The sequence below is a fragment of the Hyla sarda genome, chromosome 2 (genome assembly GCF_029499605.1).
Source record: "Hyla sarda isolate aHylSar1 chromosome 2, aHylSar1.hap1, whole genome shotgun sequence".
In the NCBI taxonomy this organism is placed as follows: Eukaryota; Metazoa; Chordata; class Amphibia; order Anura; family Hylidae; genus Hyla; species Hyla sarda.
In genome coordinates, this window is record NC_079190.1 from 253,634,353 (window position 1) to 253,922,710 (window position 288,358).

The following is a 288,358-nucleotide window of genomic DNA, read 5'->3' on the forward strand; positions in this document are numbered from 1 at the left end:
GGTTTCATAACCTTAAAAGAGCTGAAACAAGCCCTGGTCAACTCCAACTGGTCAACATTTAATGATGAAACCTGCATCATGATGTTCAGTAAGTAAAAAAAAAAAATACTTTATAACACCTTATACACTGTATAAATGTCTTCTGACTATACTCTTCATTAGAGAAGGGTGAATCTCCCAAAATTTGTTTCAAAAGGGTTCACACTGTCAGATTAATTTCCGATTCGATGGCCAATTGAGATTCATATAAGAGCTGGAACTTCTAAAGACTGGATTCCCTGCTCTTGTACAGCATAGAGCATACATACAGTGTATGTTTATGTAACATTCACTAGGCTGGACAGCTCGATACATGCCTAGTAATTGTTAAGTGATCATACTGTGTATTTCTGTGTTTATGTCTTGCCCTGCTTTTCCGTGGTGTCTTATGCTATCGGTGGAGTCCCTGCTCATGAACAGAGAGACATACACTGTATTGCTATAGTGCCATCTATGCTGACCTGAGTGATTATGAAGTTAATGGTGAGGTATACATACAGTGTATGCTTCCTCTTCTCAGTGTACAGGAAAAGGAACTGCACCTGTATGCAGTTCACTTGGAATGAATCTCATAGAATTCAGATCAGAATTTTTGGGGAAATTCAGAGTGAAATTGCTTTGTTTATTTACTCTTGTCTACTGTTTCTGGGTAACAGCTCTGAAAATAAGTTTGGGCTAGTGAAGGCCCTGAGTGCACCAAAGACCCTCAATTCAGTATAAGGATTTTAGGGATATATCAGGAATTGCAGCACTTAGGAAAATAAGTAAACACCATTTTGATCAGCATCATCCGCACTAAGTGCAAATACCAGCATGTTAGTGCAGGAGACACTGCTGTCAGATTCCCTTTAAGGATAAAATGATTTTATGCAAATAAAACATAAGCTTTATATGATAAAAAGTTAAACAACATTATGGTTCTTTGTTTTGTGTCGTAGGTGGATTCACTTGTATACAGAGCTGGTAATGCTTTAGACTAAACAGAAAGTTTACAAGGGTTAGGGTGCATGCACACCACGTTTTTGCTATCCAGTTCCCATATCAGGTATTTTGTAAAAAACGGATAGGTAAAAACCGGACTCAACCGTATTAAACATAGATCAACCTGTATGCGGTTTGAAACCGTATACAGTTTGAATCGGGATGTACGGTTTAATCCGGTTGTATCCGTTTTCACCATAAAAAAAACGTATACGTATGTCATTGTTCGCCTTGTTTTTAAATAAAGTTTTTCCAGAAAGAACATTGTAGAAGGTGGGTGGTGTTTTCGGCTTGCATTGCGCATGTGCAATAATAAAAATGGAGGGATTAAAACGGATGCAACCGTACACTCATACGGTTTAGTCCGTTTCTCATTGACTTCCATGTTAATAAAAACGTATCCGGTTAGGATACCGTTGGTCAACCGGACCTAAAAACGCTGTATACTCCGGTTGCGAACACAGCTGAAAAACGGGCCCAACCGGACATAACCGTATGATGCATTTGCAATACGGTTTGCAATGTTAAGTCAAATCCGGTTTTCAATACGTTTTAGTACGGAAAACCGTATACGGGAACTGGATGTCAAAAAATGTGGTGTGCATGCACCCTTAGCTAGACTACATTCATATATAGCAATTCCATCATAAAAATTATGAGGAATTTACTCAGGATACAATGGTCCCTCAAGTTACAATATTAATTAGTTCCAGGACGACCCTTGTATGTTGAGACCAGAACTCTATGGAAACCTGGTAATTGATTCTGAAGCCAAAATGTCAGGAGTGAGGATTAAAGAAAAATAAGTAAATAACTAATACAGATAAAGCAAGTCCTTACATATAAAAGTAAGAAATATCTGCTGGGAGCTGTAATCACTGTCTATGTAGAGGACAGCAGCTTCTTCAGGGTCCTGTACAGCAGTGGTTCTTAACCTTTTTCGTGACTGTACCCCAAAGGGTAAAAGTATGTCCGCGGGTACCCCTCACGTGTAACTTACGCGCGAGGGGTACCCGCGGACAAAATAAGTTATAAAAGTACTTAATTTCATAATAGCGTGTGCTTGCCTCTCTAATACGATACTAATGTAATACTTAATCCCCTTGTGCCATTATTCCCCCTCCCTCTTAATCCCATTGTGCCATCCCCCTCCCCTTCATCTCAATCCCCTTGAGCATTTATTCCTCACCCCCCTCCATCTTAATCCCCTTGTGCCATTATCCCCCCCCCCCCTCCATATCAATCTCCTTGTGCCATTATCCTCCCCCCCCCCCCCCCTTCCGATCCCCCTGGGCCAATATATGAGATACATACAATAACACCCTCCCTCCAATACTGCAGTGTTACAATTACTTTAACTTGCTTACCAGGCATGTGTCTATCCCGTTCGTCAGGAGTCAGAGGGCTGCACTGACGGGTGACTTCCTTCTGCGCTGTGCCAGCACCTCCGCGCAACGTCAGGGACGTCACACGTCAGGCCTGGCAGCCACTGCAATCCAGTCCCCGATCTGCACTGACAAATATTGGCCAATGCATGGCCGGTATTTGTCAGCGAATTGCCGTTCCCCCGCACAACCTCTGTCGTTCCCCTAGGGGTACGCGTACCCCTGGTTGAGAACCCCTTGCTGTACAGTACACGTAATATCCTGAAAAAAGTAACAGCTAGGGCTGGGCAGAATACCGGTTCATACCAAATACCAAAATGTTTGTGCTGCGCGATATGAACTTTAACCCATACCGCAATACCGGTTTGGCCCCTCCCCTTCGGGAATGAATGAATTTTCAGCCCAGCGCTGCACTGTCCCCACATCGGGGAACTAATCACATGTGACCCATGAGCGCTGTTCTGCCCCCCCACAATTATCAGCCCAGCGCTTTCCCCATCGGGGAACTACTCACATATGTCACCCACAAGCGCTGCCGTCCTTGTCCTCCTGTTTGTTGCGACCGCCAGCTCTAAAACTCTATACTGTGCGGTATCCCTGTGCCCGGGCTGCAAAAAATAAACTTTAACTCACCTCCCGTTGGTCCAGTACCAGCCTCATCTGCTTCCTGGGGACGGGAACGTCAGACAGCCATCAGCCTATCACCAGCCGCAGCGATGTTCCGCCTCGGCCGGTGATAGGCTGAGACCACTGTCATGTAAGAAGCCTATCACCGGCCGAGGAGGAACATCGCTGCGGCCGGTGATAGGCTGACGGCTGTCCGACGTTCCCGTCCCCAGTGTAAGGCCAACGTCTGAACGTGCATTAGTTTACGTTTTGCAGCCCGGGCATAGGGATACCGCACAGTATAGAGTGTCAGCGCCGGCAGCCCGCAACACACTGGAGGACAAGGAGGGCAGCGCTTGCGGGTGACAGCTCAGCGCTGGGCTGAAAATTATTATTTATTTATTTTTTTGGAGGGGGGGGGGGGGGGGGGAGGAGGAGGAAATACCATTATATACAGTGGAACCGCCAAAGGTTACAAAAATACCGTGATACACACATTTGGTCATACTGCCCAGCCCTACATGGAGCCACCCTTACTTGGTGTCCAAAGGAGCAGCTAACCCACCCTGGGACAGATAAAACATGTAGTACCACCCTGTACTGTAAGGAGGAGCTACCAGACAGTCAGTCAGTGCATTCACTTCAGTAATACAGGGGTTTTACCAGTGAAATGTTCATTCTGATTGGTCAGCATTGGATGTTAAGTATGGTTTCAAGATATAATGGTCCATAAAAGACCATTGTCATGTACTGTAAGATTTCCCCTCAATCTTTGTATAAAGCTCCATACTAACTGGAATGTACATCCAATGATTATGAAATATAAAATATATATATTATAATATTAAATATAAAGTACTAGCTTTACAACCTGACATTGACCTAACATTTTCTTTTAAAACGTTTCATCCTGTAACATAGACTGTGTTTGCTATTTTGCTTCCAGTTGCTTGTATACACTAAAACATCCTTTTTGTTTGCAGACATGTTTGATAAGAGTCAGTCAGGCCGAATTGATCTGTTTGGGTTTTCGGCTTTGTGGACCTACCTTCAGCAGTGGAAAAACATGTTCCAGCAATTTGATCGGGACAGATCTGGCTGCATCAGCCAAGGAGAACTGCATCAAGGTAAAGGGTGCATGGTACTAGTAATTCGCTATATATTGAATTAGCAGGACTTTTGTAATAAAGACATTCACAAGCAGATACTGCAAAAGAGGAGACTTTAAAAGCGTACAAAGGAAGAGAGTTAGCAAGATTTATGGAGTTCAGAAGAGAGCCAATTGTATTATTTACTTTCTGATTCTGTCTGTTTGATATCTGTGCCCATCCCCATTATTAAAATTCCCTCCATGTTTGACAATGCTGTCCAGTGTACATCTTGCGCTTTGTATGCAGTCATTCGAGGGTGCCTATTGCTGTGCAAGTTGGAAATTCAGATCCTGGATCTTGAGGATCAGCTGGCAACACTGAGACACATTGACAACATGGAGGGGAGTCTGGGGGTCTCTGAGCTAGCACTCTCTGGGCCTGGGTGAGGGGGATAGTGGTATGGAGGTTCAGAACACTGAGGCAGCTAACTGGGATAAGGTTAGAAAACGAGGTAGGGGGGAAAGTGCCAGGGAGGCTAGTCCTTGCACACCCCAAAAAGTTTCCCAGTTGGCAGAAAAGGGGTGGTTAGTTTAGAGTTGGCTCTGCTGCAGCAAGACACTGTCTCTGACAGCCAGGGGGGTGTCTGCTCCATTAAGGAGGGAAGTAGAAATGCAGAGCAGGCCAGACAGGTGCTGGTAGTGGCAAAGTCCATTATAAGAGGGGCAGACTGAGCAATCTGTCACAAAGACCAAAGAATGTACAAGAGATAGGCTTAATAGAAAAAAAACTTATACAATCTAAATTGCATGCTGACTAATACTAGAAGTCTGACCAATAAAACTGATTTACTAGAGTTGGTAATGACTGAGGTAACTTATGATATTGTGGAAATACCGGAAACTTGGTTGGACAAAAGCTTTGATTAGTTATAGTCTATACAGGGTTATAGTCTATCCAGGAAGGATCGGAAAAGGGGGAGGAGTTTGACTTTATGTAAAGTCCAGTCTAAATGCAACTTACAGGCCCATAGGGGTTTATCTATAGCAATCACTAAATTGCTATTAGAAGGAGTATAGAAAACAGCTTGCCGGAGCTGTCAGGCAGGTGAGGGGACCCATGGCGGCTATCTTAACTCCTCTGACCCTTGCGATTACACTTACTGGTTACTGGTACAAGGGCAGCTTTGACACCTATTACCACTGATGCAGATCAGCCACAATGTTACATAAGGGGACTCACAGGTGCAAAATACTGATGAACAACCACTCACGCCTACTATTCATGAGAGGGTAGCTACTTAGGCATATACAGGGTACCAGTTAGTGTAGTGCTGATAGCAGCCGGGACCTGCTGTGCATTATGCGAGCGTCCATTGTCCTTAAGGGGTTAATATTAACCTGACAGAGTAACAGGTATGTGCAGGTAGGAGGACACCTAGGAAATAGTGATTTGAAGAGCCACATGACCCTTCTGAAGGCAAGGTTTGATCAGCTCAGAGAAGCAACATAACATAGATTTGAATAACATTAAATGTATGATTTTTTAACCACTTAAGGACACCCTGGTACTTAAGGACCAAGGGCGTACCTGTACGCCTGTGGGAATTTGGGTCCCCGCCGCGCGCCAGGTGGGGACCGGACCGGGATGACTGCTGATATCTATCAGCAGGCATCCCATGACAATGCCCAGGGGGGTCCTGATTTGCGGTGATTCCGGGTCATACGGGTCTCCGGTGACCCGTAAAATAAGGGGGATAGGGGTGCCACCTCTCCTATCCCTGCTATTGGTTGGTCAATGGGGAGGGGGGGGGGGGTAAAGATTGTTTCCCCTGTTCTGCCCACCCACAGTAGTCCGGGCAGAACGGGGGAACCAATGGTGACCGGCGCCGGAGGTCCACTTACCAGCGGCGATCGGTGGCAGAGGATGGCGATGCGGCTCCCTGGTGCTGCGATGACGTGCAACGATCCTACGGTAGCCGGTGGTCTCTAAACTGTAGCCCTCCAGATGTTGCAAAACTACAACTCCCAGCATGCCCAGACAGCTGTTTGCTGTTTGGGCATGCTGGGATTTGCAGTTTTGCAACAGTTGGAGGGCTACAGTTAGGAGATCACTTTGCAGTGGTCTCTAAACTGTGGCCCTTCAGATCTTGCAAAACTATAACTCCCAGCATGCCCAAACAGCTGTCCCGGCATGTTGGGAGTTATAGTTTTGTACCTCCAGCTGTTGCATAACTACACCTCCCAGCATGCCCTTTGGCGATCAGTACATGCTGGGAGTTGTAGTTTTGCATCGGCTGGTTGGAAAATACGGAGTTGGATAACAGAACTTAACTGAAGGTTTTCTAACCAGTGTGCCTCCAGCTGTTGCAAAAGTCCTACTCCCAGCATGCACGGTCTGTCAGGGAGTTGTAGTTTTCCAACAGCTGGAGGTTTTCCCCCATGTGAATGTACAGGGTACATTCACACGGGCGGGTTTACAGTGAGTTTCCTGCTTCAAGTTTGAGCTGCGGCAAATTTTCCGCCGCAACGCAAACTCCTAGTGGGAAACAGACCATAAACCCTCGCCTGTGTCAATGTACCCTAAAAACACTACACTACACTTACACAAAATAAAAGGTAAAACACTACATATACACCCCCTTACACTGTCCCCCCCCGCCAATAAAAATGAAAACGTATCGTACGGCAGTGTTTCCAAAACGGAGCCTCCAGCTGTTGCAAAACAACAATTCCCAGCAATTCTGGACAGCCACGAACTGTCCAGGCATGCGAGGAGTTTAGCACCAGCTGGAGGCACCCTGTTTGGGAATCACTAGCATAGGATATCCCTATGTCCTCCCCTATGCCATCCCTAATTTAGTACTCAAATGCGCATGGAGCTCTCTGATTTCGGAGCCCTGTCGTATTTCAAGGAAACAGTTTAGGGCCACAAATGGGGTATTTCCGTACCCGGGAGCAATTGCACTACACATTTTGGGGGACTTTTTCTCCTTTTACCCCTTATGAAAAGGAAATGTTGGGGTCTACACCAACCTGTTAGTGTTAAAAAAAAATAAAAACATTTACACGAACATGCTGGTGTTGCCCCATACTTTTTATTTTCCCAAAAGGTAAAAGGAAAAAAAGACCCCAAAAATTTGTAACGCAATTTCTCCTGGAAATACCCCATATGTGGGCATAAAATGCTCTGCGGACGCACAACAAGTCTCAGGAGTGAGAGCGCACCATGTACATTTGAGGCCTAAATTGGTGATTTGCACAGGGGTGGCTCATTTTACAGCGGTTCTGACATAAACGCAAAAAAATAAATACCCACATGTGACCCCATTTTGGAAACTAAACCCCTCATGTAATGTAATAAGGGGTACAGTGAGCATTTACGCCCCACAGGGGTCTGACAGATTTTTGGAACAGTGGTCCGTGAAAATGAAAATTTAAATTTTTCATTTGCACAGCCCACTGTTCCAAAGATCTGTCAAACGCCAGTGGGGTGTAAATGCTCACTGCACCCCTTATTATATTCTGTGGGGGGTGTAGTTTCCAAAATGAGGTCACATGTGGGTATTTATTTTTTACACTAAAATGCTGGTGTTGCCCCATACTTTTTATTTTCACAAGAGGTAAAAGGAAAAAAAGACCCCCAAAATTTGTAACGCAATTTCTCATGAGTACGAAAATACCCCATATGTGGGCGTAAAATGCTCTGCGGGCACACAACAAGGCTCAGGAGGGAGAGCGCACCATGTACATTTGAGGCCTAAATTAGTGATTTGCATAGGGGTGGCTAATTTTACAGCGGTTCTGACATAAACGCAAAAAAATAAATACCGACATGTGACCCCATTTTGGAAACTACACCCCTCACGGAATGTAACAAGGGGTATAGTGCGCCTTAACACCCCACAAGTGTTTGAAGAATTTTCATTAAAGTTGGATGGGAAAATGAAAAAAATTATTTTTTTTTCACTAAAATGCTGGTGTTACCCAAAATTTTTCATTTTCACAAGGGAACATAGGAAAAAAGCCCTCCAAAATTTGTAACCCTATTTCTTCAGAGTAAGTACATACCCCATATGTGGATGTAAAGTGCTCTGCTGGCAAACTACAATGCTCAGAAGAGAAGGAGTGCTACTTGGCACTTTGGAGAGAAAATTTGTCCAGAATTGAAGGCCACGTGTGTTTACAAAGCTCCCATGGTGCCAAAACAGTGTCCCCCCCCCACATGTAAACCCATTTTGGAAACTACACCCCTCACGTAATGCAATAAGGGGTACAGTGAGCATTTATGCCCCACAGGTGTCTGACAGATTTTTGGAACAGTGGTCCGTGAAAATGAAAAATTTAATTTTTCATTTGCACAGCCCACTTTTGCAAAGATCTGTCAAACGCCAGTGGGGTGAAAATGCTCACTGCACCCCTTATTAAATTCTGTGAGGGGTGTAGTTTCCAAAATGGGGTCACATGTGGGGCGGTCCACTGTTCTGGCACCATGGGGGGCTTTGTAAACGCACATGGCTCCCGACTTCCGTTCGAAACAAATAATTTTTCATTTACACGTCCAACTTTAACAAAAAGTCGCCAAACACCTGTGGGGTGTTAAGGCTCATTGTACCCTTGTTACGTTCCTTGAGGGGTGTAGTTTTCAAAATAGTATGCCATGTGTTTTTATTTTTTGCTGCTCTGGAACCATAGGGGCTTCCTAAAGGTGACATTCCCCCCAAAAAACATTTCAGCAAAATTTGCTTTCCAAAAGCCAAATATGACTTCTCTTTTGAGCATTGTAGTTCGCCCGCAGAGCATTTTATGTCCTAACATGGGGTATGTCCATGGGGTTACAAATTTTGGGGGGGGGGGCATTTTCTCCCATTACCCTTTGTAAAAATGGTAAATTTTGGGGGGGAAAACTGCACATTAGTGAAATTTTTTTTTTTTTTCATTTACATATTCGACTCGAACGAAAAGTCATCAAACACCTGTGGGGTGTTAAGGCTCACTGGACTCTTGTCACATGCCTTGAGGGGTGTGGCTTCCAAAATAGTATGCCTTGTTGGGGGGGGGGTTGCTGTTCTGGCACAATAGGGGCTTCCTAAATGCGACTTGCACCCCAAAAACCATTTCAGCAAAATTCACTCTCCAAAATCCCACTGTCGCTCCTTCCCTTCTGAGCCCTCTACTGCGCTCGCCAAACACTTCACATACACATATGAGGAATTTCATTACTTGAGAGAAATTGGGTTACACATTTTGGGGGCTTTTTCTCCTATTACCCCCCCCCCCCCCCCCCCCCCCCTGTAAAAATTCAAAAACTGGGTCTACAAGAGCATGCGAGTGTTAAAAATGAAGATTTAGAATTTTCTCCTTCACTTTGCTCCTATTCCTGTGAAACACCTAAAGGGTTAACAATCTTTCTGAATGTCATTTTGAATACTTTGAGGGGTGCAGTTTTTATAATGGGTTAATTTATGGGGTATTTCTAATATGAAGACCCCTCAAATCCACTTCAAAACTGAACTGGCCCTGTAGAATTCCGATCTTGAAAATTTCGTGAAAAATTTGAAAATCGCTGCTGAACTTTGAAGACCTCTGAGGTCTTCCAAAAGTAAAAACAGGTCAACTTTATGATGAAAACATAAAGTAGACATATTGTATATGTGAATCAATATATAATTTATTTGGAATGCCTATTTTCCTTACAAGCAGAGAGCTTCAAAGTTAGAAAAATGCAAAAGTTTAAATTTTTCATCAAATTTGGGAATTTTTCACCAAGAAATGATGCAAGTATCGAAATTCACCTCTAACATAAAGTAGAATATGTCACGAAAAAATATTCTCGGAATCAGAATGAAAAGTAAAAGCATTCCAGAGTTATTAATGCTTAAAGTGACAGTGGTCAGATGTGCAAAAAACGCTCTGACAACTGTAGTGGAACACTTTTATATATGCCCGTTCCCGGGCCTCAAAAATAAACAAAATAAACTCGCACATACCTCCCTACGAGCACCCGTTGGTCTGGCACAGGCCTCACGGTCTGGCAGTGCTGACGTCACTCCACTTCCTGGGGACGGGGATGCCGCAGAGCCGTCGGCGTATCACCGGCCATAGCGATGTCCCGGCCGGTGATAGGCTGAGCCCACTGTCATGTAAGAAGCTGGCCAGAGCTCCTTACATGACAGTTGGCTCAGCCTATCACCGACTTGGGCGGGACATCGCTACGGCCGGTGATACGCCGACGGCTCTGCGGCGTCCCCGTCCCCAGGAAGTGGAGTGACGTCAGCACTGCCAGACCGTGAGGCCTGTGCCAGACCAACGGGTGCTCGTAGGAAGGTATGTATGAGTTTATTTTGTTTATTTTTGAGGCCCGGGCACGGGCATATATAAAAGTATTCCACTACAGTTGTCCTTTAAGGTGAAATGTTTTTTTTAATTCTCACTGTCAGAGGTACATACTTTATTGGAATAAAAGGGTTCGGAATAGGAGACAACCAATTTGTATGACTAAAAAATTCTAAGGGGCAATAGATGACAAAAAAACATTTAAGTTACTAAAATAGAAAGGAAGTAAAGCTATAGGGAAAAATAAAATATGTAAACACATACAGAAGCAAACGTGGAGCTAGACAGTCTCTTTGACAAAGAGAGTAAAATTAACTATGTAAACTATTTAAGTAACAAAAGGATAAAAATGAAAGTGTAGGCCCTTTAAAAAGTAATAAGCGAGTAATTATTGATTGTGATGAGGAGAAAGCAAATATTTTAAACAAATTCTTCTTCACTGTATTCACTGAGGAAAACAAATTGGCATGTGAAATACAGCGAGATAAGGTAAACTCCCTAGTACAGGTCACCTGTCTAACCCAGGAAGAAGTACAGTGCCGCTTAAAAAAAAATCTAAATAGACAAATTGCCAGGTCCAGATGGCATTCACCTCCGTGTTATAAAGGAATTAAGTAATGTAATAGACAGACCCCTATTTTTAATATTCAGGGACTATAGTAACAGGGACTGTTCCCCAGGACTGGCACATAGCAAATGTGGTGCCAATATTTAAAAAGGGGTCAAAAGGTGTCCCCAGGAATTATAGGCCTGTTAGTGAGCATTTTCTAAATATATATCTGGGGGGCAGTACAAAAATCTCTTTCAGGACATATTGATACCCAGGATTGTATATATAACAAGGACAGATGGGGGTTCTTTACGGTAAGAACAGTGAAACTTTGGAATTCTCTGCCTCAATAAAATAATTCAAAAGGGTCCTGGGCACGTTTCTGGACAGTAATATTATTATCATGAGTTTTTTATACTAGATTTATAAGGACAGAAAGGTGATCCAGGGATTTATTCTGATTGCTGTATTTGGCATCGGGAAGGAATTTTTCTTGTGGTATAGCGGAATTGGCATTAGCCTTATAAGGGTTTTTTGCTTTCCTTTGGATCAACACAATAGGGATATATGATGGACTCTTTTTTTTTTTTTTTCAACCTTATGAACTATGTAACTTGTAAATGGATGCGGTGATACACTTCAGAAAAGATTAAATTTTCACATTGACGTTAGAACTTGCTGAGCAAGCACATGTCTGCATAATAGAGTAGAGGATGCAGCTCATTGTCTGTGCCCTAACCTTCATTGGGCATCACTATGGTTACCCTGGGCTGGGAACGGGAAGCGTGAGCTGCATTCTCTGGTTCATTATACATGGGTAAACTACTGGAAACTAGTAAATGCATTGTACATCTCTTCTTGCTCTCTTTACAAAATATTATGTTTGCTATTTACTAGACATCGTGGTCGTGTCTCAGCTTATCTGTATGTCTTCCATTTGCATTCACGGATTCATGCCTTGTCAGTAAGAATGTTACTCTATGTAAGAGCTCTTTTTCATGTAGTTGTAGCAGTGTTAATTTGCCATATGCACTGGGAAAGTTCACAGCATATACAGTATATGTATACATGGACCTCCATTATACGTATTACATATAGCTCGGACCGACACGGGAGACGCAAGGTGAAAAGAGTCTTAGAAAACAAATTGCTTTGTAAGAACCCATGCACACTTACGAAGAACTGTTAGTTTAAACTGGGCACTCTCATTAAAACGAATTTTTGCTATTGTACTACATTAGAAATAAAAAATCTTTCTAATGCACTTTGTTAAAAAAAATTAAATAAAATTCTGTTTTATTTCTCTTAAAAAAAGCTGCCACTAGGTGTCTCCCTACTTGTACGGAGCACATTTTCCCCCATCTTTTTTACAGACTTTGGACTCCTGCTGGCCTGGCAGAAGTCCAAACTCAGGAAATGCTGAGGGGGGTGTGCACAGCCTTATCCAATCACAGCTCATCTCACACACTGAACTGCTCTGTGCTGTGTGTAGCAATGTGAGAGGGGAAGTTCTTCCCTGTATGGCTTCAGATGATGTCACGCTTGCTGGGGAACGCCCCTTCCCAGTCTGTGAATCTGACTGAGCAGAAAATACAGAGCAATATCAAGGTAGAAAACTAAAAAAAATGATAAAAATAAAGGGGGATGGATTATCATGATGGGGGCAGTGAACTGGGAGGATTCTAAAATTTAACAAGATCATGAGAGGTACACTTTAAGCTGCTGTGGATTTTTTAGTGATGGGAAATTCACTGTGGAAAACCTGCTGCAACTTAACCCCTTAAGGACACAGCCCTTTTGGCCTTAAAGGAGAACTGTAGTGAAAATGTTTTCATTACCTCTGTGCCTTGGCTTAAAAAATAAAAAAATTGCACCATTGACATTGCACCGTTGCGCCGATATCGGTGTCCCGGTCCTCCAGTGCTGGTCTTCTTCCTGCTTATTGTGCTCAGCGTATCCCCAGTTGCAGTGATGTTTCGCCTCGGCCAGTGATAGGCTGAACACACTGTCATGTAAGGAGCCCGGGCAGCAGAGAGAAGGCAGGGCCCAGGCTCTTACATGACAGTGCGCTCAACCTATCACCAGCCGGCGATGCACTGAGCGTAGTATGAGTCGCCATCCCCAGGAAGCAGGAAGAAGACCAGCACTGGAGGACTGGGACACCACAGGGGAATGTAGGAAGGTGAGTTAAAGTGTTTTTTTCCCCTCAGGTTGGTTGGATGGGAAGGGAAGAAGGGATTAAATTTTAAATGAAAAACAATTTTGTATTATGTATATTGATATTCTGTAAATTGAAGGATATAAATAAAAAGTAAAAAAAATAAAATAGTTTTTTTTGTTTTTGCAGCCCGGGCACAGAAGTAATTAAAAAAAAATTCACTATAGTTCTCCTTTAAGGACACAGCTAATTTTATTTTTGCATTTTTGCATTTTTCCACCTCTCCTTTTAGAAATTCTTTTTTTTATATTTCCATCCACAGACCCATATGAGGGTTTTTACCCTTAAAATGTATGGCAAAACCAAAAATATATTATTTGTGTGGTGAAATTGAAAAGAAAACCCACAATTTTGCTAATTTTGGAAGCTTTCAGTTTTAGTCTGTACACTTAACAGTAAAAATGTTATATTTTTATTATGTGGGTCATATACCCATGTTTAGATACTTTTTTTATTATTGTTCTGCTTTTAACCCCGTAAGGACCAAGCCCAAGGACCAGGCCAGAACATTTTTGCATTTTTATTTTTTTCTCCTCGCCTTCTAAAAATCATAACTCTTTTATTTTCCATCCACAGACCCAAATGAGACTTGTTTATTGCGCGACCAATTGTCGTTTGTAATGATATCACTCATTTTACCATAAAATGTATGAAAATTTTGGAAGTTTTCCATTTCACGCTGTACATTTTACATTAAAAATGACATGTTTTCTTTATTCTGTGGGTCAATACGACTAAAATGATACCCATGATTTCGTGATTTTCTATTATTGAACGGCTTTGAAAAATCTCAAACTTTTTTAACAAGATTAGTGGCCGGCATTTATCATTGTAGGTGTAAGTGAAGCATTTTTTTACACCTTATTTTGTGTGTGCTGGTAATGTGTAGGAGCACCAAATTTATTAAATAGTCACAGAGCATTGGATACATTTTGTGCAGGTCACATTTTCTGAAATTTCTCTCTTCACTAACACCAAAAAGCTAAGTCTGGGCTGGTGTAGTTTTAGAGACTTTTCAGTGGCTTTGCGCCTTTTTTGTGCCTTTTCACAAAAAGGCGCAGTTCATAAAACCCTTCCATATCATGTGTATTGCCAAAATCAGTGGATTGCAACTCAAAATCAGCAGAAATGTGTTAACCAAAAGGCGCCAAAAAAAAGCTTGCGCCTCTTCTAGACACACAAAACAGTCTAAAGACAATGATAAATGTCGGCCAATATGTTTAAAATCCCTCTATTTTGATGACCTATAACTTTTTCATTTTTATGTATACACTGCTTTATCAGGGCTAATTTATTTTATTGCACCGTGATCTGTAGATTTTATTGGTACCCCTTTTGCTTATATGTAAATATTAAATTACTTTTTATTAAAAAAAAATTTAGATTGTGATGTGACAAAAAAGCAGCAATTTTGGACTTTTTTTTAAAAATTAATTTATTTTTATTTTTGCGTTTACGCTGTTCACTGTACGGGATAATTAACTTTATATTTTAATAGTTCGGACATTTATGCACATGGCAATACCAAATATGTTTATTAATTTTTTTTTTTACGCTTTTTGGGGTAAAATGGGGAAAAAAGGGGTGATTTACATTATTATTGGGGAGGGGCTTTTTCAAATTTTTTAAACTTTTTTTTTTTACAATTTGTTTACACTTTTATAGTCACCATAGGGGACTATTTTTTTCGCTAATTTGCAAATACTGTTTAGTGCTATGCATAGGCAAACCACTGATCAGTATTATCGGTGATCTTCTTCTTCTCTGGTCTGCTCGATGTCAGACCAGAGGAGAAGATCCCGGGATGATGGCCGGAGCAGATAAGGGGACATCCGGCCGCCATTCTAGATGATCGGATCCCTGCAGTCCCACCGCGGGTGATCCGTTCTGATTATCCATTCAAACACACGCAGTGCCGCAGATGCCGTGATCTGTATTGATCACTGCATCTGAGAGGTTAATGGCGGACATCAGCACAATTGCTGATGTCCGCCATTACTTACGGGTCCCTGGCTGCTGATAGCCGCTGGGACCTGCCATGCATGATGTATGCACCGGTCTGGTGCTCGCGTCATGTAGAGGGTGTAAATGTATGTCCTGGTGCGTTAAGTACTAGCGTATCAGTAAGTACATTTATGTCCATTGTACTTCAGGGGTTAACGGTATGTTCACATGGGTGGATGTGTAGCGAGTTTCCCAAGGCGGAATATATGCGGCAGATTACATTGACTTAAATAGGGAATACTTGCAGAGGCCACAAACATGTGAATGTACAGTACCTTGAGGGTCCGTTCACACACATAAATAATCTTCTGATAAGTCAATAGTAAAATAAGCAACAGAAGATATGCACATGTAAAAAAAACAATAGGATACATTTACATTTACAGGATCTGCTGCAGATATAGTTTACAATGAAATCTGCAGTAGACCCTGTACGTGTGAATGTTCTCTAAAGCACAATAATTGTGTATTCTTTATTATTGGCATTACCACCTCTCACGCTTCTTCTTTTTGTCTTCACAGCTCTCTCTCAGATGGGATATAATCTCAGTCCACAATTCATCCAAGTAATCATGTCCCGACATACCGTGAGATCTGCAAACCCAGGCTTACAGCTTGACCGCTTCATTCAGATTTGTACCCAGCTGCAGAGCATGACGGAAGCATTTCGTGATAAGGATACGCAGAGAGCAGGCAGTGTCAGGCTCAGCTATGATGATTTCCTCACCATTGCTGTAGGACGCCTACTATAAATCATTGTCCATTAAACACCTCTTGTTCCTGTACACTAAACCTTGTGAAGAACGCTGTGCAATACTTATATGCAGCTCTTAGTACGTTTTGGGGGTAAATCCAGTAATGCCAGAATTTTTGTACAATGTATCTTTGCCTGTATTAATGCACCCTTTCATGTATATAGAACAGTATACCTATGAAATGGAAAACTGTAATGCCTGTTTATTTACCACCCTGCTCTTTTGAAGTTGTTGCAAATTTTACCCACAAGGGGGAGATAGAGTTCAATAATTCAGTTATGAAAACAGTGCTCCGCTACGTTGTTGCCTTCTTTCCGTTCTATGTTTTCATTGACATCGGCATCCATTTTTTACATGAATGCATTCATCTAATTCTTGCATTATTGTTTGGACCCTGTATTTAAGATATATAGTTGTAGTTAGCTGGGTGATTCTGTTAATGGACATGCTGTATACCTAAAGTATGTCATGTGACACAGCCAATAGAAAATGGACATCCAAATCGTTGGACTGAAGATGGCAGAAGAGCTTGTTTTCCCTGTACGTAAGTTCTTCTCCTTACACTTAGCACTGCAAGAAAGCAAACATACAATGAAAGCAAGAGCTGCAGCTTTTAATATGTTTACATTCCAAGCATCTCAGTAATGTTACACGGTGGGAATCTTACTTGCCCCCTGTACATTTTATAAGTTGTAGGAGACTACCAGGTCAATACACTTTCTAAGCTGCTCAGGGCATTTGAGGGAGTCTTTGCAATCTGTAGAGATAATATTGTAAAATAAAGAATGGCAATTTAGAAAATGCAATTGTTACAACATTTTAGATCTCATATTACTCTTATCAACTGTTTGTTTGACGTTATTCCTGCACTGTCTTCATATAGATACATTTGCTTAGCACAAAGCTGAAAGTTGAGTTTTTATGCAATAAAACTTTGATTTTTTTTTTTTTTTTTTTTTTTTTTATAAAAACCTTTCAAATGTTTGCCATTTTTGGTATCTGCCAAAGCTTTGTAAAATCCCTGAAGTTATCAGGCAAATAATAAAGTGCGAAAATAAACATATATGTATATATTGATTGAAATAAATGTTTTTTGTTTTTTTGTGTGTGTGTTTTTCAGCGGAAGTAGCGGGAAAAAAAAGAGGTTTTTTTTCTCCTGCTATTCTCCCCGGTGGTCCGGACAGCCGTCGCACTACCGTGAAAGGAGCCTTATACTGTTCCAGTCCCTGGTGCGATCCTCGTGCTGGGGGTTGAAGTGTCATAGTGCAGCTCAGCAAATCGGTGTTGAGCCTCGGGCCTGGTATTTTACCTTGTGCTGGGGCTCAATATGCCACATTGCACTTAGCCAGTCACCGGCTGAGGCATCCAAATGTAAAAGTCAGTCGGCACTGCAGGTTAGTCCGGTACATGTGGATAGGTAGATATAAAGGTAAGTAAGAAAATCCCGGCACTCGTGAATTTTTTTTCAATGAGCTTTTACTGATCAATGTAGTATTAACAGCAGATATTGGACGCAGAGATATTCCGTCTCTGTAGCCTTTCTCAACTGCAACTGCTGGTTTAAAGGGGTACTTCAGCGCTAAGACATCTTATCCTCTATCCAAAGGATAGGGGATAAGATGTCAGATCGCTGGGGACCCCCGGGATCTTCCATGCAGCACCTACCTTTTACGGCTTCCGGAACCACTGGAGGTCCTCAGGCTGAGTCCATCTCGACCATGAGGACGGAGCATAGTGACATCACGGCTCCGCCCCGTGTGACGTCACGCTCCACCCCCTCAATGCAAGTCTATTGGAGGGGTGTGACAGCTGTCACGCCCCTCCCATAGGCTTGCATTGAGGGGGTGGATCGTGATGTCACACGGGGGCGGAGCCGTGACGTCACTATGCTCCGTCCCCGTGATCGCCAGTAATCAGACCCAGAGCGAACACGTTCCGGGGACTGATTCTAACGGGGTGCGGCGTGGAAGATCACGGGGATCCCCAGCGGCGGGACCCCCGCGATCAGGCATCTTATCCACTATCCTTTGGATAGGGGATAAGATGTCTTAGCGCCGGGGTACCCCTTTAATCAATGATACAATTTATAGGCATCAGAGGCTCACAATTATGTCATTGTTGCCCTGGTAACAAACAAAATCACAAAAATACATACAAAAATGCATGTTACTTGAATCACTTGTTACTTAAATCATTGTTCGCGGTTCACATCACTTCAAGTATGTCTCTGTGGATGAGAATAATGAGTTTAAAAATCAAATATAATCTCATATTAAATAGGCTAAATCATATTCTCGATTCATTCCCCATGGTTCTAATGTACCCAATCTGTGGATCCAATATGCTTCTTTTTTAAAGAGCAGTCTCTTAATGTCTCTTCCTCACCTAGGTGGTAATGCTTCGTCAATAACTTGATACCTAAGTTGGGCTATATTATGCCCTTTTTCCTTTAAGTGATGAGGTATGGGGAACATCAAATTTTTGCATCTAATGCTTGACTTATGTCTATTAATGCGGTCCCCTACACGCTGGGTAGTCTCACCAACGTATAGGAGACCGCACGGACATTTTATTAGATAAATCATATTTTTAGATCGACATGTGTAATAACCTTTTATAGGAATTTTTTTTTTCCAGAATGGGGGTGTTCAACTGTATCTCCTCTGATTATATTGCAATTCAGGCACGGAAATGTGTGAAGTATGACAGTGGTTTTGCTCATAACAACCAATCACAGTTAGAGGGGTTCTCCACCATAAGGTGATTTTAGTGCGTACCTGGCAGACAGTAATGGACATGCTTAGGAAGGATCTGTGCTGGTTTTGGGTATTATGGCTATGTTGTGAGATTACCATAATAATGTGGCTAGTTTTTTGTGAACTGTTTTTTCCTGTTTGAGTTTTTCTTATTTGCCTACAAATCCCATAATTCCATTTTCCTCCCTCCCACACATCAGCCACCCCACCCATTGAAACATAAATGAGCTGCGTCCATTCAAAAGACCTGTGGTTTTCAATCAGGGTGCCTACAGCTGTTGCATTAGTTGCAGATTGATCTCTCTCCCACCAAGCGATTGCTCCACCCATTGAAGGAGACAGGCTGCCTGTCATCAGCTGACTAGTGAATCAGGTCTCGGCAGCATTTCAACCTGGGAAAAATGTGAGACAACAGTAATTTTGTATGCTGTTAAAAATAAATATTGGGGTGAAAATCACAGAAGAATTGTGGGAAAACCGTCACACGCAGGTACAGACACTATATTATGAACTACACTAACTTTACAGCTCATGTAGCATAGTCAAATAAAAAAATTCCTGGAATACCCCTTTAAGCTTTTACTTTACCAGATCTTTTCAAAATATCAAAGCAGAGCTGTGATCGGTTATTATGGGAAAAACCAGACCGCTTGATAAATCTTTATAATAACACATTAATAGCGACCTATTTTACTTAAACTCCATAGATGTAAATGGGTGTTTTCCACCTTCAAAATAGGTTAAAGTTGTGCATGCTGTATTTTAAAGGAAACACGTCACTACTTATGCACTGCATTGTTTTACTACGAAAAAGGGGTGTGGTTGGGGGGGGGCGAATGAAGTGAAGGTAGATCCACTGTATTAATCTATAAAATGGTAAATATAAAGAAGGAAAATTGTGACTCCTACAGCTTGTCACATGTACTATTTCCAGTTAATTTATTATAATGCTTTCTGAATTCTGACACCTTCTGATACTACTTTGATATAGGTTGTAACCATTTTTAAGTTATTCAGTGACTAAACAATTGGCGTCATGACTAACTGTGCTGATAAGGGAAGTACACCCTGTAAATATACACTTCACATGACGCAGCATGAATTGATTTCTAAGCTGCTTCTGAACACTATATGGACGTGGCATAGAGCTGCACCATTTCTGCATGTTCAGATCTGTGATTTTAGGCTGTGTTCACACATTCAGGTTTTTAATTGGAATTATTGAATACAAAGTCAGGAACAAAGCAAAACAGAGGTCAGCTATAGAGAAAAGTACCGTATATACTCGAGTATAAGCCGAGTTTTTCAGCACGATCTTTCGTGGTGAAAACGCCCCCCTCGGCTTATACTCGAGTGAACTGTGAGGGGATGGTCTGGGCCGTCCATCTTCGGCCATCTATGCTGCAGGGACCGTCCGGTGGGGAGGGTTAGTCATTCCGGGCTGTCCACCTTCACCGGGAAGCCCTCTTCTCCGGGCCGGCCCCGAACTAGTGACGCTGCATTGACGCCACCGTGCAGGGACGTTCATGTGCAGGGACGACACTGCGTGTTGTCGTCAAGGCAACGTCACTAGTCCGTGGCCGGCCCGGAGCGGAGAAGAGGGCTTCCCGGTGAAGATGGACAGCCCGGAACGACTAACCCTCCCCACCGGACGGTCCCTGCAGCATAGATGGCCAAAGATGGACGGCCCGGACCAGCTCACCCTTCCTTCCCACCGAGAAACTGGGGAGGTGAGTAGAAAACAAAAGCAGGGTCTGGAGGATTACGAAGGCCCGACAGTGTTCTTCAACCTGCGGACCTCCAGATGTTTCAAAACTACAACTCCCAGCATGCCTGGACAGCCGATGGCTGTCCGGGCATGCTGGGAGTTGTAGTTTTGCAACATCTGGAGGTCCGCAGGTTGAAGACCACTGAAAGGGATTGACAGGCGGTGATGATGAAGGAGGGGATGATGACGAGGGGGATGATGACGGGGGTGTTAATGACGGGGGTCTGGATGATGACATGGGGGGATGATGTATTTCCCACCCTAGGCTTATAGTCGAGTCAATAACCTTTCCTAGGTTTTTGGGGTGAAATTAGGGGGGTCGGCTTATATTCGGGTCGGCTTATACTTGAGTATATACGGTACTAAGCTTTCTCCTATTTTGAAATCCATTTCTGGCTTTGTATTCAGTAATTGCAGTTGAATGTTTGAACGCAGTCATAGTTTTAATGCAGTTCAGTATTATATCCATTTAAATACAGTTGAGAGTATGGCAGGGGTCAGTCAGCTGTCAAACTATACACCCCCCTCCGTTCTATAACACTGCTTTTAAGCCTTTTTATTTATCAATTACCACACTTCTAATGCCATGGCAATATGCATCTGTCTCTATGGAGGTTTTCATGATTTTCCAGCAAATGCGTTTTTTGATTTTGGATTGAATCGGTTTGTATTCAAAACCACAGCTGCAACTACGAAAAAAATGATGAGTACAGCCGCAAATATAATTCTTCATATTCTGGATTAATAGACAATTTTAAGTGTATTTTCACAAGTGGTCAATTTGTTGTAGAAATTTCCATGCATCTGAATGTAGTTTGCTACAGAAACCAGCGACCCAAGTTGTATGAAACAGATTTTCAGTAGGAGATATTTGTGCAACATAAAAACAAACCCCTTAGGCTACGTTTCCACTTGGGTTTTTTTCTGGCATTTTTTGGAAAACTGCCACTGCAGTTTTTAAGCCAAAGGCAGAAGTGGATCCAAAAGAAATGGGAAATATAAAGAAAGGATTTATACTTCTCCTTCCTACAGGATCCGCTTTTGACTTTGGCTCAAAAACTGTGTGGAAACCTAGCCTTATAGATGCTTTCACACTGAAAGGGTCTTCCGCAGATTTTCTGTTGAAAATGTCAATAGCAAAGAATCCACACCAAATTGTGCAGACTTGCTGTTTCAGATATGTAGATATAAAAAGAGAGAACAAAATCAGTGTATGTAGTAATGGCAAATGTACATATGAGTATGCTGCAGATTTTCTGCAGAAAATCCATAGCAGACCCATTCCTGTGTCTAAGGACCCTAAAAAGGTAGAGAATAGAGATGAGCGAACTTACAGTAAATTCGATTCGTCACGAACTTCTCGGCTCGGCAGTTGATGACTTTTCCTGCATAAATTAGTTCAGCTTTCAGGTGCTCCGGTGGGCTGGAAAAGGTGGATACAGTCCTAGGAGACTCTTTCCTAGGACTGTATCCACCTTTTCCAGCCCACCAGAGCACCTGAAAGCTTAACTCATTTATGCAGGATAAGTCATCAACTGCCGAGCCGAGAAGTTCGTGACGAATCGAATTTACTGTAAGTTCGCTCATCTCTAGTAGAGAGCTTAAGAATGCAACCTAAATTAAAATGGTAACACACATTACTATAGCAGTGGTCTCCAACCTGCGGACCTCCAGATGTTGCAAAACTACAACTCCAAGCATGCCCGGACAGCCGTTGGCTGTCCGGGTATGCTGGGAGTTGTAGTTTTGCAACACCTGGAGGTCCGCAGGTTGGAGACCACTGTACTAGAGTATGTGTATGCCCCCATATCAATATATCTGGAGGTAGGAATGACAGTAGAGGATCTTTGGGAGTGAAAAGAAAATGTTTATTGTGTAAAATGTTTGGTCTTAGCACACTGTAAAGTCGATTTATTGCTGTGAAATGTCATTATAAGGGTGCACTCACACCATGACTGTGAGATCTGCCTGCTAGATTCGAATTTAATTCATTTAAATGAGCCGAATGGAGTCAGATAGTGACTTCTGTCGGCTCATTTTTGTCCCATATGTGTTTTGTGGCCAGACTGAAAACCGTAACATACCACAGTTTTTAGTCCAACCACAAAACCAGGTACGGAGCTAAAATTTGCCGACTGGAGTCACTATCTGACTCCGTTCAGCTCATTTAAATTAATGAGATTCTGCGTCAGTCCAGCTGGGATACGGGAGCGCCCGGTGTAGAAATTTCCCAGCTGGATCCGGCAGCCAGATATTACAAACATGGTGTGAATGTATCCTAAGGGTGCATGCACACCACAATTTTGCAATACAGTTCCTGTATCAGGTTTTTGATTAAAAACAGATTCCTCAAAACCTGACTAAACTGTATCAAAAAGTGTGTACAAATATTAACCCATATACGGTTGAAAACCTCATACGGTTTGAAAAATGATGTCCGGTTGGATCAGTTTTTTAAGAAAAAACGTATACGTTTTTAACTTTCCACTCCATTTTTAATAAAGTTTCACTTGTTTGATTAAAATTCCAAGAAAAAAAACCTGTGCAAAGTCAAAAACCGGATGGTGCAAACCGGATGGAACCGCACGCACATACGGTTCTGTATGGTTCCCATTGACTCCCATGTTAAAAAAAAAAAAAAACGTATACGGCTTAATCCCTTCAGAACCCATGACGTATGCATACATCTCCGCACCCTGGGCTTTAAGGACCCATGACGTATGCATACATCTCCGCACCCTGGGCTTTAAGGACCCATGACGTATGCATACATCTCCGCACCCTGGGCTTTAAGGACCCATGACGTATGAGTACGTCATGGCGTTTTCCGGTCTCTGCCGCTCACCGGGCAGAAATCGGAACGGCATGCCTGCTGAAATCCTTCAGCAGGCATGCCGTGCAAATGCCGAGGGGGGTTCCGGGGGTCACTTGTGACCCGATGACCCACAAATACAAGGTGATCAGCGATGTACAATACACCGCTAATCACCTGCCGTTGCTGGGGAGCGGTGACAATACCAGCAACGTCCAGCCGATAGCAGAGCGGCAGAGGAGGGGTTAACGGTCCTTCCCGCCGCTGTACCCGCTCTCTGTGTTCAGTCAGCGGGTGCAGCAGCAGGAAGAGGACCGTTGATCCCCCCCTCGGAGCTCTAGAGCCCCCTCAGTAGCCCCCTCAGTAGCCGTTAGAATAGGGACAGAGGCTTGCAGGGACAGGTAGGTGTAATAAAGTATAATAAAGTTAAAAAAAGTAACCCCCCCTCCCCTTCTGACCCCCTAATAGGTCCCCAAGGGTCCTATTAGGGCTTGATCCCTGACCCCGAGCCCTATTAGGGGTTCAGGGAGCTGCGTGCGCCATCCCTTTTTTTTTTTGGCCAAAGCTTTTTTTTTTTTTTTTTTCCTGATAAAAAGGGTTAAAAAAAATCCCCCCCCCTGACCCCCTAATAGGTCCCCCAGGGTCCTATTAAGGTCTGATCCCTTACCCTGGGTCCTATTAGGGGTTCAGGGAGCTGCGTTTGCCACCCCTTTTCTTTTTGGCTGCAGCTTTTTTTTTTTTATAACAATGTTGTGTGGTTGATAATCACACACCGTTATATACTGTGATACACCAAGCACCACATGCACACTTCCCCGCCCCCCCCCCCCCGCACACACACCCTCCCCCCCGCCACTGCCCCTCCCCCCACCACCGTAGAAAAAAGGCGATGGCTCGCCGGGCATTTTCGGCAGCGGAGGCTTACGCTTTTTTAGCCTCCGACTCCGAATCTGCCAGTGAGGACGAGGAAGATCCTACATTTTTGTGTTCTTCCTCGCCCTCCTCATCATCTAGCAGTGATGATGAGCTCCCTGCATGGCGGCGGAGACGCCGTCAGGCGAGGCCACGCACCCCCCATGAGAGTGACCCAGTGGCCGACACTAGTACGAGTGGTAATGCCGCTCGTAATAGGAGTCCGGCCCCCCAGACAAGTGCACCGGAGCCCCCTTCCGGTGACCCTGTCTGGAGCCCCCCAGAGGGTTATCAGCCACGAATTCCTGAGTTTGTTGGCGACTCAGGAATCCGGATTGACACGGCTGGCTTCACTGATCTGGACTTTTTAAAGTTTTTTTTTTCAGTGACCGCCTGGTCAATCTAATGGTGGAGCAAACGAACTTGTATGCCCAGCAGTTCATTGCCCACCACCCCAATTTGTTTTTGGCCAGGTCCAATGAATGGCGCGCCATTGATGCAGCCGAAATGAGGACATTTTAGGGCCTCACGCTGCATATGGGCCTGGACAAAAAACCAAGTGCTCGTCATTACTGGAGCGGGGATGTCCTCTACTAGACCCCGCTTTACAGTATGGCGATGACACGGAAGCGGTACGAGGTGATTCGGAAATGCCTGCATTATGCAGATAATGCGGCATGTCCGCCCCGAGGTGATCCCGCCCATGACCGGCTTTACAAAGTGAGGCCGGTCATCGATCACTTTAGGGCCAAATTTTTGGAGGCCTACGTACCGCTCAGGGATGAATCTCTCATCAGTTTTAAGGGGAGACTCATCTTCCGCCAGTATATTCCCTCGAAGCGGGCGCGGTATGGCGTGAAGCTCTATAAACTCTGTGAGAGTACCTCCGGGTACACTTACAAGTTTAGAGTATTTAAGGGACGAGATTCCCGTAAGAACCCCCAGAATGTCCCCCCACTCTGGGTGTTAGTGGGAAACTCGTTTGGGACCTTGTGCACCCATTGCTGGATAAGGAAGGAATCAAAACGACAGCTCACCTCCTCCTCCCTGCACCTGTGCACGGGCCTGATCAGCAGCGTCCCTGACTGTATGTATACACAAATAAAGAAAACGGTCCAGCACTGGTTTGCAGGTAAAAACAGCTTCTTCTTTTATTGGGTCAGTTCCGACAAGACAAATAAGCCGATGCGTTTCGGACCTACACTCGGTCCTTAGTCATGGCATACACACTCAGTAAAAAGGAGATACATATATATAAAACGTTATGGTCACATGACCATTCATCAATTAGATGTAGGAAAACCTGGAAAACATGGCATGGATCCCAGAAAGCATCTGTATAATGCAAAATCATAATTTCAAAAGATAAATAAAGTAATACTGAATACCTATAATGGAGACCAGAAGTAATAATAATAATCACTAATAGAATTCATACCCTCCTCTTACACCCACTAGCATGGTCTGCACGAGCTTTATGGCTCATCTATAGAAAAAAGTATAGAACATTATTCTGTTTTCCAAAACAAATGTTCCAGCCCGTGCAGAGACATGCAAATGCTACACTTATTTAGGGCAGGTTGAAAGGGGGGGATTTTTTTTTAATAATAAAAAGCCAACAAAGGAAAAACCCTATCTGCAAGAGAGCGATATGTGGTATCATTTGCCACCTATTATACACCTCAGCATTGTCTTGTCGGAACTGACCCAATAAAAGAAGAAGCTGTTTTTACCTGCAAACCAGTGCTGGACCGTTTTCTTTATTTGTGCATTGCTGGATAAGGGTTACCACGTGTACGTGGACAACTTTTATACCAGCATCCCTCTCTTTACATCCCTTGCCGCCAGATCCACGTCCGCTTGAGGGACCGTGCGGAGGAAACAGAGAGGCCTCCCTCTAAATTTGGTCCAGATGCCTATCCCCAAGGGTGAGTCCCGTGCCCTCACCCATGATAACCTGTTGTTGGTGAAGTATAAGGATAAGAGGGATGTCCTTATGCTCACCACTATTAATGGGAACGGCAGCACCCCTGTCCCTGTGCGAGGTACCGTGGGACCGGTCCTCAAGCCCAATTGTATTCTGGACTGCAATCGGTATATGGGGGGAGTTGATCTCTCAGATCAAGTCCTCCAGCCATATAACGCCATGCGGAAAACCCGGGCATGGTACAAAAAAGTTGCGGTCTACTTGGTACAGGTTGCCATGTACAACGCTTTTGTACTATCCCAGTACGCTGGCAACACATGGACATTCCTCCAGTACCAAGAAGAAGTCCTAAGGTTCCTGATCTTTGCTGACCGGGAAAGATCAGGCCGGACTTCCCAAGGGTCTGGAGTTATAGGCGCCAGAAAAGATGCAGAGTGTGTTTCAGGAAGGGGATTCGGAAGGACACCAGATATCAATGTGACACTTGCCCAGATAATCCGGGCCTCTGCATGGGCTGCTTCAGAGACTATCACACTTCCATGGAGCCCTAAATTTTCCCTTTTCAGTTTAATTTTCCATAATTTGACCAATGTACCAAGTCCAGAGTACATTCGAAAATTTAACCCCCATAAATCACTAAATTGCCCCAAAAAAACTGAAAAAAAAAAAAACCTGATAAGACCTCTCGGGGTGTTTTTTCAAAAATGGGTCATAGGTCACTGAGTCACTATCATCGGGGACTTTTTTATGTTGCCTCAAATGCGCAGTGCTCTCTCTCAGAATGATGATTCAGAGCATAGGGTTTGGGGTGGGCATATTTTTTTTTAGTTTTGGCTATGCTCTGGGTCATCATTCTGGGAACATATCCTATTTTATTATGTTTTATAATTTTCTGGCCCACTGTACCCCATATTACGGGCCTCTGTACCCCACCTGTCTACCCCAGTTACGGCCCATTGCCCCCCATAGTGTTCCCCTATTTTAGGGCACAGTGCTCGCCCCATTAACGCTCCTTGAGGGGGGGGGGTCCCACATCCTGGCTCCATATCAAGCTCAAGGTCCCTGACTGCACTCCCACTCAAGCAAGACCTGCTGCGCACCCGCCAAGCCAAAATCATCAAAAAATAAGGTATGCTCTTTTCTGCTATTAACCCTTGTAAAAATGTAAAATTTGGGGGGAAATACACATTTTAGTGAAAAATATATATATTGTTTTACATATGCAAAAGTCGTGAGACCCCTGTGGGTATTAAGGCTTACTTTACCCCTTGTTACGTTCCTCAAGGGGTCTAGTTTCCAAAATGGTATGCATGTGTTTTTTTTGCTGTCCTGGCACCATAGGGGCTTCCTAAATACGACATGTCCCACCCCATTTCAGCAAAGTTTGCAAATGTGACTCCTCTTCTGAGCATTGTGGCACCCCTGCAGTGCTTTGACATCCACTTATGGGGTACCTCCATACTCAGAAGAGATGGGGTTACAAATTTTAGGGGTCTTTTCTGCTATTAACCCTTGCAAAAATGTGAAATTTGGGGGAAAACACATTTTAGTGAAAAACATTTTTTTTTTTACATATGCGAAAGTCGTGTAACCCCTGTGGGGTATTAAGGCTCATTTTATTCCTTGTTACGTTCCTCAAGGGGTCTAGTTTCCAAAATGGTATGCCATGTGTTTTTTTTTTTTTGCTGTCCTGGCACCATAGGGGCTTCCTAAATGCGACATGCCCCCCGAGCAAAATTTGCTCTCAAAAAGCCAAATATGACTCCTCTTCTGAGCATTGTAGTTCGCCCACAGTGCGCTTCAGGTCAACTTATGGGGTACCTCCATACTCAGAAGAGATGGGGTTACAAATTTTGGGGGGTCTTTTCTGCTATTAACCCTTGCAAAAATGTGAAATTTGGGGGGAAACACACATTTTTGAGAAAAAATACCCTGTGGGGTATTAAGGCTCACTTAGTTCCTTGTTACGTTCCTCAAGGGGTCTAGTTTCCAAAATGGTATGGCATGTGGGTTTTCTTTGCTGTTCTGGCACCATAGGGGTTTCCTAAATGCAACATGCCCCCCAAAAAACCATTTCAGAAAAACATACTCTCCAAAAATCCCCTTGTCGCTCCTTCGCTTCTGAGCCCTCTACTGCACCCGCCGAACACTTTACATAGACATATGAGGTATGTGCTTACTCGAGAGAAATTGGGCTACAAATACAAGTATACATTTTCTCCTTTTACCCCTTGTAAAAATTCAAAAATTTGGTCAACAAGAACATGCGAGTGTAAAAAATGAAGATTGTGAATTTTCTCCTTCACTTTGCTGCTATTCCTGTGAAACACCTAGAGGGTTAAAATGCTGACTGAATGTCATTTTGAATACTTTGGGGGGTGCAGTTTTTATAATGGGGTAATTTGTGGGGTATTTCTAATATGAAGACCCTTCAAATCCACTTCAAACCTGAACTGGCCCCTGAAAAATAGTGAGTTTGAAAATTTTGTGAAAAATTGGAAAATTGCTGCTGAACTTTGAAGCCTTCCAAAAGTAAAAACAAGTCAATTTTATGATGCAAACATAAAGTAGACCTATTGGAAATGTGAATTAAAAAAAATTATTGGAAATATCCATTTTCCTTACAAGCAGAGAGCTTCAAAGTTAGAAAAATGCAAAATTTTCACATTTTTCATCAAATTTTGGGATTTTTCACCAAGAAAGGATGTAAGTTACCACAACATTTTACCACTATGTTAAAGTAGAATATGTCACGAAAAAACAATCTCGGAATCAGAATGATAACTAAAAGCATTCCAGAGTTATTAATGTTTAAAGTGACAGTGGTCAGATGTTCAAAAAATGGCCGGGTCCTAAGGTGTAACATGGCCTGGTCCTTAAGGGGTAAATACAGTTTTTCACCCGGACCAAAAAGCGTGGTAGACTACGGTTTTGGGGATGGGGAAAAAACTGGACAAAACCGTATGGGATGCAAAACAGACTAAACCGGATGATGCATTTGACATACAGTTTACAATGTTAAAGGGGTTATCCAGGAAAAAACTTTTTTTTATAAATCAACTGGCTCCAGAAAGTTAAACAGATTTGTAAATTACTTCTATTAAAAAATCTTAATCCTTTCAGTACTTATAAGCTTCTGAAGTTAAGGTTGTTCTTTTCTGTCTAAGTGCTCTCTGATGACACATGTCTCGGGAACCGCCCAGTTTAGAAGCAAATCCCCATAGCAAACCTCTTCTAAACTGGGCGGTTCCCGAGACACGTGTCATCAGAGAACACTCAGACAGAAAAGAACAACCTTAACTTCAGAAGCTCATAAGTACTGAAAGGATTAAGATTTTTTAATAGAAGTAATTTACAAATCTGTTTAACTTTCTGGAGCCAGTTGATATATATATATATAAAAAAAGTTTTTTCCTGGATAACCCCTTTAAGTCAATGCATACGGTTTTCTATACAGTTCCATACGGTTTTTAACTTGAAAGCGTATATGGGAACTGTATAGCAAAAACATGGTGTGCATGCACCCTAACACTGTACCTCTTGAAAGTCTTGAGTATTATCTTATTGCTTTGTGCCTATTACTCTACTGTATGCAACAAATACCAGGGAGCCCATAAAAGAAAGTCTGTGCATGCCTTTATCATAGATGTGTCAGGCACTATTCTCCCAGATAATAAGCTGTCAGTGCATCAATACGGTGATTCCTGGTTTCCAGCTGGTTAATGCGCGTGTAGCAGAACAGTGTGAATAGTAATGCACAAAAAAACAAGGATGGGGCTGTGGGGTTGGCACAAAGGTGGCATGTGACCTTTATGCTTTCTAACGCCAAACACAGAGGTTACTCATCAAAGTGACCAATTGTTTATGAAGCAAAGTCGATATTTCACAGACCAGTGCCCTGGACATGAACACAGGAACACTTGTCTGTGCTCTGCCACTGAACAGCAGATCCAGGCTTTCCCCACGAATCGCACACTACCAGTTTAGTAAAAAAATTTTCGTTAGGTAACTAGAAAATATTCATGCACTTTGTTAGTTTGGGTTCATGTAAACATTTTTCCACCTTTTTTTGCATTTGCATTGCTGGTAAAAACACTTCTTAAGGTGCTTTCACATCAGGTTTTTTTTATATACGGTTGTCATATACAGTTTTCAATGTGAAAACCGTATGCATCCGTATGATAAAACATATTCATTGACATCTCATTCAATACCGTACACAACTAGATGTATCTGGTTGTGTACAGTTTTTGTTGTTGTACGTTTTTTTTCCCTTGCCCAAAAATGTGGTCTACGGTTTTAGGCATGGGACTGTCCAGTTTTGGGTTCTTTCATGATTAAAAAAAAAAAAGTATACGTTTTTTTAAGATTGCACTCAATGCAAAATGCATTGAACATTAAAATACATATGGTAAAATACATTAAAAAAACTGATCCGGCAACCATATATAAGAAAGAAAAGAAAAGGTTAGTGATGTTTAAAAACAAGGATTTATACAAAAATACAAAACATAAATGCAAGAAAGCTTATATGTGCACTACAAGAAGGCATATTTATAGAAAGACACTCAGATCCAACTTGTAATTCATGCCAAGGTTACCCTGGGCATTTGTGTGCAGGATCCACTCTGCTTCAGTGGGTAACAGGATCATTTTCCTATCTACTCCGACATGATTCTTTCGATCCTGAAAAACTGCAAGGCTGTGGGATCGCTATTATGGACCATACGTAGATGGTCTATGACCCGGGAGCACACTCTACCCTTTTCTTGCATTAATGTTTTGTATTTTTGTATAAATCCTTGTTTTTCAACATCACTAACCTTTTCTTTGTTTTCTTTGTTACACGCCCTCTTTCATGACGTCATTTTAGGTGAGCATTTAACCGGTACTGATGTTACCGAGAGGTGGGCTGAAGTGGGCTTGTCCTGCGAAACAGCTGTCACACCTGTGAGTGCCTCCGGCATCTCAGCCGCCTGCTCAGTATGGCCGTGTTCACCTACCCTCTCTTTTATATGGAACTAGCTGAGTACCCGGCGTTGCCCGGTTTTTCCTTCCTAACCCTTGTTGGGGAGGAAAATCAACAAAGGAGGAAGCTTTTGACTTCATATCCCATCCTCATATATTGTTATCATATCTCAACCCCATATCTCGACCTCCTATTCCGACCTCCTATCTCGTCCTCCTTTCCCGTTCTCCTATTTCGACCTCCTATCCCGTCCTCCTATTTCGACCTCCTATCGCGACCTCCTATCCCGTCCTCCTATTTCGACCTCCTATCCCGTCCTCCTATTTCGACCTCCTATCGCGGCCGACCTATCCCGTCCTGATATCCCATCCACCTATCTTGACCTCCTATCCCGACCTATCTCAACCTCCTATCTTGTCCTCCTATCCCGTTCTCCTATCCCTACCTCATATCCCGACCCGTAATATGTGTACCAGGTATTGAAATATCTCCAGCCGTACAGAAGTTCTGTGGGAGCATACATTTCCCATTGATTTGTATGGGACTTTAAACAAAAACCACAACCCTGGCAAATGGGGGTGAGTAAGGATTAAATCACCTATCCTATGTTTGTTGTTGACATATAAGTAACATGTGTGCCAAGTTTCATGTTAATATCTTTAGCCGTTTGGACGTGATGCTGGAACATACACACATACAGCTTGTAGCTTCAAAAATGACAGACTTCCATACAAACTTTCAACCCCTTTTTCACCCCCTTAAGGGTTGAATTTCGAAAAACCCTTTCTTATTCCTCGTCTATGTCAGCAACACCTGTGAAAAAATTCAGCTTTCTAGGTCCAAGGGTTTAGGTTGGGCGTTGATGAGTCAGTGAGTCAGGCCTTCTCTTTTTATATATGTTATATATAAAGTAAATCTGCATGGATTTCCCAGTGAGTGCGGTGCTTTCTTTGTATGGACTTATGCTAAGCGTTTTGTGCCCTTCCACCGGACAGCAGTATGTGTTGTCTCAGCTATATTTGGTGCAACATGCTATATTTGTGACTAGTGAGTTACACCCTTGCAGTGCTGGATAGTACTAATCTGTACCTTTCCTACATTTACTTTTGGTTGACGTATCCAGAGCACGCAGAAAATGAGTGACACCTTTAGGCTAAGTTTCCACTTGTTTTTTTTCTCTGGCAGTTTTTGGATATCTGCCACAGCAGTTTTTGAGCCAAAGTCAGAAGTGGATCCACAAGGGAGGAAACATGTAAGTCCTTCCTTTATATGTCCTATTCCTTTTGAATACACTTCTGGCTTTAGCTCAAAAACTGCAGTGGCAGTTTTCCAAAACCATGGAGATGGAAACAGCATCAGAGAACGCTGAGACAAGTGTGAATACGGAACTTGCTATTAAAGCAGGATGGCAAGATGCCGGGCATTTTTTTCATTATGCAATGAAACTGATTCACTACAATTGATGAGCACCAAGAGCCTAGAACAAAAAATCAATCAGTTGGCAGAAAAAGAAATGAGGCTCTTTTGGATGATAAATTCACTCAGATCTTACAAGGACTGTAGTGAGTCCCGAGAGGACTTAGAAACTACAAGGAGCCTTCTCAGTACCTTAATGATCCTGCTTTCATCCACACCTGGGAGCAGCCTCACTTGGGGGTACTCCCTTAATATGCTCACAGCCATTCTTGAAAGGAATGAGAAAGAGTATGCTACTGTTTCTGAAACCTTGGTAAAAGCCAAAGTTGTACTACGTACATGCCTGTCAGGAGTCCAAAGACAGACATTTTTAAAGAAGCTGGATAATTAGCTATTAAATCTACAGAGCATTATTAAAGATGAAAAACTAGACAAGTTCTTGAGGGAAAAACTCAATTTTGATAGTGGGAAAATCTTCGCTAAACGGAATGGTAACACTAATCAATATAAAAATATTCTAAGCTAAAAAGTACTATGAAAACCAGGGGAAAAAAACAGAACGAGCTGCAACAGATTTTTGGACTAGGGAATCTGAGTCAAGCGGGTCTGAGGATGCTGGTCAATGAAACCCTGTGCCTACCCCTTCATCATCACAGCATATCCACCCTTTAGAAGAAGGGTCAGGACGGGTGGCAAGAAGAGGACAAGATCAGGAAAGAGGAGGAACGAAAGAAAGTATCCTGGAGATCGCAGAGAATATTAAGTCATCTAGAGACTGCCCCCCTACCTTATTTCCTCCTTTCTTCCACTCCCTCCCTCCCCCCGTTCCCACGCATTCCTTTCAACAACCCCCCTCCCTACCCACCTCCCTGCCATCTGATACTTCACCCCCTACTATTATCAATCTCACGGATCTCACTCTGAATGACGATGTCATCTCTTTATTAAAGGGGTTATCCACCATAAGGTGATTTTAGTACATACCTGGCAGGCAGTAATGGACATGCTTAGGAAGGATCTGCACTTGTCTTGGGGCTAAATGGCTATGTTGTGAGATTACTATAACACTGTGGCTAGCTTTTTGTGAACTTGTATTTTCAGTTTGACTTTTCTTTTTTTGACTACAAATCCCACAATTCTATTTTCCTCCTTCCCACACATCAGCCACCCCTCCCATTGAAACATAAATGAGCTGCAGACCTGTGGTTTTCAATCAGGGTGCCTCCAGCTGTTGCATTAGTTGCAGATTGATCCCTCCACCCATTGAAGCAGACAGGCTCCCTGTCATCAGCTGACTAGTGAGTCAGGTCTCTGCCGCATTGCAAGCTGGGAAAAATCTGAGACAACAGTCATTTTGTATGCTGTTAAAAATAAATAGTGAGGTGAAAATCACAGAAGATTTGTGAGAAAACCGTCACACACAGGTACAGACACTATATTATGAACTACACTAACTTTACAGCCCCTGTAGTATGGTCAAATAAAAAAAAAATCCCGGAATATCCCTTTAATGAAAGAATTAAACTTTTGTCCCACTGAGGAGTTTAATATTGTGGACTTTGAGGTGGACCTATTCAAGTCCATTCACAAACTTAACCTAAAAATAATTTTTGCTGATAAAGAATCTCAGGGGAGTGGTAAAAAAGAGGTAGAGTGTCCTATAAGGATAGGCCCCTTGGGTTTCAGTCCTCTGTTGAACCCAAGTGAAGAAGAGGTTGACTGTGTGTTAGCCCTTGCCAAGTTGCTAGGGGAAAATACTCCAAACACAGAAATGGTTGATGATGAGCGATTTTTTGCTGGTGGTGTCAGGGCCGGATTAATGTAGGGGCGGATGGAGCTGCCGCTCCAGGCCCTCACATTAAAATAGGCCCAGTGGCCTGCACAGGCGGCCCGCATAGGCCGCCCGGACCGGTGACCCGCCTCCCATTCTGCCGCCAACACCTAACGCTAACGCCGACCCCCCGCTCCCCACTATCTTACAAAACACCTAACGCCGACACCCCCCGCTATCTTACAACACCCGGGCCGTCGTCACCTCCGCCGGTCACACGCGCTGCGGCAGCTGTCAGTGAGAGCTGCGGTGACGTCATCCACTTCACGGCGGCTCCCACTGACACAAGGACTGAGCAGCAGCCGCCGCAGCGTGTCAGTCTGAGTCACCGGGTCCCGGAGAGAAAGGTCACAGCCCTTGGGGCCATGCATAATGTAAGGCACTGTGAGGGGCACAATTTAACATGTCAGGAGGGCAGCAACCGCATTATAGGTTGCAAGACATGGTTTATTATATATTAGGGGGACATTATATGTGGGGGCACATGACAGAACCCCCCTGTCATGTGCCCAAATAATGCCCCCGTCATGTTCCCCTCATATATAATACCCCATGTCCTGTGCCCCTCACATATAATGCCCCCCTGACATGTGCCCCTCACATATAATGCCCCCCTGACATGTGCCCCTCACATATAATGCCCCTGGCTGTCCTGCCCCCTCAGGGACATTATATGTGAGGGGCACATGTCAGGGGGGCATTATATGTGGGGGGCACATGTCAAAGGGGCATTATATGTGAGGGGGGCATTATATATGAGGGGCACAGGACATGGGGTATTATATATGAGGGGCACATGACAGGGGGACATTATATGTGAGTGGCACAAGATATGGGGTATTATATATGAGGGGCACATGACAGGGGGACATTGTATGTGGGGGCACATGACAGGACCCCCCCCTGTCATGTGTCCATATAATGCCCCCCTGTCATTTGCTCCCCACATATAATGCCCCCTGACATGTGTCCCTCATATATAATGCCCCATGTCCTGTGCCCCTCATATATAATGCCCCTAATATATAATACCCCATGTCCAAGGGGCATTATATATGAGGGGCACATGTCAGGGGGCATTATATGTGGGGGGCAAATGACAGGGGGGCATTATATGTGGGGGCACATGACAGGGGCCCCCCTGTCATGTGCCAATATAATGCACATATAATGCCCCCCTGACATTTGCCGCTTACTTATAATACCCCTTGTCCTGTGCCCCTCATATATAATGCCCCATGTCCTGTGCCCCTCACATATAATGCCCCCTGAAATGTGCCCCTCATATATAATACCCCATGTCCTGTGCCCCTCACATATAATGCCCCCTGACATGTGCCACTTATACATAATGCCCCATGTCCTGTGCCCCTCACATACAATGCCCCCTGTCCTGCCCCCTCAGGGGGCATTATATTTGAGGGGCACAGGACAGGGGGCATTATAAGTCAGGGACATATGTCAGGGGGCATTATATGGGCACATGACGGGGGGGTGGGGGGCTGTCCTGTGCCCCCCACATATAATGCCCTATGTCCTGTGCCCCTTACATATAATGCCCCCTGAGGAGGCAGGACAGGGGGCATTATATGTGAGGGGAACATGACAGGTTGCATCATATGCGAGGGGCACAGGACAGATGGCATTATTATTATGTGGGGGGAACAGGACGGTTTATCATTAATATATGTGGGGGCACAGGATGGGGCATTATTACCATATATGAGGGGCACAGAGTGTTTTGCATTTCAGAGGTATGGGCCGGCATTTATCATTGTAGGTGTATGTGAAGCATTTTTACACCTTTTTTGTGTGCTGTAATGTGTAGGAGCATCAAATGTATTAAACGGTAGACCATTTGATACATTTTGTGCATTCACATTTTTTAAAATTTCCCTCTTCACATACACCCAAAAGCTAAGTCTGGGCTGGTGTAATTTTAGAGACTTTTCAGTGGTTTTGCACATTTTTTGCACCTTTTCAGAAAAAGTTGCAGTTCATAAAACCCTTCCATATTATGTGTATTGCCAAAATCAGTGGATTACAACTCAAGCGCAAAAAAGGAACAAATAAACCCTGCTTGCGCCTTTTTTTGCACAATTTTTAGACACAAAAAAACAGTCTAAAGACAATTATACATGTCGGCCATAGTGTATATTATAAGGAATTTTGGGGTAGTATGGTTTTTATGGGCCACATAATTACGGTATTGTATTCAGAGGGTGCATGGCAAGGTTATATTCAGAGAGCACCGTATGTGGTAGTATTATAATCAGAGGGTACAGTGTGTTGTAGTAATATATTCAGAGGTTACGGTGTGTGGCGGTCTTATATTCAGAGGATAGAGTGTGTAGTAGTATCATATTCAGAGGGTACAATGTGTGCCAGTATTATATTCAAAGGATATAGTGTTTGGCAGTATTATAATAATTATTGTTTTCATATAGAGGATCAGCATGCGCTGACATAGTGAGGAGCCGTCTGGGTATCAAGTTCTGCTGAGTGAACATTTAGCTGAAACAAGTCCTGGCGGTATGTACCATCTGAATTAGATAAGAAAAGACTATAGAGAAGACGTCACCTGTAGTAACAGATTTTATTGTGTATTCTCTTCACTATAGAGAAGACGTCACCTGTAGTCACTTATTTCATTGTGTATTCTCCTCACTATAGAGAAGACGTCACCTGTAGTCACTGATATCATTGTGTATTCTCCTCACTATAGAGAAGACGTCACCTGTAGTCACTGATATCATTGTGTATTCTCCTCACTATAGAGAAGATGTCACCTGTAATCACTGATATCATTGTGTATTCTCCTCACTATAGAGATGTCACCTGTAATCACTGATATCATTGTGCATTCTCCTCACTACATAGAAGACGTCACCTGTAGTCACTGATATCATTGTACATTCTCTTCACTATAGAGAAGACGTCACCTGTAGTCACTGATATCATTGTGTATTCTCCTCACTATAGAGAAGACGTCACCTGTAGTCACTGATATCATTGTGTATTCTCCTCACTATGTCCTATAAGAGCTGGAGTCACTTGTAAGTTCTGCAGTAATGATGGGTGAAAGAACAACTCCTAGCATAGCCTTACCCCATACTTAAGGTCATACTGGGAGCTGTAGTTTTAAATGGTAAAAACTTTTTTAACACTTTCCCATTCTGTGGCAATTGGTATATTTGATTATTATACTGGAAATAATTTTCTGCAACATGCTACAGCGCGGGCATCACAACATGCTACAGCGCGGGCATCACAACATGCTGAAAAAAATCAAGGCCTATATCCCTTAATGTTATGCTTTTGCAAATATTCATCCAGTTGCTTTTTAAACGATTTTACAGACTCTAATAAGATCATATCTGCAGGCAGAGGATTCCACATCCTTATTGTTCTTAGTGTAAAAAACCCTTTCCTTTGCCTTAGACAAAATCTCCTTTCTTCCAGTATAAAAGTTGCTGAGTTGCCCATAGCAACCAATCAGATCACTTCTTTCATTTTTGAAAAGGCCTCTGGAAATGAAAGAAGCGATCTGATTGGTTGCTATGGTTAACTCAGCATTTTTTCCTCTGGACACTAACATTTATTCAGCTATCCTGGTAATTTAATGTGCATAAAACATGTGACAGATGCGCTTTATTTGTGTTAAGAAAAATTACTTTGTGTTGCATTTTCATTTTATATATTCCGATAAAAAGGCCCATCAAAATCTTCAGCACCAGGCCCATGATGCTCTTAATCCGGCCCTGGGTGGTGTTAAATCAGTGTTCAACCCTCCAATTACTCCAGGAAGTAGCCTTGACATCCTCCAGCATTAAGTGTTGGAGGACGTCAGGACATTCATTAGTTTATCCTCATGATAGTTGTAACCTTACATATAAGGAGAAAGAAGCACTTAAATGGTTGAGGGCCCAAAAAGGAGTGATCATAAAAAAGTTGGACATGGGGGGAATGTTATTATGATAAAGGAGTCCTATAAAAATAAAGCCAATAGACAGTTATCTAATAGGGAACATTACGAAGTATTATCCAGTCAGTAACCCTATTCCTGAACTATCTTCTCGTTTACAAACCTTCTAGAGGGGAGCAGTAGAAAGAGGAGTGATCTCCAATGCAATGACAACTAAGCTGTTCCCTGCGACACCTAAGTAAGTAAGTAACTTTTTACCAAAGGTTCACAAAATATTGGAGGCCCCACCCAGACGACCTATTGTCTCCGGTGTGGGGTCTCTAATGGAACCATTATCCAGATACATCGACTGGCTGCTTCATCCTGTGTTGAGGGAAATCCCACATATGGTAAAGGACACAAATGAATTCCTTGCCACGTTGGACAATACTACCTGGCATCCCAATTTTTTTATTAAGTGCCATAGACATTGAAAGTCTTTTTACTAAAATTAATCAAAATGTAGCAATCCAATGTGTCAGGGAATTACTTCCAACATCTGACAGAAGTGAAGAGTGTATGAAATTGATTTGTGAAGCATTATTTCTAATCTTAACAAATAATGTGTTTCAGTGTGACAGCTTTTGGTACACCCAAAGAATTGGCATCGCCATGGGCACGCCAGTGGCATGTACCCTGATGAATATTTATGTCACCTTTTTGGAGAAAAGATTAGTTTTCTCCATCACCAATCCGTACAGAAAATTGATTGCTAACTATATGAGGTTCATAGACAATGCTCTGATTACTTGGTTGGGCACGGAGAGTGAGTTCACCGATTTTGTACAGTGGCTCAATCAAAACAACGATATGAACCTGCAGGTTACTTGTAAGACCAGCCAAAAAGAAATCAAGTTCCTTGATGGTATGGAGAAGGTGAATGAGGGTGAGCTGCGGACGGTGGGTTACAGAGAGCCTACTGCCGGCAACTCCGTCCTCCACTATAATGCCTACAACCCACGTCATGTAAAATCGTCCATACCCTATGGACAGTTCCTTCGTTTGCGCAGGATTAATGATACCCAAGAGAGCTTTGAAAATCAAGCTGGGGAGCTATTCTTGCACTTAAAAAATAGGGGGTGCCCTACCCCAGTACTACAAACAGCCTATGATAGAGCAAACAGACAGTATAGAAAGTCCCTTTTACAGAATAGCTCTAATAAGTAAAAAAAAACAAAAACAGTGGAGATGGCCACTTTTGCTTTGGGTTAAAATTTGGCCCCATGTCAGAAGTTATAAAAGAGAGTGTACATAAAAACCGGTATCTCAACCAAAAAGATCCGATTTTGTCTAAGTATTACGACAAGAAACATTGGTTACCTTTAAACATACAGCCAATTTAGGAAATCTTCTTACCTGCAGTAAATATTCATCAAACAGAAATACTGATTGGTTGAGAAGTGCCGCACCATACGGGAATTATCGCTGTGGTAATTGTAAGTGGTGCCCCCAGCTAAAACAAGGAAAGAGCATAGTGGTAGTGGGTATAAGGATCAATGTGAAGGAGTTCATCTGTTGTAAATGTTGTAGTATACGGCATTATATGTGAGTGTGGACGCTTCTACATAGGGAGTGCTACCCGCCCACTATAGATTAGATTCCGTAAACACCTATATTCGGTCTGCTCGGGGAAAAAGGTGCCCCCCAGGTAATAAACCATCTATGTACGGTCCATAATAGTGATCCCACAGCCTTGCAGGAAGGAGTAGATAGTAAAAGGATCCTCTTACGCACTGAAGCAGAGTGGATCCTGCACACAAATGCCCAGGGTTTGTATCTGAGTATCTTTCTATAAATATGCCTTCTTGTAGTGTATATATAAGCTTTCTTGCATTAATGTTTTGTATTTTTGTATAAATCCTTGTTTTTAAACATCACTAACCTTTTCTTTGTTACACACCCTCTTTGATGACATCGGTCCAGGTGAACATTTAACGGGTACTGACTTTACCGAGAGGCGTGGTCTGACGAAGCGGTCTTGTCCTGCGAAACAGCTGTCACACCTGTGAGTGCTTCCGGCATCTCAGCCGCCTGCTGAGTATGGCTGTGTTCACCCACCCTCTCTTTTACATGGAATAAAGAAAATCTGCATGGATTTCCCGGTAAGTGCGGTGCTTTCTTTGTATGGACTAATTAGGCCACTGTGACGGTTTTATTTTTTGATTTATTTTTATAATAAAAACACATATTTTGCATGCTTGGTGGAAAAAAATATTTTATTCAAACTGGAATGTTGAAAATGTCATCATTTAATGTATCCTTGCCTGATACATCACAGGGAATCCAATTGTATGGGGAGTAATGGAATGATAGAAACAATCTTTATATATAAATTTAATAAATAGCTAAATATATTTCACATTTCATGTTTTATACATCACAATTTAGGCTTTAATAAAAGTAAGCTTTTCATTACAAAAATAATATTTGGGGTTATTGCTGGAAAAGCTAGTGAGGCTGGTATGATAATGGTAATGTGGCATAGGTGATCTTTTACTCTAACCAAGCATTAGAAAGCAGCTGATACATTACAGATGTATGCACAGAGCAGATCATTGGGCTTTATGGTATTCAACTTCATCCTATAAAATGTACTGTTCACTCCTAGGTGGAACTTGCTTCTACATGGAAGTCTCAATCCTCCCCCAGTTTTTGGCCCCTGCGGGGAATGTCTGTCTATGACAGGTTCACAAGCCTGCGTGCCCCTGGTATATAGCCCCAAACAATACGCCTTTGATCCCTGTAGAGATTATAGGATTATGTGCACTGTTATCCCCTCTAAAGCCACAGGCTGTGAATCTCCTGTGTCAGCACCACAGGGTCTGTTTAGTTACACTAAAGGCCTCTCCATTTCCTGCCCTCATCCTGAGTTGTGGTAATGCTTTAATTTATCGATAGAAAACTGATAAAATATGGTGAATTCAAGTGGGACAGTGGAAATGATATGAATAGGGAAGGTGCGTCTCAAGTGACATACTTTGGATGAGTTGGTGAGAATATATGAAGGGAGGTGTTCAACATGAGCTACTAGTATATCTACCGTATCTAAGTGAAATGGTCACATATATACGGTTATGGCCTCATGTTTTTAATGCCTATATGCAGGGATTACTTATGGATTCTTTAGCAGACACTATTGTAACGTGCCCTAAAATGTAAATCCCTCACATCAAGCTATAATACATTCCCCTTTCTTTGTTGAATACACACCCAACCACCTAGGACATCCACCCAGTGGCTGTGGAAATATCTGGAGGAAGAAAGTTAGATCCACCCCACTGTTTGCTGGTTATAACTTTGCAAAGTCCTGCAATATTGGCAGTTCCCTTATTTCTTGTGAGAAACATCTTCCATACTGACTCTTCCCCAGACTCCAACTACAAAACTTTCAATTTCACACTCATTTTCACCACGAGCGATACGGAAATATCCATTCTCTCCCCAGTCCTTGCCCCAGGAGTTAGCCGCCAACTAAAAAAGGAAAAAGAGGACAAAAGTTAGAAACATACACTACACAAGATAATCCTAACGGTGCGCTATGATTGAAAATTATACTTTATTTTTATATAATTTAGGTTCTTATCAAGTCAATGTATGCAAAGTAGCTCAATTTTAGAAGGAAAATAACTTGTTCTAAGTGACACTTATTCTTAGCTGCTGAAGTAAGGACTGAGACAGTCCTGAAACGCGTCCAGCGTCCCCTCAATACCTATTGAGACCACCAGTGTACTTGCCCTGCTTAGTCAATAGCAGTCCGATACCAGATAATAAACTGTCAATCACCCGACACCCGGTGAAGGAGACATCCGCGCCTCGCTGCCACGAGGACGCCACCGGCACATGTACGTGCGTATCCGCAGAACCGCTGCGACAACACCACCCGCAACCCACCATCCACCAACATCACCACTGTGGGAGACGGCCGAGTCTTCGGTGATGCTGTCGCATGCCAAAACAGCTACTCAGTGCTAACACACTGTTGGATTACACAGCGCAACAGGAGGAGATCGCAGCATCCCCGTGAAGTTCAGCGCATCAGTGTCCGGGAGCGGTGAGATACAAAGTATCATACAAATATGCATGCATATTAACAGTGACTGCACACTAGCTGTTTATGTTGAATATTGTCTACAAATAGCAAATATATCTTCTACTTAAACGTTGAAGTGCTAACTACCACAATAGCCGGACTCATCTGAACGGTTGCTACGGGTTACTAACCTTATGGTTGCCATTGGTTACTATAATACCGGAATCTGTCTATATTAGCAGGACTTTTATAAGAGAGGAGATTATTGACCATTGTGGATGGACTAAGACTTTCCCACCCAGATCCCTCTCTCTATATATGTTTATGGTGGTCTCTGTATTTTATATTTTTTACAATTTTTTACAAGTATATTTTTATATTTTATATACTGTACTATACATATGTTATAGTTCTTAATAGTTGGTGCTGCGCCTACACAAGGGCCCTGTGAGACGCAGTTGCTGCTATTTACATTTTATCTTATATCCTATTGTCACACTATATATAATCAATAAATTGAAATATTACTTGAAACACAACCTGTCCAGTTGTCTCAAACCCTGAGCCCTAATATATATATTTCTACAGACAAACTACAATCTGACACCTTGGATATAGGTGTCTAATTAGGTAGCCCGAGTTTATTTGGTGGGTAGTCAGACAAGAGCCTCTCCAACTCTTCTATATAATTTACAAATCTGTTTAACTTTCTGGCACCAGTTGATTTAAATAAATAAATAAATAAATAAAAGGTTTTCCACTGGAGTAGACCTTTAAGGGAAAAATTTATAGTTCTCCTATATGCCGGGCTGCCAGACTAAAAATAATAAACTTTGACTTACCGTCTGCCGCTACTTCAGTGCCACTGGAATCAGTCTCCTGTCCTCTGGCCCCAGTCTTCTTCCAGCTTTTGGTGCCTGACATGTCACAGTGGCAGTGTGATGTATTGGACCCAGGCCCAGCATTTCTCCTGCCGTTCAGCCTATAATGGGATGAGGCAAGACATCACTGCGGTCGGCGATTTGCTGAGCACAGTGTGACATGTCAGACACAAAAAGACAGAAGGAGATCGTAGATGGAGGACAAGAGACCAAATACGGTGGCATAGGGGAGTGTCAGAAGGTATGTTTATTATTTTTATTCCAGCAGCCCGGGTATGTAGGAGAAAAACAATTTGGTGGAGGTCTCCATTAAAGGGATGTTCACATCTGCCTAATTTAGTGCAGAGCAGAGCCTCTTCTCTCCTTATGCTTTCAACAGGGAGGACTCTTGTTCAGTGATTGAAATTGCAGACTTCAGTTTCAGAGGATTTGCTGGTTGTGCAAGCCACTAGAACGTTGCATGACTCACTGACACAGTAAGCTTGCACACGAGCAGAAGAGCCTGTGCCAATGATTAGGTTTACATAAAGATAACATAAAGGCTCTGAGGAGAGCATGTGGTCTGTAGCATAGGCAATGAGTAGTATACAATAGGGAGGGAAAGGCAGCTGTAACATAAAATATGTACAAAAGCGTACCCTTTAAAATATGATTGAGAATTATATGCCAAGCCAGAATCTCCACCAGAAGGGGCAGGTACCTAATTGGCATCATAATAGTGGGTTAAACATTGATTTGTTTGGAAGCTACCTCCACTAGGTGGCAATGAAGAGCAATTCTTTATCCTTCTGGAAGTTAGCAACTTTGCATACTTTTTTTTTCTTATAGAGCATTGCACTGCTTGTAAAACATCATATGCCAAGTTTGGCAGTCACCCTAAAGAGACACTCTACTTCCATAATCCCATTATTTAGTGTACAATATTGAATACACATCCAGCTGCACTAAAATATCACATTAATACAGCGAAATCACTTTAACTTTAGATATATAAATGCTATATATCTGCAGTACAGCTACCTATTTTCAATTATTTTTTTACTTAAACATTGATATATTGTTGCAATGCATTTTGAGCAAGATTTTGATAATATCTATGACAATGCAAAATGTAAAACTTAAATGTGTCCTTCCTGTTTTATACAAAGTGTACAGTTCACATAGAAAGAGCTAACAAAAGAAATGTGTTGCATATTTTAGCCTTCAATCGTGGTCCATTGGTACATGCTGGGTAAACTTTCTTAAAGTTCTTGCTTGCTTTCTTATGCATTACAGAGAAACATGCAACATACTGTTAGTATATATTAGGTGCTATAAATCCAGGATTCCCAGTACTAAACGGAAACCAAGGAGAGAAGACTGGTTCTTTCCTGGATTTATATAAAGTGCAGGAAACTACACAATGGGACACAGAACATTACTAATGGCTATGGCAGAAATATTGCTCTATGTAAAGATAAATTTACAATTGTCAGGATCCCAAGGACTGTTTGTAGATGCCCCCGTGAATGGAAATGAGTGCGTGGGTGGATGATGTGGGACTATAGATGTCAGTCAGTGATATGTGTCAGATGGATATGTAATGGTGTAAAAAAAAAAAAAAATGAGTGAAGTGAGATAGAGAAAAATGCTAGATATCCAAGGTACAAATGTAGTTTATTCTAAATGGTCAAATACAATTATAACATAAAAAGCAGAGAGAATACAGGATCCTTGCACGCCTCCCTGATTAATGAATTAAAAAATATATATATAAAATCAAAAGAGTAGTAGTAAAATTATAACAGTTGCTGCACCACTAAGTAACCTCTGTCTATTGACAAGAACCGGCTGTCCGTTCTCAAGTGCCGCAGTCCCCCAATTTTCGTCCCACTGTGCCGGTACAATGTTTAGGCTGGGTGGCTGTGAAAGCAGCACAGTCTGGGACCACACCTTGGGCTTGGGAGTATCAAGTTAGTAATTCGCTGAAATATTAACGGCTCGGCAGCCGCAACAGGATGAATGAATGAATGACAGACAGGTCGCCCTCGGTGAAGATGCCAGTTTTCAGAGTGGTGTCCACAGGTATCTCGTAGGAGCGCGCGCTCAAGTGATGGAAGCAGCTTCTTTTGATGACAGCGTAACTTGCCGGTATTAGGGTAATTTATCCAGTGGTTGTGTAGTGGTCTTTGGGTATAAATGAAGCAGATCAGACACGTTTCGGACCCTCTAGGTCCTTCCTCAGTCTGAGGAAGGACCTAGAGGTTCTGAAACACATCTGATCTGCGCTCACTATCAGACACTTTGAGCCACAAACCATTGTACCAGCACAGTGGGACGAAAATTGGGGGACTGCAGCACTTGAGAACGGACAGCTGGTTCATATCAATAGACAGTGGTTACTTAGTGGTGCAGCAACTGTTATAATTTCACTACTACTCTTTTGATTTTATATATATTTTTTTATTCATTAATCAGGGAGGCGTGCAAGGATCCTGCATCCTCTCTGTTTTTGTATGTTATAATTGTATTTGACCATTTAGAATAAACTACATTTGTACCTTGGACATCTAGCATTTTACTCTATCTCACTTCACTCATTTTTTTTTTTTTTTTTTTTTTACACCATTACATATCCATCTGACACATATCACTGACTGACATCTATAGTCCCACATCATCCATCCATGCACTCATTTCCATTCAAGGAGGCATCTACAAACAGTGCTTGAAAACCTGCCAATTGTTAATTTTTCTTTAGATTTTAGTATTGGGTGGTAGGAGGATACCACCAGAGCAGAGTTCTCAGACAATATATAAATATAGATTGAGTACCTCCAACTATCTGCTTTTCTCTATATATTGCTGTATGTATATAGCTCTTTGCATTAACAGTATTTAGTAAAAAGGCAACATAATATCAACTCATCTGAAATAGCAATTTATTTAGCTAGAAATACAATAGATGCCTTATATTACCCAATATTTCTGTACATGTCCATTGGGAGTCATCTCTTCTCCCCACCTAGAGAAGACAGAAGTGAATAAAGAGTCAAATATGTTTTCCTTTTACTCCAAGGGTGGAGGGAGTAGTTATGTGCAGTATGCAGTGGTGGGGGGCTGAAGTTATTTTTGCATGGGAGTACATTTGGCACAGGTGTGGCAAATTAATCCAACTGTCTCACTTGGAGTGATACATTTGGTGCAATCCAATAACAGCCCCTACTACCCATGGAAAAACATCTAAAAGGCCAACATGCTGTAAACCAACACATTGTTGAATACCTCCCCCTCCAACCCCATGCTGATCCCCTGTTCAGCCCCGGGTTGGCACTCTGATGTTACTGGCTCCCATCAATGAGCGGTGATGCCAGGAGTATGGAGCATGACAGCCAAGGTCGCTGATTGGATGCAGCAGTTACATGCTCTTCACTTGAAAAGAATCACTGGAGTGCTGACCAGAGGATCAGTCTGGGATCAGAGGGGGAGGTAAGTCACACATTGTTGGTTTACTGCATGTGGTTTACCTAGTTAACCCTTTATTTAAAGGGGAACTCCAGAACATACGTTCTTATACCCTATCTACAGGATAGGGGATGTGTCTGTTCGCAGCGGATTCGATCACTGGGACCTCCTGCGATCTGCTGCACGGAACTTGGTTCTCTTCATGCACAGAGCGAGCTGTTCCGCGTGCACGGATTACTGTTGACCACCACACGAAGCAGTGGTCAACATGCCCCCACCATGTATCTCTAGGAAAGCAGAAGATACACGAGCACTGTAATTCTGGCTTTCCTATATAGATATATGGAGGGGGTGTGTTGGCCACGGCTCTGTGCATGAGGAGAGCTGGGATGTGGGGCAGGAGAATGTGGAGAGTCCCAGTCTTGTGGGTTCTATTAGAAAAAATCATAATACAAACCCTTCAAAGCTGCCTAGATATTCTGATTGTGACCGATACATTTTATACACACAGTCCAGAGTAATATTACACAGATGGTGATTATGTAGGACATGCAGATCACTCTCCACCTGACATTTATTCTAGCTTTATTTATAACAATTCTTTTACCCTCCACCTATATATAGAAATGAACTTGTTGTACGAGAGGGTGGCACCTGGCAGGACGGGGCACCATGCTTCCATGGTAACATGCACAGCTTGACATATGATCAAGATCTGGGCCAGAGGTGAGATTGTAAACCACCATAGCTGCAGCATTCCGGAGCAATCTGAGTGTGTGGAATGTAGTAAGTGTATTGAGCAAATTAGCAAGTTCACTCCAGACTGAGTATAAAGTGCCATCTGCAGATGATCTTGTATAAAGATAGCTCGATCTCCACTCAGACACACATACATTGTTTACTACAAGTCTCATCCTGTGCACCGTATTAGACAGACATCTTTCCATATTAATTGTGCTGCTTACCCTACCTGCCCTATAGTGTCACTACTATTTTTGGCCAGACATCACAAACTTGGCACCGGCCTAGTCCAGCACAGAAACGGGAGTACAGGATGTGTTGGAGTCTCCTTTGGGTGGAGATAAGAGTTCAAGGCAAGGCACTACATGTCCCCTTGTCCCCTACGGAGATAGCTTTAATTTTTCCTGCCTCTCCCTTCCTTTAAATTCAGGGACACCAGGATTACAAGAATATGTATCTTTCCATAATATTTTCAGCCCTTATGTCATTTTAACAAATCGTTTAAATTGTTTGTAAAAATTACTGAATATTTACTGTGCATGGACCAAATTCATTTAATTGTTTGTTGTTTTTGGAACATGCTCAAAGAAGTCTAAAATGTTGCAAAATAGTAATGTCACATCCACAAATGTTACTTGTGTATGCCTCAACCTGGCATTTTATTAGTTTGTATGGTGCTGAAACAGGTTTATATTTGCCACGGGTAGTAGTCGCTTCATATGGCAAGTTGTAGTGACCACCAGGGATGTCGGCATTTAAGGGGGTTATCCAGGATTAGCAGATAAATAGCTACATTTTCCAGAAACAGTAGAATAGAGCAAAGGAATTATCAGGAAAATGTATGCGCCAAGATTATCCAAATAACTCCTCTGCCGAATGTGCAGATTTCTTTTGTATTTGAATTGCCTGCATTTGGTAAGCACAGAAAGAGCCGCAGCCACATGGGACTACAACCACTACCGTGACTGGATGTGGATTTTTATCTGATGCGTATATTAAGTGTTGTGCCTCTGGATTGCACAAAATTCTCTGGTGAGTTTCACCCTACACCCTGGGGCTTTTTTGTAACTACGATCCTTCACATTGGAGAGCTTGAAGTTAATGGAGCCTAATACCACACACAGCCTTAAAGGGGTACTCCGTTGCTCAGTGTTTGGAACAGTTTGTTCCAAACGCTGAGCAGCGGAGTACCCCTTTAAGACAAGGGTGGCATTGCTTTTGTATGAAAATAAGATATGGTATCCTGGATTACCCCTATAACAGAATTCCCATGTTATGGTGCTATACTATTTCTACAACCCCCATTTACTTATGGGAGGTGTAAAAATAGCATAGAACAGAACTGTTTCATAATCCCAACCAGCTATTTAACCCCGTTCTGGAAATAGCTGCCTGTCCCAGAGGTGGAACCTGCATCCAATAGGCATTTCTTGCATATCCTATGAATAAGAATACCCCTTAAAGGGCTATCTAGCATGGGGCTTTGTTTTGCCTTCTGTAGGATCAAACAGCTAGATCTGAAGAAAAGTGAATGTGTACGGATAGTATAAAAGGCACATTGTTAATTTGTCAGATTGACTAATTTGTACAATCCCTCAAATATAACATCACTACTTAGAATAATTAATTGTTATATCCATTGTACAACATTCTCTAAAATTGCATACAAAACATTTACACTCCTCTAAATCACATCCTTTACATACCCAATGACTCTAACTGAATGTGTCCCATGACGACGGTATAGCTCAGATTCTCCGGCCATCACTGGTGTGTGTCTATAGATACCACTCTGATACATAAAGAAGTCTTCATGCACTTCCATTATAGCTATAGGAGAATAAATAACAGTATATACATATTAAAGGTACATTCACACCTACAGAATATGCTGCATATTTTCTGCTGCTGATTTTCCTACTCATTGACTTCAATGGGTAGGAGAATTAGCAGCAGAAAATGCACAGCCTGTTTATGTGATTTTCAGTAAGAATATGAATCATTTACTTTTTATATAAGGTTTGCTAGCCAAAATAGTCCCATAAAGTGTTGGCCAAAATGGAGCGCAAGCAAAAATTTATATGCAAAAATACCATTGATATGTATGAAATCAAGCATAATTTACACATATGAATGTATGTCATTGGAGTGCATACATTACATTACCTACCTTGCACTGGACCATTGTCAAATATCTCTTTCATTATCTCTTTTTCCTGCCAAAAAAAGAGGAATTAGTACCGTATATGCTTGCACCAATATATGTATTGTTTTATTTATACAGTGACCCAAATATATCAACCTGCCTGAAACCAAACAACCAACCACAGCTTAGCTTTCATATCTTAAAGGAGTAGTATTGTGAAAATGTTCTTCATCCTATTGTGCCTGGGCTGCAAAAACAAAACACGACAAACATTAACTCTCCTTCCTCCATTCTTATATACCGGTATATAGTTATATTCTTATATATAGTTCTTCAGTCCTCCAGTCCGGTCTTCTTCCTTCTTCAGTGTGCACGAATTGTCAGTCAGCATATCGCCGGCTGCAGCAATGTCCCACCTTGGCCGGTGATAGGCTGAGCGCAGTGTCATGTAAGGAGCTCGGGCAGCAGGGAAAAGGCGGGCCCAGGCTCCTTACATGACACTGCGCTCAGCCTATCACCGGCCGAGGTGGGACATTGCTGCAGCCGGCGATATGCTGACTGCAGTGTGACAATTCGTATACACGGAAGAAGGAAGAAGACCGGACCGGAGGACCAAAGAGCTATAGCGGTGCAACGGGGGAACAGAGGAAGGTGAGTTAAAGGGGTTATCCAGGAAAAAACTTTTTTTTAAATATCAACCGGCTCCAGAAAGTTAAACAGATTTATAAAGGACTTCTATTAAAAAATCTTAATCCTTTCAGTACTTATGAGCTGCTGAAGTTGAGTTGTTCTTTTCTGTCTAAGTGCTAATCCCCATAGCAAACCTCTTCTACTCTGTGCAGTTCCCGAGACAAGCAGAGATGTCAGCAGAGAGCACTGTTGCCAGACAGAAAACAACAACTCAACTTCAGCAGCTGATCATTATTGAAAGGATGAAGATTTTTTTATAGAAGTAATTTACAAATCTGTTTAACTTTCTGGAGCCAGTTGATATAAAAAAAAAAAGGTTTTTCCTGGAATAGCCCTTTAAACTTTTTTTTGGTTGTTGTTTTTTTTTTTTTTGCAGCCAAGGCACAATAGGATGAAGAAAATTTTCACAATACTACTCCTTTAATGAGCTCTGGAAAATGAAAGGAAAGCTGCGATTGGTTGTTATCGGAAACACCAGACAGTTTTGGTTTCAGGCGGATTAATACATTTGGGCCATTGTGTCCAATACCTACGCTATATACTGTTATTTAATAGCTTTTCCAGGAACCTTCCAATCTTCTTGTTGGTATTTTTCTCCTAAGACAAATTCACTCAGCATATTTTCAATGAATGCACACGTATACTATCCAAAAATACACATCTAATATGTCTACAAACCACACCCTTTTAAAGGGGTATTCCGCCCCTAGACATCTTATCCCCTATCCAAAGGATAGGGGATAAGATGTCAGATCGCCGCGGTCCCGCTGCTGGGGACCCCTGGGATCCCCGCTGCGGCACCGCGCTATCATTACAGCACAGAGCGAGTTCGCTCTGCACGTAATGATGGGCGGTACAGGAGCCAGAGCATCGTTACGTCATGGCTCCGCCCCTCGTGATGTCACGGCCCGCCCCTTTCAATACAAGTCTATGGGAGGGGGTGTGGCGGTCGTCACGCCCTATCCCATAGAGTTGCATTAAGGGGACGGGCCTTGATGTCACGAGGGGCGGCGCCATGACGTCACGCTGCTCCGTCCCCTGTATCGCCCGTCATTACGCACAGAGCGAACTCGCTCTGTGCTGTAATGATAACGCGGTGCCGCAGCGGTGATCTCCGGGGTCCCCAGCAGCGGGACCGTGGCGATCTGACATCTTATCCCCTATCCTTTGGATAGGGGATAAGATGTCTAGGGGCGGAATACCACTTTAAGGCATTTTTTACCACCTTTAGGGTGAGTTCACATGCTCTTTGTTTTTGCAGGTTTTCCGCTGCGTATTTGAAAGGGGGCGGGCTCTTCTCGGCTATCCGCAGCAGATTTTCCACGGAGGAATTTACGCTGCAGAAAATCCGCCGCAAGCCCCATTGAAGTCAGTAGGGACTGCGGCGGATTTTCGGCAGCGTAAATTCCGCTGCGGACAATCTGCTATGGACAGCCGAGAAGACCCTGCCCTTTCAAATACGCAGCGGAAAACCCGCAAAAACAAAGAGCGTGTGAATGCACCCTCAGGCTACGTTTTCACTTAGTTTTTGGATATCTGCCACTGCAGTTTTTGAGCCAATGTCAGAAGTGGATCCATAAGGGAGGAGAAGTGTAAGTTCTTCCTTTATATGTCCTATTCCTTATGAATACACTTCTGGCTTTGGCTCAAAAACTGCAGTGGCAGTATTCCAGAAACTGCAAGAAAAAAAAAACAAGTGGAAACTTAGCCTTATGGTGTGTAAAAAAAGAAATAAATTTAAAAAATTATAATTTTAAAATAAAAAACATGTCCATTGTTTGCATGTATTACATTCGTATTACATCTCATGCTTCCACTGACATCAATGGAAGCACTAAAAACACTACTAATACATGAACTATGATTTGTTCACATGAAAATAAACTTCAAGCTATGCATGCAAATATGTCTCTAAAATACAAATGTAAAATGTGTCTTTCAGAAGTGTTTTTGCCTTAAAATATACATGGATATTTCTATTTATATTTTACACCATGTAAATCCAGCTTCGGCGTTACAAAGACAAATTGTACAATTTAATGCAGATTTAAAGCTATAATGCGTCTTCCCATTTGGTTATTTAAATAATTTTTGTGCTGTTTTTCTCTGTGCTACATCAGGCTAAATTGTTGTGTATTTACCCTAACTGTTAAAAGTTTTACCGAAAATTGACTTTTTTTTTGTCATAACAGGGTAAAATTGTAAAAATAATATTGAAACTTGTGTTCTTTTTTCTTAACACAAAGGGACACTAAAATAATGTTTTAAATGACATCCCTTTCCATTACCGACATTCCTATACAGGAGGTTTATATGGGGGGAGGGCGGTTAGGGGCATAGTTTGGGCTGTATGTCTTTAGTTCCCCTGTAACTAGATCTGACATATAATCCCCAGATAGAGAGGAAATACAGTCCCCTTACACTCACTATAGAGCTGATACCTGGCATCAGCAAACACATTATCACCTGGCCAGGAAACAGGATTGCTTGTACTCAGTAGAGATGCTGCAGCACTAGTGCCTCGTCTAATTCCCTTTACTGAATGCAGATGTAACACTCAGGCAACAATTGTTTTGCTTTAATACCCTTTCCACATTCTACTGAGTACAACTTTGGAATGTATATTTACTTTTTAACTGATTTGTGCACCAGACGCATCACTTAGCTACATACCGTGAGCTGGGTGCATGTGGATATGTGGTATAATCAAGCAGTGCCAGCTGGACGTCTTTACTGCTACTGACCTAAAGGGTTACTGTCATTTTAAACAAAGTTTGACATTTTGCCTAGACATGTCAAAAGCTGTGATGGCATTGGGTCCTTCTCCTGAGACCTGCTGTGATGGGGAGTTATATGCCAGTTATGTTCTTGGCAGCATGTGCCTCTCTCCCTAGCTGTTAGTCAAATACGACCATCTAAGTCTATGCAGAGAAAAGGTTGGATCCCAATGTGTTCCCCAATGCGATCACAACTATTTACATGTCTGTGCAACATGTCAAAAGTGGCTTTAAATGACAGTAATGCTTTAAGGTGGGTATACACCTTCAATGGCTGTTGATCATTTGTTCATTCGGCAGACAGCTTTTCATCCTCAATCCCTTACATGCAGATGATATTGAGAAGAGTTGGGGTGCCCCCCATACAGATTAGACAGTTAGATAATCTCGCCTTTCATTTCTCTAATATGTATGGTGTGACAGAGGGTGTGATGCAAAGGGCAGATGGAATTACCCTAGGGGCAGATGGCATTAACCCCTTGTATTCATGATGCCAGGGCGTGATTTATCCTCAATACCACCCGAAGGTATACCGCTGTATCCTGGGCTAGGCATGGGGGGCAATTTGACTCTGATGCCAAGTTAGGGATAACAGTAGCTTTACTGAATTTAGACAGCTGGAAAAGTCTATACAGTTCAGCCAGGCCCACGGAGGTTACAAGTGACTTCAGAGACCTTAAGGGCTTGCTGGGACTTGTAGTAGAGGTGGACAATTTAGTGCAGGCCACATTGACTAGACAGAGGACTTTGACTTGACTGACAAGACTGTGGCTTACTTGCAGGTTTCTAGCTTGTGGCTGCAGACTGGACTTGAGGCCTCCTATAACTCTGGAGACACACTTAGGTACGACTTGACTGGACCTCAGCAAAGAATAAGAGAGCAGAGCTCCACCCAGGGCTTACATGGGGGAGGCTCTGGTGGGGTCCCATTGGTCACCCCTAGGTCACCTGGTCATTGATACTTCCTGGGTAACAATCACATGACAAATCACATGGTAAACAGTCTTAAGGGTATAACACTCTTACATATATAACATAGGGATTATCGGCCAATCCCGATATCCAGGTCATTGTCACATCCACTTTCCTTAAATACACTGCCACTAACTCCATTCTCCATGCCTCCTCTTGTCATCCCCCCCACGTCATCTCTAATTTGCTAGTGGGTGAGATGATAAGAGCGAGACGTAACTGCTCCACTGATATTGCCTTTGGACTGAAGGCTTGTGCGATAGAATCCCGCATGTAGGGGTTATCCTAGACACATCATTGATAGAGCAAAGCCCTTCAAAAAAATCGGGATTGTCTCATAGGCTCCAGTTCAGATACACAAAAAGACACACACAAGTCACACAAAAAGGCGCCTCATATTCAACCAGTTATGTTTATAACACAATACAGTCAGAATTATAAGGCTATTGGTAATATGATACATAAATATATGCCCATTATCATGAGCGATCCTTTATATGCAGATGCTCTTAAGGGAGGATATAAATGTATCTCACGTAAAGCACCTACAGGGTGGGCCATTTATATGGATACACCTTAATAAAATGGGAATGGTTGGTGATATTAACTTCCTGTTTGTGGCACATTAGTATATGTGAGGGGGGAAACTTTTCAAGATGGGTGGTGACCATGGTGGCCATTTTGAAGTTGGCCATTTTGAATCCAACTTTTGTTTTTTCAATAGGAAGAGGGTCATGTGACACATCAAACTTATTGGGAATTTCACAAGAAAAACAATGATGTGCTTGGTTTTAACGTAACTTTATTCTTTCATGAGTTATTTACAAGTTTCTGACCACTTATAAAATGTGTTCAATGTGTTGTCCATTGTGTTGGATTGTCAATGCAACCCTCTTCTCCCACTCTTCACACACTGATAGCAACAGGAGTAATGCTAGCACAGGCTTCCAGTGTCCATAGTTTCAGGTGCTGCACATCTCGTATCTTCACAGCATAGACAATTGCCTTCAGATGACCCCAAAGATAAAAGTCTAAGGGGGTCAGATCAGGAGACCTTGAGGGCCATTCAACTGGCCCACGACAACCAATCCACTTTCCAGGAAACTGTTCATCTGGGAATGCTCGGACCTGACACCCATAATGTGGTGGTGCACCATCTTGCTGGAAAAACTCAGGGAACGTGCCAGCTTCAGTGCATAAAGAGGAAAACATCATCATCATGTAGCAATTTCGCATATCCAGTGGCCTTGAGGTTTCCATTGATGAAGAATGACCCCACTATCTTTGTACCCCATATACCACACCATACCATCAATTTTTGTGTTCCAACAGTCTTGGATGGATCTATCCAATGTGGATTAGTGTCAGACCAATAGCGGTGGTTTTGTTTGTTAACTTCACCAATTCACATAAGTTTGCCTCATCACTGAACAAAATCTTCTGCGTAAACAGAGGGTCCTGTTCCAATTTTTGTTTTGCTCATTCTGCAGCACCTGAAACTACGGATACTGGAAGCCTGTGCTAGCATTTCTCCTGCGGTGTATATAGTAGTATATAGCAGTGTATACAGATACTGTAAGCCTGTGCTAGCATTTCTCCTGCGGTGTTGCTATCAGTGTGTGAAGAGTGGGAGAAGAGGGTTGCATTGACAATCCAACACAATGGGCAGCACATTGAACACATTTTATAAGTGGTCAGAAACTTGTAAATAACTCATGAAAGAATAAAGTTACGTTAAAACCAAGCACATCATTGTTTTTCTTGTGAAATTCCCAATAAGTCTGATGTGTCACATGACCCTCTTCCTATTGAAAAAACAAAAGTTGGATTCAAAATGGCCAACTTCAAAATGGCCGCCATGGTCACCACCCATCTTGAAAAGTTTCCCCCCTCACATATACTAATGTGCCACAAACAGGAAGTTAATATCACCAACCATTCCCATTTTTTAATGAGGCCCCATATAAATGGCCCACTCTGTCCATTAGCCTTTCTCCCCGTCTTTTTTCCAGCAAACTAAAATCTGATTCTTCTTCGGGGTTAACCCACAAGGGTTCATACAAATGTGGTCATAACATCTGGACCTGTTGCAAAATCATGTATGTTTCCACACAATTCGAATCATACAATACCGGAAAAAGTTACAGTATCAAACGGTATATCAACTGCAACACATCTAATGTCATTTATCTTTTCTCTTGTAGGCAGTGTACAATATGTGGAGTCCACTACCAATAAATTGAAAGAAAGAACTCGAAAACATTTATCGGACATCCCACATTTTTGTTCTCGCAATATCTCCATGGTGTCACAACATTGTGGACAGAAACATGAAGGCAGCTATTCCACCATGTTTTTACAGGGTATTGAGAAAGTATCGGCAATTATAAACAGAAGATCCTAGATAGGGAAGTATTTTGGATCCTCGAATTAGATACCCACTTACCAAGAGGATTAAACAGAAGATTAGATGTTACATTGCACTATTAATGTACCTTTATATATTTTTTTTGTTTAATCTATAATTATTTATGCTAAAATCCTCCTTTTTTGTTACATATTCATTTATATCTTGAAAAAGTTTTTCTTCTTCATTATAGTATTGATACAGCTTTTCCATGGTATGCTGCACACTGTCGGTTTGCAATGACTTTATATGTATTTTTATACATTTTTTGAACATATGCTTTGTTTATATGTTATGTTCATTATTTATTATTTTTTGTTTCATTGTCGGCTCCCTTCATTGTACATGTATCCACATACCGTAGTTGTTCTATTTAAGGAGGTCGCATTTGTCCCCATGTGTTTTTTTTCCGATCGGGACGAGTGCACACAATTTTTAATGTTTGTATATTATATCCTTTTTTTGTATGTATTTTGGAATTTTTCTTTTTATGGATATGTGCTATGGCTATGGCTTAATGTGGCTATTGTTATATTTACATCTTTCCATTGTATACCACGTTGTTACTACAGCTATGTTACACTGGCCTTGAGGGGTGGACACCATCCTTTGGACACGTGACCCTGACTAGTTCAGGTGCACCTGTTTGATTGGTGGTGTACCGTCTACTTAAGCCCGCTGGATTTAACATTTTTTAGTATGAGTAAGGCTAGGCTATCTGGCTGAAATGAGTCACTTTTACCCTGTTCCTGTTGGTACCTGAATAAAAGTTTTCCTACTGCATGAGGTCTGCGCTGGATCTATTTCTCTATATAGGGATTGTGTACAATTACAATAAACAGATGCAGGGGGGGGGGGGGGGGGGCAGGGGACACTGCAGGAGGCTGTCTGACAGGGCAGCAAGGGTACGGGGTAACACCTCCCTTACTGGGCCACCACAATGGTTTCTCCTTGTGAGCTGACATTGATGTTTAGTCATTATCAATTTGACAAGCATTTCCTCAACTTCCCTTTTTTTCTGCCATGGCCCATCTCACATAATGGTGAATGGTGGTTGGTTTATGGACAGTTGCACTTTCTTTAACGGGGTATTCCAGGCATAAACTTTTTTTTATATATCAACTGGCTCCGGAAAGTTAAACAGATTTGTAAATTACTTCAATTAAAAAATCTTAATCCTTCCAATAGTTATTAGCTTCTGAAGTTGAGTTGTTGTTTTCTGTCTAACTGCTCTCTGATGACTCACGTCCCGGGAGCTGTGCAGTTCCTATGGGGATATTCTCCCATCATGCACAGCTCCCGGAACGTGACATCATCAATGAGCAGTTAGACAGAAAACTTCAGAAGCTAATAACTATTGGAAGGATTAAGATTTTTTAATAGAAGTAATTTACAAATCTGTTTAACTTTCCGGAGCCAGTTGATATATAAAAAAAAAGTTTTTGCCTGGAATACCCCTTTAGCTGTAAAGAATGATCTTTTAATAGTACCAAGCTGGTGACAATAGATAGGCTGAGTAAAGTAATGTGAAAAGTGCTTTAAACACAGGCTAATAAGCCAGAAGAACATTTATTGCCCACAACTGTACTGTGTAAATGACCTGTGCGATCAGCCACTGAACATGCAATTTCATGCTGGTAAGCAGACAATCTTTTATGTAGGGCTGAAAATCATCCATTGTTAGTAGCGCAAAAACAGTTTACACAAGAAGCTAAGGCAGCAGTTGAAGTAAATGGCCGCATGAATGATCAATCATACCGCCATTCAACATTACAACCGGCTTGTGTAAATTGGTATATAGTGGATCAGCACTAGTAATAGTCAATGATTAACCAATGTAAATGGGCTCTAACGCTGCAATTGAGATGGGTCAATTGATCTACATAAAAAATAGGATGTTACCAAGATGTTTTGTACCTTAGAAGTGCATATTCCAATAGCAAAATCAACTTACAGTGGATGCCAGGCGGTAAGCCGGTGTGGACTGGTAAATCTCATTGGAGGATGCATATGGGTTTGGGCAGCTGTTAGTGGCCTGCCTTTTCCCTCGCCCCATGGAACGGCTATGCATCATGCAGGCGCCAGGGGAGCCATTTCCATTCAGACCAACAAATGGATAACAGTCCTCTGTTACAATCCTGAAGAAGAGAGAAAAAAATAAATAACAAAACTATTTATATGGGCACTGTCATGAAAAATAACTTAAGTTAAAGGGGTTATCCAGCAGCTTTTTCCAAAAGTATGCCCATTGTGTGATATAACAAAAAAAACTTTACTTATCTTCAGTGCTCCCATGATGTCTGTGATGTCCTGCTCCTGCCCCCCACCATCTTTCAGAGCTGCAGCGTGACTGTTGAGTCCAGGAAGCACCTGGGCCCGGTATGTTACAATGCCGCTCAGTAAATTGCTGGCTGAGGTGGGACATGGCTGTGGCCAGCCATTCACTGAGCGGTAATTTGACACACGACAAATCACACTGCTGCTCAAAAAAATGATTGCTGCGAGGGACCATAGCCGGACAATAGGCATCGTAGGAGCACTGAGGATAAGTAAAGTTTTTTTTTGTAATGCCACACAAAGCAAACCTCTCCTGCTCTGGACAGTTCCTGACATGAACAGAGCACTATGGTCAGACAGAGAAGAAATTCAAAAAGAAAATAACTTTCTATATAGCAAACAGCAGCTGATAAGGGCCGGAAGGATTAAGATTTTTTAAAATAAGTAATTTACAAACCTGTTTAACTTTCTGAAACCAGTTAATAAAAAAAAAATTGTTTCCCACAGGAATACCCCTTTAAAGGGGTACTCTGCTGTTAGACATCTTATCCCCTATCCAAAGGATAGGGGATAAGATGTCTGATCGCGGGTGCCCGCCGCTGGGGACCCCCGCAATCCCCCTGCAGCAGCCCGGTACCTCAGCAGCCCGGAGCTAAGTTTTCTCCAAGGCTGATGACGGGTGGTGCAGGGGACGGGGATCGTGAAATAATGGCCCCGCCCCTCGTGACACCACGTCCGCCTCCCTCAATGCAAGTCTATGGAAGGAGCGTCATGCCCCCTCCCACAGACTTGTATTTGTCACGATGCCGGCTGGCAGGTAGTGGATCCTCTGTGCCAGAGAGGGATTGGCGTGGACCGTGCTAGTGGATCGGTTCTAAGTCACTACTGGTTTTCACCAGAGCCCGCCGCAAAGCGGGATGGTCTTGCTGCGGCGGTAGTGACCAGGTCGTATCCACTAGCAACGGCTCAACCTCTCTGACTGCTGAAGATAGGCGCGGTACAAGGGAGTAGACAGAAGCAAGGTCGGACGTAGCAGAAGGTCGGGGCAGGCAGCAAGGATCGTAGTCAGGGGCAACGGCAGGAGGTCTGGAACACAGGCTAGGAACACACAAGGAAACGCTTTCACTGGCACAATGGCAACAAGATCCGGCGAGGGAGTGAAGGGGAAGTGAGGTATAAATAGGGAGTGCACAGGTGAACACACTAATTGGAACCACTGCGCCAATCAGCGGCGCAGTGGCCCTTTAAATCGCAGAGACCCGGCGCGCGCGCGCCCTAGGGAGCGGGGCCGCGCGCGCCGGGACAGGACAGACGGAGAGCGAGTCAGGTACGGGAGCCGGGATGCGCATCGCGAGCGGGCGCTACCCGCATCGCGAATCGCATCCCGGCTGGAGACGGTATCGCAGCGCACCGGGTCAGTGGAGCTGCCCGGAGCGCTGCGGTAGCGAGAGAGAAGCGAGCACTCCGGGGAGGAGCGGGGACCCGGAGCGCTCGGCGTAACAGTACCCCCCCCCCTTGGGTCTCCCCCTCTTCTTAGAGCCTGAGAACCTGAGGAGCAGACTTTTGTCTAGGATGTTGTCCTCAGGTTCCCAGGATCTCTCTTCAGGTCCACAGCCCTCCCAATCCACTAAAAAGAACCTTTTTCCTCTGACCGTCTTGGAGGCCAGTATCTCTTTCACTGAGAAGACGTCAGAAGAACCGGAGACAGGAGTGGGAGAAACTAATTTGGGAGAGAAACGGTTGATGATGAGTGGTTTAAGAAGAGAGACATGAAAGGCATTAGGAATACGGAGAGAAGGAGGAAGAAGAAGTTTGTAAGAGACAGGATTAATTTGGCGCAAGACTTTGAAAGGACCAAGATAGCGTGGACCCAGTTTGTAACTGGGGACACGAAAGCGGACATATTTAGCGGAGAGCCATACCTTGTCTCCGGGAGCAAAAATGGGGGGAGCTCTTCTTTTCTTATCGGCAAACTTTTTCATGCGAGATGAAGCCTGTAAAAGAGAATCTTGGGTCTCTTTCCATATGGTGGAAAGATCACGAGTCACTTCATCTACAGCGGGCAAACCAGAGGGCAAGGGAGTAGGGAGGGGGGGAAGAGGGTGACGGCCGTACACCACGAAAAATGGGGATTTGGAGGAAGATTCAGAGACTCTGAAGTTATACGAGAATTCGGCCCATGGTAGAAGATCTGCCCAATCATCCTGGCGGGAGGAAACAAAATGTCGTAAATAATCACCCAAGACCTGGTTAATTCTTTCTACTTGTCCATTGGATTGAGGATGATATGCAGAAGAAAAGTTTAATTTAATCTTGAGTTGTTTACAAAGAGCCCTCCAGAATTTTGACACAAATTGGACGCCTCTATCCGAGACTATCTGTGTGGGCAACCCGTGAAGACGAAAAATGTGTACAAAAAATTGTTTAGCCAACTGAGGCGCTGAAGGAAGACCAGGAAGAGGGATGAAATGTGCCATCTTGGAGAATCGATCAACGACCACCCAAACAACAGTGTTGCCACGGGATGGGGGTAGGTCTGTAATAAAATCCATACCAATCAGAGACCAAGGCTGTTCGGGGACAGGCAGAGGATGAAGAAAACCAGCGGGCTTCTGGCGAGGAGTCTTATCCCGGGCACAGACAGTGCAGGCTCGCACAAAGTCCACGACATCCGTCTCCAGAGTCGGCCACCAATAGAAGCGAGAGATGAGTTGCACAGATTTCTTGATGCCCGCATGGCCTGCGAGATGGGAGGAGTGACCCCATTTGAGGATTCCGAGGCGTTGGCGTGGAGTGACGAAGGTCTTCCCTGGAGGAGTTTGCCTGATGGAGGCTTGAGAAGTGGAAATCAGGCAGTCAGGAGGAATGATGTGTTGCGGAGAGAGTTCAACTTCCGAGGCATCCGAGGAACGAGAGAGAGCATCGGCCCTAATGTTCTTATCGGCAGGCCGAAAGTGAATTTCAAAATTAAATCGGGCAAAGAACAGAGACCACCTGTCCTGGCGAGGATTCAGCCGTTGGGCAGACTGGAGATAGGAGAGGTTCTTGTGATCGGTGTAAATAATAACTGGAAATCTTGATCCCTCCAGCAGATGCCTCCATTCCTCAAGTGCTAATTTAATGGCTAGAAGCTCTCGATCCCCGATGGAGTAGTTCCTCTCCGCCGGAGAGAAGGTCCTAGAAAAAAAACCACAAGTAACAGCATGCCCGGAAGAATTTTTTTGTAGAAGGACCGCTCCAGCTCCTACAGAGGAGGCATCAACCTCCAATAGGAAGGGTTTAGATGGGTCAGGTCTGGAGAGCACAGGAGCCGAAGAAAAGGCAGACTTGAGCCGTTTAAAGGCGTCTTCCGCTTGAGGAGGCCAAGACTTGGGATTGGCATTTTTTTTGGTTAAAGCCACGATAGGGGCCACAACGGTAGAAAAATGTGGAATAAATTGCCTGTAATAATTGGCGAACCCCAAAAAACGTTGGATAGCACGGAGTCCGGAGGGGCGTGGCCAATCTAAGACGGCAGAGAGTTTGTCTGGATCCATTTGTAGTCCTTGGCCAGAGACCAAGTATCCTAGGAAAGGAAGAGATTGGCATTCAAACAGACATTTCTCTATCTTGGCATAAAGTTGATTGTCACGAAGTCTCTGAAGAACCATACGGACATGCTGGCGGTGTTCTTCTAGATTGGCAGAAAATAATCAGGATATCGTCCAGATATACAACAACACAGGAGTATAAGAGATCACGAAAAATTTCATTAACAAAGTCTTGGAAGACGGCAGGGGCGTTGCACAGGCCAAAGGGCATGACCAGATACTCAAAGTGTCCATCTCTAGTGTTAAATGCCGTTTTCCATTCATCCCCCTCTCTGATGCGGATGAGATTATAAGCACCTCTTAAGTCCAGTTTGGTAAAGATGTGGGCACCTTGGAGGCGATCAAAGAGTTCAGAGATGAGGGGTAGGGGGTAGCGGTTCTTTACCGTGATTTTATTAAGACCGCGGTAGTCAATGCAAGGACGTAGAGAGCCATCTTTTTTGGACACAAAGAAAAATCCGGCTCCGGCAGGAGAGGAGGATTTACGGATAAAGCCTTTTTTTAAATTCTCCTGGATGTACTCCGACATAGCAAGAGTCTCTGGGGCGGACAGAGGATAGATTCTGCCCCGGGGTGGAGTAGTGCCCGGGAGGAGGTCAATAGGACAATCATAAGGCCTGTGAGGAGGTAGAGTCTCAGCTTGTTTTTTGCAAAAAACATCCGCAAAGTCCATATAGGCCTTAGGGAGACCGGTTACAGGGGGAACCACAGAGTCACGGCAAGGGGTACTGGGAACCGGTTTTAGGCAGTCCTTGAAACAAGAGGGCCCCCAACTCTTGATCTCCCCAGTGGACCAATCCAGGGTTGGGGAATGGAGTTGAAGCCAGGGTAGTCCAAGGAGGATTTCGGAAGTGCAATTGGGGAGGACCAAAAATTCAATCTTCTCGTGATGAGGTCCGATGCACATTAGAAGGGGCTCCGTGCGGAGACGTATGGTACAGTTCAATCTTTCATTGTTTACACAATTGATGTAGAGGGGTCTGGCGAGACTGGTCACTGGGATGTTGAACCTGTTGACGAGAGAGGCCAAAATAAAATTTCCTGCAGATCCGGAATCCAAGAAGGCCATAGTAGAGAAGGAGAAGGCAGAGGCAGATATCCGCACAGGCACAGTAAGACGTGGAGAAGCAGAGTAGACATCAAGGACTGTCTCACCTTTGTGCGGAGTCAGCGTACGTCTTTCCAGGCGGGGAGGACGGATAGGACAATCTTTCAGGAAGTGTTCGGTACTGGCACAGTACAGGCAGAGATTCTCCATGCGGCGTCGTGTCCTCTCTTGAGGTGTCAGGCGAGACCGGTCGACCTGCATAGCCTCCACGGCGGGAGGCACAGGAACGGATTGCAGGGGACCAGAGGAGAGAGGAGCCGGGGAGAAAAAACGCCTTGTGCGAACAAAGTCCATATCCTGGCGGAGCTCCTGACGCCTTTCGGAAAAACGCATGTCAATGCGAGTGGCAAGATGGATGAGTTCATGTAGGTTAGCAGGGATTTCTCGTGCGGCCAGAACATCTTTAATGTTGCTGGATAGGCCTTTTTTAAAGGTCGCGCAGAGGGCCTCATTATTCCAGGATAATTCTGAAGCAAGAGTACGGAATTGTACGGCGTACTCGCCAACGGAAGAATTACCCTGGACCAGGTTCAACAGGGCAGTCTCAGCAGAAGAGGCTCGGGCAGGTTCCTCAAAGACACTTCGAATTTCCGAGAAGAAGGAGTGTATAGAGGCAGTGACGGGGTCATTGCGGTCCCAGAGCGGTGTGGCCCATGACAGAGCTTTTCCAGACAAAAGGCTGACTACGAAAGCCACCTTAGACCTTTCAGTAGGAAACTGGTCCAACATCATCTCCAAGTGCAGGGAACATTGGGAAAGAAAGCCACGGCAGAATTTAGAGTCCCCATCAAATTTATCCGGCAAGGATAGTCGTAGACCAGAAGCGGCCACTCGCTGCGGAGGAGGTGCAGGAGCTGGCGGAGGAGATGATTGCTGAAGCTGTGGTAGTAGCTGCTGTAGCATCACGGTCAGTTGAGACAGCTGTTGGCCTTGTTGCGCTATCTGTTGTGACTGCTGGGCGACCACCGTGGTGAGGTCGGCGACAACTGGCAGAGGAACTTCAGCGGGATCCATGGCCGGATCTACTGTCACGATGCCGGCTGGCAGGTAGTGGATCCTCTGTGCCAGAGAGGGATTGGCGTGGACCGTGCTAGTGGATCGGTTCTAAGTCACTACTGGTTTTCACCAGAGCCCGCCGCAAAGCGGGATGGTCTTGCTGCGGCGGTAGTGACCAGGTCGTATCCACTAGCAACGGCTCAACCTCTCTGACTGCTGAAGATAGGCGCGGTACAAGGGAGTAGACAGAAGCAAGGTCGGACGTAGCAGAAGGTCGGGGCAGGCAGCAAGGATCGTAGTCAGGGGCAACGGCAGGAGGTCTGGAACACAGGCTAGGAACACACAAGGAAACGCTTTCACTGGCACAATGGCAACAAGATCCGGCGAGGGAGTGAAGGGGAAGTGAGGTATAAATAGGGAGTGCACAGGTGAACACACTAATTGGAACCACTGCGCCAATCAGCGGCGCAGTGGCCCTTTAAATCGCAGAGACCCGGCGCGCGCGCGCCCTAGGGAGCGTGGCCGCGCGCGCCGGGACAGGACAGACGGAGAGCGAGTCAGGTACGGGAGCCGGGATGCGCATCGCGAGCGGGCGCTACCCGCATCGCGAATCGCATCCCGGCTGGAGACGGTATCGCAGCGCACCGGGTCAGTGGAGCTGCCCGGAGCGCTGCGGTAGCGAGAGAGAAGCGAGCGCTCCGGGGAGGAGCGGGGACCCGGAGCGCTCGGCGTAACAGTATTGTGGGTGCGGGGCATGACGTCCATCATCAGCCTCAGAGAAAACTTAGCTCCGGGCTGCTGAGGTACCGGGCTGCTGCAGGGGGGATCGTGGGAGGCCCACCTTTGGATAGGGGATAAGATGTCTAACAGCGGTGGAAAAAAATTGTTTTTAAATCAACTTGTAGCAGAAAATTAAACAGATTTGAAAAAATACTTCTGTTTAAAGATCTTAATCCAGGGGTCTCAAACTCCCGGCCTGCGGGCCATTTGCGGCCCGCAGAACAAAAGTTTGTGGCCCAGACTCTCTAGTGGCCCGCCACCAGGTATATAGTGAAGAAAACTGTGTCTTGAAGCAGTTCTGTGTCCTGAGCAGAGCAGAGACTGCACACGCCCCCCCATCAACCAATCACAGTGTCTCAGCACTCAGCACAGTGACTCAGCACTTTCCTCAGCTATTCGGGACACAGAACGCTTCAAGACACAGTTTTCTTCACTACTCCGGAGAGGAGAAGCGCAGTGCAGGACAGGTAAGGTTGTCTGAGTGTGTGTCTGTCTGCGTGTGTGCATGGGTGTGTGTCTGTCTGTCTATGTGTGTGTGCATGTGTGTCTGTCTGTCTGTCTATGTGTGTGTGCATGTGTGGGTGTGTGTCTATCTTTCTATGTGTGTGTGCATGTGTGGGGGTGTGTCTGTCTTTCTATGTGTGTGTTCATGTGTGTGTGCATGTGTGGGGGTGTGTCTGTCTTTCTATGTGTGTGTGCATGTGTGTGTGTGTCTGTCTATGTGTGTATGCATGTGTGTGTGTCTGTATGTCTGTCTATGTTTGTGTGCATGTGTGGGTGTGTGTCTGTCTTTCTATGTGTGTGTGCATGTGTGGGTGTGTGTCTGTCCATGTGTGTGTGCATGTGTGGGTGTCTGTCTGCTTGTGTGTCTGTCTATGTGTGTGTGCATGTGTGGGTGTCTGTCTGCTTGTGTCTATGTGTGTGTGCATGTGTGTGTCTGTCTGTCTGTCTATGTGTGTGTGCATGTGTGTGTCTGTCTATATGTGTGTGCATGTGTGTGTGTGTGTCTATGTGTTTGTGCATGTGTGTGTGTCTGTCTGTCTATGTGTGCGTGCATGTGTGTGTGTGTGTCTGTCTATGTGTGTGTGCATGTGTATGTGTCTGTCTGTCTGGGTGTGCGTGTGTGTGTGTCTGTCTATGTTTGTGTGCATGTGTGTGTCTGTCTATGTGTGTGTGCATGTGTGGGTGTCTGTCTGCGTGTGTGTGCATGTGTGTATGTCTGTCTATGTGTGTGTGCATGTGTGGGTGTCTGTCTGTCTATGTGTGTGCATGTGTGTGTCTGTCTATGTGTGTGTGCATGTGTGTGTGTCTCTGTCTGTCTATGCGTGTGTGCGTGTGTGTGTGTGTCTGTCTGTCTGTCTATGTGTGTGTGCATGTGTGTGCATGTGTGGGTGTCTGTCTGTGTGTGTCTGTGTGAGTGTCTGTGTGAGTCGGGGGGGAGGGTGGTAATCGAAAATGCTACCTAATGTGGGGAACCTGCTACTACCTAATGTGGGGAACCTGCTACTACCTAATGTGGGGAACCTGCTACTACCTAATGTGGGGAACTTGCTTCTACCTAATGTGGGGAACCTGCTTCTACCTAATGTGGGGAACCTGCTTCTACCTAATGTGGGGAAACTGCTACTACCTAATGTGGGGAACCTGCTGCCTACCTAATGTGGGGAACTTGCTGCCCACCTAATGTGGGGAACCTGCTGGCTATCTAATGTGGGGAACCTGCTGCGACCTAATGTGGGGAACCTGCTACCACCTAATGTGGGGAACCTGCTGCCACCTAATGTGGGGAACCTGCTACTACCTAATGTGGGGAACCTGCTACTACCTAATGTGGAAAAACTGCTACTACCTAATGTGGGAAACCTGCTGCCCACCCAATGTGGGGAACTTGCTGCCCACCTAATGTGGGGAACCTGCTGCCTACCTAATGTGGGGAACGTGCTGCTACCTAATGTGGGGAACCTGCTGCTACCTAATGTGGGGAACCTGCTGCTACCTAATGTGGGGAACCTGCTGCCCACCTAATGTGGGGAACCTGCTGCCAACCTAATGTGGGGAACCTGCTGCCAACCTAATGTGGGGAACCTGCTAATACCTAATGTGGGGAACCTGCTACTACCTAATGTGGGGAACCTGCTACTACCTAATGTGGGGAACCTGCTACTACCTAATGTGTGGAACCTGCTGCCTACCTATTGTGGGGAACCTGCTGCCTACCTAATGTGGGAAACCTGCTGCCTACCTAATGTGGGGAACCCCCAGAAGTAGCACCCCCATCATCCATCAGCTCATGCTATTATCACACGGGGTAGGGGGAATGGGGGGGGGGGGGTTGCTGGTGGATGATGGGGGTGCTACTGCTGGTGGAGGGGGTTGCTAGTGGATAATGAAAGGCGTATGATGAGGGCATTATATGTAATGGGCGCATGCGGCCCACCCTCACCCAGCTGCTACCTCCAGTGGCCCCCGGATAATTTGAGTTTGAGACCCCTGTCTTAATCCTTCCAGTTCTAATCTGCTGCTGTATGCTCCACAAGAAGTTCTTTTCTTTTTTAATTTATTTTCTGTCTGACCACAGTGCTCTCTGCTGACACCTCTTTCCAAGTCAGGAACTGTGCAGAGCAGGAGAAAATCCCCATAGCAAACTTCTCCTGCTCTGGACAGCACCTGACATGGACAGAGGTGTCAGCAGAGAGCACTGTGGTCAGACTGAAAAGAAATTCAAAAAGAAAAGAACATCCTCTGTAGTATACAGCAGCTGATAAGTACTGGAAGGATTAAGATTTTTAAATAGAAGTAATTTACAAATCTGTTTAACTTCCTGGCACCAGTTGATTTAATAAACAATTGTTTTCCACCGACTGACTACGATAACAAGCCGGTAATGTAAATCTATGGGACCGTCCTGTTCTTATTGACAGGATTAAAAAACATGTCCATCTGTACCACTGAGTCTTGCAAAAGAATAAGTATATACATTGAATGTATATTTATGATGACTGATTGCTAAAAAAGTTATTAGCAAAAGATGTATATCACAAACATGTACAACCACATTTAACTAATTAAGATAACATACCCTCTCCTTCTTAGATACCACCATGCGCCGTCCACACGTCCTCCTCGACATCCATGCTGATTTTTTGTATCACAAGAAAGTAGATTCTGGGGGGACAGGGCAGGAGTCATGTGACCCATAGACTGAATGGAGAGCCTATCTGAAGCAACAGCTGTGAAGAGATATACATAAAATGATTCCACATATCTGAAGCCACAGGTCAATCTTATTGAACTTAATGAAATCTAGTATCTATATTATAAGATCCACATAGACACCACATTTTATTGGTTAATATTTCATCATAAAGCAATATATTTTTTAGGTAGTGGTTCTCAACCTGGGATACACATACCCCCATGAGTACTTTACAGTTCACCTGGAGGTCTGTGGAAAAAAAACCACAGTATAAGCAGCCGCAGTTACTGCTTCTAAAGTGGGAAAGGGCACTGCGGCCACTTTAAAGAGCAGTGGCTGCTGGTAGCAAAGGCACATCCGCTACAATCACGCCTTTCTGATGTTGCATCCAGAGGAGTGCTATCGCAGGGAAAAGTCAGAAAGCAGGCCAAAGTCAGATTTAGATGCTCCACTGCTGGAGAAGCCTATATATGGGGGCAAAGTCTTGGGGGGGGGGGGGGGCTCTAATTATATATATGAGGGCATTGTCAAAAGAGGGGGCCTATATATATGCAACAATATAAGGGCATAAAGCAGGCACTGTTAGTGTGTGAGGCAAGATGGGGAGTTTTTAAAGAGATGGGTAATGTACTGGAGTGAGGATCCTAAACTGTTTGCTCTGCAGGTTCTGTGGAGACAAGTCTTAACCGGGAACAGTCTTCATCATGGACTGAGCTGAATGCAAAATAAAATAAGAAGTGTGAGGAAAAGAACGGAGATGGCACTCACCACGTCAGAGATAACGGTAATGCTTTATTACGGTGATCGGCAGACTACAGCATCGGGAAGGGGAATGCCAGGAGCGAGGTTATAGCTATTTCATGCACTAAGTGCACTTCATCAGACCAGTGTGGTCTGATGAAGTGCACTTAGTGCATGAAATAGCTATAACCTCGCTCCAGGCATTCCTCCTCCCGATGCTGTAGTCTGCCAGTCACCGTAATAAAGCATTACCGTTATCTCTGACGTGGTGAGTGCCATCTCCGTTCTTTTCCTCACATGTCTTGCACTGTATTCTGGATTGAGCACCCTGCTAGAGTTTACACGGATTAGGTGTCCAGTGCATCATCATTGGGTTCGCTGCAGCTGTGCCGAGTGCTCCGTCTTTCACAGTCTAAAATAAAAAGTGAATGACTCCGATCAGAGAAGTCACCCTTTTACAGAAGATGTCATTTATGAGTATACAAATTTGTACGATGGCTCCAATTTATTGCGCTATGATCTGTAGTTTTTGTCGGTACCGTTTTAGTTTTAATCAAACTTTTTGATCCCTTTTTATAATTTTTTTATGATAGTTATTAGTGAGGCAAATTTTAGGGCAATTTTGTATTGCAAATGGGTGCCCCAGTTTTTTTTTCTTTTCCAAAATAAGATCATCCTGACTTTAGTAAAAGTGAGCAGTGACTGCTGGTACTAGCTGACGTCACTGCCCTATTATGTGACTATTTATTAATAAATATTTGAAATTAAAGTGGGTACAGTTGCAGGGAGTCTGGTGAGGTAGGGAGAGAAGCAGGGGACTTGGGCAGAGGATACGGAATAAATAAAAGCATATACATTTAAAATAACAGCAACTATATTTATTAAAAACATATTGCTTATGTGGGGGGGGTACAATTTTTGGAAATTGTCTACCAATGGGTACTCGGTTAACCACTGGTCTAGGGTTTAAATGGTTGCAAAAGAAAGGAAGGCAGTTCATCTGTCACAACAGGACTCCCAGTGAAGAAAGCTGTTATTGACATGGTCACTGAACATTTTACATTGTTTGTATTTTTTTATTTAACCCCTTAACGACGCAGGACATAAATGTACGTCCTGGTGCGGTGGTACTTAACGCACCAGGATGTACATTTATGTCCTGTACATGACCACGAGCATCGGAGTGATGCTCGGGTCATGCGCGGTAGTTCTTGGCTGCTGATAGCAGCCAGGGACCCCCCGGTATTGGCCGACATCCACGACATGTCTGCCATTAAGCCCTCAGATGCCGTGATCAATACAGATCACGGTATCTGCGGGAGTGCGGTCAGAAAAATGCATGATCGAATCGTCCACATCGCTGCGGCGGCGATCAGATCATCTGTAATGGCGGACAGAGGTCCTCTCACCTGCCTCCATCCGTCTCCCGGTGTCTTCTGCTCTGGACTGAGATCGAGCAGACCAGAGCAGAAGATAGTCGATAAGGGTATGTTCACACCGAGGAATTGGAGAGGAATTTCCATGAGTAATTCTGCTCGCTTTTTCCTCTCCAATTCATTCAGCAGTGAAAATCCCCATAGAGCTGTGCAGAATTTCTGCCCCTCAGTTCACACTGAGGAATTTCCTCAAGCAGAATTCTGACGAGGAAGTCTGTTCCGCTTGAAGAAAGAACATTTTCGTTCTTCCAGGCGGAATCAGCGTCGTTCTCCCATAGAGATCAATGTTATATATTTTTTTTTGAGTCAGAAGCATTTCCACGCGGAACAATTCATGCTGAATTTCCGCATGACATTTTTTTTTTTTTATGAATAGAAATACTTGATACTCCTCCTCCGCATGAAACCTGCATTTCCGCGCGGAATTCCGTGCGAATTCCGGGCGAATTCTGCGCGAAATCTCTGAGTTCTTGTGGAAAAGTAACAATATTTTGAGGCAGAAAATTTCTGCTTGATTTCCGCCCCAATTCCTCAGTGTGAACATACCCTAACACTGATCAGTGCTATGCCTTAGCATAGCACTGAACAGTATTAGCAATCAAATGATTGCTATAAATAGTCCCCTATGGGGACTATTAACCCCTTAAGGACTGAGCCCTTTTTCACCTTAAGGACTCGGCCATTTTTTGCAAATCTGACCACTGTCACTTTAAACATTAATAACTCTGGAATGCTTTTAGTTATCATTCTGATTCCGAGATTGTTTTTTCGTGACATATTCTTCTTTAACATAGTGGTAAAATTTTGTGGTGACTTGCATCCTTTCTTGGTGAAAAATCCCAAAATTTGATGAAAAATTTGAAAATTTTGCTTTTTTCTAACTTTGAAGCTCTCTGCTTGTAAGAAAAATGGATATTCCAAATAATTTATTTTTTTATTCACAAAACACAATATGTCTACTTTATGTTTGCATCATAAAATTGACGTGTTTTTACTTTTGGAAGACACCAGAGGGCTTCAAAGTTCAGCAGCAATTTTCCAATTTTTCACAAAATTTTGAAACTCGCTTTTTTTCAGGGACCAGTTCAGGTTTGAAGTGGATTTGAAGGGTCTTCATATTAGAAATACCCCATAAATTACCACATTATAAAAACTGCACCCCCCAAAGTATTCAAAATGACATTCAGTAGGCGTTTTAACCCTTTAGGGGTTTCACAGGAATAGCAGCAAAGTGAAGGAGAAAATTCACAATCTTCATTTTTTACACTCGCATGTTCTTGTAGACCCAATTTTTGAATTTTTGCAAGGGGTAAAAAGGAGAAAATTTTTACTTGTATTTGAAACCCAATTTTTCGAGTAAGGACATACCTCATATGTCTATGTTAATTGTTCGGCGGGCGCACTAGAGGGCGCAGAAGAGAAGGAGCGACAAATGGTTTTTGGGGGGCATGTCACCTTTAGGAAGCCCCTATGGTGCCAGAACAGCAAAAAAAAACACATGGCATACCATTTTGGAAACTAGACCCCTCAGGGAACGTAACAAGGGGTAAAGTGAACCTTAATACCCCACAGGTGATTCACGAATTTTGCATATGTAAAAAAAAAAAAATTTTTTTACCTAAAATGCTTGGTTTCCCAAAAGTTTTACATTTTTAAAAAGGGTAATAGCAGAAAATACCCCCCAAAATTTGAAGCCCAATTTCTCCCGATTCAGAAAACACCCCATATGGTGGTGAAAAGTGCTCTGCTGGCGCACTACAGGTCTCAGAAGAGAAGGAGTCACATTTGGCTTTTTTGAAGGAAATTTTGCTCTGGGGGCATGCCGCATTTAGGAAGCCCCTATGGTGTCAGGACAGCAAAAAAAACACATGGCATACCATTTTGGAAACTAGACCCCTCGGGGAACGTAACAAGGGGTAAAGTGAACCTTAATACCCTACAGGTGTTTCACGACTTTTGCATATGTAAAAAAAAAATAAAAAATTTTACCTAAAATGCTTGGTTTCCCAAAAAATTTACATTTTTACAAAGGGTTAAAGCAGAAAATACCCCCCAAAATTTGAAGCCCAATTTCTCCCGATTCAGAAAACACCCCATATGGGGGTGAAGAGTGCTCTGCTGGCGCACTACAGGTCTCAGAATTTTGCTCTAGGGGCATGCCGCATTTAGGAAGCCCCTATGGTGCCACATGGCATACTATTTTGGAAACTAGACCCCTCGGGGAACATAACAAGGGGTTAAGTGAACCTTAATACCCCACAGGCGTTTCACGACTAATGCATATGTAAAAAAAAATATATTTTTTTTTACCTAAAATGCTTCTTTTCCCCAAAATTTTACATTTTTAAAAAGGGTAAAAGCAGAAAATACCCCCCAAAATTTGTAACACAATTTCTCCCGAGTACGGCGATACCCCATATGTGACCCTAAACTGTTGCCTTGAAATACGACAGGGCTCCAAAGTGAGAGCGCCATACGCATTTGAGGCCTAAATTAGGGATTGCATAGGGGTGGACATAGGGGAATTCTACGCCAGTGATTCCCAAACAGGGTGCCTCCAGCTGTTGCAAAACTCCCAGCATGCCTGGACAGTCAGTGGCTATCTGGCAATACTGGGAGTAGTTGTTTTGCAACAGCTGGAGGCTCCGTTTTGGAAACCGTGGCGTACCAGATGTTTTTCATTTTTATTGGGGAGGGGGGCTGTGTAGGGGTATGTGTATATGTAGTGTTTTTACTTTTATTTTATTTTGTGTTAGTGTAGTGTAGTGTTTTTAGGGTACAGTCGCACGGGCGGGGGTTCACAGTAGTTTCTCGCTGGCAGTTTGAGCTGCGGCAGAAAATTTGCCGCAGCTCAAACTTGCAGCCCGATACTTACTGTAAACCTCCGCCCATGTGAGTGTACCCTGTACATTCACATGGGGGGGGGGGGGGGGGGAGACATCCAGCTGTTGCAAAAATACAACTCCCAGCATGCGCTGACAGACTGTACAAGCTGAGAGTTTTAGTTTTGCAACAGCTGTAGGCACACTGGTTATGTATCACTGAGTTTGTGACCTTACTCAGTGTTTCAAAACCAGTGTGCCTCCAGCTGTTGCAAAACTACAACTCCCAGCATGTACGGTGCATGGTGTAAGGTGACTGCTGGGAGTTGTAGTTTGCAACAGCTGGAGGCACACCGGTCGTGAAACACTGAGTTCGGTAAAAAAAAACTGAGTTTCACAACCAGTGTGCCTTCAGCAGTCACCGACAGCTAATGGCCATGCTGGGAGTTGTAGTTATGCAACCAGCAGATGCACCACTACAACTCCCAGCATGCACTTTAGCTGTTTGTGCAAGCTGGGAGTTGTAGTTATACAACAGCTGAAGGTACACTTTTCCATAGAAAGAATGTGCCTCCAGCTGTTGCAAAACCATAAGTCCCAGCATGCCCATAAGGGAATGCTGGGAGTTGTGGTGGTCTGCCTCCTGCTGTTGCATAACTACAGCTCCCAGCATGCCCTTTTTGCATGCTGGGAGCTGTTGCTAAGCAACAGCAGGAGGCTGTCACTCACCTCCTGCTGCTGCTCCGTCGCAGGACAGTCCCTCGCCGCCGCCGTCGCTCCTGGGGCCCCGACCCAGCACCCGGGGTCGTCTTCCTGCACCCGCTCACGTCCTCCGGAAGAGGGTTGGAGCGGGTGCGGGAGTGACACCCGCAGCAGGCGCCCTGATTGGTCGGCCGGTAATCCGGCCGACGAATCAGGGCGATCGTGAGGTGGCACCAGTGCCACCTCACCCCTGCTGGCCCTGGCTGTTCGTGGCCGTCAGAGACAGTAATTCCGGGTCACCGGTCACTGGAGACCCGATTGACCCGGAATCGCCGCAGATCGCTGGACTGAATTGTCCAGCGATCTGCGGCCATCGCCGACATGGGGGGGCATAATGACCCCCCTGGGCGATATGCCGGGATGCCTGCTGAATGATTTCAGCAGGCATCCGGCTCTGGTCCCCAACCGGCTAGCGGTGGGGACCGGAATTCCCACGGGCGTATGGATACGCCCTGTGTCCTTAAGAGGTTAAAGTGTAAAAATAAAAGTAAAAAATAAAAGTAAAAAAAAAATTTGAAAAATCCCCTCCCCCAATAACAATGTAAATGGTCCCTTTTTCTCCATCTTACCCCCAAAAAGTGTAAACATTTTTTTTTAATAAGCATGTTTGGTATCGCCGCGTGCGTAAATATCCGAACTATTACAGTATAATGTTAATTATCCCCCACGGTCAACGGCATGAATGTAAAAAAATAAAGTTCAAAATTGCTGCTTTTGTATTACATTTTATTCCAAAACAATTTGATAATAAATGTATTAAAAGTTTTATATATGCAAATGTGGTATCAAAAACGTGAAAGTGAAGTACAGATCACAGCGCAAATAATGAGCCCTCATACTGTCGCTTATACGGAAAAATGATAAAGTTAAAGGTCAGCAAATTAGAGGGATTTTAAATGCACCAATTTGGTTAAACAGTTAGCGATTTTTTTTAAAGCGGTACAATAATAGAAAACTATGTAATTATGGGTATCATTTTATTGATCATCGTATTGACCCACAGAATAAAGAAAACATGTCCATTTTACCGTAAACTGCACAGCATGAAAACTAAACCTTCCAAATTTGGCAAAATTGCGGTTTTCCCCACACAAATAGTATTTTTTTGGTTGCTTCATACATTTTATGGAAAAATAAGTGATGTCATTACAAAGAACAACTGGTCACGCAAAAAACAAGCCCACATACTAGTCTGAGCATGAAAATATAAAAGAGTTATGATTTTTAGAAGGCGAGGAGAAAAAAACAAGTAAAAATAAAACTCCTTAAAGGGGTACTCCCAGGGAAAACTTTTTTTTTTTTAAATCAACTGGTGCCAGAAAGTTAAACAGATTGGTAAATTACTTCTATTAAAAAATTTGAATCCTTCAAATACATTTAATGGGCTGTATACTACAGAGGAAATTCTTTTCTTTTTGGATTTCTCAGATGTCATGACCACAGTGCTCTCATCTCTGTCCATTTTAGGAACTGTCCAGAGCAGCATATGTTTGCTATGGGGATTATCTCCTGCTCTGGACAGTTACAAAAATGGACAGCAGAGGTCAGCAGAGAGCACTGTGGTCATGACATCAGAGAAATCCCCTAAAATGTACTGGAAGGATTAAGATTTTTTAATAGAAGTAATTTACAAATCTGTTTAACTTTCTGGCACCAGTTGATTTAAAAAAAAAAAAAAAGTTTTCCACGGGAGTACCCCTTTAAGGCCCAAATGGCCTCAGTCCTAAAGGGGTAAAATCAAACATTTTGTATCACATGACTCCCTAAAGACGTGATATATTTCTTTCTCCGAGTTGTCCCAAAAAGGATCAGCTGATTTAAGACATTGTAACCAACTATTTCATCACCACACATTTCACACATCAGGTTATGTCTGAATGTGTGTGGTAAGTTGTTCGGAGACTACAAACAAACCAGCTGTCATGTCCTGGCTGAGCTCAAATATTTTTAGTATCTTACCTGCTGTTGAGAAAGCCCAGGAGCCAGCACAGTTGCCTTGATCAAGTGGCTGATGGATCATTCCTGGCCACTTGTCAGCAGCATTGAAGTAAGCAGGCAGGATATCATTCTTCATGTTCATCTGTACGGTAGAGAGTCCAGAAGTCAATCATTAATAATGACAATGAGTTGTCATTTTTATTAAATATAACTTATTCAGCGGAATCTTTCTTTATAGCTGTATATTGCTTGTTCTTGTTTTTATTATTTTCAGAATTCATATAAATGGAAGTCAGTACTTAGCACAGTTTGGCATCCTTGAAATGGAATGGAGCTCCGGTATAAAAGGCTTATGCAAGAAAAATAACGCAGTAATGCTTGTGTCACATTATAATAATTGTATAAGAAAAGTATGTAACCATTAAATTGTAACATCACTTTAACCTTCTATGGGGTAAGCATACACCATAATAGTGCCCTTATGACTTATAATTAGCTTTTACTTTACCATCTTAAACAGTGTAAACCTGGCTATGTTTTAAAACAGTTAATACAACACATGTGAATCAATGTGTTTGTGCAAACAGATCATAGATATCATCACTTTCTTTTTAACCATCAAACACAAAAATACATCTGCCTCTTCAAGAAAATGTCAACTATTTACACTGACGTATATACTTGGAAGCACACAAGGATTTCCTAAATAGGCAGACTCTTACTGGGTCTAGTCCTATGGGTCCTTAGTGACTTCATTTGTCCCAAGTCATGGAATTTTCCAGTCACTTGTCCCAGGGCAGTCTTTTCTTCTCAAAGGGAATGGTAAAAAAAAATGATGTTCACTCAACAGTGGCAAGTAATGTTTCATTCCATTAATACTTATACAGAGTGGAGTGGGCTCCGGACTTCCTGAGTGGAAGCTGCTTGAAAAAAGATGGCTTAATCACATATGCATTGTGCTTCCTCTCTTGGGATCTGCCAAAACTCACACCCCGGCCCCAATCTCAGGAAAGAGCTATGACTGGAGGATGGAGAACTGGCACATTCCAGTAGCATGTTAACATTATTACCCTTTGTGACTAGACAGCAGTCTGACTGCATTTATAATGATCACAGAAACATGGAACTATTAAGGACAATTTATTAGCAGCAAGCCACAAGTTATCTCTAGTGTTACTTTTACTGGCTTATCTGTCAGTTCCTCCAATTTGCTGGCATTCTACATAGTATTTGGAATCATACTATTTAGTGAAGAATTCCTGTAGTATACTTACATGTAACTCATTCATGTTCATAACAGAAGAAGGTGGCTTTATTGTTCCAAGTCGATACTGGATTCCTTCATCCAATGTCATGCCCCAAAATTGGCTATAATTACCAGCGTTCCATCTACAAAAAAAAAATACATTAAAAACATCTCAAATAATACTTTTATCATTGTGTTTTCTAAGTAGTTAATTCCTAAGCTCCCTCTAGTGGTGGCTGCCAGAAGACAGAATTTTATAATTTGAAGGGATAATACCAAGATTACAACCTATCCAGACCATAAGTGATAAGTGTCAGATCGGCAATGGTCCAACTTCTGGTACCACCAAGATCACGAGAACAGGAATCTTGACTGTCTCTGTTTGAATGGAGTAGAGCATGCACACTGTTGTTTCACAAAAACTCTATGGGACTGCTAAACTTAGCACTGTTTTCAATCAGTAACCCCCCATTCTTGCGATTATTGGGGGACCCAGTGTCTGGAGACCCACTGATCAAACAGTGATTAACGGTAATTTTGGGATAACTCCTTTAACTCTCTGACTGTGTCGGGTTATTTGGAATTCTGTAACAGGAAGTGGAGCTCTGATTCCCTATAAAGATTTGTTATCAAAGCAATTATTGAATGCAAAGCCAGAAATTGATTTGAAAAGGGAAGAAGTCCCAGTCTTTCTTTTATACATGGCATTCAGGCCTTCATTTATGATCTGTTCCTAGCTTTGTATTAAATAATTACAATTAAAAACCTGAACACAAAAAGCCTGTCTATACAAGATTAGTAAATTAATTACATTCACTATGTTAGGAGGCAGAGGTTAGAACGGAATTAAGCTTACCCATAGGAACCTCGATTGACAGCATCAATGATTCTTGGGCTTATAAGACAGGGGTTCTGCTCACAATGCCAGTTGCCATCTGTAGTGCATGTGCTGAGAGAGAAAAGGGGTATGTTTGCATGATTAATAACTAATTCTATGACTGTGAAATATATTGTACACAATTTTTTGTTGGAGATTTATTGAAATAAAATCAGAAACCTTAAGTGCCCCATTGTTCCATTTACATTGTTCAATGTCATGCTAATAAAAATTATTTGCTTTGGGTAGACTCTACATTTTAATAGTACTATTTCATGAAAAAGGGGACAAAGTTGCTCTTAGATCTATACAGAATTCTGACAGATGTGACTTATACAACCTTTTAAATCAGCAAGTCCAATGGGGAAAAGATAGATGATCACCCGTAGACTAAGTATTTTTTAAACAGTAACCAAAGTTACGGACAAAGATTTAAAATACGGTAAATAAATGCTTTGTTAAAGTCAGGGACAACCTTTTCTGAGTATCAAACCCTATTTATCAGGTCCTAAAGATGCATAAGACAATATTATTTACATTTTAAAAAGACCGGGAATTGACATAACACATAGAATTGTCCAACCTTTTGGAGTGACTGCTGAAGAGAATTTTCACTAGATTTTAGATGGACATAGGCTGGATAAGTCTTGGCTCACTACTGCTCTTCTGACTCACCTTAAAGGAGAACTCCAGAATATAAAAATTGTCAGTAAAAAAATAAAGATGTACATACCTTCCTCCGCTCCCCCGGGGCCGCCGGTAACCGGCTCCGGTCTCCGCCGCGATCCTCTTCCTGGTTGCTGGTGGTCGGCGAGTCATACTGCACTCAGCCAATCACCGGCCGCAGTGAAGTTCTGACTCTGCCGGCGATAGGCTGAGCGGTAGTGTGAGAATGCTTCAAGAAACAAAATTCTTCACTACACTGGCACCTGCTGCCGGGGCCGAAAATGTCACACTGCCGCTCAGCCTATCTCTGGCCGAGCCGGGACTTCACTGCAGCCGGTGATTGGCTGAGTGCAGTATGACTCGCCGACCGACAGCAACCAGGAAGAGGATCGCGGCGGAGACCGGAGCCGGTTACCGGAGGCCCCGGGGGAGCGGAGGAAGGTATGTACATCTTTATTTTTTTACTGCCGGCAGTATGGGGGGACAATTTTTATATTCTGGAGTTCTCCATTAAGGGTCTATTCACACATACAGTATTTGAAGCTGTGTTCAGTCATTTAGTTTATATTGAAATAAGCAGCATAAATCCTGCACATAAAATCCTGAGCATCAAATATGCACAGGACACTGTACATGTGAATACACCCTAAATGATTTTCAGGAATTTGAGTCAGAAACTGATGATACAAATTGACCATACATGTCTTATAGTTCTCACACTTATCCACAACTGAACCCTGGTGCCCTAGTAATCTCAAATATTACCCTGTCACAAAAGAAGACAAAGGTGTTATAAAGAAGGTGTATAATACAAATACTGTACAATGACTGTTGGTATCTGTGTGATCAGATTTGCGATGACACCGTGGATGTCAGTGGAAGCAAAAAAAAAAGCTACGATGTACACTGTTGACTAAGATAATTCTATCAGTCTGAAAGTTATGAGCTACAGAGAGATATAGTGAACCTTGCCTAAATGTGCTTTCAGTCTAAATTATATCAATAAAATAACATAGTGGGAATTGAGAGGGACTGTGTGGATTGAAGTGCGATGTACACGCACAGTACTGTATGTTGTGTTTGCATGCAGACAGTTGGATGTGAAGGAGACAAACTCCAGGGTATAAGGATTATGTGTTGTTCTTCGCTATGCGTTTTAAGACTTCAGCTTCCTTTTAAGGCTGCATACAGAACTCTAAGTTTAGAAGAAGCATTATCCTGGGAATCTCAGTGTTTAAGCCCTACTGATTTTCTTACTGATGCACAACATTAAATCACTGCCTGAACAAGGAGAGCGGTGTGCGAGAACAACTGAGCACTAAACAGGTTTTCAAAAATATAAGTCTCATAAGGAAAAACAGATTGGATTAACACAATGTGCAACTGTATATAAATTATTTTTTTGTGTACACAATAGATGTTATACATGCAAATAACCGTATACAATGTATGGGAATTTACATTATGTTTGGCCTCCGTCATGTTATGGCTGCATCTTGCATGCAGAAGGGGGAGCATGTACTACTTGATCATGATTGTATTATGTAATTAGCAATATCAGTCTATAGGCGGGATATAATGTGAAGGTGACTGTCATTCTTTTTTTATTTATTATTATTCTTAATTATTTATTATGCATCAATAGCCACCTTTTTTACTATGGTATTTCCACTGTGAGCGCATCATTATATTTTATACTATGGTCATTTCATTGTGAGTTCATGCATGCTTGGGAAAGAATTAATTCATATATTTTTTTCATTAAACAGTTATGTACGGGTGGGGAGGGGTAAATGTTGGCACCCCTGAAAATTTCTAGAAAATGAAGCATTTCTCACAGAAAAGGATTGCAGTAACACTGGTTTTGCTATTCACATGTTTATTCCCTTTGTGTGTATTGGAACTAAACCAAGAAAGGGAGGAAAAAAAGCAAATTGGACATAATGTCACACCAAATTCCAAAAATGGTCTGGACAAAATTATTGGCACCCTTAACTTAATATATGCTTGCTTGCACACCCTTTGTGCACACCCTTTGGAAAAAGTAACTGAAATCAGTCACTTCCTATAACCATCAATAAGCTTCTTACACCTCTCAGCCGGAATTTTGGACCACTCTTCCTTTGCAAACTACTCCAGGTCTATCTTATTGGAAGGGCACCTTTTCCCAACAGCAATTTTAAGATCTCTCCACAGGTGTTCAATGGGATTTAGATCTGGACTCATTGCTGGCCAATTCAGAACTCTCCAACGCTTTGTTGCCATCCCTTCCTGGGTGCTTTTTAACGTATGTTTGGGGTCATTGTCCTGCTGGAAGATCCAAGATCTCGGACGCAAACCCAGCTTTCTGACACTGGGCTGTATAGTGTGACCCATAATCCATTGGTAATCCTCAGATTTCATGATGCCTTACACACCTTCAAGGCACCCAGTGCCAGAGGCAGCAAAAAAATAAAGAAAAACATCATTGAACCTCCACCATATTTCACTGTAGGTACTGTGTTCTTTTCTTTGTAGGCCTCATTCTGTTTTCGGTAAACAGTAGTATGATGTGCTTTACCAACAAGCTCTATCTTGGTCTCATCTGTCCACAAGACGTTTTCCCAGAAGGATTTTGGCTTATTCAAGTTCCTTTTGGCAAAATGTAGTCTTGCTTTTTTTATGTCTCTGTGTCACCAGTGTGGTCCTCCTGGGTCTCCTGCCTTAGCGTTTCATTTAATTTAAATGTCGACGGATAGTTCGCACTGACACTGATGCTCCCGAGCCTGCAGGACCGCTTGAATATCTTTGGAACTTGTTTGGGGCTGCTTTTCCACCATCTGGACTATCCTGCATTGACACCTTCATTTTTCTCTTCCGTCCACGCCCAGGGAGATTAGCTACAGTGCCATGGGTTGTAAACTTCTTGATAATGCTGTACACTGTGGACAAAGGCAAATCTAGATCTCTGGAGATGGACTTGTAACCTTGATTTTTGATGTTTTTCCACAATTTTGTTTCTCAAGTCCTCAGACAGTTCTCTTCTCCGCTTTCTGTTGTCCATTCTTACTGTGGCACACACAGACACACAATGCAAAGACTAAGTGAACTTCTCTCCCGGTGTACATCCTGTTCAATGTATGCAATCCTTGAACAGCAGTTTGAGGGTGCATATTGCTGTGCAGGCTGTGTGCGATCCTGGATCTAGAGGAGCAACTGGCAACACTGAGATGAATTGACAACTTGACAATTTGCTGTCTCCCTGGTGCCAGGGTTCGGCATGTGGTGGAAAGGGTGGACAAATTACTAGGGGGGGCTGGGGATGACCCAGCTGTCGTGGTCCATGTGGGAACCAACGACAGAATACATGGTAGGTGGAGGTCCTTGAAGAATAATTACAAGGAACTAGGTGCCAAGCTGAAGGGAAGGACCTCTAAGGTTGTGTTCTCTGGAATACTTCCTGTGCCATGCGCATCGCAGGAAAGACAGCGGGAGCTTAGGGAGTTAAATGCATGGCTTAAGTCGTGGTGTGAGGGGGAAGGGTTTGGGTTTTTAGAGCACTGGGCTGACTTTTCATTGGGGTACAAACTCTATTCTACGGATAATTTGCACCTGAATGGAAGGGGGTCTGCTGTGCTGGGGGAGAGAATCCTGGAAGGGGTGGCTGAGTATTTAAACTAGGTGAGTGGGGGGAGGATAATAAAGCAAAGAAAGCAGACAGTGGGATGGATAGGTTAGAGAGGGGTCAGGACATAATGGCGGGTGGAGAGGAGTCCTGTGGGGGGAGGTTAAGAACAGTGGATAAGGAGATTCATGCGTTACAAACCAGCTGTAAAAATAAATGTAGCCCGAAAAATTGTAATCCCAATAATTCAAAAAATTCCATTAGCCCCAATAACTCAATAACTACAATAAGCCCCATTAACTCAAAAAATACCATTAGCCCCAATAACTTAAATAACAACGTTAGACGCAATAACGCAAAAAATCCCATTAGCCCCAATAACTTAAATAATAACGTTAGACCCAATAACTCAAAAAATCCCATTAGCCCCAATAACTTAAATAGTACAATTAGCCCTTATAACTCAAAAAATGACATTAACCCCAATAACTCTGAAAATCCCATTAGTGAGACTATATGTGTAAAACTTAATGGAAATGTAAAGTGTATGTTCACAAATGCCAGAAGCCTAGCAAATAAAATGGGGGAGCTTGAGGCCTTGATACTGGAGGAACATATTGATATAGTTGGGGTCACTGAGACATGGCTGGACTCCTCGCATGACTGGGCTGTTAATCTGCAGGGGTTTACATTGTTTCGCAAGGATAGAATGAACAGAAAAGGTGGTGGAGTCTGTCTGTATGTAAGAAGTGGTATGAAAGTCAATGTGAACGATGCCATAGTGTGTGATGATTCTGAGGAGGTGGAATCACTGTGGGTAGAATTACAAAAGGAGGGAAATACTGAAAAAATAATATTTGGTGTAATTTACAGACCCCCTAATATCACTGAAGAGATAGAAGGTCGGCTGTATAAACAAATAGAGAGGGCCGCCCGGGCAGGTACAGTGGTAATAATGGGAGATTTTAACTATCCAGATATAGATTGGGGCCGGGGGTTGGCTAAAACTACAAAGGGGAGAAAATTCCTAAATTTATTGCAGGATAATTTTATGGGCCAGTTTGTGGAGGACCCAACAAGAAGTGATGCCTTGTTGGATCTGATCATTTCCAACAACGCAGAGCTGGTTGGTAATGTAACTGTGCGGGAAAACCTTGGTAATAGCGACCACAATATAGTTACTTTTGACTTAAAATGTAGAAAACAAAGACAGACGGGGAAAGCAAAAACATATAACTTTAAAAAGGCAAATTTCCCTGGGCTGAGGGCTGCACTACAGGACATAGACTGGGGGGAGGTGTTCTCAAATACTGATACAGAAGGTAAATGGGACATCTTTAAATCAACTCTAAATAACTATACAGCTAAATATATACCAAAGGGGAACAAATATAAACGATTAAAACTAAATCCTACATGGCTGACAAATGAGGTTAAAAGAGCAATAAACAACAAAAAAATAGCCTTCAAAAAATACAAATCTGATGGGTCAGCTATAACATTTAAACAGTACAAGGAGCTTAATAAAATCTGTAAAAATGTAATAAAAACAGCAAAAATTCAAAATGAGAGACAGGTGGCCGAAGAAAGCAAAACTAATCCTAAATATTTTTTTAGATATATAAATACAAAAAAACCAAGGACAGAGCATGTAGGACCCCTTAATAATGATAATGGGGAGGTTGTCACGGGCGATCAAGAGAAGGTGGAGCTACTGAATGGGTTCTTTAGTTCTGTATATACTATGGAAGAAGGAGCTGACATTGGTCAGGTCAGTGCTGGTAACACATCATATAATGTATTGAACTGGCTTAATGTAGAGATGGTACAAGGTAAGTTAAGTAAAGTAAATGTAAGCAAATCTCCAGGGCCGGATGGACTACACCCAAGAGTTCTTAGAGAGGTAAGTTCAGTAATATCTGTACCCTTGTTCATGATATTTAGAGATTCTCTGGTGTCTGGTATTGTGCCAAGGGACTGGCGCAAGGCTAATGTGGTACCAATCTTCAAGAAGGGCTCTAGGTCTTCGCCAGGCAATTATAGACCGGTAAGTCTAACGTGCATTGTGGGTAAATTGTTTGAAGGACTTATAAGGGATTACATACAGGAATACATAGGGGATAATAGTATTATAAGTGATAGCCAGCATGGGTTTACTAAGGATAGAAGTTGTCAAACCAATCTAATTTGCTTTTATGAAGAGGTGAGTAGAAGCCTTGACAGAGGAATGGCTGTGGATATAGTGTTTCTGGATTTTGCCAAAGCATTTGATACTGTCCCTCACAGACATCTGACAGGTAAGTTAAGGTCCTTGGGCTTGGAAACTTTAGTTTGTAACTGGATTGAACACTGGCTCATAGATCGTACCCAGAGAGTGGTGGTAAATGATTCGTACTCTGATTGGTCCCCGGTTATTAGTGGTGTACCCCAAGGTTCAGTACTGGGCCCGCTGCTGTTTAATTTATTTATCAATGATATAGAGGATGGTATTAACAGCTCTGTTTCTATCTTTGCAGATGACACCAAGCTTTGTAGCACAGTACAGTCTATAGAGGATGTGCATAAGTTACAAGATGACTTGGATAGACTAAGTGTCTGGGCATCCACTTGGCAAATGAGGTTCAATGTGGATAAATGTAAAGTTATGCATCTGGGTACTAATAACCTGCATGCGTCGTATGTCTTAGGGGGGATTAAACTGGCAGAGTCACTGGTAGAGAAGGATCTGGGTGTACTTGTAGATCACAGACTACAAAATAGCATGCAATGTCAGGCTGCTGCTTCCAAAGCCGGCAGGATATTGTCATGTATAAAAAGAGGCATGGACTCGAGGGGCAGGGACATAATACTCCCCCTTTATAAAGCATTGGTACGGCCTCACCTGGAATATGCTGTTCAGTTTTGGTCGCCTGTTCATAAAAGGGACACTGCGGAGTTGGAAAGGGTGCAGAGACGCGCGACTAAACTAATATGGGGCATGGAACATCTTAGCTATGAGGAGCGATTAAAGGAGTTACAATTGTTTAGTCTTGAGAAGAGACGTTTAAGGGGGGATATGATAAACGTATATAAGTATATAAATGGCCCATACAAAAAATATGGAGAAAAACTGTTCCATGTTAAACCCCCCCAAAGGACGAGGGGGCACTCCCTCCGTCTGGAGAAGAAAAGGTTTAGTCTAAAGGGGCGGCACGCCTTCTTTACCGTGAGGACTGTGAATTTATGGAACGGTCTACCTCAGGAACTGGTCACAGCAGGAACAATTAACAGCTTTAAAGCAGGGTTAGATACATTCCTGGAACAAAATAACATTAATGCTTATGCAGAATTATAAAACTACATCCCTTTCCCTTATCCCCTTACATCCTTCCCTTCAATCCCCTGGTTGGACTTGATGGACGTATGTCTTTTTTCAACCATACTAACTATGTAACTATGTAACTTGGAGAGGAGTCTCCTGCTCACTGAGCAAGTACTCTTTGGGGTAGAGGTGGGGGAGGATAGTGGGACGGAGGTGCAGGACAGTCAGGCAGTTAGCTGGGTTATAGTTAAAATATGGGGTAGAGGGAAAAGTGTCAGGGAGGCTAGTCCTGAACTGGCATACCCCAACAAGTTTGCCCGGTTGGCAGATGAGGGGGATGCCATTTCAGAGCTAGCAGTACTGCAGCAAGATACTGCCTCTGACCACCAGGGGAGGGTCTGCTCCAGTAAGGAGGAAGGGAGGAGTGCAGGGCAGGCCAGACAGGTACTGGTAGTGAGGGACTCAATTATTAGGGGGACAGACAGAAAGATCTGTCACAAAGACCGGGATCGCCGAACAGTGTGTTGTCTTTCTGTAGCTCGAGTTCAGCACATCGCATATTGGGTTGACAAATTGCCGGGTGGGGCTGGAGAGGACCCAGCAGTCATGGTACATATTTGAACCAATGACAAAGAGTTAGGTGGAGTGTCCTTAAAAATGATTTACCAGAGAGGCAGTGGGAGATTAGGGAGGTAAAAAAGTGGCTCAGAAGCTGGTGGAGGAAGGAGGGGTTTGGGTTCATGAAGAACTGGGCCGGCTTCGCTGTCGGTTAGCGGCTCTACCATAGGGATGGGCTGCACCTCAATGGGGAGGGTGCAGCTGTGCTTGGGGAGAAGATGGCTAGAAGGGTGGAGGAGTGTTTAATAAGCCCCCCCTCTCTATCTACACTAACTTCCCCCTCTGTTGTTGGTCCCCTGCCCCCCAGTCCCTAGTTTAACCCCTTAACGACAATGAACGTAAATGTACGTCATGGTGCCGTGGTACTTAATGCATCATGGCGTACATTCATGCTCCGTCATGACCGCGAGCACCGGACTGATGCTCGCGTCATGTGTGGCAGGTCCCGGCTGCTATCAGCAGCCAAGGACCCACCAGTAATGGCGGATATCCGCGATCGCCCAGATGTCCACCATTAATCCCTCAGATGCCATGATCAATACAGATCACGGCATCTGCGGCAATGCGGTACTTTAAAGTGATGATCGGATCGCCCGCCAGCATGGCGGTCGGAGGTCCCCTCACCTGGCTCCGGCCTTCTCCTGAGGTCTTCTGCTCTGGTCTGAGATCAAGCAGATCATGTCCGATAACACTGATCAGTGCTATGCCCTATGCATAGCACTGAACAGTATTAACAATCAAAGGATTGCTATAGATAGTCCCCTATGGGGATTATTAAAGCGTAAAAATGAAAGTAAAAAAAGTTTACAATCCCCTCCCCCAATAAAAATGTAAAACGCCCATTTTTCGTATTTTACCCCCATAAAGTGTAAAAAAAAAAAATGGTCCTTAAGGTCAAACTGGGCTTGGTCCTTAAGGGGTTAACTATATAAATAGCAAAAAGGTCAAAAATTTAAGTGTAGGCCCTTTAAAAAATGATAAGGTAGAAATGATAAACGGGGATCAGCAAAGAGCAATATATTAAACAAATTCTTCTCCACTGTATTCACCGAGGAAAATGAAATGCCAGGTGAAATACAGCGAGATAAGGTAAACTCCCCAGTACAGGTCACCTGTCTAACCCAGGAAGAAGTACAGTGCCGCCTACAAAAAATCTAAATAGACAAATCACCTGGTCCAGATGGCATTCACCCCCGTGTTCTAAAAGAATTAAAGGAGAACTCCACCCCTAGACATCTTATCCCCTATCCATTGAATAGGGGATAAGATGTCTGATCGCGGGGGTCCCACCGCTGGGGAAACAGGTGAGTGCCACATGCTATATTGCGGGGGTCCCCAGCGGTGGAACCCCCGCAATGAGACATCTTATCCCCTATCCTTTGGATAAAATATTGGTGCATAAAATGAGAAGGATTAGGCTGGGGGGAGAATGAGTGTAAGTGGGTAAGTAACTGGCTCAGTGATAGGAAACAGAGGGTGGTTATTAATGGTACTTATTCTGATTGGGTGACTGTTACTAGTGGGGTACCACAGGGGTCAGTCTTGTGTCCTGTCCTATTTAATATATTCATTAATGACCTTATAGAGGGGTTGAATAGTAAAGTAGCAATCTTTGCAGATGATACTAAACTCTATAAAGAGGTAAACACAATAGAGAACAGTGCACTGTTACAAACGGATGGATCTGGATAGGTTGGAGGTTTCATCTGGGAAGTGGCAGATGAGGTTCAACACTGATAAATGTAAGGTTATGCACATGGGGAGGAAAAATCTATAACAAGGGGGCATCCTCTACGTTTAGAGGAAAGAAGGTTTCTACACCAAGTGGTCATGGTGAACTCCGTAAAAGAGTTCAAAAGGGGTCTGGATGCATTTTTGGAGAGTAATAACATTGCTGGTTATGTATACTAGATTTATAGGGACAGAACGTTGATCCAGAGATTTATTCTGATCATATGGGAGCCGGGAAGGAATTTTTACCTCTAGTATGAGGGTTTTTTGCCTTCCTCTGGATTAATTGAATAGGGACTCATTAGGGTTATTGGTTGAACTTGATAAACTCTGGTCTTTTTTCAACCTTATGAACTAAGTTACTATGTTATCTGCTTTCAGGTGTGATTTTTATATTGCCCACACCTGTTACTTTCCCCAGGTGAGTTTAAAGGAGCATTACATGCTTGAAACAATCTTATTTTTCCACAATTTTGAAATGGTGCAGACCATTTTTGTCCAGTTAATTTTTGGAGTTTGGTGTGACATTATGTCCAATTTGCATTTTTTCCTCCCTTTTTTGATTTTGTTCTAATACACACAAAGGGAATAAATATGTGTATAGCAAAACATGTGTTACTGCAATCATTTTCTTTAATAAATTCTTCATTTTCTAGAAAAATGTCAGGGGTGCCAACATTTACGGCCATGACTGTACATACACACACATTAACACAGATACACTATATAAATCCATTCACAAACACACATACAAAATGTGGCACACAACCACATGTATATTTGCCTTTGCTGGTAAAAGGTGAACATCTCCCATGTAATGTTCACATTTCATCAGAAGATGGCAGACAGCATTACATACAGCATGTAAATGAACATGTGCCGGAGTAGGAAAGCAGGGAAAGGAGTCAGGAGGAACAAGGGCACAAGGCCATGTGTAATGGGTATATAGTAGACATTCCTATGGCTACTCAACTGTCTTTGTAAAATTATTGCTATTTGTCTTTCTCTATGTTTAGGAATATTTGACGTCATCTACTACATTATTCGTCTGCCCAGACTTTTATGTTATGCTATGTGTTTTTGTTTTGTTTATTTTTTTTTTTTTATTGTATTCTTCACTGATTACATATTGATGCTGCATTTGCAGGTATATTCTGGCTATGGAAAATGTCTATTTTTTAATCTAGGGATGCTAGTACTTTATAGGGATGGTTTTGTAGTAATAGGTTATCATGGTCTGTACCCCTACATGTTCAAGGCAATGTACAATTCAGGTGCTCTTTTTTAGTCCAATCTGTGTTTGCTTTTCCCTGTGAGATTTGCACACACACATATATTTCTAGGAAGGGGCCAAAGCATGATGGTTGTATCTTTGGGGTTAACTCCTCCATTTGTTTGCAATGAGGCAAAGGATCAAGTGGTAACAGCCTCACTGGTGCACCCATTTTATTGTGGCATAGGGACCTGTCCACAAAACTGACACATGCCACATTCTCATTAATCCTAGTCACAAAGAGGTCTTTCTGTGCTAGCCCCTATTAATTATTTAAACCACATGGAATTCCTGGGTGAACATTTATTTAGCACTCAATTGCAATTTTTCCATTTTCCTTGGTCATCCTATATTTTAATATTTCAATTTCCAGTCATGACATCATTTTATAATTATAAAAAAAAAAATCAGTCATACCAGTGAGGTTGAGATGTAGGGGATGGAAGTAAAAAGCATAAGTGCCTTCTTTTTAATGATATTGAGGGGACATGCAAGCACATGACAACCTGTCACCTGTACATACAGTTTATGCAACATGAAGTGTCTATTGGTCACACACTTGGCTTCTTGTTTTTAGTATATCTTTTATCGCTGTATTGAAAAACAGTTATCAACACTTTTCAATATAAGAAAATGTGCCACATGTGAACCTCCAAATGTGGAGAGCATTATTGCCTTGTTGAGCCCTTTTGCTTGAACACAAACTGTGGAGGTTACAAGACAACCTCAACAGTGAAATGTATCATAAAAATGTTGTAATACTTCTTTCCCCAGCACTTATCTTTAAATGTTGTTCTTGGAATAACTGAATGTATTGTCATGTGGCTGCAATTATTCTATATAGGAGGCGTGTATGTCCTACCATACAGTTATGGATGATGAGACAAAGAGCTCTGAGCAAATACTTTGTTCTCCTTTCAGTTTCCAGTCAACTTAGAAAGAACATTACAGCGTGCTTTCCCCTTTGTCAGCCTGCCAGAATTCCTAATCAAATTAGATCTCTGTCTCTGGAGAAAATTATGTGGAGGAGAGGTGAATGTCCCATACAAAGCAGTTCTACAACAAGCTGTGGCCAGTGTGACAGTATAGGGCAGAACTGGACCAGAAACTTCATGTAATAGTTCGATATGAAAGGACAGTCCGATAAAATGTACCCACTAAACACATGTTCACACAGCAGATTTGTTCCAGAATTTCTGAATGGCGTTTGTAAAAATGAATGCACTTAACTCTAATCCTATGGGTGATTTATGGCACACAATAAACTGATTTTTGTGACTAGACCAAAGGGGAAGAGGCACATTTTCACATTTTCTGCGGCAAGATTTACACTGCGGAATTTCCACAATGGAAAATTCCATGCAGAAATTCAAGATTTATTCTACCGTCAATTTATTTTGGTGGTGCCAGCTGCAGACAATATCAGCAGCGTGGATGAGCCCCAAGATACAGCAGTGTGAAGAGACCCTAAGAGTACGTTTGCAAATCAACATTGTGATGCAGATTTTCTACAGCTAATTTTCTTATTAACTTACCATAAGAAAATCTGCAGTAAAATACGCACCTGTAAATAGACTGTAAGGCTGGGTTCACACGGTCAGAAAACGTGTGGAATGTCTGCACGGAAAACAAGTGCAGACATTCCATACATATAACTAACCAGCGGGTGCTAGTTTCAAAAGATGCTCGGAAATGCATGGTTTCATAGATGGCAGTACATTTCCTTGCGGACTCTGCAGGAAGAATAGAAAAGTCTATTCTTTTTGTGGATGCCGGAATCTGAATTTCCACGCCATAAATTCTGCCATGTGAACAATACAGCAGAATCCCATTGAAATCAATAGGACTCTGCTGCACTGGAATGTCTGTGTGGACACTCCACAAAGGTTCAGCCCATGTGAACACAGCCTAAAGATCACGTGGTTTGCAGAAAAGCTGAATGCTGTATAGTTTGGAGCTATATTATAGCAGCTTTGTGTGTCTCCACCCCAAGACTGGATTCACAAGTGTACCCTAGGTAATTGAGGAAGGTCCTTGTTCCTTAGCTTGTCAGGAACTTTCAGACACACAGCATTGCTAGTAAAAGAAGTGCAGAAGTGCAGTTTTCTGCAACAGGTTTTCCTCAAGGATTCCCTGTATATTGCTGCATTCATTTTCACTTGTATTTTAAACTATATTTCACATCCTGTTTAGCAAACTGTGCCCAGATGTCATTAACATGTTTGACTGCATATTTCTTTTTTATACTTTACAATAAAGCCAGAGTTAGTGATCCAAGTAACTGCTTTTCCCTTTAGGGGAGAAGACACGTGACAGTGACAAGAAGTTTGTGATTCTACCATGATTGTTGGCTAACCAAAAATCTCCAAGGAGTTCTAGCTTTATACAAGTTATTGAATCACTCTCCTGAATGAACTTTCTCTATAAAAAAAATTCAAAGTTACTTTAAGTGATTTTATGGTTAGTCATCATTTGGATCTGCAACATATACATAGCCCTAATGCATATGCTGTACTTGAGCTCCAGATCACAAAAATTGTAAACAGAGCCTATAGCCTGTTTCAGTGTGTAGCAGACCTCTATTCATTTACTACTAGGTATAATCTACTTACCATCGATTGCAGTTGTCTTGATAAGTTGCCCCATTTGGATAGTGCTTGTCATTTTTGACACATACTGGAAGAAAAGAGGCACTGTGATTAGGACTAGTCACCAACACAGAAAATCAGAAAGTAGTAGAAATTCTAGCAATTATTTAGGTCATAAGACTTTTGTTTCATCACTTTTATGCTGCCCAGATCATAAATACATGATCAGGGTGGTTCTTAGTGGCTTCTGCCTGCCCAGTTTATTTGATAGATCTCTTCCTATACCCAAACAGAGAAGATTGAACAATCTAGGCAAGATGAACAGAATGAAAACCTCAGGACTGCCCTGCATGGTTGAGGCAGCATGAAAGTTATGACAAGCTCCATTTAAAAAATACATTTGACATGGTTATAAGGAAACCATATCAAATCCACCATTCAAACAAACAGGTAACATATGGACAAAGTCACTCTTGATAGTAATGAACTTCCTTGAAATTATTACTTGCCCCTGCAATTTATTAGGAACAGGTTGAAGGCTGAACAACAATACAACATTTTGTGGAGTAAATACATTTTTCGTGCAAGTTGTTACCTTTACACCAATACCAGATATGTACAGCTCCCCCCCCCCCCTTCATTTTACTACTTTTGCACAATGAAAGCATTTTTAGAAATACATTTTTTTTTATAATAATCATTTTCGGATAGCCTTAACTTTATTTTTCCATCAATGTAGTTTCATGAAGGCTTGTTTTGCATGAAGACATCAGTCATAAAATCGCTTTTAATTCATTTTTGTCATTTACTTTTTAGGAGTAATTACCGTAGGTGGAAAAAAGCAATTCTGGCATTGGTTTTTTGGGGATTGATTTTAACAGCATTTTTTTTCTTTACAGTAAAACTAACATTTAAACTTTATAATGCCTGCATAACTTGTTACAAATGCCATAATTGCAAATATCTATTTTTTTTTTCATTCAATTTAAAAAAATTTGCAGTATATGGGGATATTAGATTACATTTTTTTATATTTTACTTTTCATTTTATAATACCCTTTATTTAATTGGCTGCACAATGGCCAATATATATCAATGTACCAGAGGACAGAAATTGTCTCATTTGGCCACAGCAACCAATGACAGCTCAGATTTAATTTTACCAGAGCTTGTTAAAATATGAAAGCTGTGACTGGTTGTTATGGGCAAAACCAAAAAAAGTTGGTTTCAGGCAGATTGAAATATCTGTACATAGATGAGCAAAAAAGCTGTCAAAACCTTAACTATTATTTTATTGTATTTCTATATATATATGGCATCACTGCATGACATTATATTAACCCCTTAAGGACCAGGCCATTTTACACCTTAGGACCCGGCCATTTTTGAAAATCTGACCACTGTCACTTTAAACATTAATAACTCTGGAATGCTTTTAGTTATCATTCTGATTCCGAGATTGTTTTTTCGTGACATATTCTACTTTAACATAGTGGTAAAATTTTGTTGTAACTTGCATCCTTTCTTGGTGGAAAATCCCCAAATTTGAGGAAAAATTTGAAAATTTTGCATTTTTCTAACTTTGAAGGTCTCTGCTTGTAAGGAAAATGGATATTCCAAATACATTTTTTTTAATTCACATATACAATATGTGTACTTTATGATTGTATCATAAAATTGTTGAGTTTTTACATTTGGAAGACACCAGAGGGCTTCAAAGTTCAGCAGCAATTTTCCAATTTTTCACAAAATTTTCAAACTCACTATTTTTCAGGGACCAGTTCAGGTTTGAAGTGGATTTGAAGGGTCTTCATCTTAGAAATTCCCCACAAATGACCCCATTATAAAAACTGCACCCCCCAAAGTATTCAAAATGACATTTAGTCAGCATTTTAACCCTTTAGGTGTTTCACAGGAATAGCAGCAAAGTGAAGGAGAAAATTCACAATCTTCATTTTTTACACTCGCATGTTCTTATAGACGCAATTTTTGAATTTTTACAAGGGGTAAAAGGAGAAAATGTATACTTATATTTGTAGCCCAATTTCTCTCGAGTAAGGACATACCTCATATGTCTATGTAAAGTGTTCGGCGGGCACAGTAGAGGGCTCAGAAGCGAAGGAGCGACAAGGGGATTTTGGAGAGTACGTTTTTCTGAAATGGTTTTTGGGGGGCATGTTGCATTTAGGAAGCCCCTATGGTGCCAACATTTGTAACCCCATCTCTTCTGAGTATGGAGGTACCCCATAAGTTGACCTGAAGTGCACTACGGGCGAACTACAATGCTCAGAAGAGAAGGAGTCATATTTGGCTTTTTGAGAGCAAATTTTGCTCGGGGGGCATGTCGCATTAGGGAAGCCCCTATGGTACCAGGACAGCAAAAAAAAAAACACATGGCATACCATTTTGGAAACTAGACCCCTTGAGGAACGTAACAAGGAATAAAGTGAGCCTTAATAGCCCACATGGGTTTCACGACTTTTGCATATGTAAAAAAAAAAAAAAAATTACACTAAAATGTGTGTTTCCCCCCAAATTTCACATTTTTGCAAGGCTTAATAGCAGAAAAGACCCCCCAAAATTTGTAACCCCATCTCTTCTGAGTATGGAAATACCCCATGTGTGGACGTCAAGTGCTCTGCTGGCACACTACAATGCTCTGAAGAGAAGGAGCGCCATTGAGCTTTTGGGAAAAAAATTTTTGGAATGGAAGTCAGGGGCCATGTGCGTTTACAATGCCCCACATGGTGCCAGAACAGTGGACCCCCCACATGTGACCCTATTTTGGAAACTACACCCCTCACAGAATTTAATAAGGGGTGCAGTGAGTATTTACACCCCACTGGCATTTGACAGATCTTTGGAACAGTGGGCTGTGCAAATGAAAAATTAAATTTTTCATTTTCACGGACCACTGTTCCAAAAATCTGTCATACACCTGTGGGGTGTAAATGCTCACTGTACCCCTTATTACATTATGTGAGGGGTGTAGTTTCCAAAATGGGATCACATGTGGGTATTTATTTTTTTGCGTTTATGTCAGAACCGCTGTAAAATCGTCCACCCCTGTGCAAATCACCAATTTAGGCCTCAAATGTACATGGTGCGCTCTCACTCCTGAGCCTTGTTGTGCGCCCAGAGAGCATTTTACGCCCACATATGGGGTATTTCCTTACTCAGGAGAAATTGCGATACACATTTTGGGGGTCTTTTTTTTCTTTTAACGCTTGTGAAAATAAAAAGTATAGGGCAACACCAGCATGTTAGTGTAACATTTTTTATTTTCTTACACTAACAAGCTGGTGTAGCCCCAACTTTTCCTTTTCATAAGGGGTAAAAGAAGAAAAAGCCCCCCAAAATTTGTAGTGCAATTTCTCCCGAATACGGAGATACCCCATATGTGGCCCTAAACTGTTTCCTTGAAATACGACAGGGCTCCGAAGTGAGAGAGCTCCATGCGCATTTGAGGACTAAATTAGGGATTGCATAGGCTGGACATAGGGGTATTCTACAACAGCGATTCCCAAACAGGGTGCCTCCAGCTGTTGCTAAATTCCCAGCATGCCTGGACAGTCAGTGGCCGTCCGGAAATGCTGGGAGTTGTTGTTTTGCAACAGCTGAAGGCTCCGTTTTGGAAACACTGCCATACAATACGGTTTTCATTTTTATTGGGGGGAGGAGGGACAGTGTAAGGGGGTGTATATGTAGTGTTTTACTCTTTATTATGTGTTAGTGTAGTGTTTTTAGGGTACACTCGCACTGGCGTGTTACGGTGAGTTTCCCGCTAGGAGTTTGAGCTGCGGCGAAAAATTTCCCGCAGCCTAAACTTGAAGCAGGAAACTTACTGTAAGCCTGCCTGTGTGAATGTACCCTGTACGTTCACATGGGGGGGGCAAACCTCCAGCTGTTTCAAAACTACAACTCCCAGCATGTACTGACAGACCGTGCATGCTGGGAGTTGTACTTTTGCAACAGCTGGAGACACACTGGTTGGAAAACCTTCAGTTAGGTTCTGTTACCTAACTCAGTATTTTCCAACCAGTGTGCCTCCAGCTGTTGCAAAACTACAACTCCCAGCATGTACTGATCACCGAAGGGCATGCTAAGAGATGTAGTTATGCAATAGCTGGAGGTACGCAACTACAACTCCCAGCATGCCGAGACAGCTGATTGCTGTTTGGACATGCTGGGATTTGCAGTTTTGCAACATCTGGAGGGCTACAGTTTTAGAGAATACTGCAAAGTGATCTCCAAACTGTGGTCCTCCAGCTGTTGCAAAACTACAATTCCCAGCATGCCTAGACAGCAAACAGTTGTTTGGGCATGCTAGGAGTTGTAGTTTTGCAAGATCTGGAGGGCTACAGTTTAGGGACCACTATATAGTGGTCTCAAACTGTAGCCCTCCAGCTGTTGCAAAACTACATATTCCAGCATGCCCAAACAGCTGTCTGGGCATGCTGGGAGTTGTAGTTTTGCAATATCTGGAGGGCTACAGTTAGAGACCACTGTAAAATGGTCTCAAACTGTACCCTTCAGATGTTGCTAGGCAATTCACCAGCTTCCCTCGGATCCAGACGCACGTCATCGCCGCCCGCCGATCTCCGTTGCCCGCAGCCTCCCTCGCCCGCCCGGATCGGTAAGTGGATCGCCGCCCGTCGTTTCCCCGTCCTGCCCTGCCTATTGTGGGTGGGCAGGACAGGGAAAATGAAAGTTAACGTCGCGTCTAGACCACCAATAGCAGGGATAGGAAGGGTGGCACCCCTGCCACCTCACTCCTATCGCTTCAGGGGGATCCTGGGTGTCTTAGAAACCCCCGATACCCGTTACATTACGGGTCACCGGGTCATTATAGTAAATTCACTTGAGATTTGCCGCGATCGCCGACATGGGGGGGTCTGATGACCCCCCTGGGCATTTGCACGGGATGCCTGCTGAATGATTTCAGCAGGCATCCCAGTCCGATCCCCGCCCGGCGCACGGCGGGGACCAGAACTGCCCATGACGTAACTGTACGTCCTTGGTCCTTATGACGTTACGTCATGGGTCCTGTAGAGGTTAAATATATTGAAAAGCCAGATAATATTATGACTGTGATGTCATAAAACTTACACTCATTTGTACCAGAAAGTAGCATCACCCATAGGACGGAAACAGAACCACACTTTAGGCTAAAGATTATTCTGATTGCGATGTCATAAAGCTGGCATATTTTCACCAGAGAGCAGCACTACGTATATATGGCAGCAGTCACCTGATCTGCTCATACTAGGTTATTGCAGAGAAAGGAATACGTGACAGCCAGCAGGATCCTGTCATATGCATGTTGATCTACTGATATTTACTTTACTATATTACTTTTTATTCCAAATACTTTCTATAATGGAGAACAGAATAAACAGAAGTTAACTAATAAGTAATCTTTTTTTATAGATCTAGCTTTGGCAAGTAAAGAGGGGTTTCAAGATGTTTTATGTTCATGTTTCCTAACATGCCCAATAGGCCATGTTCACATTACATAATGGATTTTATGTAAATACTGTAAACACAGTGAAAATGCAGCATGCCCAAAGATCAGCAGAAATGTTTCATCTGCAGCATTGGCAGCAATAGGCTGGCCTTATTAGAGGGTTGTAGAGAACAGGATAAGCCATTTGTGTTGATAAAGAGGGTTAACATGTGCTGCAGGAAAAAAAATAATGTAATGAGCTGAAGATGCCTGGATGCGGAAGCTAGTTACAGCCGGAAAAAAGACTTTATATCAGTCTGGGCTAGATGGAAAAGACAACACAAAAAAACAACTACAAACAAAGATGACTTCAACTGTGATTCATTGAATTTAATGATTGTTTATTCTGCCACTAACATGCCTAATCAGTGCTCTATTCACTAGTCTCAGGGTATGGCGGGAATAATTGGTTACAATATGAAGGTCATAGTCAGTTGGCAATACAGCAATATTTATTCACATTTTGGTGGCAATGTTTGGTTAGGATATGGCAGTATTATTCAGTCACAGTATGATGGCAGTCTTAAGGGGTTGTCTCATAATGAATGTTGTCGCCTATCCACAGAGATAACTAGTAAAACAGTGAGTGCCTGACTGCTTGGACTCAATGGTCCTGAGAAGGAAGAAAAATCTCCCCTGAATAAATAAAGCAGCATTCCATTCTTTCGGAAGAAAATTTTCCATTCTCAGGATCGGTGGGGGTCCCAGTGGTCAGACCCCCACCATTCTGCTAGTTATCCCTTATGCTGTAGATAACTTTTAATTATGAAAATCCCCCTTTAAGTCGTGGTATGGTGGTGACAATTGGTCACAGTAGTCATCTTTAGCCATGCAGACCAGGTAGTCAGCTCACGGACTCCACCGCACAGCTGTTCCTCCAAACGATAGTAGAAAACAGACTTTAGCCAGCCGCAACTGTAACTTCACTTTATTAGGCGATAAAACATGTACAAAAAAGAGGATTTTAAAAGCGACCATCATCAGACATCCAGATAAGAACAAGGAACGCTACCATGCATGACGCATTTCTGGTCACATGACCCTTTTTCCAAGGAAACGTTACTAGGTTTAGCCAACGTCACTAAGTGGTTGTATTCGGCCACTGTATGACAGTATTAATGTGCATCCAAACTGGTGTTTCTTCTTTAGTTTGCTGACTGCAAACTAGTTTACCTCCAGTTATTCCCATAGAAATGTATAGATTTTGGGACTGACCCTTAACCCCTTAAGGACCCGGGGTTTTTCCGTTTTTGCATTTTCCGTTTTTTCCTCCTTACCTTTAAAATTGAATTTTTTGCGCCACCAATTCTACTTTGTAATGACGTCAGTCATTTTACCCAAAAATCTACGGCGCAACGGAAAAAAAAATCATTGTGAGACAAAATTGAAAAAAAAAACTCCATTTTGTAACTTTTGGGTGCTATCGTTTCTACACAGTACATTTTGAGGTAAAAATTACACCTTCTTTTTATTCTGTAGGTCCATACAATTAAAATGATACCCTACTTATGCAGGTTTGATTTTGTCATACTTCTGGAAAAAATCTTAACCACATGCAGGAAAATTTATACGTTTAAAATTTAAAATGGGGTTAAATGATCTTTATTCACTTTTTTTTTGACTGATGTCATTACAAAGTAGAATTGGTGGTGCAAAAAATAAGCCATCATATGGAATTTTTGGTGCAAAATTGAAAGGGTTATGATTTTTAAATGTAAGGAGGAAAAACAAAAGTGCAAAAAGGGAAAAACGCTTTGTCCTTAAGGGGTTAATAAATCACCCATAGTAGTAATATGCAAGTGAAAGAAATGGTTATGATACATTTTCCTCTTTTACAACAGCCTTGAATTTACAACAGTTTGTCAAGGTTTTGCATTACTGTTTGCACAGTAGGTCTGGTTTATCTGCTTATCAACATTGTTTCTTTCAAATGTCTTCTTTTTCCAGATTCTCAATGAAAAACTGAATTAACAGACAGTTTAGGGGCTAAATGTGGATGTCTTATATTCTAAGCTCTTCTTCTTTGAGTTTTGGCTTAATTTTGTCTCATCCTGCTTTTGAGCAATATCCTGGCTGTTGGTATTGATGATATGTATATAGCTTGGGCAGGGCCATAATTAACTTTTCCTTATTTTGTACAACCTGTTCATAAAGTATCCTGTTATGTGGCCTTTAAAGAGTACCTGTCACTAAATACATTTTTCTAAACTAACTATGTTCCCTAACTCACCCCCCCCCCCTCCCCTGCCATTAAAAAAATGTTTAAGAGTTTTAAAAAGCTATTTATCTTACCTCTCTTCTTGCTCACATAGTGTGAGTTGCCAGCAGGAGGATGTGGGTGTGCCCCAGAAGGCGGTACGTCACTGAAGCCTGCTGGGGGGGGGGGGGGGGGACTACTTCTGCCCTCACTTTTGGGGGGGGGGGGCATTTGCAAAGCCCTGCTTATCCTTCCTCAGTGCACAGATCCCTGCTTGTCCTCAGTGTACAGATCCCTGCTTGTCCTCAGTGCAAAGATCCCTGCTTGTCCTCAGTGCACAGATCCCTGCTTGTCCTAAGTGTACAGAGCCCTGCTTGTCCTCACTGCACAGAGTGCCGCTTGTCCTCAATGCACAGAGTGCCGCTTGTCCTCACTGCACAGAGCGCCGCTTGTCCTCACTGCACAGAGCGCCCCTTGTCCTCACTGTACAGAGTGCCCCTTTTCCTCACTGCAGAAAGCCGCTTGTCATCACTGCACAGAGCGCCCCTTGTCCTCACTGTACAGAGCGCCCCTTTTCCTCACTGCAGAGCGCCGCTTGTCATCACTGCACAGAGCGCCGCTTGTCCTCACTGCACAGAGCGCCCCTTGTCCTCACTGTACAGAGCACCCCTTTTCCTCACTGCAGAGCGCCGCTTGTCATCACTGCACAGAGCGCCGCTTGTCCGCAATGCACAGAGCGCCGCTTGTCCTCACTGCACAGAGAGCCGCTTGTCCTCACTGCACAGAGCGCCGCTTTTCCTCACTGTACAGAGCACCGCTTGTCCTCAATGCACAGAGCCCTGTTTGTCCTCAGTGGTCAAAGCCCTGCATGTCCTCAGTGGACAGAGCCCTGCTTGTCCTCAGTGTACAGAGCCCTTCTTGTCCTCAGTGTACAGTGCCCTGCTTGTCCTCAGTACACAGAGCCCTGCTTGTCCTCAGTGTACAGAGCGCCGCTTTTCCTCAGTGTACAGAGCCCTGCGGGGTATGCATGTGAGCCTGATTGACAGGCAGGGAGCTGCGCTGAGCTCGTCACATGCTCAGCCAGCGCTGCAATTTTGGACCCACTGCCATGATGGATAAAAGAGCTCTCATGATGGGTAAAAGAGCTGTCTTAAGACCTTTACAACCTTATTGTTGCAAAACATAATGGTGTTGGTTACAGACGCATTTCTAAGTTTCTGAATGTTCCAGTGAGCAGTGCTGGAAGAGAAAAAACAATCATTTTATTATAAGCTAGCTGAGTACCCGGAGCTGCCTGGTTTTTCCTACTTAATCCTTGTGGGGGAGCAAAAGCAACAAAGAAGGAAACTTTTGTCCTCATATCCCATTCTCAAATCCCTACCCCATATCCCCTTTCCATATTCTGACCCCAAATCCCCTCCTAATATTCTGACCTCATATCCTGTCCTAATATCTCGACCTCATATCCTATCCTTATATCCTATCCTCATATCCTGTCCTCATATCCCATCCTCATATTGCATCCTCATATCCCGTCCCTATATCCCATCTTCATATCCCGTCCTTATACCCTGTCTCCATATCCCGACCTCATATCACGACATCATATCCCATCTTCATATACCATCCCCATATCACAACCTCATATCCTGTCCTCATATCCCGTCCCCATATCCAGTCCCCATATCCGACCTCACATCCCGACCTCATATACAAACCTCATAATCCATCCTTATATCCTGTCCTAATATCCTGTTCTCATATCTAATCCTCATTTTTTAATCCTCATATCCCGTCCTCATATCCTGTCCTCATATCCCGACCTCATATCCCCTCCTAATATCCCGTCCTCATATCCAGACCTCATATCCCGTCCTCATATCTAATCCTCATATCCCGTCCTCAGCTGGGGCTGAGTTGTAATTAACATATTGTAAACTGAAAATAAAAGGGGTGTGGCTTAAAGGGTAGGAACGTGTCTTTGCAAGATTGGGAATGGAATGCGGGGAGGGTGTGGCTTGCCAGCCGGACTGAAGCACTCACCAGGAGATGCAGAGTGGAGCTTGTGGAGTCAGATACCGGAAGTTCCATATACCTGTATGGAACTTGAAACAAAAACCCCATCCTTAATAAAAGGGGTAGGTTAGGGTTAATTTAACTAATATATATTTTTATTTGACATATAAGTAGCATGTGACCAAGTATTGGTCAAGAAAATTTTCTGACCAGCTTTTTGCAGTTGGAAATTTCCAGTCATTTATCCACAGGATTTTCTGTGAATTCAATAGTAAATCGGTCGGGTTGTGCAACCACGCCCCCTTTTGGACCTGCCACGCTCACTTTGCGACAGACCATGCCTCTTTTTCGGCTTTTCACAGTGCAATGTCGGGTTTTTGGGATTTTCCAGGCACAGACTGTTGCACACTGGCGCAGACACTCTGCGCCAAAATAACCCGACAAAAACTGTTTGGTATCAGCTTAGTAAATGAGGCCCATTGAGTTTTATATATATTGATATGCCTTGACCAGGTGCTCCTCACAATATTACTGACAAAGAAGTGAAAAGAATCAGAAGGGCCAACGACCACTTGTGGAGAGCTTCCAAAAGACCTGCATTTAGTAGGTACTGTTGTCTCAAAGAAAACAGTAAGTAATGCACTTTGCTGCCTAAATGCACGCTCACCATGCAAGACTCCATTGCTAAATAAAAAGCAAGTTGAAGCTTGTTTAAAGCTTGCTGCACAGCATTTGGAAAAGTCAATGAAATACTGGGAGAATATAGTGTGGTCAGATGAGAGCAATATTGAACAGTTTGGATGCCATAATACACAATCGAGATTTATCAAAACCTGTACAGCAACCAATCAGATTGCTTCTTTCATTTTTCACAGGCCTGTTTTGAGGAAAAATGGCACTGCATATCACCCTAAAAACACTATTCCAACAGTGAAGGTAGAGGTGGAAACATCATGGTGTCAGGCTGCTTTTCAGCAAACGGTACTGACAAACTTTGCAAAATTGAAGGAAGAATGGATAGGCAAATTAACTGAGATATTCTTGACAAAAATCTGCTGCCATCTACCAGGATGATGGAGATGAAACAAGGGTGAGCAAGACAATGATCCCAAACACACAGCCAAGGACACTCTCAAATGATTTCAAAGAAAGAAAATAAAGCTGCTAGAATGGCCTAGCCAATCACCTGACTTAAATCCCATTAAAACCTATGGAAAGAACTAAACATCATAATTCATAGAAGAGGCCCACAGAACCTTCAAGATGTGAAGACTGTGTGGAAAAATGGGTCAAAATCACACCAATGCATGCAGCTAGTTTCTTGAAGCTATCATTACCAAGAAAGGCTTTTGTACAAAGTATTTAATAAATATCAGTAAGCATGAACAATTCTTTTTCTCTGTGCCATCTCATATTCTAACACATAACTTAACTTCTGTGCTTATTAGTTTTGGTTTCTTCATGAATGGATTATTTGGGTTGTTACCAACATCTGGTGAAAATTTCATGTCACTTTTGGAAATACTTTTAGTAAGAAAAAATGGTGATGTGTTAAATACTTATTTCACCCTCTGTATGTTTGTTTATGTGTATACTGTGCAATATCACATTACTGCCTGTCTATAAACAGTGGATATGCAATCTTCTGGAGTCAATATATCAATTTTACTCATATAAATAATAATAAAAAATATACTACATTTATTATAATTAGGGATGCACCGATATATCGGCGGCCGTTACATATCGGCCGAAAATAGCTATTTTGGGGAAATGCCGAAACAACAAAAAATTTGCCGATAATGACCCACCTCCTCTGCCCGCCCACAGCACAAGTTACAAACACTGCCAGTGCCAGAGGCGTAGCGTGGGGGGTGCAGGGGGGGCAGGCCGCACCGGGCCCAACATCTGGGGGGGGGGGTGCGCTCTCCGGGATAGGAATACTTCTTTTTATGTGACCGGGCCGGCTCCCATGTGTGGCTGCAGGCGGGGGCCGGCCAGAGCATATAAAAACTAATACTGTATACTAAAAACCAGGGGGCCTCCAGCTGTTGTGAAACTACAACTCCCAGCATGCCCGGACCGGCAAAGGCTGTCCGGGCATGCTGGGAGTTGTAGTTTCACAACAGTTGGAGGCCCCCTGGTTTTTAGTATACAGTATTAGTTTTTATATGCTCTGATCGGCCCCCGCCTGCAGCCACACACGGAGCCGACGCGGGCACATAAAAAGAAGTATTCCTATCCCGGACATCCCTGTGTCCCGAAAAATCTTTTCGGGACATAAGGATGTCCGCCGGTCACTCACCATTCCCCGGCCAGCGCGCGTCCTCCTTCTGTCCTTCGCTTCTCCGCCTCTATGGTTGCACGCACGGCACGGGACGTCCCGTGCGTACAACCATAGAGACGCAGGAGGACCGCAGGATCGTCGCAGGAGAATCATCTTCTTCAGTGTTCCGGTCACCTCTCCTCCGGTCCTGGCACCTACTGCTATGGTCCATAGGCCATAGCAGTAGATGTGACCCCGGGCTGGAGGAGCGGTGACCAGATCACTGTGGGGGCAGCAGTACAGACATACAGCCTCCAGCCATACACTGTATATGGCTGGAAGCTGTATGTCTGTGGGGTGGGGGGAAGCCTACTATTGTGGGGGAACTGCTGACCTAATGTGGGGGGGAGCTGCCTACAAATGTGGGGGGAGCTGCCTAATATTGTTGGGGGGAGATGCCTAATATTGTGGGGGAACTGCCTACTATTGTGGGGAACCTGCCTACTATTGTGGGGGAACTGCTGACCTAATGTGGGGGGGAGCTGCCTACAAATGTGGGGGGAGCTGCCTAATATTGTTGGGGGGAGCTGCCTAATATTGTGGGGGAACTGCCTACTATTGTGGGGAACCTGCCTACTATTGTGGGGGAAATGCTGACCTAATGTGGGGGAGCTGCCTACTATTGTGGGGGAACTGCTACTATTGTGGGGGAGCTGCCTACTATTGTGGGGGAGCTGCCTATTAATGTGGGGGAGCTGCCTACTATTGTGGGGGAGCTGCCTACTATTGTGGGGGAGCTGCCTACTATTGTTGGGGAGCTGCCTATTAATGTGGGGGAGCTGCCTACTATTGTGGGGAACCTGCCTACTATTGTGGGGGAGCTGCCTATTAATGTGGGGGAACTCCCGACCTAATGTGGGGGAGCTGGCAATCTAATGTGGGGGAATCTAATCCAATCTGCATTTTACCAGAAGATGGGGAGAAGTATTTTTCGGTTTTGGTATCAGTTTCGGCCGGACATTTTTTTTTATTTCGGTTTCGTTTCGGTTCTGAAATTTCCATTTCAGTGCACCTCTAATTATAATAAACGTTTATTTGGCGAGCCACTTAGTTCTAATAAGGTTAAGCATCGTACTTGTTGTCTAAAGAGAACTCAACAGCTCTGTGCATTCCTGATGTTTCTTTCCATTTCACATACATATAAGCAGCCTGGGTCAGTACACCATAGATCTAATGAAGGTTACTGGTCCTGTGCTGTATGAGAGTGTGTAGGAGAAGAAGCCAAAGATTTATTACGCATGGTGCCAAAGACGTCTTACAGAAGATAAGGCTGTTTATATGTGCATTCTCTCCTATCAAGCTGGTCATACACACTAGATAGGTATGGGGACCAGGCAACCATCTATTGTGCACAGTGACCTTCCAACTGTCCCCTGTCAGCAGCTGTTGGTGGACTGAAATATTGGGCATGTTGGACTTCTACTGGGGCAATAAGCCACTGCCAAAAGTGTCTGGCAGCATCATTCTTCCCTTTCATCCCTGGCAGCAAACCCAAACTTTTCTCACTTTTTCCTTTTTGCTATAACTCTTTCTGAATTCTTAAAAAGCTATGGCTGCAAATTGACAATTGGATGTTACCATTCACCTTGTCAACTGGTGATTCCCTTCACAGTCTGATACAGTCAGCAATGACTGGAATGTCAAACGCAAAGTGTGAATGGACACACACTGGCAAAAGGTATGGTAGCATCCAGTTGTAAAATCATACATTCCCAGAAAAAAATAACAAAGGAATGGTACAACGCCAGAGTTTTAAGTAATGAATATTCAGGATTATAAATTTATAGAGAATATTTATTAATAACAAACTTCTCAAGAGAGCCATAGCTGCATGTTAAGCTCCTGAATGACTTCTGCAATTCCTCTTTATAACAAAATAAGGTAAGAAAGACTAGTATGTAAATAGATGTGTGGTGTCATGCCAATGTATTTTCTTCTGCTCAAGTAGCTTGATGTGGGAATAAGTTTCCTCCACATCCCAGCATTCCTGTAGAATTTCTTGAATAAACTGTAACCTATATTGACCTATAAACTGTTTTTCTTAATACTAGAATGACATTGCAAAGTTATGGTGTAAGTCCTTGTTGTGAATGGATCACACATATGACTAAATAAATGTAAATGTCCCACAAGGCATAATGTACTCCCCTGCCGATCTGATAAATACTGGGCCAGAGACTCATAGTATCAAATTTGACTGAAAGTAAGAAAAAAAATTGCTAACTTAATATTTACACTGTCTGAAAAGTGATACAGTTTTTCGCCAAGCAAGCATATATTTGCAGTTTGGAGTTGTCTAATTGAAGACTGTGGCCTTGTTGCCTGCAGTAAAATAAAATATCAGGCATGAATTAAGCCCGATTCACACCAACACTATACATTTCCATTGTCCTGCTCTGCCATAGGAGAACAATGAATAAAATGACAGTGCTGGTTCCCTTACATGCCAAACACTAATATTGCAAGACTGACCCCAATGACCACTGAATGGGGTCATCGTTACAAAATGCATAAGGTTGAAATAAGGCAAGACCCCATTAGGTTTAACCTAAAACCGTACTCCAGAGGAAGGCAAACGATAACTTTATGAGGCAGATGCCAATTGCTCCATACCAGGGGGAACACATTTTTTCTTAACTCCATTATGGCAATCATACTAATTTCCAGGATCATAGCCGTAAATCTATCATCCATAACATGAAATGCTATATTTTTCAATAGAAGCATCCAGACGCCCCTTAAAGGAGAACTCTAGCCAAAGTTAAGTTAAGTTATCTCCTATCCACAAGATAGGGGATAAGTAGCTGATCGCTGGGGGTCCGACCACTGGGACCCCTTGCGATTTCCAGGACGGAAGCCCAGCTCTTTCAGTGAGGAGTGCATGTCGTCTACTGGTAGATGGCACACGCTCCATTCATTTCTATAGGAGCCCCGATGATGTCCGAGTACTGTACTGGAGTTTGCGGGGGTTCCCAGCGACCGGATCCCCTGCAATAAGCTACTTATCCCCTATCTTGTGTATTTTTGCTGAAGTTCGCCTTTAAACTTGTTTATGAAATCAACAATCACAACCTCATGTGGCAGAGAGTTCCATAATCTCACTGCTTTTACATTAAAGAATCCCCATCTGTGATGATAGTGAAACCTTCTTTTCTCTAGACTTAGAGGATGCCCCTTTGTCATGGTTACCGCCCAAGGTCAAATCACTCCTAAGACATCTTTTAAACAACCCCAAGCTTGATAACCTGTCTTGGTACTGCTATCCACCCATTAAAGGAGTACTTTAGCCTAATAAAGTGTCTGATCGAAATGCTGGGACCCCCCCCCCGCAATCTCCTGTACTGGGCCCCAGCTCTGCCCTGGCTCTTCTCGTGCAGGAGGTGTGTCGGCCACAGCATGACCCTCCATGTTTCTCTATGGGAGAGGCAGAGATGTAGCGTTTGTGTATCTCCACCTCTCCCATAGCGCAGAGGCACTACGGTGACCGGTCCTCGTATGGGAGATTGCGGGGGTCCCAGCGGTTGGACCCCTAGCGATCAGATACTTATCCCCTATCCTTCAAGTAGGGGATAAGCTGTCTATGGCTGTAGTACTCCTTTAATTACACTGGTCACCCTTCTCTATACAAGCTCCATTTCAGTCATGTCCTTCTTAAATACAAGTAACCAAAATTGTACATGCTACACTATATGTGGTCTGACTAATGATTTATACAGAGGCAAAGCTATGTTCCTGTCACAACCCTCTATGCCTCTCTTGATGCGTTCTATTACTTTATTAGTCTTTGCAGCTGCTGCCTGGCACTGATCACTAAAGTTGAGCTTACTGTTCACCAATATCCCCAAGTCCTTTTCAATAGTAGTTTTACCTAATGGCTTTTTATTCAGCACATCATTGTACATTTAGTTTTTAGGGCCCAAGTGCATAACCTTACATTTATCCAAATTAAACTACATTTGCCATGTCTGTGCCCAAGCCTCCAACTTTCCCAGATCCCAAGGTAATAATATATTATCCTCCTCTGTGGTGATTACATTACTCAGTTTACTGTCATCTGCAAATATAGAAATTCTACTATGTAATCCCTCTACAAAGTCATTAATAAACATTCTTAAAGCATTAATGCACTTGTTGTTGGGTTAAAGGGAGTACTCCGCCCCTAGACATCTTATCCCCTATCCAAAGATGTCTAGTCACGGGGTTCCCGCCGCTGGGAACCCCCGCGATCTCTCCTTCAGAACCCTGTGTCGTCTGCTGCACGGAGTGAACTTCGCTCCGTGTCTGATGACTTGCAATACAGGCGCCGGAGTATCGTGATGTCACGGCCCCGCCCCCTCATGACTTCACGCCCACCTCCCATAGACCTGCACTGAGGGCGCGGGGCATTACACCATGAGGGGGCAAGGCCGTGACATCACGATACTCCAGGCTCATGTATCTCCCGTTATCAGGCACAGAGCGAAGTTCACTCTGTGCGGCAGATGACATAGGGTGCTGCAGGAGAGATCGCGGGGGTTCCCAGCGATCAGACATCTTATCCTTTGAATACGGGATAAGATGTCTAGGGGCAGAGTACCCCTTTAAGCAAGTGACATAGGATGAGAACTAAAGGAGATATTTCATGGATAAAAACTTATAAGTTTTAGATTGCAGGGGGTCTGAACACGGGGGCCCCCCGCAATCTCCTGTATGGAGCCCCGGCTCTCCTCTGGAACGGCAAGTCACTACCCCTGCACAAAGCAGGGGCAGCCACATCCGCTTCAGCTATCTCTATGGGCTCTCCCACAGAGATATATGAAGGGGGCGTGATGGCCCCGACTTCGGGCAGCAGTAGTACTACTCCAGGGGAGATCCGGGGCTCCATAGAGGTGGGGGGCCCCAGCGCTCGAACCCCCTGCAATCTAACACATATCCCCTATCCTGCTTATCGGGGATACGTTTTTATCCTTGAGACTACTCCTTTAACCCCTTCCCTCTTTGGCCATTTTTCATTTTTGCACTTTTGTTTTTTCCTCCTAATCTTCTAAAAATAATAACATTTTCCACCTACAGACCCATAGGATGGCATGTTCTTTGCGCCAACAATTTTACTTTGTAATACCATTAATGATTTCACTACAAAATCTATCGCAAAAGCAGAAAAAAATTATTTGTGGGGCAAAAAATTTTTTTTAGCGGCTTCCGTTTCTACGCAGAGAAGTTTTTTTGACGATGGGAAGGGGTTAAATCACATTTATTAACTCTTTTTTTTTTTACACTTTTTTTTTGCAACATTATAGCCCCCATAGGAGACTATAACATGCAATACCTTGATTGCAGACACTGATCAATGCTATGCCATAGCATAGCATTGATCAGTGTTATCGTCGCTCCTCTGCTCCTGCCTGGATCTCAGGCATGGAGCAATAGAGCGCCGATCAGAAGGCGTGGAAGAAGGTAAGAGACCTACCCCTGTCCTCACAGCTGATCGGGATGCCGCAGTTTCGCTGCGGCAGTCCCAATCAGCCCACTGAGCTAACTGGCAAGGGAATTAACCGCTTTTAGACACCACGATCAACTTTGATCATGGCTTCTTAAGGGTTAATGCCGGACATCAGCCCGATCAGCGATGTCCGGCATTATCCATGGGTCCTGGTTGCTCCATAACAACTGGGACCCACCAGGTATGATGAGCGCTCAGCTGCAGAGCACACCTCAGGAGCCTGTAGTGGACGTACATTCACGTCTATTTTTTAGCATGGTGTCACAATCACACCCTATCGGTCCAGCTAAGATGCTAGAGAGAGTGTGATGGTGCAAGGGTTAAAGCCACCAGACCTCTGGGTATCCACTACTAGTTCCAGCAAGTCCCCAAATTAAAGGGGTATTTTTTTATTTGACTATGCTACACGGGCTGTAAAGTTAGTGTAGTTCATAATGTAGTGTTTGTACCTGTATGTGATGGTTTTCTCACAATTCTTGTGTGATTTTCACCCCGATATTTATTTTTAACAGCAAACAAAATTACTGTTATCTCAGATTTTTCCCAGGTTTCAATGCACCCGAAATCTGACTCACTAGCCAGCTGATGACAAGGAGCCTGTCTGCTTCAATGGGTAGAGCGATCGCTTGGTGGGAGAGAGATCAATCTGCAACTCATAAGTAACTACTAAAATCACCTTATGGTGAATAACCCCTTTAAACATTAAACATTTAATCTGATAAAAGGCATCACAGTGCTATGTATAAAATAAACAAATGACATACAGGTACAAAAATATATAAAAGAGTTCAGCAAGAAAAGTTCAGAAAACTAAAATGAAGTCCTTACAGCATAATGGAATAGCAGTCAATCTCCAGCTGTTGCTTAGGGTCTTTAGGGAGGATTTAAAAAAAACTGTAACTCTGGTGTTTGCTTTTTTTTTTTTTTAAATGGGAATTATTAAAATTTTTATTATGTAAGATGTAAGGAATTTATATTTTTAAAAACATTTTTCAGATTTTTTAAAAACATTTTTAGTTCCCCTAAAGACTAATCTCTCAGTTTTTTTTCCAAAGTTTGCAGCTTAGTTGCAGTTCAGATTAAGGGTGCATTCACACAACGTTTGGCTGATACGGTCACCGGATCAGTTGGGGAAGTTTCAAAACTGGCCGCTACTGTATCCCCGCTGGACCCAGCACCGCATCTCATTAATTTAAATGCGCTTATTTTTGCACCGTATCCGAACCGATCTGGCGACCGTATCAGCCAAACGTGGTCGCCGCGTAACTTGAATCCCAGACACAGGGCCCTAAGAACAGAGAACTAATTATATTTGGCTTGAAAACTCAGTAGCATCTACTTGATAACATTTTTAAAAACCTACAAAATTTCCTTCTCAGGAGAAAAATTATTTAGTAAGCAAAGGATTTATCACACATTCAGTTTCCAAAAAGCTTGGTCATCATTTCGGGGTTTTCTCATCAGTAAATATTCCATTTCTCAGTTAGTATGCGCAAACAGAACAGTTTTTCTACAGTAATAATTTTAAAGAAAATGTTAAATACCTGTTCTGATCTCTCTGAGACCACTCGACTACTGTGTTCAGTACTGGCCTAGAAGAAGCCACTATCTTGCCTGCACAATTACAGGAACCATTCCACAAATCATGTAAAAGAAAGTGTAGGCACTAAAGCTAATGGGCATGTGTGGCCATGAACACTGAACACATTTAGGGAACATTCTGAGAAGGAATCAAATGAACATCTGTTGGTGCCATATACCGTATATGCAATATGATAAACCTACATATCTTCTCAGAAATACGTTTTGGCAATAGATTTCCACTTTTAACATTGTACGATCTTTTCACACTATAAATGAAAGGCCTTTATGGCTGAAGTGTAATATTTCAGTTCTATTTCATGAAAAGGGATTTATGCAGATTCCTTTCTAAAACCTGCACATGCAACCGAAATGCAAATTAGTTTTGTATTCAGCTTAACCAAGCACTTTAGAAGTTTAGACAATATAATTGGATTTTACCGGTTCTAAAAAAGTGTTTTCCTATATAAGCCGTAAATGCAAGAAAGAGTTTAGCATGGCCTACAATTTAAAGACAAAGGAGTTTAGATGATTGCAGATTAATGTGACTTGGTTTGTATTTCTTGTGGCTGCACCTAACTGCATATCATAAAACAAAATCAGCAGGTCTAGCGTGCAGCACTCCTCAGAATAGGAATGGGCTGCCAGCTATGGATGACCCATAGAATGTTTAATAAATAAGATAAGTTACATACAAGTGGGTAAACCAGTAACCAGCCAGAAAAATACATATTGGAGATTTTACTAGACATAGTTTGGAGTGCTGAAGTCTACTTTGTACAATTCTAATGTGATAGCATATTCTGAACCTCTAGTATTACACTTAAAGGGGTTATCCAGGAAAAAACGTTTTTTATATATCATCTGGCTCCAGAAAGTTAAACAGATGTGTAAATGACTTCTATTAAAAAATCTTAATCCTTTCAGTACTTATGAGCTGCTGAAGTTGAGTTGTTCTTTCCCGTCTAAGTGCTCTCTCATGACACCTGTCTCAGGAACTGTCCAGAGTAGAAGCAAATCCCTATAGCAAACCTCTTCTACTCAGTACAGTTCCTGAGACAAGCAGAGATGTCAGCAGAGAGCACTGTTGCCAGTCAGAAAGGAACAACTCAACTTCATCAGCTGATAATTATTGGAAGGATTAAGATTTTTTAATAGAAGTAATTTACACTGTTTAACTGTTTAACTTTCTGGAGCCAGTTGATATAAAAAAATGTTTTTTCCTGGAGTACCCCTTTAAATCAAATTGCTCTCTGTCATGGCCACCTGCATGCATAGCTATCTGGTACCAGTATGGTCTACTCTAAAATCAATGGCCCCTTATTTATCAATCTGATCAAGCCAAAAACTGGAGTCTAGTTTTTGGCTTGAACAGACTGATAAATCTGGGCTAATGTTGAGTACCCCCTACTCAAACAAATTAATGCTCTAAAACATCAATCTATATGGATTTATTCCTCTTTACCGGTATGCAGAAGTAGCCTAAAATGATATTTTGGTATTGTTTATAACCATGAGCAATATCAGGCAAAAATGCATACCAATGTCACAAAATGCATTTTGTTTTGTTATAAATCACTAGTATTAGCAAAGATAAGACACCTTGTAATGTATCTTATCAGAATAAACTGAGGTTCCTGTTCTCCTCCCCTCTGAAAAACGAAAAGTCATGGAGGGAGATTTATCAAAACCTGTCCAGAGGAAAAGTTGACCAGTTGCCCATGGCAACCAATCAGATTACTTCTTACATTTTTTAGAGGCCTTTTCAAAAATGAAAGAAGCGATCTGATTGGTTGCTATGGACAACTCAGCAACTTTTCCTCTGCTTAAGTTTTGATGAATCTCCCATGATCTTTAATTTGCTCATACTTGAGCTTAGATGATCGCTCAGGACAGGGCCGCAATGGATGGAGACAGCTATCAGACTGGGCCTCTGACTGACTTGTCCCCAAAGGTATCAGTCCTTTTTTAATTAAAATACCGTAAGTATCTCTTTTTATTAGTTATCGTAAAGCTGGAAGACTTAAAGGTTTTATCCCAAGTTTCAAAGTTATCCCATGTCCACATGATAGGGGATAACTAGCTGATTGGTGGGGTTTGACCACTGGAACCCCCATAATTCCAAAGAATGGGAGACAACTGTCCCCTGAACAACACTCCAATGATTCTCTATGAGGCTTCCGAACACTGCAAAGTGCGGAGCTTGGCAATCTTCAGAAGTCTCAAAGAGAATAAATAAAACAGAGGCTGCACATGCACGCTCCCACTGACCGGTAAGAAATCCAGCCGTCAGACCCCATATGCATAGAGAATAACTTTGGATGTTGGGATAACCCCTTTAACCCCTTAAGGACTCAGCGTTTTTCCGTTTTTGCCTTTTCATTTTTTCCTCATCACAAATCATAACGCTTTCAATTTTGCACATAAAATTCCATATGTGGCTTATTTTTTGCGCCAACAATTCTACTATGCTGTGACATTAGTCATTTTACCCAAAAATGCACGGCGAAAAGGAAAAAAAATTCATTGTGCGACAAAATGTAAGAAATTTTTTTATTTTGTAACTTTTGGGGGCTTCCGTTTCTACACAGTGCATTTTTCGGTAAAAATTACACCTTATCTTTATTCTGTAGGTCCATACGATTAAAATGACACCCTACTTATATAGGTTGGATTTTGTCGTACTTCGGAAAAAAATCATAACTACATGCAGGAAAATTTATATGTTAAAAATTCTCATCTTCTAACCCCTATAACTTTTTTTTTTTTCTACATACACGCCGGTATGAGGACTCCTTTTTTGCACCATGTTCTGAAGTTTTTATCGGTACCATTTTTGTATTGATCAGACTTTTTGATCGCTTTTTATTCATTTTTTTATCATATAAAAAGTGACCAAAAATACGCGATTTTGGACTTTTGAATTTTTTTGCGCGTACTCCATTGACCGTGCGATTTAATTAACGATATATTTTTATTGTTTGGACATTTCCATACGCAACGATACCACATATGTTTATTTTTATTTACACAGTTTTTTTTATGGGAAAAGGGGGGTGATTCAAACTTTTATTATGGAAGGGGTTAAATGACCTTTGTTAACTTTTTTTTTCACTTTTTTTTGCAGTGCTATAGCTCCCATAGGGACCTATAACTCTGCACACACTGGCCCTCATTTACTAACGTAAAACCGACAGTTTTTGTCGGGTTGTGCGACCAAATTTGTGTCGCATAGCCCGACAAAAGATATCATCACTCCGAGTGTTTTTTAAACCCGTCAAAATGGGCGTGGTTATCACAAAAAGGGGCGTGTTCCTGACAAAAAAGAAAAAAGACTCGGAGTATGATGAAAAACCCACAGGAAAACCTGTGAATTTTTCTTCACTAAAACCCGACAGCTCTGAGCTGTCGGGAAATTACTGAAAACCGAGTGAATCCTACCCCCATCATGGAACAGGGCCTGTTCCATGTTGGGGGTAGTAGTACAGGGGTTGATCGCATCGGGTCTCACTTCTGAGACCCGATCCAATCAAAAGTTATTAAGCAGGGGAGTGGGCGGCATGGTCCGCTCCCCAGCGATGTGCGATGTGTTTTACTTTAATTTTCCCAGCCGGGATCCCTGAATAGCCCGTACTGAGGAGCCATTCAGGGATCCCTGCGAGCTGCGGTGGGGAAAGATATATAGAATCGCTGGGGGGAATGTATATGTCCCCACAGCTTCTATATATCTTGCCCCCCGCTGCGCAATATGTCTTGTCCCCCGCCGTGCTATTATATACCCCCCGCAGCACATGTATACACATATATATACTATATACCCCCCCGCATAGCGCTATTATATACCCCCTCGCAGCGCATGCAGATATATATTATACATGCCCCCGCACAGCGCATCTATATACACATGCCTCTGAAGCGCTATCAATGACTAATGTAGTGGTCTCCAACTTGCGGACCTCCAGATATTGCAAAACTACAACTCCCAGCATGCACGGAGCATTCTGGGAGTTGTAGTTTTGCAACATCTGGAGGTCCGCAAGTTGGAGACCACTGGCTAATACTTGTCAATGATAGCGCTTCAGAGGCATGTGTATAGAAGCGAAGTGGGGAGCAGACATATAGCGTTATCTGGTCCCCACTTCACTACAATACGCAATCCTCAGCCATCACTGGAGCTGCCCCATCGCCTCCCCCATCCCCGATGTTATGATTACCTGTTGCCGGGGTCCGGGGTCCGAGGTCCGCGATGCTCCTGGCTTCGGTGCTCTTGCTGTGCGCTGTCACTGTGCGCACTGATGGTGACGTCCCCAACGCACGTCGTGACATCACCATCAGTGCGCACAGTGACAGCGCACAGAAAGAGCACCGAAGCCAGGAGCATCGCGGACCTCGGACCCCGGCAACAGGTAATTATAACACCGGGGATGGGGGAGGCGATGGGGCAGCTCCGGTGATGGCTGAGGATTGTGTATTGTAGCGAAGTGGGGACCAGATAATGCTATATGTCTGCTCCCCACTTCGCTTCTATACACATGCCTCTGAAGCGCTATCGTATTAGCCAGTGGTCTCCAACTTGCGGACCTCCAGATGTTGCAAAACTACAACTCCCAGAATGCTCCGTGCATGCTGGGAGTTGTAATTTTGCAACATCTGGAGGTCCGCAAGTTGGAGACCACTGCATTAGTCATTGATAGCGCTTCAGAGGCATGGACATATATACATGCGCTGTGCGGGGGATATGATTGTGCTGTGCGGGACATATATACATGCGCTGTGCAGGGGACATATATACAATTTACCGTGCAACACAATTTCCACAATTTTTTTTCCCATGCAACACATTAGTAAATCAGGGAGATGTTTCACCTTTTTTTTTTTTTTTTTTTTTACTCCGAGAACATGCAACACTTTCAGGAAACCCGTGGGACACATTTCCAAACCCGTGCGCCAAAAAAAAAAAAAAAATGGCAGGCGACAGATTAGTATGGAGATTTTCACTCAGAGAATTCGGGGAAAACACTCAGAGATTAAACAGACACTCTTAGTAAATGAGGGCCACTGATCTCTTATGTTGATCCCTGCAAAGCCATAGCTTTGCACGGATCAGTGAGATAGGGGCTTGATTGCTCAAGCCTGTAGCTCAGGCTTGGAGCAATCAAACCCCGATCGAATGCCGCAGAGACAGGTAAGGAGACCTCCGCTTGTGTCCCAGCTGATCAGAACATCACGATTTTATCGCGATGTCCCGATCAGCCGACTGAGCTGCCGGGAAGCGTTTACTTTGACCGCCGCGTCTGAAGGGTTAATAGCAGGCGGCACAACGATCGGTGCCCAGGGTCCCGGCTATGAATAGCAGCCGGGACCGACCCGGTGTGATGCGGGGTCACAGGTATGGGTACAGGTATGCCCTGAGTCCTTAAGAGGTTAAATGGGAACTCCCGTGGAAAACTTTTTATTTTAAATCCACTGGCGCCAGAAAGTTAAACAGATTTGTAAATTACTTCTATTAAAAAATCTTAATCCTTCCAGTACTTTTTAGGGGCTGTATACTACAGAGGAAATGCTTCTCTTTTTGGATTTCTCTTCTGTCATGACCACAGTGCTCTCTGCTGACCTCTCCTGTCCCTTTTAGGAACTGTCCAGAGCAGGAGAAAATCCCCATAGCAAACATATGCTGCTCTGGACAGTTCCTAAAATGGAAAGCAGAGGTGTCAGCAGAGAGAACTGTGGTCGTGAAAGAAGAAAAATCCAAAAAGAAAAGCATTTCCTCTGTAGTATACAGCCCCTTAAAAGTACTGGAAGGATTAAGATTTTTTTTTAATAGAAGTAATTTACAAATCTGTTTAACTTTCTGGCACCAGTTGATTTAAAAAAAAAAGTTTTGCACGGGAGTACCCCTTTAACCCCTTAAGGACACATGACGTTCTCATACGTCTCCATTTCCGAGTCCTTAAGGACACATGACGTATGAGAACGTCATGTGTTTTACCGCCCCCCCGCAACCATCTGGAGCGGAGCCGGTCCCCGATGCCTGCTGAAATCGTTCAGCAGGCATCGGGGCATATCGCCCAGGGGGGTCATTATGACCCCCCATGTCGGCGATGGCCGCAGATCGCTGGACAATTCAGTCCAGCGATCTGCGGCGGATTCCGGGTCAATCGGGTCTCCAGTGACCCGGTGACCCGGAATTATTGGCTGATCGGGGCCGTCAGAGACGGCCCCGAACAGCCAGAGCCAGCAGGGGTGAGGTGGCACTGGTGCCACCTCACGATCGCCCTGATTCGTCGGCCGGATTACCGGCCGACCAATCAGGGCGCCTGCTGCGGGTGTCACTCCCGCAACCCGCTCCGCCCCTCTTCCGGAGGACGTGAGCGGGTGCGGGACGTGCACCCCGGGTGCTGGGGACCCCGATCCCCGGCGACCCTGTTGGGATCGGGGCCCCAGGAGCAGCGGCGGCGGCGGAGACGACGAGGGACTGACCTGTGCGGCTGGATCGTTGGAGGTGAGTGACAGCCTCCTGCTGTTGCTTAGCAACAGCTCCCAGCATGCAAAAAGGGCATGCTGGGAGCTGTAGTTATGCAACAGCAGGAGGCAGACCACCACAACTCCCAGCATGCCCATAAGGACTTGTAGTTTTGCAACAGCTGGAGGCACATTTTTTCTGTGGAAAAGTGTACCTTCAGCTGTTGTGTAACTACAACTCCCAGCTTGCACAATCAGCTAAAGTGCATGCTGGGAGTTGTAGTGGTGCATCTGGTGGTTGCATAACTACAACTCCCAGCATGCCCGTTGGCTGTCGGTGACTGCTGAGAGTTGTAGTTTTGCAACAGCTGAAGGCACACTGAGTTAAGTAGCAAACCAGTGTGTCTCCAGCTGTTGCATAACTACAATCCCCAGCATCCCCAGCCAAAGTAGTATGCCTCCAGCTGTTGCATAACTACAACACCCAGCATGCCCTTCCGCTGTCCGTACATGCTGGGGGTTGTAGCCTTTGCAACAGCTGAAGGCACACTGGTTGCAAAACACTGAGTTTGTTACCAAACTCGGTGTTTCACAACCAGTGTGCCTCCAGCTGTTGCAAAACTACAACTCCCAGCATGCACTGATAGACCGTACATGCTGGGAGTTGTAGTTTTGCAACAGCTGGATGTTCCCCCCCCCCCCCCCCCCCAATGTGAATGTACAGGGTACACTCACATGGGCGGAGGATTACAGTAAGTATCCGGCTGCAAGTTTGAGGTGCGGCAAAATTTCTGCCACAGCTCAAACTGCCAGCGAGAAACTACTGTGAACCCCCGCCCGTGTGACTGTACCCTAAAAACACTACACTACACTAACACACAATAAAATAAAAAGTAAAAAACACTACATATACCCCTACACAGCCCCCCTCCCCAATAAAAATGAAAAACGTCTGGTACGCCACTGTTTCCAAAACGGAGCCTCCAGCGGTTGCAAAACTACAACTCCCAGCATGCACTGATAGACCGTACATGCTGGGAGTTGTAGTTTTGCAACAGCTGGATGTTCCCCCCCCCCCCAATGTGAACGTACAGGGTACACTCACATGGGCGGAGGATTACAGTAAGTATCCGGCTGCAAGTTTGAGCTGCGTCAAATTTTCTGCCGTAGCTCAAACTGCCAGCAAGAAACTACTGTGAACCCCCGCCCGTGCGACTGTACCCTAAAAACACTACACTACACTAACACAAAATAAAATAAAAAGTAAAAAACACTACATATACACATACCCCTACACAGCCCCCCTCCCCAATAAAAATGAAAACGTCTGGTACGCCACTGTTTCCAAAACGGAGCCTCCAGCTGTTGCAAAACAACTACTCCCAGTATTGCCAGATAGCCGTTGACTGTCCAGGCATGCTGGGAGTTTTACAACAGCTGGAGGCACCCTGTTTGGGAATCACCGGCGTAGAATACCCCTATGTCCACCCCTATGCAAGTCCCTAATTTAGGCCTCAAATGCGCATGGCGCTCTCACTTTGGAGCCCTGTCGTATTTCAAGGCAACAGTTTAGGGTCACATATGGGGTATCGCCGTACTCAGGAGAAATTGGGCTTCAAATTTTGGGGGGTATTTTCTGCTATTACCCTTTTAAAAAATGTAAAATTTTTGGGAAAACAAGCATTTTAGGTAAAAAAAATATATTTTTTTTACATATGCAAAAGTCGTGAAACACCTGTGGGGTATAAAGGTTCACTTAACCCCTTGTTACATTCCCCGAGGGCTCTAGTTTCCAAAATAGTATGCCATGTGTTTTTTTTTTGCTGTCCTGGCACCATAGGGGCTTCCTAAATGCGGCATGCCCCCAGAGCAAAATTCGCTTTCAAAAAGCCAAATGTGACTCCTTCTCTTCTGAGACCTGTAGTGCGCCAGCAGAGCACTTTTCACACCCATATGGGGTGTTTTCTGAATCGGGAGAAATTGGGCTTCAAATTTTGGGGGGTATTTTCTGCTATTACCCTTTTTAAAATTGTAAACATTTTGGGAAACCAAGCATTTTAGGTAAAAAAAATATATATTTTTTTACATATGCAAAAGTTGTGAAACACCTGTAGGGCATTAAGGTTCACGTTACCCCTTGTTACGTTCCCCGAGGGGTCTAGTTTCCAAAATGGTATGCCATGTGTTTTTTTTTTGCTGTTCTGGCACCATAGGGGCTTCCTAAATGCGGCATGCCCCCAGAGCAAAATTTGCTTTCAAAAAGCCAAATGTGACTCCTTCTCTTCTGAGACCTGTAGTGCGCCAGCAGAGAACTTTTCACCCCCATGCAAGGTGTTTTCTGTATCGGGAGAAATTGGGCTTCAAATTTTGGGGGGTATTTTCTGCTATTACCCTTTTTAAAAATGTAAAATTTTTGGGAAACCAAGCATTTTAGGTAAAAAAAAAATATATTTTTTTTTACATATGCAAAAGTCGTGAATCACCTGTAGGGTATTAAGGTTCACTTTACCCCTTGTTACGTTCCCTGAGGGGTCTAGTTTCCAAAATGGTATGCCATGTGTTTTTTTTTGCTGTCCTGGCACCATAGGGGCTTCCTAAATGCGGCATGCCCCCCAAAAACCATTTGTCGCTCCTTCCCTTCTGAGCCCTCTACTGCGCCCGCTGAACAATTAACATAGACATATGAGGTATGTGCTTACTCGAGAGAAATTGGGTTTCAAATACAAGTAAAAATTTTCTCCTTTTTATCCCTTGCAAAAATTCAAAAATTGGGTCTACAAGAACATGCGAGTGTAAAAAATGAAGATTTTGAATTTTCTCCTTCACTTTGCTACTATTCCTGTGAAACACCTAAAGGGTTAATACACTTACTGAATGTTTTTTTGAATACTTTAGGGGGTGTAGTTTTTATAATGGGGTCTTTTATGGGGTATTTCTAATATGAAGACCCTTCAAATCCACTTCAAAACTGAACTGGTCCCTGAAAAATAGTGAGTTTGAAAATTTTGTGAAAAATTTCAAAATTGCTGCTGAACTTTGAAGCCCTATGGTGTCTTCCAAAAGTAAAAACTCATAAATTTTATGATGCAAACATAAAGTAGACATATTGTATATGTGAACCCCAAAAAAATATATTTTGAATATCCATTTTCCTTACAAGCAGAGAGCTTCAAAGTTAGAAAAATGCTAAATTTTCATTTTTTTCATCAAATTTTGGGATTTTTCACCAAGAAAGGATGCAAGTTACCATAAAATTTTACCACTAAGTTAAAGTAGAATATGTCACGAAAAAACAATCTCGGAATCAGAATGATAACTAAAAGCATTCCAGAGTTATTAATGTTTAAAGTGACAGTGGTCAGAATTGCAAAAAACGCTCCGGTCCTTAAGGTATAAAATGGCTCGGTCCTTAAGGGGTTAAAGTACACTACTAAATAATTCTATTCACTAGCAGCAAGTGTTATAAATGAGTCAGAAGTAACTGATATAAAGTAGTTTGCCAGTTGCAAAAATGTCCATAATTCTTTGAATAAGTAATGAGTTATTTAGAGAAAACTAGAACCAGTCTTAAGGCCAGGGTCACACAGGGTTGTTTGGATTCTAAAGGCATAAAAAGCATTAATTAAAAAATATGCTTTACTCCTTGGTTTGGCTCTAAAATGTTACAATTCAGTCCCCATACCCCGCCCTGTTGAAGGGATAGTGTCCTAGTCACATCACCAGAGCTAAGTGGTCAGCAGTGCAGAGGACTAAATGTATTGGCATAAGACTTGACAGGTTGACACGCAAATAACAATTAAAAGAGGAATGCAAGTGTAGACTGGGAGAAATTTTGCCCATTAGAATCTTTATTTTTAGTTCTGTATCTTTGACACTAGTCAGTTATTATGGTTACACATAGTCAACAAGAGGGTGCAACTAGGCACTGCAAGTGTGAACTAAGCTATACAGTGCATGTGTAAGCCACAAGTGGTAAAGAAGTGGTCAGGTTCAACAGAGTGGTGCTTAATGTCTGTACAGTTAGTAGCGTGAATAAATCCAAATAAAAGCTTCAGAACGACATGGCACTCACCACATTGTAGTCTTGAATCAGATGTTTATTGTAGTATCACTGTGAAAAAACATCAAAAAAGTAAAGCTGACAAGCTGCAGGAGAAAGGGATGGTTGCAGGGGCAAGGCAACGTCCTTTTCGCTTCTGAAGCATCATGTTATGCGAAGTAGACGTTGCCTTGCCCCCGCACCCATCCCTCTCTCCCGCACCGTGCCAGCTTTACTGTTTTGATGTTTTTTCACAGTGATACTACAAAAAACATCTGATTCAAGACTACAATGTGGTGAGTGCCATGGCGTTCTGAAGCTTTTATTTGGATTTATTATGGTTACACAGCTTGCATGCATGTACATGCCTAGCTCAAGAATTCATAATCCTGAAGGATTGTTTCCAATCTGTATTACAACAGCAAATCATTGTTTTTCTTTATAATTTCTAGATATTGTTAAAATTCCATTTCATACATCCAAAGTCTTGAGTAACTTTGCAACTGCCTTGCTTTGCTGTTTTTGCATTCGTTTCATAGTGTTTTCTTCATTCACTATGATGTCAATTAAAATTCTGCAGGATGTCATTGGACCAGTCAGTATATTAACTCCATTCAAATGTCAGAAATGTGATTTTATAGCTCTGCTCCATGTGACTGTAATCTGAGCTCCAACAATGCACTGCTCTCTGGTATCAGGAATCTGGTAACCATTTTTGAATGAATTATCAATTAAACATAATGGGGTCAGATTTATAAAACCGTCTTAAATAAAAACTGTTTGTTGCCCATATCAACCAATCAGTATTTCTTAACACATTTTCACAAATAGTGAAATAAACAATCAAAAGTACAAATAGGTTGGTCATGCAGGACCCAAATGGATAGCAAACTGACAAAGTACATACAGTTAAAAAGGAAATACAAGCATATTAAAGAAAGAACCCCTTTAGCAGCCTTGTGAGGACAATATGTAGCGAAAGAAGGGTGGTGGGACTGCAAGAGACCACTAAAAAAAAAAAAAAACAATCTAAGGGGGAATTAGCAATGCATTTATCACTGACAATAAAGCAATATAGTAAATATCAAAGAGTTTGGCCCAGAAGGGGCAAATGTTATCACAATCCCACCAGCCCAATTCTAGAGTGCCAACACAGCTTTGATACAGAGAGAAATATACGATGCAAGCATGCCGAGTACCTGTGCCACCTTGAGAGAGTTTTGAAGTCCTACATGCCATAGAGAGCTTATGCTTAAACAGAAAGGATTTCTGCCAATCCAGAGAGAGGGTTTGAGTACCAGGGTCATCTCCTCCTATGTCATGAAGCAACATACCATATATCACAGAAATAGAGTGCGTAGGAGGCGAGGAGAATAGGAAATGACCCTAAAAAGTAATTTCGTATAATGCTCTCATAAAATTAAAGCTGTGCTGTGATCAGTTGCTATGGGCAACAAAAGTTTTTTCTGTTAAAAGGAATTTTTTCAGCTGTAGGTCTTGCTCAGAGCTCAAGAGTCAAAAAGGCTGTGCTGAGCTGCAGCATGCATGCTTTCCCTCCCCCACTCCTCTCAGCCTTGACAGGTTGAATTGCATGGCTCAGGGATGGAAGATGTGTCCTGTACGCCAATCAATCGAGGCAGAAAGGGGTGTGGAAGGGAGGAGGTGTGTATGCTGCAGCTCAGCACAGCTTCCTTGACACAAAACTTAGCACAATTAAAAGATGACAAATTCACTTTAGCCCTTTAACCCCTTAAGGACCCGGGGCTTTTCCGTTTTTGCATTTTCATTTTTTCCTCCTTACCTTTAAAAAATCATAACTCTTTCAATTTTGCACCAAAAAATCTATATGTTGGCTTATTTTTTGCGCCACCAATTCTACTTTGTAATGATGTCAATAATTTTACCCAAAATCTACGGCGAAATGGAAAAAAAATTCATTGTGAGACAAAATTGAAAAAAAAAAAACACGCCATTTTGTAACTTTTGGGGGCTTCTGTTTCTACACAGTACATTTTTCGGAAAAAATGACACATTCTCTTTATTCTGTAGGTCCATACGATTAAAATGATACCCTACTTATATAGGTTTGATTTTGTCGTACTTCTGGAAAAAATCATAACTACATGCAGGAAAATGCATACGTTTAAAATTGTCATCTTTTGACCCCTGTAACTTTTTTTTTTCTTTTTTTTTATACGTATGGGGCGGTATGAGGGTAATTTTTTGCACCGTGATCTGAAGTTTATAGCGGTACCATTTTTGCATTGATAGGACTTATTGATTTTCATTTTTTCATGATATTAAAAGTGAAAAAAAATGCACTATTTTGGACTTTGGTATTTTTTTGCGCGTACGCCATTAACCGTGTGGTTTAATTAATGATATATTTTTATAATACGGACATTTCCGCACACGGCGATACCACATATGTTTATTTTTATTTACACAGTTTTATTTTTAATGGGAAAAGGGGGTGATTCAACCTTTTATTAGGGAAGGGGTTAAATGATCTTTATTCTTTTTTTCACTTTTTTTGCAATGGGAGCTATAACACTGCACACACTTATCTTTTACATTGATCAGTGGTTTCTCATAAGAAACCACTGATCAATGATTCTGCCGCTTGACTGCTCATGCCTGGATCTCAGGCACTGAGCAGTCATTCGGCGATCGGACACCAGGAGGCAAGGTAGGAGACCCTCCTCGTGTCCTACAGCTGTTCGGGACACCGCGATTCCGCCGCGGCGATTCCGAACAGCTCCCTGAGCTAACCGGCAGGGATTTAGTTTCACTTTAGAAGCGGCATTCAACTTTGAACGCCACGTCTAAAGGGTTAATAGTGCGGCACCGCGATCAATGCCGCGCGCTATTAGCTACGGGTCCCGGCCGTTGTTAGAGGCTGGGCCCGACCCGCTATGATGTGGGGCCATGCCGTGGCCCCGCGTTGTAGAACGGGAGCGGACTCAGGGCGTACAGGTATACCCTGGGTCCTTAACAGGTTAAGGATGCAAGGTTTTTCTGTTTTTGCATTTTCATTTTTTCATCATCACCTTCTAAAAATCATAAGCCTTCAATTTTGTACCAAAAATTCCATATTATGGCTTATTTTTTGCGACACCAATTCTACTTTGTAGTGACATTAGTCATTTTACCAAAATAACCATGGCGAAGCAGAATAAAATTCATTGTGTGACAAAACTGAAGAAAAAATGCCATTTTGTAATTCTGGGGGCTTCTGTTTCTACGCAGTGCATTTTTCGGTAAAAATGACATCTTATCTTTATTCTGTGGGACCCTGGTACTTAAGGACCAAGGACGTATGCATACGTCCTGAGTCATTCCATTCTCCGCCGCTCGCCAGGCGGAGATCGGAACTGCATGCCTGCTGAAATCGTTCAGCAGGCATGCCGTGCAAATGCTTGTTGGCAATCGCCGCAGATCGCAACCGAATTCACGCTAGCGATCTGCTCCGATTCCGGTCATTCGGGTCAATTGTGACCCAATGACCCGGTAATAAATGGTGATCGGCGGTGTACGATACACCGCCAATCACCTGCCGTTGCTGGGGAGAGGTGACAATACTGTCAAGGAGGGGTTAACGGCTCCTTCTCCCCGCTCTGCGCGCTTACTGAGTTCAGTCAGCGGGCAGTGCGGGAAGATAAGGACCGGGATCCCCCCTCAGAGCATCGGAGACCCCAGGAAGAAGAGGACCCCATTAGATCAGGGTGAGCTTTTTTCCAGGGACAGGTAGGGAATCAAAAGAATGTAAAAGTAAAAAACTGTGAGAAAAAAAAGTGAAAAAACAGAAAAGAAAAAAAAAGTAATACCCCCCCTGACCCCCTAATAGGTCCCCAAGGGTCTACTGTCACCTGATCCGTGTGACCCCGGGCCCTATTAGGGGTTCAGGGTGCTGCGAGTGCCACCCATTTTTTTTTTCCTGTAAGTTTACACCAAGCACCACACACTACACACTTTCCTGCACCCCCCCCCCCCCCGCACACACACCCTCCCCACCACCCCACCCCCACCACCGTAGAAAAAAGGCGTTGGCCCGCCGGGCATTTTCGGCAGCGGAGGCTTACGCTTTTTTAGCCTCCGACTCCGAATCTGCCAGTGAGGACGAGGAAGATCCTACATTTTTGTGTTCTTCCTCGTCCTCCTCATCATTTAGCAGTGATGATGAGCCCCCTGCACGGCGGCGGAGACGCCGCCAGGCGAGGCCACGTACGCCCCATGAGAGTGACCCAGTGGCTGACACTAGTACGAGTGGCAATGCCGCTCGTAATAGGAGTCTGGCCTCCCAGACAAGTGCACTGGAGCCCCCTTCCGATGACCCTGTCTGGAGCCCCCCAGAGGGTTATCAGCCACGGGTTCCGGAGTTTGTTGGCAACTCCGGAACCCGGATTGACCATGCTGGCTTCGCTGATCTAGACTTTTTAAAGTTTTTTTTCAGTGACAGCCTGGTCAATCAAATGGTGGAGCAAACGAACTTGTATGCCCAGCAGTTCATTGCCCACCACCCCGATTCGTTTTTGGCCAGGTCCAATGAATGGCGCGCCATTGATGCAGCGGAAATGAGGACATTTTGGGGCCTCACGCTGCATATGGGCCTGGACAAAAAACCAAGTGCTCGTCATTACTGGAGCGGGGACGTCCTCTATCAGACCCCGCTTTACAGTACGGCGATGACACGGAGGTGGTTCGAGGCGATTCGGAAATGCCTGCATTATGCAGATAATGCGGCATGTCCGCCCCGAGGTGATCCCGCCCATGACCGGCTTTACAAAGTGAGGCCGGTCATCGATCCCTTTGGGGCCAAATTTTTGGAGGCCTACGTACCGCTCAGGGACCTCTCTGTAGATGAGTCTCTCATCAGTTTTAAGGGGAGACTAATCTTCTGCCAGTATATTCCCTCGAAGCGGGAGCGGTATGGCGTGAAGCTCTATAAACTTTGTGAGAGTACCTCCGGGTACACTCTCAAGTTTAGAGTGTATGAGGGACGAGATTCCCTTATTGAACCCCCAGATTGTTCCCCCACTCTGGGTGTTAGCGGGAAAATCGTTTGGGACCTTGCGCACCCATTGTTGGATAAGGGTTACCACGTTTACGTGGACAACTTTTATACCAGCATCCCTCTGTTCAAATCCCTTTCCGCCAGATCCACGTCCACTTGAGAGGAACCAGAGAGGCCTCCCTCTAAATTTGGTCCAGTCGCCTATTCCCAAGGGTGAGTCCCGTGCCCTCACCCATGATAACCTGTTGTTGGTGAAGTATAAGGATAAGAGGGATGTCCTTATGCTCACCACTATTCATGGGAACGGCAGCCCCTTTGTCCCTGTGCGAGGTACTGTGGGACCGGTCCTCAAGCCCGATTGTATTCTGGACTACAATCGGTATATGGGGGGAGTTGATCTCTCAGATCAAGTCTTCCAGCCATATAACGCCATGCGGAAAACACGGGCATGGTACAAAAAAGTTGCGGTCTACATGGTACAGGTTGCGATGTACAACGCTTTTGTACTATCCCAGTACGCTGGCAACACAGGTACATTCCTCCAGTACCAAGAAGAAGTCCTAAGGTTCCTGATCTTTGCTGACCGGGAAAGATCAGGCCGGACTTCCCAAGGGTCTTCCCAGGCCAACACTTTCCAGGTGTGATGCCCCTCACTGGAAAGAAGGGACGAACCCAGAAAAAATGCAGAGTGTGTTTCAGGAGGGGGATTCGGAAGGACACCACATATCAATGTGACACTTGCCCAGATAATCCGGGCCTCTGCATAGGCTGCTTCAGGGAGTATCACACTTCCATGGAGCCCTAAATTTTCCCTTTTTATGTACATTTTCCATAATTTGACCAATGTACCAAGTCCAGAGTACATTCCAAATTTTTAACCCCATAAATCTCTAAATTGCCCCAAAAACCTAAAAAAAAACAAAGTAAGACCTATGGGGGTGTTTTTAAAAAAAATGGGTCATAGGTCACTGAGTCACTATCATCGGGGACTTTTTTATGTTGCCTCAAATGCGCATCGCTCTCTCTCCACCTGAGCGGGTGCGCATTTGAGGCAACAGGTTAGGGACGGCGACACACGTCACATTCCCCGAATGATGATTCAGAGCATAGGGTTTGGGGCGGGCATATTTTTTTTTTAGTTTTGGCTATGCTCTGGGTCATCATTCAGGGAATATATTCTTTTTTATTATAATTTTCTGGCCCACTGTACCCCATATTACCGGCCTCTGTACCCCACCTGTATGCCCGAGTTACATCCCGTTGTCCCCCATAGTGTTCCCCTATTTTAGGGCTCAGTGCTCCCCCATTAATGCTCCTTGAGGGGGGGTCCCACATCCTGGCTCCATATGAAGCTCAAGGCCCCTGACTGCCCTCCCACTCCAGCAAGACCTGCTGTGCATCCGCCGAGCCATTATCATCAAAAAATAAGGTATGTCCTTACTCCAAAGAAATGTATTCACAAATTGTGGGGGGTCTTTTCTGCTATTAACCCTTGTAAAAAATGTAAAATTTTGGGGAAAACTCACATTTTAGTGAAAAAAAAATTTTTTTTTTACATATGCAAAAGTCGTGAAACCCCTGTGGGGTATTAAGGCTCACTTAATTCCTTGTTACGTTCCCCAAGGGGTCTAGTTTCCAAAATGGTATGCCATGTGGGTTTTTCTTGCTGTTCTGGCACCATAGGGGCTTCCTAAATGCAACATGCCCCCCAAAAACCATTTCAGAAAAATGTACTCTCCAAGATCCCCTTGTCGCTCCTTTGCTTCTGAGCCCTCTACTGCGCCCGCCGAACACTTTACATAGACATAGGAGGTATGTGCTTACTCGAGAAAAATTGGGCTACAAATATAAGTATACATTTTTTTCTTTTACCCCTTGTAAAAATTCAAAAATTGGGTCTACAAGAACATGCGAGTGTAAAAAATGAAGATTGTGAATTTTCTCCATCACTTTGCTGCTTTTCCTGTGAAACACCTAAAGGGTTAAAATGCTGACTGAGTGTCATTTTGAATACTTTGGGGGGTGCAGTTTTTATAATGGGGTCATTTGTGGGGTATTTCTAATATGAAGACCCTTCAAATCCACTTCAAACCTGAACTGGTCCCTGAAAAATAGTGAGTTTGAAAATTTTGTGAAAAATTGGAAAATTGCTGCTGAACTTTGAAGCCCTCTGGTGTCTTCCAAAAGTAAAAACACGTCAATTTTATGATGCAAACATAAAGTAGACATATTGGAAATGTGAATACAAATTTTTTACTTGGAATATCCATTTTCCTTACAAGCAGAGAGCTTCAAAGTTAGAAAAATGCCAAATTTTCAAATTTTTCATCAAATTTGGGGATTTTTCACCAAGAAAGGATGCAAGTTACCATAAAATTTTACCACTATGTTAAAGTAGAATATGTCACGAAAAAATAATCTCGGAATCAGAATGATAACTAAAAGCATTCCAGAGTTATTAATGTTTAAAGCGACAATGGTCAGATGTGCAAAAAACGCTCTGGTCCTAATGTGTAAAATGGCCTGGTCCTTAACGGGTTAAGAGGTTAATTAGAAAGTGGTAAAAAGTAATAAGTTACTCAAAGTTGAATATAAGCTTAACCAACTAACCAAAATATGAAAGAAATTTATTAAAACCTGTGTAGAGGAAGAATGGTGCAGTTGCCAATAGCAACCAATGAGATTGCTTCTTTCATTTTTAAGGGTGTATTCACACACACACAAACACACACCAGCAATTGTGGATCTACAGTTATAAAATCAAGAGTTGCGTATTTTACAAAGAAGTCAAACTAATTTGCTGATCTGTAATTTCAGCATAACTGCCACAAGAGTATGTGATTTGTAACATTTTTAGAAAGTTATTTTCATTCATATCAGAATACATCTGTGTTGAGGCTCGAGTGCTAGACTCTGTTGAAGGTTTTCGTCATATATAAGAGGGAAAAATATGCAATATTTTCAATTATAAACCATGTTTAGGTAATATGAGTGTCAAGCAATCCCTATTCTGGACAATGGTTGGGATTGGTGGAACCCATATTTAACACACATTTATGGTATATGCTATTGATATGCATTTATGGTATATGCTATTGATATGCCAATAATGTCTTAGGACAAAAACCCTTATGTGGAAATCTCCATAACACTAAGTGATGGCATAGCGCTAGGACATGTCATGAAACACTAATTGATGGGGGTCTGAAAACGCCACAATCTCCAAAATGGAAAAAAAAACAGCAGGTCCCAAATGGGACTGTGTTGTAGGACTGAGATCGGTTCTTCCAGCCACCAGGGAATACTGCAAAGGATTTCAGTCCCTTTGATCTTGTGTTCGATGGGGGTCCCAGAGGTCAGACTCCTACATATCATAACACTATGGCATATCCTAGTGACATGAGATAATATGTTAAAGTAGAAACAACCCTTGCTATTGTGTTTTAAAATGATCAGCATCTCTGAATCATCTGAATTATTATTAAACTATAATTTAAAGTGACACTGTAAAGTTGCATTATTATAATTAATATACAAAAAGAGAGACAGGTGTGATAATCAATATTTTTAACAACTAAATCCTGTTTGTAATTTGTATTTAACACTGTATCACTCACCTTTCTGGATGTTTACTGGGGGACTAATACCCAAGCAGTATCCCCAGAAGTCGGGACAGCAATCTGACACAGTTCTATTGCAGAACAGATCACAGTAGCAGATAGTATCCAAATATGGCACTGTGCAGGCATCATCTCTGCCTGGACAACAAGAATTTCTCTGTTTGCAGTATGAACCCCCTGCATCTCTCATGCCAAGAAGGTGAAGTCCTGGGGCTAGCTCCCGTTTTGTGCGAGACCTCAGAGCAGTGACATTGCTGATAACTCCCATGAACAAAAACACCAGAGCCAGCAGAAAGAGCTTCATCCTTGAATAATGCTGTTGAAGTTCCTATAAAGAGATAGTTGACAAGATGTTACTGTTTAATTTAAAGGGGTATTCCAGGAAAAAACTTATATCAACTGGCTCCAGAAAGTTAAACAGATTTGTAAGTTACTTCTATGAAAAAATCTTCATCCTTCCAATAATTATCAGCTGCTGAAGTTGAGTTGTTCTTTTCTGTCTGGCAACAGTACTCTCTGCTGACAACTCTGCTTGTCTCGGGATTTGCTTCTACTCTGGACAGTTCCCGAGACAGGTGTCATCAGAGAGCACTTAGACAGAAAAAACAACTCAAACTCAGTTGCTCATAAGTACTGAAAGGATTAAGATTTTTTAATAGAAGTAATTTACAAATCTGTTTAACTTTCTGGAGCCAGTTGATTTATATATATATATATATATATATATATATATATATATAACAGTTTTTTTCCTGGATAACCCCTTCAATGTTACTGTTTGTAAATACTTAAATAAAATGTAAATATCACTTCAGATTTCCATTCTTATATTACACTAACAAAGTTATTAAGAGATTACCCATTTTTCACCTTTGACACTGCAAAAAAGCTCCCAGCATATGCAGTATAGACCCATATTAGCCAGAACAGTGGTATTTTGTGTAGTATACACTGGGATTTGTTGATAGCCTACTGTCTACTGCAAATACTTCTAGATAGGAAACTGAACTGGCTTGAAAAAATGGATGCAAAATAGATAAAATAATAAATGTGCAGGGTTTGGGCAAAAAAAAATATATATTTTGGTTATGTATTTTTAGCCAAAACCAGGATTAGCTGCAAATAACACAGAAAAAAGGTGCACAACTTCCATTATAGTTTTGTCAGTTCCCCTTCTCTACCATAATATAACTAATACAAGAGTCAAAAAGTGTAAAAGTGGACACCTTGCCATAGTGTCATGGTGATGGCCAACAGCTAAGTAAAGTATCATTTGGTTGTAATTCATATTTTCCATAGATCATTGCCACCCTGTGGAATTTCTATAGTGGACTGGTTTTGTCTGAACGCTATCATCCTCATATAGCTATAAGTTTTCTAACACATATTTTTCTGTAGTACAGTGTGGGGTTATACATTGTAACGTGTTCACAATCTTGTCCTTGAACAAAATGTATGCAAAATATGTAATTTTTTAACATGATGTATTTCTTAAAAAAGCTGCTCTATTAAGCTCCAATTGTGCGGAGAATTATCCTAAGCATATTGCAGACAAATTACTGAAACCAGGCAAATACAAGGATTACAACATGTGGGTGCTACAGGAGAGTCTCCAGAATGTGAGGAATGATTTGGCAATGATCAGCTGCAGGGCAGTACAGGACCTTTAGTAATAAGTGGCATGTACAGACAACTTAGGTCAAAGCATAAGCAGGTATGTAACACCTAAAGATATGGCATCCAATGTACTTTCACTTGTGCTAAATCTTTAAATATCTTAAAGTTACATAAATGTAAGAATGAGGAATGGAGGACTTTATCTAATGTGCATTGTGAAGTATATATAGTCCTATTTTGGTCCAACTAATAAATTACAGTTCTACAATTATAATTAGCAATAACTTCATACTGTACATTGAGGGTCTGCTGACAAGAATGTGATCCTTTTGTAAGCTTAGCTTCAAAAATGTACTGTGCCAGAGCTGACACAGACCTAAATGTACTAGAAAGTGTAAGAATCACATCAATGTCAGGTATCCCATGGTGATACAAAACCTGTTAACTACAGAGATAAGAAGCTGGGAAGATCCTAGCAACCCTTGCTGAATGTTTCCTTAGCACAGGAATGTGCTTACTTTAGAGGTATCTGACCTTGCAGGAATAGTGATAGAAATATTTATAGGGAAATTAAAGTTCCATGGGCTAGGCTTTAATGATATGAGGCAGATATGTTGGTACACAGATTTAGGCTAGACCCATTTAAACGAATACTCCGGTGAAAAACTATTTTTTTTAAATCAACTGGTGCCAGAAAGTTAAACAGATTTGTAAATTACTTCTATTAAAACATCTTAATCCTTCCAGTACTTATCAGCTGCTGTATGCTTCACAGGAAGTTCTTTTCTTTTTGTATAAATTTTTTGTCTGACCACAGTGCTCTCTGCTGACACCTCTGCCCCTGTTAGGAACTGCCCAGTTTAGAAGCAAATCCCCATAGCAAACCTATACTGCTCTGGACAGTTCCTGACATGGACAGAGGTGTCAGCAGAGAGCACTGTGGTCAGACAGAAAATAAATTCAAAAAGAAAAGAACTTCCTGTGAAGCAAGCAGAAAGCATTAAACAGAAACAGTAAAATGAAAACATAAAACACAGTGAGAACCTAGCCTTAGTTTTACTTCTACAGTTTCTATGACTTTATGTTAAGTGCTCTTAACTGTGTTTCGATTCATCAGAAAGGTCTGTCAGCTCTGTTTCCAGCCCTTACCTCTCCTGACCTGAACAGGCATTCTATAATTATTAGAATTATAAACAGAAGAAAGGACTTCAGAAAGGCTGAAAAGAAGGCCAACAAATAATTTCTGACAGACTTAACTGTTAAAAAAAAATATATATTTAAAGCTGTAGGACACAAACAAATATATATATTTTTTTTTTACAAAGACTGTTTTATTTAGACAGTTTTTTTTTTGTAGTAAGTACAAAGCAACAATAAAAAATGCTTTTCAAATGTTTCTATAGCCTTAAAGGGGTATTCCAGGAAAAACTTTTTTTTATATATCAATTGGCTCCAGAAAGTTTTGTAAATTACTTATATTAAAAATCTTAATCCTTTCAGTACTTATGAGTTTCTGAAGTTAAGGTTGTTCTTTTCTGTCTAAGTGCTTTCTGATGACCCGTGTCTAGGAACTGCCCAGTTTAGAAGCAAATCCCCATAGCAAACCTCTTCTAAACTGGGCGTTTCCCTGAGACAGGTGTCATCAGAGAGCACTTAGACAGAAAAGAACAACCTTAACTTCAGAAGCTCATAAGTACTGAAAGGATTAAGATTTTTTAATAGAAGTAATTTACAAATCTGTTTAACTTTCTGGAGCCAGTTGATATATAGAAAAACGTTTTTTCCTGGAATACCCCTTTAATGTTGAAAAAGAATCTCAACCTGCAGTAGTTTAGTAAAAATATGAAACCAGCAACAATGAAATGGAAATTAAGAAGGTCTCTCAGAGGACTTTATTCTTACTTTCTATGGCATGCACATTTTCATTACACAATTGGTTGATCAAAGGACCTGTTCAAGGATCTGCCCAAAGATAAAGCAAACAGGTTGATTTCCTGAGAACTGACTGAACAGTGTTACTAATATAACTGTACTAGCAGCTTTCTTCTGGAGAGAAAAAAATCATATATATCAATAATATAGTTGATTTGTATTTTGCCAGCATTCTATAAAATATCTCAGTGAAAGTTAAATTCACTCCAATGGACCATTCAAATTGGAAACTAAGTTATTTATTTTATTTCCTGGATTTTATTACCAAGAATGCTTGCCTTCTTTCTTTAACATTTCTTGTTCAGTTCAGTCTTCTATAGGTCAAAGACTATGCAGTATGGCTGAACAATGAGGAGGCGAATTATCAAAAGTGTTCCTTGCGAAAAACTTGGGGGGAAAAAAACAGAATTGCAAAATTTTGCGATGTATTCATTTTCTTTACTGAGTGGGCAGGACTTGTGGTGGCGGGGGAGCGGTTTTGCTCTATGGGTTTCGCCCCAGCACCGAATAGTTTAAATTTCCATCAGTAAAGATTATGCACCTTTACATGAATCCAGTGTGCCCGTGCACTGGCGGGTGATTAATTTAGACTCGCATGTAAGATGTCAGTCTTAAAGAATCTTAACCCCCCCCCCTCCTCCTCTTGAATGCTCATGAATCATTTAATGTATTAATTTACCAGAACATTATATAAATACTTCTTAAAAGGAGTTTTCCTCAGGCACATTTTTTATTTTTATTTTAATGCCTCCGGGTGCAGTAAGAATAGAAAAAAAGCCATACTTACCAAACCTTATCCCCTGCCACTTTGATGGTGCCTGGTCCTTGCTGCTCTCCACTTCATCTTGCTTCTTCTGATGTTTCATTTGTGAAGAAAATGTACTCTCAGCTGGCATTTTCTGCATTAGGGCATGTTCACACGTTAAGGATCTGCTGCATATTTTCTGCAGCCGATTTTGCTACCCATTTAAGTTAATGGGTAGCAAAATCAGCTGCATAATTATTGCAAAAAATATTCATAAAAAATATGCAACCAATCCTGTACATGTGAATGGGTAAGTTCCCACGGGCAGATTACCTACGGAATTTCCAGCAGATTGCACATCGGATTTTGCTACCCTTGACTTCAATGGGTCAGCAAAAAATCTGCAATGGAGACAAATTTGCTGATTTTCCTTTGGACCCATTTAAGTCAATGGTAGCAAAATCCGCTGCAGCAGATACGCTGCAGAAATTGTGCAGTTAATCCACCCGTGTGAACGTATCCTTGGGCTAGAATTCCAACAAGGTTTTCCATGCAAAAACGCCAATAAAAACGCCCATTCTGCCGCACTGCATTTTTTCAGTGAGAAAACGCTGCGGCCAGATGTTAGCTGCAAGTCAATAGGGAACTGCAGAATGCCATATCCACTTGGCGTTTTTCTTTTAATCCTTTTGCCATTTTTCAGCAATTTTTGGCTCCTTTTTTTTCTTTTTCTTTTTACATTTTTTAAGTAGTACTACTACTCAAAGCATGGAACAGATCACCCCGGGTGTCACTTCTGAAGCCCATTGCGATCCTCCTACATAATGTATAGAAGCCGCGGCACTGCCGCTCTTCTCTGTTATCCTGCACTATGTTCTGCGATTTATATTTCCCGCAGAGAGCTGTGATTGGCCGGATGGTTCCAGCCAATCACAACTCTCTGCGGGAATGAATAGGTATATATATGGCAGCGCAGGGGACCAGAGAAGAGCTGCCGGCCGCATCTATACATTATACAGGATGATCGCAGCGGGTGTCAGGAGTGACACTTACCGCGATCTGTCCCTTACTGCAGGTGCTACTGCACCCAACATGGAGCACACTCTGCTCCATGCTGGGAGTTGTAGTACCTGCATTAAATGACACCCGCTGCGATCTGTCTATTAGTACAGGTACTACAACTCCCAGCATGGAGCAGAGTGTGCTCCATGTTAGGAGCAGTAGTACCCGCAGTAAGGAACAGATCGCAGCAAGTGTCACTCCTGACACCTGTTATGATCGATAGTCCTGATGTGAATTTTGGGACTCTACTACTCAACAGCTGATGTTGAGTAGTAGATATATGTCGTATATCTACTGCCCAGCAAGAACTTATAGTGAGCCTGCAATGTGTATACCTGAAGATGTCCCGTGGCTCCGGGAGAAAAAGTCCTCGTTGCGGCGCTCACTCAGAGTTAGCTAGCGGTAGTCAGGAGAGGTATGTATAACTAAATGGCCTCCAAACTTGCTGCAGTGATGTGGACGCTTCCTGCCGGGTGCCTCTCTGTACTTCAGTTCCTCTCAGACAGAAGCCTGAGAGGAGCTGAAGTACAGAGAGGCACCAGGCGGGAAGCGTCCACATCACTGCAGCAAGTCTGGAAGCCATTGAGTTATACATACCTCTCCTGACTACCGCTAGCTAACTCCGAGTGAGCGCCGCAACGAGGACTTTTTCTTCCGGAGCCACGGGACATCTTCAGCTATCCTCTACCGGACAGAACTTGCCTCTGACACGGGATTACCTCGGGCAGCTCCCGGCTATATACCCTATTAGTGGGTGACATGCTTCAATAGGTGTTGTACCCGGCGTACAACACCACCAGGGGAGCAGTATCCTGCACAGACTATAATACTGATTCCTACTGGAATAATGGCACAGGTTGCACCTCCTGTTTGTCTCCCCTTCCCTCTTTTTTGTTATATGTGCAATGTGTATACAGTATACACATTGCTGGCTCACTTAACCCCTTGCTGAGCAATGCGCTATGCGCTATACCAGCAAGGAAAGAGTTAACTTACACTGCTGGACAGTGTAGGTTAAGCCTTTGGGCGATATACAGCTATCTATAGATAGCTGTATATAGTGTATACAGAAGAGGAGATCTCCTTAGCTCCCTCGCTCCCTGTTCCTGCCGTGTAGCTCCGCCCCCTAGTGATGACATCATTACGGGCGGCGCAACAGACGGGAGGCAGAGTGGTCAGTATGGGGCTCTGTTCACATTGTATGTTTTGTTTCATGTGAACAGACCCTTTTGGAAGTGTCTTTAGCTGTTGCTAAACTACAACTCCCAGCATGCCCAGACAGTCAAAGGCTGTCTGGGCATGCTGGGAGTTGTAGTATTGGAACAATTAGAGGCTCTTTGTTTGGGAAGACATTGCATTTTGGGCGCTCTCCCCAGCAGAGAGCAAAAATGTCCTGACCCGTTTTTTGTGTTTCTTTTTTCTTCTCATTTCAGATCCGTGTATGCAGAGGTTTGTGTCGGATTCAGTGGATTACGGTGGATGAACTGGATTTTTTTTCTTTTAATAAAATGGTAAACAAGGGCCGTGGGGGAGTGTTTTTTTAAATAAAATAATTTTTCCAATGTGTTGTGTTTTTTTTTATTGAATCTTCAGGCTTAGTAGTGAAAGTCGTCTTATTAACGGAATCCATTACTAAGCCAGGGCTTAGCGTTTGTAAGCCCCAAAAACAGCTAACCCACAATTATTACCCCAGTACCCACTGCCACAGGGGTACCAGGAAGAGCCGCTATCAACAGGCCCTTTGGATAGGGGATAAGATGTCTAGGGCCGGAGTGTCCCTTTAACCCCTTAAGGACCAAGGGCGTACAGGTACGCTTTGCTCCCTGGTACTTAAGGACCAAGGGCGTACCTGTACGCCCGTGGGAATTTCGGTCCCCGCCGCGCGCCGGGCAGGGATCGCGCCAGGGTGACTGCTGATATCTATCAGCAGGCACCCCGCGCAAATGCCCAGGGGGGTCATTAGACCCCCCCATGTCGGCGATCGGCGCAAATCGCAAGTGAATTCACACTTGCGATTTGTGCCGATTCCGGGTCATACGGGTCTATGGTGACCCGGAATAGAAGGGGGATCGCGGGTGTCCTAGACACCCACGATCCCCCTGTTGCGATAGGAGTGAGGTGGCAGGGTTGCCACCCCTCTTATCTCTGCTATTGGTGGTCTAGACGTGACCACCAATAGCAGATCAGGGGCGGAGGGGTTTACTTTCGGTTTCCCCGTTCTGCCCTCCCACAATAGGCGGGGCAGGACGGGGAAACCGACAGGGACCGGCGCCGAAGATCCACTTACCCATCGGCGACGGCAGCGGGCGACGATCAGCGGCAGCAGCGGGCGACGATCGGCGGAAGAAGAGGACCGCGACGCAGCTCCCTGGATCCAACAGAAGCCGGTGAGTTACTTAGCAACATCTGGAGGGCTACAGTCTGAGACCACTATAGTGGTCTCTAAACTGTAACCCTCCAGATGTTGCAAAACTACAACTCCCAGCATGCCCAGAGAGCTGTTTAGGCTTGCTGGGAGTTGCAGTTTTGCAACAGCTGGAGGTCTACAGTTTGAGACCACTGCAAAGTGATCTCTATACTGTGCACCTCCAGATCTCGCAAAACTACAACTCCCAGCATGCCCAGACAGCAGTTTGCTGTCTGGGCATGCTGGGAGTTGTAGTTTTGCAACATCTGGAGGTCCACAGTTTGGAGACCACTGTGCAGTGGTCTCTAAACTATAGCTCTCCAGATGTTGCAAAACTGCAACTCCCAGCAAGCCTAAACAGCAAACAGCTGTCTCTGCATGCTGGGAGTTGTAGTTGCGATCCCTCCAGCTGTTGCATAACTACATCTCAGTTTTGCAACAGCTGGAGGCACACTGGTTGGAAAATACTGAGTTAGGTAACAGAACCTAACTGAAGGTTTTCCAACCAGTGTGCCTCCAGCTGTTGCAAAAGTACAACTCCCAGAATGCACGGTCTGTCAGTACATGCTGGGAGTTGTAGTTTTGAAACAGCTGGAGGTTTGCCCCCCATGTGAACGTACAGGGTACATTCACAATGGGGGGTTTACAGTAAGTTTTCTGCTTCAAGTTTGGGCTGTGGCAAATTTTTCACCGCAGCGCAAACTCCTAGCGGTAAATTCACTGTAAACCCGCCAGTGTGAATGTACCCTAAAAACACTACACTTACACATAATAAAGAGTAAAACACTACATATACACCCCCTTACACTGTCCCCCTAATAAAAAATAAAAAAACATATTGTACGGCAGTGTTTCCAAAACAGAGCCTCCAGCTGTTGCAAAACAACAACTCCCAGCATTTCCGGACAGCCACTAACTGTCCAGGCATGCTGGGAGTTTAGCAACAGCTGGAGGCACCCTGTTTGGGAATCACTGGCGTAGAATACCCCTATGTCCACCCCTGTGCAATCTCACTTCAGAGCCCTGTTGTATTTCAAGGAAACAGTTTAGTGCCACATATGGGGTATCACCGTACTCAGGAGAAATTGCACTACTAAATTTGGGGCCTTTTTTTCCTTTTACCCCTTATGAAAAAGAAAAGTTGGGGTCTACACCAGCCTGTTAGTGTAAAAAAAAAATTTTTTTTACACTAACATGCTGGTGTTGTCCTTTACTTTTTATTTACACGGGAGGTAAAAGGAAAAAAAGACCCCCAAAATTTGTAACGCAATTTCTCCTGAGTATGGAGATACCCCAGATGTGGACGTAAAATGTTCTGCAGACGCACAACAAGGCTCAGGAGTGAGAGCGCACCATGTACATTTGAGGCCTAAATTGGTGATTTGTACAGGGGTGGCTGATTTTACAGCGGTTCTGACATAAACACAAAACAATAAATACCCACATGTGACCCCATTTTGGAAACGACACCCCTCACGGAACGTAACAAGGGGTATAGTGAGCCTGAACACCCCACAGGTGTTTGACAAATTTTCATTAACCCCTTCCCGACCTATGACATACCTGTACGTCATGGGTGGCAAGGTGTTCCCGACCCATGACATACAGGTACGTCATGGACATTACTGCCGCTACTCGCGGCATCCCGCAGCGCCCGGTAAGATGGTGGCTATCACTGATAGCCAGCCATCTTACCGTGCGACCACGGGGGGTTTCGTCCCCCACCCCCCCCCCCCCAGCGATCGCTGCTATCAGCTAGTCTAATCTGACTAGCTGATAGCAGCGCGGTGTGTGAGTCCGGATCACGGGGATCGGGACACACACCGCTCTACTAAGTGTCCCTGACCCGTCCCCCGGCGTCACTTACCCGTCGGAGCGGTGTCCCGAGCGGTCCCGGCGTCCTCCGTGCGGTCCCGGCTGCGCTGCGTCCCGGAGGTGAGTTTGCAGCAGCAGTGCGGCATCTTCATTGGCAGCAGTGAGATCGCCGTAAAGCGATCTCACTGCTGCCTCTGAGAGTTTCAAAACTGCAACTCCCAGCATGCCCAAACAGCCTTTGGCTTTCTGGGCATGCTGGGAGTTGTAGTTTTGCAACATCTGGAGGTCCACAGTTTGGAGACCACTGTATAATGGTCTCCAATCTGTGCTCTTCCAGATGTTGCAAAACTACAAATCTCAGCATGCTCAGTCTGTCCAGGCATGCTGGGAGTTGTAGTTCTCTAACATCTGGAAGAGCACAGATTGGAGACCATTATACAGTGGTCTCCAAACTGTGGACCTCCAGATGTTGCAAAACTACAACTCCCAGCATGCCCAGACTGCCCAAGCATGCTGGAAGTTGTAGTTCGGCAACATCTGATCCTTCAGATATTGCCGAACTACAACTTCCAGCATGCCTTGGCAGTCTGGGCATGCTGGGAGTTGTAGTTTTGCAACAACTGGAGGCACACTAGTTGGGAAACATTGTCCGTTTCCTACCTCAGTGCCTCCAGCTGTTGCAATTGTTGCAAAACTATAACTCCCAGCATGCACTGACAGACCATGCATGCTGGGAGTTGTAGTTTTGCAACAGCTGGAGGCACACTGGTTTGGAAACACTAAGTTTGGTTGCAAAACACTTGAAAGTTTATTACTTAACTTAGTGTTTCCAAACCAGTGTTCCTCCAGCTGTTGCAAAACTACAACTCCCAGCATGCACGGACAGCCAAAGGGCATGCTCGGAGTTTGCAACAGCTGGATGTTTGCCCCCTCCCCCCAATGTGAATGTACAGGGTACACTCACATGGGCGGAGGTTTACAGTGAGTGCTGCAAGTTTGAGATGGCGCAAATTTTGCGCTGCAGCTCAAACTTCCAGCGGCAAACTTGCTGTGAACCTCTGCCCATGTGACTGTACCCTAAAAACACTACACTACACTGACACTAACCTAAAATAAAAAGTAAAAAACACTACATATACACATACCCCTACACAGCCCCCCTCCCCCCAAAAAATGAAAAACGTCTGGTACGCTACTGTTTCCAAAACGGAGCCTCCAGCTGTTGCAAAATAATAACTCCCAGTATTGCCGGACAGCCATTGACTGTCCAGGCATGCTGGGAGTTTTGCAACAGCTGGAGGCACCCTGTTTGGGAATCACTGGCGTAGAATACCCCTATGTCCACCCCTATGCAAATTCCTAATTCAGGCCTCAAATGCGCATGGCGCTCTCTCACTTTGGAGCCCTGTCGTATTTCAGGGCAACAGTTTAGGGTCACATATGGGGTATCGCCGTACTCGGGAGAAATTGCCTTACAAATTTTGGGGGGCTTTTTCTTCTTTAACCCCTTATGAAAAGGTGAAGTTGGGGTCTACACCAGCATGTTAGTGTAAAAAAATTAATTTTTTACACTGACATGCTGGTGTTGCCCTATACTTTTCATTTTCACAAGAGGTAAAAGGAAAAAAAGACCCTCTAAATTTGTAACGCAATTTCTCCTGAGTACGGAGATACCTCATATGTGGGCGCAAAGTGCTCTGGGGGCGCACAACAAGGCCCAGAAGGGAGAGTGCACCATGTACATTTGAGGCGATTTGCACAGGGTGGCTGATTGTTACAGCAGTTCTGACAAACGCAAAACAATAAATATCCACATGTGACCCCATTTTGGAAACTACACCCCTCACGGAATGTAATAAGGGGTGCAGTGAGCATTTACACCCCACTGGCGTATGACAGAGTTTTGGAACAGTGGTCTGTGAAAATGAAAAATAAAATTTTTGATTTGCACAGTCCACTGTTTCAAATATCTGTCAAACGCCAGTGAGGTGTAAATGCTCACTGCACCCCTTATTAAATTCCATGAGGGGTATAGTTTCCAAAATGGGGTCACATGAGGGGGGGGTCCACTGTTCTGGCACCATAGGGGCTTCCTAAATGGGACATGCCCCCCAAAAACCCTTTCAGAAAAACTCACTCTCCAAAATCCCATTGTCGCTCCTTCCCTTCTGAGCCCTCTACTGCGCCCGCCGAACACTTTACATACGCATATGAGGTATTTCCTTATTCAAGAGAAATTGGGTTACCAATTTTAGGGTGATTTCTCTCCTTTTACCCCTTGTAAAAATTCAAAAATTGGGTCTACAAGAAAATGCGAGTGTAAAAAATGAAGATTTAGAATTTTCTCCTTCACTTTGCTGCTATTCCTGTGAAACACCTAAAGGGTTAAAACACTTACTGAATGTCATTTTGAATACTTTGGGGGGTGCAGTTTTTATAATGGGGTCATTTATGGGGTATTTCTAATATGAAGATCCTTAAAATCCACTTCCAACCTGAACTGGGCGCTGAAAAATTACGATTTTGAAAATCTTGAGAAAAATTGGAAAATTGCTGCGGAACTTTGAAGCCCTCTGGTGTCTTCCAAAAGTAAAAACTTGTCAATTTTTTAATGCAAACACAAAGTAGACATATTGTATATGTGAATCAATATGTACTTTATTTGGAATATCCATTTTCCTTTCAAGCAGAGACTTTCAAAGTTAGAAAAATGCTAAATTTTCTAAATTTTCATGAAATTTTTAGATTTTTTACCAAGAAAGGATACAAATATCAGTGAAATTTTACCGATAACATAAAGTAGAATATGTCACGAAAAAACAATCTCGGAACCAGAATGATAAGTAAAAGCATTCCAGAGATATTAATGTTTAAAGTGACAGTGGTCAGATTTTCAAAAAATGCCCAGGTCATGAAGGTGAAAATGGGCTGGGTCATGAAGGGGTTAAAGTTGGATTGGAAAATGAAAAAAAAAAATTTTTTTCACTAAAATGCTGGTGTCACCCTAAATTTTTCATTTTCACAAGGGAAAATAAAAAAAAGCCCCCCAAAATTTGTAACCCAATTTCTTCTGAGTAAGAGCATACCCCATATGTGGATGTAAAGTGCTCTATGGGTGCACTACAATGCTCAGAAGAGAAGGAGCGCCATTGGGATTTTGAAGAGAAAATTTGTCCGGAATTGAAGGCCACTTGTGTTTACAAAGCCCCCATGGTACCAGAACAATGGACCCCCCCCCCATATGTGACCCCATTTTGGAAACTACACCCCTCATGTAATGTAATAAGGGGTACAGTGAGCATTTACGCCCCACAGGTGTCTGACAGATTTTTGGAACAGTGATTCGTGAAAATGAAAAATGTAATTTTCCATTTGCACAGCCCACTGTTCCAAAGATCTGTCAAACGCCAGTGGGGTGTAAATGCTCACTGCACCACTTATTAAATTCTGTGAGGGGTGTAGTTTCCAAAATGGGGTCACATGTGGGGGGGTCCACTGTTCTGGCACCACGGGGGGCTTTGTAAATGCACATGGCCCCTGACTACCATTCCAAACGAATTCTCTTTCCAAAAGCTCAATGGTGCTCCTCCTCTTCTGTGCATTGTAGTTTTCCCGTAGTGCACTTCAGGTCCACTTATGGGGTACCTCCATACTCAGAAGAGATGGGGTTACAAATTTTGGGGGGTATTTTCTGCTATTAACCCTTGCAAAAATGTGAAATTTGGGGGGGAAACACACATTTTTCTATTTTAGTGAAAAAAAAAAATATATTTTTTTACATATGCAAAAGTTGTGAAACCCGTGTGGGGTACTAAGGCTCACTTTATTCCTTGTTACGTTCCTCAAGGGGTCTAGTTTCCAAAATGGTATGCCATGTGGGTTATTTTTGCTGTTCTGGCACCATAGGGGCTTCCTAAATGCGACATGCCCCCCGAGCAAAATTTGCTCTCAAAAACTCAAATATCACTCCTTCTCTTCGGAGCATTGTAGTTCGCCCGTAATGCACTTCATGCCAACTTATGGGGTGCCTCCATACTCAGAAGAGATGGGGTTAAAAATTTTGGGGGGTATTTTCTGCTATTAACCCTTGCAAAAATGTGAAATTTGGGGGGAAACACACATTTTAGTGAAAAAAAAATTATTTTTTTACATATGCAAAAGTCGTGAAACACCTATGGGGTATTAAGGCTCGCTTTATTCCTTGTTACGTTCCCCAAGGGGTCTAGCTTCCAAAATGGTATGCCATGTGGGTTATTTTTGCTGTTCTGGCACCAGAGGGGCTTCCTAAATGCAACATGCCCCCCAAAAACCATTTCTGAAAAACGTACTCTCCAAAATCCCCTTGTCGCTCCTTCGCTTCTGAGCCCTCTACTGCGCCCGCCGAACACTTTACATAGACATATGATGTATGTGCTTACTCGAGAGAAATTGGGCTACAAATATAAGTATACATTTTCTCCTTTTACCCCTTGTAAAAATTCAAAAATTGGGTTTACAAGAACATGCGAGTGTAAAAAATAAAGATTGTGAATTTTCTCCTTCACTTTGCTGCTATTCCTGTGAAACACCTAAAGGGTTAAAACACTTACTGATTGTCATTTTGAATACTTTGGGGGGGGGGGGGGTGTAGTTTTTATAATGGGGTCATTTGTGGGGTATTTCTAATGGGAAGACCCTTCAAATCCACTTCAAACCTGAACTGGTCTCTGAAAAAAAGCAAGGTTCAAAATTATGTGAAAAATTGGAAAAGTGCTGCTGAACTTTGAAGCCCTCTGATGTCTTCCAAAAGTAAAAACACGTAAATTTTATGATGCAAACATAAAGTAGACATATTGGAAATGTGAATAAAAAAAATATTTTGAATATCCATTTTCCTTACAAGCAGAAAGCTTCAAAGTTAGAAAAATGCAAAATTTTCAAATTTTTCATCAAATTTTGGGATTTTTCACCAAGAAAGGATGCAAGTTACCACAAAATTTTACCACTATGTTAAAGTAGAATATGTCACGAAAAAACAATCTCGGAATCAGATTGATAACTAAAAGCATTCCAGAGTTATTAATGTTTAAAGTGACAGTGGTCAGATGTGCAAAAAACGCTCTGGTCCTAAGGTGTAAAATGGCCTGGTCTTAAGGGGTTAAGGATGAAGGGTGTAAAGGTACGCCATTGCGTCCTGGGACTTAAGAACGAAATGCATAACTGTATGCCCTCCGTACTGGAATCCCGACACATCTTCCAGAGGGTCCTGAGACCCCCCTTTTAGGCGATCGGCTTGATTGGCCAGTCAATTCTGACCGGTAAATCACGGCTTTTCCGGGTCTCTGGTGACCCGGAAAATAAAGGTAATTGGTGCTTACCGAGACAGCACCGATCTCCCTTTACTAGCAGGAGTGAAGAGGCACCTCACGATCGCCTTGATTGGGGAGTGGCCGACCAAGCAGGGCTCCTGCTGGGCGGTGTCACTAAAGGCACCCGCTCTGCTCCCGGTCCAGAGAGCGAGAGCGGGCGCCCGTCAGTGTTCTCCGTCATTGTGTGCCTCCTGCTGTTGCAAAATTACAACTCCCAGCATGTACAACTCACGGACATGCTGGGAATTGTAGTTATGCAACAGCTAGAGCTCACGGGCAGCTTTATAGTAAGTTTCCCACTCCAAGTTTGAGTCCCCCACCCATATAAATATAAAAAACTACTTGTACGGCACTGTTTCCTAAACAGAGCCTCAAGCTGTTGCAAAACAGCAACTCCCAGCATGGCCGAACAGCCATTGACTGTCCAAGCATGCTGGGAGTTTTGCAACAGCTGGAGGCACACTGTTGGGAAAACACTGCCATAGGGTATTTATGGTGGAGGAGGAAAACACGATGCTTGCATACGGGTCCACCCCTATGCAAATCCCTAAATCTTGGCCTCAAATATGCACAGTGCTCTCTTACTCCTGAGCCCTGTGGTATTTCAAGACAACAGTTTAGGGCCACATATGGGTTATTTCCCTACTCGGCAGAAATTGTGTTACAAATTTGGGGGGCCTTTTGGTCCTTTTACCCCTTATTAAAAAGAAAAGTTGGAAGCTACAACAGCATGTCAGCGTAAAAAAAAAGAGAAAAAAGACCCCTAAAATTTGTAACACAATTTCTCCTGAGTATGGAAATACCCCATATGTGGATGCAAAACTATCTGAGGGTGCATAACATGGCTCAGGAGTGAGAACGCACCATGTACATTTGAGGCCTAAATTGGTGATTTGCACCGGGGTGGCTGTTGCAGCGGTTCTGACATGAATGCAAAAAAAACACCCACATGTCAACTCATTTTTGAAACTACACCCCTCAGGTGTCTGACAGATTTTAGGAACAGTGGTCCGTGAAAATGAAAATTTTTATTTTTCTACCTATCACTTATAGAGTCTGCAGATCCTGTGTACAACTGGTATCTACCACTATATGGGAACTGTATGGGGGAATACTGGTTTGTGTATAGTGATTTTATTCAGTACAGTATGGGGGTATTATCCAGTTATTGTGTGGTGGTATATATTTCCTCCTTGTATACTGGTATTATTGGTCATAGAAAACTATCTTACCTACCTTAACATATTTCATATACACACATACAGTCATGGCCATAAATGTTGGCACCCCTTAAAATTTTCAAGAAAATTAGGTATTTCTCACAGAAAAGGATTGCAGTAACACGTTTTGCTATGCACATGTTTATTCCCTTTGTGTGTATTGGAAATAAACCAGAAAAGGGAGGAAATAAAGCAAATTGGACATAATGTCCCACCAAACTCCAAAAATTGGCTGGACAAAATTATTGGCAACCTTAACTTGGTTGCAAATATTTGGTTGCACACCCTTTGGAAAAAATAACTGAAATCAGTCGCTTCCTATAACCATCAATAAGCTTCTTACACCTCTCAGCCAGAATATTGGACCACTCTTCCTTTGCAAACTGCTCCAGGTCTCTCTTATTGGAAGGGCGCCTTTTCCCAACAGCAATTTTAAGATCTCTCCACAGGTGTTCAATGGGATTTAGATCTGGACTCATTGCTGGCCACTTCAGAACTCTCCAGCGCTTTGTTGTCATCCATTTCTGGGTACTTTTCGATGTATGTTTGGGATCATTGTCCTGCTAGAAGACCCAAGATCTCAGACGCAAACCCAGCTTTCTGACACTGGGCTGTACAGTGCGACCCAAAATCCGTTGGTAATCCTCAGATTTCATGATGCCTTGCACACATTCAAGGCACCCAGTGCCAGAGGCAGCAAAACAACCTCAAAACATCATTGAACCTTCACCATATTTCACTGAAGGTACCGTGTTCTTTTCTTTGTAGGCCGTTTTCGGTAAACAGTAGAATGATGTGCTTTACCAAAAAGCTCTATCTTGGTCTCATCTGTCCACAAGACATTTTCCCAGATGTATTTTTGGCTTACTTAAGTTAATTTTGCCAAATGTAGTCTTGCTTTTTATTTCTTTGTGTCAGCAGTGAGGTCCTCCTGGGTCTCCTGCCATAGCGTTTCATTTCACTTAAATGTTGACGGATAGTCCGCGCTGACACTGATGCTCCCTGAGCTTGCAGGACAGCTTGAATATCTATGGAACTTGTTTGGGGCTGCTTATCCACCATCCGGACTAATCTGCATTGACACCTTTCATACATTTTTCTCTTCCGTCCACACCCAGGGAGATTAGCTACAGTGCCATGGGTAGCAAACTTCTTGATAATGTTGCGCACTGTGGACAAAGGCAAATCTAGATATCTGGAGATGGACTTGAAATCTTGAGATTGTTGATATTTTTCCACAATTTTGGTTCTCAAGTCCTCTTTCTGTTGTGTGGCACACAAAGACACACAGTGCAAAGACTATGTGAACTTCTCTACTTTTTATCTGCTTTCAGGCATGATTTTTTTTATATTGCCAACTGTTACTTGGCCCAGGTTAGTTTAAAGGAGCATCGCATGCTTGAAACAATCTTTTCCACAATTTTGAAAGGGTGCCATTTATTTTGTCCAGCCCATTTTTGAAGTTTGGTGTGACAATGTCCAATTAGCTTTTTTTCCTCCCTTTTTTGGTTTATTTCCAATACACACAAAGGGAATCAATATGTGTATAGCAAAACATGTGTTACTGCAATCCTTTTCTGTGAGAAATACTTCATGCCAACATTTACGGCCATGACTGTACATATACATTTTATTTTGTGTGTAGAACTGGTGCATGAGGAGGGAACTGGGTGGAACAGGGGCAGGGCAGAGGTGTGGCCAGGGGCCCAGTCTCACAGGGTGCCCTTGTTTTATTTGGTCCCAGGGGCCCTGGGTATTGTCAGTCCACCCCTGATGTAAATTATTCATATGCACGTGACCAATTAAAAAAAATGAGATTGCATTAAATATTTTAGGGCTCCCTGATCGCACACATTTTTACAGTTTCTTGATATGTCTTTTCGTTCCCAAGGTGTGTGGGTTTATAGTTTCTCTGACAATTCTGGGCATTCTAATAAGATGATGGGCGGGATTATACAGTCAGTGAGTGCATTAGGCATATATGCCCCTCAATGTAAATTATTCATACACTATGACTGTATAATTCCGCCCATACCCTGATATTCACTTCTATTATTAAAATGAAACCTCACACCCATCTGACTGACGCCCTGAATTGTCAGACAAACTATAAACCCTCATATCTTGGGAATGGGAGGGCATAATGAAACTGTAAAAGGTGTATGATTAAGGCACCCTGAGCTATTCATTTTTGGGTTATTTACAGGTCCTCTTTAAGGGCATGCCCACACAGTTAATAACAACATGTGTTTTGATGCAGAATAAGCTTCCATTTCTTTGTCAAAAACCATTAAAGCGCAACTGTAATGGAAATTATACCCCCCAGACTAATAACATGATAGTATAGATGATGATACGTGTAATGCAGCTGTACTTTTGGCTGCTGTTTATCACTCTTTATCAGCAGGAAAATAGTTTTATTGTGCGGTTAGCAACAGTCGGATAGGCGTGGCTGGGGATCGTTATGCCCCACCTCCGCCACCCCTATGTAAGTGAGCGCTGGACCACTGTGTGATTGACACACAGGTCCGATGTCCATGATGTGCGGGCCGGCGTGACTCCACTGAGCCTATAGATATAATGTGCACCTTTATGTTATATGAAATACAGTGCCCGTACTCCTCTTCTTTCTTCTCCTGGTGTCGGAGACGCGCTGCTTCTGCTTTCACTACAGGCAGTGAGCTCGCTCCCATTGTCTGCCGCCAGCTCAGTGCGCCTGCGCAGTGCTAGAGGCAGGGAGCGAGCTCTCTCCCTGTAGCGAAAGCAGAAGCAACGCGTCTCCGGCACCATGAGAAGAAAGAAGAGGAGTACAGGCACTGTATTTCATATAACGTAAAGGTGCACATTATATATATAGTCTCAGTGGAGTCACGCCGGCCCGCACATCATGGACATCGGGGGGTGGGGACCTGTGTGTCAATCACACAGTGGTCCAGCGCTCACTTACAGGGGATAGGCATGGCGGAGGTGGGGCATTACGATCCCCTGCCACGCCTATCCATCTGTTGCTGACTGCACGATAAAACTATTTTCCTGCTGATAAAGAGTGATAAACAGCAGCCAAAAGTACAGCTGCATTACACGTATCATCATTTATACTATCATGTTATTAGTCTGGGGGGTATAATTTCCATGACAGTTGCGCTTTAAGTATTATTTCCCCCATTGACCTATCACTTCCTTCTCTATGTTACACACTGAACTTCCAACTGAAATCAATGGGTGTTTCCGAGCTGGCCACTTTGAACTCTCCATGGCTCTGAATAAGTGTGCCATAATTATTGTTGAAAACATTTGCAAAGTAATTGTATAGAACAGGAAAGATAGGCAAGTCTTAATGCAAACAGATTTAAGACGCTTATTCACGTTTTCAATTATCCAAAGCGAAGAACATGAAATGGACAAACTAAATCAGTCTCAAATTCATGGAAAGTCACTGTACCTTACACACATATACCCAAAGCCCCAGTGCCACCAGTAACCAGCATATAACAGACTGGGAAATTCTAGTGAGATGTGTTTCAGCAAGTAGGAGTATTTACTGATTCTATCTCTGCCAGGAAATTGATTACAGTAAGAAGGCATTTAAGACATTTTTTTTATTTTGACGTGAGTTGGCGGCCTATGAAAACAACCAACCCTATAGAAATTCATCTATGCAGAACATATATATATATGTTGTTTGAGAATTCAGAGATCCCCTGAAGGTTGTAGTTTTAGGATTAAGTATGTAAACATACAAACATGCTCAAATTCCTTACCCTATAAAAAAAAAAAAAACACATCATGGTCCTGGAAGTAACAATGCAACTTTCTTCAACAGGTGACTAGATGACAGGACTAACATATTATTCCAGGAATGTCTGGAACCTTCACACTAAAGCGCTCCTTGCCCCATGTGCATGTTACACATTAACACTTGGGAGGATTATAGTTACTGTACTGAACAAACAAAACATTCTTAAAGAGTTTTTCTGTATGAGCTATGTCACCAGAATGATAATTTATGTTCATGCACCTTTGTCTGTCACTATATAATACAGTATAAAGATCTCTCCTAAACATTGAAATTGTAAAAATAAGAAGCGAAGTCATTGAATTATGGAAATCACAGGATCGATAAAAATGGAAACAATATTTAATATTCTCCTCCACCTTGAAATTTCAACACCAAGAAGGACAAGCTGTAAGGTGATGGTGCAAAACAAGACAGCAATGGAGGCTGAAATAGAGGTCTATCCTCTTGAGTCTGGCTTTCGTTTTGGACACAATGACGGCAGGAGCTGGTCGGGAGACCGTGTGGGCAACACCTTGAAGAGGCCTACAGAAGAGAACGTCTCCTGGCATTATGGTGTGGGGTGGCATAATGTACAGCTGCCAACTCGTCGTCTTTATTCCAGGTACACTCACAGAGTTACATTGATTTGATCAATGAACCAGTGGTAGAGCCATTTCTCCAAAGTCTCTCATGGGCCATTTTTCAACAAGACAATGCCTGTACACATGTTTCTTTTGCTACTGTGAGCAGCTTCCATGACCTAAATGTGCTACCATGGCCTGCAGCGCCTCCTGACTTGTCTCCCATCGACCCCAACTGGGAAGTAATTGGTCGCCAATTGCAAAGGGAGCAATGGATAATGAAGATTTGTGTACTCAAGTGCAGTCACCATGGCAGAACATTCTTTGGACAACAATTAATAACCTCACTGATAGCATACCGAGGTGTAAAAATGCATGTATTACTATGCATGGCACTTATAGTTGATACTAAATAAATAAATCTAGATATTTTGAGCATTATGTCTACATCATTTGTATATCAATATAATTTGTATTAACATGTCTACTGATCATGTGATTGCCATAATCCAATGACTTTTCCTTCTTAGTATTGCAATTCTAAAGCTGAGGAATGAATATCTAGTTAAAAAGTGTTATGTAGCAAAACCATTGTTCCACCAATGTGCCGAGTCTGTAATAACATAAAAATGGCCTCACGGCTCCCTGTCTCCATTGAACTTTACATCCCGGAGCAAAAGACAGCACGTTGCATTGCCACTCATTGCCACTCAACCACAATGGTACTATGTCACTCAGAGTCCACCTACAATGTGCCTAACCTTACCCCTCTTGCTGTTTCCACAAAGTTTCCCTATAATCTTTGCAAGAACCCAACCTGTTTAGAAATCTATTGGAATAGTAAAAATAGTGGTAATAGAAAAAGAGAATGTTACAGTACAGGGTTGTACTAGACTAGTCCAGTAGATAGTTTGGTTACCCTAGATATACTCTTTCTAGATAGTCGGCCCAGCGATCAGCCGATGAATAAGCAAACACTGATCAAGCCTTTTGAAGGCTCCTTAGACAAGCAATGATCACTAAGGGTGCATGCACACTACGTTTCTTAAGATATGGGACCGTATACGGCTGGGGAGAGGGGGGCGGAGAGTTGGGGGCGGGGCAACCGCACGCTGCCGTATGCGGTCCCGTATCTAATGTATTTCAATAAGCGACCGTAGTGAAACGCTGCCTCCGGTTGGCTCCGTTTTTCCCCGTATACGGTTTCCCGACCGGACCTAAAAACGCTGTTGACTACGTTTGTAGGTCCGGTCGGGAAACCGTATACGGGCCAAAACTGAGCCGACTGGAGGCAGCGTTTCACTCCGGTCGCTCATTGAAATACATTAGATACGGGACTGCATATGGCAGCGTGCGGTTGCCCCCTCCTCCCCCCGACTCTCCGCCCCCCTCTCTCGAGCCGTATACGGTCCCGTATCTTAAGAAACGTAGTGTGCATGCACCCAAAGATTACTGCTTGTTCACTGCTAAAAAGTCAGCCAGCTAGTTCAGTTTTGTGGCCTTTATGGGCAATAGTGCTCGTAGGGTTCCTGTCATGTTAGGCACTAAGAAATCTTTTGTGAACAACAAACGGACCAGGGAACTTTTGTTTTATTCTGTTTGCCACCAATATAAATAGTTATCAACCTTTATGTGTGGAGACTAGATATGCCAATGACTATTCCAACTAACCTTCTGTTCTACAGACCAAGGATCTCAGAAGAGGCTATAGACAGTGTTATGAATTCTTTCTTCTTATCTACAGTTGAAGGATTAAATTGTTGCTGAAAACAGGAACTGATAGAGCATTGGAACTGACAATTCATTGCAAATCAGAGTACTGTGTGTCATGTACTTCAGGGTCATCAGAACCTGCATTTGTTATTATGACAGTAAGAGCCCTCACCCAACATACCATGGGTTGTCTATACAAGTATGTCTAAAAATCTAAAGTAAACATTTAACTGCCAAATTACATGAACTGCAAAATACAGAAGTCTATGCTGTACACCTTGTTAAGCATGGCCATTTATCCTCAGAACCCCTACATACTCCAAATGATAAGACATTAGAAAAACATGGCTACTTACTTCCAGAAACTGTGCTACATTTGCCCGTGGGATGTGTGTGGCTGGTATTACAGATCAACCTCATTATGAATGTATTCCCACTGTATGTTTTTGTTGCATTTTTAACATGTTTTTTCTTGTTAAAATTTTTGAGCCCATAGAGCCATATGGGAGTTTACCAATCCAAACAGAAAACACATTTTAAAAACACACAATGTGAACACAGCTAATTGGGGTCAGGGGATGGGCAGGAAAGTTAAAATGTATCCTCAACCTTAATTGGGGCAACCTGATAGCGCTTAATCAAGTGCTAAGGAGTGCTCAGGAGTGACATCACCATACACTGTGCATAGGCATCAAAGTAGAGCAAAAGCCAGAAGTGGATCCAGCAGGAGAAAGAAGTATAAGTCCTTCCTTTATATTTTCCATTCCTTTGGAATCCACTTCTGACTTTGGCTCAAAAAACTGCTACGCAATAACACAGCTTAAAGGGGTACTCCCGTGGAAAACTTTTTTTTTTTTTTTTAAATCAACTGGTGCCAGAAAGTTAAACAGATTTGTAAATCACTTCTATTAAAAAAATCTTAATCCTTCCAGTACTTTTTAGGGGCTGTATACTAAAGAGAAATCCAAAAAAGAAATGCATTTCCTCTGATGCCATGACCACAGTGCTCTCTGCTGACCTCTGCTGTCCATTTTAGGAACTGTCCAGAGCAGCATATGTTTGCTATGGGGATTTTTTCCTGCTCTGGACAGTTCCTAAAATGCACAGAGAAACCCCTTTAACCTGTTGGGGACGAAGGGCTTATGCATACGCCCTTGCGTCCTGGTACTTAAGGACGAAGGGCGTATCCATACACCCATGGGAATTTTGGTCCCCACCGCGCGTTGGGTGGGGACCAGACCGGGGTGACTGCTGATATCGATCAGCAGGCACCCCGCGCAATGCCCAGGACCCCCCATGTCGGCAATCAGCGCAAATCGCAAGTGAATTCACACTTGCGATTTGCGCCTATTCCGGGTCATACGGGTCTATGGTGACGCGGTGACCCGGAATATAAGGGGGATCGCGGTTGTCTAAGACACCCTCGATCCCCCTGAAGGGATAGGAGTGAGGTGGCAGGGGTGCCACCCCTCCTATCCCTGCTATTGGTGGTCTAGACGCAACCATCAATAGCAGATCGGGGGCAGGGGAGTTTACTTTCGTTTTCCCCGTCCTGCCCACTCACAATAGGCGGGGCAGAACGGAGAAACGAAGGGGACCGGGTGCCGACGTCCACTTACCCGTCCGGAGGCAGCGGCGACGGTGATCGGCGACGGAGATCGGGGGGCGGCGACGTCGTGCGGCAGAAGAGGACGTCTCCCTGGATCCTACGGAAGCCGGTAAGTTGCCTAGCAACATCTGGAGGGCTACAGTGGTCTCTAACCTGTAGCCCTCCAGATGTTGCAAAACTACAACTCCCAGCATGCCCAGACAGCTGTTTGCTATTTGGGCATGCTGGAATATATAGTTTTGCAACAGCTGGAGGACTGCAGTTTGAGACCACTATACAGTGGTCTTTGCTGTCTGGGCATGCTGGGATTTGTAGTTTTCCTGTTAAACACCTAAAGGGTTAACAAACTTACTGAATGTCATTTTGGATACTTTGAGGGGTGCAAATTTTATAATTTGGTCATTTATGGAATATTTCTAATTTAAAGGCCCTTCAAATCAAGTTCAAAACTGAACTGGTCCCTGAAAAATTCTAATTTTGAAAATTTTGTGAAAAATTGGAAAATTGCTGCTGAACTTTGAAGCCCTCTGATGTCTTCCAAAAGTAAAAACATGTCAACTTTATGATGCAAACATAAAGTAGACAAATTGTATATGTGAATCAATATATCATTTATTTGGAATGTCTATTTTCCTTACAAGCAGAGAGCTTCAAAGTTAGAAAAATGCTAAATTTTCAAATTTTTCACCAAGAAATGATGCAAGTATCGACGAAAATTTACCCCTACCATAAAGTAGAATATGTCACGAAAAAACAATCTCGGAATCAAATTTATAAGTAAAAGCATCCCAGAGTTATTAATGCTTAAATTGACAGTGGTCAGATTTGCAAAAAAAATGCTCCCGTCCTTAGGGTCATATTGGGTTCCGTCCCCAAGGGGTTAAAGGTTTACTCCGGAGGGGGAATGTTTTTTTTTTCATATCTACTGGTGCCAGAAAGTAATAAAGATTTATAAATTACTTCTATTTAAACATTGTAAGCTTTCCTGTACTCTCAGCTGCTACAGAGGAAGTTGTGTGTTTTTTTCCTGTTTGAACACAGTGCTCTCTGCTGACACATCTGTCCGTGTCAGGAACTGTCCAGTGCAGGAGAGATTTACTGTGAGGATTTGCTCCTACTCAGTCAGTTCCTGACATGGACAGAAGTGTCAGCAGAGAGCACTGTGGTCAGACAGAAAATAACTACAAAATGTTCTCTGTAGTGTACAGCAGCTGATAAGTACTGGAAGGATTAAGACTTTTAAATAGAAATAATTAATAAATCTGTATATCTTTCTGGCACCAATTGATTTGGCAAAAAAAAAAATTCCCTCCAGAGTACCCCTTTAAGGCTAATTTCTTGTGAAACAGACCTAAAATCTGCACCAAAAACCCTCAATAAAATTGGCATAGATTGCATTGTTGATTTTGGAGTGGAATTTTACCATGTATTTCACTAAATAACATTGTAGTAAATGAAATCCATAGTAAAAATCCACATTTCCACAGTCACCGTATCCACATTTCCACACTGTTACACTGCAGAATTTTCTGGTTGGAATCTCTGACAGAAAACGCAGATTAAAAAATTCTGCCAGAACATTGAAACTGCTTAATGTTCTGGAGGAGTCCGCTCCACAGACATTGCCTTCTATAGAGACGGCAATGTCTGCGCAGTTTTAGTGTGGACTGATTCAGTCGGCTCTGGACGCGCTCTGAAGCTTCGGACTGCCTTAGACTTACATTGTAGGTTTGTTGTGCTTAGCGTGCCCTTCCCCCAGCTAGTTCTAGCTATCGGTTGTGGTCTGAACACTCAGACCCGACCAATCAAAACTTTTGACATGTCTCTACAAGAGATCAAAGGTTTTTTAACAAGACAGTGCTCTTGAGATACTTCATCAGAGTCACTGGAAACACCTTTACACCGTAAATTTGCTCTTATAATTCTACATTTACTATATTGGACAAGGTACCACTGCTAACACGTTTCAGGTCATTTGACCCTTAATCAAGAAGAAGACTGAAGAAAGCACCAGCTGCGACACATGATCAGACAATAGAATCTACATGTACTATATTGGGCAAGGTACCACGCCTAACACGTTTCAGGTCATTTGACCCTTAATCATGAAGAAGACTGAAGAAAGCACCAACCGCGACACATGATCAGACAATAGAATCTACATGTACTATATTGGGCAAGGTACCACGGCTAACACGTTTCAGGTCATTTGACCCTTAATCATGAAGAAGACAGAAGAAAGCACCAACCGTGATACATGATCAGACAATAGAAGCTACATAAACTGTATTGGGCAAGGTACCACATCTAACACGTTTAAGGTCATTTGACCCTTAATCATGAAGAAGACTGTAGAAAGCGCCAACCGCGACATATGATCAGACAACAGAATCTACACACTATATTGGGCAAGTTACCACGTCTAACACGCTTCAGGACATTTGACCCTTAATCATGAAGAAGACTGAAGAAAGCATCAACCGCGACACATGATTAGACAATAGAATCTACGTATACTATATTGGGCAAGGTACCACGTCTAACACGCTTCAGGACATTTGACCCTTAATCATGAAGAAGACTGAAGAAAGCACCAACTGCGACACATGATTAGACAATAGAATCTACGTATACTATATTGGGCAAACAATACAGTGAAGAAGTGCGGATTTAACATGCTGCTCTGTGACATATATGAAGGCACCCACACCGGTGGTGTGTCAGTTTCTACCCATATCACAAGTACATTTTAGTGCCCATAGCCCATTGCAACACTAGGACCTCCCCACTACTAAATCAGACAAAAAGGACTACAGAATCCTATGTCAGGTTCAGTAGAACCACAAGTCGTATAGGTGTTACAGGTGTAACATGGGCGCCTAAATGTGTATAATAGTGCAAATGTGGTGTAAACAAAAAGAAAAACACTTCAAATGATGTTTTAACAAGCAAAAAAAAAGAGTGTGTGCAAAGAAGACATGTGGCGAGTTCACACCAACGTTTTGATGCAGTTTTTTATATATTTTCATTACTATAAATATTTTAAAGTTCAACCAGCTCAGTTGTTGATGATGATGCCACCAACATTATGAGGCCAAAATAGGTGTAGGTACAGTGTTTAGTAAGTCTGGAGGGACAGTCCATGTGTCCGCTACCTCACGATACCGATCAGGACAGTGCAATGTATGTATGTCGCATACCGTGTGTGCCGTGTACAGGGAATTTAGATAGATCAGTGTTTTCCAAACTGTGTGTCTCCAGCTATTGCAAAACTACATCTCCCAGCATGCCCGGACAGCCTTTGGCTGTCCGGGCATGCTGGGAGATGTAGTTTTGCAATAGCTGGAGGCACACTGTTTGGAAAACACTGAGAGAGACAGAGCAGGTCATCCTTAAGCCAAATTCCCACAATAAAATGTACTGACATATTTTATGCACACATTTTTGTCCATAATCAGCAAAAAAGATTGGCCAATAAACACGTGCATAAAATAAAGTCTATCAGTATATTTTACCTCATGTGAATTTAGGCTTCGAGCATGTTCATACATTTACAATCCAGGTCTCTTTCCGCACCCAAATCTGCGTGCTCATTACATGAACTGTCTACATGGCGCCGAAATAGAACCGTGTCATGGATTTATAAAAAAAAAAACAACAGCACCATATCAATTATTGTCGCATATTCACATGGACGCACTACGATTTTCTCCTACTGTAAATAAATCTATTCCTGAAACCCACACGGATTGGATATGCGGCTTCCATGCAGAATTTTCCGGGATGATAAAAACACCTCATAAAATCTTGTCCTATAGAAGGCTGAAAGTGATGCCAAACTAGGATAATAATTTTTTTTTTTATCTAAAGCCGAGGAACGTGCTTTCGATTCACCCAAAGTGCAAGAAAAAGTGCAAACGTGTTACACTAAAAAAACGTGCACAAAGGATGCGGTCTATCGCAAGCCCTTCTCCGATAGGAGAAAGGCCCCCAACAAACCTTACCCTTCGCCTCCGGACCAAAAGGTACCTGCGAGGTTCCAGGTTCGATGTCCCTTTTCGCCGAAGCTACTAGGGGACCACAAATGCTCCCGGCATCCCCCTTGGCGTTAGCCAAGGTATCTGCCCGCAGAGCCGATTACGGTAGGTACCCTGCCAAAGCAGGAGTACCCGGGGTGTTTGCAGGGAGGTGCGGAACCTAATGGCCACACACACCTCCCCTAGACCGCCAGGAGGGACACCCAGAAGGGCTACCGCATCCTGACCAATCCTGTGAACACACAACACGCAAAAAGTGACACAGTGAGACAAAAAAAGAAATAAATAAGTGAATGTGTGCAGATATACTGCCCGGACATCCGGCCGGATCTATAAAAATTTCTCTGATCCTAGCCAGAAGGCCGGGAATCAAGAGGTGAGTGCCACAAGGTGAAGAGATTATGGTGCCCGTGCTTCAACTCAGTGAGTCTATTCTCCCAGTGAGTTTCGGCACCTCGGGGTCACCACTCCCCGAGGCACAAAAGTACCTCGGCTCTAGACCCTCTCAGCCTCATGGCGAGACCCGGAGGGAACAGGTCACATCGGGGCAGCCGTCGAGCTGATTCCTCAGAACCAGCCCCGGAAAGCCCTGGTACACCTGCATCCTCCATGCAGCACCCATCCCCACCAGCCCCATACCGGCGTTACTATACACCGGCATGAAAAACTGATAAGAACAGATACTACACTTGATCTTAGCCAAAAGGCCGAGAATAATGGGGTAACCATGTTTGTCTGTCAGGACCCTTTAATAAAGTGTCACAGAAACAACTAGTTTTCAACAGGGACTCTCCACAGTCTATTCTAGTGAGACATAGGATGGTCCAGGTATGGAGCACATCCAAATACACCTGGAGGGGCTATGCTTCCTATAGTCACGTGAGTCCTTCAGCACTGAAAGAGTTAAATTAAAGTTGTGCCCACACTGACAGCAAAAAGAACTTCTCAGACTACGCAGCAAGTGCGCAGCAATGAGGTGACAAGTATGGGATACCTGTTATACCTTTCCCTATATCTAGCACAGCCCGCCCTAGTAACACCGGCCTCTTACCTGATAGTCCCCGTTAGTGAGGTGAGCGGTGTCCGTGCACTTGTTGGGATCTCTCCCGGGACGCTCCTTATGTACAGGGCGCTCTGGTGACTCCCACAATGCAGCGGGCAGGCCCAGCTATTCTGCATACGGGGCGCGTCCACGTCCTGTCATGTGTCACCGTTATATTCTATGGATTACTTCATGTAGTGACTGACCCTAATGCGGGAGGGACACTGTTCACACCGAGTACACTGTATAATAATGCCTGGAAGAAGGGCATCTCCCCAGAGCTCTCCATACAAGGACTTTCTATATGACTGTAGGGCAGAGTTCACATTGTGCACATATTAACCCTTTCTCACCTCAGTAATTAATTATTTTCATCCTTGTCCCTCATTCCTTTGTAGGATAGAATCAGACACTGGTTTTCAGTAAAAACGCTGAGAAAAACGTCACAAAAGCAGAATACCCCTTTAGGGTACGTTCACATGTTCGCAGGATTTGATGCCCAGGATTTTCTGCTGCAGATTTTAACGTAAACTAAATGACTGAGCGCAGCTTCTAATCTGCAGTTACAAATCCTGCGCATCAAATCTGCGCAAGATCCTGTACGTGTGAACGTACCCTTAGGGTAGGATCCCACGTAGTGTATACGCTGCATATTTTGCTGCATATTTTCTGCAGCTGATTTTGCTGCCAGTTGTCTTCAATAGGTAGGAATATTTACAGTATCAAATATACAGCTTACACGCTATGTTGAACCCTACCCTTAGGGCTCATTCACACGAGCGGATATTGTTTCAAACTCTCCGCCGCCTGTCCGCAGCTTATTTTCAGCAGTGGAATCTCCAATGCGGAAAGTCCGCCGCAGACCCCACTGAAGTTAATGGGTCTGCGATGGATTTTCCACAGCGGAGAGTCTGCTGCTGAAAATCAGCTGCGGACAGCCAGCAGAGAACCCACTGTGAGTTAAAAACAAAATCTGCTTGTGTGATCGAGCCCACCTACAATATCCTGCGTGTATTTAATGTGCAGGATTTTAAGCTGCAGAGTTTGATGTAAACTGAATGGCTAAAAACAGCTTTAAATCTGCAGCTTCACATCCTGCGCATCAAATATGCACAGGATACTGTACATGTGAATACACCTTCAACCCAGCCCACACCATTTTTTTAAATGCTATCCTGCAGGACAACCCTTAAAGTGTTGATTGTAGATCCAGAGAGATGGTTGAAACCTAACTCTATATTGTGGATGTGCCTGAAATGTATTAACTGTGTTCCCCTTTAATAAATGTTTATATCGCTCCTTAAAATCCAAGAAGAATGCAAAGCAATGGCAAAATCAGTAAATAAGACTAGGTAAATGATAAAACCCAACTAAGCTTGCGATTTGGTATCATAATCGTTGTAACCAGAGATACACAGATGACATGTAATTTTTACAAAGAACAGAGTAAAAACAACCCCTCCTTAAAAAAAAAAAAAAAAAAAAAAAAAATTATATATATATATATATATATATATATATATATATTTATATAAACAATAAAATCTCCCTTAGTGGACACCTCCCAATAGAGTACAGTTTTTTATTCCCTGGCAGAGTCCCATAAAACTTAATGTATTCGCACCCTCTGTTTAGGGGACACTCCCAATAGCGGAAGCGGACACACACAATAGGGGACAAAACACTCCCAATAGGGAATATACCCCACCCAATGGGGGACAACCAGGCTCATCTGCTGGCCCTACGTTGTACAAAGGTCCGTCGTCACAGGGGTACAGCCAACATCCCAGGCCCCTGCAGAAGCCCCTGCACAGAAGCAGAAGACCACTGTTTAAACAGTGGTCTCCTGCTTCTGTATGTCCACCGGCCACATAACTCCCCCCCCCAAAACACCCCCCCCCACTTTTATTCCCCCTGTCCCAAATCACACACTCCCCCGCCCCTTTATTACCCCCTGTACCACATCATTTCCCCTTGATACCACCCTGTGACATTTAATTCTCCCTTTATTACCATCTGTTCAAATTCATCACCTCCCCTCTTTACCACTCCCTGTGTCATTTCATCCCCCCTGTGCCATTTCATTCCTCCTTTATCCCCCTGTGCCACTTTATTCCCCCTATGCCAAATTATACCCCCTCTTGTGTCACATCACTTTACCCCTTCCCTCCTCCCCCTGTTCTTCTTACCTGGCCAGCAGGTGCAGGGACTCTCAGCTGGTTTGATGTTCTCCTAACATCTTCTATGCTGCACTTACTGAGAGCAACAGTGGCAGCTGTGGACATTAATGAGTGATGTCAGGAGCATCACTCGTCACTGCTGGCAGCCACCGCTGCTCACAGCCACTCAGTGAGTGCAGCATAGAGGATGTCGGGAGAACATCAAACCCGCTGAGAGTCCCTGCACCTGCTGGCCAGGTAAGAAGAACAGGGGGAGGAGGGAAGGGGTAAAGTGATGTGGCATAAGGGGTAAAGGGGGGGGGGGGATGATTTGGTCGCTATTGAGATATTCTAATACATAATATATATATATATATATTTTTTTTTTTTAAACATTGTATTTTTTTTTATAATTTCACCTCAACATTTTTTTTATTTCAGATTCACAGTATATTGTATGGAAAAAGGGAAGGATGTAATTGAAAGTACAATGGGTAGAACAAAACAAAAAAAAAGACAACATAAAAAGTTATGGCTCTTAAATGGAAAAAGAAAAAACAAAAATCTAAAACAAATATTGTACCAGTCCTTAACCCTTAGAGAGAGGACACAGAGATTTTTTTTATTTTTGTTTTTTCCTTTTTTTCCTCCTCCATAAGTCTTACACTTTTTCACCTACAGACCCATATGAATTATTTTTTATTTATGACCAATTGTAGTTTGTAATTACATCACTCATTATGCCACAAAAACTACAGTGAAGCAAAAATAAATATATATTTGTTGGGCAAAATAAAAATGTTTCTATGTAGCTCGCTTTATGGTTGAAATTCTGTAGGCCCATACTATTTAATTGATACCCAATTTATATAGGTTTTATTCTTATTAAAAAAAAAATTTTGTAAGAAAATAACACTTTTATTTTTCCATATACGGGACTGTATTTGTTACGGAGCTGGATGTGGATCCTCTAACCTGTGTGGCTGATGAATCGGACCGTATCGGAGAGCGGAGTCTAAGGTGACGCAAGGCAGGCGACACCCAGGTTGCTACCCCTGACACAGCTCGACCACACAGGTAGCTGGGCAATGCGAGGTACCGAAGGATAAGGCAGTAGTGTAATCAAACGGAGCAGAAGGTCAAGGCAGGCGGCAGAGGTGTGAAGTCAAATAACCTAGTGGGAAGGTCTGGATACACTGGTAAGGTAAACAGGCAATGCTTAATCTCAGGCTAAGGGCACTGAAGATCTGGCAGGGAAGAGTGGGAGGTATAGGGACTTTATAATGTAGTGTCAGGTGCAACAACTAATTATGGGCACACTGGCCCTTTAACCCGTACAGGACCCACGGCGTATGGATGCGCCTTCTGTAGCTGGGTCTTAAGGACGCAAAAAAAGAAATACCCACATGTGACCCTATTTTGGAAACTACACCCCTCATGGAACAAGGGGTATAGTGTGCCTGAACACCCCACAGGTGTTTAATGAAAATTCTTCAAATTTGGATGGAAAAATGAAAAAAAAAAACATTTTCACTAAAATGCTGGTGTTACCCAAAATTTTTCATTTTCACAAGGAAAAATAGGAAAAAAGCCCCACAAAATTTGTAACCCCATTTCTTTTGAGTAAGAACATACCCCATATGTGGATGTAAAGTGCTCTGCGGGCAAACTACAATGCTCAGAAGAGAAGGAGCACCATTGGGATTTTGAAGAGAAAATTTATCCGGAATTGAAGGCCATATGTGTTTATAAAGCCCCCATAGAGCCAGAACAATGGACCCCCCAGATGTGACCCCATTTCGGAAACTACACCCCTCATGTAATGTAATAAGGGGTGTAGTGAGCATTTACGCCCCACAGGTGTCTGACAGATTTTTGGAACAGTGGTCCGTGAAAATGAAAAATTTTATTTTTCATTTGCACAGCCCACTGTTCCAAAGATCTGTCAAATGCCAGTGGGGTGTAAATGCTCACTGCACCCCTTATTAAATTCTGTGAGGGGTTTAGTTTCCAAAATGGGGTCACATGTGGGGGGTTTCCACTGTTCTGGCACCACGGAGGGCTTTGTAAACCAAATTCTGTCTTCAAAAGCTCAATGGCGCTCCTCCTCTTCTGAGCATTGTAGTGCGCCAGCAGAGCACTTGACATCCACACATTGGGTATTTCCATACTCAGAAGAAATGGGGGTTACAAATTTTGGGGGTAATTTTCTCCTATTATGTCTTGTAAAAATGTAAAATTTGGGGGGAAACCAGCATTTTTGTGAAATTTTTTATTATTTCATTTACACATCCGACTTTAACAAAAAGTCGTCAAACACCTGTGAGGTGTTAAGGCTCAGTGTACCCCTTGTTGCGTTCCTTGAGGGGTGTAGTTTCCAAAATAGTATGCCATGTGGGTTTTTTTTTTTTGCTGTTCTGGCAGCATAGGGGCTTCTTAAATGCGACATGCCCTCCAAAAACCATTTCAGCAAAATTCGCTTTTCAAAAGCCAAATGTGACTCCTTCTCTTCTGAGCATTGTAGTGCGCCAGCAGAGCACTTGACGTCCACACATGGGGTACTTCCATACTCAGAAGAGATGGGGTTACAAATTTTGGGGGGCATTTTGTCCTATTATCCCTTGTAAAAAATTTTAATTTGGGGGAAAACTAGCATTTTAGTGAAAAAAAAAATCATTTACACATCCAACTTTAACAAAAAGTCGTGAAACACCTGTGCAGTGTTAAGGCTCACTGGACCTCTTGTTACATGCCTTGAGGGGTGTTGTTTCCAAAATAGTATGCTATGTGTTTTTTTTTTTTTTTGCTGTTCTGGCACCATAGGGGCTTCCTAAATGCAACATGCCCCACAAAAACCATTTCAGAAAAACTCACTCTCCAAAATCCCACTGTCGCTCCTTCCCCTCTGAGCCCTCTAGTGCACCCGCCGAACACTTGACATACACATATGAGGTATTTCCTTTCTCAAGAGAAATTGGGTTACACATTTTAGGAAGATTTCTTTCCTTTTACCCCTTGTAAAAATTCAAAAACTGGGTCTACAAGAACATGCCAGTGTAAAAAATGAAGATTTTGAATTTTCTCCATCAATTTGCTGCTATTCCTGTGAAACACCTAAAGGGTTAACAAACCCTTTTGAATGTCATTTTGAATACCTTGAGGGGTTCAGTTTTTATAATGGGGTAATTTGTGGGGTATTTATAATAAGAAGGCCCTTCAAATCCACTGGTCCCTGAAAAATTTCGATTTTGAAAATTTTGTGAAAAATTGGAAAATTGCTGCTACACTTTGAAGCCCTCTGATATCTTCCAAAAGTAAAAACATGTCAACTTTATGATGCAATCATAGAATAGACATGTTGTCTATGTGAATCAATATATAATTTATTTGGAATATTCATTTTCCTTATTAACAGAGAGCTTCAAAGTTAAAACAAAATGCAACATTTTCTATTTTTTCATCAAATTTTGGAAACGATGCAAGTATCGACAAAATTTTACCACTAACAAAGTAGAATATGTCACGAAAAAACAATCTCGGAATCAGAATGAAAGGTAAAAGCATCCCAGAGTTATTGATGCTTAAAGTGAAAGTGGTCAGATGTTCAAAAAATGGCCGGGTCCTACAGTGAAAATTGGCAGGGTCCTTAAGGGGTTAAATTTCAGAGCTCTGGTGCATGCGCGCCCTAGGAGACGGGGAGCTGAGACACGGAGGAGGAGGCGGCAGCGGAGCGTGGTGAGTGACGGTCTGGGACTCGCATATGGGCGTGTCCTGCGATGCGAATCCCAGCTCCGCCGGCAGACGGGGACACAGGGACACTGCGCTCACGGCCGGAGCTTGCAGCTGGAGCGCTGTAACAGTATCAAGGTTCTTTTTAGTGCCATGACATGTAGTATTTATCAGTTTTAGTTTTGTTTTTATGGGACTTTTTGATCACTTTTATTATTATTTTTTATGGCATATGAAGTGACCAAAAATATGCAATTCTGTACTTTGTATTTTTTTACGCTTATGCTGTTTACTGTGCAATTTTATTAATGTTATAGTTTAGACATTTTAACATCTATTTGTATTTGCGTTATATTATTTAAAAAAATTGAAAAAGGGGGGTGATTAAAACTTTTTTTTTAGGGAAGGGGCCTATTAATAATTATCTAAATTTTTTAAAACTTTTTTTCACTTTTTTTTAGTCCTCAATCTTTTAATTGCAAAGCACAGCCGCGATCAGTGTTATCGGTTCTCTGCTTCTCTAGTCTGCAGGAGAAGGATGGAGAAACAGAAAGAAGATTGGAGGGCACGGATGAAGGCAGGGACCCTCTAGCCATCATGCTGGCTGATCAACATCAAACGCACCTTGAAGGTCTAATAAACTTCCCCAAAGGACTAGCGACGCATTTTTCACCATTTTAGATGCCGTGATCAACTTTCATTGTGACATCTAAAGGGATCATGTCAGACATCAGTGAGTTCGCCGATGCCCAGCATTGGTGGTATGTCTTGGCATAAACTTGGATTTACTGGGTATGAAGCGCACTTAACTTGTGAGCAACTTCATAAATCCTAAATTCTCATTCCGGTTGTTCCCTAAAAACAGCACATGCACAGTAGCTGACGGAGGTAGACAAAAGGCAGAAGGAGGTTTATGAATATGCACAAGGAGGGCCAAAGAAGACGAAATGGGCTTGATGTCAGTGGGCACTTGAGCCTTGGGAACGCTTGCATGCACCAAGCCTGCTATTTAGGATAAAATTAAAACAGACATAACTGTCGAACAGAGCCACGGAGCGCAAGTTCAGGAGCCAGGTCCACTGGTGATTCCGGTTAGGAGCTTCGGGTCTCATATCTAGCTGTGAGTGCAGGCTGCCGTTTTGTGCTTTTCTATTCAAGATCTAGAAAAGAGCATGTATATTTTACAAAATCATGACCTTGTTCTTTCTACCCTTACATTCAAAATGAACTAGACTACCAACCCCACGCATTCAAAAAAAATCTTCAAAAAGCTTCCAAGTGCGGCCAGCGTCGACTGAATCAGCGAACATATTTGCTTATGCTGTTTGCACCTTTATCACTTCAATCACGAGAACTTGCAATATGAACTGCACTTTGATTTGACTCAACTGTATTTCTTACCTCTTTTTACTCCTGAACCATAATGCATCTTATACATTTTCCTTTCTATTTTTAAATTATACTGTTCTCTTCAGCTAGCACAGAGCCCTGTGGGATGCTTATTGTTTAATAGCATTTGCAATAAATAGTATATATTATTTATTAGTGGAGGAAAATATAGTTATTTATTCCATACTAGACACACTTAAAGGGGTTATCCAGGGAAAAAACTTTTTATTATATATCAACAGGCTCCAGAAGGTTAAACAAATCTGTAAATTACTTCTATTAAATTTTTTTAATCCTTTCAGTACTCATGAGCTTCTGAAGCTGAGTTGTTCTTTTCTGTCTAAGTGCTCTCTGATGACAAGTGTCTCTGGATCTGCCCAGTTTAGAAGCAAATCCCCATAGCAAACCTCTTCTAAACTGGGCGGTTCTAGAGACACATGTAATCAGAGAGCACTTAGACAACTCAATTTCAGAAGCTCATAAGTACTGAAAGGATTAAGATTTTTTAATAGAAGTATTTTACAAATCTGTTTAACTTTCTGAAGCCAGTTGATATATATATAAAAAACGTTTTTTCCTGGATAACCCCTTAAGGACTGCTCCCCTTTGGTTTTCTAGCTATTTACATTATTGCACATTTGGGTATTAGGGCAATTATAGTTAATCTCAATGTACTCAAGCCCTTTATGCTGTGAGCTGCACAACATATCCTTATTTTACCATTAAAACTCGGTTGGCTATAACTGTAATACTGGTATCAACATTTAGATGTGAAATTGACCATATACAATAAATTCAGAAAGTCTTCAGATCCTCTCACATTTTGTTATGTTGCAGCCATGTGCAAGAATTAAAATCAATCAACTTGCACTCAATACTCCATAGTCAAAATGTGAAAACAGAATTTTAGAGAAAAGGAACAGGGGATGCCAAACAATTTCTGCCGTATTGAAGGTTCCCAAGAGCAAATGACCCCCCATAATTCTTAAATGGAAGAAGTTTGGAACAACCAGGACTCCAGTTGACCTAGAATCCAATGATCACTCTGGATGAACTTCATAGATCGTGTGTGCAGAAAGGAGAAACTTCCAGAAGGCCAACCAGTAATGCAGCACTTTACCAATCCGGTCTTCATGGCAGAGTGGCCAGAATATAGCCTTTCCTCAGTAAAAGACACACAAAACCCCCTGGAGTTTGCAAAAAGAAGAACCGAAAGGTATCTCATGATCTCTGATGAAACCAAGATAAAATGTTATGGCATTACTTCTTAGCTTTATATCTGGAGGAAATCAGGTGCTGCTCATCACCTGCCCATTACCATTCGCACAGTGAAGCATGGAGGTGTCACTATCATGTAGTGGGGATGTTTTGCAGTGGCTGGGACACTGATACTTTTCAGGTTTTAGGGAAAGTCAAATGGAGCAAAGTACAGAGATATTTTTAATACCTTATGCAGAGTGCTCTGGACCTTAGATTGCAAACCAAGGGTTCACCTTCCAATGACCCTAAGCACACAGCCAATACAAAACAGGAATGTCTTAGGGACAACTCTGTGAATGTTCTTGAGTGGCTCTGTTAGAGCCCTGAATTAAACCTAATTGAAAATCTCTGGAAAGACCTGAAAATGGCTTCCACCTATGGTCCTCATACAACCTGACAGATAAGAAGTAGCAGAAAATCTCCAAATCCAGGTGTGCAAACCTTGTGGCTTTATACCTAAGAAGACTGGAGGGTGTAACCACTACCTAAGTTGCTTCAAATAAATACTGAATAAAGGGTCTTAAAGGGGCACAAACATCTTATCCCCTAGGGACCACCGCGATCTTTGGGCCATCAGCGGCGGTATCAGGAACATGGAAGCTTGCAGCTTCCGCGTTCGTGACTTCCCACCTCGCCCCCTCCATTCATGTAAATGGAAAGGGGCGTGGTAGCTAGTATTCCAGTCATCGGGCACGGAGCGGAGTTCGCTCCGAGCACAGAATGATGGGGTGCCATGCCAGAGATCGTGGGGGTCTCCAGCAGCAGGACCCCCACAATCTAACATCTTATCCCCTATCCTTTGGATAGGGAATAAGATGTTTACAATGGAGTACCCCTTTAATATTTATGTCAACGCAATATTTTAGTTTTTCCATTTTAATAAATAAGCTAAGATAAAAAAAAATGTTTTACTTTGAGGCATTGATCGCAGAATGATTGAGAAAACCTTGTCTTTTTTATTGTAGCACAAGGCCGCAACATAACAAAACGTTAAAAAAGGGAAAGGGTTTGTGAAGATTTTCCAAAGGCATTGTAAGTCCATTTTACTTGTATAATTTCCCCCTTTACATATTTGAATTATTATCACCTCAGACACTGGCGGAGTAGATAGAGAAATACATTTTTTATATTTCTTGTATTTTTAGAACAATTTCTGTCTGGAAAAAAATCTGCTGTATGTGGGAGAGATTTGTAAAATGCTGAAAATCAATCTTGTGTGGACCAACTCCTCAAAAATTGGGCCAATGTCTCCTAGTTAAACAACAGTATAGATATTTCCCTACAAGTTACCTACAAGTTTTTGTTTCCATCTAGAGGTTAAGTGATTGGCCATAGAACAAAAAGATATGCCAATGGTAAAGCATCTTGAAATTGCTTATGTGTGAGGTTGCTTTTAATCCAAGGAAGTGCCTAAGAACTCTGCCATTAATGTAAAATTGTATCTAAATGTCGTTCAAGAGCTGCTTAAGATTCAGAATCAACCCGATGATGAACTTGATGAATCCCTCAGTCAGCATTTGGCCCAAATTTTGATATCCAGCATGCCAGGGCACATTGCAGAAGTCTTGAAAAAGAAGGGTCAACACTGTACATATTGAGTGTTTGCATAAACTTAAAGGAGTACTTCACTGGCCAGCGTTCGGAACTAAATGTTCAGGATGCTGTTTTTACATTGTAGTGGTTAACCACGCCCCTTGTGACATCACAGCCATGCCCCCTCAATGCAAGTCTATGGGACAGGGCGTGACTCCCATAGACTTGCATTGAGGGGGCATTGCCGTGATGTCACGATGGGAGTGGCTGACCACTGCAGCGCGAAAACAGCATCCTGTACATTTAGTTCAGAACGCTGGTAAGTGGAGTACCCCTTTAATGTATTTGTCAATAACAGTTTTAAAACTTATGAAATGCTTATAATTGTACTTCAGTAATATCATAGAAACATTTGACAAAAAGATCTAAAAACACTGAACCAGCAAACTTTTTGAAAACCTAATTTTCAGCATCAAAACTTCTAGGTACTACTGTACAATGTAGATAATAGAAATGTGTCATTCAAAAGTGTGTGTAGATAGCAAGGGTGATTAAGCAGAGGGGAAGGCTGCTAGCAATATGAACATTGTTTAAGGTGCTTTCCATACATGCACAATAAAAGTGACTTGAGGCTGATCAGCTTGTAATTTTGTGCTCTATTTAAGAAAATGATATTCCTTTTCATTAAAACTTAACATACAGATCTTTTTACATCATCCATTGGTTAAAAAAAATATATATATTTTTGGGTGAAAGAAATGCTGTCTTGTCCCTGAAGGTATTGCCTGTGTGTCTCAACTGCGACAAAAATAGGCAAAGTGTGGATGGAACAAGCAGGGCTGCAGGCAATAGAAGCAGGGACCCACCCAAAAATATATGTATATTAAAAAAATACATATAATGTTAATCAAATTAAATAAGAGGTTTTTGCAAATGACAGTGCCCATTTAACACATTTATTATTGCCAAGTGCTCTTGGGCTGGAAGATTTTCTTCAGGCTGCTTGGCAATGGGAACAAAGCACTTCTCATGTAGCTCATATACTGTAATGTCCACCAAATGTCTGATCATGTCTATTTGCTTGTATCTGAACTCATAGTTACATGGTACAGTTGAAATAAGACCATGTCCATCAAGTTCAGCCAAGGGAGGAGAGAGAATGTGGATAAAAGGAAGGCTAGCCTTAAAGAAGATTACCAGCGGTAAGAAACTTATCCTGCGGATAGGGGATAAGTGTCTGATTAGGGGGTCCGACTGCTGGGACCAGGGCTGCCATCAGGGGGGGTACAACTCATACACCTGTATGGGGCCCGGAGCCTCAGGGGCCCGGACGTCCCTGGACCTTTTTTTTTTTTCATACTGGATTGTCACTTGATGGCGGCCCTGGTTGTCAGTGAGTGACTGCGACTGTCACTTACTGACCTCTGGGTGCCCGCAAGGACTATGACCGGGCCTCATAGTCGAGGGGGCCCGCACATTTCTATTGAATTACCTATTTCTAGGGTGCGGGCCCCTTAAAAATTATGGCAGGGCCGGACAGGACAAGGCTGATTGGAGTAGAGACATCAAGTGCCCCGCGCAGGCATGCACGTCTACTCAAATCACCTGACCTGTCCCTGCCTACGTCCCCGCGCGATCTCCAGTGATCCCAGCAGGGTAGGTGAACTTGTGCGCGGGGGGGGGGGGGGGGGGAATTGGATGTGAGTGATAGGAGGTGATGAGTGGTGCAGCAGGGGAGGAGGGGATGAGTGGTGCAGGGGGGTCATGATGAGTGGTGCTGGGGGGTCGTGATGAGTGGTGCAGGGGGGGTCGTGATGAGTGGTGCAGGGTGGGGGGGTTGTGATGAGTGGTGCAGGGGGGGGTCGGGATGAGTGGTGCAGGGGGGTGATGAGTAGTGCAGGGGGGTGATGAGTGGTGCAGGGGGGTGATGAGTGGTGCAGGGGGTGATGAGTGGTGCACGGGGGGGGGTGATGAGTGGTGCAGGGGGTGATGAGTGGTGCAGGGGGTGATGAGTGGTGCATGGGGGGTGATGAGTGGTGCAGGGGGGGTGATGAGTGGTGCAGGGGGTGATGAGTGATGCAGGGGGGGTGATGAGTGGTGCAGGGGGTTCGTGATGAGTGGTGCAGGGGGGGGTGATAAGTGGTGCAGGGGGGTGATGAGTGGTGCAGGGGGGTGATGAGTGGTGCAGGGGGGTCATGAGAGGTGCAGGGGGGGTTATGTGGGTGATGAGAGATGCAAGGGGGGTTATGAGAGGTGCTGGGGGGTTATGGAGGTGATGAGTGGTGTGGGGTGGGGTGATGAGAGGTGCAGGGTGTTATGGGGGTGATGAGAGGTAAAGGGGGTTATGGGGGTGATAAGAGGTGCAGGCAGGGTGATGGGGGTGATAAGAGGTGCAGGGGGGTTATGGGGGTGATGAGAGGTGCAGGGGGTTATGGGGTGATAAGAGGTGCAGGCGGGGTGATGAGAGGTGCAGGGGGGTTATGGGGGTGATGAGAGGTGTAGGGGGGTGATGAGAGGTGCAGGCGGTGGGTTATGGGGGTGATAAGAGGTGCAGGGGGGTTATGGGGTTGATGAGAGGTGCAGGGGGGGGTGATGAGAGATGCAGGGGGGGTTATGAGAGGTGGTGGGGGGGGTTATGGAGGTGATGAGTGGTGCAGGGGGGGTTATGAGAGGTGGTGGGGGGGGTTATGGTGATGATGAGTGGTACGGGGGGGGGGGTGATGAGAGGTGCAGGGGGTTATGGGGGTGATAAGAGGTGCAGGCGAGGTGATGGGGGTGATGGGGGTGATAAGAGGTGCATAGGGTTATGGGGGTGATAAGAGGTACATGCGGGGTGATGAGAGGGTGCAGGGTGGTTATAGGGGTGATGAGAGGTGGCATGGGGGGTGATGAGAGGTGCAGGGGGGGGTTATGGGGGTGATAAGAGGTGCAGGGGGGTTATGGGGTTGATGAGAGGTGCAGGGGGGTGATGAGAGATGCCGGGGGGGGGCTATGAGAGGTGGTGGGGGTTATGGAGGTGATAAGTGGTGCAGGAGGGGTTATGAGAGGTGGTGGAGGGTTATGAGAGGTGGTGGGGGGGGTTATGGAGGTGATGAGTGGTGCGGGGGGGGGTGGGGGGGGGGGGTGATGAGAGATGGCAGGGGGGTTATGGGGTCATAAGAGGTGCAGGTGGGGTGATGAGAGGTGCATGGGGGGGTGATGAGGGGTGATAAGAGGTGCAGGGGGTTATGGAGGTGATGAGAGGTGCAGGGGGGTTATGGGGGTGATGAGAGGTTTGGCGGGGGGTTATGGGGGTGATGAGGAGTGATGAGGACACAGAGGATAAGAGGGAGTGTATATGTATATATGATGTGTATGCATGTATGGCAGTATTATATTGAGGGGTACAGTGTGTGGCGGCATTATATTCAGGGGGTGCAGTGTGTGGCAGTATTATTTTCAGGGTACAGTGTGTGGCAGGATTAAATTTAGTGGATACAGTGTATAGCAGTATTATATTCAGTGGATACAGTGTGTGGTAGTATTATATTCAGGGGTACAGTGTGTGGCAGTATTATATTCAGGCTACAGTGTATGGCAGTATTATATTCAGGGTACAGTGTGTGGCAGGATTATATTTAGTGGATACAGTTTATAGCAGTATTATATTCAGGGGGTGCAGTGTGTGGCAGTATTATATTCAGGGTACAGTGTGTGGCAGGATTAAATTTAGTGGATACAGTGTATAGCAGTATTATATTCAGTGGATACAGTGTGTGGTAGTATTTTATTCAGGGGTACAGTGTGTGGCAGTATTATATTCAGGGTACAGTGTGTGGCAGTATTATATTCAGGGTACAATGTGTGGCAGTATTATATTCAGGGTACAGTGTGTGGCAGTATTATATTCAGGGTACAGGGTATGGCAGGATTATATTTAGTGGGTACAGTGTGTGGCAGGATTATATTTAGTGGGTACAGTGAGTGGCAGGATTATTTTTAGTGGGTACAGTGTACAGCAGTATTATATTCAGGTTACAGTGTGTGGCAGGATTATATTTAGTGGGTACAGTGTGTGGCAGTATTATATTCAGGGTACAGTGTGGGGCAGTATTTTATTTGGGGTACAGTGTGGGGTAGTATTTTATTTAGGGTACAGTGTGGGGCAGTATTTTATTTAGGGTACACTTTCTGGCAAGGTTATAATGATTACTGTCTTCATGCAGAGGATGAGGATCTGCTGACAAAGTGAGGAGCCAATGATGTCTGGATGTCAGACTCTGCAGAGAAGATGGAGCTGGAGGAAGACCTGGTCTCTGGACCCGATGAAGAAGAAAAGATAACAGAGAAGATATCACTCAAGTCAGAAGACGTCACTCAGGTCACTGATATCATTGTGTTTTCTCCTGAATGTCCCATCAGAGCTGTAGTCACTTGTAAGTTCTGCAGTGATGATAGGTAAAACTGTGTCCAATCTGTGTCTCTCCAGCTGTTACAAAACTACAACTCCCATATTGCCTGAGGCTCTCCAGAATTATGGGAGTTTTAGCTTTCCAACAGCTGGAGAACCACTTCAACCGAGGTGATCGGTGGGGGTCTCAGCTGTCGGACCCCCACCAAAAAAATGGGCTGCTTATTATAAAATGCCTGGGGGGGGGGGGGTCAGTGGGGAGGGGTATGGAGCCCCGAGATAATTTTTTTCCATCGGGGCCCTGTGGTTTCTAGCTACACCCCTGCGCACGCCCGCTGCGCATTGATACAGCATTGGGGGCAACGGTTAACAACAGAAAGGGGCGTTGTAGGCCCCTCTTTGCTAAAAGTTTTCCCCCCATATAGTTGTAGGCCTCTCTGAGAGGGGCCCAGGCCTACCACAACTATAGGGGCAACTATTAAAAGAGGGGCCTACGAAAACTATATGGAGCCCCCTTCATAGTTTGGGTAGGCCCCTCTGTTAATAGTTGCTTCCATATAGTTTGGGTCGGCCCCTCTTTAAAAGGAGTAGTCTGGTGAAAAATAACTTATCCCCTAAGAAACGCGTTTTGCACACTTTCCTATGTCTTATTTGTTTTAATGGAACAATACAACCCTTTTATACTATATTCCCGTGCCACGGAATCTGATGTGGATCGCATAAAAGCAGCGCCAGTGCACAAAGTTTTTTCCTGCTATATGTAATAAATCAGCAGCTGCGGTGGCTGTGATCAGCGGCTGCGGCGGCTGTGGTCAGCAACGCAGACGGAAGGCAGTATTGAGGATCGTTGGTGAGTGATCTTCACTGCAGCCTTGTAAAAGTTATAAAAACTACAACTCCCAGCATGCCCAGAAAGCCTTTGGATGTCTGGGCATGCTAGGAGTTGTAGTTTTGCAACATCTGGAGGTCCACAGTTTGGAGACCACTGTCCAGTGATCTCCAAACTGTGGTACTCCAGATGTTGCAAAACTACTGCTCTCAGCATGCCCAGACACCCAATGGCATGCTGGGAGTTGTACTTCTGTAACATCTGGCCCTTCATATGTTGCAGAACTACAACTCCCAGCATGCCTGGACAGTCTGGGCATGCTGGTAGTTGTAGTTTTGCAACACCAGGAGGTGCAGTGGTTTCCAAACTGTGTCAATCCAGATGTTACAAAACTACAATTCCCAGCATGCTCAGACAGTCTGGCATGCTGGGTGTTGTAGTTCTGCAACATCTACGACTTCAGATGTTGCTGAACTACAACTCTCAGCATGCCTGGACAGTCTGGGCTTGCTGGGAGTTGTAGCATTGCAACATCTGGGGGGGGGGGGGGGGGGGGGGGGGGGGGGGGGGGGGGGGCACAGTTTGGAGACCACTACACTGGGTTCCAAACTGTGCCCCTTCCAGCTATTGCATAACTACAACTCTCAGCTTGCCCTTCGCCTGTCAGTGCATGCTGGGAGTTGTAGTTTTACAACATCTGGAGGGCCACAGTTTGGAGACAACCTTGCAGTGGTATCCAAACTGTTGCCCTCCAGATGTTTTAAAACTACAACTCAGCATGCCTAGACAGTTAGTCATGCTGAGCGTTGTAGTTCTATAAAATCTGGCCCTTCACATGTGGCCGAACTACAACTCCCAGCATGCCTGGACAGTCTGGGTGGGCATGCTGGGAGTTGTAGTATTGCAACAGATGGAGGCACACTGGTGGGGAAACACTGAATTAGTCTGTAAGGCTGCATTCACACTTCTTTTTTACATTACGGGTGCCGGACCTGGCTGGGGGAGGGACAAACTGGGCTCTCCTGTACCCAAGCCGGACCAGCGCTGAACTCCATTTTCTTTAATTAGCCGACCGGAGTCAACCGGTGACTCCTGTCGGCTCATTTTTGACCCATATCTGGTTTTGTGACCGGACCTAAAACCGTAGTATACTACTGTGTGGTGTCCCGGAACCGTATTGCATACCGTACCTTGGTAGAGGTCCCCAAAGTCAGAGTTCCTAGGAACGTCAGGGTCCCTCTTTTCTAGTTAGCCCCTCATCACCCCTCAGTTAGTTAATATTCATCTAAATATAAATGTATATATGTATATTTAAATGCCTACCTGTTAGTTTTGCAGGACCTTAGGTCATGTTACTCGGTATTCAGAACTCTATGGTTTGTTGAAGGACCTTTGGTGGTTCTTGTGTCAGGTGTTCACCCACAATGCAATGTAACGGTGAGTGACAGCTGTGTGGACCAATCCAAAACCGCTCAGCCCCTGCCCATATAAGGGAGCTGCAGCCATTAATCCCTCTCTTGGGTTGCTGACATTGGATGAGGTAGGACCTCTGCAACTTACAAAGACAATTACTAGGCCTAAGCCTTGCGGCCTCAGCCTACGCTAAAGACTGTGAGTTCTTATCCTTCCCCTCTATCTCCGCAAGACCACTGGACCTAAACCTACCCCTAAATCCAGCGGATCTATGCTACAAAAATCCTCCTAAACTAAAGAGAACTTACAAGGTCCCAACCACCTGTCAATCGCTGCTTCAGCTGTATATAGACTCTGTTATCTGGACTGTCAGGAAACCGCATACGGGTCAAATGTGAGCCGACCGGAGTCACCGTCTGACTCCGGTTGGCTCATTAAAGTAAATGGAGTTCAACGCTGGTCCGGCTGGGGTACGGGAGAGCCCGGTTTGCCCCTCCCCCAGCCGGATCCGGCACGTGTAATGTAAAAATGAAGTGGGAATGCAGACTAACCTAACTCAGTGTTTCCCCACCATTGTGCCTCCAGCTGTGGCAAAACTACAACTCCCAGCATGCACAGTCTGTCAGACTCCCCCCACTCCCCCCAAAAAGTATAGGGTACATTTACACGCGCGGGGATTTACAGTGAGTTTCCTGCTTTAGGTTTGAGCTGCAGAAAATTTTCTGCTGCAGCTCAAACTCACAGCAGGAAACTTGCTGTGAACCCGACCGTGTGCATGTACTCTAAAAACAGTACACTGCACTACACAAAATAAAAAGTAAAACACTACATACACACCCTTACACGTCAACCCCCCCCCCCCCCAATAAAAAATGTCTTGTACAGCACTATTTCCAAAACAGAGCCGCCAGCTGTTGCAAAATAACAACTCCCAGTATTGCTGGATAGCCATAGACTGTCCAGGCATGCTGGGAGTTTTGCAACAGCTGGAGGCACCCTGTTTGGGAAACTTCCGTAGTGTAATTTGGCGGCGGGGGCAAGTGTAATGCTTGCATCCGGGTGTGTCCCGATGCAAATCCCTAAATCCATTTAGGCCTCAAATGCCCTTTGGAGGCCTGTCGTATTTCAAGGCAACAGCTTAGGGCCACATATGGGGTTTTTCTATATTCGGGAGAAATGACGTCCACATATGGGGTATTTACGTACTCAGGAGAAAATTTTGGGGGGCTTTTTCTCCTTTAACCCCCTATGAAAAGGAAAAGTTGGGGTTTACACCAGCATGTTATTGTAAAAAAAATTTAATTTTTTCACACTAACATGCTGGTGTTGCCCCATACTTTTCATTTTCACAAGAGGTGAAAGGAAAAAAAGACCCCCAAAATTTTCTCCTGAGTACGTAAATACCCCATATGTGGACGTATATGTTCTGCGGGCACACAACATGGCTCAGGAATGAGAGCGCACCATGTACATTTGAGGCCTAAATTGGTGATTTGCACAGGAGTGGCTGATAGTTACAGCGGTTCTGACATAAACGGAAAAAAAAAAAAAAAAAAAACACGTGACCTCATTTTGGAAACTACACACCTCACGGAATGTAACAAGGGGTACAGTGAGCCTAAACACCCCACAGGTTTTTTGACGAATTTTCGTTAAAGTTGGACGTAAAAATGAAAAATTTGATTTTTTTCACAAAAATGCTGGTGTTATTCCAAATTTTTCTTATTCACAAGGGGTAATAGGAAAAAAGCCCCCCCAAATTTGTAACACCATTTCTTCTGAGTAAGGAAATACCCCATATGTGGATGTTAAGTGTTCTGTAGGCGCACTACAGGGCCTAGAAGGGAAGGAGCAAAATTATGGCTTGAATTGGAAGTTTACAAAGCCCCCATGGTGCCAGAACAGTGGACCCCCCCCCCCCCCACATGTGGACCCCATGTGACCCCATGTGGGGGGGGGGTCCACTGTTCTGGTAGAACAGGGGGCTTTGTGAATGCACATGGCCCCTGACTTCTATTCCAGCCAAATTCTCCCTCCAAAAGCCCAATGGTGCTCCTTCTCTTTTGAGCTCTGTTGTGCTCCCGCAGAGCACTTTACATCCATATATGGGGTATTTCCATACTCAGAAGAAATGGGGTTACAAATTTTTGAGGGCATTTCTCCTATTACCCTTATGTGAAAATGAAAAATTTGGGGTAACCAGCATTTTCGTGAAAAAAAAATTGTGCTGTTCTGGCACCAAGGGGGCTTCCTAAATGCAACATGCCCCCCAAAAACCATTTCAGTAAAATTTGCTCTCCAAAAGGCCAATGTCGCTCCTTCCATTGTGAGCCCTCTAGTGCACCCACAGAGCACTTTACATCCACATATGAGATATTTCCTTACTCGAGAGAAATGGGTTTACAAATTTTGGTGGCTTTTTCTCCTTTTACCCCTTGTAAAAATGAAAAATGGGTCTACAAGAAGATGTTAGTGTAGAAAAAGAAGATCTTACATTTTTTCCTCCACCTTGCTGCTATCCCTGTGAAACACCTAAAGGATTAACAAACTTTCTGAATGAAAATGGAAAATTGCTGATGAACTTTAAAGCCCTCTAATGTCTTCAAAAAGTAAAAATATGTCAACTTTATGATGCCAACATAAAGTAGACATATTGTATATGTAAATCAATATATCATTTTTTTGGTATGTCCATTTTCCTTTCAAACAGAGAGCTTCAAAGTTAGAAAAATGCTAAATTTTGCATTGGAACCCTATACATTTTTGTTTTATTATTTAATGTTTTATGGAAAAAAAAATACCGCCAAATACCAACCAAGCAGCAACAGCCTGATGTTACCAGGGTGGGCGAGGACCGCTGGCCCTCCCCAGTCTAAATAATGCCAGCCTGTTACTGCCTAGGCCCAGGAGCGCCATGTTTGACGCTCCGGGCCTGTTGGTTCCGGCTCTTCCGGTGGTGGGTACCAGGGTAATAATCAGGGGTTAGCGCTAGCTGTTTTTGGTGCTAACGCTAAGCCCTCGCCTAGTAATAGATTCTGTCTATTAGACAGCTTCCACTAATAAGCCTGTAAAGAAAGGAAAAAATATTAAAAAAATACATAAAAAAAAACTTTTATTCCAAAAAACAGTCCCTCACAAGCCCTCGTTAACCTTTTCACTAACATTTAAAAAAAAAAAAAAAAAAACACTGGTCATCGTTGTAATCCACAGGATACACAGATCTGAAATGAGAAGAAAAAAAAAACAAGGAAAATAGGTTAGTACATGTATTTTTACCCACCGACACATTCAGGCCTGTCGCAACAGGACAGGCAAAATAAACAATTGCTTGGGGCCCCGAGCTGGCCCGGGGCCCCCGAGCAGAGCTGTTGTTTGCCTGTCCTCTTGCGCTATCCCGGTTCGGCAGGCAGCTCACCCTGTCGGCCTGCCGGGCCAGCAGTGCAAGAGCCTGCCTGGAGCAGGAGGCAGAGACTGAAGCCACTGCCTCAGGCTCCTTTTTGTGCCCCGCTCCGGCTCACCATCCGTCGGGCCATGCCTCGTATGTTCGCGCGGCTCACCATGTCACGTAACGTCACGCTGAGTCCCAGAATTCAAGGGCCGGCTGGCCCTAGAGCGTGACGTGACGTGGCAGTGCGCGGTTGTGCAACCTCTCACAGTGAGTGAATGTGATTGCAAGGTTCTGTACTCAATTCCTAGGGTTACTAGTACTACTATCTACCTGCCTACTGGGTCTGGGGGTAGGGGGTTAATCTGGAGGTACTACCTTCCTACTGGGGGGGTTAATCTGGGGGTACTACCTGCCTACTGGGGGAGGGGGTCAATCTGGGGCCCCCCCATTGGTTAGGTAGTACCCCCAGATTAACCCCCTCCCCCCAGTAGGAAGGTAGCACCCCCAGATTAACCCCCTCTTCCCCCCAGTAGGAAGGTAGTAACCCCAGATTAACCCCCTCCCCCCCAGTAGGAAGGTAGTACCCCCAGATGAATCTGGGGGTACTACATGCCTGCTGGGGGGAGGGGGTTAATCTGGGGGTACTACCTGCATACTGGGGGGAGGGGGTTAATCTGTGGGTACTACCTGCCTACTGGGGGGGGAGGGGGTTAATCTGCCCCCCCCGTAGGCAGGTAGTACCCCCAGATGAACCCTCTCCCCCCAGTAGGAAGGTAGTCCCCTCAGATTAACCCCCTCTTCCCCCCAGTAGGAAGGTAGTACCCCCAGATTAACCCCCCCCCAGTAGGAAGGTAGTACCCCCAGATGAACCCCCTCCTGGCGTACTGGGGGTACTACATGCCTACTGGGGGGAGGGGGTTAATCTGGGGATACTACATGCCTGCTGGGGGAGGGGGTTAATCTGGGGATACTGCCTGCCTACTGGAGGGTTGGGGTTAATCTGGGGGTACTACCTGCCTACTGGGGGGAGGGGCTTTGTGTGCGTGAGGGGGCGAGGCCTCCATGTCTATTTTGCTTGGGGCCCCCAAATTCCTTCAAACGGCCCTGCACACATTTCCCACCTGCACCGCATGACTACAACTCACAGCATGCCCTTACAGTAATGGGAGTTGTAGTCATGCAGCAGGGCTGGGGGGAGATGTGCAAGCAGGTGACAAGCTTGTCATCTGCCCCCACTGCATGACTACAACTCCCAGCATGCCCTTACAGTAAGGATATGCTGGGTGTTGTAGTCATGCAGCGCAGGCATCTGCCTGCCCATCTAACACACTCCCCCTGTGCCGCACAACTACAATTCCCAGCATGTCCTTACAGTAAGGACATGCTGGGAGTTGTAGTAGTGTTGCATGGGCGGGAGATGTGCGGGCAGGTGACAAGCTTGCAACTTTTTTTGCGACTTTTTGAAAATGGCAATATGGCATAGGCAAGTTTGTAAGCCAGGTCTGACCTTGCTTACACTTTTTGAAGGGGGTTTTTGTGCAACTTTTGTAAGCAAAAAAAACTGCTTAAATCCCTTGATAAATCCCCCTCAAAGAGCTTATTTGATCAACTGTCTATCACAAAAGCTCCTACTGATTTTAGTGTGAGCTTCAGAGAAAAATCTCATGGAAAGAAGTAACGTTGTCAAATGATGTCAACGAGAAAAGTTACAAAGTACCTGTCCCCAAATAAAGTTTTCCAAACTAACTCAGGCTATGTTCCCTAATTACTCCTAACACTCCCCCCACCCTTAAAAACAGTTCAGAGCTTTATAAAGCTGTGTATCATAACTTTATTCTTGCTCGCATAGTGCAATCTCCCAGTAGGAGAAAGTGGGCATTTCCCAGCAGGCATGTCATCCGTAGTGTGAATGGTGCAGCAGAATCCCATTAAAAGTCCACTAGGAAAATGAGTAGTTTGAATGGGCCTAATAGTTCCACTGCTAAAACCACAAATAGTAGGTAGGAGAAAAGTATTAACCAGCACACAAGACTTAGAATAAATATTGATTTTTTATTTTATGTCAACATTGATCATCATACAGTAGTAATATGTGATTCAATTATTATAAGTAAAAACGTATTGTAATGGTCAATGCTAATATTAAAAAATCCAACTTTTTATGCTAAATATTGTGTGCTGATATTACCATTTACTACATAATATCACTATTGTCTTACTTTTGTTATATCTATCTATACAGCATTTTCCTATTGGTGGTGGCGGGTCACGTGACCACCTCGCCTGGAGCAACACCACAACCAAGCGATCCAACGCTGACAGCTGGTGAAGGCTGGTCACATGGCCCTTGCTCTATAGAGATGCATCCTTAGATACATGAAGTTTACATCAGAGGCATATTGCGCGCACTGTAATACATCTATTGTCAGTAAGCTGTTTATTTCCTGTATATTAACTTAGGGGAACACTGAATATAATGTTCTATATGATTTGATGTAATTGTATATAGATTTTTCACACTGTAATCTACCTTATGCAACTTTGTTCGTGGGGCTCCTCCCTGTATATTTGGCACCATTTTGCGCAGCATGATCTTAGATAATGGGCTGTGTTTGAACGAACAAAAAACTGTTAACCATGAAAACTCTAGATTCTGTTTTACGTTCATACACAGACCATTATCTAAGATCATAAAACGTTCCATTGAAAAAAACTGGTATTTGATCCAAAGGGATCCAGCTTTGGTAGAATATAGCAGCCATAGCTTGTAGCTTATAAACGGGTGTCAAATTTGGGCGACCTATTAACGCACTGTAAATACTGTGACAATAAGAATAAGAAAAGCGAAAATTGGCTAAAACGTTCTATCCCCAATGGTAACTATAAATGTGGAGGCTGTAAATTGTGTCCTCAAATGATTACAAAATCCAGATATAATCTAGGAGGTTTTGACATCCATATTAACCACTTAAGGACCTAGGGCGTATGGATACGCCTTGACGTCCTGGTACTTAAGGACCCAGGGCGTATCCTTACGCCCGTGGGAATTTCGGTCCCCGCCGCGCGCCGGGCGGGGACCGGACCGGGATGCCTGCTGATAACGTTCAGCAGGCATCCCGCGCAAATGCCCAGGGGGGTCATTAGACCCCCCCATGTCGGCGATCGCGGCAGATCGTTGGTGAATTCACACTAACGATCTGCCGCGATTCGGGTCATACGGGTCACGTGTGAAACGCTGACCCGAAGATACAAGGTGATCGGGGGTGTACAATACACCCCCTATCACCCACTGTATCTATGGGGAGGTGGCGATTTTGTCACCCCCCCAGGAGCGCTGCTATTGGCTGGACGATCGTCCAGCCAATAGCAGCCGGCGGGGGAGGGGTTAACTGCATCTTCTTGCAGCTCTGCCCGTTAGCTGAGTTCAGTCAGCGGGCAAAGCTGCTCGAAGGTGCCAGGGACCCCCCCCCCTGTGAGGATTGGAGCCCCCTCAGGACCGACGATCCCCCATAGAGCAGGGACAGAAAAACCCCCAGGGAAAGGTAGGAAAAAATTGTGTAAAACAGTAAAATAAAAGTAAACCCCCCCCCCCTGACCCCCTAATAGGTCCCCAAGGGTCTGCCTGAGATTTTTTAGCTTGACCCGGGCCCTATTAGGGGTTCAGGGCGCTGCATTTGGCCCCCCATTTTTTTTTGGCCGCAGCTGTTTATTTTTGTTCATATAACGGTGTGTGATTTCTAATCACACACCGTTATATATATAGTATACACCAAGCACACACACTACATACATCCCCGCCACCCCCCACACACAAGTTTTGGCTATGCTCTGGGTCATCATTCTGGGAACATAACCTGTTTTATCCTTTTATGTCCCACTGTACCCCTTGTTAGTTATTAGCGTACCCCATATAATGCCCCTTGAGGGGGGGGGGGGGTCCCACTGTTCTGGCTCCATAGGCAGAAGCTCAAGGCCACTGACTGCCCTCCTGTTCCTCCGTGACCAGTGTGCACCCGGAGATCTGTTTTACGCCCAGATATGAGGTATGTCCTTTTTCCAATGAAATGTATTTACAAATGTAATTTTTTTTTTTTGGCTTTTCTGGCAGTAAATGCGACATGCCCCCCCCCCCCCCCCCCCCCATTTCAGCAAAATTAGCAAATGTGACTCTTTCTCTTCTGAGCATTGTAGCGCTCCTGCAGTGCATTTGACGTCCACTTATGGGGTACCTCCATACTCAGAAGAGATGGGGTTACAAATTTTGGGGGGTATTTTATGCTATTAACCCTTGCAAAAATGTGAAATTTGGGGGGAAACACACATTTTAGTGAAAAAAAAATATATTTTTTTTACATATGCAAAAGTCGTGAAACCCCTGTGAGGTATTAAGGCTCACTTTATTCCTTGTTATGTTCCTCAAGGGGTCTAGTTTCCAAAATGGTATGCCATGTGTTTTTTTTTTGCTGTTCTCGCACCATAGGGGCTTCCTAAATGCAACATGCCCCCCGAGCAAAATTTGCTCTCAAAAAGCCAAATATGACTCCTTCTCTTCTGAGCATTGTAGTTCACCCGAAGTGCACTTCAGGTCAACTTATGGGGTACCTCCATACTCAGAAGAGATGGGGTTACAAATTTGGGGGGGTATTTTCTGCTATTAACCCTTGCAAAAAGGTGAAATTTGGGGGGAAACACACATTTTAGTGAAAAAAATATATATTTTTTTAACATATGCAAAAGTCGTGAAACCCCTGTGGGGTATTAAGGCTCACTTTATTCCTTGTTACGTTCCTCAAGGGGTCTAGTTTCCAAAATGGTATGCCATGTGTTTTTTTTTTTTGCTGTTCTGGCACCATAGGGGCTTCCTAAATGCAACATGCCCCCCGAGCAAAATTTGCTCTCAAAAAGCCAAATATGACTTCTTCTCTTCTGAGCATTGTAGTTCGCCCGAAGTGCACTTCAGGTCAACTTATGGGGTACCTCCATACTCAGAAGAGATGGGGTTACAAATTTGGGGGGGGTATTTTCTGCTATTAACCCTTGCAAAAATGTGAAATTTGGGGGGAAACACACATTTTAGTGAAAAAAATATATATTTTTTTTACATATGCAAAAGTCGTGAAACCCCTGTGGGGTATTAAGGCTCACTTTATTCCTTGTTACGTTCCTCAAGGGGTCTAGTTTCCAAAATGGTATGCCATGTGTTTTTTTTGCTGTTCTGGCACCATAGGGGCTTCCTAAATGCAACATGCCCCCCGAGCAAAATTTGCTCTCAAAAAGCCAAATATGACTCCTTCTCTTCTGAGCATTGTAGTTCGCCCAAAGTGCTCTTCAGGTCAACTTATGGGGTACCTCCATACTCATAAGAGATGGGGTTACAAATTTTGGGGGGTATTTTCTGCTATTAACCCTTGCAAAAATGGGAAATTTGGGGGGAAACACACATTTTTGTGAAAAACATATATATTTTTTTTACATATGCAAAAGTCGTGAAACCCCTGTGGGGTATTAAGGCTCACTTTATTCCTTGTTACGTTCCTCAAGGGGTCTAGTTTCCAAAATGGTATGCCATGTGTTTTTTTTTTGCTGTTCTGGCACCATAGGGGCTTCCTAAATGTGACATGCCCCCCAAAAACCATTTCAGAAAAACTCACTCATCAAAATGCCACTGTCGCTCCTTCCCTTATGAGCCCTCTACTGCGCCCACCGAACACTTGACATACACATATGAGGTATGTCCTTACTCGAGAGAAATTGGGTTACACATTTTAAGAAAATTTCTCTCTTTTTACCCCTTGTAAAAATGCAAAAACTGGGTTTACAAGAACATGCGAGTGTAAAAAATGAAGATTTTGAATTTTCTCCTTCAACTTGCGGCTATTCCTGTGAAACAACAAAAGGGTAAACAAACCTTTTGAATGTATGTCATTTTGAATACTTTGAGGGGTGCAGTTTTTATAATGGTGTCATTTATGGGGTATTTCTAATAAGAAGGCCCCTCAAATCCACTTCTAAACAGAACTGGTCCCTGAAAAAATCAAATTTTGAAAATTTTGTGAAAAATTGGAAAATTGCTGCTGAACTTTGAAGCCCTCTGATGTCTTTCAAAAGTAAAAACTTGTCAACTTTATGATGCAAACATAAAGTAGACATATTTTATATGTGAATCAATATATAATTTATTTGGAATATAGATTTTCCTTATAAGCAGAGAGCTTCAAAGTTAAAAAAATGCTAAATTTTAAATTTTTTCATCATATTTTGGAATTTTTCACCAAGAAATGATACAAGTATCGACAAAATTTTACTGCTAACATAAAGTAGAATATGTCACGAAAAAACAGTCTCGGAATCAGAATGAAAGGTAAAAGCATCCCAGAGTTATTAATGCTTGAAGTGACAGTGGTCAGATGTTAAAAAAATGGCCGGGTCCTTAAGGTATATTTGGGCTGGGTCCTTAAGGGGTTAATGATTACATGTGCTGCCGTACCAGTTTTGTGGTATATGCTTTGATGTGCAATTGTGGCCGATTTTATGTGGGCAGTACCACACGGCCAATGCACACCCGTTTCCGGGAGCACCTGTACTCATTACGATCTTTAAAAGGTTTGCCGCGGGTCATTCAATATATTAATGAAGTGCATAAAGGTGATCCTTTATTTAAAAAATTCTTTGGAATTGAGAAAATACCTGTATTAGAAGGCGAAGATAGAAAAAAAAAAAAAAACTTTTGTAAACCGAAGCCATCTGGATACTACGTACCTCTGCCCAGGGGCCCCTGGGCATGAATGAAAAGATAGATCTAGGGATCCTTCTTTAAGAGATGTACTATTTGTCACATTGTGTATTGTTTTTATCATGGTTTTAATGTCACATGATAGTCTTTGTAATCACCTGACCGGTGACGTGGATGCAGGTGAGTACTTTATCTGCCTCCACGTCAGTGGAGGGTGTGGTCTGAAGAAGCCTGCATGCGTGGGTGAAATGGCCGTAACCTGAACGCTGGCGGCGTCCTGCACCCCTTGTCCCATACGCACCTTGTAGCGTCTCTGCAACTGATGTCCGAATAAAAGTCTTTTTGTAACGTCCCCGGAGTGGTGACTGCATCCATTTTTCTCTACTCTTGGAAATTGCAATGCGCCTTGTGCTTTCACTTGGGTAGCACCACCATGATAGATGGACATTTTGGTCACCGTTCACCTATGGTCGTCTAAAGAGAGGACACTATAGGTGAACCCGGAGTATCCTGCGGCTGTGCCGAACGGACTCTGCTTTTTCTTAATGAGATTTGTAAATTACTTCTATTTTAAAATCTTAATCCTTCCAGTACTTTTTAGCTGCTGAATACTACAGAGGAAATTATTTTCTTTTTGGAACACAGTGCTCTCTTGTGACATCACAAGCACAGTGCTCTCTGCTGACATATCTGTCAATTTAAAGAACTGTGCAGAGTAGGTGAAAATCCCCATAGAAAACATATGCTGCTCTGGACAGTTCCTAAAATGGACAGAGATGTCAGCAGAGAGAACTATGCTCGTGTATCAGCAGAGAGCACTGTGTTCCAAAAAGAAAATAATTTCTTCTGTAGTATTCAGCAGCTAATAATTACTGGAAGGATTAAGATTTTTTAATAGAAGTAATTTACAAATCTGTTTAACTTTCTGGCACCAGTTGATAAAAAAAAAAAAAAAAAGTTTTCCACCGTGTACCCCTAAAGATAACTCCAGTGTCATTTCACTCTGATGATCTAAGAGTTCAGCAGCACCTGTACCAAAAGGGTCTTCTTTCCAGTTCTTCTTAGCAGAGTGGGTAAGAAGGAGCTATGAAAATGTGTTTTGTGGCCTCAAAAATCACCTGAACTTTTTGTGCCTTAGTTTAAAAACATAAAAAGAAAGCTTAGCTGATTTCAGGTAAAAGGCCATTTGGAAGAAACCCCTTTTGGTTATGTTATTTTAACGTCTGTAATCTTGATTTGATATTCCAGGACCTCATCGCTGTCTTACAGTACTGACTTTGTCTTAAAGCGTAGCTTTCGTATGTGTGTACAGTACACATGGAGTAGAGCTATTTCTTGCCATAGAATATCTTTCTATGCAGGCTTCATCTGTAATTTTTAGTTGCCCCTTAGATAGGAGCCTAACCTTTATGGTGTTTTCCATACTATGCACTCACAAAAGAGGAGATTGTGCACTCGTATGTCTCTGTACACAGCCTAGTAAACAACAACAGCATGGAAGGCATTATAGAACAGTAGAAAGGAAAGCAGTCTAAGCTGTAAATCAAGCCCTGGGATGAGATCTGATAGGTACAGTAGCTCCTGTACCATCTCTCTCTCTCTCTCTCTCTCTCTCTCTCAATATATATATATATATATAGATGTAAATCATAAAATGTTGCAGTATCTTGTAATACCTTTTTTATTGGACTAACAGCATTTTGTGGAGACAAGCTTTTGGGATTCCTCCCTTTATCAAGTCCAAAGCTTGGACTTGATAAAGGGAGGAATCCCGAAAGCTTGTCTATACAAAATGCTGTTAGTCCAATAAAAAAGGTATTACAAGATACTGCAACATTTTATGATTTGCATCTGCATCACTGGACTAATACGGCTACTCAAATTTACTATATATATATATATATATATATATATATATATATATATATATATTTCACTTTTAATTATGATATCTAAAATCCATAAACTATTATCAAGAGTGCTCATAATTAAATCACCTTCAAAATATGACCGCCATCCAACGTGTCCACGCTACATGTACGATGTGTGAATAGTAAGTATACATGGCTTCAGTCCGGGTACTGCAAATTAATACATTTTTGCTCATGTTACATCATTTTTACCGACAACATATAGACAATAACACCAATGTTCATCACTGAAAATGTCCCACTTTACAGTCCATGCAGTTCAGAAAGGTTAAAGCAGGATGAAGACGTCACAATAATTATTCTGTTAGTACGGTTAGCGTCTTTAGATGCCAGTATTGCACTGCTCCCAGGCTTATTGCACATTCCACCCTGCAAGCCACTCCAGAGTATTATTATTTGATCACCTACTTCATGGCTCTGCTGTATTCTGCACTACTTGTGTAGCTTGGCATGTGCTGGATAAGATATTATTGCACAACTTGGCATGATACATAAATTATGTTGCACTTCCTGTTTATTTTGGATCCTGAACTGCATCTTTCATTCGTATATACTGCCATTCAGTAGATACATCTTGCTTTTGGATTCAACGCATTTACAACTGTTGGGTTCATCAGAAATCTGGCAACACAGCATTTGTTTAGAGCAGGATACTCTCACTATAGTGGTCTTGGATACGACACTGATGGTGGCAATGTGCCGGTAAATGGTCCGAGCTCCTCTTATATATCATACTAGTGTAATGTCCCAGTGCGGGATATACTTCTGTACAGTACTTAGGCCCTGTCAGGTTGAGTCCCTCATTGTCCTAGGGGCTCTCCTGCAGCGTCTTCCCCATAGTAGTAAGTCTAATGTTATGCATAGGTATATAAAGTATAAAGGACCTTTAAGGACCTTTGGAGGTATCCCCTGTTATGTTCACATGATGTGTTATGTTACCCAGAGAGCACCAGTTGACCACCTGACCTGCAGCTTGACCTATGGGCTTCTTGCTCAGCCCCCCTTTACAAGAGGGAGATCCTTTACAATCTCTCTCTTAGATCTTAGATCCTGAGGAACAGCAAAGCACAGACATCACAGATCCTGTGTCCAGTACACCTGGAGGCCATAAAGCCTGCACAGCCACATTGTCAGTAAGTCAACTCATTTATGTCTGCTGTCTCTACCAAAGTCAAGTCACTAGTCAAGTCAATTATTGTCAGAGTGGCTGTATTGAAGTCTGACCCAAAAGTACTGCAAGTCCCAGCAAGCTGCAAGGCCCTATCCGTGTTACTGGTCGACTCTCTAGGATTCTGGCCTAGCTGTAAAGACTTTAACAACTGTCTAACCTCAGTAACGCTACCGTTAACCCTTACCTGGTCTTGAACTATTATTGCCCTGCCTAACCTTGGGATAGCGGTGCTACCGTTCGGGTGGTTACCGGAAAAACCCCTCTGGCATCACAAACATTAGGGGTTAATAACACCTTTCCCCTGGGCTATACCATCTGCCCCATCCACCTACACCCTTCACACCCCGTGGTCACACCACAACTTTGGCGTCACCACACTAGCTCTGCCTATCCCTTTCTCCTGACCAGTCAGAACCTATCTCCTGCGTGGTAACGTCATCACCAGCGTATTACCTGGCCTGAGTCTGGTTCTATCAATGGTACTGTGGGGCTGAGTAAATCTACACCAAGCCTCATTTTCATTGTAACATCTGGCAAAAAAAAGCGGCATGCACATCACAGCCCAGAAGTCTCATGAGGAATTTTTATGACATCTTAACCAAGCCTCGTTATCTCTGTCTATCTCAACAGGAAGGTGTCAAAAAATTACTTAGATTCAGCGCTGTTCTATATTAGAGATAGGCTATTCATTACCAAACTGCTATCCGAGAATCAAATTGATCATACATTCAAACCTACTATTCAATATATTATGGAGATAAAGTTTAAAAATATGTAAGCTGCAGTGTCACAGCCATGTATTGCGGCTATCACATCAAAGCCAGATTGTACACATATACAGTGGAAAGCTTGGTAAAAAGTAATTCCATGCTATCAGTTTTTTTCACACCCTCATATAACAGGGGCATTGTATACAGGAGCTCTATGACTACTATGACAGAAAAGACATGAAACCTAAACAAAGTTGTCACATGATTACCAGCATATTCCGACCACTGGCATCACAAATGTACACTTATAAGCATCATGCTGCCAAAAAATGAGAATAGAAAAATAAATAAATCTGTGTAAAAAATCATTAAAGGGGTTTTCTCCCAAATAAGACATATCACCTATCCACTGATGGTGAAAACACTGTACTAAGTCCATCAGTCCCATTAGGTTAATTAAAGTGACCACATGCATGCCTGATTGAACATAGGACCCCCATTTTCTTGAATGGTGGGGTACTCAGCAGTGGGGCCTCTAGCAATTAGACATTTATTACCTATACCATGGATAAACACACAACATTAAAATACAAAAGGAAAAGAAGGAATGTTGCTGTTTTATTCCAATGTTAGTTCATCATTCTCTATGTATAACCCCTGTGCTCCAGGGCTATGTACTACGCTTGTGATAACTCTCTCAGTTCTTGACATTTTCGTTGCCCTCAGAAAGCTGACATTGACAAGGTTAGAAAGAGGAAAGTGCCTTGAAAGAGGAATATAGATATTACTTAATAGTAATGGAGAGTCGCATACTGTTCCCTATTTTTTTATGCAATACTAATGAATCATGTGTTGGTAAACCAATTTGTGACGTGCGTATAGGTAATTTATAAGTAGGAAAATGTATTACAGTACTTGAGTGAACATATTTTAAAGGTCACAGTCCAGGCAAATATGCATAAACTTACTTTTTGTAAAGCGTCAGCATAATGCCCTTGCCCCATCAATAACACGATAAAAATGCATGTTAATATGTGCAGTTTTTTAAGTAAATGCATATTATTCAAAAGTATTAAATGTTGTAAAAATCTATAAAACACATCAACAAGGCTACAAATAATGATTTCTGATTGGAAAACTAAAAGCAAACTATTTGGAGCTTTATATTTAAGTTTCATAAAAGAATGCCCATCATCACTGTATGTTATTTTTTATGGCATTTTTTCAAGCAAGCATTAACACCAAAAATAAAAAAAATACATTAATTGATATAAGTTGCCATTAATCAACATTAGAGTTGCTTTGTAGACTATGGAGTGGTAAGAGCCAGCGAGAATGGGCTAAAGAATCATACATCAGTTCCTGTAGTGTTTCATAGAAGAGTATTTGATCCATCCTACATTGTTGTCTCCTAAATCTGAAATGTGTATCCTTACCCCTTATGAATGGTAGTAGTTTCTCCATTGTAAAGTTATAACAAACTAGATAAATAATTTCATCTATGGAGGGTAAAACAGGAGCCTTCCAATGTTTGGTTACAATGGTACGTGCACTATGATGTGGCCAATAACTCAAACGTGTAAAGGATTAGGGTCCAGATCAATCAAGTATAGAGCCAGATGAGCAGTCTTAGGGACATTGGCCCACATTTATCAATGTGTTTACACCGTTTTTTCCTTCTATATTTGGCGCTAATTTGGCTCAAAGTATGGTTTTTGCGCCTTTCTTTGCGCCTTTTTGTTTAGAAGTTTCTGCTGATTTTGAGTTACGATCCACTGATTTGGGCAGTACGCATGATATGGATGTGTTTTATCAATTGCGCCTTTTATAAAAAGGCGCATAAAAAGGCACAAAGACCAGAAATACGGCAAAAATTTACACCAAGCTCAAGGTGGTGTAGGAAATCCTCCTACGTGTCCACTGCGCTATCACAAAAACCAGTGTAAGTGAAAGGTGTAAGATAGAGGTTTGAGGGTATAACCGAGCTTGCGCCAAAATCATCAAGATGCGTGCGCCTTTTTAATAAAAAAGGCGCAAGGACGGGAAATATACGGGGTTTAAAAAGACGCAACAAAAACACGGAGGTAGACAGCTAATGATAAAGGTTTACATGAGACGGCATAACCACCTGAGATGGAATTATGTACCTTTAAAAGATTGTTCCAGCATGTGCATAAGATATAATGCATTCAGAATCATATGTAAGATACCAATGTTGAATTATTTAATAAGGCACTGTCCACAGGGTATATTATCTGACATTACAGAATGAAGTGATAACCTTACTTAAGATTCCTTTAACCTTGTAAAAATTCTCACTTCATTAGCATCAAAACACTCCTAGACCTTAACATTTCTTTACTTGACAGATGATGTCTGGCAATAAATTTTCAATTCTTACATGTTTTCCATTGTCATCCTAAGGGGATGTTCACACTGAGGAATTGGGGCGGAAATCACGCTCAGAATTAGCAGCGATTTTGTGCGGAAATCGCTTGGAAATCACGCGGAAATCATGCGGAATTCGCATGGAGAGTGGGCGTAATATATGTATTTTTTTTTTATTCATAAATACTCCTCTTTTTTTTTTCATGCGGAAATTTCATGCAAATTCCGCGTGGAAAAGCTTCTGACTGAAAAAAAAATAACATTGATCTCTATGGGAGAACGACCCTGATTCCGCCTGAAAGAAAGAACATGTTCTTTCTTCAAGCGGAATATACTTCCTCGTCAGAATTCTACTTGAGGAAATTCCTCAGTGTGAACTGAGGGGCAGAAATTCTGTATAACTCTATGGGGATTTTCACTGCTGAATGATTTGGAGAGGAAAAAGCGAGCAGAATTACTCAAGGAAATTCCTCTCCAATTCCTCAGTGTGAACATACCCTAACACCCAAATTTGGATTCAGCTATCCATAAACTTTTCTCCAATCATTCCCCGTACAATGTCTGTTTTCTTATGCCAGTTGTGATCTTTTCATTTTATTGGCTGTTCTGTGATCTGTATTTTGTTTGAAACTTTGTCTGCGAGGCAAGCATCAAAGAGTTGCCTTCTTACTGTTCAAGGAGTATTCCAGGAAAAAACTTTTTTTTATATATATATCAACTGGCTCCAGAAAGTTAAACAGATTTGTAAATTACTTCTATTAAAAAATCTTAATCCTTTCAATAATTATCAGCTGCTGAAGTTGAGTTGTTGTTTTCTGTCTGGCAACAGTGCTCTCTGCTGACATCTCTGCTTGTCTCGGGAACTGCACAGAGTAAAAGAGGTTTGCTATGGGGATTTGCTTCTACTCTGGACAATTCCCGAGACACGTGTCATCAGCAAGCACTTAGACAGAAAAGAACAACTCAACCTCAGAAGCCCATAAGTACTGAAAGGATTAAGATTTTTTAATAGAAGTAATTTACAAATCTGTTTAACTTTCTGTAGCCAGTTGATATATATATATATATATATATATATATATATATATATATATATATATATATATATATAAGTTTTTTCTCCTGGATAACCCCTTTTAGGAAGGAACTGGTGTTTTGTGGATTTTTTTTTTTTTTTTTATAAAACTGCTATCAGAGGACCTGTGGGCCTAGAGATTCTGATGTGTTTATTCTCAAGCACAGTTGTGTATTGGAGTCTCTCACTCATTTCCGAAAAAGCTCTTTCTGTCCATTTTGAGACCACAATTGAGCCAACAAATGTTGATGCTCCAGATAAACACGTAGGCCATAAGAGGCCAGGTTTATTGCTTTCCTAAACATTGATAAATTGATAAATGAGCCTGTAAACATAATAATTTAGGTTTAGCTAAAATAATAATCCATTGGAGCACAGGAGCAATGGTTGTTAAAAACAAAATTTTCAATACCTATTTAGAAAATCTAAATACCAGCATTTAATACCTATAACAGGCATTTACAACTTTGGGGGACATTTCCTCACCAAGTTGCATCAGTGGCGCAAATCCTCTAAAGTCACACATTTTTGCACAGAATATACGACTTTGAGAATGTGCACCATTCGCTTCAAGGGAAAGTCAGGAAGGGGTCTAGAAGGAGAGTCGGCTTCACATAGAGGAAGCGTGCAGGGGGCGTGCTCTCCTCACCTGCAACTTTAGGGCAAACTCGCAACACCTAAAGATGCTGAAATATACATCAGTTCATAGCTGGTGTATATTTCTGCATCAGGCACAACGGCAGCCTCAAAACCACTTGATTTACTTAGAGCCATGCTCCTCTTGGTATATCCAGCATATGCCACAAAAGTTAAACCGCATGTAACCAACTGATTTACTGTTTGTTTTATTCCTCCTATTCTCGGGAACTTACTGCACAAATTATATTTACAAAAGCTACAATTGTTACATGCAAAGGAAAATGCACTATAGTTTTTCTTTTTTCTTTTTCAACATTCTTCTAGTGTTCTGTGTGTTTTTTTTTTTTGTCAACTTTGTTTTCATTGATTTTTTAAAGTAGCATAGAATGACATATTGCAAGACAATGTAAGTAGCCAAAACAGAGTGCGAGTGTTCTGTTTGTTAGTTTTTTTTGGGCTTTTTTTTTTGTATGCGATTAATGGTTTTCTTTCTGCAATATGTTTGAGATCTAGGTCCCTTCTAGTATATAACACTTATATCATACTGCATCGTAATTTATTTCCAAAAATCTTTCTTTTAGAATTTCCGCTCGTATTTTCTATGTTCTCATCACTGTTTATTCTCTTCATTCAAATGAACTGTAGGTAGGGAATCCCTTTTTTAAACCGTAAGGGGTGAGAACTATTGAAATAAAGCAATTAATTTTTAGCGATTTCTTTCCTGTATCCTTCAATTTTTAATACATTATTCTCTATCAGTAGTCTACCAATAGGAATTTAATACTGGAATCCCATGGTAAACCACATATTTTTTATATTACTGTTAGTCAAATATTCTACAAAATCAAGGAACTGCCCAGACAATCAAAATGTTGTCTTAAAAATGCAGATGCAATTTGATATCTTGAGTATACAGGTTACCAATAGTGAACACATGGCCTTTTTGAAAGATAGTAAGAAAAAGATTAGCAATTAAGCATAGGTACAGGAATCTCCATCGGAATCCCTGTGTCCTGTCTATACTACGAATCTTCATACTTTATTCCTGTTTAAGGGTAGGTAACAAAGGAAAGTCCAGCATGGTGGTTCAAGCAATGCAAAGAGATTTATTCAGCAATTAGCCAACATAGAAGACAGGTGACGCATTTCGGCCACAGTGTGCAGCCTTAGTCAGCGGTGAGCTGTGTCTACTGCATCTGTGACGTTCACAGATTTGATGCGAAAGATTTGATGCACAGGATTTTCTCCTGCACATGAATTTTGAGCAGGATCCTGTACTTGTAAACTTACCCTAATAGCATGAATAGTATAGTATTAATAGTATGTTAGATAGTATGATAGTATAAGGTGCTTCACATACAAATTTGATGAAATTAATAGATTTGTCAGTACACAGTGCTGCACATAGTAAATCTTCACCATAATGTCTATGATTTTGTTTGAAACATTGTAATATTGTTTTATTGGGGAAGAGGCATGGGGCTTGATGACAGTCTGAGCAGATGTGTTGACAAAGAGCTCCTGGGCCTTTCGACTCCTGAGCTAGATCACTTGTCTGCCCTGCCTTGCCTCTGCTGTTCCTCTGGGGTGTGTCGAGTCTGCTGCATAAGAGGCACATAACATGACTAGGGGAGATTCTAGCTGCCTGGTCTTAGATACCTTACCCAAAACCTTTACCCCATTAACGACAGACACAGTCTTCATGGTGCAAAGGCCACAGCAGCCCAATTTTATTTAACAAAACAACTAAAACATTGTAACATATATAAACCTCTGTATGAATGTCATACATTAATATAACAGTCAACAACTCCTTTTGGAACAATAAATATGATCAGCAGAACTCAGAGGCACCGTCCACTTTGCATTTAAAAACCAACCATTAAATCTCTGGGACCTCCCAGCCGTCCATCACCTAGCCCAGGAGCACCATCTTCAGAGGCCCGTATCTCTCCCTGGGCCCCATGGCCACAGAGACCATACCACCGAGTCGTGCATCCTCCATGCCCCACTTTACACTCCAAACTCCACAAGTACAGTGATGCCTCTAGATCCTCCTCCTGCCCCATCCACAATGGAGGCACATGACCCTTACTAGCCTACGTTCCACCAAACCAACACTACGCGCTCCACCGCCTTCTGAACCTCCAGCAACGAGAGATCCATCCCGAGCTCATTCAGGTGCCATTAAATCAGGATTGCCAGCCTCTAGTTCCCTGTGGCGCACTACCAGACGCCCCATTATGAGCCACAAACTTTTTCACAACTTTATTAACCTTGGCACAAGACCCAATTCAACCCAGCCACCTATCTGGCCCGCCTCCGCTTCCTCCGAGCCACCATGTCAGCCCAGATCAATATCAGCCCCAGGAAGGCCGACCACAGGCAAAGTATGTCTAGCTTTATATCCTGCATCAAGTCCCTAGACGTGAGAAAACCCAAGTCATTACCTCCAAGGTGCAGGACAAGAACATCGGGAGGCCTGTCCATCCTCACATAAAAATGAACACTCGGCAACATCTTGGGCCATCTCATGCCCCTTTGTGCCAACCACCGAACCTCCACCTCCGACCGTGGAAAACCCAGTTGCCGACCTGCAGGTTGAGCCTCTGCTCTCACCCCCCCCCCCCCTCTGGTCACATAGGAGTGACCAATGATCCACACCAAACATTTTTGGGAACCTAAAAGAAAGAAAAGAAACATGCCAGCCACAGAACCGGAACTCAGAAAAAACTCACAACAGATTAGGTCACACATATATCTTAAAACGATCAGACTCCCACATCCCAATACGTTTGATCAGATCAGGCCCCAAACCCCAGCGAGACGCCTCCGTCACCGCGCCATCCTAAAGGAGTGAGAGCTACTGTATACTCCTCCACCTGAAAAACACTTGCGGAAGACTGCCATTAACTGAAATCGGGACAAAAAACCCCATCCTCATGCACCAAAAGAGGACCCAACCCAGTCGGGCGCACCTCTAAGAACTCCTGGTAGCAAGCCACCGAACACATCCCCGATCCCTCCAAAGGCGCAAGCCTAACCACCACTCTCTTGCCCAACTGATCCGTCTTGGAGCGGTGCAGTAGACACTCAAGGACCCTGGACATCCGCAAAAAGTAAACACCCGGCACGAAGTCTACTAGGAGCAACCAGCTCCGAAATCTGAAAAGCCCCAAAAAACGCCAGGGCAAAAGCCAAGTGAAACAAAAGAACCTCGTATGGCGAGGCACGAACCCCAGCCAACAAAACCCCAACGGCAACAGCAGGGGAAAGGACTCCGGCTTCCTTGTATCTCTCCAAACCACCCATTTCCTAAAACCCCTGTTACACACTGTGCTCCGCCCGCAAACCCCGGCCATGAGCGCAGTGTCCCCAATCGCCGGCGGGGCCGGGATTCGCATCGCGGGACGCGCCCGCATGTGAATCCTGGCCCGTCGCTCACCTCGTCCCGCTCCTGCAGTGCTCTCACTCTCTCAGCTTCGGCGGGCGAGTCCCAGTTCCTTAGGGCGCTTTGAAATTTAAAGGGCCAGTGCGTCCATAATAAGTAAAAGCACCTGACAGCACATTATAAGTTCTTGCACCTCCCACACACCCCTGCCAGATCTTCAGTGCCTATTGCCTGAGAGAAAGCGTTCCCTATTGCCTTTTTTGCCATACCCGTGTATCCAGACCTTCCTGCTACATTTTTTGACTATGAACCCTTGCCGCCTGCCTTGACTTTCTGCTATGTTGACTACGCTACAGCCTCCTCCTTCGGTACCTCGCCTGGCCCAGTTACTTGTGTGGTCGAACCGTGTCAGGGGTAGCGACCTTGGCTCTGGCTGGTGAAGACCAGCAGCACCTTAGACTCCGCTCCCCGATATGGTCCGAGTCATCAGCCACACAGGTAGAGGATCCACATCCAACTCCATTACAGTAAAATCCGGCCATGGATCCCACTGGAGTTCCTCTGCCTGACAACACAGATCTTGCTTCTGTCATGGCGCTTTAGTCCCAGCAGTTGGCCCAGCAGGCACAGGAGCTTAACCAGCTATCTGCCATGATGCAGGAATTGCTATTTACCCAGCAGCACCTGCCACAGCCACAGTATCCTCCAGCTCCAGTACAGCCTCCCACTACGGCAGTCTCCTCCGGAACCAAACACCATTTGTTGCTTCCAGAGAGATCTGAGGGGGATCCAAAGTCCTGTCATGGTTCTGTGACGCAGTGCTCCATGCACATTGAACTCATGGCGGACCAGTTCTCCACGGAACAAGCAAAGGTAGCCTTCATCATCAGTCTCCAATCTGGTAGGACATTGGCAGCTCGCAGTGATGTTATAGCTAACAATCTCCAGGCATTCCACTGGGACGGCTTTGCTGAGTCTTTCCCAGGGCAACTCCACTGTGGGCGATTATGCCATCCGGTTCCGGACCCTGGCATCAGAGTTGTCTTGGAATAATTAAAGCTCTCTGCGCTACTTTCAAGAGAGAATTATCAAGTCAAATTAAGGATGTCCTAGCTGCCTGGGAATTGCCATCTAACATGAATGAACTTATACAATTGGCATCCCGGATTGATATCCGTTTCTCTGAGCGACAAGAGGAACTGCGACAAGGAAGGGAATCTGCACGACCTTGGCGCTTTCCTCGTCTGGCACCAGTTTTCCAGCAACCACCACAACCTTCTATGTTGCCTCCCGCAGTGGAGGCTATGCAAGTGGATCGGTCTTGCCTGACCCAGCAGGAAAGAACTCGCCGACAAACCGAAATCTATGCCTATACTGCGCCAGTGCAGACCACTTCCTTAAGGATTTGCTCTGCGTACCTGAACTGTACCGTGATGTATCGCACAGAACCATTATCTATGCAAGTCGGAGTCTCCCATAGGGAGAACTTGTCTTTCTACGTTCTCCTACATTGTACTTCTCCTCTATTGCTTGGCCTGCCGTGGTTGCAACTCCATGCTCCGCAGCTTGACTGGAAAACTGGAGAAGTTCTTCGCTGGGGCCTGTACTGCAACCCCCACTGTATACATATACGTGTGACCAAGTTTAAATCTTTATCTAGTCCTCTGCCAGGTTTACCTTCACTCCTCCAGGACTTTGCTGATGTCTTCAGTGAAAAGCAAGCTGAAGTCTTGCCTCCACATTGTCCTTACTATTGTTCCATTGATTTACTGCCTGGCATCACTCCTCCCAGGGGCCGAATCTACCCCTTGTCAGTTCCTGAAACACAGGCCATGTCAACTTACATCCAGGAGAATCTTCAGAAGGGATTCATCAGGAAATCCTCTTCTCCTGCTGGAGCCGGGTTCTTCTTCGTGGAAAAAAAAGATGGCTCGTTGCATTCTTGCATCGACTACCGAGGGCTGAATAAAATTACAGTAGAAAGTCGTTATCCCCTTCCTTTAATCTCGGAGTTGCTTGATCGGCTGCGAGGGGCCAGGATTTTCTCCAAATTGGATCTTTGTGGTGCCTATAATTTGATTCGTATAAGAGTAGGGGATGAGTGGAAGACTGCGTTTAATACTTGAGACTGACATTTTGAGTACCTTGTAATGCCATTTAGACTATGTAATGTTCCAGCAGTCTTCCAGGAGTTTTTCAATGACATTTTTCGGGACCTTCTCTACTCCTGTGTCGTTGTCTATTTTGATGACATTCTCATCCATTCGCCCAATTTCCACACTCATCGTCTCCATCACCGCCAAGTTTTACAGCATCTCCGAGACAACCAACTCTATGCATAACTTGAAAAGTGTACTTTTGAAAAGACCAGTCTACCATTTCTGGGGTATATTGTTACCCGTCAAGGACTTCAAATGGATCCTAATCAATTTTCCACTGTACTGGAGTGGCCTCAACCTTCTGGTCTGAAAGCGATTAAGCGCTTCCTTGGCTTTGTCAATTATTACCAGCAGTTTATTCCCTACTATTCCACCTTGGTTGCCCCCATCGTGCTTCTTACCAAGAAAACGGCCAATCTGAAGGTCTGGACTCCAGAAGCCGAGGAAGCCTTCAAGCACTTAATGTCTGCCTTCGCTTCTGCTCCGGTGTTGTCAAGACCAGATATGGACAAGCCGTTAACTTTTGAGGTGGATTCATCTTCAGTTGGTGCAGGAGCAGTCTTGACACAAAGCTCTTCCAAGGGCAGGACTGTGACTTGCGGATTTTTCTCTAAGACTTTCTCTCCAGCGGAGAGAAATTATACTATAGGAGATCATAAGCTTCTGGCTATTAAGTTGGCCTTGGAAAAATGGCGACATCTCTTAGAGGGCACGGTGCATCCAATAACCATCTACACGGATCACAAGAATTTACTCTATCTTCAGTCTGCTCATCGTCTCAACCCTTGACAGGCTCGCTGGTCCCTATTCTTCTCCAGGTTTAACTTTTTTATTCCTTTCCTGTCCAGCAGAGAAGAATCTTCTGACTGATGCTCTATCAAGATCTTCTGAAGTACAAGACCTGGAATCACACCTTCAACATATTGTTCCTCCTGATCGTCTTATTTCTGCAGCACCAGCAAGTATTCAGCATCTGCCCCCTGGGAAGACTTATGTATCTCCTTGTATGAGACTACGAATCTTTAAATGGGTTCATTCCTCTCTGTTGCCTGGTCACGCCAGTATCCATAAATCCTTGCAACTAATATCCCAACAATATTGGTGGCACACTCTGAAACGGGATGTCACAGACTTTGTTCGTTCCAGCCCAGTCTGTGCCCGTGACAAAACACCATGTGCCAAGCCAGCCATCTTCTACATCCTTTACCTGTTCCCTTCAGAGAGAAAGAGAAAAAAGACAGGAGGACAGCGCTTAGCGTAATTCTGTTAGAAATAAATAAATACAAAGGATCCGCAAAATAGGTGTTGTGCTCACCTGGCAGGACACTTGGATTCATGCACGTAACCCCTTCGTATGGGGTACAGACGTATGGATCTCGAGCTGCAGCCTGCAACCTGTAGGACCGGTCACCTTCCAGAGTTAGGTGTCGGTAATTGTAGACAACAGTCATATGCCATATACAGTTGTTTACCTGTTCCCGACCTGCCCTGGACTAACATTGCAATGGACTTTTTTTTACAGGCCTTCCTTCTTCTAGCGGCAATACGGTCATCTGGGTAGTTGTGGACCGATTTTCTAATATGGCTCACTAAGGTGCCCTTGCCTGGATTACCGTTTGCACCTCAACTCGCTAAACAGTTCCTTTGCCATATCTTCCATCTCCATGGATTACCGAAATATATTGTTTCTGACCGGGAAGTCCAGTTCATTTCTAAATTCTTGAGGGCACTCTGCTCACATCTTCAAGTTAAGCTGGATTTCTCCTCTACCTATCATCCCCAATCTAATGGTCAAGTTGAGAGGGTGAATCAGGTCTTGGGAGATTACCTTCGCCACTTTGTTTCTGCACGCCAAGATGACTGGGCCGATCTACTACCCTGGGCAGAGTTTTCGTACAACCATAAGGATACCGAATCCACAGGATCTTCACCTATCTTTGTAGTCTATGGACTTCATCCTCGTCCCCCTTTGCCCTTGTGTTCTCCCTCCGGTGTCCCTATTGCTGATGAAGTTGTACGGAATTTCTCCTCCATGTGGAAGAAGACTCATCTCTCCCTTCTTCGTGCCATGACCTGTATGAAATTTCAAGCGGACAAGAAAGAGTGTCCTCCTCCTGAATGCTCACCAGGGGACAAAATGTGGTTATCATCTAAATACATCCACTTCAAAGTACCTTGTTACAAACTGGGTCCACGCTATTTGGGTCCTTACAAAGTCACAAAACACCTAAATCCAGTGGCTTATACTAATCTCCCTTCCTCCCTTCTGATTCCAAATTCTTTTCACGTCTCCCTCTTGAAACCTGTCATCTATAACCGCTTCTCTAAAAAGGACGTTTCTCCTACTACCATCTCAGGTATCTCGGATGTATAAACGGTCAAAGAAATTCTGGACTCCAAGCTCATCACAGGAAAACGTTTCTTTCTTGTAGATTGGGAGGGGTTCGGTCCAGAGGAGAGGTCTTGGGAACCATAGGATAACATCCTAGATCAGGATCTTCTCAAAAGTTTCTTGAGCCATAAAAAAAGAGGGGGGGAGGGTACTGTTACACACTGCGCTCTGGCCGTGAGTGTCCCCATGTCCCCGACCGCTGGCGTGGCCGGGATTCGCATTGCGGGACGTGCCCGCATGCAAATCCCGGCCCATCAATCACCTCATCCTGCTCCTGCAGTGCTCTCACTCTCTCAGCTCCGGCGCGTGTGCGTCCCTGTTCCTTAGGAGCTTTGAAATTTAAAGGGCCAGTACGCCCATAATTAGTAAAAGCACCTGACAGCGCATTATAAGTTGCTGCACCTCCCACACACCCCTGCCTGATCTTCAGTGCCTATTGCCTGAGAGAAAGCATTCCCTATTGCCTGTTTTGCCATACCCGTGTATCCAGACCTTCCTGCTATGTTTTTTGACTACGTACCTTTGCCGCCTGCCTTGACCTTCTGCTACGTTGACTACGCTACAGCCTCCTCCTTCGGTACCTCGGTCTCTACCTGTGTGGTGGAGCCGTGTCGGGGGTAGCGACCTGGGTCTTGCCTGCCGCAGCAAGCCCATCCTGTCTTGCGGCTGGCTCTGGTGAAGACCAGCAGCACCTTAGACTCCGCTCCCCGATACGGTCCGAGTCATCAAACACACAGGTAGAGGATCCACATCCAGCTCCGTTACAACCCCGCACTGCCTTCCGAACCAGAAAAAATGTAGTCACATCCGGCCTTGAACCAAAATGCTAAGGCCGACAACCGACGTCCCAACCCTGAAGGGGAAACCCCTTCCCAGAAAGCACTGCCAACATAGAAAAGGAGAGCCACCTCCCACTCTGAAACCGCCGCCCCTAGATGCAAACACCCCACCAAGGCCTCCCAATCAACCCACCACTGCCTGTACGCCGCCCAGCTAGCCCCACTCAAAGACGGCTGACCAAACCCAAGGCCACATCTGCGAGGCAGACTAACTACTGGCGGGGAATGCGCCATCTACCCATTAATGGCCTGTACCATATGACCTGTACAATGTACCCATATAATCGCAATGGAAACACACCTTCCTATTGCGCAACAACTCCCCCCAAACCTCAACTGCCACAACAATGGAGAAAAGCTCCAAAAGCACCAGGTTTTTCGTGAGCCCAGCCATTCTCCAAGCTTCAGGGCACAAACCCACACACCACTTCCCCCCCCCAAGTCCACCGCAAAACCACAGCTAGACACCGAACGGTCCATGATCAGGGACCGGCCGTTGGGCTGGCTCAAAACTCACTCCAAATCCCCAAATCCGCCAGCACATCAGCGGACATCCGAACAAAATGGTGTGTCCGCACCACCCCTGCAGTAGCCGCTGCCAAAATACCCGACCCATGGGCATGATACGGCAGGCAAAATTCAATCTCCCCAACAAAACCTGAACTTCTCGCAAACGCAACTTGCGAGCCCGGCGCCCATGGTCCACTGCCGACTGCAGCTCCGCGACCTTGTCCTCCGGCAATCAACATTCCAAGGCCTCTGTATCGATCACTATCCCCAGAAACTTGACCACTGTCGCCGGGCCCTCCGTCTTATCTGGGGCCAAAGGAACCCCAAACAATCTGGCCACCCGCCCATAACTTGCAGCAGGATAGCACAGACCCTGGACCCTGCCGGGCCAATGAACAAAGATTCATCAAGGTAGTGAAGCTTGGAGTCAACCCGAGATTCCCGCTTAACCACCTATTCCAAAAACGAACTAAAATGCTCAAAATAAGAACAAGAAACCGAACACCCCATGCCCAACGGAGAACATCCCCCCCCCGCTGCTCCGAGAACCCCAACAATTCAGCCGACACCCTATTTGGGTACAGGTCTAGGAAGGGAGCCATCCTTCCCACCCCCACCGGTGTCGCCCTTCTTGAAGTCAGAGTCTCCGCCCTTCCCCCCACCTTTCCTAAAACAGCGGGACAAGTTATGGGTGCCCCCGCAACTGGAGCACTCGTGCTGAAATCGGCACTCTTCTCCAAACTTGCAGTTGCCTTCATTGAACTGCCAGCACACCCCTTTGACCCCCCCCGCCCGGGCGGAACCGGAACCACCACCGCCATCCCGAAAGGACTGCGGGCCACTCCGAGGGGTGGACATTGACCGCATTCATAGGCCAATATCCTACTGGTCCCACCGCAAGGAAGGGCGCACAGCCATCCGCTGCCTAAACTGTTCATATCGCAACCAGGCAGTTCCGCCATAGACGCGATGCGCCTCGCCAATAGCATCCATATAGCAGAAGAGGCCAGAACAATGACCCAGCGCCTTCTCGCCCACTACACTAGCCAGTATGGCAAAAGCCTGAAACCAGTTTGAGAACGACTGCGGTATCAAACGATACCGCCGCCGTTCCTTCTCCTCTTCCATCAACTTCTTCTTACCCTCATCCGATTTAACCGTATCCAGATTAAATTTATCTCCAAATATTCACCCTTCCAAATCTTCTCCCACACCTCCGCCTTAAGGTGTGCCCCCAAAGGGCCCTCGTAACACACATAAACCTCCCCCTCACATGATCTGCCAATCGCACATCCCCACCAGCCCCCGAGGCCGCCAACAATGCCGAAGAGCCCTCTATCAGACTGGCAGCCAAACCTCCACCTCCAGCCAAGGACTGACCTCCCGGTCAGCACACCCGCAGTAGCAACCTCCCCCACCGCTGCACCCGACCCAAAAAGCGACCCCACCGCAGGCCCGCCACCAACCCCCAATGACCCTGCCGACCCTCCGCCAGCACCCCACACTGCAGTAAGTGACCCCCAACCCCAAACCACCGCCATGCACTAAAGCCTGCAAGCCTGAAAGCAACAGTTATAAACCAGAGAGCCCCCCCACCCGCAGCCCCCCCCCCCCCAAATCCAAGGAGAAGATGGAACACTCACCGGACCCGATTGTCAAAGGACCAGCGGTCGTAGCTCCCGTCCCGGTGGGCACTCTGCCCACATCGGTGAATGTCCGCAGGTTACTCGCAGAAGCCGAGGCCATAGCAGCCGTAGAAGCACTAGCCAGGGCCGTACCAGGAGCTCCAGAGACTTGGGAGAGAGGGCGCACCTGCCCACCTCTCCGCCCTTCAGACATCCAGGAAGCCCCTTTAGCGGCAGCAGCTGTAGACTCCTCCACCTGATCCAGCAGAATCTCGTCCTCGCTGATGTTACTGGAAGCACCCAAGGAATGATCCTCTTCCGGCAGAAAGGCAGCCTGCCCCTTTTCATCACCACTGGACCCAGAAGGGTCCATCACCAGGGAAGCCTGTTTAATCCCCAGGACAGCCGGAGACCGCCTCTCCTGCTGAGGAGCGGGGGCAGCCGCAGCACAGCCCCGCCCCTCAACAGCAGCAGGGTACTGAGAACGGGCGGCCGCCTGCTCCTCCAGCCGCAGGGGAACGGCGGGAGCACCATGCATACCTCCCTGTGCCACCGTACCTGAGCGGCCTCCGAAGGAAGGCGGAAAAAGGGAGAAAGGAAAATCTAGAGCACTCCTGTGCAGGTGTCTCAGAGGATTCAGAGGACTTTTCTGCTGTTGTTTCTACTTCTGATACAGCTCCCCCTCTGCAGTGGTCAGCTGCTGCCATACCTACAATCCACTGCCACCCAAAAACTTGCTCAATTCTCCTATGATGTGACACGGAGTCTGATGGATGGTGACTGGAAGAAGGTTACAGATTATTTTCTTTCTTCTGTTAGTGCAATATAAACTTCTCCACAAAATATATATTACACATAGCTATAGAGGAAGCAGAGGTAGCAGTCTCAATGGGGCCCTGGTGTCTAAGGGGGCCCCAAAGCACATCTTCCACATAAGAGACCAGTATTATAATTAGCATCTGGGGCCCTGTTGCAGATTTGGCATTGGGGTCCAGAAGCTACAAGCTACGCCTCTGTATTACACTCTCTATTTCTGATACCTGTATTCAAAGTAATGGTGTTATTTCCTCTATGTATGTGTGTACTTCTGGTCTGTAGTTCTACAATTTCTGTACTCTTGTTTTGATTTCCCTTGGGGTTTTTCCCTCAGTTGTGTTTATTGTGAATTTTATAGAAAATCATTCAGGGGACACTTAAGAGGATATTGTTTTGTATTTTGTGTTATTGTGCAAGTTAAATCATTATTAAGTCAATGTATGTGCTGGCTTAACTTGGTCAATAAATATGTGCCTTTTTCCAAGACCTTGTGTATATGTTTAGGAAATCTATGTAGAAATTTGATAACGTGTGTCTTTAAGGTTGTAGTTTGTGGCTACAGTTAAGTGTATACTCCACCTTGGAGTACTTTGTCTATGATTAGGCGATAGGAGGGGCACCTATTGTTTTTTTCTTTAGTTTAATTCACATTGTGATTTCTATTCCCCTCTTTTTTAGTTTTCACTTGGTCAGCACTCTGCTCCTCCCCCTCAGCCCAGGCCTATATAAATTAGCAGGAAGCTGCGATAGGGCCCTATTCTTTTCTGGCAGCCTCCCAGTCTCTGGCTGGGAGCACATGGTGAGTAAGCTTTTTACATCTGTTCACACTGGTGCAGTGCTATGTGGCACCCATTGCTGCTCACACTAATAAGAAACATAGCCTGCACTCACCGTCCAGTACGGGTCTCGCGGCCTCAAACTTCGGACCACCTCGATGGCGTGGGATTCATTGCACAAGCTGACAGCGCTCAGAAAAATAGGCAACTGCCGGCGGTTTCGCGTTACAATCAACGCTTCTTCCGGCCTATGTGGCATCCATTGCTGCCCCCGCACCATCTCTGTGGGGAGGCATGGCCCAGGGACTGGTTTGAGTGGCATTGGGGCTGCTCTGCCAGCGGGTCCTTCCCCCTGTGGGCACTGGTGTTGGTCGCCACTCAGTGCTGTGCCATTTTATGCTAGGGACGTTAGGGACCCACTACTTACAGATGGCCGTGACGTGGCTAGCGGGCTTGCACTTCATGATCATAAAGTACACTAACGACCTGTTAGTTTTATAAATGTTGCTGAGAAGCATTAGATCAAGGTGCATGTTGTGGGTGTGTGCGACCATGTCTTTTTTTTCTCTAGTTGAATGCCCCAGTTGTATGTTGTAGCGTGTATGTGTGCTCCTGTGGCTGTGTGGGATAGTTAGCTTCATTTATTAGTCTCTTGCATAAACTTTCATGTTGTACAAAGGCATGTCTCACTTATCCTGTTCTTCCAGCCTTTTGGCAAAGTTATTTGCTATGTTCTTTTTTGCTTGCAAAATTGTAAATATCTTACTTTCTCTCTCTCCCTCTCTCTTTCTCAATCCTTAGTGAGTGAGACTTAGCTTCCTACTGTATGATACTTTCTACTTTAAGGGAATGAAATGTATCTCATAGGTAAAGCCATCTTGAGTGCCTTAATTTACAGCATACTGTATTAAAGGGGTTATCCAGGAAAAACTTATTTTTATATATCAACTGGCTCCAGAGAGTTAAATAGATTTGTATATTACTTCTATTAAAAAAACTTAATCCTTTCAGTACTTGTGATCTGCTGAAGTTGAGTTGTTCTTTTCTGTCTAAGTGCTCTCTGATGACACCTGTCTCGGGAACTGTCCAGAGTAGAAGCAAATCCCCATAGAAAACCTCTTCTACTCTGTGCAGTTCCTGAGACAAGCAGAGATGTCAGCAGAGAGCACTGTTGCCAGACAGAAAAGAACATGTGATAATTATTGGGAGGATTAAGATTTTTTAATAGAAGTAATTTATAAATCTGTTTAACTTTCTGGAGCCAGTTTATATATATATATATATAAAAAAAAGTTTTTTCCTGGAATACCCATTTAAGATACTTAAACTCTTCACTAACCCTAGTAATTTTTGATTATACGTAGGTAACACCTTGGTGTCAGTGCATGTGAACACCCTGTCCCAAGCAGTCAGCTATCTTACAGGTTCTGGGTTGAGTAAGGAGATAGGCCTCGCCTAGTCCCAGGATGGCTGTCAGAGACACATGTGCACAGTTACCTAATACAATGCTTAACTGACAAACTTGTCAACACATGCAAATGAGAATGCTAAAAACAATTCGTCCCAAGAGGAATGGTACCAACTGCAAACAGACATGTTGCATTTCAACTCTTGGGCTGCCAAGAGTTAATCCAACCACTCAGTTGGCTTAGTCTGTTAATTTTCTTAGAGCTTGTGTAGCACACCAGCACACTGTTCCTGACCAGTCACAGTCCTACTCCTGGGAAACCTTCCTCTATGCAAGAGAGGCACTTTGGCTCCCAAGGGTGCTTCAGCTCCTAATGTTTAGGGGCTCCTAAAACCATGACTGTGCAGTGGTCTGATGGTTCAGCAACCTGTACTCTGACCTATGTAATTAGAATGGTACCCTGTTTATATATCCCGCCAGCACCCAAAGGAACTCTAGTTGGCTGGATCAAATCATCCTGGGAAGAATCCTTCAGGTTTCATAACAACCACTGTTTGGCAGAGAAAGGGACAACTAATACTCCCACATCTGCAAGGACACTTTTTGTAAGTTCCAGTGAGTAATAAACATTAATCTAATAATGTTAATCTCAGTGCTAACTCAAATTTATGAGGTTCTTGCTATATCCTAGTTTAAGGCCCAATACTACTTTAGCAATAGCAATAAACATGGCATTAACACAAACAAAAGATGTAATCTTTAGTAAAGGATTGGGGATTCCCTTTACATATAGACCTATTACTTCGATTCTATCCCATCTACTCCACCTATTTACCTTTTCTTTAGTGGTAGTTGTGGAGGAGGAAACACAAGTCATTGCCATGTCTATGACAAATTTAGATGTGACTGTACTTTGAGCTTCTTATATTGAACTTTTCTATCAAGCCTACAATTTCAAGGTAATAAACTTTCATTTATATACCCGTCTTTAAGCTTTATTACATACTATTACACAAATGATTTTTCATTATATATTTTAAACAAATTGGTTGTTGTCTATAGTTACATATATTTTTGTATATACTATACATCTTTCCAAAGGAAAAACTAAGGTATACTTCAACTGTAAATAGTGATATGAACATAGCCTTAGCCACCATTGCTACCTATCATAACAAGAAAGGCTTTCAGATATTTCATGTTTATTTGAATTATGCAACATTACACTGGCTTAGCAGCAGAGGAGAATTCTGGGAAGAGCCAAGCAATGAATAGTATCTTATTTCATAAAGCATAAAAGCTGTTTGGTGTGATCGGATGTAGGATGTAAAACTAATCCACCAGGGGCATGTGAATGGATTGTATACTCTTTATGCTTGGCTGTATACTTGTCTGTAAGTTCTTAAATTGATATCAGTTTAATAACATTTAATAACCGGTTGAAAAAAAATTCTATACCCTAAAAAAAAATGTCATATGAGTAACATTTACCTGTAACACTATTTAAAATGTAACCCAAGTAAAGATAGAGAATCCGGCACTGCTGTAGTCGCGGCAAATAGATCATACACAGGTGTAAATATAAAAAACTAACTAACCCGTCTGTGCTCCATCCAGAGACAGTAGAAAAAAAATCCAAATAACATAGTGTAGAAATATGGACGGCACTCACCAAGGTTGTAGTTTCAGAATTTTCTTTATTGTGCAAAAAGAGTGGCGGTGTCAGGCAGGTATAGAAACAGGAACGCTGAGGACCTCAGCGTGCAGGTAACAGTGTCAGACGAAGTACGACACAGCTGTTACCTGCACGCTGAGGTCCTGTTTCTGGAGTGCCGTCCATATTTCTACACTACTTATTTAAAATCTAATGTCAATGTTGTTTATCATCATTTCCAGCATGTAGACTGGGTACTGTGCATTATGATTGCTTGGAATCTAAGGAATTGTAACTATTGTTTTTATGTGAAAAAGGGCCTGTACTAAGAGTAAGACAGTGTTAGAAAATAAATCCAGCTTTTTTTTTTTTTTTAAACAAATATCCCATTATTCAGTTCTACTTTCATTTTTTTTAAGACACCCTTACTTTACTATGATGTAGCTCATAATTGTCTAAAATATTAAATTATAATTTTTATCAGAACAGTAATGGCAAACTCTAGAATTACTAGGGTTTCCCAGAAATGACAGTGTAGGCGTTCTCCATCTGCCATCCTACTGTATATGTTCCTGGAAGTAAGCACTTATTAAGACTCCACAGAAAAATCTGCATTTTCCTAGTTCGGGACCCCAGTGCAGTTATTCATTGTTTCAGGAAATGACAAAATTGTTTTTTGTCATCGATCACGAGAGTGTTCTCAGTTTATTACAGAATGACGTTGTGAGACACTGTATCTCCCACTCACAAGATATGACTCACAAAGTGAGTGGAAAGGTTGGAGAGCTCAGCATAATCTAGCCCCTTCTATGATTTATACATGCGTATGCACAGTCAGCAAGTGAAAGATTTACTTTTCACCAAAATTATATGCATTTTATTTTTCATTTTAGAAAATAAGTATTTGCTGCCATCAGCAAAAATATAATGCCAATGTTTACACAATCAGAATTTTATGTTATGTTTTTTTTTCATATTAATTCATTTTCAGGGCACTGCACATATAAACTACAGAGGGGGTTAAAAACTTAACATATAAACACACACTAAAAGAAGGTAAATACTGTAAAAATGCAATCTTCGATTTAATGAATAAAGAAACTACAGCCTGCTAGGGCTATAAAATAACACAATACACTATAATCACCTCACCTTGTCCAAGGCCAGCTATCTCCTCTGCTCAGTGTCTCTGTTCACTTACCCTTAAGAAATACCCTCCTGGTTCTCCAAATCACACCCAGTAAGTCCCATATACATGCATGGGACTAAAGGCTCATGCAGGTCTCGGGTTCGAAAGTTGCAGTAAAATTTAAACACATAGGGGGAGATGTATCAGAACCTGTGTAGAGGAATAGGGATACCTAAACTCTTTAATACTTAGCTTAAAGGGGTACTCTAGTGGAAAACTATTTTTTCTTTTCAAATCGACTGGTACCAGAAAGTTATACAGATTTGTAAATTACTTCTATTTAAAAATCTTAATCCTTCCAGTACTTATCAGCTACTTATACTACAGAGGAAGTTGAGTTGTTCCTATCTGTCTGACCACTGTGCTCTCTGCTACCACATATGTCCATGTCAGGAACTGTCCAGAGTCAGAGAGGTTTGCTATGGGGATTTGCTCCTACTCTGGACAGTTCCTGACATGGACAGAGGTATCAGTAGAGAGCACTGTGGTCAGACAGAAAAGAACACCTCAACTTCCTCTGGAGCATACAGCAGCTGATAAGTACTGGAAGGATTAAGATTCTTTAATAGAAGTAATTTAAAAACCTGCTTAACTTTCTGCAGCTAGTTGATATTATTATTTTTTTTTTTTACTACTGGACTACCCCTTTAACCCCTTAAGGACCCTTGACGTACGCGTACGTCATGACACCCTGGTACTTAAGGGCCCATGACGTACGCATACGTCATGGAGAATTCCGTCCCCCGCCGTGCACCGGGCGGGGATCGGACTGGGATGCCTGCTGAAATCATTCAGCAGGCATCCCGTGCAAAGGCCCAGGGGGTCATCAGACCCCCCCATGTCGGCGATCGTGGCAAATTGCAAGTGAATTCACACTTGCAATTTGTGCGATTCCGGGTCATTACGGGTCTATGGTGACCCGATGACCCGGAATAGAAGGGGGATCACGGGTGTCCATGACACCCACAACCCCCCTGAAGGGATAGGGGTGCCACCCCTCCTATCCCTGCTATTGGTGGTCTAGACGCGACCACCAATAGCAGATCGGGGGCGGGGGGGCTAACATTTGTTTTCCCCGTCCTGCCCACCCACAATAGGCGGGGCAGGACGGGGAAACCCAACAGGGACTGGTGCCAAAGATCCATTTACCGATCCAGAGGCCGCGAGCGACGGAGATCGGCGGGCGGCGACGTCGTGCGGCTGGATCCTATGGATGTCTAACGACATCTGGACGGTACAGTCTGAGACCACTAGATAGTGGTCTCTAACTGTAGCCCTCCAGATGCTGCAAAACTACAACTCCCAGCATGCCCAGACAGCTGTTTGGGCATGCTGGAATATGTAGTTTTGCAACAGCTGGAGGGCTACAGTTTGAGACCACTTTCAAGTGGTCTCTAAACTGTATCCCTCCAGATCTTGCAAAACTACAACTCCTGGCATGCCCAAACAGCTGTTTGCTGTCCGGGCATGCTGGGATTTGTAGTTTTGCAACAGCTGGAGGACCACAGTTTTGAGATCACTTTGCAGTGGTCTCTAAAAGTGTAGCCCTCCAGATGTTGCAAAACTGCAAATCCCAGCATGCCCAAACAGCTGTCTCGGCATGCTGGGAGTTGTAGTTGCGTACCTCCAGCTGTTGCATAACTACATCTCCCAGCATGCCCTTTGGTGATCAGTACATGCTGGGAGTTGTAGTTTTGCAACAGCTGGATGCACACTGGTTGGAAAATACTGAGTTAGATAACAGAACCTAACTGAAGGTTTTCCAACCAGTGTGCCTCCAGCTGTAGCAAAACTACAACTCCCAGCATGCACGGTCTGTCAGTACATGCTGGGAGTTGTAGTTTTGAAACAGCTGGAGGTTTGCCCCCCCAGGTGAACATACAGGGTACATTCACACGGGCAGGTTTACAGTAAGTTTCTTGCTTCAAGTTTGGGCTGCGGCAAATTTTTTGCCGCAGCGCAAACTCCTAGCGGGAAACTCACCGTAATACGCCAGTGCGAATGTACCCTTAAAACATTACACTAACAAATAATAAAGAGTAAAAAACTACATATACACCCCATTACACTGTCCCCCCCAAATAAAAATTAAAAACGTATTGTACGGCAGTGTTTCCAAAACGGAGCCTCCTGCTGTTGCTAAACAACAACTCCCAGCATTTCTGGACAGCCACTGACTGTCCAGGCATGCTGGGAGTTTAGCAACAGCTGGAGGCACCCTGTTTGGGAATCACTGGCGTATAATACCCCTATGTCCACCCCTATGCAATCCCTAATTTAGTCCTCAAATGCGCATGGCACTCTCTCACTTCAGAGCCCTGTCGTATTTCAAGGAAACAGTTTAGGGCCACATATGGGGTATTTCCGTACTCGGGAGAAATTGCACTACAAATTTTGGGGGGCTTTTTATTCTTTTACCCCTTATGAAAAGGAAAAGTTGGGGGCTACACCAGCTTGTTAGTGTAAAAAAATAAAACATTTTACACTAACATGCTAGTGTTGCCCCATACTTTTTATTTTCACAAGCGTTAAAAGGAAAAAAAGACCCCCAAAATTGGTAACGCAATTTCTCCTGAGTACAGAAATATCCCATATGTGGTCGTAAAATGCTCTGCGGGTGCACAACAAGGCTTAGGAGTGAGAGCGCACGATGTACAAATGAGGCCTAAATTGGTGATTTGCACAGGGGTGGCCGATTTTACAGCGGTTCTAACATAAACGCAAAAAAATAAATACCCACATGTGACCCCATTTTGGAAACTACACCCCTCGCGGAATGTAATAAGGGGTACTGTGAGCATTTACGCCCCACAGATGCCTGACAGATTTTTGGAACAGTAATACGTGAAAATGAAAAATTTAATTTTTCATTTGCACAGCCCACTGTTCCAAAGATCTGTCAAACGCCAGTGGGGTGTAAATACTCACTGCACCCCTTATAAAATTCTGTGATGGGTGTAGTTTCCAAAATAGGGTCACATGTGGGGGGGTCCACTTTTCTGGCACCACGGGGGGCTTTGTAAACGCACATGGCCCCTGACTTCCATTCCAAACAATTTTTTCCCCAAAAGCTCAATGGCGCTCCTTCTCTTCTGAGCATTGTAGTACGCCAGCAGAGCATTTTAACGTCCTAACATGGGGTATTTCCATACTCAGAAGAGATGGGGTTACAAATTTTGGGGGTCATTTTGTCCTATTATCCCTTATAAAAAAAAATTATTTGAGGGAAAACTAGCATTTTAGTGAAAAAAAAAAATCATTTTCACATCCAATTTTAACGAAAAGTCGTCAAACACCTGTGGGGTGTTAAGGCTCACTGGACCCCTTGTTACGTGCCTTGAGGGGTGTAGTTTCCAAAATAGTATGCCATGTGTTTTTTTTTTGCTGTTCTGGCACCATAGGGGCTTCCTAACTGTGACATGTCCCCCAAAAACCATTTCAGAAAAACTCACTCTCCAAAATCCCACTGTCGCTCCTTCCATTTTGAGCCCTCTACTGCGCCCGCCGAACACTTGACATACACATAAGAGGTATTTTCTTACTCGAGAGAAATTGCGTTACACATTTTAGGAAGATTTATCTCCTTTTACCCCTTGTAAAAATTCAATAACTGGGTCTACTAGAACATGCGAGTGTAAAAAATGAAGATTTTGAATTTTCTCCTTCAATTTGCTGCTATTCCTGTGAAACACCTAAAGGGTTAACAAACCTTTTGAATGTCATTTTGAATACTTTGAGGGGTGCAGTTTTTTTAATGGGTCATTTGGGGGGTATTTCTAATATGAAGGCCCTTCAAATCCACTTCAAAACTGAACTGGTCCCTGAAAAATTTCGATTTTGAAAATTTTTTGAAAAATCGGAAAATTGCTGCTATACTTTGAAGCCCTCTGATGTCTTCCAAAAGTAAAAACATATCAACTTTATGATGAAAACATAAAGTAGACATATTGTATATGTGAATCAATATATAATTTAATGGAATATTTATTTTCCTTATAAGCAGAGAGCTTCAAAGTTAAAAAAAAAAGCAACATTTTCAATTTTTTCATTAAATTCTGGAATTTTTCACCAAGAAATGATGCAAGTATTGACAAAATTTTACCACTAACATAAAGTAGAATATGTCGCAAAAAACATTCGTGGAATCAGAATGAAAGGTAAAAGCATCCCAGAGTTATTAATGTTTAAAGTGACAGTGGTCAGATGTGCAAAAAATGGCCGTGTCCTACAGTGAAAATTGGCTGGGTCCTTAAGGGGTTAAAAGGGTACTCCGGTGAAAAACTTTTTTTTAATCAATTGGTGCCAGAAAGTTAAACAGATTTGTAAATTACTTCTATTAAAAATCGTAATCCTTCCTGTACATATTAGCTGCTGAATACCACAGTGAAAATTCTTTTCTTTTTGAAACACAGAACTGTCTGCTGACATCACGAGCACAGTGCTCTCTGCTGACATCTCTGTCCATTTTATGAACTGTCCAGAACAGCATATGTTTGCTATGGGGATTTCCTTTTACCCTGGACAGTTCCCAAAAATAGACATAAATGTCAGCAGAAAGCACTGTACTCGTGATTCAGCAGACAGCTCTGTTTCAAACAGAAAAGAATTTCCACTGTAGTATTCAGCAGCTAATAAGTACAGGAAGGATTAAGATTTTTTAATAGAAGTAATTTACAAATCTGTTTAACTTTCTGGTTGATTAAAAAAAAAAAAAAAATAATTTTTTCACCAGAGTACCCCTTTAACATCTAAGTGGGCTTTGGGCTTGATGCTGTCCCTCTTAACTCCAACAATCCACTGAACTTGTATGAACAGGTATCTCCTTAGTCTTCAGGACAGCCAGTCTTTTACTACCGTTAACTGATTTTCTCAGTACTGGTGCTTCAACACCCTACACACTGATCTAGCAAAGGCTCAAACTTGTGCAATCTCTCTTGATTTCCACCCACAAGCTTCTTTCTCAGCCACTTTACCTAGACCTATTGTTGTAGTACCCTTCAGAGTCTCTGTAAACTCTGGTCTTTTTCTCTGGCCTACCAATAGTTGCATACCAGCTCCCCTGGTCAAAGCTGTTCCTCCCACTGAGGCCCTCCATCTCTTAATTGTTCTGTATACAGTTACTGGCACACAAATCAGTGGCTGTGCTCTGGCTTCCTACACTCACATGCTTGAAGCAGGCTTCTCAGGTATATTTATAGGTTGATTTAGAAAATTTTAATGTTGGGAGAGTCTGATGTTTTAGGGAAAAAAAGTTCCAGAGTAGGGGAAAGTGTGCACAAGAAATCTTGGTCATGGAGATGTCTGACACTCAGGGCCAGTAAGGCAAGTATGGATGTCAGCAATATAAAGTAGACTTGAAAGATAACATTTCATGAGCTGTCCTTGACCAAAGGTGAAAAGAAAACTGGTCCCAGGTCAAAGCATTTAGAGATGCCAACAAACAGTTGGCAAGAGGGGAAGATGGTGTGCAAATTGGGGATGCTTAATTTTTAGTTGGTAAGTAGTCAAGGGATGAGCGGGATTAAAAAAAAAAAAAAAGAGAGTGCTAGATGGTATCAAATATTAAGATCAATCTTACAGGATGAGTACAGAATAGTGTGGTATCATTTTTGCAGTTTAGACATGGTTGGTGGCTTCGATTATGGCAGTTTCAATGGATTGGTGGAATTGGGAAGCAGATAGGTGGTCAAAATTTAGTTAAACAAGAGGTGGATGTGTTGTTTAAGAATATTAAGGACAAAGTGGAGTAGCAAGATAGGGCAGTAGCTGGAAAGATAGGACAGGTCAAGGAATGGTGTCTCTTACTTGTTTTGAATAAATCTATAGGCAAATGTTTATAGTTAACAAAATGGACCTTCTAGGATTATGTAACATGCTTGTGCCTGATTTGATGCTGCCTACAGAATTTGAACTAGAAAACAGTAAGAATTACAATCAGCAACTGCATAAAATAAAATGTCCAACCGGGTTTCACCTAAATTTTGATGCAGCAGAGTCGCATTGTTGTCAATGGTATTCCCCAGGGCACACATCGGATCTTCAGTAGCAGAAAATTAATCCCATGAAAGAAAGATTCCATAATGTGAACCCAGCCTACAATATAGTCAGATAAAAGCCAACAACAAAACAGCATGCACATTACTGAGGGAACAATATTTTTTTGTGCTGATGTGGTGTCTCTGTGTGTAACACACCTGTCTTCCAGACCTGTCAGGTGGATGTCACCTAGCGTGTCTGCTCCGGGTCCACTACTCAGGTTTAAATGTACTATTTATTGCACTTTATTATACTGTCAGTGCACTTTTATGCTTTATTGTGCCCTAAGGGGCAAACTTGTTTGTGCAGGAGGATGATGAGGGGATCACATGTCTGCTTCAGCCAATGAAGGCTGCTGCCCTGCTCCCCTTAATCTGGCTAGACTGGGAGGAGCTAGTCAGTTGTGTGGAGAGAGGAGAGAGAGTGGTGTTCCCCTTTATACCTCTGCTGTGGACCTCTACCTCACCACAGGACAGGCCAAAGGAACCCAGTTGCTGAACTAATCTGTTCCAGAGCGACATCACTCTGGGATCATTGTCATGCTTAAAGACACGTTTCATCTTCAATGGCCTAGCTGATAGGAGGTTTTCACTCAAAATCTTATGATACATGGCCCAATTCATTCCTTCCTTTACACGGATCAGTCGTCCTGGGCCCTCAGCTTTACAGTAGGTATGGTGTTCTTTGGATGCAACTCAACATTCTTTCTCCTCCAAACACGACGAATTGAGTTTTTACCAAAAAGTTCTACTTTGGTTTCATCAGACCATATGACATTCTCCCAATCCTCTTCTGGATCATCCAAATGCTCTCTAGCAAACTTCAGACGGGCACGGACATATACTGGCTTAAGCAGGGGGACACGTCTGGCACTGCATAATTGAGTCCCTGGCGGCCTAGTGTGTTACTTGATGGTAGCCTTTGTTACTTTGGTCCCAGCTCTCTGCAGGTCATTCACTAGGTCCCCCCTTTTTGGTTCTGGGATTTTTGCTCACCGTTCACTGTGATCATTTTGACAACACGGGGTGAGATCTTGCGTGGAGCCCCAGATCGAGGGAGATTATCAGTAGTCTTGTATGTCTTCCATTTTCTAATAATTGTTCCCACAGTTGATTTCTTCACACCAAGCTGCTTGCATATTTCAGATTCAGTCTTCCCAGCCTGGTGCAGGTCTGCAATTTAGTTTCTGGTGTCCTTCGACAGCTCTTTGGTCTTGGCCATAGTGGAGTTTGGAGTGTGACTGTTTGAGGTTGTGGACAGATGTCTTTTATACTGATAACAAGTTCATACAGGTGCCATTAATACAGGTAACGAGTGGAGGACAGAGGAGACTCTTTTAAACTTTTAGACTTTTAAAAAGGAAGGAGAGCCTTAAAGAAGAAGTTACAGGTCTGTGAGAGCCAAAAATCTTGTTTGTTTGTAGGCGACCAAATTCTTATTTTCCTAATTTTTCCAATGTTCTTTCTCATTATGTCTCTCATAATTGAGGTATACCTATGATGAAAATTACAGGCCTCTCTCATCTTTTTAAGTGGGAGAACTTGCACAATTGGTGGCTGACTAAATACCTTTTTGCCCCACTATATTGTTCTTCCATTTGGAAGGATAGAGGATAAGATGTCTGATCGCGGGGGTCCCACCGCTGGGGATGCCCGAGATCTCAGCTGCAGCACCCTGCTGTCATCACTGAACAGAGCAATCTCAGGGTCTGGAGCATTGTGAAGACTCGGCTCCGCCCCCTCGTGACCTCACGCTCCGCCCCCTCAATAAAAGTCAATGGGAGGGGGCGTGGCTGTCGTCACACCACCTCCCATTGACTTGTATTGAGGGGGGCAGAGCGTGAGGTCATGAGGGGGCCGAGCCATGACATCACGATGCTCCGGCCCCTTTATTACGCACAGAGTGAGTTTGCTCTGTGCAGTGATGACAGCAGGGTGCCGCAGCCAAGATCCCAGGTGTCCCCAGCGGTGGGACCCCCGCGATCAGACATCGTATCCCCTATCCTTTGAATAGGGGATAAGATGTCTAGGGGTGGAGTACCCCTTTAAGTCCTGTAGATAAGCCTAGGGGAAAAATGCCAGAAAATAACACTATACCCATAGCATCTTGCATTTCAAAATGCTTCTAACCCTAAAAGTGTCTCAAACCAAAACACTTTGTAATGTGTTTCAATTAATGCTTATATGATCTATGATTTTACACCCCAGCCTAAGTCCCAGCCTAAATGTGGGTCTAATGACCTGAACTAAATGCATTATAGATCTCTGTGATGCTTTCAGTTTGGGTCTTTATACCTGCATTCAGGCCAAGACTTACAGCCATAACAAGGACATAAAAATGCTTATTCCATTTGTTTGACGCTCGCCTAAGACTAGGACTACATGGTAAATTTGACCATAGACTGTGTTTTGCAGTCAAAGATCATAGTGTCGTGCTGATTGCGTCATGTTGTATTGCTTCAAATAAAAGTGAATGCGTTTCCATTGTGACAAATATCTGCCACCCAACAGTCACCATAAATCCATGAATTTTGTGTATGACAACGCAGCCACACTCACTTTCATTACCTGCCATGCAGCATGATACAGGCAGCATAGCACTACAATCTTTTGCCATAAAACACTTTGCACAGCCAAATGTGCTGCTCAGTCCTAGCCTTTTAGTGTGTAAGAACATAAAGCACCACTTCAGCTTAATATGGTTCATTATACACATTTTGAAATTTGCTAAACTATAAAAAAAAAATCCAGTTTTGCTATTTATAGGTAAAGTCATTAACTTCCCCTATTGAACATTTTTTACATGGTCATTGTCACATTGGATGTACTTTCCTGTGACCTCCCTTCATTGGTATTCTGTCAGTGTGGAACCTATTGTGTAATACTTCCAACTTCTGTAGCAATCCAGAAGCTTAATCCACCTACCTTTATTTCCATGTTTGAAGTAGAATGAAATGTAATCTGTCGACAGGAGCAACATTTATTTGTCCACTTAGATTAATGTGACAGTATTGTACACGGATAAAAAGGTTTTTGGAAAAACAAACAACGCTAACTTGAACGATCATAAGTACATAAACTCTCCAGGATCCTAACACTCAGTTACCTGCCTGTGCTACCGATTCTATGCCTGAACTTTCTAATGCTAGGTTCACTAATAACAGTTTGATATTTCACTAGTACCAGAGCATTCCTCTTAAATCAACACAAACAAGCCAGTTTATGATTTAATGATGACCTTTAACCCCCTAGGGTATGTTCACACTGAGGAATTGGGGCGGAAATCATGCTGAAGATTTCCACCCCAAAATACATTTTTTTTTCAGCTCAGAATTAGCAGCGATTTCACGCAGAATTTGCGCTGAATTTGCGCTGAAATCGCGCGGAATTTGCACGGAATTCGCGTGGAAATGCAGGTTTCATGCGGAGGAGGAGAAGAGGAGGAGTATCAAGAGTGGGAGGAGTTCCAGTGGCCATTTCCACAGACTGATTTTCAGGGGCGTTTCCACTCATTTTTGGTGAAAATTTAGCATTTTTCTCGGAGAGAGATTATTCACAGACTCTGAATACAGTCACAGAATCAGAAATGAGAATCTCAAAATGGCTGCTGAATAAAAAGTGTTCTTTTTTCAAGCGGAACATACTTCCTCGTCAGAATTCTGCCTGAGGAAATTCCTCAGTGTGAACTGAGGGGCAGAAATTATGTGCAACTCTGTGGGGTTTTCACTGCTGAATGATTTGGAGAGGAAAAAGCAAGCAGAATTACTTGTGGAAATTCCTCTCCAATTCCTCAGTGTGAACATACCCTTAAGGACAAAGCCCATTTTGGCCTTAAAAGGTTACTCAGCCCCTAGATGTCTCATCGCGGGGATCTCAGCTGCAACACCCCCTGTCATCTGCTGCACAGAGCAAACTTAGCTCCGTCCCAGATGACGGGCGATACAGGGGCCGGTGTATCGTGACATCAGTGAAGTTCGCTCCGTGCAGCAGATGACAGGGGGTGCTGCAGCCAAGACCCCCGCGATCAGACATCATTTCCCCTATCCTTTGGTTAGGGGATAAGATGTCTAGGGGTGGAGTACCCCTTTAAGCATACAGCCAATTTTATTTTTGTGTTTCCGTTTTTTCCTCCTCGCCTTCTAAAATCAATAACCCTTTTATATTTCCATTCACAGACCTATATGAGGGCTTGTTTTTTGTGCGACCAATTGTACTTTGTAATGACATCACTCATTTTACCCTAAAAAGTATTGTAAACCCAACAAATAATTTTTTGTGTAAGGAAATTTAAATGAAAAGCACAATTTTGCTAATTTGGGGGGGGGGGGGGGGGGCTCATTTTCACGCTGTTTTCTTGTGGGTCAATACAATTAAAATGATGGTTACATACATTTATATTGTTGTACTACTTTTTAAAAATCTCAAACTTTTTTTTACAAAATCAGTACATTTAACCCCTTAAGGACTCAGGGCGTACCTGTCCGTCCTGAGTCTGCCGCGCGCTATTAACCCTTTAGACGCGGCGTTCAAAGTTGATCACCGTGTCTAAAGTGAAACTAAACTAATGCCAGTTAGCTCAGGGGGCTGTTCGGGACCTCCGCGATGAAATCGCGGGGTCCCAAACAGCTGTAGGACACGAGGAGGGTCCGCTTACCTGCCACCTGGTGTCCGATCGCCAAATGACTGCTCAGTGCCTGAGATCCAGGCATGAGCAGTCAAGCGGCAGAATCATTGATCAATGGTTTCCTATGAGAAACCATTGATCAATTTAAAAGATCAGTGTGGGCAGTGTTATAGCCCCTATGGGCACTATAACATTCCAAAAAAAGTGGGAAAAAAAGGGAAGAAAGATCATTTAACCCCTTCCCTAATAAAAGTTTGAATCACCCCCCTTTTCCCATTAAAAAACTGTGTCAATAAAAATAAACATATGAGGTATCACCGCATGTAGAAATGTTCGAATTATAAAATTATATCATTAATTAAACCACACGGTCAATGGCGTATGCGCAAAAAAATTCCAAAGTCCAAAATAGCGTATTTTTGGTCACTTTTTATATAAAAATGAATAAAAAGCGATCAATAAGTCCGATCAATACAAAAATGGTACCACTAAAAACTTCAGCTCACACCACCCCATACTCAGACAAATAAAAAGTTATAGGGGTTAGAAGATGATAATTTTAAACGTATACATTTTCCTGCATGTAGTTATGATTTTTTTTCAGAAGTACGACAAAATCAAACCTATATAAGTAGGGTATCTTTTTAATTGTATGGACCTACAGAATAAAGATATGGTGTCATTTTTACCGAAAAATTTACTGTGTAGAAACGGAACCCCTGAAAGTTAAAAAATTGCGTTTTTTCTTCAATTTTGTAGCACAATGATTTTTTTTCATTTCGCTGTAGATTTTTGTGTAAAATGACTGATGTCATTACAAAGTAGAATTGGTGGCGCAAAAAATAAGCCATCATATGGATTTTTAGGTGCAAAATTGAAAGAATTATGATTTTTTAAAGGTAAGGAGGAAAAAACAAAAGTGCAAAAACGGAAAAACCCTGAGTCCTTAAGGGGTTAAGGACGCAGGGTTTTTCAGTTTTTGCATTTTCGTTTTTACCTCATCACCTTCTAAAAATCATAACACTTTCAATTTTGCACCTACATACTCATATGATGGCTTATTTTTTGTGTCACCAATTGTACTTCATAATGACATCAATCATTTCACCACAAAATTTACGTCAAAACCGGAAAAATAAAAAATAAATGCCATTTTGTAAATTTTGGGAGCTTCCGATTCTATGCAGTACACTTTTTGGTAAAAATGACACCACATCTTTATTCTGTAGGTCCACAAGGATACCTAATTTATATAGGTTTTATTTTATTTTACTACTTTAAAAAAATTATAACTACATGCACCAAAATTAGTATGTGGGGGCAAATTTTTTGAGCCAGATCTGAATTTTTTATCGGTACCATTTTCGTTTTGATGGGACATTTTGATCGTCTTTTAAAAAAAAAAGTTTTAGGGTATAGAAAGTGAACAAAAATATGCAGTTTTGGACTTTGGAATTTTTAAGTGTATGCCATTAACCGTGCGGTTTAATTAACATTATGAATTCGGGTAGAAAAACAAACATGGTGCACATCTACAATCTTGTATAATGATCTGACTGCTTTTCAGCATAATATCAAAAACTAACAGGTTGTTGATATACATTTTTGATCAAAAAGTACAAGCCCACTCGCCACGTCAAGGCCACCTATTTAGAGTGGGTCCCTAACGTCCCTAGCATAAAATGGCGCAGCACCGGGCGGCGACCACCACCGCCGCGACACCAATGCCCACAGGGGGGAACGACCCACCGGCAGAGCAGCCCCAATGCCACTCAAATCAGTCTATTTTTTTAACACTTTTTTTTTTTTTGCAATGTTATAGCCCCCATAGGGGCTTAAACTTACTGCCATGGTCGTTAAGGGGTTAAAATTGCTCTATCTTGACCACCTCTAACTTTCTAATTTTTACGTATACGGGAATGTGTGAGTGCTCATTTTTTGTGCCATTATCTGTAGTTTTTTTTTCAGTACCACATTTGCGTATATGTGACTTTTTTTATCACTTTTTATAAAGAAAACATTTTTGCAATGTGATGTGACTGAAAAAAATATTATTTTACATTTACACCCCTCACCGTATGGGATCATTAACATTATATTTTTATATTTTGGACATTTACCAAATATGTTTATTATTTATAATTTTTTACGCTTTTTTGATTAAAATGGGGAAAAGATTATTAATCTTTATTGGGGAGGGGCTTTTTCACTTTTTTGTCACTTTAAAAAAAAACTTTTTTTACATTTATTTTACACTTTTTTAGTCTCCATAGGGGACTATTTATGGCAATCATCAGATTCCTAATACTGATCAGGGCATGTATAAGCATAGCACTGATCAGTATTATCGGTGATCTTCTGCTCTGGTCTGCTGGAAGGCAGATCAGAGCAGTAGACCTTGGGAGAGTGGCGGAAACAGGTGAGGGGACCTCCGTCCGCCATCTTGGCTGATCTGATCCCCACGGCGGTGTGGTGGGTGGTCAGATCAGCCATTTAAAGTGCCGCACTGCCGCAGATGCCATATTGATCACGGCATCTGAGGGATTAATGGCGGACATCAGCGAAATGGCTGCGGATGCATTACCTGCGGACAGCCACCGTAACCCGCCATGCATGACAGCTGCTGGAACCCGCCATGCATGAAGACAGCGCAGCTTCTGCCATCGATATCAGATTGGCCAGGGTATGACTCCTAGTACTTCTGTCAGTCAGCTGCAACCTTTTCAATGTTCACCTATCCTTGCTTTGCTATACTATTATAACTATAGCATTGTCCCATTCAAGCCATTGGGACAATCCTGCAGTATCTTGCACTGATGCTCCGAATAGTACAATGATGTAAGGACAAACACAAGTAAACATTTTGAACAACTGATTGGCCTAAAGACTAAGGATAAGCCATCAGTTTGTTGGATAACCTGTAACTATAGATGAGCGAATCGAAGCAGATGAACCCGATATCATTACGAATTTCAGGATTTATTCGATTCACTACGAATGCTAATATCGCCGCGATTCTATCGTGCGAATCTCTTAATTAAACTCCATTTACAGTGTTCCAGGCTTCAGGACACCTAAAATGGCAGATCCACATGTCAGTACATGGGGCAGGGTAATGCTGGGAAGGTGGGAAGGCAAGGTGGGAAGGGAGGTAGGCGTGATGACCCTGAATCACATGCAGGATGCAGCCTATCAGCATTCATTGACCCATGTGTATGTCACAGCCCTATATAATTGGCAGCCATTTTGCGGTTGCTCATTTCATGCCATATACACTGCAGAGAGATAGGATGGACTGCATGTCTCTGTGTGTTACACAGACATGCTAAATTGATCATACCACAGAGTTCCACTTCCAACTGCTGGTCACATCAGCATTGTGGAGAGAGAGCAGTGCAGTGCTTTGCTTGTTCTCACTGAGAAGGATTTTTACGCTAGCCATAAACCTCCCAGTCACTTTATTCAGCATTTTATCAGAGGGGCAGATAGCTTTTCGTTGCCTCATACATATCAACAAGCTGCCTTAAATTCATGAACCATATCACAGGAGGCAGGAATGATTTTTCAGGGCAATTCTGTGTATTTTTTCCACAAGAAATGATCTGCTGCTTATACTAGTCTGTGGACGGTATAATAACCAGCAGTTCACACCATTCTTAATACTCTGTGACAGAGTGCAATTTTTTTTTTTGTGGTGCTGCACTTTTGTGTCCTGCTGCTGTGCAAAAATAAGTTTTTTCAGCGGACTGTAGCATTTTTCTGCCCTCATACGTGCATACCACATACCTACATCAAAGCAGTCTACTATTTTACATCTGTAAATCTGTAACAAGTCTAGATACTGGGAAAGTCCAGGCAAAAGTAATCACCGACTGGTGTTTTACGAAAATAAGTTTTTCAAGTGTACTGTAGTGCATTTTTTTGCCCTCATACGTGCATACCACATACCTACATTTAAGTAGTGCACTTTTTTGTACCTGTTAATCTGTAACAAGCCTACATACAGTGAAAGGCCAGGGAAAAATAATAACTGGCTGTTGTTTTATGAAAATACTTTTTCCAAGTGTACTGTAGCGCATGTTTTTTGCCCTCATACGTGCATACCGCATACATACATCAAAGTAGTGTACCATTTTGTACCTGTTAATCTGTCAAGGGCCTACATACTGTGAAAGTCCAAGCACTAGTACTCACCGGCTGGTGTTTTAAAAAAAATACAGAGTTTTTAATGCGTATTGTAGCGCATTTTTCTGCCCTCATCAGTGCATACCGCATACGTACATCTAAGTAGCGTACCATTTTGTACCTCTTAATCTGTCAAGGGCCTACATACTGTGAAAGTCCAAGCAATAGTACTCACCGGCTGGTGTTTTACAAAAATATAGAGGTTTTAGGCTCATTGTAGCCCATTTTTCTGCCCTCATCAGTGCATACCACATGCGTACATCCAAGTAGTGTACTATTTTGTTCCTGTTAATCTGTCAAGGGCCTACATACTGTGAAAGGACAGCTAAAAGTAATCACCTGCTGCTGTTCTAGACAACTACTGTTTTAAGAGTAGTGAATCGTTTTGTACTCCCCTCATATTCACACTAAGTATGTCAGGCAGAGAAGTGCCAGGATGTGCACAGAGGAGTGGCAGGGGCCTTAATCCTTCAGGCAGAGGTCACAGCAGACTAGGGGCGAGTGGCAGCAGGAGTCGCAGCAAGAGGCCTGAGCTCCCGTTATCTTGACCAGCAACCCATCCACTGTCGTCGATTGGTTAACACGGTCATCCACTTCATCACAAGTGACATCTGACACCCCCAGTCAACAGTCGGTGGGTTAATCAGGCACAACCCTCTATTGGCATGGCCCGGGAGCAGTCACTGTTCTCTCATTGACTCTGTCCTATGCTGTTCCCTCTCTTACAGAAGTATCTTATGCTGTGGGTCCAACTCCACTATTGACTGAGGACGATCTAATAGAGGACAGTCAGTAGCTACTGCCCAGCCAAGAAGGGGAGGAGACATGTGCCGCTTCCTTAGCTAGACAGGCAAGTAGTGATGAGGAGAGTGACGTGGGAGGCGGTGTTGCCAGGGTTCAGGGTCCTGAAGCAGACACTGTTGAGGAACCTGAGGAGGACATCAGTGACATGCAGAGACTTGTTGATGATGATGAGGATGAAGCCGATCGCAATTGGGAGCCGGGTGCAGAAGGGGCGTCATCATCATCAGGAGAAGAGAGTTGCAGGTTGCCCGTGAGGCAGCAGCTGCGCCAGCAAAGTGGTAGCATGGTTGGCAGTCAGCGTGGTGGCCGAAGTGGAGATTCTGGAGCCAAACGTGCCCCGGGGAGACCACCTGCTTCGCGGCAGCCTACCTTTCCGGGAGGTAATGGAACAGGCTTTCCTGGAGACGGTGGCAGTAGCAGTCAATTAGTGCGGACTGTTGGTGGGAAAATCAGCTACTCAGTGGTGTGGCAGTTTTTCATCAAACAACTGGAGGAGGTTCACGTAGCCACATGCAAGATATGTCGGCAGAAGGTGAAGCGTGGCCAGGGTCCCAATGTTGGCACCACAGCCCTACATCAACACATGCTTCGCCACTATAAAGCAGCCTTGGAGAACCGTGGCTCCGATGTAGTGGTCCAGCCTTCTGCATCACCCAGTGGCCAGCCGCTCCCTCCTTCAGCCAGCCAAGGCTCCACCACCTCAGCCGAAGGGAGCTGTGTGTCACACCCTCCTGTCGCTCCAGATGCTCCTGCTTCTCTCACTTTTAATCAGCCATTCTGCCAACAATCCATCCGCGAAGCCATGTCCAAGAGACAACAGTATGCGCCCACTCATCCAACGGTGCAGAAGCTGAATGTGCTCCTGTCTAAGTTGCTGGTGCTGCAGTCCCTCCATTTTCAAGTGGTGGACTCTGCACCTTTCAGAGAACTGATGGCTTGTGCCGAGCCGAGGTGGAGAGTACCAGGCCGTCATTTCTTTGCGAAGAAGGCAGTACCAGCCCTGCACAATTTTGTGGAAGAGAAGGTGGGCCAGTCCTTGAGCCTGTCGGTGTGTACGAAAGTGCACAGCAGCACCGACGTCTGGAGCTATAACTATGGTCAGGGACAATACATGTCCTTTCACGGGGTGAATGTGGTTCCTGCGCAGCCACAACCCCAACTTGGACAGGTCACGCCGCTTCCGCCTCCACGCTTTCAGCCCGTTGGTCCTGTGACAGTGTGCTACTCCGCCTCCTCATCCTCCACCGTGTCCTCAGCCTCCACTGCCCAGACAAGTCTCAGTGGCCCTTCAGCATACCATGTGTGCAGGGCATGGTGGTGTCACGCTGTTCTTCACATGGCTTGCCTTGGCGAAAAGAGTCACACAGGGAAGGAACTGCTAAAAGTAATTCGTAAAGAAATAAGAGCATGGCTTCTTCCACGAAATCTGGAAATGGGAACCATGGTGACCGACAACGGGAAGAACATATTGGCTGGGCTGCGACAAGGAAAGGTGAAACATGCGCCCTGCATGGAAAACGTTTTAAATCTGGTTGTCAAGCAGTTCCTGAAGTGTTCCCCCCATTTGCAAGACATCCTAAGAATGGGAAAGAAACTTTTCATGCACTTCAGCAATTCGTACACGGCAAAGCACACCCTCCTTGAGCTGCAGTGTCAGAATGGTATCCCCCCACATAGTCTGATTTGTAACGTTGCCACACGTTGAAATTTCACCCTGCATATGTTGGACCGACTGTGCGAACAGAGAAAAGGCATCACCGATTTCTTGATGATCCAAGCGGATAGGGGTAATCTCGTGTGTAACTTCAATGTGAACCAGTAGCAGCTCATACGTTACACCTGCCATTTGCTCAGGCCCTTTGAAGAAGCCACATTATATATAAGTCACCAGGATTACGGGATGAACGACGTCATTCCACTGCTTCATATCCTACAACAAGTGTTGGAAACGATAGCTGGTCAGGGCAATGGAGACGTTGCGCCTACATCTCACCGCCACATGAGCCCTGTGGGGGCTGAATTGGAGAAGGAGGAGCATGATGAACTAGAGGAGCTAGAGGGTTTTGAGGAAGGCGAGACAGAGGACCAAGACACACCGTGGCAGTATGCAGTGGAGATGGAGGCAGGGAGTCTCTCCGAGTCCCTTGCACAAATGGCACGATGCATGCTCAGTTGCTTGCGTAGTGACAGCCGAATTGTCACCATTCAGCAGCGAGATGACTTCTGGGTCCCCACCTTATTGGACCCTCGCTACCGACACAAAATGGGTGCCTTTTTTACACCAACTGAGAGGGAGGACAAACTGACCTACTACAGAGAGATCTCACGTAGTCAGTTGGCCGATGCCTATTGGTGCCACTGTCCATCCACTAGCAGGTCTTATTCGGGGGGGGGGGGGGGCCCTCTGCACTCACCTTCCACTGCCATGGCTGCTGGGGAGGGGGTGGTGTGGCAGGAGCAGTACCAGCTCCATCAGCAGCAGCCTGAGTCTACAATCGCTGATGAGTAGCTTTCTTCACCCGCATAGTGAAGCAACTCATCAGCAGCAGGTAAACATAGAGCAGGACCTGAATCAGCAGGTGGTGGCATACCTTGTCATGCCCATGCCAACACACCTTGAAATCCGCTGGACTTCTGGGCAGCCAATCTTGATTTGTGGCCGCAACTTGCAGAATTTGACCTGGTAAAGCTGTCCTGCCCGGCAAGTAGTGTGGCATCAGTGCGGGTGTTTACAACTCGTCTGTCTATGAAAAATGTGAAGAGACTGACCTTTGTGAAGATGAATCAGGCATGGATCAGCCAGGATTTCCACCCACCAATGCCAGATGCATCAGTGTAGATTGACCATGGTGCTACACCAACACTTCACAAATATGGATAGTGCCAAACAGATTTAAGGCGCTGCTCCCTAGTTACAAACATTCCAGCCACCATCATCACTGGGTACTGGTATGGCCACCCACCGCACCACTCTGTCACTGGGCCACTTTCAGGACTCCTGATGCATCTGCTGCCACCTCCAAGGCCACCTCCAAGCTGTTTCATTCAGCCATTATTTTGTCTCCTTATGGTTCTGCCAACTACTGACTGTGCCATTCAGCCACTATATGGTCTCCTCATGCTTAGGCCAACTCCAGGCTGTACTATTCAGACACTATATGGGCTCCTTATGCTTTCCCCACCTCCAGGCTGTGTCATTCAGCCAATATATTGATTTCTGATGCTGCTCGGACTGTCTTGGATATTAATATTTTTTTATGTTAGCACTAGTAAATATACATGCTCAATCGAGATTTCAACATAGATCTTTTAATGTTAGGGGTTGTGAAGCCCTCTTATGTACGCATCCTGCTGCCTGCTACAGGCTGTGTGTTTTAGCAACTATATGGTTTAGTGATGCTGTTGGGCCTGTGCCTAAAACTTTTTCAACATTAACATTTTAATGTTAGGGGTTGTGAAGCCTTCTTGTAAACTCATGCTGATGCCACCTCCAGGCTCTGTTATTGTGCTTCCATGTGACATGTGACTCCTTGTTAGATTTGGCCCTTTGTACCCACACGCCGGGGCCCGGGACACTAAAACTTGGGAGTTAAAAGGTCAATTTCAAAATCTTTAATTTAAATTTCAAAATCTTAAATTTAAATAAAAAATCATACATTTAAATGGTCTCCTGATGCTTCTGCCAATTCCCAACTGTGCCATTCAGACACCATATGGTCTCTTCTTGGTCTCTTCTCATGCTTTAGCCAACTCCAGGCTGTGCCATTCAGCCACTATATGGTCTTCTCCTACTGATGCCACCTCCAGGCACTGTCATTGTGCTTCCATGTAACATGTGACTCCTTGTTAGATTTGGCCCTTTGTACCCACACGCCAGGGCCCAGGACACTAAAACTTGGGAGGTAAAAGTTCAATTTCAAAATCCTTAATTTTAATGTCAAAATCTTAAATTTAAATAAAAAAATCATACATTTCAATGGTCTCCTCATGCTTATGCCAACTCCAGGCTGTCTTATTCAGGCAATATATGATTTACTGATACTGCTGCTGGGCCTGGGTCTGGGAATAAAAATTTTGTTATGGTAGGTAGCACTAGCTATCCAAAATCTTCATTTTAAATTTCAAAAATTCTTCCATTTTTTCTTTAATAACAGTGGAACTCCAAGATGTAGACAGTATACACGGGCGCTCGATAACCAGGTAGCAGGAGAAAATGTTTAATCACCCATAATGCAACACGTTTCACAGCACAGCTGCTTCATCATGCCTCCCCCCCCTCCAGGCTGTGTCATTCAGCCAATATATCATTTTCTGATGTTACTGGGACTGGGATATTAACTCCAAATATGTTCTGGTAGCACAAACTAACATAAATGCTTAATTGAGATTTCAAGCTTGATCTTTCAATGTAATGGGGTATGAAACCCTCTTGGGTACTGCTGATGCCTGTTCCTGACTACTCCTGTGTCTTTCAGGAATTACTTGGCTTACTGATGCTTCTGGGCTTGGGCCTTAAATGTTTGGATGTTTAGCACTAGCTAAATACATGCTTACTAGAAATGTCAACATCTTTCAGTGTAAGGGGTTATGAAACCCTCAGGTGTACTGCTGATACCGGCTCGTGACTGTATGTTTCAGGAACTACTTGGCTTATTGATGCTGCTGGGCTTGGGCCTTAACTTTGGATGGTAGCCCTAGCTAACATGCATCTTCAATAGAGATTTCAACATTCACCTTTTAATGTTAGGGGTTGTGAATCCCTCTTGTGTACTCATGCTGCTGCCTGCTCCTGTATGTGTCATATAGCAACTACATGGTTTATTGATGCTGCTGAGTCTAGGACATTACCTATATATGTTTATGATAGCACAAGGTACCATACATCTCCAATTGAAATTTAAAAATTCATCTTTTATTATTAGAGATTGTGAGGCCCTATTGTCTCCTCATCTGCCGCCAACTCCAGGCTGTGCCATTCAGACACTATATGGCCTCCTCATGCTTCAGCCAACTCCAGGCTGTGCCATACAGGCAATATATGATTTACTGATGCTGCTAGGACTGGGTCTGGGAATAAAAATGTTGTTATGGTAGTACTAGCTAACCAAAATCTTCGGTTTAAATTTAGAATTCATCTTGTAATCTTAGGGATTGTGAGTGCCTAGTGTCTACTCATGCTGCTGCCAATTCCTGGATAGAGATGTCGCAAATTGTTTGCCAGCGAACAGTTCCCGGCGAATTTAGCATGTTCGCGTTCGCATCGCCGGGTGAACATATGTGAAGTTCGATCCGCCCCCTATACTTTAACATTTGACCCTGTGAGTCAGAGTCAGCAGACACATTACAGCCAATCAGCAGCAGTCCCTCCATTCCAGACCCTCCTACCTCTTGCACGGACACCATTTTAGCCTCATTCAGCATGCTGCAGGCTTAGGAAGTGGAGGGTCAGAGAAGCTGCTCCTGCTGTATAGGGAAAGTGATAGCTAGGTTGCTGCTAGGTGGCGTATTCAGGGTCCAGTTTACTTCTAAAGCACTAGTGTAACATCTGCTTTAAGCACAGCACCCAAAAAAGCCCTTTTTAGAGCTGAAAGATATCAGTCCTGGTTGGGAGGGAACCGCTGGTTAAAAGGGGTACTCCAGAATCAAACTTAAGTTCCTTCAAGCAACTAACTACTACAGTATTCAAAGGGCTGAAATATATCAGTCCGTGTGTTTTGCAACAGCTGGAGGCACCCTGGTTGGGGACCACTGCATAAAAGGGGAACTCCACTGGCAAGCTTTTTTTCTTTAAAGCAACTAACTACTACAGTATTCAAAGGGCTGAAATATATCAGTCCGTGTGTTTTGCAACAGCTGGAGGCACCCTGGTTGGGGACCACTGCTTAAAAGGGGAACTCCTCTGGCAAGCTTTTTTGCTCATTGTCACACTAGTGCAAATCATGGTGTGAAAGCTGTGCAAATAAAAAAAAATACCTTTTTTGGCTGTTAAATAAAATCAGTCGTCACTGTCAGTTCACGTCACAGTTGCCATTTTTTTTGCATGCAGGGCAAATTGTGTCACCCTAGTGCCAATCACATTAGGTGTGACAGTTGTGCAAATTAAAAAAATATATATATCTTTTTTGGCTGTTAAATGAAATCAGTCGTCACTGTCAGTTCACGTCACAGTTGCCAGTTTTTTTTTTTTTGCCTGCAGGGCAAATTGTGTCACCCTAGTGCAAATCACATTAGGTGTGATAGTTGTGCAAATTAAAAAAAAAAAAAAACTTTTTTGGCTGTTAAATCAAATCAGTCGTCACTGTCAGTTCACATGACAGTTGCCAGTTTTTTTTGCCTGCAGGGCAAATTTTATCACCCTAGTGCAAATCACATTAGGTTTGACAGTTGTGCAAATTAAAAAAAAATACCTTTTTTGGCTGTTAAATAAAATCAGTCGTCACTATCAGTTCACGTCACAGTTACCAGTTTTTTTGCCTGCAGGGCAAATTGTGTCACCCTAATGCAAATCACATTAGGTGTGATAGTTGTGCAAATTTTAAAAAAAAATACCTTTTTTGGCTGTTAAATAAAATCAGTCGTCACTATCAGTTCACGTCACAGTTACCAGTTTTTTTGCCTGCAGGGCAAATTGTGTCACCCTAGTGCAAAATCACATTAGGTGTGACAGTTGTGCAAATTTCACCAAAAAAATGACAGGCAGAGGAAGGCCACCCCGCAGGGGCCGTTGTGGTGCTGGGATTCCCTTTGGCCCTAGAATGACCAGTGTTCAGAGGCCACGTACCCTGAACCCCCAAAGTTCTGAGGACTTAGTTGACTGGCTATCACAAGACACCCAATCTACTACAGCTTCCGCTTGGAACCTTGACGCACCGTCCTTCTCCTCCTCTAGCTTAGCTTCGGGCACCTCTCATGCCACCACTTGCCCGCCTGCCGCCACCACCAACACTAGCACCGCAGCAGCTTTACTTGATCCGTCAGAGGAGTTATTTACACATCAGTTTGAAGACATGAGTGATGCGCAACCATTATTGCCAGAGGATGTAGTTAACAGGGATATGTCTCAGTTAGGCAGCATTACACACATGGACGTACGGTGTGATGATGTTTTACCCACTGCTGCTTCCTTTCTTGAGGTGTCAGATAGCGGTGAAGGTGTTGATGATGACGATGTGTCCGTGGATGCCCGCTAGAAGAGGAGAAGAAGAGGGAGAAAGTTCAGATGGGGAGACAGAGAGGAGGAGGAGACGAGTTGGAAGCAGAGGGAGGTCCTCACAAGGAGCTAGTGGCACAGTCAGACAGCACGCATCGGAACCCGGGGTCAGCCAGACGGGACGCCAATCAACACATGATGTTGCCACCACCAGAATGCCGTCATCGCAGAGCTCAGCAGTGTGGCATTTTGTGTGTCTGCCTCTGATAACAGCGAGGCCATTTGCAATCTGTGCCAGAAGAAACTGAGTCGTGGGAAGTCCAACACCCACCTAGGCACAACTGCTTTGCGAAGGCACATGATGTCACATCACAAACGCCTATGGGATTAACACGTCAGTACAAGCAGCTTACAAAATTAAAGCCGCCATCCTCCTCCTGGTCCAGCATCTTCAGCCAGGTCAACCATTGCTGTCCTCCTTGCCCCCTCTCAACCATCCGCCTCTCCGTCTCTCGCCTTGAGCAGTTCCTGCTCATCTGCCCACAGTCAGGTGTCTGTCAAGGAGATGTTTGAGCGCAAGAAGACAATGTCTCAAAGTCACCCCCTAGCCCGGCGTCTGACAGCTGGCTTGTGGGAACTGCTAGCCCGCCAGCTTTTACCATACAAGCTGGTGGAGTCTGAGGCCTTTAAAAAATTTGTAGCCCGGCCGAAATTTTTTTGCACAAAAGGCAATCCCCAACCTTTACTCCATTGTGCAAAAGGAAATTATGGCATGTCTGGCACACAGTGTAGGGGCAAGGGTCCATCTGACCACTGATACCTGGTCTGCAAAGCATGGTCAGGGCAGGTATATCACCTACACTGTGCATTGGGTAAACCTGGTGACGGCTGCCAAGCATGGCTCTGCAGAGGAGTTGGTGACACCACCACGACTTGCAGGCAGGCCTGCTGCCACTTCCTCTACTCCTCCTACTCCATCCTCTTCCATAACATCCTCGGCCGAGTCCTCTTCCACTGCTGCGTCTTGCTCCACATCACCGGCACCCCTCCAGCTCACCAGGTGCTATTCCACATCCCGGATACGGCAGTCTCACGCCATCTTGGGGTTGACTTGCCTCAAAGCGGAGAGTCACACCGCACCAGCGCTCCTGTCGGCTCTGAACGCACAGGTGGACCTGTGGCTGACTCCGCACCAACTGGAGATCGGCAAGGTGGTTTGTGACAACGGAACAAATTTGTTGACGACATTGAGGTTCGGCAAGTTGACACATGTGCCGTGCTTGGCACATGTGTGTAATCTGATTGTACAATGCTTTGTGCTCAAGTACTCAGGCTTACAGGATGTCCTGAAGCAGTCCAGGAAGGTGTGTGGCCATTTCAGGCGTTCCTACACGGCCATGGTGCACTTGTCAGATATCCAGCGGCGAAACAACAGTGCCAGTGAGGCGCTTGATTTGCGACAGCCCGAGATGTTGGAATTCAACACTCCTAATGTTCGACCGCCTGCTCCAACAAGAAAAGCCGTCAACGAATATTTGTATGACCGGGGTGCTAGGATATCATCTGCGGAGCTGGGAATTTTTTTGCCACGTTACTGGAGGCTCATGCGCAATGCCTGTAGGCTCATGCGTCCATTTGAGGAGGTGTGAAACCTGGTCAGTCGCACCGAACGCACCATCATACCGTTTTTTTTCTTCCTGGAGCGTGCCCTGCGAAGAGTGTTGGATCAGGCAGTAGATGAACCTGAAGAGGAAGAGTTGTGGACATAATCACCACCAGAAACAGCCTTATCAGCATTGCTTGCTGGACCTGCGGCAACGCTGGAAGAGGATTGTGAGGGAGAGGAGTCAGAGGAGGAATGTGGCTTTGAAGAGGAGGAGGAAGACCAACCACAGCAGGCATCCCAGGGTGCTACTTGTCACCTATCTGGTTCCCGTGGTGTTGTACGTGGCTGGGGGGAAGAAGATTATACCTTCCCTGTCATCACTGAGGACGAGGAACAGGACATGAGTAGCTCGGCATCCGTCCTTGTGCAAATGGGGTCTTTTATGCTGTCGTGCCTGTTGAGGGACCCTCGTATAAAAAGGATGAAGGAGAATGACCTGTACTGGGCGTCCACGCTACTAGACCCCCAGTATAAACATAAAGTGCCTGACATGTTAACGCATTACAGCAAGGCGGAAAGGATTCAGCAGGTCCAAAATAAATTAAGTATGCTGTACACAGCGTATAAGGGTCATGTCACAGCACAACAGGGATCTAACAGGGGAAGAGGTGAAAGTAATCCTCCTCCTCCTCCCACGAACATGCCGGAAAGGACAGGATGCTGTACAGACATGCTGTTGATGGAGGACACGCAGAGCTTTTTAAGTTCTACGCATCGCCACAGCCCTTTGTGGTCCACCATCAGAGAACGACTTGTAGCAGACTACCTGGCCTTAACCGCAGATATCAACACTCTGAGGAGTGATGAACCCCTTGACTGCTGGGTGTGCTGGCTTGACCTGTGGCCTAAGCTATCCCAATTTGCACTCGAATTTCTGGCCTGTCCTGCTTCAAGTGTCCTGTCGGAAAGGACCTTCAGTGCAGCAGGAGGTATTGTCACTGAGAAGAGGAGTCGCCTTGGTCAAAAAAATCTGGATTACCTCCCCTTTCTTAAGATGAATGAGGGATGAATCCCGAAGGGACTGACACTGGGCAATACATTTGACTGAACAAGGCCTGATCAGATGAGCTGCCTTGGGCTAAAAATGGTCCACACGCTGCTGTATTTGAACTCTGAATGCCTGATGACTTGTGTGACTTATCCGCCATCAACTAGGGTTCAAGCCGCAATGTTTTAGGGCACTTTCTGCCTGGCGAAACAAACAGAAATTTTTCTGGCCACTGCTACAGCGGCTGCGACAATACCAAATTTTCCAGCCAGGTGTACATGCCTAATTTTTCTGGCCTCTGCTGCTGCACTTGTTATGGTGCTGCAATTTTTCTGGCCGCTGCTACAGCTGCGACAATACCAAATGTTCCAGCAAGGTGTACATGCCTAATTTTTCTGGCCTCTGCTGCTGCACTTTTTCTGGTGCTGCAATTTTTCTGGCTGCTGCTACAGCTGCGGCTGCGACAATACCCAATTTTTCATCCATGTGTACATGCCTAATTTTTCTGGCCTCTGCTGCTGCCCTTGTTATGGTGCTGCAATTTTCATGGCCGCTGCTACAACTGCGACAATACCAAATTTTCCAGCCAGGTGTAGATGCCTAATTTTTCTGGCCTCTGCTGCTGCACTTTTTCTGGTGCTGCAATTTTTCTGGCTGCTGCTACAGCTGCGGCTGCGACTGCGACAATACCCAATTTTTCATCCATGTGTACATGCCTAATTTTTCTGGCCTCTTCTGCTGCCCTTGTTATGGTGCTGCAATTTTCATGGCCGCTGCTACAACTGCGACAATACCAAATTTTCCAGCCAGGTGTAGATGCCTAATTTTTCTGGCCTCTGCTGCTGCACTTTTTCTGGTGCTGCAATTTTTATGGCTGCTGCTACAGCTGCGGCTGCGACAATACCCAATTTTTCATCCATGTGTACATGCCTAATTTTTCTGGCCTCTTCTGCTGCACTTGTTATGATGCTGCAATTTTTCTGGCTGCTGCTACAGAAGCGCCTGCAACAATACCAAATTTTTCAGGCATGTGTACATGCCTAATTTTTCTGGTACTCTCTGCTGACATCTCTGTCCATTTTAGCAACCGTGGATATTAGATGTATGCTAAGGGTAGCATGGTGGCTCAGAGGTTAGCACTGCTGCCTTGCATCGCTGGGGCCTTGGGTTCAAATCCCACTATTTGCTGCCTCAAGGGCAGCTCTAACTATGTGCTGCCTAACATGGGGTAATCTATGTGCTGCCTAAAGGGGGAAACTAACTATGTGATGCCTAAAGGGGGCTCTATGTGCTGCCTAAAGGGGGCTAAAGCATGTTATTCCAAACCATTTAGGAATAATAGGTGATTTATGACCTTTATGGGTTAAAACCAGACACTGCATCAACTATGTAATTTTCCATGGGAGTTTTGCCATGGATTGCACTCCGGCACGCCACAGTCCAGGTGTTAGTTACCTTGAAACAACTTTTAAATCACTATTGTGGCCAGAAAGAGACCCTGTGGGTTTTTAAATTTGCCTGCCCATTGAAGTCAATGGCGGTTCGCCCGGTTCGCAAACTTTTGCGTTCGCAGTTCGAGAACCGAAAATTTTATGTTCGCGACATCACTACTCCTGGATGTGCCATTCAGACACTATATGGTCTCCTCATGCTGCCAACACCTCCACACTGTGTCATTCAGCCACTATATGGTCTCCTCATGCTGCCAACACCTCCACGTTGTGTCATTTAGCCACTATATGGTCTCCTCATGCTGCCAACACCTCCACACTGTGTCATTCAGCCACTATATGGTCTCCTCATGCTGCCAACACCTTCACGCTGTGTCATTCAGCCAATATATGGTCTCCTCATGCTCCAGCCTCATCCAAGCTGTGTCATCCAGCCACTATATGGTCTCCTCATGCTGTCACCACCTCCACGCTGTGTCATTCAGCCACTATATGGTCTCCTCATGCTGCCAACATCTCCACACTGTGTCATTCAGCCACTATATGGTCTCCTCATCTGCCAACACCTCCACGCTGTGTCATTCAGCCACTATATGGTCTCCTCATGCTGTCAACACCTCCACGCTGTGTCATTCAGCCACTATATGGTCTCCTCATACTAATGCTACCTCCAGGCTCTGTCATTGTGCCGCTCTGTGGCAGTGATTCTAAAAGTGATGCCGGTAATCTGCATGTTATTCTGAATAACAGTATTATTTCACAACCCCAGCACACTCCATATGCGTGTTAGAACATAGCAAAGTGTTCTACACCCCTATTGAGGCTCTCTGTAGGCTAGAAATAGATGTTTTTAATATAGATTTGAGGCGAGTAAATTCGGATCGAAACAACATTTTTTGAAAATTTCGGCGGATCGGCCAAAATCTAATTTTTCTAAAGTTCACTCATCTCTACCTGTAACCCCTTTTATCTTTGCATTTGCTATAAAATGTATGGTCATACGCTGCATTCCTCCCTGGGTGCACTTCCAAGACTTCTATTATCTCATAATATTTGCCTTCAAACGATTTCAACATATAGTTTAATATAGGGAAATTCTTCCCGTTCTTGATTTCTTGTGCCTTAGCAGCAACTTTATTCTCTCTCTTCCTTGCCCCCATATTTTATTTAACAGGTCTTCTAGTCCTTTAACCCCTTAAGGACCAAGCCCATTTTGACCTTAAAGGGGTTCTCCGGTGCCTAGACATCTTATCCCCTATCCAAAGGATAGGGGATAAGATGCCTGATCGCGGGAGTCCCGCCGCTGGGGACCCCCATAATCTTGAATGCGGCACCCGGTTTGTAATCAGTCCCCAGATGACCTCACGCTCCGCCCCCCAATGCAAGTTTATGGGAGGGGGCGTAACAGCTATCACGCCCCCTCCCGTAGGCTTGCATTGAGGGGCGGAGCGTGACGTCACACGGGGGCAGAGGCGTGACGTCACACGCCGTCGGCCCTGTGGTCGCCGGTAATCAGACCCGGAGCGAACACGCTCCGGGGACTGATTACAAACGGGGTGCCGAGTGCAAGATCACGGGGGTCCCCAGCAGCGGGACTCCCGCGATCAGGCATCTTATCCCCTATCCAAAGGATAGGGGATAAGATGTCTAAGCACCGGAGTACCCCTTTAAAGGGGTACTCCGGCGCTTAGACATTTTATCCCCTATCCAAAGGATAGGGGATAACATGCCTGATCACGGGGGTCCCGCCACTGGGGACCCCCATGATCTTGCACGCAGCACCCCAGTTAAAATCAGTCCCCGGAGCATGTTCGCTCGGGGTCTCATTACCGGCGACCACGGGGCCAGTGGCGTGTGACGTTAGCTGTCACGTCAGCTGTCACACCCCCTCCAATAGGCTTGCATTGAAGGGCAGAGCGTGACATCACATGGGGGCGGAGGCGTGATGTCACACGCCGCCTGCCCCGTGGTCGCCGGTAATCAGACCCGGAGTGAACATACTCCGGGGACTGATTTTAACTGGGGTGCTGAGTGCAAGATCACGTGGGTCCCCAGCGGCGAGACCCCCGCGATCAGGAATCTCATCCCCTATCCTTTAAATAGGGGATAAGATGTCTAAGTGCCGGAGTACCCCTTTAAGGACCAGGCCAATTTTATTTTAGCATTTTAGTTTTTTCCTCCTCATCTTCTAAAAGTCTTAACTCTTTTATATTTTCATCCATAGACCAGTATGAGGGGTTGTTTTTTGTGTGACCAGTTGTCCTGCGTAATGACATCACTCATTTTACCATTAGATGTATGGTGCAACCAAAAAAATACAATTTGTGTGGGGAAATTAATGAAAACCGCAATATCGTAAATTTTGGAAGGTTTCGTTTTCACGACCTACAATTTACGGTAAAAATGATATGTGTTCTTTATTTTGTGGGTCAATAGGATTAAAATTTTACCCATGATTACATACTTTTCTATTATTGTTGCGCAAACTTTTTAACCAAATTAGTATGTTTAAAATCCTTCTAATTTGACGATCCATAACTTTTTCATTTTTCCGTATTAGCAACAGTTTGAGGGCTAATTTTTTGTGCCATGATCTGTACTTTTATTGATACCACATTTGTGTATATAAATCTTTTATACATATTTTTATACATTTTTTTGAATAAAATGTGACAAAAATTTAGCAATTTTGCATTTTTTTTTTTTTTATGTTCACGCCGTTCACCGTATGGGATCAATAACATATTTTAATAGTTGGGACATTTACACACGAGGCGACACTTTATGGGGGTAAAATGGGAAAAAAGGACATTTTACATTTTTATTGGTGGAGGGGATTTTTCAAATTTTTGTACTTTTTTCTTTTATTTTTACACTTTAATAGTCCCCATAGGGCACTATTTATAGCAATCCTTTGAATGCTAATACTGTTCAGTGCTATGCATAGGGCATAGCACTGATCAGTGTTATCAGTGATCTTCTGCTCTGCTCTGCTCAATCTCAGACCAGAGCAGAAGACCCGTATAAGGCAGTGGAGGGAGGTGAGGGGACCTCTATGCGCCGTTCTGGATGATCGGATCACCACGGCAGCAATCCGATCAGCAATATTTCTGACTGCACCGCCGCAGATGCTATGATCTGTATTGATCACAGAATCTGTGGGGTTAATGGCAGACATCCGCGTGATCGCGGATGTCGGCCATTACCAGCGGGTCCCTGGCTGCGATCAGCAGCCAGGACCAGCCGCACATGATCCGAGCATCGCTCCGATGCTCGTGGTCATGTACAGGACGTAAATATACATCCTGGTGCACTAAGTATCGCCGCACCAGGACGTGGATTTACATCCTTGGTCATAAAGGGGTTAAACCAGTTGCCTGGTGTCCACATGGGGGAGACTCTGATAACATATAACATTACAACTCTGTTGCAAGAGAACCATTTTTAATACTGCTACCCTCTCCGCTTGATTCAATAATATCTTACCCCATATATATATATTTACTTTTAATCTTAAAGAGCAAGGGCATTAAGTTTTTCTTTACAAATGAGTTTTTCTTGGTCGAGATATCAACTCCGAGGTATTTCAAAGTGGCCCCTTCCTTATGAATCATTATTATTAGATACTCTCGGTATGGCCCCATCTATCACTGGGAGCAATGAGGATTTGGCCCAGTTTACTTTAAGGCCTGCAACTTCCCCGAACTCATAAATATATTTATGATTTTAGGTAGCATCGTTTCCGGATTATCGAGGAAGAGTAAAAGATTATCCGTATCTAACAATGCTTTATCATTCGCTCCTTCTAACCCAAATTTGTGAAACTCTGTTGATCTCCTCAATAGCTCTGCCAAGGGCTCTATATATATAAGACAAACAAAATAGGGGATATGGGGCACCCTTGACGTGTGCCCCTGGAAAGTGGAAAAGGTTCAGTTAGCCTACCATTAATAATGATACTGGCCTTTGGATCTCTATAAAGAGTTGAATTAATTTAATCATTCCTCCACCAATATTATATTCCTCCAAAAATTTCCAGAGGAACCTCCATTCTATCCTGTCAGAGGCCTTCATTGCGTCCAATGATAGGATGGAATGGAGGCGCCCACCATACACCTCCAGATTAGCAAATACCCTTGCTATGTTTTCTTGAATTAACCTACCAGGAATAAATCCTGATTGATTCGGGTGGATCAGTTCTGGTATAGCTTTTACTAACCGAACCACTAAAATTTTCCCAAATAATTTAACGTCAACATTTAATAGAGATATGGGTCTAAACACTGCTGGATCCCCTACATTATCCCCTGACTTTTTGGGTATAAGGATTATATTTGCCTCTAGCATTGAGGGTGGGAGTGCTCCCATTTTCCACGATTCATTCAATACAAGTAAAAGCTAGAAGCACCTCCTCCCACTCTTTGTAAATAGCGAAGGACAGTCTGTCCGGGCCTGGGACAGACGACACAGAACCTCCCTTTACTGCTTTTTTAAAATGCCTCCATTGTTATGGGGCTATCCAGCAAATTCCTTTGTACCTGGGATATCCTTGGAAGCACCATTTTCCCCATAAGTGCCACATACATACTCTCCAAGAACTGTACTTCAGATTTATACAAATTTACATAAAAAGAGACAAACCCGTCCCAGATTTCAGAAGGAGAAGACGATGTCTCTCCATTTGGTTTAGCGATATTAGTTGGCTCTACAGGACTATTTAAATTTTTAATAATTTTTGCCAACAGACTACCTGGCTTGTGTTGATTTTTTTTTAGTTCGTATGATAAGTATGTCTCATGACTTTCCTTCAAAGAGACATCATTTGCCTGAGATGAATCCTGTGCAAAGTGAATTTCCCTCCACTCCACCCCTTCAAGCAACTAATTTTCTTTCATGCTGAATTGCCACTTCTTAACATTAATTTCTCTAAATAACAGCCCCCTCAATAAGGCCTTCAAACTATCCCAAACCATCAATATGCTAGCGGAGGAATAATAATAATAAAGTATACATCCAGTGTAGGGTTTAGCTGTCGCCAAATATCAAACCATCCCAATTCCCCTGACGACCTTCCCAATGGGCTATTTAACCCCTTAACGATGCCGGACGTAAATGTACATCCTGTTGAGCTGGTACTTAACGCACCAGGATGTACATTTACGTCCTATACATAACCGTGAGCATCGGAGCGATGTTCGGGTCATGTGCGGCAGGTCCCGGCTGCTGATAGCAGCCAGAGACCCGCCGGTAATGGCGGACATCCACGATCGCGCGGATGTCTGCCTTCAACCCCTCAGATGCTGTGATCAATACAGATCACGGCATCTGCAGCATAGCGGACACTAAAATGGATGATCGGATCGCCCGCAGCGCTGCCGCGGGTCTTCTGCTCTGGTCTGCGATCGAGCAGACCAGACCAGAAGATGACCGATAATACTGATCAGTGCCATGTCCTATGCATAGCACTAAACAGTATTAGCAATCTAATGATTGCTATAAATAGTCCCCTATGGGGACTATTAAAGTGTAAAAATAAAAGTTAAAAACAATGTGAAAAGCCCCCTCCCCCAATAAAAACGTAAATTGTCCCATTTTCTCTATTTCACCCCCAAAAAGTGTAAAAAAAAATATTTTATATACATATTTGGTATCGCCGCATGTGTAAATATCCCAACTATTAAAATAAAATGTTAATGATACCATACGGTGAACAGTGTGAACATAAAAAAAAAAAGTCCAAAATAGCAGCTTTTTTTATAACATTTTATTCCCACAAATTTTTTACAAAAAATGTATTAAAAGTTTTATATAAGCAAATATGGTATCAATAAAAAGTACAGATCACGGTGCAAAATATTAGCCCTCATACCGCCGCTTATACGGAAAAATGAAAAAGTTATAGGTCTTCAAAATAGGGGGATTTTAAACGTACTAATTTGGTTAAAAAGTTTGCGATTTTTTTTAAGCGCAACAGTAACAGAAAAGTAGGTTATCATGGGTATCATTTTAATCGTATTGACCCAAAGAATAAAGGACATGTCATTTTTACCGTAAATTGTACTGTATGAAAACAAAACCTTCGAAATTAGCAAAATTGTGGTTTTCTTTTTCATTTCCCCACACAAATAGTATTCTTTTGGTTGCGCCATACATTTTAAGGTAAAGTGAGTGATGGCATTACAATGGACAACTGGTCGTGCAAAAAATAAGCCCTCATACTAGTCTGTGGATGAAAATATAAAAGAGTTATGATTTTTTTGAAGGCGAGGAGGAACAAAAGAAAATGTAAAAATAAAATTGTCTGAGTCCTTAAGGCCCAAATGGTCCTTAAGGGGTTAAAGCCCTACCCTAGAAATTTGTGTCCCCCATTCTTTTCCTGTCTCTTGCTTCATTGAGGACACAATTGAAGTCTCCCCATATAAGCAGGGGTAGATGTTCCCTTCCCTTCAAAAATTCATTCAGCAATAGTAGCGGTGTCACGATGCCGGCTGGCAGGTAGTGGATCCTCTGTGCCAGAGAGGGATTGGCGTGGACCGTGCTAGTGGACCGGTTCTAAGCCACTACTGGTTTTCACCAGAGCCCGCCGCAAAGCGGGATGGTCTTGCTGCGGCGGTAGTGACCAGGTCGTATCCACTAGCAACGGCTCACCTCTCTGGCTGCTGAAGATAGGCGCGGTACAAGGGAGTAGGCAGAAGCAAGGTCGGACGTAGCAGAAGGTCGGGGCAGGCAGCAAGGATCGTAGTCAGGGGCAACGGCAGAAGGTCTGGAAACACAGGCAAGGAACACACAAGGAACGCTTTCACTGGCACTAAGGCAACAAGATCCGGCAAGGGAGTGCAAGGGAAGTGAGGTAATATAGGGAAGTGCACAGGTGATTACCCTAATTGGAACCACTGCGCCAATCAGCGGCGCAGTGGCCCTTTAAATCGCAGAGACCCGGCGCGCGCGCGCCCTAGGGAGCGGGGCCGCGCGCGCCGGGACAGAACAGACGGGGAGCGAGTCAGGTAGGGGAGCCGGGGTGCGCATCGCGAGCGGGCGCTACCCGCATCGCGAATCGCATCCCGGCTGGCAGCGGGATCGCAGCGCCCCGGGTCAGAGGACGTGACCGGAGCGCTGCAGCGGAGAGAGTGAAGCGAGCGCTCCGGGGAGGAGCGGGGACCCGGAGCGCTCGGCGTAACAGTACCCCCCCCCCTTGGGTCTCCCCCTCTTCTTGGAGCCTGAGAACCTGAGGAGCAGACTTTTGTCAAGGATGTTGTCCTCAGGTTCCCAGGATCTCTCTTCAGGACCACAACCCTCCCAGTCTACTAAAAAAAAATTTTTCCCTCTGACCTTTTTGGCAGCCAAAATTTCCTTGACCGAGAAGACGTCCGAGGAGCCGGAAACAGGAGTGGGAGGAACAGATTTGGGAGAAAAACGGTTGAGGATGAGTGGTTTGAGAAGAGAGACGTGAAAGGCATTAGGGATACGAAGAGAAGGAGGAAGAAGAAGTTTATAAGAGACAGGATTAATTTGACACAAAATTTTGAAAGGACCAAGATAGCGTGGTCCCAACTTGTAGCTAGGGACACGGAAGCGGACATATTTAGCGGAGAGCCATACCTTGTCTCCAGGGGAAAAAACGGGGGGAGCTCTTCTTTTCTTATCCGCGAACCTCTTCATGCGTGAAGAAGCCTGTAAGAGAGAATTTTGGGTCTCTCTCCATATAATGGAAAGGTCACGAGAAATTTCATCCACAGCGGGCAGACCAGAGGGCAAGGGGGTAGGGAGGGGGGGAAGAGGGTGACGGCCGTACACCACGAAAAATGGGGATTTGGAGGAAGATTCAGAGACCCTGAAGTTATACGAGAATTCGGCCCATGGAAGGAGATCTGCCCAGTCATCCTGGCGGGAGGAAACAAAATGTCGCAAATAATCACCCAAGATCTGGTTAATTCTTTCTACTTGTCCATTGGACTGGGGATGATATGCAGAGGAAAAATTTAATTTAATCTTGAGTTGTTTACAGAGAGCCCTCCAGAATTTAGACACGAATTGGACACCTCTATCCGAGACAATCTGCGTAGGCAACCCGTGAAGACGAAAAATGTGTACAAAAAATTGTTTAGCCAACTGAGGCGCAGAAGGAAGACCAGGAAGAGGGATGAAATGTGCCATTTTGGAGAATCGATCAACGACCACCCAAATAACAGTGTTGCCACGGGAAGGGGGTAAATCAGTAATAAAATCCATACCAATCAGAGACCAAGGCTGTTCGGGGACAGGCAGAGGATGAAGAAAACCAGCGGGCTTCTGGCGAGGAGTCTTATCCCGGGCACAGATAGTGCAGGCTCGCACAAAGTCCCCAACATCCGTCTCCAGAGTCGGCCACCAATAGAAGCGGGAGATGAGTTGCACAGATTTCTTGATGCCCGCATGACCTGCGAGATGGGAGGAGTGACCCCATTTGAGGATTCCGAGGCGTTGGCGTGGAGAAACAAAGGTCTTCCCTGGAGGAGTCTGCCTGATGGAGGCAGGAGAAGTGGAGATCAGGCAGTCAGGTGGAATGATGTGTTGCGGAGGGAGATCAACTTCTGAGGCATCCGAGGAACGAGAGAGAGCATCGGCCCTAATGTTCTTATCGGCAGGACGAAAGTGAATCTCAAAATTAAATCGGGCAAAGAACAGAGACCACCGGGCCTGGCGAGGATTCAGCCGTTGGGCAGACTGGAGGTAGGAGAGGTTCTTGTGGTCGGTGTAGATAATAACAGGAGAACTTGATCCCTCCAGCAGATGCCTCCATTCCTCAAGTGCTAATTTAATGGCTAGAAGCTCTCGATCCCCGATGGAGTAGTTCCTCTCCGCTGGAGAGAAGGTCCTAGAGAAAAAACCACAAGTGACAGCATGCCCGGAAGAATTTTTTTGTAGAAGAACAGCTCCAGCTCCCACTGAGGAGGCATCAACCTCCAATAGGAAGGGTTTGGAAGGGTCAGGTCTGGAGAGGACGGGAGCCGAAGAAAAGGCAGACTTGAGTCGTTTAAAGGCGTCTTCTGCTTGAGGAGGCCAGGACTTGGGATCAGCACTTTTTTTGGTTAAAGCCACGATAGGAGCCACAATGGTAGAAAAATGTGGAATAAATTGCCTGTAATAATTGGCGAACCCCAAAAAGCGTTGGATAGCACGGAGTCCGGAGGGGCGTGGCCAATCTAAGACGGCAGAGAGTTTGTCTGGATCCATCTGTAGTCCCTGGCCAGAGACCAAATATCCTAGAAAAGGAAGAGATTGGCATTCAAACAGACATTTCTCAATTTTGGCATAGAGTTGGTTGTCACGAAGTCTCTGAAGAACCATACGGACATGCTGGCGGTGTTCTTCTAGATTAGCAGAAAAAATTAGGATATCGTCCAGATATACAACAACACAGGAGTATAACAGATCACGAAAAATTTCATTGACAAAGTCTTGGAAGACGGCAGGGGCGTTGCACAGTCCAAAGGGCATGACCAGATACTCAAAGTGTCCATCTCTGGTGTTAAATGCCGTTTTCCACTCGTCCCCCTCTCTGATGCGGATGAGGTTATAGGCGCCTCTTAAGTCCAATTTAGTGAAGATGTGGGCACCTTGGAGGCGATCAAAGAGTTCAGAGATGAGGGGTAAGGGGTAGCGGTTCTTAACCGTGATTTTATTAAGACCGCGGTAGTCAATGCAAGGACGTAGGGAGCCATCTTTTTTGGACACAAAGAAAAATCCGGCTCCGGCAGGAGAGGAGGATTTACGGATAAAGCCCTTCTTTAGATTCTCCTGGACGTATTCGGACATGGCAAGAGTCTCTGGGGCAGAGAGAGGATAAATTCTGCCCCGGGGTGGAGTAGTGCCCGGGAGGAGGTCGATAGGGCAATCATAAGGCCTGTGAGGAGGTAGTGTCTCAGCTTGTTTTTTGCAGAAAACATCCGCGAAGTCCATATAGGCCTTAGGGAGACCGGTTACTGGAGGAACCACAGAGTTACGGCAAGGGTTACTGGGAACCGGTTTTAGACAGTTCTTGGAACAAGAGGACCCCCAACTCTTGATCTCCCCAGAGGACCAATCCAGGGTAGGGGAATGAAGTTGAAGCCAGGGAAGTCCAAGGAGAATTTCCGAGGTGCAATTGGGGAGGACCAAAAGTTCAATCCTCTCATGATGAGATCCGATGCTCATAAGAAGGGGCTCCGTGCGGAAACGTATGGTACAGTCCAATCTTTCATTATTTACACAATTGATGTAGAGGGGTCTGGCGAGACTGGTCACCGGGATGTTGAACCTGTTGACGAGAGAGGCCAAAATAAAATTTCCTGCAGATCCAGAGTCCAAGAAGGCCACAGCAGGGAAGGAGAAGGCAGAGGCAGACATCCGCACAGGCACAGTAAGACGTGGAGAAGCAGAGTAGACATCAAGGACTGTCTCACCATTGTGCGGAGTCAGCGTACGTCTTTCCAGGCGGGGAGGACGGATAGGACAATCCCTCAGGAAGTGTTCGGTACTAGCACAGTACAGGCAGAGGTTCTCCATACGGCGTCGTGTCCTCTCTTGAGGTGTCAGGCGAGACCGGTCGACCTGCATAGCCTCCACGGCGGGAGGCACAGGAACAGATTGCAGGGGACCAGAGGAGAGAGGAGCCGAGGAGACGAAACGCCTCGTGCGAACAGAGTCCATATCTTGGCGGAGTTCCTGGCGCCTTTCAGAAAAACGCATGTCAATGCGAGTGGCTAGGTGAATGAGTTCATGTAGATTAGCAGGGATTTCTCGTGCGGCCAGAACATCTTTAATGTTGCTGGATAGGCCTTTTTTGAAGGTCGCGCAGAGGGCCTCATTATTCCAGGACAATTCTGAAGCAAGTGTACGGAATTGTACGGCATACTCGCCAACGGAAGAATTACCCTGGACCAGGTTCAACAGGGCAGTCTCAGCAGAAGAGGCTCGGGCAGGTTCCTCAAAGACACTTCGGATTTCCGAGAAGAAGGAGTGTACAGAGGCAGTGACGGGGTCATTGCGGTCCCAGAGCGGTGTGGCCCATGACAGGGCTTTTCCGGACAGAAGACTGACTACGAAAGCCACCTTAGACCTTTCAGTGGGAAACAGGTCCGACATCATCTCCAGATGCAGGGAACATTGGGAAAGAAAGCCACGGCAAAACTTAGAGTCCCCATCAAATTTATCCGGCAAGGATAAGCGTATCCCAGGAGCGGCCACTCGCTGCGGAGGAGGTGCAGGAGCTGGCGGAGGAGATGACTGCAGAAGCTGTGGTAGTAACTGTTGTAGCATAACGGTCAGTTGAGACAGCTGTTGGCCTTGTTGCGCTATCTGTTGTGACTGCTGGGCGACCACCGTGGTGAGGTCAGCGACAACTGGCAGAGGAACTTCAGCGGGATCCATGGCCGGATCTACTGTCACGATGCCGGCTGGCAGGTAGTGGATCCTCTGTGCCAGAGAGGGATTGGCGTGGACCGTGCTAGTGGACCGGTTCTAAGCCACTACTGGTTTTCACCAGAGCCCGCCGCAAAGCGGGATGGTCTTGCTGCGGCGGTAGTGACCAGGTCGTATCCACTAGCAACGGCTCACCTCTCTGGCTGCTGAAGATAGGCGCGGTACAAGGGAGTAGGCAGAAGCAAGGTCGGACGTAGCAGAAGGTCGGGGCAGGCAGCAAGGATCGTAGTCAGGGGCAACGGCAGAAGGTCTGGAAACACAGGCAAGGAACACACAAGGAACGCTTTCACTGGCACTAAGGCAACAAGATCCGGCAAGGGAGTGCAAGGGAAGTGAGGTAATATAGGGAAGTGCACAGGTGATTACCCTAATTGGAACCACTGCGCCAATCAGCGGCGCAGTGGCCCTTTAAATCGCAGAGACCCGGCGCGCGCGCGCCCTAGGGAGCGGGGCCGCGCGCGCCGGGACAGAACAGACGGGGAGCGAGTCAGGTAGGGGAGCCGGGGTGCGCATCGCGAGCGGGCGCTACCCGCATCGCGAATCGCATCCCGGCTGGCAGCGGGATCGCAGCGCCCCGGGTCAGAGGACGTGACCGGAGCGCTGCAGCGGAGAGAGTGAAGCGAGCGCTCCGGGGAGGAGCGGGGACCCGGAGCGCTCGGCGTAACAAGCGGTTGTATAGAGAATGGGGGAGGGATATAAAAGAAGGCCATAACAACTTCCTGGTTTTTTGTTTTATAATAAATAAAAATAAACCAACCCCTTTGGTCGACTTTTTTCCCCAGAATAGTAAATGCAATTGAATTATGTACATAAAGGAAAACACCAGAAGAGAAACTCGAAAAGTGTGAATGTAAGGTCACCTTTGCCCAACTTCTCTGTAGTTTATATTGATTTTCTACCATTACATATGATTCTAATATACCTATAATTGCTGGAAAGAAATGTTGAATAAGATTAAAAAACTCATTCTCTTACCTCCTTCCCCCCATTCCCTTCACATTCCAGAACACCACCTTAACCTTCATCTAAATAGAACTTAAGAAAAAAAAAAAAGACAAGAACCTCACGCAGGCACAGCCCTCCCTACCCACCCCCCTACCCCACCCCCAGCCTGTCTAAGAACCATAGCCAGGACTCTCAACCTCGTCACTTTATCCATCTCCCCAACCTACCCCCCTATATACAAATAACAATGATACAATTATCACAAACCCTCCCCATCAAGCCAATCTCTAGTTTCTTTCGGATCTGTAGAAAGAACACTTTATTCTTAATTGATTATCCGTAATTTGGCAGGGAAAATTAATGAGTATGCAACATTTCCCCCCTTTAAGCGCATTTTAATATCTCTAAAGGAGGCCCGCTGGATTTGTGTTGACCTGGAAAAGTCAGGAAACAATAAAAATGTTATGTCCATTATATAAAATTGATCCAGTACTGGTCTAACAAATGGAACCAGGTGAGCACGCTCCAAACAAAATAGGGGAGAAAATGACTGGGCCCCAAAAGAATCCATTATCCATTGGAACAGGAAAGTTCTCTTATCCTCTGGAAATCCCACGAATCTTACATTATTCCTCCTTGTCCGATCCTAAAAATTCTAATATTTTGGATTTTAATTGATCAACTTCTTTACTCCTACCCTCTGAACTTGTTTTTAAGCTGGATGGATCTTATTTAACTTCTGGGATTTCTCCATTTGAACTGTTCTTTCACAGATTTTAGTAATTTCATCCGCATTTACATAACCTCTGCAGAGAGGGATCCAACTTGTGTATTCAAATTGCCCAGAGAACATAGTAACATAGTTTATAAGGCTGAAAAAAGACCAGAGTCCATCAAGTTCAACTTATATCCCTAATGAGTCCCTACTGAGTTGATACAGAGGAAGGCAAAAAACCTTCATACTTGAAGGTAAAAATGCCTTCCCAACTCCAAATATGGCAATCAGCATAGATCGCTGGATCAACTTTCTGTCCCTGTAGATCTAGAATCCATAACATGTAATGTTCTTATTTTCCAAAAATGCATCCAGACCACTTTTAAATTCTTTTACAGAGTTAACCTTGATCACCTCCTCAGGCAGAGAATTCCACAGTCTCACTGCTCTTACATTAAAGAACCCCTGTCTGTGCTGGTATAGAAACCTTCTTTCCTCTAAACGTAGAGGATGCCCCCTTGTTATAGATACAGTCCTGTGAGAGATCTCTGTAAGGTCCCCTGATATATTTATACACAGTTATTAGGTCTCCCCTAAGCCTTCTTTTTTTTAACTAATTAACCCTAATTCTGATAATCTTTCTGGGTACCGTAGTCCTCCCATTCCCTGTATTACCCTGGTTGCCCGTCTTTGAACCCTCTCCAGCTCCACTATTTCTTTCTTGTACACTGGTGCCCAGTACTGTACACAGTATTTTATGTGTGGTCTGACTAGTGATTTGTACAGCGGTAGAATTATTTCCTTGTCGTGGGCATCTATACCCCTATTGATGCACCTCATGATTTTATTTGCCTTGGCAGCAGCTGCCCGACACTGGTCACTACAGCTAAATTTACTGTTAACCAAGACTCCTAAGTCCTTTTCCCCGTCAGTCGTCCCTAGTGTTCTCTCATTTTATAAAGAATCCCAGACCAGATTTTTCCTCCCCATGTGCATTACCTTACATTTATCAGTGTTGAACCTCATCTGCCACTTCTCAGCCCAAACCTCCAACCTATCCAGATCAATTTGTAACAGTGCACTGTCCTCTATAGTGTTTACCGCTTTACAGAGTTTAGTATAATCTGCAAAGATTGCTACTTTACTATTCAACCCCTCTACAAGGTCATTAATGAATATATTAAATAGAACAGGACCCAATACTGACCCCTGTGGTACCCCACTAGTAACAGTCACCCAATCAGAATAAGTACCTGTCACGATCACACCCTATCGGTCCAGCTAAGACGCTAGAGAGAGTGTGATGGTGCAAGGATTAATGCCGCCAGACCTCTGGGTATCCACTACTAGTCCCAGCAAGTCACCAAATTAACCCTTAGATAAACGTGTTTCCACCAGAGCTGCTTTCAGAAAGGTGAGCTCCTATATTTAGAGATCAAAGAGCAGAGCTGATTAATTAAACATTTAATCTGATAAAATGTATCACAGTGCTATGCATAAAAATAAACAAATGACATAAAGTTACAAAAATATGAAAGAGTTTAGCAAGGCAAGTTCAGAAAACAAAAGATGAAGTTCTTACAGCATGATGATATAGCAGTCCATGAGAGTGAGTTCCAGCTGTTCTTAGGATGGTCTTGTCAGCTTGTTGCACATCCTTGAACAACAGTTGAGTCCAGCATTTTAATTCTTATCTGCTTCTTTGGAGGGAAACTCCATTCCACCCCTCCCCTCTGATCCCACCAGGTGGGGCATCTCTCTTCCTGACCCCTTATCTCTTTGATCATATGATGAGACCAGAGTGCATGACTTCAAAGGAGATACAAACAAACAGCCAGACCCCCCCCCCCCCCCCCAATAAAATGCAATACACAAAAAACAACGGATACACCACCTGAATGACCCCTCACCCATGTCTTATAAAACACATGTATGTTTCCATAATCAGGCCTTGGGCCTGACACCTCCCCCTTAAGATGGAGACAGAGAGATCTCGCGTCTTCCAGGCTGATAGATCTGTCTCCATTAACCGTCTATTTCTCCCTGACGCGATAATCCATCTGCATTTTGATGCAGGCTTCCTTTCCTGTGTTGGACAGTGAAATTATATTGTTGGAGGATAAGACTCCAGCGAAGCAATTTTCCATTGTTACCTGACACTCGGTCCAACCAATGTAGAGGGTTGTGATCAGTTATGACAGTAAAATCCCTGCCGTACAGGTATGGCTGTAATTTTTGCAAAGCCCAGACCACAGCTAGACATTCCTTCTCTATGACCGCATAGGCCACTATTCTAGGCAATAGCTTCCTACTAAGGTAGAGTATGGGGTGTTCTTCTCCATTGGAGTTTACTTGGCTAAGAACAGCCCCCAGCCCAAAATTGGAAGCATCTGTTTGTACCACAAACCTCCTACTGAAATCTGGGGCCTGGAGGACCGGAGAGTTGGACAATGCAGTCTTGAGGGCAATGAAGGACTTATCACAATCCTCAGTCCAGGTAATTTGCTTGGACACCTTCTTTTTTGTCAAGTCTGTGAGAGGTTTTGCTATCTTATTATAGTCTGGGACAAATCTACGATAATACCCTGCGGTCCCCAAAAAGGACATGACCTGCTTTTTGGTCTTAGGAATTGGCCAGGCCATAATAGACTCCACCTTACTGGGCTCAGGGCGTAGGGACCCTCCTCCTACCTTATGTCCTAGATACTGCACTTCTGTCATGCCAACTTGACACTTTTCTGGTTTTATGTAAAGCCCTGCCTCAGCTATTTGCTGCACCACCTTGCCCAGGTGAATCAGGTGCTCCTCCCAGGTCTTGCTGAATATGGCAATATCATCTAAGTATGCCATGGCATATTCCCTGTGGCCCTCTAGCAGTTGATCAACCAGTCGTTGGAAAGTGGCTGGGGCATTTTTCATCCCAAAAGGCATGACACAGCACTCAAACAATCCAAAGGGAGTGATAAAGGCTGACCGCTCCTGGGCCTCTGGGGTCATAGGGATCTGCCAGTACCCTCGGCTTAAATTCATGATAGTCACATATTGGGAACCTGCTAGCTGATCAAGTAGTTCATCTATTCTGGGCATAGGGTATGCATCAAAGGTAGTGACAGCATTTAACCTTCTGTAATCCACACAGAACCTAGTAGATTTGTCTTTTTTGGGCACCAGAACTTCTGGGGAGATCCAAGGGCTTTTTGACTTCTTAATTACCCCTAACTTCAACATGTCCTCAATCTCCTTGTGTATATGGGACTTTACCTCTGGGGATACCCGGTAGGCTAACTGTCTTAGCGGTGGCTGGTCTCCGTATCAACATGATGGGTGGCTAGAGTAGTTCGCCCTGGCTTCCCAGTAAAGGTGGCACTGAAGCAGCCTAGTACCTGACTTAGCTGCCTCTTTCTTTCCTCTGAGAGCTGTGGGTTGATCTCCACATCCTGAAAGGATCCCTGGCTCTTAGCTTCCTCCACTAGGTCCAGTAGGGGATCACTACCCAGCCCTTCCTCTGGTGCACTGCATACACTGAGTACCACCTCCTCAGGGTCATAGTATGCCTTTAGCATATTAATGTGGTACTGTCTCTTCCTCTGACCTTTCTCATCAAGAGCAATTACATATGTGGTGGGTTCTAGGCGCTGCAGAATGGGAAAGGGACCCTCCCAGGCGGCCTGCAACTTATTCTGCCTGATGGGGTTCAGAACCATTACCTTCTGTCCCACTTCATAGACCCGGTCCCTTGCATTGCGATCATATCAGTACTTCTGCCTGGACTGTGCTGCTGTGAGGTTGTCATTTACCAGCCCAGTCAATGCCTGCATCCTGTCCCTGAATCTCAGAACATACTCCACCACAGAAGTCTCAGGGGCATGTAGCCCCCCTTCCCATTCCCCTCTTACTAAATCTAGGGGTCCCCGCACTTTGCGACCATACTGTAGGCTCTTGGGGTACCTCCCTGGCTCTTGGGGTACCTCCCTGTAAGCGAATAACAGATGGGGTAAATACTTTTCCCAGTCCCTGCCCTCTGATTCTACAAAGGTTTTTAGCATTTGTTTCAAGGTCCCATTGAACCTCTCACAAAGACCATTTGTTTGGGGGTGGTATGGGCTTGCTACCAAGTGCTGTACATTCACCTTCTTACAGAGACTTTGCATGAGATTGGACATGAACTGTGGGCCCTGATCAGTGAGCATTTCTCTGGGGAACCCTACCCTGCAGAAAATACTGATCAGAGCATCTGCCACCTTATCTGCTCGGACGGAGGATAAGGCAACAGCCTCAGGGTACCTGGTTGCATAATCTACAACAGTAAGAATACATTGTTTCCCTGTGCTGCTGGGTATAGCCAGAGGCCCCACAATATCCACTGCCACTTGTTCAAAAGGTACAGATAAGATTGGTAGGGGCACTAGGGGAACACGAGTTACATCCCCAGACTTACCCACCCTTTGGCAGACATGACAGGATCTACAGTAATTTGCAACAGCAGTACCCATACCTGGCCAATAGAAATTATGTGTCAACCTGGACTTTGTCTTGGCCACTCCCAAATGTCCTGCCAGGGGGGTCTCATGGGCTAACCTCAGCAGCTCTTTCCTGTACTGCCTAGGAACCACTAACTGCCTTTCTCTCTCCTGGGCCCCTAGCATGCCTTTGGAAAGGGACTCCCAGTACAAGATATAATTTTCCCAATATACCCGATGCCCATCTGTGTCAACACCTGTATGTTCAGCATGTTGTCTCAGCCCTTCAAGGGAAGAGTCACTGCGCAGAGCTTCCCGGAAATGCTCATTTCCCTCCCCCATCTCGTGGTATCAGGGAGCACATTTCCCCCAGGTGAACTAGCATCTCCACCTTCCTCTGCTGGGGCTTGCAAGTCACACAGCTTGCCCCTTGCATCACCATCCTCCCTTCCTGTTAAAGCCCTGGCATGCTGCTGATGCGTTACCACTGCTACCATTGGTATGCCTCCCTGGGGTTTACCTTCCTCCCCCTCAGTTCCAGACATAACAATACAGGCATCATACACAGGGCTATCATTCCTTCCCTCCTCCTCCTTAGGCTCACAGGATTGGGACATATCACTCACTGCTGGTCCCTCATCCTTACATGTCCCCAGGGGCACATCAACCCCTCCTCCTAGCCCATCTCCACTAGGCTTTGGCATTGGCAATGCATTGTCACCACATTTTACAATACACCCCATTTCACTTTTGGAAAACATTACTGGTCCAGTCACAGGTAAACAATTATCAATCCCCTGCACTCCCTCCCAGTTACCACATTTCACAGTGTCTCCCAAAGTCTCGCACAGTACCTCAGAATGAACAGTGCTCTCTCCTAGCCCATCCGGTGTGCAGGTAGTGTCCTCTGGAGCATAATGACAGAGCATCCGATCCAAATCATTCCCCAACAGAACATTAACAGGGATGTCCTCAGAGACCCCCACCTCACGCAAACCTTTGCCTGTACCCCAATCCAGGTACACACAGGCCATGGGCACAACAGGCCGCACACCTCCAATTCCTTTTAAAGCCATGGTTCTTCCAGGGATGATGTCTTCTGTATCCACCACTTCAGGCCGCACTAAGGTAAAGGAAGCTCCAGAATCCACTGTCACCCGGTCACCCACAGTTACACTCTGCAGGTTATCCGCTCTTTTCTCCACCGCTCCGGACACCAGAAGAACGTCTGTGTGTCCTCCAGCTACTGGTGGCGAATTCTTTTTGTTGGGGCAAGTGGCACTCAGGTGCCCAATATGGTTGCATCTGTAACATCGGCGGGTGTCCCCCTGACCCAATGTGGCTCCTGTTGCTTTTGGGAATGATGGCAAGAATTTCCCGGCTGACCTGGTGGTGCTTTGTGGTTGTGTGGCTCCCCTCCAGGTACTTGCTCCAGCTTGTGCAGATTCACGCTTTGCTATTGGTGCCCGGTTGTTGGCAAAGTCATCTCCTAGTTCTGCTGCTTCCATGGCTGTCTTGGGCTTGCAGTCCAAAATCCACTCTCTGGTTTCAAAGCTCCGTGTTTGGAGAAACTGATCCAGGACCATCAAGTCCTCCAGGGCCTCATAGGTAGTGACTTGTAGGCCCCCAGTCCATTGCCTGAATGCAGTCCTTAGCTGACCTGCATGTTCAGTGCAGCTTTCTGTGGCGCTTTGTTGCAAAGTCCTAAATCTTTTCCGATAAGCGTCTGGAGTCAGATTAAAACTTTTTAGCAGGGCAGATTTGATTGCCTCATAGTCCTGGTCACTTTCAGAGGGAAGCGAAGCAAACACATCCAGAGCTTTCCCTCGCAGCCGTGGGGTTAGATATCGTCCCCACTGTTCCTTAGGTAGATGGAACTGCCGGCAAACCTTTTCAAATCCCCTCAGGAACACCAGATCACCAGATCACCATCTTTCTCCAACATGTTCCAAGCGGGGTTTGTGGTCTCCTTGATCCTGCACATCACTCCGTGCGGATGAAGCATCCCCTCTCAGCCTCAGAACCTCCAGTTCATGCCTTTGCTGGGCCTCTCTTTCTGTGGCTTGTGCCTGGGCCTCTCTTTCTGCGGCTCATGCCTGGGCCTCTCTTTCTGCGGCTCATGCCTGGGCCTCTCTCTCTGCCGCTCATGCCTCTCTCTCAGCAGTTTGGTACTGGAGAAGCAGTTGGAGTTTCATATTGGCATCCACATTCCCAAGGTGTTGTAAGGCAGTCCGCATATAAGAGTCCAAGGCCTCATGGGGAGTACTGTCCTGATGGGAAGTAATACACACACACACACCTAACAGGGACTTCAACTCCCAGCATACACACACCTAACAGGGACTACAACTCCCAGCTTACATATACACACACCCAACAGGGACTACAACTCCCAGCATACACGCACACATAACAGGGACTACAACTCCCAGCATACACACACACACCTAACAGGGACTACAACTTCCAGCATACACACACACCTAACAGAGACTACAACTTCCAGCATACATATACACACACATAACAGCGACCACAACTCCCAGCATACAAACACATAACAGGGACTACAACTCCCAGCATACACACTCACACACATAACAGGGACTACAACTCCCAGCATACACACACACCTAACAGGGACTACAACTCCCAGCATACACACACACACACCTAACAGGGACTACAACTCCCAGCATACACACACCTAACATGGACTACAACTCCCAGCATACACACACATAACAGGGACTACAACTCCCAGCATACACACACACCTAACAGGGACCACAAATCCCAGCATACACACCTAACAGGGACTACAACTCCCATCATACACACACACCTAACAGGGACAACAACTCCCAGCATACACACACACCTAACAGGGACTACAACTCTCAGCATACATACACACATAACAGGGACTACAACTCCCAGCACACACACACATAACAGGGACCCCCTCCTCCTCACATAGAAATCGGAGATTTATTCCCAGTCCCTGCAGTACATCCCCAGTCCGTGTACAGTAGAAACAGACAGAGCTCAATCAGGGGAGATGGGGGAGGGGGCGTGTACTTCTCCCTGTGGAGATCTACGTCCATCCTGAGCTCAGGGAAGGGAGAGGAAGGAGGGGGCGTGTACTTCTCTCTCCCCTTGCTCTGCCCTCCCCCAGCTCTAGCTTCGGAAATCTTCGGAGAGCTGGGGGAGGAGCGGACGCAAAGATTCACGGGGGCGCAAAAAACCACCTCACACCGGGCTAACAGGAAGTAAGAAGAATACAGCCTGGGGACCGAACACCTGTACATGAGCACCGGTGGAGCGTAGGCAGGTAAGAGAAAGTTTGTTTTCTTTTTTTTTTTTTTTGCAGCCTGGAACAGAAGCAATAAGAAAAGTGAGCACCGGACATGTCCTTTAAGGACGCAGGGCGTACCTGTACTATGAACCCTTCAGACGCGATGATCAAAGTTGATCACCGTTGTCGAAAATGAAAGTAAAAGCTTCCTGGCACCAAAATCACGATGTCCCGATCAGCTAGGACGCGAGCGGAGGCCCCCCTTACCTTGCTCCGTCACGTCCGATTGGCGTTTGATTGCTCCAATCCTGAGCTACAGGCTTGAGCAATCAACCCCCTATTATGCTGATCCATGCAAAGCTATGGCTTTGCAGGGATCAGGGTAAAAGATCAGTGTGTGCAGTGTTAAAGCCCCTATGGGAGCTATAACACTGCAAAAAAAAGTGAAAAAAAAAGTTAATAAAGGTCATTTAACCCCTTCCCTAATAAACATATGTGGTATCGCCACGTGCATAAATGTCCGAACTATAAAAATATATTGTTAATTAAACCGCACGGTCAATGGCGTACGCGCAGAAAAATTCCAAATTCCAAAATAGCGTGTTTTTGGTCACATTTAGATCATAAAAAAATGAATATAAAGCGATCAAAAAGTCCGATCAATGCAAAAATGGTACCGATAAAAACGTCAGAACACGGCACAAAAAATTAGCCCTCATACCAGCCTGTACACGGAAAAATAAAAAGTTATAGGGGTCAGAAGATGACCCCTGAAGAAGATTCCTGCATGTAGTTATGATTTTTCAGTATGACAAAATCAAATCTATATAAGTAGGGTATCATTTTAACCATATGGACTTACAGAATAAAGATAAGGTGTAATTTTTACTGAAAACTGCACTGCGTAGAAAAAAGCCCCAAAAAGTTACAAAATGACATTTTATCTTCAATTTTGTCGCACAATGAATTTTTTTTCCGTTTCGCTGTGGATATTTTTGGAATTGGTGGTGCAAAAAATAAGCCATCATATGGAATTTTATGTGCAAGATTGAAAGCGTTATGATTTTTAGAAGGTGATGAGGAAAAAATGAGAATCCAAAAACGGGAAAACGCTGAGTCCTTAAGGGGTTAAAGAATCAAGTGCTGCGGTTCAAGAAATAGTTAAAAATAAATGGGCAAAAGTAAATGTGAAAGTTGAGGAGCGAGCGTGGGAGAATATTTGGGCTGGTGCCAAGAATTGCTCCTCAAATAAAAACATTTCAATTTTTACAACTAAGAATCATACACCAATTGTATTATTCCCTGGTATCTTTGTGGAAGATGAAATGTAGAAGTAATCATAGCTGTCCAACATTTTGGACACAGTAGAGCCGATTTTGTCCATCTTGTAGGGGCTTGTCCGAAGGTGGTTGGTTTTTGGGGGCACATTAGAGAACTCCTTGAAAATAAATTCAACTATGAGGGTGCATGGGATAGAAATTCTGTGGTGCTGGGTATGACTCCGAAAGTGGCATGCTGAAAACATTAATACCAAAACTGACTATCTTGGCTAAGTACCTTATTGTTTGTACATGGTTTGTGCCGAGGGCACCTAATATCAGCGAGTGGAAAGAGTTAGTTAATAAAATAAAAAAGTTTGAAAAGGTGAAAATCGGAGGTTCTAAGAAAAGATGAAAAGAATGTGAGACCACTTGGGGATTGTGGTAGGAAGTTGTTGTTTTTTTTTTTTTTTTTTTTTTCACGCAGGCATGTGTGGGTTGGGGATGGCTATAAAGAGGGGATATTTACGGATGTAGATGATGTTGTTGATTGATTTTTTTGTACTGTCATTTAACAAAAATAAGATTTAAAAAGAAGTATATAGTACATATTCAGACATTGCTTTCCTATATTGATGCTGGTTGATCATCTGGCACTGGAGAAGGAAAAGACAAATCCGTAATCTTGTCCACTGTCAAGTCCATGGAGAGCTTTTCCCACAGAATTTGCTGACTGAGCAAATGAAAACATACTGGGGGGGGGGGGGGGGGAGTGTTTGGTGTGCAGAACTAGGGGAAATAATTCAGTCATGCATAAACATTGCTCTTACACTGATCATAATATCTCTCATGGAGTCTCTCATTTGTTTTCGTGCTCACAGTCACAGTGCTTATTCTGTTCACTTAAATATCTTACAGAATACATATAAAGCAAAACAGATCATTCCAGATAATATCATAACAATCTAATTTTTTCATATTCAAATTTTAAAATTATTAGTGATTTACCTTTTGATAGCGATGGTGTACTTGTAAGAATAAAAGAATACCTTGAGAGATGGAAGTTTGCTGGAATAGAGGAATCCATGTTAGCTATTACAAAGTGACACAAATACAGTGGAACTCCCCACTGAAGTCCCAGTTCTAGGAGTATTCTCACTTGTGTGCCCTTTTTAACACATGTGCCAGGGGGTTTGTCACCCATGCTGTAAACTGCGTTACTGTATCTTAGTTGGATCGGATTTTGTTGCTTAAAAAAAACAAAAAACACACTAATATTGATGACATCAGTACATTACGACATGGTGATATAAAGTAATAAAACAAATGACAAAATGACATGATTATAATTTACACTGCATGGGTATGCAGCCGCCAGATGCCTACAAGGAACTCTACAGAAAATGTAAGCATGCACATTTCTATCTACAAGTTGAAACCAAGGATTTACTAATGAAGACATGATTAAAGGGGTACTCCGCCCCTAGACATCTTATACCCTATCCAAGGGATAGGGGACAAGATGTCTGATCGTGGGGGTCCCGCCGCTGGGACCCCCCACGATTTCCCTGCAGCAGCCGGTGTTCGTTTAAAATGCCGGCTGCAGCATCGGAGGCTTGTGACTTCACGCCACGTCCCCTGTATGCAAGTCTATGGGAGGGGGCATGGTGGGAGGGCGTGATGTCATGAGAGGGACATGGCCGTTATGTCAGCGCTGCATGGCTAGTCATCAGGCACAGAGTGAAGTTTGCTCCATGCGCTGGATGACTACAGTGCTGCAGCAGAGATCACGTGGGTCCCAGCGGCGGGACCCCCATGATCAGACATCTTATCCCCTATCCTTTGTATAGGGGATAAGATGTCTAGGGGTGGAGTACCCCTTTAAGTTATGTTTTAAGGGAGACATTTTTTCCTGAGTATAATAGTAAATATAAGTAGTGATGCATACACGCCTGGGCCAGTGTACAAGAGTAGAGATTATTTGTTACTGTACTTTTTATTCCTGTACGTACTGAGCAGCAAGACATATTTTGTATGCCTTGCTGCTCCTGTACTGATTCACCCAAGGAAAGTTCGATTTTTTCTTAAAACATTGGAATAATTTTTAATCATCCCAAACCATTTGCTTATATTCAATATAGTATGAATGTAATATAAAGCTACACAATGAAGATTTGATTGGCAACCTACTATAACAGCACCACTATAAAAAGTTGAAAATTCTTCTTTTTTTTTTCTGGTCCCAGAAGGGTCATTTGGCCTTTGATGCAAAGTACAAATCACACACATAAAATCACACAATTGTTCTTTATATGCCAGTCATTTTAAGCATGTTTCAAGATGTGCCGCGCCTTATGGTCTTCATAAACAAGTCTACAATAGTACTCTGTTCTTCTATTCTATTTCTATTTTGGCAAAGATATCTGAAAAAGATTTTGTGAAGGAACAATCATGAGATTTCATAAAAGTTCCACATTTAATCACTAGTAAACCACCTATTTACTTTGTGTGTGTTTTCTTCTAAAGTACTGCTAAAGTAAGCATATCTTTTGTATTTAGCCACTAGGACAGTGATGGCGAACATTAGGATTGGCAGTATAATTCCCCCCACAAGGTTGGCAGTATAATTCTCCCCACAAGGTTGGCAGTATAACTCCCCCACAAGGTTGGCAGTATAATTCCCCCCACAAGGTTGGCAGTATAATTCTCCCCATAAGGTTGGCAGTATAATTCCCCCCACAAGGTTGGCAGTATAATTCCCCCCACAAGGTTGGCAGTATAATTCTCCCCACAAGGTTGGCAGTATAATTCTCCCCACAAGGTTGGCAGTATAATTCTCCCCACAAGGTTGGCAGTATAATTCCCCCTACAAGGTTGGCAGTATAATTCCCCCCACAAGGTTGGCAGTATAATTTCCCCCACAAGGTTGGCAGTATAATTCTCCCCACCAGTATAACAAGGTTGGCAGTAGAATTCCCCCCACAAGGTTGGCAGTATAATTCTCCCCACAAGGTTGGCAGTATAATTCTCCCCACAAGATTGGCAGTATAATTCCCCCCACAAGGTTGGCAGTATAATTCCCCCCACAAGGTTGGCAGTATAATTCTCCCCACAAGGTTGGCAGTATAATTCCCCCCACAAGGTTGGCAGTATAATTCCCCCCACAAGATTGGCAGTATAATTCTCCCCACAAGGTTGGCAGTATAATTCTCCCCACAAGGTTGGCAGTATAATTCTCCCCACAAGGTTGGCAGTATAATTCTCCCCACAAGGTTGGCAGTATAATTCTCCCCACAAGGTTGGCAGTATAATTCCCCCTACAAGGTTGGCAGTATAATTCCCCCTACAAGGTTGTCAGTATAATTTCCCCCACAAGGTTGGCGGTATAATTCTCCCCACAAGGTTGGCAGTAAAATTCTCCCCACCAGTATAACAAGGTGGGCATTAGAATTCCCCCCACAAGGTTGGCAGTATAATTCTCCCCACAAGGTTGGCAGTATAATTCTCCCCACAAGGTTGGCAGTATAATTCCCCCCACAAGGTTGGCAGTATAATTCCCCCCACAAGGTTGGCAGTATAATTCTCCCCACAAGGTTGGCAGTATAATTCCCCCCACAAGGTTGGCAGTATAATTCCCCCCCACAAGGTTGGCAGTATAATTCCCCCCACTAGGTTGGCAGTAAAGTTCCCCCCACATTAGGCAGGCAGTGTTCCCCCACATTAGGCAGGCAGTGTTCCCCCACATTAGGCAGGCAACAATCATGAGATTTCAAAAAAGTTCCACATTTAATCACTAGTAAACCACCTATTTACTTTACTTTACTTTGTGTGTGTTTTCTTCTAAAATACTGCTAAAGTAAGTATATATTTCAGTATAATTCCCCCCACAAGGTTGGCAGTAAATTTCCCCCCACATTAGGCAGGCAGTGTTCCTCCACATTAGGCAGGCAGTGTTCCCCCACATTAGGCAGGCAGTGTTCCCCCTCATTAGGCAGGCAGTGTTCCCCCACAGACATTCAGCCTCCAGCCATATACAGTGTATGGCTGGAGGCTGTATGTCTGTTTCGAAACACGAAGATGACGTCCCGCTAGTCACTTACCATGCACGCGTCATCCTCGGTCCTCCCCGATGCTCCGCTCTGCTTTACGGGCGCATGCGCTGGACGTCAGTGACGTCCCTGCGTGCTCTACCTCCCGGCGGTCCCTGCCTTTTTAACGCTATCGCAGGGCCGCAGAGAGGTAACTGGGACATCCTTGTGTCCCGAAATGACCTTTTCGTCCGGAATGTGACAGGGGTCTGTGGCCACGTGCCCACAGAGGGGGCTTGGCGTGCCACCTGTGCCATAGGTTCGCCATCACTGCATTAGGACAAGGCTATACCATCTTCAATGTACATAGACTGTATTCAAAAGTAATGGGATATATAATAGAATGACTTATGCTCCTGCTTCCTACTGGATCCACTTCTGACTTTGGCTCAAACACTGCAGTGGCAGTTTTTAAAGAAAACAAAGAAAAAAAAGAATCAAACCATGATCCGCCATTTTAGTATGTACCTGCAAGACAGCAATGGACATGTTTAGGAAGGATCTGTGATTGCCCTGGGCTAAATGGCTATGTTGTGAGATTACCATAATGCTGAGGCTATCTTTTTGTGAACTGTCTATTTCCTGTTGGAGTTCATTCCCTCAAACTACAAGTCCCATGATTCCTTATTGGTAAGTGTGAGGTCACTTTTCTCCCTCCCACACATCAGCCACCTCACCCATTGAAACACACCTGTGATCCTTTCCATGCAATAGATGCGTATTTTCTGACCAGGGAGCCTCCAGCTGTTGCACAACTACAATTGTTTCAGAATTATCTCCTTACCTCCCAACCAGTGGTCGGTCCACGCATTTAAACAAAGACAGGCTCCCTCTGAACACCTTATTAGTGATGTAATGTCTCAGTCCGCACTGCAACCTGGAAAAACCTGAGATATTTTGTATGCTGTTATAAATAAACATTGGGGCAAAAATCTCAGAAGAATTGGGAGACCATATGAAACACACTATATAATGAACTACACTAACTTTACAGCTCCTGTAGCATAGCATATAAATACCCAGAATACCTCTTGAACCCCTTCAGGAACGGGCAAATTTTAGCCTTAATGATCAAGGCCCATTTTTCAAATCTGACCTGTCCCAATTCATGTTATAACTTCTGGACACGTTAACGTACCAAAGTGATTTTCAAATAGTTTTTTCGTGACAAATTGTACTTAATGTTAGTGTTAAATTTTGGTCAATAAATTCAGTATTTTTGTGTGAAAAACTCAAAAATTTTGGGAAAAATTAAAAAATGTTACATTTTTCCGAATTACAGATTCTCAACTTTCAAGAAAAATAGTCATACAACATAAATCAGTTATTAATTCACATTTACAATATGTCTACTTTATGTTTGCATAATTTGTTAAATGTTGTTTTACTTCTTTAGGACATTACGGGACGTTTGGAAGCAATTAAAAAAATAATAGAAAAAATTTACATTTTAATTTAAAATCAGATGTTTTTAGAGACCAGTTAAGTTCTGAAGTGGATTTAGGGGCCTGTATGTAAGAACCCCCTATAAATCCCCCCATTATAAAAAACTGCACCCCTCAACATAATCAAAATTATATTTGGGAAGTTTATTAACCCTTTAGGTGTTTCACAGAAATTAAAGCAAAGTGGAATTCAAAGATTTTTTTTTTTTTTTTTTGCAAATATGTCATTTTGCTCTATTTTTTCAGCAACACAGCGGGTGCTGACAGGGAAATACAACTCAATATTTATTACCCTAATTCTGACATATTTAGAAATATCCCATATGTGGCCCTTGTGCGCAACATGACTCACACACAGGCCTCAGACATGACGGAGCACCATGTTGATTTTGGATCTTCCTTTTATTTAGGATATTTTGTAAACACCTTATCAAGATGCAGGGTCCTTTGAGTTCCAAAATATTTTTGCTAGGCAAATTGATGTTTTCATGGGTACCATTTTGAGGTAAAAAAGCACACGTGCAGGGGTGGGCCTCCAGCTGCTCCAAAAAGGTCCAATTAGAAAATTAAAACTTCACCTTTAATGTTGCATGTTAAAAACAAAGGATATCCATAGTGAAAAATAAAAGGAAGGAAGGGAAACCGACGCGTTTCGAGCCTATACTGGCTCTTAGTCGTGGCACATAGTATATCGGGCAAGTGCCCCCTTATATAGTGTAACTCCAAATGATCCCAAACGGAAACCCCGGGAGCCCGGGTTCCGGAAGGGTGATGACGTAGGTCAATGATGGAAACAAGTGTAAGACCTGGACTGGATGGATAATCATGTGCTGGGTAAGTGCATAATATTTAACACTATGTGTGCGGAGGCCATATCAATTTCATGAGTGCCACCCCCGGCAACATGGTAAAGCCCGGATACGGGTATAATTGCTTAGTCCTAATTTGGGTTGCCGACCGGTTATACATATATGAGAATGGTCTTATACGGAATAAACCGCATCCGTAGGGCGCATAGTGTGAATACTGCATAATGTATGTACATTCCGTTTGGTCCAAACTTAAAATATTTTTTGGACTCGTGCTTTGGCCTCATAGGTCTATAGGGATAGTGATGGTTAACGTATGTTTATATGTACGCAGAACATGTGCATCAAGGGCAAATACCACAAATATGCAAAATAATAGTATAGGTAGCAATGTGCACACAAACTAGGTCTATAAGTAAGAAGGAACATGAACCACATACTATCTCTTTGTATATATGTATATGGAGAAACCGCAGCAGTGAACAGTTCCCAAAAAAGAGAAAATTTTTTTCTTTCTACTTAAACAAGACATGCAGAGCCTGTCATACATACGCAAAGGCACAGTGCCAACATATTTCCTCCCCCGCTCCGCCCAATAGTTGCGGGTATCGGATCCCTACAGGAACATTTGGGCGAATGGTTGGATCATCTCTTACAGCCGCTTGTCCCCAGGACGATGGGATTTATTCGAGACACAAAAACCCTTTTGTCAGCCTCTAAATCCCTCACATGGAACAAACAAGACAAGTGGCTTTCATGTGATGTCACTGCCTTATACACAAGTATACCCCACGAGTCCGCCCTGTCGGCAGTGGAATTCCACCTTAACAAATACTCCAACTACAGCAATGATCTCAAACAATTCATACTTGATGTATTACTTTTTGTACTAAAACACAATTTTTTCTCTTTTGATGGACAATTCTTTTTTCAAACGACTGGATGCCCTATGGGAGCCAAATTTTCCCCGTCCCTGGCTAATTTATATATGGCTCACTGGGAGGAGGTCCACCTATACACAGCCAACAACATCTACCACCCCCTTGTGGGGTGGTATGGCAGATATATAGACGACCTCCTCATAGTGTGGCGAGGGTCGAATGAAGAAGCAGTTTCATTTGTGGATTATCTCAACCTCAATTCACACAATTTGAAATTTACATATATGTTAAACCACATAGAGACTAACTTCCTTGATGTAACTCTAACAGGAGATGCGGAGAAAAATCTGGTGCACACCAGAATGTACAGAAAACCCACTGCTGGAAACAGCATCCTACACGCTGCAAGTAACCATCCCAAACACACCATTCGCAATCTCCCGATTGGAGAATTAATAAGAGCCAAAAGGGCCTCCTCAACAACACTGGCATATGAATCCAGCTGCAAAGATATCGGTAACCGTCTCAGAAAGAGAGGTTATACGAAACCCATCTTAAAGAGAGCACAGTGCATAGTAGATTCCAAGGACAGGGAAACGTATCTAGAAGAACACACTAGTCAATCCCTAGAGACTGAATCCACACATATGATCACTTTTTCCACACCATACAGCAGTGACTTTCAGGGAATATGCAATATCTTGAGAAAACATTTACCTATCCTTTCCCAGGATGAAACCACTGCTCACCTTCTGGAACATGGCACCCGTTTTGTAGCTAAGAAGGGAGCATCCCTTAGGGACCTTCTTTCTCCCAGCGAATTTACATCTAAAGAGACCGCTAAGACTTGGTTATCAACAACGGGATGCTACAAATGCAATGCAGCTAGGTGTACATGTTGCAACCTCATGTCAAATGTATCCACTTTCTCATCAACCGCTACAAATCGGACATACCCCATCAAAACACTAGTCAACTGCAACTCAACATATGTAGTGTACCTGGTCACATGTACCAGCTGCCAGAAACAATATGTAGGCAGTACAGCGAGGAAATTAAAAACACGTATCGCAGAACACTTTCGGTGCACTACTAATACCCTCACTAGCAATCGCTCTGTGTCCGGGTTAACGAGACACCTCCGAGAGCATCACCTGAATGATCCTAGAGGTTTCAAAGTTGCAGCAATAGAAAAAGTTTTTTCATGCCGGAGGGGAGGAGATAGAACAGCCAAACTCAGGTCCCGTGAAGCATATTGGATTCTTGTACTAGACTCTCGCTTCCCCACCGGCATGAATACAAAACATGATCTGATGTATATCTACTAGATATATGTCCTAAGAGAGGGTGACATTTTTTCCTCATATTCTAACTATGATATGGGTACACCATCCTTTGATGTAGGTTACATGATGGACATAGTTCATATGTTGCCGGGTATAGATGTGATTAGACTGGGATTGGCACTGTGCCTTTGCGTATGTATGACAGGCTCTGCATGTCTTGTTTAAGTAGAAAGAAAATTTTTTTCTCTTTTTTGGGAACTGTTCACTGCTGCGGTTTCTCCATATACATATATACAAAGAGATAGTATGTGGTTCATGTTCCTTCTTACTTATAGACCTAGTTTGTGTGCACATTGCTACCTATACTATTATTTTGCATATTTGTGGTATTTGCCCTTGATGCACATGTTCTGCGTACATATAAACATACGTTAACCATCACTATCCCTATAGACCTATGAGGCCAAAGCACGAGTCCAAAAAATATTTTAAGTTTGGACCAAACGGAATGTACATACATTATGCAGTATTCACACTATGCGCCCTACGGATGCGGTTTATTCCGTATAAGACCATTCTCATATATGTATAACCGGTCGGCAACCCAAATTAGGACTAAGCAATTATACCCGTATCCGGGCTTTACCATGTTGCCGGGGGTGGCACTCATGAAATTGATATGGCCTCCGCACACATAGTGTTAAATATTATGCACTTACCCAGCACATGATTATCCATCCAGTCCAGGTCTTACACTTGTTTCCATCATTGACCTACGTCATCACCCTTCCGGAACCCGGGCTCCCGGGGTTTCCGTTTGGGATCATTTGGAGTTACACTATATAAGGGGGCACTTGCCCGATATACTATGTGCCACGACTAAGAGCCAGTATAGGCTCGAAACGCGTCGGTTTCCCTTCCTTCCTTTTATTTTTCACTATGGATATCCTTTGTTTTTAACATGCAACATTAAAGGTGAAGTTTTAATTTTCTAATTGGACCTTTTTGGAGCAGCTGGAGGCCCACCCCTGCACGTGTGCTTTTTTTCTTCCATTATCCTCCGGGACACGGCCCGCATCCTGCCTGCCTTGCTCTCCTGCAACTACGGAGCTCCTGTATCCAATACCGCACAGTGGTGAGCTGAATCCCCTCTTTTCTTTTTCTTTACCATTTTGAGGTGCATGACACTCTCATTGCTTTTTATTCCAAAATCGGTTCTGCCATTGTTTTTTATTAAATTTTTTACTGTCATTTTTCAGGCAGTGTAAATTACATGTTATTTTTGGTCTGCCGTTCGGTACGATTATGGCGATACCTAATTTTTATAAGTTTTTATTGTTTATCCCATTTTCCTCACAAAAAAATAATTTTGTTGAAAAATTTTTTTTTTGTATAACCATATTCTGAGAGCTTCAACTTTTTTTTTTATTTTTTTTTACCAAGGGAGCTGTGTGAGGGTTTATTTCTTGCTGGATAAGTAGCGGTTTTGAATAGTACTATTTTGGTATGTCTGACATTTTGATCACTTTTTATAACATTTTTAGTGAGGCGGGATTACAAAAGCAGTAATTTTGGCAAGATTATTATAATATTTTTTATGGCGTTCACCATGCAGTATCAATGACATGGTAATTTTATTCTGCATGTCGGTACAATTATGGCAATACCTCTTTTATGTACTTTATTTATCAAACTATTTTTGATGAAAAACATCTTGTTAGTGCATCGTTATTTTCTGAGAGTTTTTTTTTTTTTTATACCGACAATGTTGTGTGATAGCTATTTTTTTCCATGAGGAGTTGACATTTTTAGTGGTACCCTTTTGAGGTACATGGGACATTTTGATCACTTTTTTTATTTTAGTTTAACAGATGCAGCATTGATATAAAGCTATAAATTTGACAAGGTTTTTATTTTAAAAAATTACAGCGTTCATCGTGCGGGTTGAATATTATTGCTTGGATTGTTACGAATGCGGTGATACCAAATATGTGTATATAATTTTTGGGGGGAGGGAAAGGGAGATTGTCCATGTTTATTTCTTTATTTTTATCTCTTTATTATTTATATTTATTGTTTATTTTTTTTATTTATTATTTATTTAATGTATTTATTTACTTTTTAACTTTATTTAATTTTTTTTTTTTTTTTTACTGTTCCACTAGGGGACTTGACACTTATAATACACTGCAGTACAGATCTGTACTGCATTGTATTATGCCTGATAGTGAAACACTGACAGCTGTCAGTGCTTCACCGTCAGGCATAGCAGATCAGCCTTTGCCCCGGGCAGAGCCTGATCGGCTTCCATAGCCAGGGTAACCAGAAGCCGTACGGAGGTCCCTGGTTGCTATGGCTACCAATGAGATCCCGCGATCGCTTGCAGGGTCTCATTGGAGAACAGAGGGAGCTCCCTCGGTCACCGGCGATTGGTAGCATGTTATTTTCTATGTCATACCGCTACCTCTGCATATACTGTAGTATTAACACATACCTGTCATTTCAGGTAACTTTTCAGCATAAGTTGCCCCATGTGTGTACATGAGGATTAGCACTATTTCTGGTCTTTATATAACTTGCATATGGTATTTTTCAGCAGATATCAGCTGTGCAGGCTTCTTCTCTAATTTTCAATTCTCCTAGAGCTGGTGGTCTGAGCTCCCTCCTGCATATAATTGTATTGCTTGTCTTGCAGATTCAGTACATAGCTGAGCTGATTTTTGTGGAAGACTTGAGCTGCAGAAGGGAAGGTGAAAGGGCAAAGGTGTGATAACAGGGGAAATAAACATTTATATCTAATAAGATATGACAGTTTTTTAAAAGACTGTTTTTATTTATTCTTCAGGCTGGGCCTCTTTTATCAAAATTATCTAGAAGCAAAATTGCCTTTTTGCCCATGGCAACAGTTTTTATTTTAGGCAGCTTTCATAAATGTACCTCAATTCTGTACTTTAGATATTTAACCCCCGAACAACCACATGTCCTCAAGTATGGTCCAAGTTGCCTCTGACAGCAAAACCCCACACAGGGCGAAATATGTGGTATATGTAATACAATATTTGTATATAAAGATCCCCACATACGTTTTACAGCCATATTTTTGCGTCTGTATTAAGAACATGACCCGAACTGACAATTGTCAATTCAAGTAATCAGAAATGCAGTCATATCTCTAGGAGAGGGATGAATTATACACCATGGTCTTGTCTTGTTTGTTGCACAATTTACTCAGTTGTATCCTGTTTTTATAAGAAGATAAGAAAAGTGGATTTTAACTTCCAGTGCCATGACTAGTGTTGCTCGCGAATATTCGCAATGCAAATTTTATTCGCGAATATCGCATATTCGCGAATTCGCGAATATTCGGGAATATAGCACTATATATTCGTAATTACGAATATTGTTTATTTTTTATCTTTTTTGTAATTTTTTTTTCACAGTACACATCACAGTGATCATCCCTCTCTGCTTCCAGCTTGTGTGGTGTAAAGAAGTCTCTAATACTACTCTGTGAGACTGGCGTGCGAATTTTCGCACATGCGAAAATTAGCATATGCTAATTTTCGCATATGCTAATTTCGCATAAGCTAATTTTCGCATATGTAAATTTTCGCTTGCGCGAATATTTCGCATATGCGAAAATTAACCGCGAATATTACGAATATGCGAATTTAGCGAATATATGACGAATATTCGTCCATATATTCGCGAAATATCGCGAATTCGAATATGGCCTATGCCGCTCAACACTAGCCATGACCCCTTTACTTTGGATTATCAATAACTACTGTACCTACTGGGGGCATTACCTACGACCTAGATGGGGCATCACCTACTGCCTACCTACTGGGGTCATTAACAATTACCTACCTACTGGTGTCATTACTGGTGTCATTACACCTGGGAACATCACTGGAGACATTATCTACCTACCTATTGGGGGGGGGCGGGCATTATTGACCTAGTGGGGGCTTCTACCTTATAGGGGGATTCCCTACTTACCTATTGGGGAATTACCTAATAGGGAAGGGGAAATTATCTACCCACCAACAGCACCTAATTGCCTTTCCCTTTCTCCCTAACACACTACTCCCTCATACTATGCAGGGCAACAAGGGAGGAATTATTTGGGGTCACTGATGGTAGGCAACAGGTGGGAAATGTGCTGAAAAAGTGTGGAGCCTTATTTTATATGTTTGTTGTCTGGCAGATTCTGTGTCAAGTCATAGTTGGAAGAAGACTTCTTGACAGTCTGGAAAAAAAGAGAGAAGAAAAGAGAATGACTCCAAACAGACACCCCTAGTCACTAGATGTAACCGCTTTCTGATCACAGAGCATGTGTAGAGCCGAGGTCACCACTATATAGGCTTTGTATGGGGGGATATTGGTCCATGTTCAGGGGTTTTAATGGAGTCACGGTGGTATAATGGTAGTAGCCATGGCGTAGTGGTATTTTTCTCCCTTGTGCACTGGTATTATTATTGGTAATAGTGGTCTCAGTATACAGGATTTGGTCAGTAACAGTATGATGGTAATATGTATAGTAATACAATTTCCCTCTTCCTTCCTCATTAAACTAAAGGGCTCTTGTTTTTCTTGTCCTGTGTTTTAAAAGGCTGTGAGAAAAATATTGGCCAATCCTTGGGGTGGACTCAGGGGCCAGGGCCCAGATCTTGAGCTGTGTAAGGGGCCCAAAATTTCTGATGGCAGCCCTGGCTACAGTCATCAGTGAATGGTAAGGGGAGGAGGGAGCAGGAATACAGCAGGCTCATAACTAGAGTTCACTGAGTTCTGTGTTAGGTGCTGTTGACCAAATAACACACTCACCAAATTACTTACTTCAGATGGGGTAATAGGGGCAAAACTGTCACTATAGCATGCTGTATATTATTGTGACAAACCTGCTTTGTCTGAGTTATCCAGTATTAAAAAAAACATAGCTGCTTTTTTCCATAAACAGCGCCACTCTTGTCCTCACTTTGGATGTGGAATTGCAGCTTAGGTCTATTGAAGTGAATGTAGTTGGGGACCAGAGTACAGGTGTAGCGCTGATTTTTGAAGAAAGCAACTATGTTTTTCTAACCCATGTTACAGGGGTACTCCGGTGGAAACGTTTTTTTATCAACGGTTTTTATCAATTGGTGCCAGAAAGTTAAACAGATTTGTAAATTAGTATAGTATAGTATAGTAAAAAGGATTGTCAGCTCACCCAATCCTCCGCACGGCAAGAAAACCTCCAGTTCAGGAAAAAGAGTGCAGAAGCCAGTGGTATAATAAACTTCACCTTTATTCCTAATCCATGTAAAACTTAGACATTGGCGTCTCAAAATACAAACGATGAAACCTCCTGGATAAGCAACATAACGCATTTCAGGTCATGTTGACCTGAAACGCGTCATGTTGCTTATCCTGGAGGTTTTATCGTTTGTATTTTGAGACGTCAATGTCGAAGTTTTATATGGATTACGAATAAAGGTGAAGTTTATTATACCGCTGGCTTCTGCACTCTTCTTCCAGATTTGTAAATTACTTCTATTAAAACATCTTAATCCTTCCAGTACTTATTAGCTGCTGAATACTGCAGAGGAAATTCTTTTCTTTTTGGAACACAGTGCTCTCTGCTGACATCGCGAGCACAGTGCTCTCTGCTGACATCTCTGTCCATTTTAAGAACTGTCCAGAGTAGGAGAAAATCCCCATAGCAAACATATGCTGCTGTGGAGAGTTCCCAAAATGGACAGAGATGTCAGCAGAGAGCACTGTGCTTGTGATGTCAGCAGAGAGCTCTGTGTTCCAAAAAGAAAATAATTTCCTCTGTAGTATTCAGCAGCTAATAAGTGCTGGAAGGATTAAGATTTTTTTAATAGAAGTAACTTACAGATCTGCTTAACTTTCTGGCACCAGTTAATAAAAAAAAAAAAACATTTTCCACTGGGGTACCCCTTTAAACTCCTGTAATGCATACCCTTTCCCTAAAGCATCTGTAGGCTGACAATGAAGGATCATGGTCAATACAGTACAAGTCTGCTGTTGTAGATGAGAAGGAGTTAAAAAGATGACATCCTAGAACACCACACTTTAGGAAGAAATGAAAGTATTTTCTATTTTGCTTGCACTCACTATTGTCTTAGGTTCTTTTCAGCACACACGGCTACATAGAGACAGCAGTAATGTTTACATCTGGGAATAAATATCTAGCAACAGAGACTTTTTATTTCCCATGATCTAGGACAAGATGTTTTCCTCATAATTACTCATAACTCACAATTATATAATTTATTCTGTCACGTGATTTCGTCATTGTGAACTTTCCACTCGCTCCCATATCTCTATATGGAAAGCACACATCTGCCAACACAAAGCTGCCCCTTGTATGTGTGGAATGTCCGGGAGGAACAAGTTTCTAATACATAGACTCATGTTTGTGGCATACAAATGGCTTATTTCACACACACACATACATATACGCATGGGATATATTTAGTAGTTGCTGGGAAATGATGGATAATCACATAAGAATTAGAGTGCGGGTGGGGAGCATTGTGTTCTTATATCTGTCAAAGGTTGAGTGAAGATATTTCAATAGTTCCTTCAGGTATATTTATTTTTAAGAACAAAAATCCCTGTAATTGTTCTGCAGCTTTTCCATGTCTATCTGGTTTATTACAAATATGAACAGCAATGACATGTACCTCCCATCTCATTTATGAGGATGCCATAAGTTTAAAGGGGTTAGGAAAACATAGCTGCTTTCCTTCAGACCCAACATCAATCTTACCCTCTGTGTGTGTAATATTGCTGCCCAGTTTCATTGACGTGAATGGAGATACCTTGTAATACCACACACATCCTAGGGGCAGGAGTGGCGTTGTTTTCTAATCTTGGATAACCCCTTTAGGCAATATCTTCTTTTTACCTCTGTACCTGTGGTCTTTATGCAGTGTCCCACTATGTGGTTTCCTATGTTTTGACTGAGCTGTAGGACAAGTAACTCCAACACTTAAAAAATTAATTTGCCTCTTTCATAATCTTATATTGTACTTTATCTATATTACATTAATGTGTTATTTACGTTTGCCTATGTCTATTACACTTCTTAATGTATTCCTTATAGTCCACTTATTGTATAATGCATATTCCTTATATAGTTAAGGAAGAACTAGGTAAAAGGGAAGGTCCCTACTTGGTCAACGAATCACCCGTCTTTAGGAAGGGTTTTGCCTTAAGCACTAGTCTACATTCTGCAGCACATAAGGGGGTCTTAGATCACGAGGTAGTCAGTGCTAGTTTACTGTGTGAAAAGTGCAGCAGTAGAGACCCCCTGTACTAACCCTTGGATTGTATGAGCCTACAGTCAATCAAATAGAGCATTATATCTAGGTTTCCAATAATTTCCAAAGAGGTTTCTACAATCAATCATACAGTTTAACTTCAGTATTATCTTAGATAGTAAGCAGAATCCAGAAATCTTAAGAGACAGCACAGAGAAGATAATAATAAGGGTCATGTTGCCTCTAGGACCGAAAAGCTTCCGACAAGGCCAGGTCAAGTACAGAGTGGATACTGAGGCTACAAAGGACCTACACTCCGCAGTTGAGAACTGTAGAACTATAAAGGAACTGCAAGGAACATGAATATCCAGCCGGGAGCCAATCGACAAAGCAGCCCCTGACCATTTGTGAAGAAGAATATTCAAGGGACTGTGGATAACTTTAAACCTTTACTAGCTGAATTGATACTCTAGAGAGATACCCCACCCCCTCCCCCAATACCTTTCCTCTAACCATGAATATCTATGTTCATATGTTGCATCTATACCAAATTTGTTATGCATTTATAGTGAATTTTTATTGTGATTTGCAGTAAAATAGCATAATTTTGGAGCGATTTTTGGAAAACTACGGCAAAAACACACACGTGTGAAAACAGCATGATCCTATAAAGATAGCAGCAGCAGTATATGATGATGTGGTCCTGTAGTTCACAGAAAGTAAGATGACCCAAAACAAACCCATTCCTGTGACACATTAGACACTGCAATTTTCTGGTGGTCAGAGAGGTGATCACAGCTACAGTAATGAAATGTAAGGAAGCAGTGATGCTGGTGTAAAACAAATAAAGCTGTAGGACTAGTTATGTTGAGCATACATAATATGGGGGGGGAAAATCACAATGTAGTTGGGTCAGAATCTTGCATCTATATATATATATATATATATTGTACTATTAAAATTGATAATGCAACACAGAATGCTTTGCATTGTTTTAGTTAGTAGACTGTAATACATTCCACAGTTTTTATTTAGGATTTCATTAGTTCCCTGGTACCCACCACCAACAGGAAAACGGGGAAGATCCAAGTACCTGTATAATAAAATCAAGGGCAGTGCAGCTCAATCAATAAATAGCCTGAGGTTAACTGGTAAGGTATGATTACCCCAAGACCAAGAAATATGTAGATAAATATAATGAAGAAATTATATGACCAGTCCTCAAGGATATTGAAATAAGAAAAAATGGGTGAAAAGGAGAAAGAATAAAAAGGAAGAAGCAAAAAGATAGAGATAAAAGATATGGACAAATTGACAGATGGTGGATCACAAATAAAAGTGAGAAATATATGGAAGTGGAACTGATGCTGACTACAGTAATCCTATCTTGATTAGAGTAATAATAAAAATACCTGCAAAATCTAACTTAAACAATCATGTGCATTTATTGAGTAAAAATATTAAAACACCTGGGCAGGGCCCTTGCCCAGGTATTAGAAAAAGTGCTTATTACATTTTTTTTTAAATGATAGATTGCCAACCTTCTTATAAAAATAATTGTTTATAAAATATTTTGTATCCGATAGCAGCCAATGACCAAAGTCAATGTAATAGTTCTAATCTATTTTAGCAGCCACAGTAGTTGGAATTGTTCATCTCATGAGGCCAATGTACTGTATTGGTAACAAAGTGGATACAAAGTGTCCGTTAAATGTAGCAGATGAGATGAGCGATACAGTTATACCTTCCACTTTACTTCAAAGAGAGCCGTTTAGTATAAAAAAGAACGATCACAGTATTCGGACATTCAGAGCGGTACCTTATTTGTAGTCTTCACTGTGTTGCACAGCAGCTGACCGTCTCCGGAGCGGCAGACTCCTGGAGACTGTGATGAGTCAGCGCCCGCATGGACTAGAAAGAGGGCAACCACCAACCTGGCATAGGTGCAGGGGTTCCTCCGGGAAGGCGTATGTGGAGGTACGGTGGTCCCAAATGATGAGATGTTGTTCTCTGTGGTGTAGAGAGCCGGCATCCAATATGAAGCAGTGGGTGAATGGAGTTTTGCGGGGCACTATTCGCCCGTCGGCCTTTATTTGAAGCTGGCTGAGTGCAGGGAATACTTCAGCAGCTGGATCTTCATAGCAGGACTCTGCCACCTGTCTGCAGGATCTCTCACGTGTCCATTTTAGGACATCGTCATTCATCAGACGTAACTCCATCCTCCGTCAAATGAAACGGCGTCCCGCCTCCTCCCTCTGGACAATCTCCGTTAGGCGTCAGCTGCAACTCCCTCCTCCCTCCTTTGTCATCCTAAAGTCTCTCATCCGAAACTCTGTGATCCCTCAGACAAAAAACTTTCCTGCCATGTAGCAGAGCTGAGTCAGTGTCGGCTCTCTGCTATACGGTTTCTACTGTACACGCTATTCAGTTGCGGCTCTGCTATACAGACTCTGTAGCACATGGGGTTGGTAGGTAAGGTCTGGCATACTTGTTCTTTTTGGTCACTGGGTTTGGCTCTCACATTTATTTCCTCCATGCTCTCTTGCTTGCGTTTAGCATTATTCTGGTGTGATCTTATTTGATACCTGATACCTTATTGCCCTCTGACCTTATACTTATGTCTATTGTTATTTCCACGCTGAGTTCCAGCCATCACCTACCGATCTGTAGTTTCTTTCGGTGCCTTGTTTTTATTATGTATATGTATTGTTGTTTTTAATTGATGATACATCTAATAAAGATTTAGTTAATATTTCTTCTATATGCTGTCCATTTGTGCATAATTTTTTCTTTGTTTTTGGTGGTGCACTCTGTAGCACATGTAGTGTCTGTAGTACACATGTGCACGTTTCACAGTTTCGACTCTGCTATACAATGCTGAGCAGCGTCGGCTCTGCTATGCTGCAGGAAGTTGCTTCTGAGGGAGAATCATCTGAGGCATGATGGTGTTTTGGATGATGGAGTTTCGGATGAGGGAGGAGGGAGTTGTGGCTGAAGGAGGACGGCGATTGGTGTGAGGTGGTTTCACATGACGGAGGATGGAGATGCGTCTGACCACTGACGGCGATTAGTCCGAGGGAGGAGGCGGGACGCGGTTTCACCTAAGGGAAGACGGAGTTGCGGCTGACTACTGATGGTGATTGGTCCGAGGGGGGAGGCGGGACGCCGTTTCACTTGAAGGAGGACGGAGTTACGTCTGAAAACTGACAATGTCCTAAAAAGAACACCGTACCTTAGGTATCTCCATTTCTTAGCTCCTTCTGAGCACCATTTTTGTTTATTGAATTACTGTTTTTCCTTTAAAGTGTTTGAAGGTGATGAGTCACTCTGACTAGATACAATTTATTTACTACAGAAGTCTGTTGACCTATAAATTACGCTCAGAATATCTTTATCTCCAAGAAGCTCCATTGTGCAAACAGCTATTCTCTAGTAAAAATACCTCTCAGTTTTTGGCCCAGCCCTAATGAATACAGTGTTCAGTTCAAAATGTCCAATTTGATCACAGAAAATGAAAACAACTGACATCACATAGGCTAACAAGAGAAGACCTTCTTTATATGATTCTGTTCTTCTCTTGATAGCCACTTCTACAGTTAGAACAACATTAAAAGTTGGTCACTACAAAGTGCATGTTCCCTTTTCAACAATTTACTGTTGGCAATAATCGACACTAACAAGTGAGGCATTTGAGTTAATGCCCTCTGTGCCCACATTTCAATACAGCTGTGACACGGACAGTCGTGTAAGAGTATGATCTGCTCAGCAAGGGTTTCAAAGAATTATATTTTAGGATTTAAGTGTATTGACAGTTATAGTGCCACCTACAGTATAGACCCTTCTCTCCCCATTAAAGGGGTACTCCGATGCTCAGCGTTTGGAACAAACTGTTCCGAATGCCTGAGCCACCGCTGGGAACTTGTGACTTCATAGCCCCGCCCCCTCATAGCCCCTCCCCCTCTGTCACGCCTCCTCCCATAGACTTGCATTGAGGGGCGGGGTGTGACGTCATGAGGGGGCGGGCTATGACGTCACAAGCTCCTGGCACTGGCTCCAGCGTTCGGAACAGTTTGTTCCAAACGCTGGGCAATGGAGTACCCCTTTAAGCTAACTGTACATGGGTTTGTGGGTAATGAGAGAAAAAGCTGTCAACAGTTATTGAAAGTGTATGGACACTTTTGAAAGACTTAGAATTATGGGGGGAATTCATCATTGTAGGTGAAGCACACCTTTATTTATTAAATGGCTGCAAGGCATTTAATACATTTTGCGCAGGTACACAACTCCTGGAATTTCTCTGGTTATTTTGTTGCACAAAATGTAACTATTTTTATTTTTTTTATCATGCTGCACAAAAATGTGTGACTATTCTACACATAAACCAAAAAGCTAAGCTACAGTAAGTCTGGGCTGGTGTATTTTTGCAATTTTTTTGAGGTGTTTGCACAAAAATTTGCCACTTTTTAAAAAGTCTCCGTTGATCTGTACACACTTAAAAAAAAAGTGTAAACCAAAAAGTTGAACAAAAGAGCTGACTATATGACAAGTATACACACAAAAACAGCCCTAAAGACAATGATAAACATGTATGGGATAGGCATAAGGCTATAAGATAGGGCCTGGGACTATTGATAGGATTCAGATTATTGGGAAGACTAGATGGGCCAAATGGTTCTTATCTGCCGACACATTCTATGTTTCTATAAATCCCCCCCCATATCTTGAGAGTATAAGAGACCTGCAAGAACTCATGTCAGAAAAGCTAGATTTACATTGTTCTGTTTTCCATAGTCAGTCTGTTAGAACTGCTAAACTTTTCAGTATACATGAAGATATTGAAATCCAAAATAATGAGAATACTAGAATAATATGAGGCTCAGGGGATTACCTGTGACACTGCAATAGAGACAGACAGAATGTTGGAGGTTGGTAGGTAAATGGTTCTCATGAATCATACGCAAGTCACAATCCTGCCAGATCTCTCCAGGCACATATGTTCAGCTACCTAGGGCCTTAAAACCATTTGGGGTATCAGCTATTGTTGGGAATTTCCTTTCAAACTAACTGCCTCAAACAATGGGATGAAGGCAGATTCTAAACAAACTTTAGGATCCTGAGTATCTTGGACCTACCCTCTGTAAATGGTCTAGATTTTCCAGTTATGCTGCAGTTTCTGGACTCCCCAAATGAGAAAAGTAGAGGACAATATCCTGCACAGCACATCCCCCAAAAGTTTTTTTCACAAGCCATCTGAAAACTTGTGTCTGAAGCTTATGCCTTCCTTAGATTGCCTGCATTCTCACTTCAATGGTGAGTTATGCCCATTATGCCCAGGCACCCAGAATCTAAAATAACAACGGGGACCTGCCACTGCTCCCTCAGTGTCCCGTTATCACGCTCCAGTTCTCTGGTAGTGTTTTCTTCCGTGTTACCCGTGGTCAGCATGTCACGCTGAGGCTCTGCTAATTGCAGCGATGTCTTGCCTCGGCCAGGGATAGGCTAAGCTGCAGTGTGATGCATTGAGCCATGGCATTGATCACCAGGGCACAATGCATCACATGTACTGTTTCTGTAACCCTTATTCACTTCTGTTAGGGTGGAGGTTGCCAGGATTATGAGAACAGCCAACAGTCAAGTGCGCAATTCTACGCTGTTTTTATAATCTCACCCACCTCTGCTTACCACATCCAGGACTGATCTTGACTTACAATCTTGACATAAGTGTCATAGGTGGACCTACATCAGGTATTTTATATAATCTTAATAATTATTCTAAGACAATTGGTTCTTAAATGTTTATGTCACTGTTTATGGTTAGAATCATATGGTTTTAAGCCTTTAGAATTAACTAAATCTTTACCTCCTACATGAAGATACACACTTCTACATAACTCAGGTGTATCTGATGCCCTTAAATTGCAGATGCAAATTGTAATAAACTTGGCACATGCATGAGGCCATGCCCTCTGCGAGTGAAGCCATGCCCAATTTAAGCCATGCTACATTTTATGACAAAGTCATAAAAGCAGGTGTCTGTGCAGTGTGACTTTTTGGCAAATACTCCTGCCACAGGGATGATAAATCCCCCTATGTGTTTCAACTATATAAATTCCTCATTCCTCAAAGGCTTTGAGAAACTTATTGTTGCCTAGAGATCTCCAAACTGAATTGCTGATAATGGTGGCTACCTGTCTCAGGAAATACAACAAAGGCAGCATTTTTTTCTTTATTACATGGTTCACAATAGTGTTGTTCCTATTGTAAGACAATGCGCTAAGATGAAGCCTCAATGGTGGATTCACATACACTTCATACACGCAGAAGTGGAGATTCTGCTTTACTATGTCTTTACAGCACACCCTAATAAGCAGCAGCATGGAGGACATTATAGGACAGTACTAAGCAGTCTTAGCCATTTAGCTATTAGTATTTGTAATCTCTAGTGTCTAGACCCCAGAGTCTATCAGATGCCTAGAATGTAGCTTTTTCTTTAGCCCATGGGCTGCAAACAAAAAGAACTAGAGGTTGCTCTCCTCCTACTAGTTTAGGGACAACTGAAAATAGCAATACTCCTCTTGTAAACATATGACTGCTAATTTTGAGAAGTCACCCAATACAACAGATATGCTTTAAATTTCAGTTCTCTAGGATATCGAATATCTAGTGTATTTATTGGTTTGTGTCCTGACTACAGTTATTTCTGTAGGATAATGTATGGGGCTTTTCTTACTAGTCCTGTATGTACTGATGCATGATTACATCATTTCCTCTCTCACTTTTATTGGATTTTTGTACATCTTTTTGACCTAAGTACCTTAGCATGTACCTTTTTCGTGATTTCAGTTTTTATTGGATATTGACTGAACCATAAATTACAGTCCTCCCAAGCGCCCTTCTTGTCCTTTTGCCTGGAGACTCAGCGATAGTTTTTTTTTTAGTTTTTTTAAAGCTGATTTGAATTTAATCATTTGAGAATTTGTTCTCCAGTAAGACAACAGTGCTCCAGATCCTCAGGAAAGTACTAATAAAGAATACTAATAGATTCTATTCCTACCTAGCTAAAAAAGGATCCTGTGTTTTCAGGCAGGCCCACAGGGGTATTAATGACCATGCAGGTGGTAGGTTGCTATGGGCAACAAAGACTTTTTTTTTCTTTTAGACAGTGTTTTTTTATGTATGTATAATAACAATAGTCTAGAGTAGAGGGTGTGATATACCATGTATCACATATTTTACAGCACAGCTTCAATTTTACCAAAGCAGTTTGATAATAAAAGCTGTGCTGTGATTGAATTCTATTAACAACTAAGAAATTTTTTCTTATAATTTTTAGTTATTTACCCATGTCCTAGAAAAATAACCTTCTGTGGGAACATATCACATCCCAGATTGCAGAAGAGTTTAGCACCTTTAAAGCATTACTGTCATATGAATAAACTCTTGACATGTCCAAAAAAGACAAAAGTTTACATTGCACCTGGTCTCACTCCTGAGACCTACTACCTTTGCGAATTACAGCTGGGTAAAATGCATGGAAACACACATCTCATTCCGCTCATTCAGCTCTCACTCAAACTACACTCTTTCGCTGTATAAGTATATGGGGGAAATGGTCAGATGGAGTGGCTGTCAGGGGAGTGCAGAATGCCTCCCTTCACAGAGTTATATCTCACACTCACAGGAGGGAGACCTTATGCGATCAAAACTTTTGACCTATCTGGACAACATGTCAACAGTTTACTCAAATGACAAAAACACTTCAACCCTTCTGCATCATTGGTCGTACATGTATGCCAGATGTTCTCAGGGGGCATCTATAGTCAGCTCAAGAGGTGCTCTCCAGTCGTGACAGCTCATTTACTCTGGTTTGGACAAGGACCCAAACATTTGCTGCAACGTGTGACCTGTTTTTCTTAAAACACATTGATAATAAATTATAATAAATGATTCTTTAAATTTTCTGCCACCAGACTTTGTTCTCAGGGCCGGCCCAAGACATTGTGCTGCCTGGGTCCAAGACTGAAATGTTGATCACCCCTCCCCCCCACCCCCAATAGAAAAAAAAAGCATTAGGTAGGCAGCAGTTAACCCACATCAGGTAGGCAGCATAGTTTCCCCACATTAGGCAGCAGTTTCCCCACATTAGGAAGAATAGATTCCACACATTAGGTAGCATAGATTCCCCACATTAGGTAGCATAGATTCTAGAGCTGCAACGATTAAACGATAAAATCGATTACATTCAATAACGAAATACGTTGTTGATGAATCCCGTTATCGAATAATCGTCCGATTCATTGTCCGCAGCCAGGAGGCTGCTGCCGTCAAGCGTGAGTCCCAAAAATCCCACAGTAGCCTCTGTGGAAAAATCCTACAGTCACTGTGGAAATGGTATCCCCCGACGCCTGGGACGCGCCGTTCCGGATGCCGGGCAGGTGGATTCTTCAGGCATTTAGCCCTGCTTCGGGCAAGCAGGGTCAAATGCCTGAGGAATTCACATATAACAGGGCAATAAGTTTTGCCCTGTAACTAAACTCCTATAGGCTGAAGCTGTCCCGGCATAGGAGCGTGCGATGACGTCACTCATTGCGCGCACCTCCGTCCGGACTGAGGATGCGGTCCAGTAACAACAATGACCGCCGAGCACCTGAGCCAGCAGGAGCGCACATGGGGACGGAGCACAGGTAGCAGGGGATCAGAGAGGAGGGGAGGTTTGGTAATAATGTGGTACAGGAGAGGGGAGGGGGTTGGGCTGAAATATCATGACATGGGGGGCATCAAAGGAGGGATATAATGACACAGCGCATCAGGGGGGGAATATAATGATAGGGGCTTCAGAGGGGGGAGGGGGTATAATGGCACAGGGAGCATCAGGGGGGGGATATAATGGCACAGGGGGCATCAGAGGGGGTTATCTAATGGCCCTACTTAATAAAGTGTGTGCAGTGCACACTGCTTTACCCATGGGGGTATGTGCAGAGCATTGCACCCTTGTGTCTGTACTACAGGCACAAGGGTGCAATGATCGGTACATACCCCCATGGGTAAAGCAGTGTGTATGTAGTATATATACACTGCTATACACATGGCAGTATGTGCAGAGCATTGCATCCAAGTGTTTGTAGTACTACAGAGTCTGTACTAATGACATGGGTCGGGTGCAATGCTCTGCAGTCTGCACATACCCCCTTGTGTATAGGAGTGCTATATAAAAAAAAGTTAAAAAAAATGTAAATAAACCGCTCCACCAATAAAAATTAGCTCCCCCTTTTCCTATCGCTATACAAAAAAAGTAAAAAAAAAAATTATAATTCACATATCTAATACTGCCACATGGCTAACTGTCTGAACTATTACAATTAAATGTTAGTAAATCATTAACATTTTATTTTAATAGTTCAGATAGTTACCCATGCACCAATATCAAATTTACGCTGGTTTCTGTACAGGATCATTAACTCCTTAAGGACGTAGGGCGTACCTGTACGCCCTACGCCCGGTCCCGGTGTTTAAAGCGGGGTCACGCCGTGACGCCGCATCACACCGGGTCGGTCCCGGCTGCTAATCATAGCCGGGACCCTGGGCTAACAGCGCGCTGCCTCGATCGTTGTGCCGCGTGCTGTTAACCCTTCAGACACGGCGATCAAAGTTGACCGCCGCGTCTTAAAACGAAAGTAAACGCTTCCCGGCAGCCCAGTCGGGCTGATTGGGACATCGCGATAAAATCGCGATGTTACGATCAGCTGGGACGCAGGCAGAGGTCTTCTTAACTGACTCCGCAGTGTCCGCTCGTCGATTGATTGCTCCAAGCCTGAGCTACAGGCTTGAGCAATCAAGCCCCTATCTGACTGATCTGCGCAAAGCTATGGCTTTGCAGGGATCAGCATAGGAGATCAGAGTGTGCAGTGCTATAGGTCCCTATGGGAGCTATAGTACTGCAAAAAAAAAGTAAAAAAAAAAGTTAACAAAGGTCATTTAACCCCTTCGGTAATAAAAGTTTGAATCACCCCCCATTTCCCAATAAAAAAAAATATGTGTATATAAAAATAAAAATAAACATATGTGGTATCGCCGCGTGCGAAAATGTCCGAAATATAAAAACATATCATTAATTAATTCACACGGTCAATGGCGTGCGCGCAAAAAAATTCCAAAGTCCAAAATAGTGTATTTTTGGTCACTTTTTATATCATGAAAAAATGAATAAAAAGCTATCAAAAATTCCGATCAATACAAAAATGGTACCGATAAAAATGAGTCCTCATACTGGCCCGTATGTGGAAAAATAAAAAGTTATAGGGGTTAGAAGATGAGAATTTTTTAAATATAAATTTTCCTGCATGTAGTTATGATTTTTTTTCCGAAGTACAACAATATCCAACCTTTATAAGTAGGGTATAATTTTAACCGTATGGACCTACAAAATAAAGATAAGGTGTTATTTTTACCGAAAAATGCACTGCGTAGAAACGGAAGCCCCCAAAAGTTACAAAATGTCATTTTTTCTTCAATTTTGTCGCACAATTAATTTTTTTTCTGTTTCACCGTGGATTTTTGGGTAAAATGACTAATATCACTGCAAAGTAGAATTGGTGGCGCAAAAAATAAGCCATCATATGGAATTTTATGTACAAAATTGAAAGCGTTATGATTTTTAGAAGGTGATGAGGAAAAAATGAAAATGCAAAAACTGAAAAACCCTGCGTCCTTAAGGGGTTAATAATCATTCATTAGGATCATTTTGAAATTTTTTCCGATTAATCGATTAAATAATCGACAATGAATCGATTATTAAAATAATTGTTAGCTGCAGCCCTAATAGATTCCGAACATTAGGTAGCATAGTTTCCCCACATTAGGTAGCATCATTTCCCCACAGTAGGTAGCATTATTTCCCCACATTAGGTAGCATAATTTTCCCAAATTAGGTAGCATAGTTCCCCCACATTAGGTAGCAGTTTCCCCACATTAGGTAGCATTTTCCCACATTAGATAGCAGTTTTCCCATATTAGGTAGCAGTTTACCCCCATTAGGTAGTAGCATAGTTTCCCCACAATAGGTAGCCGTTTCCCCACATTAGGTAGCCATTTTCCCACATTAGGTAGCAGTTTTCCCACATCAGGTAGCAGTTTCCCCCCCATTAGGTAACAGCATCGTTTCCCCCCATTAGGAAGCAGCATAGTTTCCCCACATTAGGTAGCAGTTTTCCCACATCAGGTAGCAGTTTCCCCACATTAAGTAGCAGTTTCCTTACATTAGGTAGCATAGATTCCATAGATTTTCCACATTAGGTAGCATAGATTCCCCACCTTAGGTAGCATAGTTTCCCCACAGTAGGTAGCATCGTTTCCCACATTAGGTAGCAGTTTCCCCACATTAGGTAGCATATTTTCCCCAAATTAGGTAGCATATTTTCCCCAAATTAGGTAGCATAGTTTCTCCACATTAGGTTGCAGTTTTCCCACATTAGATAGCAGTTTTCCCACATTAGGACACAGTTTCCCCATATTAGGTATAAGCATAGTTTCCTCACATTAGGTAGCAGTTTCCCCTCATTAAATAGCTTTTTTTCCCACATTAGATAGCAGTTTTACCACATTAGGTAGCAGTTTCCCTATATTAGGTAGCAGTTTCCTTATATTAGGTAGCATAGTTTCCCTACATTAGGTAGCAGTTTTCCCCACATTAGGTAGCAGTTTCCCCACATTAGGTAGCATAGTTTCCCAACATTAAGTAGCATAGTTTCCCCACATTAGGTAGCAGTTTTCCCACATTAAGTAGCAGCTTCCACACATTAGGTAACAGTTTCCTCACATTAGGCAGCATAGTTCCCCCCCCCCCCCCCCGATACACAGGCACAAACAGATACACACAGAGATACACACAGGCACAGACACACACAGAGATAGCCACAGACAACAGACAAACACACAGGCAGACACACAGACACATTCACTACGCCTGCTCTGCCCTTCTTTTCTCCAGTGGTGGCCAGATGAGTGACGTCACTGACGCCCTCCTGCGCGACATCCCCCGCCAGACCTGGGCTAGCCGGCCACAGGCTCACTGTGTTAAAGTGGCCATGGCGCTATGAAGCAGCTCAGGCTGCGGCAGCGCTGGCCCAACAATGGACCTAGGTGGCACAAAAAGGGGGGGGGGCAGCAAAGTGCCGCCCCTGAAAAGTGCTGCCTGGGACAAATGGTCCCACCGTGTCCCATGGTAGGGCCGGCCCTGTTTGTTCTACCTTGTCTGCACTAAAAATCTAAACTTCCAATGTGTCTTTTATCTATAGATCTGAAAAGGAATTCCATATGGTTAGTTGGAAGTTCATGTGATTGATCCATGCAGAAAAAGCTATTGGACTCAATCTACTAACCTGCATTATAGACTTCTACACAATTAGAGGCCAGGTCAAGGTGCAGGAATTCGGCTCATTAAGTAGCTTTAAAGTAAATACCCATGGGTGGGTGCATGGTTAAATGCTAAGGAAGAAGGACAAGCTCTTCACTAGTCTACCTTGTCTGAAACCATCCTATACAGTACACACATATTTTTACATATCTATTTAGTACCAAAACACACTCTTGCAGTTATAACCTGCCTGACCTTGGTTTCTGGCTTCACTTGAGACCATAGAGTTGCTGCAGTTCTCCCACCCTACTGAGGACTAGCTCATCTTCTGGATTTGTTACAATTGAATGTAGTCAGGCTCCAGAGCTCAGTTTCATGGGGCTTTCAGATACTGAACTTTTGTCACCACCAGACCTCCAAACAACAGGTGGACCTAGAAACTTAACCTTGCCACACATCATTCTGCTCTACTCGAATCTTTCTAGATGCTTGCTAACCCTGCTAGAGAACTCCTTTAGGTAAACAAATTTCTCCTAGCAATATATAGAAATATGTACCAGCTTCAGTGCTTTTACCTTATCGGAGTACAGCTGCCTAGTATAATCTGT

At 43.5% G+C, this 288,358-nt stretch overlaps 2 protein-coding genes, 1 long non-coding RNA gene and 1 pseudogene across 4 annotated transcripts in view; 2 read left to right on the top strand and 2 right to left on the bottom strand.

Annotated features, from left to right (window-relative positions):
* PEF1 (penta-EF-hand domain containing 1) overlaps nt 1-16,917 on the top strand; it is a 30,218-nt gene extending 13,301 nt beyond the window's left edge. For both annotated transcript variants that reach the window (XM_056556976.1, XM_056556977.1), the window contains exons 3-5: nt 1-88; nt 3,995-4,138; nt 15,729-16,917. The exon at nt 1-88 is cut by the window's left edge and continues 68 nt beyond it. In XM_056556976.1, coding sequence (XP_056412951.1) covers nt 1-88; nt 3,995-4,138; nt 15,729-15,958 — 462 coding nt within the window. In that variant the 3' untranslated portion in view covers nt 15,959-16,917. The remainder of the gene's footprint in view (nt 89-3,994; nt 4,139-15,728) is intronic.
* Nucleotides 16,918-37,879: 20,962 nt separating this feature from the next.
* Nucleotides 37,880-57,495, top strand: LOC130356005 (uncharacterized). Its single transcript, XR_008888731.1, has 4 exons — nt 37,880-37,966; nt 38,448-38,515; nt 40,240-40,418; nt 56,202-57,495. It is a non-coding gene; the product is annotated as an uncharacterized LOC130356005 (long non-coding RNA).
* TINAGL1 (tubulointerstitial nephritis antigen like 1) lies at nt 41,196-159,248 on the bottom strand. The gene is made up of 12 exons (XM_056556979.1): nt 159,113-159,248; nt 130,195-130,525; nt 91,979-92,042; nt 78,153-78,245; nt 77,325-77,439; nt 76,072-76,192; nt 68,235-68,385; nt 58,359-58,542; nt 49,583-49,628; nt 49,119-49,242; nt 46,186-46,231; nt 41,196-41,787 (listed from the first exon to the last, which is right to left on the bottom strand). Exons 2-12 carry the CDS (start codon nt 130,499-130,501, stop codon nt 41,644-41,646), a joined length of 1,395 nt encoding a protein of 464 aa, XP_056412954.1. The 5' UTR covers nt 130,502-130,525; nt 159,113-159,248; the 3' UTR covers nt 41,196-41,643.
* LOC130359939 (U2 spliceosomal RNA) lies at nt 158,701-158,774 on the bottom strand (annotated as a pseudogene).
* Nucleotides 159,249-288,358: the final 129,110 nt, after the last annotated feature.

What these genes read in the sequence shown, in the direction of transcription:
- TINAGL1 (XM_056556979.1), bottom strand. Translation starts at nt 130,501, where the DNA reads ATGAAGCTCTTTCTGCTGGCTCTGGTGTTTTTGTTCATGGGAGTTATC. An exon ending in GTCAATCGAGGTTCCTATGG is followed by an intron (nt 77,440 to 78,152) that starts GTAAGCTTAATT and finishes TTTTTTTTGTAG; the next exon opens with ATGGAACGCTGGTAATTATA. An exon ending in CATTCAGTTAGAGTCATTGG is followed by an intron (nt 46,232 to 49,118) that starts GTATGTAAAGGA and finishes TGTCTTCTCTAG; the next exon opens with GTGGGGAGAAGAGATGACTC.